This window comes from Lissotriton helveticus, chromosome 7, assembly GCF_964261635.1.
Source record: "Lissotriton helveticus chromosome 7, aLisHel1.1, whole genome shotgun sequence".
Classification (NCBI taxonomy): domain Eukaryota; kingdom Metazoa; phylum Chordata; class Amphibia; order Caudata; family Salamandridae; genus Lissotriton; species Lissotriton helveticus.
Window position 1 is genome coordinate 562,009,709 of NC_136068.1, and position 259,029 is coordinate 562,268,737.

The 259,029-nt window shown below is 45.5% G+C and overlaps 1 protein-coding gene across 1 annotated transcript; it reads left to right on the top strand.

The window, feature by feature from the left end:
• The first annotated feature begins 64,418 nt into the window (after window positions 1–64,418).
• PHGDH (phosphoglycerate dehydrogenase) lies at window positions 64,419–239,829 on the top strand. The gene is made up of 12 exons (XM_078652629.1): window positions 64,419–64,657; window positions 141,433–141,584; window positions 145,955–146,020; window positions 177,248–177,302; window positions 182,590–182,688; window positions 183,229–183,361; window positions 190,875–191,023; window positions 198,965–199,117; window positions 228,577–228,709; window positions 231,635–231,762; window positions 233,978–234,200; window positions 239,419–239,829. Exons 1-12 carry the CDS (start codon window positions 64,517–64,519, stop codon window positions 239,571–239,573), a joined length of 1,587 nt encoding a protein of 528 aa, XP_078508755.1. The 5' UTR covers window positions 64,419–64,516; the 3' UTR covers window positions 239,574–239,829.
• The last annotated feature ends 19,200 nt before the right edge of the window (window positions 239,830–259,029 follow it).

Sequence of the window (259,029 nt, forward strand, 5' to 3'; positions counted from 1 at the left end):
CCTCCGACTACGATTCCCCTTGGGTCATTGGCTGATATTCTGTTAAGTCTAAAGGAGGATATCGGGAGAAGATTTTCAACTTCAGAGGCTAACCAAGCTGCTATTCAGGCCTCATGTGAGGTATTGACGCAGAAAATAGAAGAGATCTCGCAGAGAACGGATGCTCTTGAGTTAGAGCTTCCCAAGATTAAGGATGCCTTACACACCACCTCAGTTACGATGGACAAATTGGTACAACAAAACAGGGAGCTTAAGGATGATGTAGAGTGTTTAGAAAACCATTCAGGAAACAATAACGTGAAAATATTAAACGTTCCTGAAGATCTGGAGGGGGATGATATTAAATATTTTGTGATCTCCCTTTTAAAGGTAACCATCTTAAAAAATTTGCCAGAATTGGATTTGGTCTCTGACATCCAAAGGGTTCACCGTGACCCATACAGGAGGAACCCAGAAAAGCAAAGGCCAAGGAATATTTTAGTTAATTTCCTTACATACGCTATTAACCCCTTCGACGCTCATGACGAGCTGGGCTCGTCATGAGGTAGCCTCCTCGCACGCTCATGACGAGCCCAGCTCGTCATGTAAAGTGCACTTTACGGATTCCCAGCGTACGGGCGGAATTCCGCCCGCACGCATGCGGTTAAGGAATAAATTCTATCCTTAGCCTTGAAAGCCGGTCAGGTTAAGAGTAATTCCTTTTCGAGTCCATTCTCATTCTCCATCCGGTCCGATGTATCCCATATCACTGCAATAAAAAAGTGGGAGCTGGGAAAAAGAATGGTAATCTTAAACTCATTAGGGGCCAAGACCCAGCTGAGATTTCCTGCATCCCTCCGGACCATGTGGAACAATCATATGTACAATCTGCGCCAAATAGAGGAAGTTGATGCCCTAAGAGACAAAATAAGAAGTGGAAGTGGGGTATAACTGGAATGGGGGTATAGGCATCTATCTGATTTTAAAAAAAATCTTCTTTTTATACATCTTCTTTCTTGTTTAGTAAGTGTACAGCTATGTGCCGCTGGCGCCCTGGTGGGATTGGGCCCCTTCTATACTATGTCGTCTTGTTATGGTCACGTCCATGGGTCCTCGTCCAAAGGGCTTATGCTCAGAGGAGAAGGTATGGTTCCCCAGGGTAGCAAGGGGCTGTTGGGGTCACTGGGGGGGGGGGGGGAGGGCAGAGGCGGAGCACTGGTAGGGTTGCAGTGAGAAAAAATATAAAAATTGTCCTCACTCTCAATTGCGTCTTAAAATGTAAGCCGCTTCCAGAATGCTTGATTAAGGTACGGGTAGCCGGAAGGGTCCATAAATCATAATGAGTACCAAGACTAGATTTGTCTCGTGGAATGTCAATGGGCTCCTTTGTCCACGTAGACAAAGGTTAGTTTTTGTTTTTTTTGCAAAAAATTTTATTGAGGTACTTTGGAATCAAAATAGACAGTAACATGTATATGGTCAATCAACAGAAAAGAAACAAGATGATATCAAGAATACTAAATAACAAATACAGGTAGAAAAACATAATATACTTTTCAGACACCAAACATAGAAGTACAATTAATCAAAAACTGATTTCCAGATTGTATCGAACTTTCTAATCCCTCCAACTCGTTGTGCATATAACAACTCAGTCTTTCTGACTCTTTTCATTTTATCTAACCATTCCTGGAACGAGGGAACTTGTATTGACTGCCAGTTCTGGAGTATCAAGGATCTTGCTACAGCTGAGACTATATACAACAGTTTAACCAAATGATCTGCCAAACCAAGAACCGGATCGTAGCCATACAGTGTTAATTGAAGGGTGTGAGCGATCCTGATATTGTAATTAGAGCCAAGGAAATCAAAAATTTTGTTCCAGAATGTCAGGATTTTCGGACACAGTGCAATAATATGGGACCAATTGGCAGGAGCAAAATGCCTACATCTGAAGCAAGTAGCAGACTTATTAGGATACATTTTAGCAATTAGAGCAGGAGTACGATATAGTAACCATTTATTGAAGAAGAACATTCTGCGCCAATTGGACCCTCTCAATACGCTAAAGTTTAATTTATTTAAAGTTTTCCAAGTATTAAGAGATATATTATGATTCTCATTTTTGGATGGCTTTTATACTAAGGTCCTTCTCAATGCTTTGAGCTAGACAACTTATCCATTCCCCCGGCTTTCTAACCAGTGAACATACAAAGAGGTCATTCCATATCTGATTAGGGGTGCTAATATGTTCAAAGTCAAATAGATTCAGCATTTTGTAAAACCTAATGTAAAAGCCACTTAGCAGGAAATTCCCTTGAATCAGTTGTGACATCTGTACCGGAGTTACCCACCTGCCATCTCTACAGAAGTCTGCTAATTTATGGAACCCTGCACGTTGCCAGTTAGCTACAATTTCTGAACTGATTTTTATCTCGATATGTACCAAAACGTGTCTTAAAGGAGTCATGAGGTTAAACTGTGGAAGGGAGTATCTTTTAAACATACCATCTCTTCTTTTAAGGAATCAGTTTATAGTCTTATATCTGACGAGTTTCGGAGATCTAGGTATTAATAACGGGGAGGGAATTTGAGCTTCAAGACAAATTAAATCCATTAAAAAATTGATAAATAAATCTGGACCTTGTATTTCGGTTTTAAATCTACTTAGGTATTGGGCCAAATAGGCATTATAGTAATCTTTAATGTTGGGTAGCGCAAGACCTCCTTAGACAAAGGTTAGTTATGAAATTTCTTGAATAATCTTCAGCTCAGGTCTGTCTCTTGTAAGAGACTCACCTGAGCTGTTTGGAGTGTAAGGCGGTCTTTTGGAAATACTGATGGGTTGAGCATTATTGCTCCTCTGAGCAGACAGCTCATAGTAAGGGGGGTGGCAATTTTAATTAGATCAGGCTTTGGAGGCACTATTAAATCAGTCTCAACTGATCAATCTGGAAGATGGATAATAGCACATTTGGCCAGTGGGGGAGCCAATCTTACTATTGTTTCATTTTATGGCCCCAATGTCGATGACCCAGCCTACCTACACAGAGTACAGACCAAATTAATAGAAGTCACCACCCCGGTAATAATTGGAGGTGATTTCAATGTCCTTCTTAACCCCCTTCAGGACAGGTCTAATTATAGCCAATATGCTGCTGCACCCCATACTCGTCTGGCTATGATCAATATGATCCATGAGCTCGGGCTGGTCGATGTTTGGAAGGCTAAAAAAGGGCACAGAACAAGGTTTTACGTTTTTTAGCAAAAAACACGGTCATTCTTCTAGAATCGACTATATCCTTACAGACAGGTCGGGTCTGAAGAATCTAGTTGATATTTCTATCCTTCCAAGCATTCTTTCAGACCATGTTCCAATCTCCTTTCCATATCTAGGGAATAAGCCAAGTCCCAATTCTAAGTGGACACTGAAAAGGGCAATGCTGTCTAACCCCGAAATCATTGGTGCCCTTAAAATTTCAACATTAGATTATTGTTCTAATAATATTGGTTCAACATCCCCAGACTCTGCTGGGACGCATTTAAGGCTTACCTGCGTGGACAGCTACTTAGTCTGATATGTTCCAAGAATAGGGAAGAGGCTTTAGGATTTCAGACTTTGGAATGGGAGATCTCTAAGCTTGAAGGAGACAGATTGAATTGTCATCCTGATAACTTGACACAGGTCCTTAGTGATCTAGATCATCTGTGTCTGGATTATAGGGGGAAGCGAGATCAAAAAGTAAGAGCACAGTGGTTAGCCCATAACATTGAAAACTATGAGTACGGTGAAAAAGCGGGTGCCCTTTTGGCATGGAAAGCATGGGCCGACCGGGCCAAGAATAATATCAACGAACTGATCATTGATGAGACGGGAGTGACCTCCTGTAAACAGGAGGAGATGCAAAGATGCCTTCTCTCCATGTTTTCTGAGTTGTATAAAGAGGAGACAACCTCTAGTCCCGGGAGTATCCAAGAGTGGATGCGTATAAGGCATTACCGGTACTAACAGAGGACAGACGAGTTATTTTAGATGCCCCCATATCGGAAGATGAAATTAAACTCTATATAAAAAAGATTAAAAACAATAAGGCTGCAGGGACGGATGCTCTTCCTGGGGAAATATACAAGGTCCTACCGGACCAGTTAGCTCCCAGTTTGTATGAACTGTTCAACTACATTTATAGTCTTGATGGTAGGATGCCTAAATCTTGGAAGGAGGCCACGATTGTCCTTATTTTAAAGCCAGGGAAAGATCCCCTCAAAGCGGATTCCTATAGACCAATCTCCCTGTTTAATGCTGGCTATAAGATCTTCATGAGCATTTTAGCAGGGATATTGGTCAAGATAGTTCCGCAGCTGATAAATGTAGATCAAAAGGGCTTTATCCCAGGGAGGTTTATCCAAGAACAAACGCTGCAGCCAATAGGTAGCATCGATCTAGCGATGGCACGGTCGGAGGCCTTGGCTGTGGCTGCATTTGACGCAGCCAAGGCGTTCAATCGAGTCAATTGGGTCTTCCTTTTGGAAACCCTAAAAATGATGGGCTTTGGCTCGACCTTCATACAGACTCTTATCAGATGCTACGAGGGTGCCTCTACAGTTATTCTTCTGAATGGCTTGTTGACAACAACCTTTAACATAACAAGGGGAACGAGGCAGGGGTGTCCCATCTCACCCTTATTGTTTGACATCTACATCAAGCCTCTTGCTCAAGCCTTGAGATTTGATGACCAAATCACTCCCTTCCAAGTTTTAGATTATAGGTGTAAGTTAGCCCTATACACGGACGATCTGCTGGTGTGTACCAACAACCCAGCCGAGGTACTCCCAAGGGTGGAAGCTACCCTGGACGAATTTGGTCTGTATTCTGGATATCTTGTCAACTCCTCCAAGACAGAGGTCATGTGCTGGGGCGTAAACAATTGGACCGAAAGGAGTAGTAAGGAATTTAGGTATTTAGGGATAACCATTGTTCAAGATCTAGTTGACATCCCTCTGATAAACCTGAAGAAAGTGGCCATAGAAATTGACCATCTCTTTTCCAGAATGCAGAATCTACCCCTGACTGCTTATGGCCAGGTAAACCTTGTCAAGATGGTTATCTTGCCAAAATTGACCTATTTGTTCAGCACTATTCCCCTCGACTTCCCCAGTAAGGTTCTGAGTAAAATTCAAGGCAATATAGTAAGTTTTGTCTGGTCTAATAAAACGCCAGGCTATCCTGGTAGAAGTTGAGACGCAGGCTCCTTAAGGGTGGTCTTGCTCTCCCGGATGTCCTGTGGTACTCTTTTGCCTTTCAGTTTAAAAACATACTCTCTTTGCTCACTAGCACTGTTGAAACCAACTGGGGGAAGATTCTGAGAGTGATGGCCAGCTTCGAGGGGGGGGGTTGAATTTCTCTATAAGTTTGGGGCACCAAGGTTCTTTAAGAAGGTTGGTCTAAAAGTCTAAAGAACAGCACTTAATGAGTGGTATAGAGTAAGAGTGAGATGGGGGATCGGTTATTATTCTGACTTTGCTCCCATCTGGGATTCACCCGGGCTACCTTTATGCCTGGAAGACAGTCTTGCATCCCCTATTAAGAAGGCAGGAATTACGAACTGGTCTGAACTTATATCATCTGACGGAGTGCTTCCTTGGGAGGTCTTAAGATCAAAAATAGGCAGCTCCTTCTCTAAATTTAAATACTGCAATTGTGATCCTGATTTACAGCTGAGAAGGAGCTCATAGGTGGCAACTGGGAAATCGAGTACCGTCTTCAAAATACAAAGTTTACAAAAAAAGAGGTTGGGTACTGGTATAGGAGTCTGCTGGATGCTGACGATGTAGACCTCCCTCCACCTCACCTTGTCTGGAACTCCTGGGTGATATAGCTGTTAACCTGTATGCCTTATCCCTTCAAACTCTATACAAGCATGTCAAGCCAGCCTCTCTTAAAAAGAACCATTTTTTCGTTATGAATAGACTGTATTATACCCCCAAGAAAATAGCAAGATTTGCTCCTTGCTCCTTGCTCCTCCCCGAAGTGTCCAAGATGCGAGTTTGCCGAGGCGGATGACATACACATCTTCTTCGAATGTGTGTCTTTAAGAGGATATTGGAACAACGTGGAGCGTGCCCTAGAAGTCATCTTTAAAACTAAGCTTAAATTGAACCTAGCATTAGTTATTTTTGGTTTGGATAACGATTTCACAAATACGCTTTCTAGTGCACAAATGGGTTTATTTTTTTGTTTGATTTTAATCGCCCGGAGGGAGATCTGCAAACTGTGGAAAGATTTCAGGCCCCCGTTGTATGAGAACTGGCTGGGTGCTACATTTGGTTTGGCTCGTTTGGACCAAGGACATTTGAATGATAACAACCAAAACATTTGGACACCACTACTATCTTGAGGCATCAAAATGAGGTTGGTCTAATGTTTTCTTGGTCCAATGATTACACCAAGCCTCGTACAAAGAAGCTGGCATGGTTAGGCCCAAAGCCAATGCAGTAACAGAAGCCCGGGGTGCCTAGGTCGGAATGGGCTTTCTGTTTGTTTTGCAGATGCTAATGGTGAGATGTGGACTAAAAAAAAACTTAAAAACTAAAAAACAAAAGAAACATTATTTCCTATTCATTTCTATGGGGTGATAGTCTTCTTTTTAGTTTAATTTAGCAGCCATTTTCTTTACTGCTACCTTCTATTTTGTAATCTTTTTGTGCAATTTTTTGTTTATATTCCCAGAGCCAGGTCGCAGTAACATACTGCTGTTCATCAGAATTGTTAAGTCTTTTTTTAAAGATTTATTAAAGGTTTTGAGGGTAGGGGTTTTAGGGAGGAGTTCAAGAAGTTTTAGTGTTTGTGGGTTTTTGCAAATTTAGATGTATCAATCGTAGTGTTTGTCACTAGTATGTACTTTTGGATTTTTATACACTGTTTAAGTAATGTATCATCAGGTTATGTTAAATTGTGTTATGTGACTTATAGTTTGATGATGATTAAGTGTGATGAATATCTATTTTTGAGAATGTAATGTGTTTTGCCGGTGGGTTTTCACATTTACTTTACTGGTTTTTGCCTACGAAAGTGTCCTATTGGCATTGGGAGTTTCATTTTTTTTTTTTAATTTTAAGAAGTCTGTTTTGGTTTATAATGAATCTATGCTTTTTACTTTGATTACCTTTTTTCGATGTTCCTAAAGCATTTCTTGTATTTAAAAACTTTTTAGAGTTTTTTATGGTACTAAATACTTTCGATTGCTTTGAGGGATCTCTATTGGGTTTGTTTTATTTTTGCATTTTTTAGGGAGCTTTTTAGAGAATTTTTTTCCTGTCTTTGGTGGAATATTATTTTTGACTATGTGGACACAGAGGAAGATCTGCAGCTATACAACAGTAAGTCTTTTTTATTTTGTTTCTTTTGGGTTGGAAATGTTATATTTTATTGTTTGTGTAAATATTTTGTGATTGTTACTGGAAATGTTCTGGTTTATGTGTAATCATTATGTTATGTGATGGATTGAGTTCGTTTTTTAAGTTTTTTTGTTGGTGAGGGTTAAATTATTTGCTTAAATATTTCTGCTGTGTGTATTCTGTCCCAGGAAGCTGCACACGACCGGAGAAGGAGGAGTCAGCATATCCACGACACGCACTTAGAAGTGCTTTACATCTGTGGTGCGGAACGGACCGGGGTGAAGCCTGGGCCAAGGGGGGGCACGTCCACTCCCGTTGGTGACAGGAAGAGGCAGGGCAGGGCCATCCCCCTTGGCTCATGGTCAGTCTTTATTATTATTATTATTTTCTTTCGCTCTTTGCCGCCCTGTCTTTCCATCTTGTGACTTCTGGTTCCGGCTCTGGCCCACTAGTCTATGCTGGAGGTGATTACATTGACTCTGTCCATTGCTGGCCTGGTCCCTATCATTGTGCGAACACCCGTTCCTGAAGACCTGAATGTGTGAACGCGACTGAGCATGACTGAGCTATTGCTTCCCCTGGGAACTGTGAGGACAACTCTGGGAGCCTATTGACCGAGCTACCCTGTTTGTAGCATTTGCAAATTTCTGTGCCTAAACTTTAAACTTGATTTTTTCTCTATTGGGGGTGGAAATTAGAAAGGATTGAGCTAAAGCATCACTAAGGAATGGCTCACTCTTCAAAGTAATCTGTTTAGGGCGGTAGTGGGAGGGGTATGCTATGGGTAAGCAGAAAGCAGTTGACAAACCAGCCAGGGTAGAAGGTGTAAGTAAGGCACCTAGATATTCCGTAGAAAACAGCACCCTAAGCGAAATAGATGACCTGATAGAAGAGGTAGAAGGCCTGATGGCTTCAAAGGACCCAAGCAACCCAATTAACAAAATAGGGAAAAGAGGGAAGCGGCGACCCCAAAAGAGTATTGGTTTATATTTTGGAAAAGCCCAAGTGCCTGTAGACCAGGGGGTCTATCCGTAGAGTAGGACATTTATTATTGACGGCTAGTATGAATGGGACAATATCTTCTTTTTTAGACAGGGGAGGCTGGGCTACTCCTCAAGGTGGACTCTGTACTGGCACGCAATTAGGGTATTATGGAGGTTTATGTTGATAATGGTAATTTCTTTTCCTGAGGTCCTTCACAAGGTCCAGCCTATGGATTATATTTTATCACAATATTTTCATGTACTTCTATTTTTTGTTATTTTTTTATTATGTTCAATACTATTATGATATATTTATTGCAACCACACTTTTATTGTCTCTATACCAAAATAAAGTAAATGATAATAATATATCATTTTATTATCTCAGTCTTAATTAACAGTGGACGTTTATTTAATTTTTAGACTGATATAATAAAATATTATATTTATTATTTATAACAAAATGGTTTTGTCATGTTGGTTTAGATTTTGTGATAGTTTTTGGGGCGTTTGGCAGGTTACTATTTATTGGATAATATGCTTTTGGCTATTATTTCTAAGCAATCTATTCCTTTGGTATTTATGGAGATTTGTACATTGTAGCATTTCGAACATTCTTTTGGTTTGTTTAGTAAGTTTAGGTCCAATTTGACTAACAGATTGCTCCATCCATAGTTGTTGCTTTTCTCTTTTTGTAATGCGTCTATAGATTTATAGAGTGTAGGATGGGTTCTGCCTACTGTGGATTGAAAGGCATTGCCCCATCCTTCCACTGCATTGTTTGTTTTGGGTTTCTTTGCAAAGGGGCTGTCATAGACATCTCCCCTTGGTATTTGTAATTTGGGTTGGTGGCATTTGTGCCCGGAGTGATGCAGTCTGCTAACCCAGGTGCCTTTGAAATAATCCACTAGGAGGCTTGGTTTGTCTTCGTTTTGTTGTTAAATTGTAGTGGTTAGCTACCTCTGTTACAGGGACATGGGCTACTGCTATTGTTTATATTATTTCAAAGGCAAATTGGGTGTTTGTAGAATATTCTACACTTGGGGCCTCATTACGATGTCGGGCGGAAAAGTTCTGCCCGACATTGTCTCTGATTCGGGATCCGACCGACTCGTGGTCGGCGGTTCCTCCTGACCGATTCCGATGCTTCTGAACACCATTCAGAAGGACTCCCATTGACTTCTATGAGAGCCTGTATTCCAAGCGACAACACAGGCTTCTATGGGGAAAAGGGGTGTCTGTGAAAAAACCTTGCACCCTGTGGTGGGCACCACATAGTGCCTGCCACACAGTGCATGGTCTTACAGGGATGTACCTTGGGTACCCTGGAGGCCCCCAACCGGAAGCCTCAGGATGAAGGAACCTGCTAGGGGACCCCAAAGTCAGTTTCCAACAGCCTTTTCGTGTCGGACAGACCGAGTCGGAAAGGCTGTCAGAATACAACATCATAACTGATCAGTCAGAAACGCTGTCCATGGAGCTTTAAGAATTGCCTCCGACTGACTCGGATTCTCCGATTGCCGCTCGAGACCAATTCGTAATGACCGAACGTTCCCAGTCCGACCGCGAGCATCATAATCTGTCTGGCAGATTGGATTCCGACCGACTCAGGCAGATGGGTTCCGACATGGTCTAGGGGAATCCAACTGTCAGGGTCTGACTGAGGTGCCTGCCTAGATGTGGACTACGTTTCCCAGAATGCTTAGCGTGATGGAGGAGGGCCTCAGAAAGCATATCTTGTTGTGGACGCCATCTACTGGTGCTTGTGATTTGTCATTTTTTCGAGCCTTTGATGCGGACGCCCTGTCCCCGCGGAGTCCCAGGGAAGGAGTGGTTCGTTTGCTCTGTGGCTGCGGAGCAAGTTGTGGCTATTTGCGTGATGACAGTACCGGCTGGTACTGGCTGAGATTATCGTTGCAAGACGCGTGAGACGCTAGGATTGCCCCCTCCGCGTTCTTGCAATTCTTTTTGGTTCTGTTGTTGTGAGTAGCAGGAGACGCCTGGATTTCCCCCTCTCTGCTATTCACGGGACATGGAGCCTTCTGCACGACAGACATCGGCTGGTGCTGTGTAAAACAGGTAGCGAGGGAGACGCGGGTTTGCACCCTCCGCGCTTGCCTATGTATATACGGTGTTCTCGGCTGAGAACACCGGCCAGGAGACGCAGGATTGCCCCCTCCTGTTGCTAAGACTTTGTTTTGTTGTTTTTCCGCTACTCTAGTAGGAGAAGCCGGCTGGCTTTCTACGTTTGTTCATTATACTTACTTTCCTGCCTCTATCAGCGGATGCTGTTGTACATTACATGAAGCGGCTGGGAGAGACTGTTATCTATCCAGACGCCTCTTGAGAACCCCATTATCTGTTATGATTTCCACAGGCAACTGGTGAGTGTATGTGGGTTGCACTGGTGGGGAAGGTGATGTGTGTGTCTCTGGCAGTGACTAGACAGGCTATAACGTTCAGTTCTTTCCTTTAGCCTGAGGAAGACACCATCAGCGGGAAGGGTCTAATTCCTGAGAAGTTATCAGGTGAGGTTTCACGACAGTAATTGTGATATAGATAAGGGGTTAGAGTGCAACGGACTAACGTGTCCCTCCTTGTCGTTACAGGTCCTTATCCCTGCTGTTCCCTTTCCCTTCCCTGTTTTCCCTCGCCCGACTGCTCTTACACTCTGGAAATACTCAGTCAGAGTGTGGAGACCTCAGGAGGTGGACCCCATTTGAGCATCTTTCCGACCCTGAGGAATAGCAGCCGTGACACCAACTGTCAGTAGGAGGCTTTCCGACCGACATCATAATTAGCCCAATAGGTGCAGATCTATGGAGGTGTCTCCATATGATTTGTCTGAAATTATAGTAGCAGCCTTGTATGGCTATGTGGAGGTACATTTTTTAAATGGTTTGAATCACTGGCTTGTTCAAAGTCTATGATTATTTTTTGAGGGTAGAAGCTATTTATTTTATGTTTAATTTGGTTTAAAAGTCGGTAGTAAGCAATGCTTTTTTGGTAGTAGAGTATATATAAAAGAGATATTTGTGCTTTGATATTCACTGTGTATGATATGTATCTGAGTGAATGGTTTGGGACACATTTTGAAGGTCCCATCCATCATCCAGGTTTGACAATGGCTTAGTTTTAGTACATTATTTGCTGTAGAGAATATTAGGAGTTGTTTCTCATTGTTAGGGTTATTATATAAAAGGAAAGGTTCCTCATTATGTGTTATTGTTAAATGTTCATATATTTCTATGTCTTGATACTTTCTGGAGGTAGGAGGAGTATCGCTGGTGGCTTTTTAAGTTTGTGCAATTAAACATTTTAAAGTGGCTATAGATGGTAGTTGGCCTGCGATGTTTTTGAGAACTTTAGGAAGTATATCTGTAAGGATATTGATTGTGGGTTCCTGGGACCTTCTGCTTGCCTCTCTTATATGCTGCAATACCTCCCATACTTCTATTTCTGTCTCCTGTGTGGGGTGGAAGTGCTCTCTTACATGAGTTGCAACGTCATCTTTTTTGTTGGCCCTCCCATAGCATGCATTAGAATAATATTTGGTACAGTTCCAATTTACATTTTCTGTTGAGGCACTTTCTTGGCTGTATGTGTAGCCCATGGGTTTTAGTAACTGCTTTCCTTTCTGTGATGTTAAGTATGTTGCTGCCTCTGCCATTGTATCTGAAATAGTGTAGTAGTATAACTATATACAATATTTTATCAGTTTCATGTTTGGTATTTACATGTAAAATTATGCAACTTCTTCTATTGTGTAGACCAGTGTTTCCCAAACTGTGGTCCGCGGACCCCCAGGGGTCCCTGACACATTCCCAGGGGGTCCGCAGACAGCAGTTTTAAAAGCACTGCAAAGTATCCTGTTTAATTAGCAGTTTTCAAAGATCAATAAAAGTGTCGAGATAACGCCAGTGATTAATGTCCCTGCTGGAGATAGGAGAGATTTTTCTGGTGGCATCTTTGACTTATCCAATGTAGCACAGAGGCTTGATATGCCTACTGCAAGGAAGTGTACCATGAATTTTAAGAAACTGTTTTTTATATGCATAGGTCAGTGGGTTACTGCTTTTGTCACAGGGATTCTTTTGTTACCCTGCAGTTTATAAGTGACAGTGGTAATCTAGCAAATAGACCTATAAACTGTCATCAAAGAGCTGCTTGCAAACTGTAAGGTACAAGTTAGTAACTTATGTTTTTTCCCAGTCTTTCATTATCCTGATGCTACTAAAAAGGTTTATTTGAGTGGAAATACATTTTTATTGTTAAAGTCATTGCTAACCACTGTGTTATTTTCTGAATCCTGGGTTTGTGCTTCTCCAGAACAAGCACTCTTTAAAAATGCCTACCAGTATGAATGACATGTGAATTCTACACCTCGTAGTCCCCTTTGCCTTATGTAACATTTTCTATGCACTGATTTACATGTATGATTCACTTTCTGTATATATGTGTGCGATGAAAAGTGCTCAGACATTACTACAATGGTATGAGAGATGCTATAAAAAAGGAAATACACATGACAGAGCGGGGCTATGGAGAGATGAGAAGCACAGTTGGAGGGTGATAGTGGGGGAATCATTGAAGAACCCCCAGAAATATTGTTGTATTCTGGTGCATAGTCAAGTATTCATTTACTATTCTTTAAAAGCTACTACAATTCAATATATAATGATATGTGTTGTAGACTGCACCATTGTTTCCTAAATTGCTTAGGGGGAGAGCCACCCAAAGTCCCCTTTTTAGTGGTCAGGCTCACTCACTCCACTCAGTATGGGGACTGGTCTGAAATCATTTGCCAAGGGCTGCTTTGGTTTTCCAGTCTGGCCCTGGCAGGAGTAGGAGCCTCGTACTGCGAAATAAAGCCAACCATTGAAAAGTTAGTCACGGAGGCGCAGCACCAACGTTCCCATTACCTTTTTTTGTTTTCTTGCAAATTCTTTCAATATAAAATACAACAGAAGTGGCGAAGAGTGTCGTTAGCCTCCTTGGCTTAACAACACACTCCGCCACTTCAGAAACGCAGGGCTGCTCCATATTTACAAGAATATGGTGCAGCCCGCGTTTCCCCTGCGCTGGCTCTACACTTAACAGGGGAAGATTGTTTATGTGCAGGAAGGGGGACCTTCCTGTACATAAACAATCTTGAAGTGTCGTTTTGTCACTTCTATGTGTGCTGCTTAATTTAATGCAGCACACATGAAAGTTATAAAATGGCATTTTGTTTTTTAAAGATTGTTGAGGTGCAGGAATGGTCACCTTCCTGAAGATAAACAATCCAAGTCGTTTTGCAAAAACAAGTAGAAATGAAGCATTTCTCCTGTTAAGACCCGGTTGTCCCTGGTCTCAATTTTGGCGCTGCCTCCCATTTACGCTGCCCTTGTAAATAGGGAGCAGCGTCAAAATCAATGGGTGTTGCAGGGGAAATGTCCACGCAACACCCAGTGCCCCACCCTTTAACGCTAAGCATTGGATGAAAAGGGGTCTTATTTACAAGGCAGCGTTAAGCCACGTTAAGTGGCTTAACGCTGCCTTGTAAATAAGGCAAAGCCCCTATCGCCACGGGAACGCCGCAAAAAGTGATTTTCCATGGTGATAAGGGCTTGTAAATATTTTCCTTAAATCATTAGTAATTTGAGTATTTGTTTGGTGTGCAAACGTGTGTTCAGTTTTTTTCGAATTACTGTTTTAATGTTTGAAATTTAAATCCTACAAATTGCTTGGGGGTCCCCGGCTTCCAGTGGTGACTCAATGGGGGTCCTCAGGAGTCAAAAGTTTGGGAACCACTGGTGTAGACTAACATGTATGTTCCGTTTAGATGTTTCACGCTGTTTCTCAGCTTTTCCGTTGAGAGTTTTCTAATGTGGAACAGGTGCTTTCCTTTTTTGTTGGATTGAAAAAAATGTTATCCTCATTTTAAATTGATAGGTTTATTTTTATTTGCTATTTGGCTACGTTTAGAGTTTTTTTATTAATTTATATATATTTACTTTGTTTTTATCTTTTTGCTGGTTTGTGATAATTTTTTTTATTTTCTGGCAGTTTATCACTTTTCCGAGCAGTGGTGTTTTCTTTTAAGAAGTCTATGTAACAAAATAGAAGTTGAAGAGGGTTTTATTATTTAATTGCTATTTTACACATTTTAAGTTTATTAACAAGTACTTTTTAGTTCATTTTTATTTTTTTTAACTTTTTATTGACAGTTTTTTATACCATATATACACATCCTCCTCCCTTCCCACCCACCCCCCGCACAAGACCACTAGCATACAAGAAGACTTATTACAATCATAAATCTGAAGTTAATACATTAGAGTTCATTGGGACATATACAATGACAGCTAAATCATAACAATAAAATAATGATGAAAAAGTAAATACATTGCAACCTATGTATATCCCTGGATCCATTGCAAAAGCGGTGCCCAGATCTGCATACCCTTTCTCCTTTTGTTAGATCCTTTATTTTTATAGATTGCGATTTCTAGGCTGCAAGTTGCAAGCAGCCTGGCCCTCCATTGTTGGAAGGCAGGAGGAGTAGGATCGGGCCAAGTTGTGGCAATACAGAGTTGAAGGATTGGCATGGCCACAAAAATCATCCCCTGGATGTTTTTCTGCCGCTCACAATTTGCTACCCCCAAAATAATTTCCTCAGTTGTAACATCCACTCTTATTTGGCACACCTCGGACAAGAATTCGGATATATCTTTGATCAGAATATGAAGCGTTTTACATGTTGCAAACATATGTATAATATCGGCCCCAAACAGCGCACACCGTGGGCATGAAGTTCCCTTCCCTGTTGTCCATTTGGCCATTCTCTCTGGCGTGTAATATAGGCAAGAAAATGTTTTATAGCATTGTGCCTGTAATTTGATCGACATTAATGATGTGTGGGCTAGCTCCTAGGCACGATGGGGGTTGGTAGGCTGCACTCTCAACTTGATCTGCCAAGCAGAGTAATGTTTGTCCATATCATCTGGAAAAACTAAATTAAGGGTTTCGTATATTTCCCCAATCTTGGATGCGTTTTTTTTACAGAGATTATCAATCAATTGATTATTCTGAAAATTGCATCGCTCGCCATTTTTCTTTGCTAAAAAGTCTCTAACCTGCAGAAACTTAAAAAAATCCCTTTGGCTAATATTATATTCTGCATGTAAATCTCCAAACCGTTTGAATCCCCCTGGTGCATAAAAACAGCCCAGCTGTACTATTCCAGCCGATACCCATCTATTAAAGAAGCTATCATGAAAAATTTTAGGTAGGTCATCATTATGGCTCACTGGAGTATAGTATGAGTATCGCCCAAACCCCAAAAGCCTACGAACATTATTCCACACTTTATACACCCCGGCAATAGTTTTAAATTTAACTTTCTTAAAATAACTATCATTTACATGCCGCCAGAAGCAACCAGTACAATCTTCTCCTAGTATAATTTATTGTGGGGTCGGAATCAATTGCCTGGTGCAATCATGAGATATCATTTTGACACAGTATTTTAAGACGGTGGCCCAATAGTAAAGTTTAAAATTAGGTAGGGATAAACCTCCTCTTTCCTTTGGTAGCATAATCCATTTTAATGCCCGTCTAGGTTTCTTATATCCCCAAATGAAACTTGAGAACATAGAATCTATAGTTTTAAATATTTGGGGAGAAAACTCAAGACAGATGGTTCGAAAGAAATATAAAAAACGGGGCAAAAAAATAATTTTAATAACATTACAACGACCCCCAATAGTCAGGTGTAAATTATTAAATCGGATCAACTCCTTCTTAGTTCGTGATATTAGTGGGTTCATGTTGTTGTCAACAATATGTTCAATTTTGGCATTTATTTTAACGCCTAGATATACGGCCTCAGTGGTCACTCTAGGGTCTCTCATCGTGATTTTCTTATTAAGAACAATCTCGGTTTTATTAGAATTCAGTTTATAGCCTGAGACTAACCCAAACCGATACGCCTCTTCTTCTATCACAGGCATAGCTAAATTAGGATCTCTGGTAACAAGCGCGATGTCATCGGCATATGCTAGGATTTTAGTATTATGCGTTCGTATTTGAATCGATGGTATTGATTCAAGGTTCTCCAGCCATCGGATGAATGGGTCGATGTATATCGCGAAAAGAAGAGGGGAGCAAGGGCACCCCTGCCTAGTCCCCCTTGAAATCGCAAAGTTCTCTGACAGAAGTCCATTAACTAATACCCTGGCACTTGGTTTATAGTATAGCCTTTGAGTAGCCTTTATGAATCTATTAGTGATTCCGCAGTGAGACATTGCAGCCCATAGAAATCTCCAGGAGACCCTATCGAACACCTTCTCTGCGTCTAGCAGGATAAGCGCCATAGGGTCTCCTGTTGATTCCATATAATCAAATAGAGAGATTACCCGTTGTATATGGTCAGTTGTTGTCCTTCCAGGTATAAACCCATGTTGATAATGTGATATTACTTTATTTATTCTTGGTGCAAGTCTAGCTGCCAAAAGTTTTGAATACATTTTTGAGTCCCCGTTGATCAGTGTGATAGGTCGATAAGATCCTAGATCGAGAGGGCTTTTATTTTTTTTCAAGAAAACCACGATCTTTGCTTCTGACCATGAGGCCGGTGGAGTCTCCCCCTGAATATATATGAATAAAGAGTTCTACCATTATGTTTTTTAATTGATCAGCAAATTTCTTATAGAATTCTGTAGGGATCCCGTCCAGTCCTGCCGCTTTTCCACTAGATAGTAAGTTTAAAGAGTGTAGAATCTCTTCTCAAGTAGGTAGATCATCTAGTATATCCTGATCTTCCTTCTCAAATCTAATCCCTGGTATTGTATTTAAATATAAATTAGGATCCCCCAGTCCCACAGTAGGTTCTGTGTATAAATCTTGATAAAATCTCTGGAATGATGCCCTTACCTCAGATGGTTCTGATCTTAGGCCTAGTCTAGGATCTTGAATTTCTTTTATAATGCTAATTGATGTCTCCTCTCTTATACGAACTGACAGCTGATGTCCAACCTGTTCACTTAGCTCATATACCTTCTCTTTATATATTGATGCTTTAATGATAGCTTTTTCCACTAATATTTATGATATAAGATTCCTGTCTACGGCTACCTGAGTCAGGATGTTAGCTATCGACTGGCCCTGTTGTGTTGCTATAATCAAGTCCTTCTCAATTTTACTCAGATTTTCTTGTAGTGCTGCCATATGGAGTTTCCCTTCCCTATTAGACCTAAGTGAAAATTGCAGCATCTCGCCCCTTATGCCCGCCTTCAGGGCGTCCCAGACAATCTGAATAGATACACTGCCCAGATTCTCTTCAATAAATCCTGGGATCCAACCCCTCATATGTTGACAGTACTTATTGTTCTTCAGTAATGCCCTCTCGAATGTCCAGTTCATTGATGGGCGGCTATTATGGTTGCAAATTAAGTTTAAAATTAATGGATTATGATCCGACAAGACACGCGGTAATTTTTCTATCGAACATAAAGATTTCAGTGAGTTCGATATTAACATATAATCTAGCCGTGCATGCTGGGAATGAGGGTGTGAAAAAAATGTAAATCCAGGATCTCCCCTATGATTATATTGCCACCCATCTATTAGGCCATGTGTAATGCACATATCTTTCAGTGCTTGGAAGACTCTTGGTTTTCTCCCCTGATATTTGAATTCAGGACCAGGTGTCCAATCCCCTGGAAGATGTAAATTAAGATCTCCACAGATAATCAGGGGTAGGGGCCAATGTGTTAGCTCATTGGAAATCTCGGTCAGCATTTCTGGTTCATCAAAGGCGCTCCCATAGATGGTGCAGAGTGTCATTTTATTTAGCCCATTATTATACAGGCATTCAGTGATTGCCCATCTACCAAATCTGTCAGAAAATACTCTATTAAATTGGAGCCCCCCTCCTTTTGCTAAGATCGCCACCCCCTTAGTTCGGACACCTTGTGTTGAAGCAATAATAAGTTTATACCCCAGTGTTTTAAGCAAATATTGCTGGGATCCTTCAATATGCGTTTCTTGCATGCAAACGATATTTGCTTCCATTGACTTCAGCCCCACTGCAACCTTCTGTCTTTTTTTAATATCATTGAGTCCGCGGATATTAAGTGAAACAATTTTTAGTTTAGTCATATTATTACTAGGGCTTTTTCCGGATTGCCAACTATATTAGTCATTGTGTCTTTTTCTATATGTCCCATAGCTAAGTCTTTTCCACCCTTCCTGTGCTCGAAATCCCTTGGTCTTGTGCCCTCCCGTTCTCCCTCAACCCCTCCCTTAGTCCCCCCCCCCTCTCCCCCTTACCATCCTATGAGGCTTCCTGGGTCCCGAGTACCCAGGTGTGGGCGTCAGTCTTGTCAGAGTACGCCACAGTGCGCCCCGTGGGCAGGCTCTTTATGCTTTGGTCGTATCGGATGGGTGGGGTAAATGATGTAATCGGATATTTACCCTAAACCATTATTAGCAAACAGATATTTATACCAAATTTTCAGTTCATATGTTTTTTAATTTTCCCCCTCCCCGACCCCTTATAATTACTCCCCATGCTTCTGTGTTCATAGCCAGGTTGCTGATTTGCGTTAATTTTCCTGAATTCTCTTTCTCAGTCACTGAAATTTCTCTTAGGTAAGCTTCGGCTTGGATTTCACTTAAGAAGCTTCTCGTTGATCCCTTGTATATTATTTTCAGCCGTGCCGGGTTTTGCAGGAAGACTGTTGCTCCAATTTTTTCAAAGGGTGTGAATAATTGTCTCATTCTCCACCTTCTCTCAACAGTTGTGTGGGCAAAGTCTGGTCTGGTGAAGAATATAAAGTCTTTATATTCCCTCTGCTTTGTGGGCCTAGCCAGATCATAGATGGCTTCTCTTAAGAGGAAGTTCCCAAAGTAGACCAACATTGCCCGAGGATGTTGACGTGGCTTTTGAAAGTGTTTTGGTAGCGTCAAAGGGAATCGATGGACATGCTGGATTTCTCTATCCATATCCCAGGTACCAAGTTCCGGGAAAGCTGATTTCAGTAGATTGATCATAGAGCCCCTTGGGTCATTCCCCTCAAAGCCTTCGGGTATTCCAAGGAACCTCAGATTATTTCTTCTTGATCTATTTTCGTGATCTTCAACTTTCATCATGAGGTCCTTTATAATTCCGTCATGCTCATTCTCCTGTTTTTGCAGCGTAATTACGTCCGTTTCCAAATTTTCTGCACGTGCTTCCACTGAGGCCATTCTATCCGAGATCTCAGTGCAGATATTGCCAACTTTTTTAATTGCCCCTTGTAGCTTCTCAATGGCGGCATGATTCCTTTGGGTTTCTTTTTTAATGTCCTTATGGGAATTTTTAATGGAGCTCAGCACTTCGCTCAGCAAAGGCTGTACAGTTGTTGGTGAGCTATGTCCATTTCCGGATTGCTTCTGGCTTCTTCCTTCTGCCTCAGCTAAGGTGTGCTCATGAACATACTCTGTTTCTCCCGGCAACTTTGAAGTCAGGCTTTTTCGTGTAGGTTTGAGTCTTGATATGGCATAGTCAGTGTTACTGCCGGGATCTGTGGTCTCATCATTAATTAAGTTACCTCTTCTCCTTTTGTCTCTGGCCCTCTTTTTTTCACGTTTTTTCCTTGAGTTCGAGATTTGACAAGTTTCACTAAATTTCTGATTTCATTGGAGTCTAAATTCTCGGAGGTTGCTGCTTCTAGTATTTGTTCATCATTTGATTCACTTGTTTCACTTGTTTTACTTGAGGTGGACATCCCTGTTTCGTATATGTCTGAATCCGAGTCCACTTCGGATAGTACGTTATTACCCAGCTGTGGGATTGGCACAGGGGGAGATGTTTGCACGCGTGATGAGGCAGAAATTTGTTTTTGAGCCATTTTTTCCCCCACTCCATACTAATTCGCTCCACAGACGCATTAGAGTCGCCCCCACAGGTACCGCTCGCATTGTCTGCTTGGTTGCTTTGTTGTTTTTTAATTACTGTAGACTCGCTTGGTCCTTCCTTGGATAGCGGGGTAAAGATATTAGATATCCTAGGCTGAGAAGAGGCTGGAAATCCGGTATTTTCTGCGGCGGCTTTCAGGTTTTTTATTGTTTGCCGCCTCTGAGCCTTTTTGCCCATTAATTCCAGGTTGGCTTTGTCCGCTGTATCGCTCCCCTTCTCTTTATCGTTCTCTTTATGTTTTTGTTTCACCTTTTCTTTATCCCTGTCCTTTTCAGTGTTTTTGCTTTTATTTTTATTTTTATTTTTGTCACTCTCGTCACATATAGCTTTCTCCACATTATTCTCCTTGGCTTTAGATCCTCTGGTTTCTGGTCGTCTTTGTATGTCCTTGTTTTTCTGCGGGGTAAGGCTTTTTATGCTCTGTGTGTTTTTTAAGTCCTCCCAGTTCCCCAGGTCTTCTGGGCTCTCTGTGCTCTTAGGGTCTGGGTCTTCAAGAGTTTGCACCTGTATCTGTGTCTCCTGCGTATCCAGGATTGCTGATGCTCCCTCCTCTCCTCTTTCTCCTCTTCCTAGAATAAGCAGCGATGGGCTTTGTGCCACTGTCCCGTTAATTCCAGCCATATCCTTTATCTGTGTGTGTTCTGGTGCTGGCAATCGAACCTGACCTTGTGGCTGATTTTGACCTTTTGTTTTTCTGAAGTGGTCTGGTGCCCCCCCTTTTTTTGTTTTTTTATTTATTAGCACTTTTAAAGCAGCCTGGCTCTTTTTTTTGGCACAGTAGAAGATCTGCGACGACTTTCAAGGGAGCTTGGAGCTTGAAGCCCTATAGTGTTGCAGGTTAGCTTGGTTACATAGATTTTTAGCCCTACTTCAATTTCAATCACTGTTTCAGGAGGGATATCTGTAATATCTGGGTCTAGTAGTACGCCCAGCCTCCTCCACTCCACTGCTTTCACTGCTTTCACCACTGTTCCTGTAACTGTAACTGTAACTGTAACTGTGCAATGTTCATGTTCTGACTTCTTCATTTATTTCATTTATTTCTCTCACCTTCACATGCAATACCCCTTGTTTTCTTGTTTTCTACTCCTCAGTTTTTTTTCCCTCTCTCCGCTGGGGGCGGTTAGCTATTGGCCAACCCTGCTGCGTCCCCCTGACAACCAGGCACACGCGTTTTAAAAGCGTGGGCTTGCAGGTCAGCAGATGACGTGCAGATGACGTGCGATGACGAGCGGCGGGAGCCAGGGGGAAGAAGCAGGACAGTATAGCATGCGAGCGGGTGAGCCCCGGAGACAAGAAACAAGGTGATCAAAGAGCAAGTAAAGGCGATAAGGGATAAGGGAGATCTAGTGTCCAGTGTCACGGCTCCATGATCGCACGATGCCGAGTGTTTAGCTCAAATTCGGATTTCACTTATCGCTGTTCCCTGTATGCACTGTACGCAGCATCCCATCTCCCTTCTCTCTTTCATACGTCCTTAAGGGTTAGTTCAAAAAAAGTTCAGAACAGTTGCGCAGGAATTCCTGGCAAGGAGGGAAAAAGGTAAACTATCTCCCGGCAGCGCGTATTCTGGACTTTAAACTCTGTGCCTGGTAACAGCCACCATCATTCACTTTAAAGGTGCAGTTCAGTACTCACAGTTCAGAGGTATGTGCAGGTCAGAGGTGTGTACAGAGGTGCGTCCGGAGGGATGTCGGTATTATCATAAGTCACTCATGCTTCCGCACACCTCATTTACATACGGTGACTGTAATTATAGCTCTTATGACTGTTGCCGCCGTCGCACGATCCCTTTAGCAGTGCATCACTGAGGTATTTGTATTTGTATTTGTTATCGAGGTTTTCCCTAGTCCATAGCCTCCTCACCTCTGCTCCTCTTTTATTCCTCTTTTATTCCTCCTTTACTCCTCCTTTACTCCGGCTCCCCCCCAGCTTGCCGCTTCTGCAATCTCCTTACAGCCCTTGCTCTTCTCCTCTTATCACGATTGCAGCCATCGTTCTTTATCACTGCCTCTTTCTTCTCCGCTCGATTTTCCAAGTCTCAGGGTTTTTTTTCGCCCTCTGCAGTTCTCAGTTTCTTTTTGCCCAGCTTTTCAACTTTTTTTTTCCGGGCTTTTTCAGCCCTTTCAGCTCGAGCAAGTTGAGTTGAGGTCAGTTCAGCTTATTCAATTTTAAACGACTAGTGCATTAGAGAAATCCTTATCTCATCTCTTTTCCGTAAAGCAATCGCGTGGGGAGATCAAGATAAGAAAAGACCAGACCCACGGAGCGATGCTGGTGCGTCCTCTCACTATGGCGCCATCTTGCCTATTCCCAGACACATAGTACGTTTTAGTTTAAATCGAAGTTTTACTTACTTGGTTACGTAGTTGTTGAGATGTATATATTTCTTTTTCTTGCAGCTTATGTCGTTTTTGAAGTATTTAGCTGTTTAAATTAGTGTACCTGATTGCTATCGCTTCCCCACAGCTACTGCCGAGCTTTTTAATCCACTGTGCTCAACAATACATTGTTTATCCTAATCAGAAAATAAACTTTTTTATTTCAATCTTCTTGCAAATTTGTATCGCTCAATCTCTAAATTAACAAAATCACATTCACCTTCCGGGCAAAAAGACAAACCCATTGTAATACATTCAATTCAATATCAGAAATGGGTCTGTCCGAAAGATTGATAACTTGAAGAATTTCAGTTTTAGTAGTGGTAGTGGATTCAGAGATTGCAATAGTCCCTATGTTTTGGTTTTGTTCTGGCTTCCTGTGTATTTTCAGTTTTTTCTCCTGCCCCTCCTTGTTTTCCCATGTTTTTTCTTTTTCCCAGTTTCATATGCTGAATTTCCTCGGAAAAAGAAGAATATTTCGCTGGCTTGCGTCCCATTTGATTACTACGCCCAGAATCTTCCACTGAAGACACATCCCAACTACTGTAATGTACAGAGCTTAATTCAGCCGCGTCTTCGAGCAATTGAGGTTGTTTCATTCTGTTAACATCATCAACCATTTTAGAGAAGGTAAATATGTGTCCTGAATTATAGTCTTTCTCATCAGGTCTAATCTTATTAAGTTTCCTTTCCTTAATTTGTGATTGATGCTTACTAATCACATCCTTCACGATGGCATCATTTTTCTCAATTAAATCGGGACAGTTCATGTCACTGATTTCTTTCTCTAGTTCCAAAATATGAGTCTTAAGTTTATTCACTTTCCTTTCCGAATTTTAATTAGAATATTCATCATACAAAAGGAGGCAGAGTAGAGATTCTCCTCCCATTTCTTCAGATGATCATCTTCCAAATCATCGAAGGCTGGGAAGATCAGGATCCTCAAACCTCTAGGGATACAATTATAATCCATGTAATTCTTGAGCGTCATCCCATCCCACCACTTGGAAAGTTCTGATTTTTTCAATCGTTCCAATTCTAAAAATTTACTTTTTAAACTATCCTTAGCTGGATTCTTATTGCTATCTCTTGACATGTTTTACTTTGTTTGAATAAGTCAGCTGCCTCTTTTTCACTATCATATTGTCAGTAACTTTACTGTACTAGTTTGAAAATGTATTAAACAGATATTCTGTCTTAAGCCTGCCCCAACTTATACATAAGGGTTCTGCAATTAGTAGTGTAGGCAATATGAGCTGCACCAGTATAATTATCCTCTAAATATCAAAATAATCAAATAGTGCTCAAACTGGACATTACCCCACTACTCAGACGTGACCTAAAGGAGAAAACCAGATTCCCCCCCAATAAGAATGATAGTGCCAAGGAGCACCAAGATCCATACAGTTTAATAGTACAGTCCAATCAAATGTTTACAAATGCATTCAATGCCAGCAAATTATGAAAACAGGAATCAGTGATGGAATGTTTTGAATTTATGTAATACGATCTTGTTGAATATGTTACTAGGGACGATCAGATTGCATGTAGGCAGGGGTCTTTAATGAAAATGTATTTGTATGAGACTTCATTTTTGCATATTAGGTTTTAGATATTTTACTCTGTGAATAATGTAATTGTTCAAGATATTCTGTTATGTGACCAATTGCCATGTCTATCCAGTACTGTCTTGATTAGAGTGTTTCTTTAATCTTGTGGTTAGTTGATCCTAAACAAGTCTTATTTAAATATTTTTTATATCCCTGATGAAGTCTGCATAGGACAAAAGCGTTGGCTGGGCGGATGCATGTATTTGTGCACCTGATTGTGAAAAGAAATGAAAAAAATTGAATGCATGAACTTTCGAGACTCCCCTCCTTATAATTTGCTGGAGTTGTATGCATTTGTAAAAATGTGATTGTACTGTACAGTTGAACTGTATGGATCCTGGTGCTCCTTGACACTATTATTCCAATAAGGCACTGTTTTGAATTTTTTAGGTAAAAGCAGTACTTCCTTATGCTGGTAACTTGAATGTTTATCAACATGCTTCAAAACAAATGTACATGAGATATGGAAAAAAACAAATATGGTTATGGAGAGATTTAAATTTTATTTCAAGAAACAAAATGTCAATGAACCTATTAAAGAGTATGTTTCAAAGTTTCGGTCACTTGCATCAACTTGTGATTTTGAGCAAATTAATTATGAGCAGGTATTAAGAGATCAGATGAAACCTAATAGTAAGAAAGTCCAGCAGAGGTTGTGGGCTAGTGCTGATATGTCACTATGGGCCCGATTACGATTGCGGTGAATCCGCATCCTCCGGGCCGGCGGAAGCCACCGCCGGCCCGGAGGATGCGAATTCACCGTTGCGTTGTGAGAAATGACCCCCCCGCCAGATTAGGATGGCTGGGGGGTAATTTTTTCGTCCGCCTCTTTTCCGCCTCGAGACCGCGGCGGAAAAGCTCTAATATGGCGGTGGTGTCTATCAGACACCGCCAGCCATATTAGGATGCGGGTTCAGACATGCTTTTCCGCGGCGGTTTTTCCGCCGTGGAAAAGCATGTGGTCCTTTGCTTCTGGGGGCCCGCAGGGGCCCCCAGAGTGAAGGTGGGGGTGCGGGTGCACATGGGGGGTACCTATGGTACCCCCTGCAGTTGCATGTACGAAGCGGCAGGCACCGCGCGGTGCCTGCCGCTTTGTGCATGCAAATGCACTGATTGCATTTTTAACATTGCGGCGGGTGCTGCTTCAAGCAGCACCCGCTGCAATGTTAATCATACAGGATGTGACCGCCATCCTCATTTGCACAGAGGGACCGCCGCTGCCCCTGCGGACGGTCCCTCCACCTCTGGGGTGGCGGACGGACGCAGGTCTGTCCGCCATCCTAATAGGGCCCTTAATGTGGCTAATTAGATTTCCAAAGCAATAGAACATTCAGAAAAATGTGATAAGGGGTTCACCCAGTGGAGCGATTCATGTTGTTACAAAACATAATGAAAAATTCAAAAAAACTGTATTAAAGGGGGCGTGGCCAAGCAACATGGCCGACAAGGCGTGAGCTCTACCAGCTCCGTCCCGAAGACCCGCAGAATCCTGTTTATACATCCTGCCTGGGCTGCCAAAGTCCCTGCATTTGATGTCGGAAACCTCTCCGACTCGCCTGGGATCCCTGTGCTGACGGAGAAACTCGGAGATCGGCTGTAAGCGGAGGTGGTGGCCCCGTCGGCGTGCGTGGCGCCGCTTTGAACTACGCGACGCCGCTGTCTGGGCCTGGAACGGAGGCCGTCCGCTGAACGACCTGCCTGGCGCGGACGCGTGACGGCCCCTGGCACAGGGGGCTCCCCAGCGGGCCTTGGCACTCTAAACTGCACCACTGGGACGCGGATGGCGGTGGCGATTGGCAGACACGAATCCCCGGAGTCCCGGCCTGCCTGACGGACGAACCGAGGCGCCGCCCGCCCCGGACGAAGCCCCTGCTGTGACGGCCCCGGCCACGCGCTGCTCTCGCTGAGGGTCGGCTGACGGCGGCCTGCGACGTTGGGGACCCTGAACGACATAAAAGACTCCGTGAGTGTTCTGCCCCTGGCCCCTGACGGGCCCTAACTGTTGGATGGTCGGCCTCTTCTGGGCCCCTGACCGGGACACACGCGAACTGAGGCTTCGCCCCTCCCCCCAACACGGGAGCCTGCACGATACACCCCCGCTGCTCATTGATGGTGCTCCGGTTCCTGGCGGGAACCGTGGGAAGAGGCGCCTGGAGAGTAGCAGTGGCGCTGGCACCCGTTTCGCGCTCGCCCGCCATCTTGGATAGCTTGCCCTGATGGCTCCCGGGTGGCGCTGTGGCTGCATGCGAGAGGGGAGTTCCTAAATACAGATTGGCCTGCAAGTTGGTGCCCGCCTCGAGGGGTGCCACTGGAGCCCTTGGGACCGGACTGTCGGTGCCTGGAGGTGGAGGGATCCCAGAGGGGTGCGTTGACAAACGGTCCGGCCGGCCCCTGATCGCTCCTTCGGCAGGCGCTGGGCCCTGATCGCGGCTGAGTTCTTCACGCGACCCAGAGGTCGGGAGCCTGCTACCATCATTTTGACGCTGTTGTGGGGTCGCCTGGCTTGCGTGGGACATAGCCCGTGACCGGATCGACGCGACTCTAGCAGCGGCCTCTCCGCTGTCTGACCGTGGTCTGGACATCCCCGCACTCATCTTCCTAGGCCGGCGATCCAAAGGTGGGTCCCCTGGACAGCGCTAGTCAAGAATAGCGTCCATCTAGTAGTATGGCGACACGCAAGGATCGGTCCTCGAATGTCTCCCAACCTAACACTATTGTTCAATACACTACCCCACGCCTGCAATCGCAGAGGATTACATGCCAAACAGGCCCCCAGGACGGCGGCGAGGGCCCTGCAGAGCCATCTAGGGCCGAACTTTTGAAAGCTATTCAGGGTTCTCACTCTGCCCTGGAGCGGCAAATAGAGACTGTCTCTATAGATGTGAATCTACTCCGGACCGATCTACACAAAGTGGCAGATAAAGTTTCAGATGCAGAGGGCAATATTACACAACTACAGGGTGAGGTGGCCTCATTGCAGAAGACAGTTGCGCAACTTACATCTACCACTCGACCGTTGGAGAGGCGAGCTGAGGACGCGGAGGGGAGGGCCCGTCGGAGTAACATAAGGGTCCTGGGAGTGCCAGAGAGATTGGAGGCGGGAAACCCTGAACGCTTCCTAGAAACCTGGATCCGTACCCATCTGTGCCCGTCTGGTCTGTCCGGCGTCTTCGTCATGGAACGAGCGCATAGAGCCCTTGTGCCCCCTCCGCGCCCAGGCGAGGCTCCTAGAGCCCTCATTGCGAAGATCCTGAACTACAAAGACCGTGACTGTATCTTGAGAGCTGCAAGGGAGGCGGAATCCCTCATGATTGAAAATAGCCGCGTGCCAATATACCCGGACTACACCCAACAAGTGCAGGAACAAAGGAAATCCTATCTGGGAGTCAAGCAAAAACTCCGTGATATGAAACTCCAGTATATGCTGTTGTATCCAGCTAAACTTAAGGTGCTCTCCCAGGGCCGAGCGCACTTCTTCGAAACGCCAGCGCAGGTGTGGGAGTGGCTTGAGATCAGAGGAGATGACCTACCCCCGGGTGAGCGAGGTGGCCCCCGTGAAACTTGGGGGACCAGACCGCAGAAGCGCCGCCGAGGGAGGGGACGGCGCCGATCTGGATCCCGTGGATCTCCTGGGAACCGCCCTACGGTGGGAGCGGATGGAGCTATTAGAATGGAGGTGTCGCCGCTGAGAGCGGAGCCGAGATCACCCGGGAGCTCTCCCCCTGGAGAGGTCTTGGTTCCAGATACCCTACAGGTAACACCGCTGGCCACGGACTCTACGACCCCGGTGGTCCCGGAGACGGCCCTCCCTGAGCCAAGACTGGAATAACTTGTTGACTTGAGGTACATGTTCCTATATGGGTGGATTTCCACCACCTGTGAGACCTTATATTGACACCTTGGTGAGCTACCACAACTCCTTGCTATTACTGAGGGCTTTCTATCCATAGACTGTGATGGAAGACTTGCGCCCTTCTGGCATGTGGGGCGGTGGGGGAGGGCGGGGTCAATTTTTGCCTTGAATAACGTCCTTGCCCGAAATGCAAATAGGGGTGAATAGACATGCCCAGGCACTATCTTAGGGTCCCTGGGTTCTTCGGGGAGCTGGGAGGGAGGGTGGGTGGGGTTGACCTGGTGTGTGTGAGTGTGTGTTGAGTGGATTGTATGGGGTGGCTGTGTACGTCCTGGCACTGGCAGGGGAAGGGCGGGGAGGTGTTTTTCTTTGTTGCTATCCTTTCGCTCGTGGGTGGGGGGTGGGAATCTGTTTTTGCAAATGTTTCGGGTGTTGGGGTTCCTGGAGGGTGGGTTGGGTTTTACGCAGAAGTTGTTGCTGGCATGATGTGTATATTGAATCCGATTTGTGGAGGGTTCCTTCGTGGAGATCCTCCTTTCAGTCTGACTACAGTGGGGACCGGGTGGGGGCAGGTCATGTTGTATTTCTACTGTGGCCCGAACGGGCGTAATAATTGGCCATGGGATTTAAATTTTTAACGTGGAATGTGCGTGGATTGGGTACTTGCACTAAGAGACACAGAGTCCTCACCTTTCTTAAACGACATGGGGTTTCAGTAGCTTGTCTGTAGGAGACCCACTTAGACGACGACGGTGCGCAGCGCCTGTCCAGGAAATGGAGGGGCCAGAATATCCATTCCTCCTTCTCTACATATGCCAGGGGGGTCCTCATCTGGGTGGCACCGGGGATTCCTTGCGCTGTCCAGTATATTGACGCGGATGTGGAGGGTAGATACCTATTGGTGAGACTTAGATTGGATGACAAGGAACTCCTGCTGCTTAACACCTATGCCCCAAACACCGATGACCCGGCCTTTTTCTCTCGGATCCAGGATCCGGTGGCCCCTAGTTTGGATGCACCCTCCTTTGGTTTGGGGACTTTAATTGCATATTGCACCCTGAGTTGGACCGCCATCCGCCCCGGTCGGGCACAAAGCCCCGTATGATGGCGCGTTTGCGGGAAGTGATGCACAATCTTGGGGCGTTGGACGTGTGGCGGGCTTGTCATCCTGCTCAGAAGCTCTACACATGCTACACCCCAACACACGGTACCCATAGCAGATTGGACCGCGTGCTTGCGGCTAACCTCACTCCGTCTCTCACCTTGACGGTTACCCATCAGGCCCGGTATTTATCGGACCATGCCCCTGTGACGCGCGTGGCGCAGTGGCCTGATCGAGTTACACGCCCCCGCACATGGAGAATTCCCGCTGACCTCCTCCAGGATCAGGTGGGTAAGGATCATGTAGCGACATCACTGTCGGACTATGTGGACCTAAACTGGGGGGGGTGATGAGCTGCCCTATTCTGCTAAGTGGGATGCATTGAAAGCAGTGGTGCGCGGAGCATGTATGGGCCTCACTTATGGGGTCAGAAACAACTATTGTCTGAGTTGCAGGATGCGGAAGCTGCGCTTAGGCGCACCCAGTCCCGCTCCGATCCGGAAGCACTAGATCTACAAGCTGAGGAGGGCGCCTTGGTCTCCATCCACGACATCCTCTCCCGGCTTGACAAATTTACTGTGGGCCAGTACCGGCAACGTCTCCACCTTGAGGGCGATAAATCTGGCCGCCTGCTGGCCTGGATACTTCGCCGTGAGTTTGCACCTGAAAGAATAGTTGCCTTGCGCGACCTGAATGGTAGTATGGTCCACGCTGAATCCGATATCTTCGAGGTCCTCCGGAATCATCTGCAGACGGTGTATGAGGCAGACCCGTCGGTTACGGAGGATACCTATCGCTCATATCTTGAGGAACTGGACCTCCAAGCCTTGCCGGAAGTGGCAGCGAAAGAACTAGACGCGAAACTGACACTGGGCGAGATTACTGCGGCAATGGCCGCCCTCCCTCGTGCCAAGGCCCCTGGGGGGGACGGTTATCCGGCAGAGTTCTATCATTCCTTCGGGCACGTCCTGGCTCCCCTCTTATTGCAAGTCTATAATGAGGCTCTGCAAAAGGGCGCCCTTCCGCCCACCATGAATCAGGGAGAGGTGTGCATGATTTTAAAGCCGGGCAGTGATGGTGCTGACCCCGCGGCGTACCGCCCTATCACCTTGATTAATACGGACGCAAAAATCCTCACCAAGTTGTTGGCCACTCGCCTTGCCCCACTCATGACTCGGCTGATACATTCCGACCAGTGCAGATTTATCCCGGGTCGTAATACGGCGATGAATTTGCGCCGCCTGAACCATATCCTACATGAGGTACGGGGACGGGAGGGCCCTCATGTATTGGTGTCGATCGATTTAGCTAAAGCCTTTGACACAGTGCATTGGGGATATTTGATGCAGGTGCTCCGGAGGACGGGATTCGGACCTGAATTTCGCGCCTGGATCCGGGTGCTCTACGGAGCGCCCCGGGCCAGGGTGCGGCTGGGATCGGCCCGTTCGGAGGAGTGGTCGCTGGGGAGGGGTACCCGGCAGGGCTGTCTTCTCTCCCCTCTCCTCTTTGCGCTCGCGATTGAGCCCCTTGCCGTCTCCGCCCGCACTGCGCTACAGCATTGGGGGATAGCCGTAGGTGACACTACTAATTTGATTTCCCTATACGTGGATGATGCACTCTTTTATCTTACCTCCCCCTCTGAGGCCCTTCCCGTCTTGATGCGGATCCTGGACCGCTTTGGTGCGGCCTCCGGGTTGCGTATTAATCTTCACAAATCCCTGGTTTCCTGCGTGGATAGGCCCTACCTTACCTAGGCCTCCGTTGTGAGCGGGAGGCGTTCCGCTATCTTGGCATCCGGGTGGCCTCATCTGATGAGGCCCTGCTGACTCACAATGTTGACAAAGTGCTTATAGCCCTCCGCAAGTCTGTCACCTTTTGGAATACGCTTCCTCTCTCTCTCATGGGACGGTTGGCAGTCGCCAAGATGGTGATGCTCCCGAGGATCCTATATGTCTCACAGAACACCCTATGTCCACTGCCTCCCCGAGTGTTTCGCACTTTGGACTCGCTCCTCACCTCCCTGCTCTGGGCGGGTGGGCGCAGCAGAGTGGCTTTACGCACAGTAGTGCGCTGCTGGGAGGAGGGAGGCCTTGAGGCCCCAAGATTTGAACTATATTACTTTGCGGCGCAACTCCTCCCAGCGGCGAGGTCGTTTGCGGAGGAGAAGAACTGGGAACTGGCACTGCTGGCTGGTACGGTTAATGAAAGGGTCCTACGAGAGGCCTTGATGCAGGGCCGCGGCGCTGATGACACTCTACCATATGTGGTGCGCCACACGGCCGAAATCTGGCAGCGGTTTGTTGAGAAAGTGTTGAAGCGAGCGCCGTTTCATAGGGAGCTTCCGATATGGCTTTTGGCCCCGGTGCTCCGGTTGGAAGAAACTATGTCCTTCCGGGAATGGCGCTCCGGTGGATGTGAGACACTAGCGGACCTCTACCCAGACGACTCTTTCCTATCCTTTGAACGAGCCAGGGAGTCCTTTGAGCTGGGAAGGGGGCAATACCTCCACTATCGGAGCCTTCAAGATGTGGCCAAGACAACATGGCCCCAGTATCCGGAGGCCCCTCCACTCTCGCATACTCTCGACATCATCTTGTCCTGTGGGCGAGGCAAACGATTGGTCTCCCTTCTCTACTCGGCCATGCGCCGAGACTCAACCCCCCCGACGGCGCCGGCTTGGGCGGCTTGGGAGACGGACTTAGGGGTGGCACTGGAGCCATGCCAGCGGAAGCGGATTGGGCTCTTGACCCACAAGGTCTCCTGTAATGCGCGTTTTAAACTTATACATTTTAACTTTATCCACCGAACCTATATGACACCTGTCTCCTTGCATCGTATCTCAGCGGATAGACGTCACACTTGCCCGTGGTGTGGAGCACAGAGAGCGGGCTTTCTACACTTAGCATGGGTCTGCCCTCCGGTTCAGGACTTTTGGAGGAAAGTAGTGCCCCACATTGCCCGGGCCACGCATATCAAGCTCCTCTTGGACCCGCTCCATTGTCTCCTGGCGCTGGTACCCAAGCCCAGGAAGAAGAAGCTGTCTTATAAATTCTTGCAACTCTTGTTGGTCCTGGCAAGGAGGCGCGTGGCCATCACTTGGATGGGTCAGAGGGCACCCGACCTTTCCCTTTGGCTGAGAGGTGCGAGAGAATGGGCCCTGGCTGAGGAGACACACATGCAGCGCACTCGCAGGGATGAGGGGCTGCGGGATGATCTGCTTGCCTGGAGGGTCTTGTGCATGGAGGGGCTAGCAGAGGATGACTCGAACGCCACCAGCGCTGAATTGTTTACTCCCACTGATCCGGAGTCTGACTGTGATGGAGAGAGTTCAGAAGTGGGGGGTATGGATCAGGTGTAGGAGCCCATTGTACCCACGCCGGGTTTCTTTAGAATGTCTGCTTGTATATAGCAGTGATCCCCATTGGTCCAGACTACTTTAATATAATAATGTCCATGCCTTAGCTGGGCCCCGCACTTGTGATTTACTTCCTTAGACTTTGTACTATTGATGCCTTTGTTTTTGGGGGGTTTTGGTTATTGTTGCAATGTTATATGCAATAAGACTTCAGAATGAGAAAATCAGCGAATGTACTGATAGTTTTGTATCCTTGGAGCACGAATACATCTCTCTTATCCTCATTACATGCTTTGTTCCTACGCCGCCCAGCCTCCGGGATGTGGGCCGTACTTGGCTGTGTATTATCCTGGCTACAGCATGTTGTTATCCCATTCGCGTATGCGATCTGGATGTCATTGTACTTTGAGCCTACTCTATATTTTCGCAATAAAAACATATTTCTTAAAAAAAAAACTGTATTAAAAAGATAAATTCAAGGAACAATCCCTAGCATGCTATAGATGTGGAAATCCCTTGCAATAAGTTCATTTTAAAAGCTGCCCTGCCATAGAAAAAATTATATTCTAAATGCAATAAAAAGGGCATATCAGTAGTGTGCAGATCCAATGTATAGAAAAAAGAATTTGGTAAATGTATGCGAGAACCAATTAGAAGAACTTGAGGAAGTGTTGCAAGATCCAAATACTGCGTTGAATGTAAGTGATGGATCAGTCAAAAGAGAGTTTCCGTCCTGTAATATTAATATTGATGGTAGACACATTTCTTTTCTAGTTGATTCCTGTTATTGGTATCCTATTATTAAGCAAGGGATCAGTGTGCTGGTCTGATCTGTTGAAAGCTGTGGAAGTGTTTAGAAATGTTGTACATTTAATCAGTGGAACAGTGTGGAATCTTAATTGTGTTTCACTATCTAAATGGAAACTAAAGGAAGAAGGAAGACAAGGGAAGAAGGAAGTGGAAAGTAGAGAAAGTGATAATAGTGTTTTTTTCGATCTACCAAACATGGCATGTAGATTTGGAAACAATGATAAAGTAACACTATCCACGAGTATATCAACTCATTCCTTTCTCTTTTGGAAGATCTGATATAAATAGTGATGGAAAACAAGTAGTAGAGCAAACAGATTACCTGTGAAGTTCAAGGACTATGTTCTGCAATTACTTATGATTATTTGTCTGCATTTAGTGATTACATGCTGGAACAAGTTTTAATTTATGGGTTTTATTGTTTTAATTTTGGGGAGAGATGTATTACATATATTTTTATTTGAACGTTGGGAGTTGCATATGTAACATATTCCATGTTGCTGGGGTGACGCTAGAGGGCGCCAAGCAAGATAGCCACACCTCTGTGAGGCTCCTGCTGCTCGGGACAAGATCCGCCAGCTATCCGCTTCTGATCCAGCCCCACATGCCTGAAAAGACACTGCTGTGACAGCTCTTACCTTCTGCTGCCTTCTATAATAATTTTTCTGCTTCAAATTAGCTGAGAACTCCAGGAACAGCCTCTTGCTTGCCGCGTCAGGCCACCACAAAATGGCAGCCACAATGAACGCGGCTGCCTAAACAATTCTCCAGTGCGCTGCAGCCTTCCACATCCTTCTACATACTGGCCCGTGAGAGTGCGCGGCTCCTGTCACCTCGGGGGCCGTTGTGCGGTGCCTACAGACGACTGTGGCATATCAAGATCCCCGCTGCCGGCGCTCCGCCCGGCTCTCACCACGGCCCGGAGGAATTGACCCGTTGCTGCCCGGTGGGAGGCCTGCAATCCACATCACTGCTGAAATGCCTCCCTCGCCCCAGGGGTTCCGGACAGCGGGTGGGGAGGCGTGGTGAACTCCGACACTGCTCCCGGGTCTGGAGACAGGCGCTTTCACCCTGATCTGGTGCGGCCTTATCAGGGACCTGCGAGGCCGTGCCACACGATTGCACACCCCGGTCATGTGGAGCGGCCCATCGGGGAGAGGCGCATCACCGCTGGAACACTTGTGAGTCTACCACTCGGCCCCGCGGACTCCCCCTGCCACCCTGTGCCTCTCCAACACTCCCCGTGAGGGAAACGAGACTTAGCAAACTTCTCTGCAGAAAACTGAGCACTCTAGGCCCCTCATGGACTGCGCCTTCTGCCTGCCGGCTGGTAGCGCTGCCCCAAGCTGCCCTTCATTCCTTCTTTGTGGCTCCGGCGATACACACCATTGACTTCAAGCATTGCCTCTTTGGCCCTTGCCTGTCGACGCTTCTGCTGGAAGTAATATCTGCCCATAGCACTGCGCACCAGTAAAGCCCACATTGCTGTATTGCTTCCCTGCTCACCCGCAACTCTGCCGCCAACACTGTGCGCTTTTTCCGACGACCTGCCCAGCCGTGCCCGCCTGGAATCCACATCAAGAAGAGAGGCGGACTGACTTCCACCATTGCGTGGGCCAGAGCAGAAGGCATAGCGATCATGCGGGAAGAACTAGTGGGTCTCAGGAAAGTATCTAGAGCTAAAAGCTGGGATGCGATCCTGGCAACACTGCAGCAATCCACAGACCTGCCAACCCAGTCCCTTCAGGCATCTGACCTAAACAGCAAACACCGCACACGTGACCCTCACTCATAGATCACATTTCCGCAACCGATCATGCGCCACAAGCTACATGATGCTACTTTGATGCACTTGTGCATCATAACCTTATGGCAATGGCGTTGCTAAGGGGCACCCTCGGAGGCATAAATACAGCGTTCTACATATTCCAACCTGCGTGAGCATTCCAACCCTACTCCAAGTTTAACTCCCCATGTACACAGTTATTGCCACATAAACAGCTTAACCAGTCTATCTGCACCGAATTGACTATTAAACATAACCTGCTCCGCATCATGTACAGATACAACAGATGTATTGATTGTGGAAAATACTGTACTATAAGCAACCATAAGTTAAAATACTGTGTTGAAAACAGCTATTGAAGTCACACTGTTGTATTGATGTATATTGATGTCAATTGACGCACACCATCTAATGTCGTTACAAACTGCAGAAAAAAATGAAACAAGAAAGAAGAGAGGCAGACTGACCCTACTGGCTTCGGTAACCGCAGGCCCCTCCATACTACACACGGCTACGTCGCTAGACTCCACTGGGACAGGGGAAAGCACTAAACACCGCAACCAACACCCCTCTTCGACGCGATCTAACGCTTCTGCCCCCCCTGAGGAGTCATCATCCCGACATGGGCCGCACAGATGCCAAACAGCCCAAACTGAACTTTGATGCCAGGAAGTCTTCCCGATCCCAGACAGAGATGGAGGGTGAACAGTCCACAGCCCCTGATCAACCAACATTTACAGAAGATCTGAAGGCCCTCCTCATTGCCATACAATCAAGCCTCACTTCCCTTGAAACTAAAATGGACACCATGAATGCGAGCATTGACTCCCTAGCACACAAAAGTGACCAACACGAAGAGAGGCTCAAAGAAAGTGAACAGCGCATTTCAGACTAAGACGATGCCTCCACCCCCACCATCTCTAAAACACTGGACATGGATAAAGTGTTGAAACTCATAGGGGCAAAAAATGAGGACTTGGAATCACGTTTGAGGCGCAACAATTTGCGAATTTTAGGTGTACCAGAATCTACCGCCACTGGTAAGATGGAGGACTATGTGGAACGTATGCTGGTGGCCGCTTTTGGCAGGGAGGCGTTCGCCTGGGTGTTTATCGTAGAAAGTGCACACCGCTCGCTGTTTCCCCGCCCGGTGCTGGGAGCCCCTCCCCGTCCCATAGCCGCGAGGATTCTCAACTACCGAGACCGGGATGTCACCCTTTGTCTCGCCAGAGAATGCAAAAGGGTAATATTCAACGGTACAGAAGTCTCCCTATACCTTGATTTCACATTGGCTGTTCAAGAAAATCATAGAAAATTCCTCCCAGTGAATTAAAAACTCCAACAACTGAATATCGGGTATGCCATGCTCTTCCCTGCGCGCCTCAAGATCAATCATCAGGGGAAACAGCACTTCTTCACGAACCTGCAACACGTCTATGACTTCTTAAAAACTCTGCCAGGACTGTCGAAAGACCGATCCTCCCCATCCAGGTGCATCCATGATGAAGGAGACATCTCAGATGTGGAATGACAACCCGGCCCAGATCCACAGCGCTCATATTTGCCCCAACAAGGCAAGTTCGAACACGGCAAATCTCTCCCCTTGATTTCTCTGTACTGACTGCGGGCTCGCACACCCCACACTGAACTGCGACGCAAAATCCCCCGCTTGCGGAGACATCCGCCATGGACTGGAAAAGATCACCACTAATACCCCCCGAGCACCCTTGCTAACATAAGGAGGTACAGCTGCCCTCTCTCTACCACCCACTCAGGTGAACCCTAAACAAAAATTAGTTTGAAATGGTTAATATGTTGGACTCAACCTCCCCTGTTGGGAGTGTGACACAAATGGACTTTGAGGAGAGGGGAGGGACACACCACAGCAGGTTTGGGCTGCTGATGTGGGAGGTCATTGGGAATGTTTTTTACCACTTGGTACTGAACTAATTTACTTGTACACGCCCGTACCAACTGTTCAGATTCTATTACACACACTCTATGCCACTACCAATATGCACAACAACCATGGAGACACGACCTAGCCCCCCCAAATATAATTTTCTGACATAGAATGTGCACGGCCTGAGCGATCCCCGCAAGCGCAGACACATCGGGCCCAATTCACAGAATTAACTAAAATCCAAAACTTACTAACATTTTGGTTTTCACTAAAGGCACTTACTCATTTTGGTATTCACAGAAGGCACTTACTTATTTCGGTATTCACAGAAGTTAGGAGTCCTAACTTTAGGACTCCTAAATGCCTTCTGTGAATGCCGACAGTCTTAAAGTTAGGATTTTTCTCAGTTTAGGAGTAGTAAAGTTAGGACTCCTAAACTGAGAAATATCCTAATTTTAAGACTCTTGGTATTCACAGAAGGCATTTAGGAGTCCTAAAGTTAGGAGTCCAACTGTACTACTCCTAAACTGAGAAAAATCCGAACTTTAAGACTACAGAAACTAGAGATTGAGCTTAAACAAACAGAATTGCTCATACAACATACGCCCACCTCGGAACTAAAGGCACACCTGCAAGATCTCCTTACAGATTACCAGGAGACAGCCGAGCAGGGAAGTTAATCAGGGGAAAATACCACCAAGCGTGCCGTTATGGAGAGGGAGAAAGCCCGGGAAAAGCGCTAGCCTTCGTCATCCGACCCCCTAGCTTCTCCAATACTGTTCTAGAAATTAAGGACGGTGATGGCCAACCACATAGAAATACCCCAGACATAGTAAACGTTTTTAAACGCTTTTATAAAACTTTATATATGACGCACAGAATGCAGCCAGTAAACTTTACCCCTTTCTTCGAAGACACTGCCATTGCTAGGCTGGGAGACAATCAAAGAGAATTCCTACTTGCGCACCACGAAGACGAGGAGATCATATCAGCTATAATCAACTACAATCTGGTAAGGCCCCAGGGCCTGACGGCCTCCCGGCCGAATTTTATAAAACATACCGGCATCTTCTTATCCCTGTGCTACGGAATGTCTTTGAAGAATCCCACAAGATGGGCATACTACCGGAACAATGCTCGGAGCACTCATTGTCTCTCTATCTAAACCGGGTAAATCACCATTGCGATGTGACTCGTATAGGCCCCTATCCCTTATTAATGTCGATGCCAAGATCCTAGCAAAGCTAATCGCAAATTGAATCAGGCCCCTTATGCCCTTATTGGTACTCCCCAACTAGTTGGGGTTTGTATCCAGCCGAGGCACGTCTCACAATTTATGTACCCTGTTTGCGATCCTCCACGATATTGACCCTGACGCGAATGCAGCGGCCATATTCCTGGACGCCACTAAGGCGTTTGATTCCCTAGAATGGGGCTATCTTGCCATTGTTCTTCACCGCATGGGATTCCCCATTCCTTTCCTGGTTTGGATAAATCTGCTATACACTGGCCTGCGAGCACTGTGATGATCAATGGCGCGTGATCCTTCCCCTTTACGATAGCCAGAGGCACCCGACAGGGGTGCCCCCTCTCGCCCCTTCTCTTCACGTGGCTATTGAACCCCTCTCCGCAAAAGTCCGTCAACACCTCCGGGAGCATGCCCTCATATATCCAGAGAGACAAATATTAATCTCCCTTTATGCGGATGACCTCACCCTATACTTACGGATCCCGGACGAAAGTCTTAACCCCATTCTAAGGCTACTCATACTATTTGTCCGCCTCTCCTGAGTCAATATATATTGGGAGAAATCCCAGATATATCCCCTCACTGACGCCAAACCACCCTTTGTGCCCGACTACCCCCTTACGTGGTGTGATGATACACTTACCTACCTTGGTATTGTCATCCCTCGTGATCGAGAGGAACTGATGAGATCCAACTATGGCCGTGCACTTGATCTAATAACTGAGAAAATTACAAGAAGGACCGCACTACCCCTTTCCCTGGCTGGCAGAGCTGCCCTTACTAAAATGGTCGTCCTTCCTAAGCTGCTTTATCTGTTCATTAACATCCCCTATGTCCCCAGCTGTCACTTTTTTAAATCAGTTAAAACTCAACTAATACGCCTCATTTGGGGCAGAAAACAGGCAAGACTATGCTGGGCCTTTTGAGGCCGGTGGCTTTGAAGTACCGGATCTGGAATTATACTTCGTATGTGCTCAAGCTCACTTTTCGTTATATTGGATAAACCCTCCCCCCTACATGCCTCATCTTGCGATAGAGGACGAGTACATGACTCCGACCCTGTGCACTGCCTATTTGAGCACCCCTGCAGTCCTTGGCGCTTCGCCTCCACCACTGTGCAATGCACTACCAGTGCCTGGCACGATCTAGCTAAACTGCTACAATGCACCCAGATGTACTCCCCCCTCCTTCCTTTCCCTGGTAGGCATGACCTCCTGGTCTCAAAAGAGGGAGGATGCTTCCGGCTCCTCCGCAAACTAGCCGTTCGGACATAGGGACAACTTTACATTGGGGGAAGTTCCGCACCAGCGAAAACATTTTTGGCTCCACATCTCCTACCCCGTTGGAGCGTTTCTATTATGTTAGACTGTGTCAGGATATGAAGGGCCTCACTCCCTGCTTCCCACAGGAGTCTTCCACCATGTCTCCCCTACACGCCTTCCTACAACAAACTGCTCCCACACACGTTGTGTCATTGCTATATCGCACTGTACAGAGATACAGGACATACGAACCTCCCTTAGCCAGGTGCAGATGGGAAGAGGAATTAGGCTCTCCCCTCACCGGTGAACAGTGGTCCTGTTGCAGACAAACTGGAGGCATCTCTGCTAGCAGCAGATTGCGTATCATCCACTATAAATACGTCCATCGTCTTTACTACACACCTGCGCGCTTACACCACCTGCGCCTCCGAGACAGTGATCGCTGTGATCACTGCGGGAGCGCAGGAGCAGATTTTAGACAGGTTGCCTGGGACTGCCCGCCCATCAGCGGATTCTGGACGGAGGTACTGGCAGCGCTGGACCACATGACAAGGCTACATATCCCTGACAACCCCCTAACCGCACTCTTGGGATACACTGAGGCACTGGCCGCCAAGATACATCTCCCTAGCACTCCTCCTCGCCAAAAGACGGATCGCTTGCAGATGGGGAAGAGGGAGGGCACCTAAATTCAAAGATTGGCTACAAGATCTCATCTACTGCCAAGAACAATTACACATTTACGCAGAACTTCTACCCCGCTCCTCTCGCCCACATAATCTATGGGCCCCTTCCAAACGTATTTATTGGAACACACTGCCGCCACGGACCCAGATGTTACCCCATGCTCTACTACAACAGAATCACACCCCATGGATTTAAATTGATGCATTGAGGTCCCCACCTAGGCCGAGAGTTCACTGCCCAGAAGGGGCGAAAGGTCATCAGGTGACATTACTCCATATCTCACCACTCAGAATCTGGTAACATACACGGGCATCTTTCCCCTGAAAATGTATACAAGTGGTACCATTAACCTCCTGTTTATTGGTTCTGACACAAAATGCTTACGATTTTATGCTGAAACTAATTTAACTCAACCCACCGGACGCGGACGCCCGAAGTGGTGGTAGGCGGCTTGCTGTGTACTCCTTCCCCGTCTACACTGCTTTAAGATACGTTACTTTACGCTGCCGGACCACCCAGGGTTGTAGGCACCATGCTGTGATCCGTACTTATTGCTTCTAATAAATGTTTTGAAAACTTTAAAAAAAAAAAACATATTCCATGTTGCTATTTGAATTGCTGGAGTTTTGATTATTGTCAGACTAATTATGTGCACGCAAGGGAGAGAATGTCCTGAGGGCATAAATAATGGGGATAGAACTTTGAACGGCATTCATGAACTGGAAGCTATGCATGTAGCATTTTAATTGAGGAATAAACATTTGGAGCATCTACATTGTAGACTCATTCTTGCTTTGTGACCATGATTGACCCCCTTAACAATGTAGACTTAGTTTTGCTTCAGGAACAACCATCAGAGGCATGAGCTGCACCTGCAGAACCATATATGACATACATTTTGTACTCCTTCAAGGTCGATCCAGTGTCAATTAATCATTATACAGCTCTTAGGCCCCATTTAGCCTGCCTTGGGCTGGTCACAATGCCGCTGGTGTGGAAGATGCCCAACCTTCTTTAGCCGAGGACAACGAGCTTGCCATATTTAAATGTCTCACCATTTCAGTGAGCATTTTTGCTAAAAGTGCTCCAAGGTGAGGGAAACATTAATTAGCTGGGGAGCATATTTTATTCATGAGATACAAACTACGAAATCAGGGGATGTTTAAAAAAAAGCAGTTTCCTCCCATTTCCCATTCTCTAATTCCTCCCATTATCATTGAATGTTGTTGCTGTTTTCAACAGTGTCAGAGAGCCTGTCCTGAATAGCCTGAGACTTCTGATGCTGTTTAGCTAGCATCCCTGAGGCAAGAGGTTAGCTGAAGTGGAGCTGGCTGAAGCCCCACCATTGAAACCTTCTCCTTTCTTCTGTCTCTTAATGAGGTGGGCAGAGAGAGACATTGACCGATTTTTAGAGAATGTTACTTTAACTGAGAAAACCTAATGGTCACCTTAGTGTTGAATCGACTTGAATGGCCTGCATTATCTCTGCTTTGTTGATTTCCCCGAAAAGGGCTGTTTGACAATGTACTATTTAAATTCTTCAGCAATTGATGGTTGGGACGCTATGCAAACTAGTCGACTGAATTTTGATAATTCCCGGGCCTGTGAACAAGGTGAAAGAGAAAACTTAGCATTCTCAAACCCAACCCTTTAATGTGAGGTATCATTTTGGCATGGGGGTTCCCAAAAAAGGTGATGATGCATTTGTGATATGTGACAATAGTAAATGCCTTTCGGTAAAGGAACAAAGGAGCAAATTACTTACCTTCGGTAAACGCCTTATCTGTTAGAGACTCTATCTAGCTGCAGATTCCTTACCTTAGAATTATCTCCTGGAATCAGACTGGATCTGGAAATGTTTTGTGAGCAGTACCCCTGCTTGCCAGTAGGTAGGGTAGTTCGGCTTTGTGTGGCGTGTTCCACACTAGATGTGATGTGTGCTGTGCCTATATAGGCGCCAACCCAGCGCGCCGACATTCGGTTTCTTTTCGTGACTTACCATGACGGGAGCAGAGCCACAAAGAACACTGCCCTCTGGCGTGTAAAACTAGGACCCTGAAATGGGAACAGCCCTGTAGCTAAAAATCTGAGCATGGAGGATGGCTGGGTCGGCAAGAAATCTGCAGCTAGACATAGTCTCTACCAGATAAGGTGTTATCGAAGGTAAGTAACATGTTCATCTGATAGATACTTCTAGTCGCAGATTCCTTAACTTAGACTAGATACCTACCCGGTCTGCAAACTAGATTTAGACTAGAAATTTCTGCAGTACCATCCAGGCAATGGTGCTTTGTGACTATGTGCAACAAAGCCCACATTGTAGGCTGAGAGATATCCAGGACCAGAACTCTGTCTGCTAATGCAGTGGTCGCATCCTTTGCTCTGGAGGGTTGATTGTTGGCCAATGCATAGCAGATCGTAATGCAAAGTACAATCCACCAGGAGATGGTTTGTTTTTGTACAGCCTTCCCTTTCTTGGCTCCGACACTCCCCACGAAGAGTTGATTGTCCACCCAGAACAATTGTGTGCGGTCATGGTAGACTGACAACGTCTTTTGGGGCCAGCCAGTGGAGTCTCTCCTCTTCCTTAATGGAATGAATTGGAGCATAAAAAGTAGGCAAGGCGATGAATTGACATATGTGGAATGGGGTGACTACCTTCAGCAAGAAGGAAGCTTGAGTCCAAAGGACCAGATTGCATGAGAAAAAAGAAATGTATGGAGGCTGAGATGACAGCACCTACAGTTCACTGACCCTCCAGGATGATTTAATTGCCATCAGAAAGGCAGTCTTGATGGTGAGGAGTCTAAGAAGGCAGTTACAAAGTGTCTCAAAGGTAGCGAACATTAGAAAAATAAGAACCAAATTGAGGTCCCATTGAGGAGTGGCGAAGGGAGCTGGAGGAAGCCTGTGCTGAAGGCCTTTAAAGAATCTTTGTACAATAGAGAAAAAAGAAAGTTGATCTGGCAGAAGCAGGAAAGCTGAGATGGGAGACAAATAACCCTTCAATGTGCCCAATGCAGATCTCAAGTGGGCCACAGTAAGTATAAACAAAAGAACTTGCAGTAGGGGTGCAGATAGAGTCAACCTGTTTGTCTGTACACCATGCCACAAACTTGCTCCAACAACAGGCGTGTACCTACTTGGTGGAGGGATGCAAAGCTGCCAAAATAACATGAGATACTTTGGGCAGGTCAAACGCTGTTAGCTGTCTCCAGTGGTGCTGGTACAGAATGGGGTTGGTGGGCGGGCAGGCGGGGAGGATAAAAAAAATGATCAGTTACCTGATTATGGCTGCAGCTTCTCCTCAGTCTTCTCTTCTCTTCTTGGCTTCTAGCAGCGCACACGCTCCTCTAAGCAATCATGATGCTGTTGTCACCAGCATGACAGCAGCATCGTGATTTGTCTGAGCAGCCTGTTTGGCCGCTCAGACAGTGCTTGGGAGCCTTAGGATTGTTCTCCACTCGCATGTGCAACACAGCAAGGTGGAGATATGCTGAGTGCGCATGCCTGTTTGGCGGGCCCAAGATGGCCAGCCAAACTGTCATGCACACTTATGGGGCATACATATTTCCTCCTCCATGTGACCCCAGCACCGCCCTGCCCTAACCTAGCTCCATAGCCCATACTAAAAATAAAATGATAATAATGTGTTATCATAATTTTATTTTTCCTTTTACCACTGCTCTGAGAGCATTGGGGTGACGCTTCTTTGCATTAGTGGACGAGCGCTGCTGACTGTCGCCACTCAATCTCAACGTATGAAGGCAGAGCATTGACAGGTTCAGTAGAGAAACCTCCCTCATGCTCTGACAGGAGATCTGCCCGAAGGAGCAGTCTGATCGAAGGACCCATGGACATGCTGAAGCGACTCAGGATACCAGACTCCCTGAGCCTAGCCCTGAGGCACAAGGATGACTTAAGTCTGGTCTTTCCTGATCTTCTTGAGAACTCTGGGCAGGATTGGTATTGGCAGAAAAGTGTACAGGAGACTGAAGTACTACTTGAGATGAAAAGCATCTCAGAGTGAGAGACTCCTTGAAAATTCCAATGCGCAGAACTGCTGACACTGCGAGTTCTCAGCGGTGGTGAACAGATCTAACCAAGGCTCTCCCCATTGATGAAAAAGACCTTGCCCCACCTCTGGTTAGATGCACCACCCGTGATCCGCTAGGCATCTTTAGCTGAGTATGTCCTCTCTGGCATTCAGAGAACCTGCCAGGTGTTGAACCACCAGGGAAATGCCCTGACATTCCAGTTCTGTCCAGAGAATCAGGACCTCTTGACCCTAACCTCCCCTGTTTGTTGCAATACCACATGGCGGTGGTGTTGTCAATGAATACCTGCACCAGCCTTCCCTTGAAAGCCTTTCAAAGCCAACCAAAGCACTCAGAGCTGCAATAGGTAGATGTGGAGTCCAGATTCCGCTGGAGTCCTCTATCTCCATCTTTCCCAGATGGCTGCTCCAGCCCAGGAGTGGTGTCTGCCACTAACATCAGACCTGGTTGGGGAAAGGAGAGAGGTCTGCAGCTGATGCCATCACTGCAGATCTTTTGTAATGCCCTCCGAGATCTAGACGATGATGATGACGATGACAAATTACCATGAAGTTCAACTTCATGGTAATTTGCTCCCCCTATTAGCGAAATCGCTAATTTTTTAACTTTAATGCATTTAAGGAATCTCAATTTGAGATTCCTTAAATGCAATAGCAATTTAAGTAATTGCAATTTTGCGATTTCTTTAATTGCATCCCAAATGCAAAAATACCAGTCGCAAATGGGCAGATTCTGAGAATCTACCCCTTTGCGAGCGGTGTTTAGCTTGATGCATCTATGCCTATGTACTAGGGTATCCCAAGGGCTTGACAGGGTTATCATTCTGAAACCCCTTTTTTTCTTTTATAGTTTGACGTGCTCTTCTCACACCCTTCATTTCTAGGTCCTGAAGAAACGCTACTGATCCCTAAGACACTACAAGCGTGAAACATGTCGACCTTGTGACTAGTTACACTGGCACATTGAAGCCCCACGTAACTCACTAACCTGTTGGTTTTTTAGCTTACCAAGGACACCACGAGAATAAATAACCAAAGATTGGATGCCCTTAGGTATTTTTAACTTCACTTGCATGCACTACTTCACTTTTCTCTTAGAATCCTTCCCGTAACCTGTTCCGCCCCCACACCTGCACGCACTTTACGGCGTATTCTCTTTTAAAGATCTCCGCTAAAGAGACCTTTTGGGGGCCCATCAGACATTGCAGCGCCGGGTTGAAAAGGAGCACCAAAAGCCCGATGATGAAGCATAACATCCTTCTGGGTGTGTGAGGGCGAATAAGAGGTTAGACTTGGTCTTCCCCTTTGGGATTGGATCCTTGAAACCGGGGATACACAAATGCCTCTTTTCTCTCTCCCTTCCTCTCCCTTTCCCTCCCTCTACCACTACTCTCTCCTTTGACCTCTTTTTTGCTCTTATACTCTTATCCTACTTCTCCACTCTCCTGCTTTTTTTGGGTGACATATATGCGCCCATTACCACGGAACAGTGTCCTCTTTGATATAGCCATTAACAGAGGAGCACGGACACTGGACCTTAACTAGCTCCTGGTCCCCCCCTTCTTTAGTTGACATAACATGAAGAAATTAACAGTCCCTGCTGTTTAAATCATGAAAATGTGAACCAGTGTCAGGAAAAATAATTAATTTCCCTGAGTAAGGAAACTGCTGCATGTGCATTAACTACACATATTGGACTGACAGATTTGGCTCAGAAATATGAAACTGATGGTTCAGGAAGTTTTCCATTTCAGAAAAGTTTCAGGGTACACATGGATGATGAAGTAAATGAGAAAATGTGTTCTTCAGGAATGCATTTGCACATTGCAGAAATAATAAAATGTATTTTCAAATGCGATGGGTTTGAGAAATTAGGAGACAGGTGGGCAAGAAAACATGAGAAGAAAAAGAAACCACCAGACCTAGCAAGGAAATTGGATAAGGAAAAGAAGCCACCAGATCTAGTTGAGAAAAATAATAAGCAGAATAAGGGAGAAGCTTTTGCTTACTCATTGAGAGAAAAGGTGGGAGAAATGTATGTGCATATGCCACAGAATAAAAGTGAACTTGCAGCATTTCTGAACACATTCCCACAATTGAGAGACAAACTTATGCTGTGGTACCCACAAGTTGATGGGTTTGTTGAAATTTTAAAAGAGTTGTGCATTAATTTGGAAATATTCTTTTACATTGACTTGCAGACTAAATTGCGGTTTTAATCTAAAATTGTGCAAAGGCCAGGTGAAGAGACCTTGAAAAGGGTTTGCATGAATGCACCATAAGTTTCTGTTGTTATGGAGGAAAACATAGCAGTGATTACTTTCCTGAAAGGCAGAGTGCCAGCAAAGGATGTTGATTGGGGACAGATTAAAAGAACACAGGATGGAAGTAAAGGTGGTTTCGTTTGTGCAAATTCAGGTATGGATGTTATACTGCGGGAAAATGTGTCCTTTTGCCATCTTTATAACAGATTTGAGCATTGGAAGAAGAAAAATAACTTTAAATATGATGTACAAAAACGTGGAGAAATGCAGATGCAAAATATGCCAGCTAAGCAAATGCAAATATCAGTTCAGAAACAGGTACCAATGGCAAGAGTTTTTCAAGCACAGATGGTCCCACAAAATATGGAAAATGCTAACATGTATTTAAATACGTTGTCCAGAGCAAATGGAAATTATTTCCAGAGACAAAATCAGAACCCAGTTCAACAGGTTGCTGTGTTTGAAAATGAAAGTTTTTACCCTCACAATTCTGAATTTACCAAGTCAATTGTGAAGGCAGTGGAGAGTCCAGATTTAGTTGCAGGAGTTTTAAGGAAAGAAATTACAAACCCAGTTTTAGAAAAATCTGCACCAAAATTAGGCCCATTTGAGGAAAATTGCAAAACTGTTGTCTGTCATTCAGGCCTAGCAGAAAAGCAATTGTTTTGCAAATTAAACAGCACAGATTACTGTACACCAGATAATGTTAATTTTCAGATTCCCGATGACGATGTACATTTTAAAATGGCCCAACAAGAGACAGCTATAGCATTATTTTCAGAAAAGACAGTTACAAAATTACCTTCTGCTTTGGAAAAAATAATAAACACAGAAATAAGAGAGTTCACAGAGAAGGATGCCAGATTAAGAAAATGTGCAGAACATGTCTTATTAAAATTAGAACCAGATGACATGTATTCAGGAGCACCATCAGTTGCAGAAATGTTACCAATAAAAGGATTTTTGATGGAATTGATTAGCAACTTTCTGATCACAGGTTCACAGAAAATAAAAGAAAAGAACAGAATAGTGCAAGAGATTAAAAGCATATTTTTTCCATGTTGTCCTGTGGTACCGAATTCAGTCGATATATTTTTTCACATTCCATGTGCTTAAGAATGGCTTACTCTTATTGATTTTTGGCAAGTTCATGTCACAGTGCCATTGCATGAGAATAGTAAAGAGTACTGTCACAAAGAAGATGAATACCTGGGACACAAAATTGGAAAGGAAGGTAGAAAGGTGTCACTAGAGAGGGTGGAAATATTTCCCAAGATAAATCCACCTCAAATTCAGAAAGAAGGCAGGACATTTTTGGGAATGGTCAGCTGCTGTAAAGAGTAGTTACTAAACCTTTCCCTAGTGGCTAAGTGTTAGAACTTGCTATTTCTGGTAGGCTAAGGCTGACGCCAAAGCCAGGCAGAAACCACCATTCTAGTCAGGGCAAGGGAGTCACACGCCAAGATAACCCCTGCTCACCCCCTTTGTAGCTTGGCACGAGCAGTAAGGCTAAACTCGGAGGCCATGTGTAAAGCATTTGCGCCAGCACACAACAGCAACAACATCCTAGGCACACCACAAAAGGAACTCCACACAAGGTTATATAAAATAACTTCTGTATTGTCAAAATCACATCAGATAGAAATCACACATGTACATTGTGCCAACTGGCACGGGCAATATTCACAAGGGATTATGTACAGGACAGGGCCACATGGGCCACTGTCAGAATCAACACTTTTAGAAATAGAAATACTGTCAGAAATTAGAATAAAAGGATATAAAATCACTGTAGCACAAATTAGCAAGAATAGCACTCAACCAGTAACTACTGGCTGGTAACAGGTAAGTACCACTTACGCAACCCTAACCACCTTAGGAGAATGTCACGCAGGGTACCAGGACCTCACTAGGTCCACCTGTACTGGAAATAACAACCACCTAAGAATAAAATACACTTAGGGGTATCAGCAAGAACACATTACACATGATGCATCACAACATTCAGAGGTGTAGGGAAAAGGTAAACACATGATGCATAAAAACACATTCAGCGGTGTAATAACAAGGCACATGATGCATCAAAAACACATTCAGAGGTGCAGGGAAAAGGTAAACACATGATGCATAAAAACACATTCAGCGGTGTAATAACAAGGCACATGATGCATCAAAAACACATTCAAAGGTGCAGGGAAGGAAAATCACATGATGCATAAACCAACACATTCAGAGGTGTAAAATCAAGGAAGACACAAGATGCATAAAAACATTCAGAGGTGCCAGAACATAACTCAATAGCGCAAAAACACATGATGCCTAAAACATTCAGAGGTGTAGGATCAAGGTGCGTAATCATACTAAATGCATTACATTTCCTAGCACCACATCACATTGCACAAAACTCACATTAGGCAATTACCATCACATAGATAATCACATTGCGCCTAATAAAATCACATACCAGCCCCCATCCAATAGAGGGACTAAAGAGCCCTGTGTCCAGAATGTCATGGGGGGGCTGCCAATGCAGCGCCAGTCAGGGGTGCGCCACCGGCGCAAAACCTAAACGTTGCAGGTGCCCACTACTTGCTGGGCATCTGGGAACATCACAAGGGCCTAAACGGTGCAGCTGCCCCCTAATTGCTGGGCAGCTGGGAATCAAAACTGCGACAGGGTCCTCACTGACCCTAGAACAGAACTGCGCCAACTGTTGGAGCCACACAGGCTCTGAAAAACACTTGTGTCCACGTGGGAGCCACACAGGCTCTGACATAACACTGCGCAGAACGTTGGAGCCACACAGGCTCTGAAACTGTGCCACATTGGAGCCACCTGGCTCTAAAACAAATACTGTGGCCAAATGCTGGAACCACACAGGCTCTAAAACAAATATGCCCCAAGTCCCTCGGGGGGACTCTAAAAATCAATGTGGACCTTGGAGCACCTTGGCTCCTCTCAAAAGTAAGGGGGGCAGGGGGAGCCACTTCAGCTCCTTAAACAAACATGGCCCCTTTAGAGCTTCGTGGCTCTATCAAAATGGTGGGGCAGCCCACAGCCATCTGGGGCAGCCATAAGGCACAATCACACGGGGCGCTCAGGTACAGCTATGCCCCTCTGGAGCCTTCTCAGGCTCGAACACCACTGGGGCCTCTCTCAGGCCAGGTCCGCACACTGGAGGGGGGGGGCACCGACGCCCTCCTCCCTTCACTCGCTCTCCCGGCCCCACTCACGGGTCTTTCTGTTCAGGCAGCGCGGGGCTCTCCTTCTCCACCGGAGCCCCGCCTGCACTCCCAGCCGCTCTTCTCCTCTGGCTTCTCCGGCGGCTCTGCTTGGCTTCGGGACTCTCTGGCCCTGGGGAGCCTCGCACCCATCCACACTCCTCTCGCGGCCAGCATCTCCGGTCTCCCTCTCCACACGGGAGACCGGCAACGAAGAGCAAAGGCTTCCCCCAGGCAGGGGGAAGCGGAAATCACGCATGCCAGGCCCCGCCTACAGTCTGGCGGGCGCGGGCCTGGCTTCCTGTTTCGCCACAATGGCTGCACCGGCAACCTTTTCGGGGGCAATAATGAGGGGTGGCACCCTCGAATTCCACAATAAAAGTAGAAACGGGGTGAGCACCCGTTAGGCAATTAAATAAATGGGGTGGCACCCATCCATAAAAAATCATTAAATATGCGGGGCATAACGCAGGGTAGGCTCCTGCGATTCCTCACGCAAAATAAGAGGGAGGAGAAACGCCTGAAATAAAGCAAAAAGCGCTATGAAGAGATAAAGCGCTTCCAGGCACTTCAGGGGTGAATACAGCGCTCCAAAACGCTGCAAGGTCTAGTGACAAGGTCCTTCCTGAAATAAAGCACTTCCCAGGGGCTAAGGGGGGCAAAGTCCATCAAGCCCCCAAGGCAAAGACTCCCATAGCAAAGGGGTCCCAGCCTCAAGCAGTCCATCAGGAGTCCAGGACAAGTCCATCAGGTATCCAGGGGCTGGGCAGGGCCCAGGGATTCCCCTGGGCCCAAGCAGCAGCACGCCCCTGGCAGGATTCAAGTTAGAAACAAGAACATTTTGGAAGGGGACACAGCCCCTTTTTATACAGAGAAATCCTTTGTCTAGCAGGGTGCAGGCAGTGTGAGAACCAGCTAGAACTGGTTATAGGACATTCCTTTCACTGACCAGGCTATGGACATCAGACGCACCCCAGGGGGTGGAGCCAGCATTGTGTGGGGAAAACCCAGCCTCACTCAGGACCCTCAGACCAGACAGTCAATCCACAAGCAGGCCCAGGCTCACTCCTCCCCTCACATCAGCATGCTAAACACTCCATTCACCACGGGGCAGACCCTCCCAGACTCTTGGAGCCAGGCTCACCAGCCAGCCTCAGCCAATCACACGCCAGACACAAATTACACAAATATGCCAACTTCTAAATGTGGCACTTCTACACTAGACACAATCATGCCGCATATACCATTGCGCAGCATTCAATCTCACAAGTTCGTACATATCAAACTCGACCCTGCACTCCCCACTCCCCACACATCAGGAACTACCATGGGCATACATATTCCCCATTCATTCCTATGGGAGGGCAGGTCACTCACCACACATACACAGAGAGCTCACGCACTTTACACTGTACCACAGTGAAAAAGTGCGCAGAGGCCTACAATCACCAACACCAGGTCACAGAAACAGGCTAGGAAAAAGCAAAAAGTTTCGGGGTGAACCTGCCAAAAGGGCCAGGTCCAACACTAAGCCTTTATTGAGGCTGACACACAAGGATGTGTCTGATCCGCTTCCATTGGACAACAATTGCACAAAAGCATTCCTAGAGTTGAAAGAGAAAAAATGTCGCGCCCCAGCACTAGGAATGAAAGTTTATTTGAAATAAAATACACTAATTTGCAGTGAGAGGGAGGGCTGAGCTCTCTCATTGCCTATTCAAAAAGATGAATGTTTTCAAAGGTCTGTGATGTATTTCCCAGTTACATTTGACCCTAACTTTACAGAAATGTCAGCAAATGAATTGGTTTGGGATGAAACTGAATATGAGTGTCTACATATCATGAAAATATGCATAATGCCAAATTCAGACTTTAAGGATGAACGTCTGGGTCAGCCCAACAATGTCCATTTTGTAGATGGCCCATGTTTGAAAGGTGACACATTAAAAGCAGCATATGCTGTGCTCCTTATACATTATGTGGTTAAAGCTTCATGGCTTTCGGTAGTTACCTCAGCCCAAAATTTGAAATCGATTGCCCTTACCATAACATTCAGTATATCTGCTCAATTGGGAATCACTGTTGTCATGGGAGAGAGAAATGCTAATTCAGTTGCACAAATTTGTGTTCTGTTAGCATATACATTCAATGGAATCTTCCCAGTTGAATTAAAAGAGGCTCACGAAAATGTTTCAGAAGCAGAACAACAGGGTTGTATCAGAACTATTTTTGAGAAAAATGACAACTGCAAAGTGCCAAATGTGTTATTGCAAAAACTGATGCCCAGGTATAGATTGCCAGTTTCTCTAAAATCAGATCATAATGGGGTCTCAAAGATAATGAGTGCAGAACAACAGATTGGACAAGGAGTGGATTTTAGCTGTCTGCCTGAAGTGTCAAGCATAATAAAGCAACACAATGGCAGCACAGAGTTACCTTTTGCAAAGTACTGTGTTTCAGCATCACCAAAGTGGCTTGACATTGCACATGCAAATGCACTTGTGGAAAACACTGATGAGAACACTAGCCATTGCTGTGTAGGTCTGGTTGATGTACAGTGTGCAGTTTCTCACCAGATTGCAGCTGCTACACAAGATCTGTATGATGGATGGTGCAACTACTTTGATCTGAGAGATGCTGTGGTGAAACATCTGAATCTGATCAAAGTGAAAAGAGGAGTGAAATGCCTTGGTTGAAAAAGTGCAGAGGATTGATGGTGCTCTGTCAGAGTTTCTCAGCACCTAAGTAGTCTAATTGCATGGAAAAAGGTACAGAATGCCACACTTTATGAGCCATTCTGATGGCAAGCTGATGACAAAGAGCAAAGAAATGCTGAAACTGTACTGTTGAATTCTCCTTTTATTATTTTAGTTACTTATTTTAAAGAACTAACTGCTCCAAGAAGCTACTTACAGAACTCTTAAACATTTGAGCTTGGCTATATATGATCTGATTACAGAAGACTTGTGTTTACCTTAGAAGTAGAAGTAAAATGGTTATATGCTCATCTTTTGCAATAAAAAAGTCACATGTGAAATTAAATATGTGTGATGAATTATAAATCATTTGATTATAATTTAATATCATCAGAAGGGTGGATTGATGGAGCAGAATTCATCTGGAGCCAGGCATTGTTTATTTTTGTGCTTCAGACTGGCTGCATTTAAATTGCCACGCACATTTTGGTGCAAGTTAAAACACATGGCCCATGAAAAATATGAAAGTAAGGCCTAGTCAGTCTGAAATGCTTGTGCTGAATTAACGTGTTTTTGCAGTGTCGAGAAAAGTGGCCTTTTAGCTTTGACGATTATTAGAATGTGTTTCTCTTCCCAGCTCATCCCTTGTAATCTAAATTCACTATTTCTGTCTTAAGAGACTTTGACTTATTGCATATTTTGATAAACATGTTTAGTTTAAAACACCTCCTTTTATAATGTGCATGAATTAACAAATGCACCAAACACTACACATGGGGCTAAATGCTTTTTGCATTAAAAGCTATCTAAAACATTAAAGCATGTTGCTGTGTGCGCTGTATTAACTGTGTGCGCTGTATTAACTGTGTGCGCTTTTACATTTTACACTAATGCATAATAATGCTATGTTGTACATTGCATATGTTTGCATGTTGTTACACAAATTATAGAAAAAGCTGCTTTAAACTAATAGCTTGGCTAGGTAAACATTTATAAGGGGTATTAGTATGAGGGAGGGAAACATAATGGGCTGATTTACATTAAATTAATATTCTCTTTTGTGTCTGTTTTGTTTTTGGGCCTACCATTAAATGTCTGCCAGTGAATCCATCAAGGCTGTGACTTGCATTAAAGAGAAGAGAGCATGCGTAAACTGTGCCACCTTGCCTCAGGAACAGAAGGAGTCAAGGCCACTTTGAACTTTGAACATTCTTGTGATTGTGCCAATGTACCAGTTAGCTAAAGTATACGTCCAGCCTGCGCTGTGGAAGGAAGGAAGAGGAAAGGATAGAAACATTTTTCCTAGCAAATGTTGCAAACTTATAAAATGTATTTACTCATTTATGCTTCTTTTGTTGAAACTGGTATAGTCAGGATTTTAGAATGAGTCAGGATAGTGAGACCTCATGCCATCATGGCTGACCAATCACGTACAAGTTTTTCTGAAGATGAAACATTTTTGTGTAGTCTGCCAAGAATTAGAGTATAAATAATGACCTCTTTGGAGGCGTGGTTGGCTTCTAGGCTCATTAGGCTTTTGGGGGAAGGGGACGTGTGAGCTCTTGAGAGAAAGAACAGATTAGACCAGACATTCTATAGATTAGGTACGAGATCGTCACAGGTGCAGCCTTGGGCGTCCGAGGAGAGTCAGGTGGGGGGGTTCCCTGCTCATTTTTTCCAAAGTCCTTGAACGTCATATTTTGGCACCAGGCCACATTCCTTTAAGGTCTGGTGAAGGAGGGGTGCTTTCAAGGAGCAGCTCCTATCAGAGACACAGAGATACAGAGAGTGCAACTGATTAGGATAGATTTGGATGCTAAACTTTAAGTTTATGCTTTGACTAATTAATTAGGTCTGAAAAGATGTATTTGTCTTATGCGTTTATTTCTCTTTATGGGAGATTTTTGCAAACTATTTAATTATTGATTAGTCTTGCAACACTATTTTTCTTGGAAACTCTTTAAAGGTTTTGACTGATATTTTGTGCCACATTTTCCTTTCTACATGTGATGCTCATATGCAGACAGTAATATGTTCTGTATTAATGCTATTTTTCCTGTTTTCCAAATTCGGTAACCTGATTGATATTTTACTAATGAATAAAGGGTCAGAGAAAAACGTAACTTTTTTTTTTCAAGTGGGGTCAAGGCAAATGAGGACAAAAAAAAGAAAAGAAAAAAAATAGAAAAACTTAACTCTTGACTAGAAAATAAAACCCTTTAAAATACTCAACAACTCTCTTCATTGGCTTAAATAATAATTGCATTTTTCACTGTTAATGATTATTTAAAGTCTCCTGAAGGTAATACATGGTGTGAAGGGCCCAACACCTTTTCAGCGGTAAAATAGAGGTAGCATGAGGGTTTTGCATTGAGAAATTACCAGAAGAAATGTACCGCTCTATCGCAACCACTGGAACTTCAGGTCCCACTGCAGAGCCCACATATGCCAATGGGCAGGTGCCACAAGCAGGAGGCCTTCATACCCAGCCTGAATATCCTGTACTCGCTGTTCGTGAAGAAAATCACAAAACTGCAGTGTCCAGAACAGCTTCAATGAAAAGGAGCATCTGAGAAGTGATCAGGTGTCACTTCAGCATGTTGATAATGAACACTGGTGAGTGCAGGAGGTCCACCGTAGTCTGGAGGCAGGAGATAACCACCTAGGGTGAGACCTACTTTAACAGCCAGTCCTCAAGATAGGGGACGACTGGAACACCTGATCTCTGCAGATGCGCTGAAGCCACCGCCATCACCTTGGTGAACCCCCGAGAGGAGCTGGTAAGGCCAACACGGAGCACAGCAAATTGAAAGTGCTCGGGGGACACTGTGAACCGCAGAAACGCCTGTGGGTAGACAGGACTGGGATGTGAAAGTATGCATCATGCAAGTCCAATGCTACCATTCAGTCTCCCAGGCAGAGAGGACTTCGGCGACCTTCCATATTTTAAGGAAGAAATTGAAAGTGCTCAAGTCTAGGATAGGAAAAAGCCCTATTTCCTTTTTGGGCACCAGACAGTAGCAGGATTTACAACCACAACTTACTTCTGATGCCAGCACCCTCTCTATGGCTCTCTTGGCCAAGAGAGACTGCAATTCCTGGCGGAGTCATGAGATGTGGTCCACCATCAGCCTGTTCTATGTGGGTTTACAATTATAAACCCAGGTTCTGAAGGACACAGGGCAACCCCATTATATTGAATGTTTTAAGTGGGAAGCATGGGTGTAGGGGTAGTCACAAAGGAGATGGAATAGCCCGTTAAGAAAATCTGGCGAACCCAGCGGTCAGTGATATGCACCTCCAGTGGTACAGTTGATAGTATACCCTGCCTCCCACCGGAGAGGCAGGGTATGCAATTCCAAGATGGTCGGAGGGCAAACGAAAGGGGCTTAGAGGCTGCAGCTGCCAGGGGAGGGTGTGGTAAACTACCCTGACCTCTGCTACCTCACCACAGAGGCCTGTGTGTGCCGCGTCCTCAGCCACGCAAAGACTGGGAAATCTGCTGGCCGTGGTGGCTTGGCAATAGGAGACATGGCTGGAAGCCCCTTCCATGTCCACGAAAGGAGCGAAGGGCAGACAGTGGTTGTCGAGGGCAAAAGCCCAAGGACTTGGCCGTAGTACTGCTGTCCTTGAATCACTCCAGTGCTAAGTCCACCTTATCTCCGAAGAGACGGGTACCACCAAAGGGCATGTCCATGAGTGAGGCCTGGACATCCCCAAAAAAGCCAGTCATCCTCAGCCTGGCATGGCGTCATAAAGCCATCGTCAATTAAACTGGTCTGCCCAGCAAGTCGGACGTATCCAGCCACAGCGCATGGTGAACTTAGCTGTCACTATAAGTTACAGCTTGCAAGAGTGTGGCTTGGGCACCCTCTGTGACCATAGGTAGCACCTGCACAACTGAGTTCCAGAACAAGTGGGAGTATTTGCCCGAAAGGCAAGCGCTGTTCACCGATCGCAGTGCTAGCCTGGCAGAAGAGAACATCTTGTTCCCCAAGGTATCCAACCTTTTGGATTGCCTGGCCGGAGAGTGGTAGGGAATGCTCCAGGATTTAATTTGAAAATCGAGGCTTGGACCACCAGGCTCTTCATGATGGGTTGAGTTGTGAGGAAACTGGGGTTCCCTGAGCGGGGCAATGGCAGTGGCCAATCAACATATTCACAGGCAGGAGCTCCAGGTCTTGGACCAGGCCCAGAGTAAGACATCTGCAAGGACTTTGTTAAACAGGAGAAGTGGTTAGGATGTGGTGACTCCCGGCTGAAGCCCTCAGTCAAGACATTCGTCTTGATAGACATAGGGAGAAAGCAGGAAAGCAGGAACCTGTGACAGTGAGATAAAGGGACAGCGGTGTCTGGTAGTGGATTAAAGAGGCATGAAGTGGAGTTAAGACCACATAGCCTTGGTATTTGGCATGTGGATGTTTAATTACACAGCCCCAGGCTTCCGAGCAGAGCTTTGGCAACAGCACTCATTCTTTTATAAAGTAAGAAGCACTGGACGAAGGGCCAACAAAAGAGGTGAGAGGACAGAAGCATAAGGACAATGGATAAAGGTGAGCTTAGAGAAAAAACGAGGGATAAAAAGTGCAGTGGAGGGAGAAGGAGAAACAATGAGAGCAGGGTGAGGGTAGCAGAAAGATGCAAAGGAAAGACAGTAGAAAGGAGGGAAATGATTGAGAGCAGATGAGAGAGGCCAAAAGGAAGAGGTGTACAGTTGGAGGAGAGAAAGAGAGAGAGAGACAAAAGGAGACCGGAAAAGACAAAAAGGAGGCCTAAGAGGAGAGGAAGATACAATAGTTGGGAAATAACAAAGAAATAAAGTAGAGAGAGCATAGAAGAGTAAAGAAGAAGAGAAAGGAAAAGAGAGAAAGGAGATTGAAAGAAGACAAGAGGGAGAAGATGGAGGTTAGAGGAAGACAGAGTGAAGATTAGGGAGAGAATGAGATATGAGAAGAGAGTGATGGGAAAATGTTGAGAAACAAAACTGTAGAGCAGTGAGACAAAGTGAAAGAGAGCAGTGAGTTGCAAAGGATGGAGACAATGTGACAAGAGTTTCATGATCTGTATGAACAAGGGAAGGATGCATAGCAGCCCCATGCTCATTTAGTTTGCTTGTGATCCAGTCGTCTACAGATCTGATATAGACCTGGGTGACAATGGAGATTCCTCCTATACCTGGAGAAAGTGCTATTTGTAAGAGAACTCCTAGATGACATTTCTTTCACCATGGAGATAGTAGAGTCAACGAAATAGCTCAAGTGGATTCTCATCTAGCTTTCTTCCGAAACAAGAGGATTCCCTGTTTCAACACAACTCCGAGCAGGACCTTGGCCTGCAACTCACCAGAGGCAAATAAGGGTGGTTCACCGCTCCAGCTCACATTTGGAAGCATGGGAAGAGCACGGCACTTTCAACACAAGGACACCAAGCCAATCAAATCATTCAAGCTGGTCCATGTCGGCAGCCGTAGGGGCCCTCTGCAAGAGACAGCCATTGGCTACTACTGTGACTGTCATTTTGGGCAGGTCATGAATGTCACTCACTGTCCGTCTTGGTCTGAAACCTTTCATCAGCACAGCATTTAGATACCATAGCTGTGAAGTAGCGTGTGTCATTTTACAAAATAATTTGATTTGTGACCTAGTATAAGCACTTCAGGAGCATTGCAGCTTGTTCAATTTATTCCAGTATATTGCATTTCACAAAAGGGGTAATTTCTGATATGTATCTCATTACATGAATATAAAAGCTTTTTTTTTTATTCACTACACAGTGTCACTCCAATTATACATTAGACATTGAAATGTCACACAGGAGCACATCGAAAACATAGAAATATCACACATAAGCAAACTGAAAGCTTGGCAGCTATGAGGCATATCCATAAGAGATGCATGCACAACTTCAGAATAGCCTGTGGAACTCTTCCACACCTGGCGATACAGAGTACCACACTAGTGCCCACCACTCGCCCCAAGCACTCATTAATATCCAGGCTAGCCAGAAATACATATTCGACTGCATCCAGGCTGTCTTGAATGGAAGGGGAAGACAATACAAACATAAAATAATATTTAAATCCTGACCAGGAAGTCCAGGAATAAAGTATATAGGTGGATATTCCTGAGACAGTTTTAAATTCTATGTTCTACACTTATGCTTCTCTTTTTTAAACCCTCAAATTTAATGTTTGTATTGTCTTACCTGTCCCTTTTGCTCTACCCCGGGCATTGGTCTGCACAGGGGTGTTGTTTAGCAAGCCCTAAGATGAAGCATGCCACAATTTGTGGGTGAGGGTAGTTTTAAACAAACAACGGGTGCCACCGAATATAATTGCGTGATTTCAAATACTCCTACTTCTCTTTTGTATGTTTTGATATTTATAGGGACGGTTGATGTAGGAGTCTTTCCACTTTCCCCTCAGTTGTGTGTGATTTATTGTATTGTCTTGAATGGAGGCCTGAAACTCCTCTGGGACAGTCGCCAAAATCTCGCTGGCCATGTTGCAGAGTCCATGTGTATAATGGCCTAATATGCAGAGTACATTGACTGAACACATTTCCAAGCTGGCGGAAGAGAACATTTGTTTCCCAAATGCATCAGTCCTTTTTGACTTCTTGCCTGGTGCAGTTGTGGGAATGCATTAGGATTCACTTTGCTGATGAAAGACTACACCATGAAAATCTCAAGAGGAGGATGTTGCGTTACAAAATCTGGGTCTGGCCACCTGTTCACGCGTGGGCAAGAGCAAGGATTAGCTCAGGTACCCATAAGGTGTCAATCAGGGCTTCATTAAATGGATGGAAGTAAGGGCTCAGATGAGGCTGGCTATGGGTACAAAATCTCAGTAGGGACTTTTGTCTTGACTTCAACAGAAGGCAATTGTAAATCCAGGACCTCAGCTGCTCGTCTAATCACTACGGCAAATGAATCACTCTCCTCTGTGTGAGGCCCAAAGGGTGAAATCAGCCCTGTATCAGGGGACATATAATAATAATAATAATCCACATTTGTATAGCGCACAATCACCCGTTAGGGTCTCTAGGCGCTGGGGGGCCGTCGGGAAGATTAAGCAAGCTATTGCCCAGAGTCACATGGTGCTGGGCTAACCTGCCGCCGGAGTCGGGGATCGAACCCTGATCCCCAGATTCCAGCGTCAGTCGCCCTGGCCGCGGCGCCACACCTCTCCCACATACCAAGCCCACTGGCCTCCTGTAAGTCCATATATAATCTTTCATCATCATAATGCGGGGGTAAATCATCCCCATGATACCTGCGAGGATGCTGATGTGTTATATTGTGTGGTTGTGCAACCTCACTGTGCAACACACTCACAAAACCTTCTTGAGTCCATTCAGGCTCATTTGCAAAACCACCAGCTCAACCTTGGGTGGCTGTGGCTTAGAGTAGCAAGAATTAAACAAAGGAACCAGTGTAAAGCATTTAGATGCCCCAAACAACGAAATAAGAAAGCCCTAGAACACAAAAGAAATCTGACACAAATTTATAAAAATAAATCATGTTTTTAGAACTTTAGACCCTGAGATGAGCAAAATCCAACAGAGCGTTCCAGCAATATGAATTTTTAAGTGAAACATGAATCTCAGCTTTTTAGTCCAAAACGCAAACAAGCATTAGTAACCGTAAAGTTTGAAAGCTTTCAAAAACTTTTAAAGAGTTGAGTTTGCCGACGACTGGGCGACTAATTGCAACAGGGAGGTCAAGGGGCCAATAAGGAGTATTAGGACAGTTATTGGATCCCAAAATCTCAAGTCCAGTTCCACAGTTTATGCCATAGACTTCATTGGAGTGGTCGTGATGCTAAGTATACAGGATGATGAGGATGCTGAAGGGTGTGGTGGGTGTTGTGAGGTCGACAAGGGGATTCGTGGGGTTATTGTTCGGTCCATGATTCAGGTAGGGTGACTTTGGCCACAGGGGTCAATATCCCTGAAAGTCCTCTTTGGTCCAGCAGAAGTCCAGTTACACCTGGGCTACTGGTCTCTAGTCACAGCAAGTCCAGCTGTTTCCTTTGGTGATGGCTACTGCCTATCTTTGGCATATGTTTACATTTTTATACTGGAACCACTGTCAGTAATGCAGGCTGAAATCACAATTTACTGCATTTCCTTAGACTGTATATTCTAACAGTAAAGGTTTTGCATTAATGAATCGTATAAATAGGTCCGACCACCTCATACATAGTAGCAAGCGCTATATAAATACAAACCTCTTTCCCTCTTCTATCCCGCCGCCTACCCTTCTCTATCTAAATAACTGAATAGCACATCCACCACTCAAATTACTTAATATTTTACTATACTAATTTACAACACTAATCCTTTATGGGTTCCGGAGTAGTGTGCTACTCGCCAGAAAAGCGCTTCAACACCCATCAGGGGTAACAGGTGCTATATGAATGCAAATCTTTCTTCCCCTTCTATCCCTCCGCTATCCTTCTCACTCCAAATAACTGACTAATATCCACCACTCTAATTACTTTCATATTTCACCATACTATTTCACCACAAATCCTTTACGGGTCCCGGAGTAGCGTGCCACTCACCAAAAAAGCGCTTTGACGCCTTGTCAGGAGTAGTAAGCGCTACATAAATACCGCTGGAGGTAGCTGCGCGCTTTATAAAACTCTAAATAAATAAATAAATAAATAAATGCAATTACAATACAATACATATGGCACAAATGTTGCTTAAGTGGAAGACAATCATCTTCCACAGATCTATACTGTGTTGCTGTAACCTAGCTGCTGGACGATTTGTGCTGCAAAAGTTTGGGGCCTGTTGTGCCCAATGGACAAAATAAACATGAAAGCTTGTTGTCCTTGACCCCAAAGAAAAGGTGCTGGGTGATAGGAATTGTATGTCCCTGCTTTTGGCTTTGTCAATGCTTGTTTTCTTTTGTTATGGTTTTATAAAACATTACTTCTGGGGAAGCTGCCCGGCCCTTGTCAATATAAAAAAAATGGCTAAAAGCAAAACTATTTTTTGGTCTCAAGAAGCATAAATTGCCATAGTAGTTCCTGACAATGAAGTGAACTACTTACTGTGTATGAATGCTCTGTTGTGAATAGCAGAATGCAGTCACTCACTGTGAAGTTAGACAATGGCTGAAGTGGGTTGATGCACTGCCCCATGCTGTATGCTACAGTGAGTGGAAGACAAAATGCGAAAGCCAGAAAAGACCATTTAATGAAGAGGACTTACTGAATACCCCTATAAGTAAGTGTATTACATATATAAGCCATCCTTGCTTCCATGAACCCGGATGATCCAGTGTTTACCATCCGGTTTACCAAGTCTGTTACAAGAGCAGTAAAAAGTCTTACACAATGTGAGAGCCAGCATGCCAACAATTGCTAGTTTACACTGGGCAGAACTAAGCATGTTGTGTTGCTGACCTGTTTACTTTTTTGTATTACTTGATAGAGGCCCTAAATGGTATTTTGCACATCGTTCTTTTATTGTCCCCTGTCTTGTGCGATTTTTAAGTTTCTGCCATCTTATATAAGGTTTTTAACTACTCACAAATTGAATTGCACCATCAGTGGATTAGTTGGCAGGGTCTTGCCCCAATGTTTTAGGATGACGGCAAAACTTAAATGAATTATCACGGTTTTAATTGTGTCTTAACCAAAAGGACTTCCAGTTTAAATGTAGTCCACATTTAAACACAGCATGAACACATAAAGACTACGTATGTATTTTCTAATGGGTGTTGATTAGCTTTTATAAATAATTATTTATTGTTAAAAATCATACCCTCACATTCTTTTTTATTTATACGTGACCGTATTAATGGATTAAATGGCCACATTTAACCTCGCTTTTGTAAGAGCATAAGTAAATAATATAAGTAAAGATACAGAAGCTTAGTTAACGCTCTTTTCTATTGCCCCCTAGTGTAAATATTTTAGCAACTGTCTGACATACGTTTTTATTGTTGCACGTCCATTATTGTAATGACTTTTATTGTTCAAACAATAAAGTATTCACTCAAAAATCATATATATGTAGTTAGTAAAATGAAAAGGAGTTGGCTAATGTTATTATCCTAAAATAAATAGACAGACTTTGCTAATATCAGTCCTAAACAGGCATTGGCAAAGCCAATATATGTGGCAGTAGCTGTCATCCATTTAGTTTGTTTTGGGTTTTTGGAAAACTGTATAGTGTGGAAGGCACCCAGACCCTCGTCATTCTAAACAAAAAACATGGGCTACAAAAAATATTTTTGGGTCTCAAAAACGCACGATGCCATAGTAGGCCCTACTGCTACTTTAGATGTGATTTTGTACCTGGTGAAATGACAGAATGTCATCACTTAGAGAAAAGTTAGCGAATGGCTGAAGAGGACAACCCCACTGCCCAGTGCAGTTTGCTGTGGTGGGCAACAGAAAAAAGTGAATCACACAACAGACCAATGGATGAAGTGGGCTAGCTTGAAACCCCTATAAATAAGTACATTATACATATAACAGTACTAGTAAAATCGAAAGGAACCTAAAAATGTCAGGCAGTATGTGAAAGGGAGGAGAGTATACGGAATCGATAGTTTGAGGAACCTGAGGGCACTGCAAAGGTCAGCCATTATGAGAAAGCCAGGTTAGTGTAGTGCACGGAGCCTGGACTCGGGGGCATATGTATGAAGCCCATTTCCCGTTCGCAAGCGCGTCGATTCTCAGAATCGGCCTGTTTGCGAATGGGAAAAAGCCTTTTGGGATGTATCATCCCAAAAGGCCCACGCAAAATAGGGAATCGCAAAATTTGCGATTCCCTATTTTGCGAAAGCATTTAAGGAATCACAAATTGCGATTCCTTAAATGCGACGTAAAAAGCACCCAAGTTGTGCGATTTCTCCTTAAGAAATCGCAAATTACCACCAACTCCAAGTTGGTGGTAATTGGCGATTTCCTTGACAAATGCACTTTCGGGCATTTTTCAAAGTGCCATGTGGCGCACATACATGCCCTTAAGGCATGTATGTGCTCCACATGTGCACACATGCACATTTCATGGGTGCAACAGGGTGTCCTTTTGGCACCCTTGAAATTGCATTCTCAATTTGCGATGTTCTAATTGGTGATTGCAAATTGAGAATGTCTTCCCATTCATTCCTATGAGCCTCCTAGCCCATAGGAATGAATGGGAAGGTATTCCTTATTTGCTAATCTCAATTTGCGATTCGCAAATAAGGGATATGTAGGATTCGCAAATTTGTTTGCAAATCCTACATACATTGCATTTTGCGATTCTCAAATAGCGATTCTCTAAAAATCGCTATTTGAGAATCGCAAATGTATCTTTTGATACATATGCCCCAGAGTGAGGTCTAGAATTCCAGGCAGTAAAAGAGGAAGTTGAAAAATGTTGAGGACGGTCGGCTAGTTTAAGGATGGACGAGCCCTTTCAGAAAGGTCAGGCAACTCTGGGCAGGGCAGGCAGCATAAGGAGAACTGCCAGGTACAATACTACCCTTGAACAGCGCGAAGGAGCTCGTTCAATGTTATGAAGGTCGCCACTACTTATCTTAAACTAACTAAAAGTTCCTACAGGAGGTCACGTACTCACTGCATTTTGCAAAAAAACACAGGACAAACAAAACAAAAAAAAGAGACCAGTTACACATTTTCCGATGGAGCTGAGACGGGGTTGTTCGAGAGAGGAAAGGACAGAGAGAAGGAAAATGGCAGGAGAGAAAAGATAAAGAGTAGCGAAAAGGCAAGTGAGAAGGCGGAGTCGGTGAGCGACAGAGGAGAGTGAGGGAGAAGGGAATGAGGAGAGGGCAGAGGGAGGAGTGGACTCCGACTCAAAGGAGGTGCTAAACGCTCCTGTCCAATCAACGCCAAGCGTGGGAGCCTGGGAATCTCTGCAGAGCTTGGAGCCGCTCTATTCATTCATGGCCCAGTGAGCAGCGGCGAAGAATCCTGCACCGCCGAGGAGACAGAGAGAGACCGCCAGCATGGCTCAGCTCACCGACATCCGCAGAGTCCTGATCAGTGACAGCCTGGACCCCTGCACCCGGCAGATCCTGCAGGCCCAGGGCATCGAGGTGCAGGAGAAGCAAAACCTCAGCCCGCAGCAGCTCATCGCAGAGATCCAGGTAAGGAGCTACCCGCAGACCTCGACGGCTGGCACCGTGCCACGTGAAAACAGTGCGCGCATCACTCCCTGGCATAGTACCCTGCACGCACATCTTCAGCACACCTGGCACGGATCCACGCCAGGTCCTCTCCGCCCATGCAGAGATCAGGTAAGGACGCCCAAAATGTGCATCTCCAGACCCGGCAGGTCTTGCGAGGACGAGGGGTGCTGGACCCTGAATGCATAGCGTAAATCGAGGCAAGGAACTCTCCACATGATTAACACCGACCCACGTGCACCCTCTCACTGAGGCACAGGAGAACCCGAAGCCCAGACGTCCGCTCGAATCTTAGCGCCCCTAGTGACATGCCTCTGGTGGGCGGGAGTGACACGCTAACCATGGGCTAGAATCGTCTGAACATGCTGCAGGTGGTGAGTGGCTCTGACAAAGCAACATGCCGGTGGTTGTAGGGGGCGGTCGGCAGCTCGAAACTTGTGCATTCTGGGATTTGTAGTCCTGGTTCACTTCAATTCGACCAACACGTCTGAAACTAATGATTGTATGAAGGAAATCACAGAATTTACAAAGCCGCGTCCCTTTGATTTGCAGTCAACGGGGGATCATTTGATTCAAAGTTAGGATATACCCGTCCAATGGGGTATTGTATGTACATATCTGGGTCGATCTTGGTGTCACCGAGAACACCTAGTAGTTTCCCCCTGAATGCAATGGCGTTATATGGCAATATTCAGGTCTGGCTTTAGCATAACATGGCTCCAGAGCTGAGGCACTCTGCAGGTGATATGAGGGGGCTGGTGTATGAGAAAGCAGCAGAGCTAAAACGACGTGCGATACAAGCCATTCATTACAGCACTGCTTTAGTGACACGAAGACATATATGGCTATTGCCCAGGGTTGGGTGCTTTTCAGTATTAATTGAGATATTTACAACTCGCATATCAAAGGGAACAGACCCTCTTTCGTCTAGGTCTGCCTGAAATGGAGCTGTCGAGAGAAGTGCAGCTGGCTCGTACCGCAGTCTCTGCTTCCTGCTAAGAAGTGATGGCACGCGCTCCCTGTTGCATACAGTAAGTGCAGGTGCACAGAGCTGAGAGCCCCCGCCTCCTATAAAACCCACTCGAGTTTAAATTCAGACACCTCGTGTCATACTCGTTGCGAGTATGTATCGCACAGTGTGAGCTTTGGTTGAACTCTCACGTTATAATAAGACCGACCCCAATTGATGGGGGAGGAGGGCAGTTCCACTGCCTGTGAAAGCTATGTGACTCCTTTAGTGAGTTTTGGTGCCTATTTAATTCCAAAGTTGATGTTTTTAGCATTTAAATGATAGTGCTGATAGTCCTGTCGAATTTAACGTGGTATTAGTTTCTGTGATTCTAATATCCTAATGAGTAATAGTTCCTTTAAAAATGTCAAAACTTGATATCTCTCTCTCCCTCTCTCTACACAGACGTGGCATTTCTAAAGCGCTCTGTACTGTGAAAAAGTTTTCTATGTCATTCTTGCATGTCGCTGGGCTTTTGTGTCCCTGATCTTGTCAGACGTCACTTGGCAGCAATTTCTGCTTGTAGGATAACAGTTGCTCATCGCGTAGAGTGTGCTATGTCTTCTTTTATCTCCAAATCTTATTAAAAGCCCCCTCCCCCTTCTTATTTGGTACGTTCCACGGCTGGGTCATGATTCAGGGCACACTGCCGCGGGTAGGCAGTTGGACTCCAGGTGGGTACTGCGGACTCTGCTGACGTCGGCAGTCCCGCGTGCAGAGCAGCGCGTGTGCTTCCCGCCGCTGTCTGATGCAAGAGGCCGCCTGGGTTTCATTCCTGCAGCAGCCGAGGCCCCGGGGCTTTTGGAAGAATAGGGGAGGGAACGCAGCCAAGAAAGCATCCTCCTCCTTCAACAGCGGAACCTGAGGGCCTACGGGAGCTACAGAGAAACATATGTGTCTACTTCAGGCAGATCAAACCTATCTGCGCAGTGCATGAGCCCCGAGCAAACTTCTAGGTGCACAGTGCAAGCGCAGCACAGGGAGCGTTTCGGAGTGCAGTGCAGGCCTGCATGGGCTTTAGAGGGGGGGGGCATTTGCCTGCACCGTGCAGCTGTAGTGCAATAGGCGCAGCGGGAGAGCACATACAGTACCAGTGCTAGAGAGGTGTTTGTGCATAGAGTAGGAATTGCAGCTATAGCTTTTTGAAAGTTCAGTGCTGGAACCCTGTGGAAAACATTTCTGTGACAGTGCATGACCCGCAGAGAGCACGTCGGTGTGCACGCCCTGTGCAAGAAGTGGAGAGAGAAACTTGTCTGTGTGCATATAGTGCAAGAAGCCACAGAGAGAATACTTCTATGTACAGTGCAGTAGGTGCAGAGAGAGCATTTTTGTGCACATACGGTGCACGAGCTGCAGATGTAGTGTGTATGCACTGCTTGGAATTGGACTGCATTTCTGAGCGGTTGGTGCGGGAGATCTAAGGAGACCGTTTCTGTCTGTGGTAGTGGAGCACAAGAGCTTCAGACTGCAAAGCAGAAGAAGTGCACGAAAATCTTTTCTGTTTGTGCACATTCAGAAGCTGCAGATAGTGCATTGCGAGGTAGAGGTGGGAGACGGTCATGCTCCCCCGCCTTGACAGCAGTGTTGTTAGTGAACTAAGAGGCTAGCCAGTTGTCATGCATCCCCAATATGTTTACGTGGCTTATGTTATGCATTTGAGCAGCGTTATAATCCATTAAAAAACTTACAAAAAAATTGACGGGCCCGAGCCTAACTCCAATGTTGGAAGTCATGAAAGCCAAAATTGGCCCCACGTTGTCGTATGGCGTTCAAATTTCTCGGGGCAAACTGAGTGCAACATTAAAGCAACATGTGACTAAGAGCTATAAAGGAGTCTTTCAAATGCCCAAATCTGCTTCTGCTGCACAGATGCGACTAGAATTAGGCCTTTTTAACTACGAAATCTTAAGCGCAGGTGCTTATTTAAATCTGTGCCATAAGTTAAGACAGTATGGTAACCAAAAAGTGAGCAACCCAATATACCCATGAGGGTTTAGGCAATATGTACGGTAGGGTGAAGAAACCTTCAAGGGATTTTACTACTGTTAGATTTTAAACGAAGTTTCAAACATCAATTAGCGGCCTAAGCAACCTGGTGCCGATAGTGCAAAAAACTGCAACAGCAAGTATTTAGTCAATATAAATAAGCCACCAAAGGTGATCTTAATGAGAATGAGAGCTAAGAACAGATGTATATGAAAAATTTTGTATTTAATACTTCACAAGAAAAAGGGTACAAAATAGATAGCACTGTTATAAGAAGTACGTTTCATGTATATAAGAAGTACATTTCATGTATATCAATCAAAGAGAACTTCTATATAACAATTCTCGACACTTTTCTACCTATTTACAATTGATTTACTAATCCAATAGAAAAAGCGTATGTCGACGTTTCGGTCTCTATTGTTGAGACCATCTTCAGGACAATGAAAATCATATCTTGAAAACCCTTCAAAATTTGGAAAAAGGCTGTTGCAGATATTTCGTTTATCCAGTCCCTTTCGTGTTCAGTGCATGCAAAACTGTCAAGTAAGGGTGTAGTCGCCTTTCCGGATATTTACAGGTGGGTTAAGTGCGATCAGTAATGTCCTACTGCGTAAAGCACATGGCAAAGCGTGTTCCGATATTAATTAAATATTTTTTGGAAAACGGCAGATCTGCTGTGCAAAGATCTTCGCAGGGTGTCTTACGCTGCTTTTATATTTATTTAAAGGAGACGGAAGGTCTGGCTCGAAGTGCTCAGAGTTGTCACCACATCAAGGGTTGACTACACTGCGACAGCCTTTTTCCAAATTTTGAAGGGTTTTCAAGATATGATTTTCATTGTCCTGAAGATGGTCTCAGCAACTCAACAATAGAGACCGAAACGTCGACATACGCTTTTTTTACTGGATTAGTAAATCAATTGTAAATAGGTAGAAAAGTGTCGAGAATTGTTATATAGAAGTTCTCTTTGATTTGATATACATGAAGTGTACTTCTTATAACAGTGCTATCTATTTTGTACCCTTTTTCTTGTGAAGTATTAAATACAAAAATTTTCATATACACCTGTTCTTAGCTCTCATTCTCATTAAGATCACCTTTGGTGGCTTATGTATATTGACTAAATACTTGCTGTTGCAGTTTTTTGCACTATCGGCACCAAGTTGCTTAGGCCGCTAATTGATGTTTGAAACTTTGTTTAAAATCTAACAGTAGTAAAATCCCTTGAAGGTATCTTCACCCTACCATAAGTTAAGACAGGCCGGAGCTGGGTCCCTTGAGTCACTGTTGTGGTCGGATATTAGCCTTAATAACCCAGGTGGGTCTTATAGTCAGTTCTTCCATGAATGCGTACAGCAATTATCAGCAAGCGATCTCTGGAACCTCAACCCTAGTAACATAGTCTTTAAAACAAGTATCAAGAAGTGCATCCGTATGTGGTCTCATAATACTGACAAAGCTATTTTCGCCAAACGTAAGCATGCATGGGCAGTAATCAACTCTTACCAGCTGGCTTCTCTTTAATCATACCTGCCCTGCACATAACCTCTGTACTTAAAATTGTGGTTTATGGCACTTAGTTTGGTGGAAATGCATTTTCTGAAACATTTATCACTTTGGCGTCGTACATCAGATGATCTACAGTGCAGGGGCTGCGGGGACTTGGTGGAGTCCCTGGAGCATGTTGTATGTCTCTGCCCTGCATTGCTGACCCAGCGCAGACTAAAACTGAGGCCAGAGTGGAACAGATTGGGAGTCCGGTCCTGTAGGCAGGCAAATATCGCGGCATTGAACCCAGAGAACACAGCTCTAAATATTAGCCTCACAATCTTTATTCAGCTTGCATATCGCAAAGTCAACCAGCAAACTGCAGGCCCGGCAACAATCTAGAGGAAGTGCACAGGTGACTGAAACAATAGAAAACAGCAATACTCTCGCACACAAACAAGGTATAACATAGGTAACACATTAGTAAGAAAAAACAATTATAGCCAAAGAAAGCAGAAGCAGGTGTCCAAGTGTATCTTAAACGTAGGTAGTTTAATTGAGTCCACAATCAGCCGACACGTGTTTCGTCGTGTGGGTGTAATCAACACGACTCTTCAGGGCTGAGAACAAAACACAACAGCATGGGTCTAGAATTGTTCATAGCGTACAGCACAATACATATGTACAGCAATAGTGACAAGGTGACTGTCGTATCCACCTTTAAAGTGCCGTTTATCTCCCAAAAAATTGGATGGGATAGAAGTGACTCATGTGATAAAGTGACTGTCCTAGGTGAGAGGGGAAAACCCCATTCACATGTAAAATCATGAAAAAATCAAGAAAATTATTGCGACAGTATCCAGTCGTATTGACGATTTGTGTGTTATATAGAGGCCTGTGCCGTACACCACATAACCACAAAACTACAGATCCAACATCTTGACGGTCTCACAAACCAGTGACAAACGTATGATCGTGAGGTGAAGTGATAATGAAAAATGGAAAAAGTTAAAAGTGAGTATGGAGTATGGCGGAGACTTGATCACAGTAGGGGAGGTCAAGGCAGCAATTGCAGGGCTGGCTTCGGGAAAGGCGCCAGGATTGGACGGTCTCCCCGGGAACCTGTTCAAGCAGGAGCCCGATGTGTGGGGCCCCCTACCTTGCTACTGTATTTAATGCAGTCCTGCATGGCATGGAAATCCCGAGTACTTGGCTGGGGGCAGAGGTGGTTCCTATATTCAAGAAGGGCTCACCTCTGCTCCCAGCCAACTACAGACCAATCAGCTTAATTGACGTGCCCCAGAAGCTTTTTGGTAGGATACTGTTGAATCGCCTCCAGGATTGGGCAGAGGAAACTGACGCCCTTAGTCCATATCAGGCGGGCTTCAGGAAGGGAGTGTCCACAGTGGACCAGGTTTTTCGTTTGAACATTATTTATTGGAGGACGGCGATATTCGAAGGCGGCAGCTTGTACACTATTTTTGTGGACTTCGACCTGGTACCTAGAGGGGAAACTCTGGAGTGTTCTGGCTGAGATGGGGGTCCCCCCGGACATTCTGGCAATTTTAGAGAGACTGCATCAAAATAACTATGCCCGGGTTAGGTGTGGGAAGTTTGCGGAACTAACGGACAGATTCCCCGTTGACAGAGGGGTGAGGCAGGGTTGTGTACTGGCACCAACCCTGTTCTGCCTCTTTGTCAACGGGCTAATCGCCCATCTCAATGGCATCGAATACACCGATGCTCCCAAACTGAACGGCAGCAGGGTACCTGCAATTATGTTTGCAGATGATACCCTGCTGCTGTCCAAAACCCCCATGGGGATGCAGAGGATCCTTGATTCTTTTGTGGCTTTCTGCACGGAAAGGGGGTTAGAGATCAATGCTGTAAAAACTAAGTTCATGGTCTTGAACCCAACCCAAAGATCACGCCCGAACCCCTTGCTAGGATCATCACGTCTAGAGAGAGTCTCCACCTTTGAATATCTGGGTGTAACGCTGAATGAAACCATGTCCTGGGGTCCACACCAGACTAGGGCTAACCTCAAATTAGTGCAGACCACAGGTGGCATCCTACGGATGATGAAAAGTTCAACATATCGACCACTGGGGCCGGTCATCCAGATCTACAAGGCACAGGCTAGGGGTGCCACCACATATGGGGCGGAATTGTGGGGTCATACACCTGCCCACAATTTGTCTATAACTGAGAACAAATTTATTAGACAGATAGCTGCACTCCCGTCTAGTACACCCCTCCTCCCTTTGGGGATGGACTTGGGCCTGAGACCCATAGCAGATGAACTGGGCCTCAGACCCATAGCCTTCTGGCGAAGGTTATGGAGCAGTGAGGAACTTTCTCCCTACAGGGCAGAACTGAGGGAGTTTCTAACCCACCCCAAAGCCCTACAGATTCCCTGGATAAAATATATAAAAAAGTCCTGCGTGAGAATGGGGTTCCCAGATCTATGGTCCGATCCAGCTAATGCGTCACTTAGGATCCCACGAAGAGTCTTGGCCAATGTTTATTATGAACAGAAACTGGCTATGGTCTTAGATTGCCAGCGCGAGGGGTCATTAACATCTGTATTTACACAATGTAAGGATTCTTACAGGCTGGAGAGGGTCCTGGATGGGATGACTCCCGTGCTGGCCAGGAAGCTATTTCTCCAATGGAGATATGGCACATTGCCTCTGCGGTCATATACCAGCTCCTGGTCTACACCGCCCTCTACCAAGCAATGCCCGGCATGTACCTGTGCTGAGGAAAGCGACCTACACGTGGTCTTGTTTTGTCCAACTTACAAGGCCGCTAGGAAATATTGGCTCTTACCCCTTATTAGAAACTTTGGTTGTAGGGAATACCTCCCGATGTATAGAATTTTAAAAACTGATGTTTCGGGACCAACGGTGTTTGCACTAGCCAAATTCCTTACAAATGTCTGGCATACCCGCACCCGTATTTTAAAGTCGCAGTTGACCACCTAATTACAAGAATATGAATTTTAATGTATGGCCTTTTATCTGCTTTTACTTAAGAAGTACTTATTTTTTATGGTGGAAAGGTTTACTACTGTATTATATGTGTTTCACTGCATACCCCTGATGGTTTTACATTGCATTTTTTGTGTTTTACTCTATATCTTTGATGGTCAAATTGGCCAAAATAAAGATGAAAGAAAGTAAAAGTGATACCATGCAAATTTACGGTGCATCTGGTAGAAAAGAGGCAAAATTGAATTCGAGGGTCAAAAGTGCCTACCTGTGGCACAATATACGAGTTTATAGGTCCAAAGAGTGTAGAATCATGAGGCGTCTAAATTAAGGTAAAGGAGAAACGCAAAGCATCAGCAAAGATAGTGCTGATGATGGGCTAACATCATCAAAGGAGGAAGCAAACCGCAAGGAAAATGACCTTACCAAAATTTTCTATTCTGGTTCATGAAATAGTATACCTCCAGACAATTAGTGTCGAATTTTCACAATCCGGAACACCCCGAGTACGTGGGTATTCTAATGATATAACACTGTATGGAAAAAGAACCATGTGTTAAAATTAATACACGTGTCCAAATTGTGAATGATTGTTTGTCTGTCCATCATGTCACCGGAAATGCAAAATTACATAAAGTACATCAATACGTGTGTGTATCAAGCTGGAACCGGGAGGGGATCCACTTCCCGCTCTCGAAGTTCTCGGTCTACAGAAAATGAGAAACCGAAGAAATGGTTAGAACAGCATAAAGTATACGCTGTCTGAGTATCAGGATCGTAAAGTTACGCGATCCTACATGGTCATATAACGGACATAGATCACTAAGGGTGTGCGTATAACACTCACCAGATCTGTGGCATCCCTCCTCCTGTGTTTCCCGGTCGCCGTTTTCCAAGTTACGGACACGTGACCGGACACAGGAAGTGCTATTTAAGCGATTTATTCTTAAAAAAGACTAGACCATGAACGCGAGTCAAGGAGTGTAAGTGAAGCCGCCATATTGGAAAACTCGGACTCAGGACAATTAAGTGAGTGACTAGTAATGATCCTGGTTGTAGAAGCACATGAAGAGTACCCCACATGCGAACGCAATTTGAGAGTATTAAGCCAAATTTACTAGTTAGTGTAACAGCTATTCGAAAATCTTCTGATTATATATCATTTCATAGAGTTTGTATAATTATATGACCCAGCTCCTATTGTAATAGGATGCTGGTTGACAGAAAAAAAGTAAACCTTCGCTAATGGTTTACGAAAACATATGTTGAGTCTAGTAACAGAATATTGAAATAGAGGTTTCATTCCATTGCGAAATATTGGACTTGGCAGTACTTATGGCGTGCCCAGTCTTATCTTGACTTGTAAATAACTCAAATTATCCTAGATTCAAAAGTGGGTGTTAAACCATCACCCTAGTGCATGCAGTGACATGAAGCAGAAAAACGTAGTACCTAAGTACTCAATACTGAGCATGTCTATAGTTCATCATTTATCGTCTCCAAACTCGAAGGTATTCTAATACATGACCTTACTGTACTGTACAACTTATTGTGAAAATCGTGAGTACATGGAAATATATGATTTACAATTCATTCTTATTTTCAAAGGTAAATGCCTGTAAGAGAATAACGATAATCTGTATAATTTCGGTATACATATTGAAAATAGTAAAGGGAAAAAGTGGCCCTAAACCATCAGTTTCCCAGAAAGAATTGTAATTCCTGATCGAAATTAAGCCCGTGTTCCACGCACTGTAAGCGCATGATCCACATCGCTTCCTTTCGTCTTAGTGTAAGCTTTCTATTGCCACCTCTAATGTTCAGTGGAATCACATATATACCAAAGAAACGCACTTTGATATCATCCTCCAATGGTTGGCATTCAGCTACATGCAAAGCTACTGGGTATTTAGGGTCTCTTCTTTATATAGCCCTCATGTGTTCTGCAAGTCTATCTTTCATAGCCCTGATGGTGCTGCCAACATAGCATTTGCCACAATGGCATTCAATGATGTACATGTAATGTTCTGCTTGATGTAATATACAGTACCATCAAAACCCTTAAAGGATTTGGTCCCATGTTTGCCCCATCTACACATGGAACAAAAACCACAACGAAAAAAACCCAAGCTACGTGTTGTTAACCAGATGGGAGTAGCAGTTTTGAGAGGAACAGTAGGGCTCAGTTTGTTTTTCAAAGTATGTCCCTTCCTGTATGTGATTGCTGGTCTCGTCGGTAATATTTCTTTCAGAAAAGGATCTGCTGTAAGGATGTTCCAATGCTTATTGAAACTTTTCCTTATCGTTTGGTGTATTGCATTGAATTCTGTGATGAGTCTAACTTGTTGGTTGGAGGATTTAGCCTCTGTGCGTTTCTTTAAACAATCTGGCCTTTTGGTCCGTTTGATTCTTTTTTCAGCCTTACATAGTTTCATAAGGGTAACCTCTTCTCAGAAATCTACTTCTGATATTGGTCACGCAGTTTTCAAACTCTGTCTGTTCACTACAATTGCGTCTCGCTCTTAAATATTCACCATAAGGAATTGATTGTATCTGGTGTGGTGGATGAAAGCTAGAGGCATGTAGAATAGAGTTGCAGGAAGTGGGTTTCCTATAGAGTTTGCTGTGTAGTTTATTATTGCAGACATAAAACTCTAAGTCTAGGAATTCCATGCTTTTCTTACTGTTTTGCATGGTAAAACTAATCTCCCACGTATTGGTATTCAGGTAGTTAAAAAAGGAAAGTAGTGATTCATCAGAGCCTGACCACAATAAAAAACAGTCGTCGATATAACGGCCCCAGAAAATCACGGAGTCGATAAACTCTGCACCCTTCGCACCCCAAATCAGATCAGCCTCCAATGCCCCCATGAATAAGTTAGCAAAAGTAGGAGAGACTTTTGAACCCATTGCCACTCCCTTCTTTTGTCGATACCATGTTCGGTCGAAAAGAAAGAAATTGTTGTCTAGGATAAGATTCATCATGTTCAAAAGCATCTGGGTATGTGCCCATAAAGAGGCAGGTCTATTGGATAGTATTTTGATGACTGCTTCCATGCCTAATTTAGGGTTGATGCTGGTGTACAGAGACACCACATCCATGGTCACTAATGTGGTGCCCTTTTGCCATTCCATGTCTGCCATGATGCTCAGTATGTGTTTGGAATCTTGTATATACGATGGTAGGTTTCTTACAAGGGGCGCCAAGAAAAAAATCCACGTACTCTGCTAATCTCTCAGTGGGACCTCCTATGCCCGAGACTATAGGTCTACCCGGGGGAAAGGGGAGATCCTTGTGTATCTTTGGTAGCGTGTATAGCCAAGGGAAAGTGGGCCGGGATACTTTCAGGTAAAGGTACTCATCGTCGTCCAAAAGGCCAGATTGTTTCCAATTCATTAAGTGTTCATTAATTAACAATGTTAGAGGACCCATAGGGTTCTGACCAAGTTGTTCATAACATGAAAAAGTCAGTCAGTTTTCATGCAGGGTTTTAAAGAATATTGTGGAGGCTTTTTGAGATTGCGTGCAAAGCTGTACAAAGAAATAACATTATTTGCATGTGTAGCAATATCGTTGCAGGTCATTCAAACGCCTCTCCGTTCTCACACACACACACACACACACACACACACGCCCATCACCTATGGGCAAATAGAATTAAAATAAATATGGTTTCGTTTTCCCATAAAATCCGATTGAGGAAAACAAAAAATAGGAGTGTTGTACTTTGAATGTTTGTGATAGAGATATGCGCCCCCCCTCCCCTTTGGTGATCAGGGAGGGATGAGAAGAGCAGAGTCTGTGTTAGTGAACTTGTGTAAATTAATGCTTCTCAGGGCAGGTAGCTATAGTGCTGTGTCAAATCTGGAGTACCCATAACATAGGCACAATTAAGTGAGATTTTTGCATTTGGTTGTCACTCAGTCTCCCTGTAGCAGTAATTAGAAAAACAAAAGAAAAGCCCTACCTAGAAACGTCCTCACCCAAACAGTAGAAATTGCAGTCCCACGCCGTACGCTATATACCAAACCCGCGGTACCCAGGAAAACAAGTAATCAGCAGCTCCTTGGTCACAAGGCCCTCATTGAATTTCTATGGGAGCCCTGACTCCATTTTTCTCATTTCATTAACTGGTTTGGTGCTCTATCTTCCTTCTCTACTCTCCATGCAGAGTACTCTCTGTTTCTGCCCAGCTAGTCAACGTTTGCCTATTTCCTTAAATGGCAGGGATGCACATTGAGAAATGCTTTGCATATTTTACATAACAACCTGTGTGTGTGTGTATATATATATATATATATATATATATATATATGAGTAATCCAGTGAATGCCGAAAACTTAATTTACTAACACTAGTCCAACAGTATCCTAAAAACAATGGCAGAAACTCCAGATAGTTAATAAGTAGATTCTTAAGAGTCGCTGGCAGTATGTCTGACAAGAAGTACTCCTGACTGAAAATGATACCAGCTTGAGCATAGTCAAGGTGCGTATTAGTACGGCTCCGCCCTGAGCCTATATATCACTGTATGGAGATTAAAAGACATCTTGAGCACTCCTTAGTTGAAACGAAACACAACGGTTTTGAAATGACGACGAATATGCAGCTGCAAGCGCAGTCTTGCCAGTAAACAAACAAAAAAAGTTAATTAAGAGTAAAACACATAACATCCCAAATACAAGTTGCAACTTTGGTCTTGTTTCACCATGAAATCATGCGCACATTATGTCCGGAATTATTCTTACATTTAGACGCAAGTCATTTAGTCCAAGAGACGATAAATCATCAAGCTAAAATGGAAATGCCAAGATCAAAGACTTTAATTTTGCTTGAGAAACCAAGATAATCAGGTCAGCCTAATCAGGTCTTGAGTCTTCGTCAGGGTAAAAGAAACCTTCAACTTTTTCTTTGATTAGGTTGTACTATTAGCACGAGGGGAACAGTAGGGTTTTAGTACTTACCCTGAATGCATTGTCTGTTTATATACTATAGATGGGTTTCTTTTTTTCCCTGAAGAAGACCCAAGACCTGATTAGGCTAGCATAGGGGTTGAAACATGTTGGTGACAGTTGTATTTTTTGGGGTCAAGTTATCCATTGTTTTTCACTTAATGACCCAACGTTCTTGTTTTTAACCATACCAGAGGTATTTAATATTAAAGTAGGTTTCAAGTATTCCTCTAGGTATTTTTAACAATTTATTCTCCTGCCAAACCAACAGGACCCAAGACATTGCCCTGGCAATAGATTTCTACGAGCTCCCAGGGTCAAGAGTAGCTGCCTCGGTTGAGTCCACTGGGGTGGTATTGTTCCTACTCCACTGTGAGAGGTCATCAAATGATGAAGCATGCCTTGATAAGTTAGGGGTGAGACGACCTCTCAAATATCTATTGATGACCATCTTCAAAAGAAGTCTGAACTGCCAATGGATAGCAGTGACTTTGGTAACCTCAAGTAGCTTCGTGTATTAAGAAGACATACAATAAAAAAGACAAATGATAGGCTATTTAAGAACTTTTGCAGCTGCGTTAGTTACATTTCAATTCTTTTGCTAAGGCTAGGAACAGGATGTGAGAAGTGTCTTATTTCCTTCTGGAAGCCAACATTATCAATTCATTGGGTACAGTGATCACAAAGATAGTTGGTCTGGGTGGAATTCTGTACTTTTTCTAGGAATTCCTGGAAGAGGACGATCTAATGTACTTTTATGACCTGTAGTCGGCTTGTTTTCCCAATGTCTGGTTCATTTTAATCCACAATCCAAGGCCTCATAGCCCAAGCCACTGTCCTTCAAAGCCTTTTGTAGTTTTGGCTTTAGCATCAGCTTGGATAAACAATTGCATTGTTGTTTCAGAAATCGTGCTGCAGTGCATTTGGTGTAAACATGGCACACTAATTCTCTTTTATGCAAAACGATGCTTAAGGCCAACTCAATAAGCTTTTCTTGCTGTCAGACAAATTGCATGTCTGACTGTAAAATTAAAGACACACACGGATACCAATCTTCTAGTTTCCATGGAAATGCTTCCAAAGTCTAGTTATCATTTCTTCAGTTCACATGTGCATGTTCAGAGATTATCAGCAGGGAAATATATTATTGTAACGGCTTGATCTCATCTAGTCCCCTTTTTCCCAGCTTTCATTAATTTCCAGCTTTGTATTTTTGTTCTAGATGATCTCTGTGTGTACTTCATGTACATAATGATGGGGTAAATGGGCGAAATACCAGGGAAGAGTTTTGTGTGCATGACTATGTAAGATAGAAAAATACAGCAAAAGTGATTGTGTTTGCAACCCGGAAGCACTTTTCTACTTCAAACGGGGAGAAACAAGCTAACAAATTGTAGCAAAAAGGTAAAGAATGAAAAAAGGTCCAGTAATGTGCTTCCTGGTATGCCTTGCTTTACTTTTCAGATAAGGAAACACCAAAACATCAAAATGTCTCTCAGAAAACAAGTGTGCAGCGTCTCGGTCTCATTGATTAGTCACATACATCCGCATTGTGTGGATCAGTATAGACTAGAGCAGTGGTTCCCAAACTTTTGACTCCTGAGGACCCCCATTTAGTCACCACTGGAAGCCGGGCACCCCCAAGCAATTTGTATGAGTTAAATTTCAAACATTAAAATAGTAATTCGAAAAAAATACACATGTGTACACAAAACAAATACTCAAAGTACTAAGGATTTTGGGGCCAGATGTACGACCATTTCATTTAGAGCCTCACAATTGGCGACACATTGCGAGTGGCAAATTGCGAGTCGCTAAGTGAAATATACAACAGTGTGTTTAACACTGTTTGGGATTCCCAATGGGGTCACAAATTGCGAGGTTCATTAATATTGATGAGCCTCTTGCAATTTGCGAGCCCATAGAGAATGCCAGCCCTCCCAGTGATGGTGGCCCCCTGGGCTCTGCAGGCCACCATGTCTCGATCTGCTTTTAATTAAAGCAGTTTAAAAAAAAAATGCAGCCTGTTTACCATGCATTTAAAAAAAAAAGAAAATGAAACATTTTTGTTTCATTTTCTAAGGGCAGGCAGAGGTCCCTGTGACCACTGCCTGACCTTAAAAAATAATTTTGCATGCATTTGCAAAGGGGAAGGCCTTCCCATTTGCGAATGCATTACCATCTACTTGAAGTAGGTGGTAATTGTGACGGATGTATGACGTTACAACGCATACTTTTACAACGCCTACCTTTACAACGCGGTTTTTACCACGCATACCATTACAACGCATAGCACTTTGGGGTGCTGGATAGTGAATAGTTTAATTTACTATTCCAACTCCAGTCCTCGTGGATAGTAGGGAAGGTTATTGGATAGTAAATTAACCTATTCCCTATCCTAGAGCGCCCCCCAGAGCAATGCGTTGTAATAGTTTGCGTGGTAAAAGTTGCGTTGTAATGGTAGGTCGTTGTAAAAGTTTCGTTGTAAATGTTGTATACCAATTGTGACTGTTTTGCGACCGCAAAACATTTGTACATGGTTTTGAGACTCGCTATTTGGAAGGGAATGCCCCTTCCAAATAGCAAGTTGCAAAACCTATTTAGAGAGTCGCAAACAAATTGCGACTCGCAAAATAGGCTATGTACATGGCCCAATAGGTTTTTGCATGCGCAAACGGGTTCGCGAACCCATTCGCGCATATAAAAACAGATCGTACATCTGGCCCTTAGTATTTTATATTGAAGTAATAGCCCCTCTCACATGTATTTCATTTGTTTTGTAGCATCTCTCATGCCATTGTAGGATGTCAGTGCACTTTACATGACACACATATGGAGACATTGAATCTTACATGTAAATCAGTGTGTATATAAAATGTTTAAAGAGTGCTTGGTCTGGAAAAGCACAAACCCAGGATTCAGAGCATAACACAGTGGCTAGCATTGACTTTAACATTAAAAATGTATTTCCTCCCAAATATAAGTTACTAACTGGTACCATGCAGTTTGCAAGCAGCTCTTTGATGACAGTTTATAGTTCCCTCTGCTAGATTACGATTGTCACTTATGAAGTGCACAGTAACAAAAGAATCTCTGTGACAAAAGCAGTAACCACGAACCTAAGCACATAAAATGCTGCTTTTTAAGATGCATGTTACACGTTCTTTGCAGTAGGCACATTAACCCTCTCTGCTACATTAGTTAAATCAAAGCTGCCACTGAACAAAATTCTCCTCACGCTCCAACAGGAACATTAATCACTGGCATTCTCTTGACACTTTTATTGTTGCTGGAAAGCTGCTAATTATAAAAGAAATGTTTCTGTGCTTTTAAAACTGTTGCCTACGGACCCCCTGGGAATGTGTCACGGACCCCTGGGGGTCCGCGGACCACAGTTTGGGAAACACTGGACTAGAGCATCATTGAGCCATCCAGTTTGCAGGCCAGTAAGAGAAATGCACCTCATTGTCCCAACTATCCCCCAGATGTGCCATTGATGGATGGATACATACGTGTTTATATCTTTTTGTCGCTCCTGCTTATCTGTTCTTTATTGACTGACCATTATTGCTGTCACTCTTGGTATAAATTTCTGTGTGTCACACATTTCCTCTGTTTGTTTCTGTTCTCTTGTTCACCTTGTACTCATTCCTTTTGTTTACCTCTTTCTCTGGTATCTTTGTTCTCTGTCTAGCGCCTGTTTAAAGTTTATTACAGAAGTCGATATCAGATGGTGGCTTTGTATTCTTCAATAGGTTGAGATCAAATGCCCCTATTGACACTGGTACCATCTGTAAAGAGTCTTTGAGACAAAATTAGGGCAGCACCACAGCTGTACAAAAGCAATTGGCATTTGCTTTGTCAATGCTTGTTATTGTAATCCCAGGCCTACACTAAAGTTTGCTGTTGGTTTTGGGCCAGTTGAAGTTGTTTGATGGTCTCCTCTGATAAGTCGCTTGCTATAGAGTACATCAAATGGTGTTGCAGCTTCTAGGCACGGAGTGGATCCACATTGTGGTTGAAGCTGAGGATGGGTTCAGCGGTAATGGCGCATTTGTGGTTGGTGGCTTATACTCGTGGGAGGCGGACAGAACAAGGATGAAGATGGTTACTATTTACCCTGCTCTTTAGCCAATCCTGGGCGCTGGTAATGCTGCGCCAGGATTGTATGCACGTCACCGCGCCTGGCGTGCAAAACAACACACGACGAGGAGTGAGAGAGTCACGAGGAGAGAGTGTGTAGTACTCTGTCATCATGTATGTACGTACCCTCCTCGTGAGTCGTGTGTGCCTGCTGCAGTACTGTCTCCACACAGTCAGTCGAGACTGTCGAGTGAGTCACGTCACGTGCCTCATAAAAAGTAAGTTTTATTTAGAGAACAATAATCCAGAACAGACAGTCCAGAAGTGTGTCGGTGTGCGTCGATTCGTTTTCTACAAGAAGCCTCGCTGTGGGGCTCCAGGGCTCCAGGCATGGGCACGCTCGGCATGGATAACTGAGACCTGCAGGCCGCCAATCTGCATCAGGGGACACGAGCATTGTCTTTTGGCTCGGAGGGACTTCGGCGCGCACATCAGTAAAAAAATTAAATGGCAATGAAATCACTTCTTTGGCATTTTAGTTTTTCACCCATGGCACGTGACGGTGGGGCACACCCCCACCCGTGTTGAGAAATCGCCACTGTTTATTAAACATTACACAATAGTGCAAGTAATCTAGAAATAGTTGTGTATGAGGTAGTGTCTGATTCAAACAATACTGGCATCCTGCTGTTGCTGTTCTGGTCGTGACAATAAAACAAATACTCCCCCAAAATGACCTATTTTGCTCAATTTTATGTGGGCAGTTGTTATGTGCGTGACTTTTGGAAGCAACTTGGCTGAAAAATTACATTTAATTGGTTTTGGGCTCTTCGGACATGATTTGCACCTGCTCTAGACAAGAGGAAAACGTTGATGCTAATTTCTTATGTAGACATTGTTACTACCCACCTTCTAAGTGCAGGTTTCCATTTTCTGCATGTAATTTTAGAGCTTTGTTAATTCCAGGTAAGTGTGTTTCCGCATGCAAATATTTTGCATGCAATTTTACCACCCACTTTTCCCTACACAGAAGCCTCAAGTAGCATGTTACTGATCGGTATATTCGGGTGGAATTAATCTGCATGCATAAAAACTTGTAATCGCACTGAGTAAAATGAGCGCATGAAACCATACAGCAACTTCGCCTTTGCTCAAAATCGGGGCCAAAGAAGGATATTCCAATAATATTTTCGAAAGAACCGATTGCCAAGACCGTGGATCACATCCAGGCAGTGCCTCCACCCTTCAAAACCCCAAAAATGTTGTTTGCATTCGTCGCTCTGAATGTTGCATATAATTCTGGTAATCACCCTCTGTTCGCTATTTTGGGCCTTTACAATTCTCACATGCCTGTTTCTTCGCTTTCTCAAAGGACATTTCACTCACTGGTGATACGTGCGGCTTCCAGCATCTACAGCTCTTTCATCTTCAACTCAACATGCGAACGTGGAAGTGGATGTGTTTGTCTTGGTTTTGAAATAGGGTTAGGGAGACTAGATTTCTCTGGTTGTTTGTGGGGGTGAGGGTGCTAGTTATCATTGAGTTCAAAGGATTTTTCCAATCTTAAAAAGGCAACTTGTAGCACTTGTAGGTAACACTGGGCAATGTTGAGGTCTGCACTAAAACTGGTTTCACTTCAGGAAGACTGATTTTTACACTTAGAAGGTTGCAGATGTATCTGCCCAGCTCCTCCTTTTCCCCATGCCCATCCTGGCTAGATTTAAGTCTGGAAGGGACTGTTAACGTGTTAATATGCAGAGTTGGTATTAAGATTTGTTTCTTTGCTTATCCGAGTCTTTAGAAATGTTTTTTGAACAGTTTACAAGAGCTCGCCTTTAATCTCTGTATCTTGTCCATCTATGCTAGATGGGACAGGAAATCTTGCAAACAGTTTCGTTCCTGCGCTTTAAGTTGGGAATTTTCTGAGTAGTGTGCCTACTTGAAAACACTACCTACGTAACAGCCTGCATGTCTGTTGCTTTTCGCTAGGCTACAAGTCTGCAGTGTATTGAGTGTTGGCTAGATATTTATTTGTGCCTATGCCAGTGCTGCCAACTGGGGATTGTCCTGAACCTTGGATGAATAATTAATAGCTAAAATATTTTGTTACTTTTTACTGCACAGCCTTTTAACTGCAGGGCATCGACGGGAAGGGAGGTTACCGTTAAACCTGTAGAAAAGCAATCGGCCTCATTAAGAGACCTGCATTGAATTCTCAGTTTCCCACTAACTGTTCAGGCAGTTGGGGCAAGTTAACATTCTGCCACGTCCTAGGCATAGTTCCCAACATCTATTGGCCTTAGTTGCATTGCCCTGATCCCTTCAGAACAGCCCTGGTCTTGGGGTGTAGGGCGGGTTCATGCTGTGTGGGTTCATGCTGTCTCATATATAGTCCCGGGACAGGAGACATGCACTCGCATATTTCACCAATGCATTCGCACACTCTTCTCGCCTGACGGTCCTTCTTCCTGAAGGACTGCGAGTGCGCACCCCCCTTCTCACGAGTGTGTCTCAAGCCCCGGGACCGCACCCTCCCTGATTCGGTCACAGACCAGCGCCCGGGCCGTTTTTCTCCTAAGCGCTGCAGGAGTCTGTTATGAAGCTCTGTGGTTATACTGAATAAGCAGCTACCTATGTTATATGACAGCTCTTTAATAATGTAATACCTGCACTTTCACAATTGCTTTATTAACCTTCCTGCTTACTCAAATTTGCTTGAAAATGCACAATTTTTCCACTATTTTAAAAAAAAATTTACTCCTTAGGGGGTTCGGGCTCGCTCGCTACGCTCGCTCGCTACGGTGCAGTATGATTATCAGTTTCCGCCCACCACTTTCAAATGTCACCAGCCGCCACTGAGATGGTAGACATTTAAACTTTCTGAAGATGATCTTACTTTTGCCTGACAAAATTGGCATTCAGTTGCCAAAAACGATTTCCTTAAATTAGCAGGATTTGATAATAAAGCGAGCAACAAGAGTAGAGATCCTGCTGTGATCTCCCTTGCAGGAGAACATTTTTGGGTAATAAAACCATATACACAATGTACAAAGCACGCAGCCATAATCTGTTCGACATTCACATCTGTCCTCCCGCCTGGGGGTTTGGTACATTCCGCAGTGTCAGCCTTGTTGTTCGCCAAAGAAGTATTTTCCGCTCCATTTGTAATCCGCTCCCAGCCAGAGGATCCCAATGTCACCTCAGTGCGGTCTCTCCATCAGCGCTGCCCTCCCTCCTCTCCCCTTTGCATGCTGATTCAAAACTGCTCTTTCTTGTTTTGACTGTGGGTGATTTCTTAAGCCCCTAAGAAATATTGTCGGTGTGCCACGAGAAAGGGAAAAAGAGGAAGGTAAGCAGACACAATAAAAAGAGGCAGATGATGTGTTAAAATCGATTCTGCATTATAATACCACACATCGATGCAGAACCAAGACGATGAGGCGGACCCCAGCTCACAGTTTATCACAGTGATAGTTACAGTAATCTGGAAGACAAAAAGTAAAGTAAATGTAGTTTGACAAAAAAAGTGTAGCTATGCGTTCTTGGCAGTGAACCACCGATTTCTTGCAGGAAGACTAAAAGAGCATCCTTGGAGCCGGTCGATGGACCTTGAGCAGCGATGTAAATTAGGAGAGAGGATGTGGCCTAACGGCTAGAGCGGTCGATCTCACATCTGGGGAACCGGGTTCGAGTCCGGCAATGATGCTCAACATCCTGTGATTCTGGGCAAATCACTTAATCTCCCTTTGCCCAACAGAAATGAATGTGTCTTTGTGTAACGCAACTGGTGCCCATGTAAAGCGCTCTGATACCTGATGCCTCCTGGTCAAGTTTGCGCTATATAAAACTATGAAGAAAAAAAAATGAATGTAGAATTTCTGCCTCATGCGGGCTGGCCCGATCATTCGAGTGACCGGTACTTAGAGATCCTTGGTGTTGCGCCCCCTAGATGACCACTTGAACAAGCCTTTACAATGCAATGGTTTCGCCTTTTGAATAGTTTGAGCTATTGGCATTGTAAATGACAACATTTTTATTTATGTGTTGGTTTTGAAAATAAATAAATAAATGGCATTGTCATTGACAATGCCAATAGCTTAATCTCTCGCAAATGGGGCAGGGCCATGACGAAGTTGTTGCTTTTGAGTAACTACACCGATTTTCAAGAAAATGATATAATGTTACACTTAATTACATAAAATAGGGACCCGCCATTTAACGCTTTATTTTTAGCCCAAAATGATTCCAGCGCAGTACACAATTGTCAAAATAGCTGCTGACGCTCTGGTTGTTCTCATTGTTTTTACGCACTCTCGCTATAATGGTGTTGCGAACTGCAGCGTAATAATTGTGATCTGGCTTAATTTTGGGAATTACATACCAATTCCTGAAATGACAATGCTGTTGTTAAAATGTCGCCCGGGCCTAGTTGTTACCAATGGTCAAAATTAAGTCCAGCCTTCCCATTACTCGCTCTTTAGGTGTGCCCGGAGATTTCACCAATCGCCTTCTTGTAAATGCTGGTTGACGTGGGGCAGGAGCGCAGAGTGCCGACCCATGTGTCAAGAGTCACAGTGGCCGCACACATGCAGCCTGCAAACGTCGCTGTCTGGAAAAATGGTTGTCATTGAAATGGGTATCCCGCGAACTACGACCTGGCTAGCGCCTAGAGGCATTCAGCTGAACAGGTTGCCAGAAGTGCTCCATGGCGTGCACCCGCAATCAGTTTACGAGACTGTTGTTCCAAATGTTTTGTGGCAGACCGGTTGTGCGGTTTGAGTTACACCCGCATTAGCGTCCCGGGGTTTCCAGGCTCCAGTGTCCGCAGGAGAGGCGGGTACTGGACCTCCTAGTTACCTGTTGCTCTTGTCTAACTTTAAATTACTTGAGGGATTCCCCCTGCAAAATAAGAACTTTCTAAATAGTGCTCCAAACCGCTCTCCTGCCGCTTCTAAGCACTGTAAATAGCAGGTGTTCCGGTCACCCCATGTTACAGGCTCAGTTTGCCGACCTCAGAAGGATGAGAGGCGTACCTGGGAAGTGATCCTGTGTCTAGCATGCTATGTAGAAGTTTCTGCGGCGCAGGCATTAACCCATTGAGCTCTCTGCATCTTGAAGAGCTTGAGGCCTGCACAGGACCAGGGCACACGTCCCCTCAGGCTGCATTGGAGGGCTGCGGGCTGGGTTACTTGGCAGCTGCGCAGACTTCGCTCAGCCGCCTGTCACTCTTTAATTAAAAGCTCACTCCTGCTGCTGTCTCCTGTGTGCTGAAAGGGAGGCGCCTGGTTCTCGTCCAGAGCCTTCCTCCCTGCCTGGGTCCTTTCTGCGTCTTCCTCCCCAGCCCCCCACCCATCTTTTATCTCTGTGCACAGGGGTCCGAGTGCAGCTGTGAGCAGAGGCGTCCAAGAACTTCAGCGCTGCCCAAGAGCCATCTTATAGCAACTTCACACCATTGCTAAAAACAAGAAACAGTAATACGAGATATCACGCGGTATACTAATTCAGTGATGCCAGATCGAGGAGTTTAACTTAAGCTCAGTTTCAAATGCATTTTAAGGGGGGAAAAAAAGAAAAACAGCTCACACTGTCTAGTATGATTGACGTGTGTCTCTCTCTCTCTCTCTCTCTCTCTCTCTCTCTCTCTCTCTCTCTCTCTCTCTCTCTCTCTCTCTCTCTCTCTCTCTCTCTCTCTCTCTCTCTCTCTCTCTCTCTCTCTCTCTCACTCTCACTCTCACTCTCACTCTCACTCTCACTCTCACTCTCACTCTCACTCTCACTCTCACTCTCACTCTCACTCTCACTCTCACTCTCACTCTCACTCTCACTCTCACTCTCACTCTCACTCTCACTCTCACTCTCTCTCTCACTCTCACTCTCTCTCTCTCTCACTCTCACTCTCACTCTCACTCTCACTCTCACTCTCACTCTCACTCTCACTCTCACTCTCACTCTCACTCTCACTCTCACTCTCACTCTCACTCTCACTCTCACTCTCACTCTCACTCTCACTCTCACTCTCACTCTCACTCTCACTCTCACTCTCACACACACACCGGAGTATAAAACAAGGGGACTGCGTGATATTCTAAACAGGGGCACAATCATTCATCTACTACAATCAATCCCTGACCTAGAACACATTAAATCTAACTACATTGACTTAATAGAATTCCTACAACACAGTGGGGATTAAAGCTTAGAGTCTACATTGGTAACTTCTGCCTCCCCCTCATGGGTGGAAGCAGTCATGGAAGGGGGGACGGGCTCACAGACCGAGGGAGGGGGAACGGGCACACGGACAGCAGGAGGGGGGCGGGAACAGGCTCACGGACAGCGGAAGGGGGGGCGGGAACTGGAGTAAAACATGCCGCTTACCTGCTAGCAACTCTTGGAAAGTGAAATCGCGCAGCCCACCCCTGCAAGGCACACGTTGGAAATGAAACCAACATGCCGATACAAAAAGAAAAAACAACCGCCCACCGCCGGAATGACGTCACAAAGGGGCGGGATGAGAAAAATTCGACAGAAACGCCCACTAATCGCCTTGCAGAATGACGGACGCCTCTCTCTTCCAATGGCTAGCCTCCATTTATGGAGCTAGCCAATGGAACAGAGAGGCGGGACAACACACACATACTATTCTCAAAAGATTTCGCCTGCGCGAAACGCTGCTGCGCAGCTGTTCGCCAGGCGAAACCTAAAAATGACTGGCAAGTAGAGGAGGACCGCGGTACTGGCCCTATGATTAGAAAATCTTCTACTTTAACTATAATGAGGTTAGCTGCCTTTTTATTTGTAGAAAAAACAGCCTTGGCATAACCTCTTGACCTGGCTGTAATGTGGTAATGCATTGAAACACAGTCATGTTCAATCTGCACTGCATATGTCTTGCCTTTGTGCAATCTCCCTTTTCATTGGCTGCTATGGCTGTGACAGTTTTTTTTATTCCCCAAGCTTGCAGTTCTGCACGTCACCAGTTCTGTAGGAGCAACTCTTATCCAAAGATGGAGCCTTTGGGCATGGCCATTTGTGCTCACGGGAGATGGCCGTTACTCTTGTATCCTCTTGCCAGTGTAGGACGATTAATGAATGGGCCTCTTTAGGGGGCAATATGGGATGCTAGACATCAATGTGGGTTCTGAGAATGTGGTAATATTCTAGGATGCCAGTTTGTCATTGGACTTGTTCGTGTATGAAGAAAAATGCACTCTAATTTGGCGAGGTTCCTCCAAATTCTTTAGTGCTGCACAATACGAGTGACTGGTTTGGGTGGTCTGTATCTAACTACAGTTGCATCTGATGTAAGCTGCCCAAGTGAACTACATCGGTTCAGGTTTTTACCAGTACAGAACAAATGACAGGATCAGGGACATGTTTCTGTTTCTGCCACCCTTTAAGTACTCCAGATTGACTTTAGAACTGAGGAAGAAGAACCCCCTACTGTTGCCTAGATTTCAACACAAAGAGTTAGATTGCCACCTTACTGAGTGAGAACTTGCTGTTGGGGCACGTCCTCAGTTCACCGAAGGAAAAAGCTTTTTTCAACCCCCGAGGACCTCTGAGGAGGAGGAGCTGCCAAAGAATGTAGTCCGGACAACTGGGCTTTATTCGGAGAATTTGGCCACCATGAGCGAGGACATTTTAGGGTAGTGAAAATAACTACCCACTTGTTTGAATCTTCAAAAAAATGTAAGTATATTACCAAAAATGATGCAGTGACTCTTTATTACCAGTGGCGCTTTCATTTTCCGCTTCTTTGAATAGGTCTTGCAGTTACAGGACTTTGAGCTATTAGCATTGTAAATGACAGTGCCTTTTGTTTATGTGTTAACTAGCTTACCCGTCGCGCGTTGATGCGATCTCCGAAGAAAGGAAATTCAAGGAAACTCGTTACGATAACATTCAATTTACATTGTGTCATTTTTATTGAAACATATTCATTTTAATATGGAAAACATTTCAAAGTGTCGTTTTAATTCTATTTATTTATTCGAGTGCTTGTGGATACACGTTTTTTTGTGTTTCCGTCTGCTGCGTACATCAGAATTCGAAAGATTATGAGGGCCCTGGGGGGCCGATATTTAAAACATTTTTATGCCAGAAACCTTTGCGGGAGTGTACTCAACAACTTCCCACGGTTTCCTGGCGATCGGATGAATGCTGTTTTAATTCTATTTATTTATTCAAGAGCTTGTGGATACACGATTTTTTGTTTTTCCGTCTTGTGCGTACATCAGTATTCGAAAGATTATGAGGGCCCAGGGGGGCCGATTATTTAAAACAAGCATTGAAAATGCAATAGGTCTCGCAATAACGCGAGTCTGAACTATTAGCATTGTAAATGATTATGCCCTTTATTTTTGCGTTCTGGTTTTTGGAACATAAATAAAAGGCTTTGCCATTTACAAGGCCTATAGCTTAAATTTGCGTTAAAACGAGACCTATTGCATTGCAATGGTGGTGGTGCTGCTGAGTTTTCTCTGAATCTGCACCCACAATCTGCACCCGTGTGTGAGTGGCGTTGCGTGTGTGAGTGGCGTTGCGTGTGTGAGTGGCGTTGCGTGTGTGAGTGGCGTTGCGCGTGTCAGTGGCGTTGCGTGTGTGAGTGGCGTTGCGTGTGTGAGTGGCGTTGCGTGTGTGAGTGGCGTTGCGTGTGTGAGTGGCGTTGCGTGTGTGAGTGGCGTTGCGTGTGTGAGTGGCGTTGCGTGGCTGAGTGGCGTTGCGTGTGTGAGTGGCGTTGCGTGTGTGAGTGGCGTTGCGTGTGTGAGTGGCGTTGCATGGCTGAGTGGCGTTGCGTGGCTGAGTGGCGTTGCGTGGCTGAGTGGCGTTGCGTGTGTGAGTGGCGTTGCGTGTGTGAGTGGCGTTGCGTGTGTGAGTGGCGTTGCGTGGGTGAGTGGCGTTGCGTGGATGAGTATGAGTGGGGTTGCGTGGATGAGTATGAGTGGGGTTGCGTGGATGAGTATGAGTGGGGTTGCGTGGATGAGTATGAGTGGGGTTGCGTGGATGAGTATGAGTGGGGTTGCGTGGATGAGTATGAGTGGGGTTGCGTGGATGAGTGGCGTTGCGTGTGTGAGTGGTGTTGCTTGGGTGAGTGGCGTTGCGTGGGTGAGTGTGGTGTTGCGTGGATGATAGTGGGCTTGCGTGGGTGTGAGTGGCGTTGTGTGTCTGTAAGTGTTGCTGTGTGGGTGAAAGTGGCACAGAGCCTTTGATGTGACATTTCAGGTGCAGAGCATGAGATTGATGCAAGGAGCAGGCATGGGAAACAAAACCTTCCTGATGTGAGAGACGATAACGGGTGCATATGCATAGGAGGAGAATACAGGTATATGGCATGTGAAGATATCAGGTGGAAAGATTGGGTAGGGAAGATAATAGGTTCAGGGCTTGCAAGGCATGAGTAGAGTAAAGCATGACAAAATGGTGCAAGGCATGAAAAGAAACTAATGCCAGGTGTGGAAATTGAGGAGTAAAAATAACGATACGGCATGAGATGTCCAGCAAGAGAATATAAAATGTGTGCCGAATTCAGGTGGCATGGGTAGGTAATCTAGTTCAAGCAACTGTGATATAAGTGACATCACAGGCTTTGGTGTGCAAGGCTAGCGAAGGGCCGTCACTGATGTAAGGCTTAGGAAGAGAACATAAAACGTCGAAAACAAGGACAGCGAACAAGATAGCTGTCTGACCGTAGCTGATCCGAAAGTTGCCTTGTTTGCTATGATTACAAGTGCAAAGAATGTCCCGAGAAGGTAGGGAGTGCAAGGCATGATACAGGAAATTATGTGTGCCTTAAACCATGGTAATGTAAGCAAACTGATACAAGTTGATCGGCCGGGAAGCGGCCAGGAAACACAAGTACGGCCGGCCACATAATTAGGGGAGGAGAAGCCACACAGCACACGCTGGGAGAAGCCCTTTGATGTGCTGTGCGGCCGCGATGCGCGCTCTGTGCTGGGGGAGGGCCATTAGGAACAGGAACAGATGGCCATGAAAGTGTATGGGCCAAATGCGCGTGCCTGTACGTGCACTCGAAGAAAACGCCACGGAAAAAAGCGGTGGTTTGACTATCCGATGGAGCACTTGAATTCTCCCCCATTTCCCATTGCTTCGCAATGGAAAAGGACGAGACCTAAAACGTTTATGCCAGAAACCTTCGCAGGAGTAAACTCAACAACTTCCCAAAGTTTCATGGCGATCGGATGAATTGTGTTTTAATTCTATTTATTTATTAGAGTGCTTGTGGATACATGATTTGGTGTTTTTCTGTCTGGTGCGTACATCAGTATTCGAAAGATTATGAGGGCCCTGGGGGGCTGATATTTAAAACAAATTTATGCCAGAAACCTTCGCTGGAGTTTTCTCAACAACTTCCCATGGTCTCCTGGCGATCGGATGAATGGTGTAGTAATGCATAAAGGACAAACAGACAGACACATTCGTTTTTATATATATATAGATTATCAAAACAGATAAATAAAAGGCATTGTCATTTACAATGCCAATAGCTTAAACTCTGTCAAATGCAAGACCTTTTGCATTGCAAATGCTTGTTTTCCTAATCTCCCAGAATGAGTGGGCCAATGTGCTTGGCTTGCAAAGATCCGTGAATCTCCCAGTAAACCTGCCCAGGAAGCATAAAGCAAGTGGTTTGCCCATTCATATAGCCTGGGCCTCAGCTGCTGAACTAGTGTTTCCACCACATTGACTGAAGATCTTGGCCTTGTAGAAAGTCAATCATTGACCAGCGGCCGCTACACATCAGATGAAGACTGCACGCAAAGCCAGTATAAAGCCCATGGGTGCTGCCTGAAGAAACTCGGACACTTTTATGTTTCAATTGTTTTCCAAGAATTGACTTGAGCTTCGTTTCTGTGAAGCTTGCTTTGTATGCTTACTGAGTTTATTTGTGGCATCTGTACTCACTCCATGTTCAATCCAGCTAGATTATGTGAAAGCACAGGGCTGTGTCCTTCATGCTATATTTGCAGAAGGGTGATTTCTGCTTAGTTTTGTGCTGCCTTTGTTTGCAGCTGAGCAGTAAATGCTTGCAGCAGTGTAACGCGTGTTTACAACAGTTCACTTATGTTTGCAGACCGTGACTTGCTTGCAGTAATGGGATTTGTGTATTAACTGGCATGTTCTTAATAGGTCATGCTAGGAGTTATTTTGTAGCTGTATGACTTGTATTTGTGTGTGTTTGCCTGGATGTTGCCTGTTTATACAGTTGTGTGGCTTATATTTTCAGTAGCTTGGTGTGTCCCAGCTGTAATGTGAGATGTGTTCCCTGGAGTGTGACTTGTGTTTGCTTTTGTATGGTCTGTGTTTGCAGTGGTGCCACTTGGATTTGCATAAATACGACGTGTCTCTGGAATAGGGCGGGTACCTTGATACCAGCCTCATGTAATACTTCTATCGCATTCTTTTTAGGAAACGTTAACAACGTGTCTTTATTTCTCTTTAACTCCTTATCTGGTTTCTGGTGCTGGTTTGCAGCTACCTACCTGATTTTAATGCTTTGCTTGATTATTTATGCCCTTTGTGGCTATGTATGTGTTAATAATTTAAAATGCTATGATGCTATTGGTCTGAAGTGCACGAAATAAAATGTACTTATTTGAAAAGCTTTATTTAGCGCAAACATGACCCTTCAGGGTATCAGAGCGCTTTACATAGAAGCATGCAGGATAAGCAGCAAAAGGTATAAATACTAAACATGTATGTAATTAAGCAAACAAAATGAGAAAAAAGCACATCCCACATCATAGTAGATATAAAGCAGCACCAATTGCATAGTGCACAGCCCTTTATAAATAAAGGGTTGTGCACTAATTCTTCCTTTATATTAACTTGTGTATGTTTGTGTGTGAGAGAGCGAGAGCGCATAAGGCAATAGTTTGTGACTTCATGTTGGCTTTCTTTGGCCATTCCATCCCGTGTGGTTCTTGGATGCTGGGCAGTTGTGCAGCACGTGGCCTGCATGTACTTGCGAGTGGAGGAACACCTCCTCTCCATTCCAAGACCACAAGAGTACCTGGCTTGAGCACCACCATCTGTTGACCTCGGGATCGGATTTAGTGTGATTGATTATAGGCAGGTCCCCACATTTCTGGGTACCCCTTAACTCTCCCCACCCTAGCACGACGATGGCAGTGTAGCGCAGTCTTCCCACTTCTACTTGCCCGTCTATCCATTACGTCCTTCTCCAAGCAACCTGTTCCACCAGGGGGATACAACCCCCATCCAATAAAACATTGGGCGAGATGTCACTCACCAACAGGCACTGTTTGTATGTGAGTAAGGTTGCTTTATTTATTGAGACCGGCTTCCTGACAACACCTTACAGACTTTAACAGTCCTCCTAATTATACTGTAAAACTCCCTACAAACCCCAGTAAACCCCGTCCCTCCATAATACCCTGTAACCCTAAAACACAGTCTTAACTATTTGAATTCCCCTACCCTTTTTTGTGATCCTCATGATAGAGATCGTAGGTCACCCGACCAATAATTTCACTATATAGTTTTCGGGCCCATAAATTTCAGTTTAACATATACATTAAACAGATGACCTCACAATTCTACTATCAGCAACCCTGATTCCTTCCTATTTGTATTCTAGTGTACCCGACTTACCATCCACTGTTACTGGTACCTAATGACCACAATGGATCAGGGAGCTAGCTGTAAAGAAAGGCAAGTAACACAAATACCAACTTTTGAATTTATAAAATGACCACGGACAACTGAGAAGTTTTAAAGGTTTATCTTAGTATTCAGTTTCTGAGAGCATTAGGCTTACAGTTAAAAGGCAATCGATAATCAAGATAACAAAAGGTACATAACCATACAGGAAAAATATAAGGGCAATCATTTAAGACTTGTAATCTGGAAAAAATAGTGAACACGCTAAGCCGAAATGGAACTTAAGGATGAACACCTATGAATGGGTAAGCTTATGCACGTACATGGATTACACTATTGGGACGTACTTGCTCGAAGAAATGAGTAGAAAAGGAGGAATCCTATATATCTATAGGAAGGGTAGAAAGTGGCACACGCTATAAATCTAACAATGGTACTTCAAACAGTTTGTAAGGGAAATTATAAACCACATCTATAGTTCACAGACAGTTGAAATGAAATGTACTCTAAAAGGTAGGGAAACATAGGAACATACTATAGAAATGAATGCACTGACTTTCATAAGGTAGTTTGTGTAAAGCATGGAAAATTAACGTATGCAAAGGTATGTCTTTATTGAAGCAAAGACAGAAAAATAGAAAGGAGCAGTTTTAGAGTTCTCAGCGATATATTTACCTAGAATGGTGTGAAAACCAACCCTGGCCACGGATCCGTCAAGGACAGGAAATACCCCAAGGAAGGATCGTCATCAATGGGACAGCAGGTGCAGAATGGACACCCCAGGACAGGACAGGAAAACCAGATTAGGATCAGGACAGGACCACCAGGACACGACCAGCACCCGCAGTTTGGAAGCAACGCCTGCGCTCCACCCTCTCTGCAGCTATCAGTCAGAACCCCGATTGGGTTAGCGAACTTCCCAGCAAAGTGCTCCGCCAGCACTTAAGGTTTGGTAAAACCTTTAGAGTCTATGGTCAAATTTCGGACAGAGTGCTCCGCAGCACCTCTGTATTCAGTCACCTATTGAGTGCGATGGGTCAGTGACAGGTCAGCTATTCGGACAAGTCGGACAACTTCTCTAGCTGAACCTAGGCTAGATATACTGTTTTCGGGTCAGTGTACCACCCCCCAATGTTGCAAAGTGTCAGAATCCCCAATTTCGATTAGTCCCAAAGTAGGATAGGTTAACACACCAATCAGAACAAACTTCTACAAGTCTCAATTTACATATTTTGGAACCGCCTAGCAAGTTTGGGGTTCCCATGCGATAATTTGCAGAATACAATGAAAGAATAACATTTGTATCGATTGAGGGACAGTCTAGCTCCATCCTGCTGGGTCGCAGGTCGCATTCACAGGAGCATCTTGACTGTGTCTGCCAGCTGGCTGAGTGCCACTGCTCAAGGCTGACTTCTCCCTGGCTGCGCGACATGCGCAGAAGGGACCTTCAAGATGGTTCTCGTCTCATTTAGACCCCCACATTATCGCAGTACATGGAAAGTAAGCGAAAACAAATTAAAACATAGAAATAAATGAATGTACTACATATCATGAATAGCTACTTTATATTTCTTACTATAAAAATATACTATGCAATTATGAATTAGTGCAATAAACAATAACACAAGAGCATCTTGCGCAAGCTTCACCACATTTAATACACAAGCAGCCATCTTGAGGCTATTACGCATGCGCATATTTTCCCTCCAGAACTGCAACCACGTCACGTCACGTGAGTGTGACTAACGCATGCGCAGAAGCAAATTCAAAGCAGCGGCCATTTTATGGACAAGAGTTAATCGTTTTAGTAAAACACATAGGCAAGCGTCTCTAAGACACACATACATCAAAAATAAAGGGAAATTAGTAAGACATACAAATTTGATTACCGGGTTATAACAGATTCGAGGTTCATGACTCAAGCAAGTTGCGTAATATGCAAAATCTTGCTCTATCACTCACTTTTCCTCACCATTGCCTGGTCAATTCTTTTGCCTTAACCCTCCTTAACTTTGTCCAGTCTCCCACCCCATATATTCTGCCTGCTTCCGCTTAGTCTCTAGCCACACCCTCCTTCTGGCCTTGATGTAGTTGCCACTTACACCCAGGAACACCCTCCTTCAGGTGTTTTCTGCCCCACTGACCAGAATAATCCTGCACCCACCCCTGCAGCCAAAGCTGCTCACCCACAAAGCCACCAGCAGATTTCCCTTAAAACAACGAATTTCTCTAAGATGGGCATAATCCTCTGCATAGAATATGATCTGGAGGAGCGTCTTTTAACTGCAACCAAAGAAAAGCCTCTGCCTCACAGAACATAGTCCTGTCTCGGGTTACTTCCTGACACACTTTTTCAATGGCTGCAAGATTCAATATATCCGTCCATGCCTCTCTGGTTGCTAATTCTGTCTTCACAACGGTTGTACCAGAATGCAGCCTTTTTATCTCCAGTAAATGCCTATATTTTTCTTTCAGTAGCAAAATGCTAATCAATTGTGCTAAATCCTCTCCCTCAGGGCATCCTCCTCCCCTAAGTAACTCTGCAAGCATTGACAGTAGTGGCCCATAGCATTGCACCTTGATCCCACCACTGAACAGTTCCACCCCTGACATCAAGCCTGGGCCGTCTTCCATACTGTCTCTTTTCCCCCTACTTCGCTCCCCATTTAATTATCCAGATCCTTGCAATTTCAGTCCTGTGGACCCAATAACCAACTTAAATAGCAAGAAAGATGGTTCAGTAAGTGATTGCGACATCAGTCCTCTAATAGTCCAGCAACCAGTCTGGGCACTCACACCACCTGCAACAGCACAACCCCCATCTGCCAAATCTCCTCATCTACCCTTACGCAAGGCCCACTCTGTCAGCCTCAGTAGCCGCTTCAATCCAAAATAAATGGCTTGTGAAATTCCCCCAACTAGCAATTCAAAAAATCAAATTGTTTTGGGCAACACTCTCAATACCTGAAACCATGTCAAATAAGAATCACCCCGGCACCTAAAACCGACCCCCTCTTTCTGCACTCTTATCCAGGACAATTACATCCTGGCCTGACAGGACAGATCCCCAATTCCTCATACGATTGTAACCTCCCCATTTTCTCCCTGCCGCTCTGATCCGTGTTTGATCTTTGCAGCCACACCTTGGTTACTTCGCCTCCCCCAGACTCAACCACTTAGTGAAATCAAAGGTCCTCACACCACCTCAGACCAAACAACCCTGTCACCCAGAATGCCCCAAATAACGATCAGGCAAAGCTTAAACCACACAGCATTGGAATGGTGAAACAACGTATCCCAGCCAACAGACATAGTATAGACAGTTACTACACATGTTTCTATGTGCCTAACCCTGCCAGATGTCCAATTCTCATAAGCACACCATTATATGACTGATTACCCCAAACTGGCTCAGAATAGCAGAGCATCTTGTCACAACACGCAATACCTGACAATTTACCCACAATAGTTGCAAGAGACGCACTCCTATCTAGCAGCCCAACAATAAAATCAACAACATCCTCACTCCTCCGGCTCCATTTCTCACGCCAGCTTCCCACCTAATGTCCCCACTCTCCAGGAACGTGTCTCTTAAGTATTTGTATTTTATTGTGGTTGAAAGGGGATAAGGAATTCCCAATGAGCTGCGGTGCCATCAACGTCTTAGATCCCAGAGCTAGTGAGGCGTCCAATCTTGTGCTTGGTCTACCTATGTCACCAGACCACGTAAACTCTGCCACAGCGAAAGAAAAACGGCATCCACAGTATAATTTTCCAGATATGGAGAAGTATATTGTAAGTCATGAAACTCAACACACATGCCCTCTGCAAACACAAATCCTGATCATCCCTATCTGACTGTTCACCACTGCCACAGATTTTTGTTTAAATATATTTTATTGGTTTATGTAGGCAGTTGATTGGTACACAGATATACAATGCCAATGTAAAAAGACAGGGAATATTTCACGTACATTTGCACAAAAACAAGTGGTACAGTGAGGTGGTACAATGGCAGCACTCATCTAAACAGTTACTATGTGCACCAGTTCGCGTATTAGAGAGGCTGTGACAACATTGTTAGATAATCTAGCTGCAATGGACGTAATAGCACTCTGCATGTAGGGCAATGCAACCTCAGGGTGTCGTAGGGCGAAGTTCAGTGGGAGGTGGCATGTACTTGTGGCTCTGTTCCGTGTTTACCTAATCCCTGATTTACCGCGTGTGGTAGTGCCAGATGTGGTGTGTAATCAGGAGTACCGAATATCGGATGCGGTCAGTCCTCCAATTCAAAATATTCAATATTTCAACAGATATGGCAGTTGAATCTGCCACAGTAACTTCCAAACAAGACCCCATTGGGGACAATAGGTCAAACAGGACAAAACAGGGAAAAAAGATAGGGTCTCAGGTACCACGAAGTGATCGCTGAGTGGGGAGGAAAGAAAAAATGGGGGGGATAGGTCGTGTCATTAGGTGTACAGTGTCGTGAGGTGGGTTAGTGTGTAGCCATGAAGGCGAGTGCCCGGGCCCGTGATCAGTGTGGCAGGAGTGTGTTGTAGTCGTCGCTCAACGGAACATGGGAGGCTGTTCTATCACCAACCAGAAGGTACCTTGGTGTTGACTCCTGGGGCTCGTAGGTGCCAGGGGGGCAGCACGGCCTAGCTATATAGCAGTATCTCATCCCATAGGTATGTGTCCCTTCCAGTGCGCCATTTCCTAAGTGAGCCCTTGAGCCAAGCTTGTCTGTTGGAAGGATCTCAGGGTATCATCCCAAAGTTGTGCAATTGGAAACTTCCTTAAACCTGCAGTTTCTTCTCGGTGTAGCGTGATGCTTTCAGCTCTCGCCCAGTTTGTGAAGGAAGTGTACCAATATTTAGTGAGCGGAGGTTCACCCTTCTTCCAATGTTTGGTGAGCATGAGTTTGTCAGTGATGAGCCCTAGATCCCAGAATCTGGCCGGCACTTTATTCAATTTAGTCCTCTTATACAGCCCCAGAATGCATGCTTTCCATGTATGGGGCAGACATGCGCCAGCACTTTGCGTTAACAGGGTCGTCCCCTCATTCCAATATGTGGCAAGAGTGGGGCAATTCCAGAGCATATGTAAAATATCCGCGCCAACCAGGGTGCATCGGGGGCAGCTAGCGGTGGTAGTCGTGAAATACCTGTTAATCTTATCTGGTGACAGATATGCCTGGTGTAGGATGTAAAACTGTATTATTTTGAAGCGGGAATTACGTGGGACGTTTACAGGGCTGGCCAACACCATTGTCCACTCCTTGTCAGTCCATCCCCTCCCTCGGGAAGCCGCCCATTTATCCCGCAATGGCTGTGTGGATCGTTGTGCGTGTACGAGAAGGGCCTGTGCTAGCCAGTGTAGAATATGGGAGCCGTTACCCATTACATGTAGGTACTGTATGAGATGATGCATTGGTAATTCCTCATGTATGTCACCCCAGGATTCCATGTATGTGGGCAATATCGATGCGTGGAGGAGAAACTGTCCGGCTGGTAAGCCTGCGTTCCCCGTTAGTTCACCAAAAGGAAGTAGTGTTCCATCCGCATAGAGATCTCCCATGGTTTCCACACCAGCCGCCGTCCAGTTCTCCAACATGGTCGGCGTCACCATTCCACCCCGCGTAGGGGTGCCCAGCAGGGGGAGCGCGGGAGCATAAGGCTTTACCTCTCGGGTCAATTTCATGCTACGCTGGAAGCACTTGCGAGCTACCGCTACGTGTAATGGTAGCGGGCGGGGCCCTTTGGTCAGGGGGTGAAACAATGTGCAGATTTGCACGTGAGTCCATACAGTGACGTCCGTGGCAGTGTCGTCCAGATTCCTCCCACCCAGCCAGCACGACACCCACTGCAGCTGTGCTGCCAGATAATATAGTTCTAAATTGGGGACTGCCAACGCTCCAGCCTCAGTGGGCGTGTAAAGTTTTGTCAGTGCAACACGGGGCCTTCCAGCGTTCCAAATGAGATTCCGGATCATGGTTTCTAAGTCACGGAACACTCTGGCAGGGACATATAATGGAATATTGGCAAAGTGTTATAACAACCTTGGCAATACGATCATCTTGGATAGCTCTATTCGGCTAGGCACATTCAGGGGCAGTGTCTTCCAGAAGGCCATCTGTGCACTCAGCGAAGAGATTGCACGCGTTCGGTTTCCCTCCATTATGTCAGACGGATCTCGGTAGATGTGCATCCCGAGATATTTGAACGTAGTAGGACACCAGGCGAGCCTCTCACCGCTGATGCGGACGTCGCACTCCTGCGTGTCAGGGCTGAACGAGTACACACCAGACTTGGCCCAGTTGACTCTTAGTCCCGACACATCTTCAAAAGTCTGGAATATGTCTGACAGTAAGTGCGGGGCACATGTGAGGTCTCGCACGTATAGGAGCAGGTCACCCGCATAAAGCGAGACCACATGCAGACCGTCCGCCAGTGGGATCCCCCAGTCCACTCTTCGCGTTCGCAATAACGCCGCGAAGGGTTCTATGGCCAAGGAAAAAAGGAGCGGCAACAGGGGGCAGCTCTGTCTAGTTCCTCTTCGCACGTCCACTGCATCCAAAGGCAGCTTGCCCATTCGTACTCGTACAGTGGGTCTCTGATATAGCAGTCCAACCATGTCGACGTATGCGTCTCCCAGGTTGAATTTCTCCAGCACTGCCTTGAGGTAGGGCCATTCCACGGAATCAAAGGCTTTCTCACGGTCCAGCACCAGGCATCCTGATCTTGGCCAGTGAGTCGTGGCACTTTCCTGTACCCTGAAGAGGCGGCGGATATTGTGAGAGGTGCTGCGTGCGGGCACGAAGCCATTCTGGTCATGATGGACAAGGGCGGAGACCACGGCAGCCAGGCGTTGAGCCAAAATAGAAGTAAAGATTTCGTAATCCGTATTTAACAGAGCAAGTGGCCTGTAAGAGCCCATATTTGTGTCATCCCTGCCAGGTTTTAGGAGCGAGACGAGAGTGGCCTCATTGAGCGTGGTAGGAAGCGCCGAGTCGTCGATTGCAGCAGTGTATACTTTAAGCAACTCAGGAATTAGGATTTCTGAGCATGCTTTAAAAAATTCGGCAGGTAGCCCATCTGGGCCAGGCGATTTGCCATTAGAGAGAGCAAAAATGGCATCACGCAGGTCCTCCGACGTAGGCGGCGCCTCTAGATCTCCCTGCTGCGCAGCTGTAAGGAGTGGCAGCTGTATATCCGATAGATAGTCTACGATAGCTTCAGTAGGAGCTCTCAGTTGAGACCGATACAAGGCCCAGTAGTGTCGTACAAAAGCTTGGTGTATTTTTCTCTGTATGTATACTAACCCTTCCTCAGCAGTGTGGATGGCAGATACAGGCGTCGTGCGATCTTCCTGTCTAACAAGCCAGGCCAGCAGTTTTCCAGGTTTATCGCTAAGATGGTGCGTGCGCGATATAGTTAAGGTGACAGAGCCGTTCCAGCAGTCGCGTATGTTCCTCGCGAGCTGCAAGTAGCGGTCCGTTGGCCCCTGTCATCGCCTCCTGCTCTCGTCTGAGCAGGTCAGCCTCCACACGCTGCAAATCTCCTTCCAACTGTTTCTGCATATGTCCCTGCGTGCCCAGGCAGTGCCCCCTAATCACGACCTTAAAGGCGTCCCATTTGATCTGTGGGGAGGACGCAGTGCCAGAGTTGTCCGCAAAGTATTGCGCTACGCAGGCTTGCAGGGAATCCCGGAAAGGGGCGTCTAGTAAGAGGGCGGGCTGTAATCGCCAATTTGGAAAGGGCGGGTGTGGTTGCTCCCATGTTATATCCAGTGTATGTGGATTGTGGTCCGAGCGTGTGCGGCCCATGTACTGTGTGTCTGTAATGAGGGGTAGAAGTTCAGGAGACACCATATATCTGTCCAGGCGCACATGTAGAGTGTGCGCTCCTGAGTAGTAGGAGTACACCCTAGAAGTAGGGTTGCGAGTGCGCCAAGCGTCTTGTAGGTTCCACTGTGTCGCCCAATGAATGAGCGCCTTCATAGCGCCGCAAGTCGGTGCGCCGGGCCTGGGTGAGGCAGAGCGATCTAGGGTCGTGTCTAGTATGCAATTGTAATCGCCCCCAAGTATCCAGGGGACTCCATGCCAGGGCGCCAATTTCTCCGACAAGTGTGTAAAAAAGCCCCCCATGTCTGTATTGGGAGAGTACAAGGAAGTCAGGACCACAGGTTGCCCGTCTAGCCGGCCATGTACAAGCACAAACCTACCCTCCGGGTCAATGTAAGAGTACGTCATTGCAAAGGGAGTGTCCGGTCTCACCCATAGCAGCACCCCACGGGCATATGAGGAGTATTCTGTGGCGTATAGTTGTCCCCTCCATCGACGGCGTAGTGTTAGCACTTTCGCCTTGTTTAGGTGTGTCTCCTGTAAGAGTGCAATTTGAACCCGGTGGCGTTTGAGGTAGGAGAATATTTGATATCGGCGTGACGGCGTGTGCATGCCCCTTATATTCCTAGTGCAAATTTTAATCGCAGTCATAGTAACAATTCAGGCAATCCCCCCCTCCCCTCCCATTACGTCAGCTGACCCCGGACCCATTGCACAGCCCCACCGTCTACATCTAAAGTCATCACTATTGACACGAATATCATATCCTGGAAAAACAATAAGAGGACAGAAATGAAATAACAAAAGTGGCCAGAAGGAGGCAAACCAACGGTGAATACCAAAAGGGCTGTAGCCAAACATGCCACCGTCCAAACTCTCGAACGAGAGGAGTAACCTTTCAAGTTTAGGGGGTGGTGCGTGTTAGGTGCAGTCTCAGCAGTACAGCAACTTGGACAAACAAGCATTTACAATGCAATGGTCTCGGCAATATTATAGGTAGAGCTATTGTATAGCTCATTTAAAAAAAAAATGTTTTTATCCCTAAATAAATGGCATTGTCATTTCTATTGGCATTAGCTTAATGTTTTGCATATGTGATACCAATTGCATTAGAAGAGACAGAGTGAGGTAGAGATAGAGAGAGTGAGGTATTGAGAGAGTGAGGTATTGAAATAGAGAGAGAGTGAGGTAGTGAGAGAGTGAGGTAGTGAGCTAGAGAGAGTGAGGTAGTGAAACAGTGAGTTAGTGAGGGAGAGGGATGTTGTGAGGTAGTGAGATCTAAGCAGAGAGTGATGTGATGTAGTGAGATAGAGAGAGAGGTAGTGAAAGAGAGTGAAAGTGAGTTAGTGAGATAGAAAGAGTGAGGTAGTGAGAGAGAGTGAGTGAGGTAGTGAGTTAGTGAGATAGAAAGAGTGAGGTAGTGAGAGAGTGAGTGAGGTAGTGAGTTAGAGAGAGAGAGTGAAGTAGTGATGTGAGATAGAGAGTGAGGTAGTGATGTTTTGAGAGAGAGAAGTCGTGAGATAGTGAGATAGATAGAGTGGAGTAGTGAGGTAAAGAGAGTTATGTAGTGAGATAGAGAGTGAGGTAGTGAGAGACAGATAGTGAGGTAGTGAAAGAGTGAGGTAGTGAGGGAGAGGGATGTTCTGAGGTAGTGAGATAGAAACAGTGAGTGAGGTTGTGAGATAGAGAGTGAGGTAGTGAAAGAGAGAGTGAAAGTGACTTATTGAGATAGAAAGAGAGTGAGGTAGTGAGATAGAGAGAGAGAGAGTGAGGTAGTGAGTTAGAGAGAGAGTGAAGTTGTGAGGTAGTGAGATAGAGAGTTAGTGAGAGTGATATAGTGAACTTTTGAGGGAGTGAGTCGTGATATAGTGAGGTAGTGAGATCGAAATAGAGTGAGATAGAGAGAGAGTGATGCTGTGAGATAGAGAGAGAGTGAAGTTGTGAGGTAGTGTGTTAGAGAGTGATGTAGTGAGAGTGATGTATGTAGAGATAGTGATGTAATGTGGTATTGAGAGAGATAGTTAGTGAGGTAGTGAGATTGTGATGCTGTGAGATAGAGAGAGTTGAGTAGTGAGGTAGAGAGTGAGTTAGTGAGAGATAGTGAAGTAGTGAGAGAGATAGTGACGTAGTGAGAGAGATAGTGAAGTAGTGAGAGAGATAGTGAAGTAGTGAGAGACATAGTGTGGTAGGGAGAGAGAGAGTGAGTTAGTTAGTGAGAGAGAGCCCCCCCACACACACAGCGAGCCCCCCACACACACACACCCAGAGCCCACACACACACACCCAGAGCCCACACACACACACCCAGAGCCCACACACACACACACCCAGAGCCCACACACACACACACCCAGAGCCCACACACACACACACACACACACCCAGAGCCCCCACACACACACACCCAGAGCCCACACACACACACCCAGAGCCCACACACACACACCCAGAGCCCACACACACACAGAGCCCACACACACACACAGAGCCCACACACACACCCAGAGCCCACACACACACACACACACACACACAGAGCCCACACACACACACACCCAGAGCCCACACACACACACCCAGAGCCCACACACACACAGAAGGAAAAAGCGAAGGAAGAAGAGAAAAAATGGAGAGAGAGGAGGAGAGCGACAATGGGAGCAGGGAGAGTGGAGGAGGTAGACAAAAGGAGGTGAGAGGGAAAGAGATAATAAAAAGAATGGGTATGGTTGAGATTGGAGGAGAGAGATGGCCAAAAGCAGAAATGGAAGGGAAAATGCTACGTTCTAATCGAAAGAGGCCCACTTCACCTTTCACCCCAATTAGGCAGACAAGAACAGTTTCAAACATGGTAAATAATAAATTAGCAATAGAGCAACATGCAGGCATGCCAGGACACTACGAAACTTCTGTGAATTACAGTGATTTTTGTACACGACCGGCACCTACTGTGACATCTGCCGATAGTGCGCTCTCTTTTGGAATTACATAATCACACACGCACAGGCTTCATTGCAGCACCCCACGACTCCCACTTACTTCTCAAAGCTGCAGGAGCTCGAGCCACCGCAGCATCACACAGCCTCCTCAGAGAGTCTTCTGGGCCAGGCCTAGACTCGGGTCACATGACTATAGGGTCAAGAAGGGCGGTATTTTAGCGCTGGTTTTTAATTTTTACCAGGTCTGCGAATGGCGAGCCCCGCACCTCTTGAAGCCCTGTATAAACTACTACTGCTGCAGCAGCCCTGCTTAGAAGCTTGTTTACACAGTCCCTTTAGAAGACTAGCAGCCCTGCTTATGAGCTTGTTTACACAGTCCCGATAGAAAAGTAGCAGCCCTGCTTAGAATTATGTTTACACTGTCCCATTAGAAGAGAAGCAACCCTGCTTAGAATCTACTTTACATCGTCCATTAGAAGAGCAGCAGCCCTGTTTTGAGAAGTGCTTACGTGCGAAAGAGGGAAAGCAAATGCAATGAGAAGTGCGGCTGCTAGTATGCGAGGTCTGCTGAGAAGTGCCCGTGACAGTACAGCAGATCTGCTGAGAAATGCAGGAGCTAGCATACCAATGAAGCTGAGAAGTGCAGGTACTAGTATGCAAGACCTGCTGAGAAGTGATGGGTTTTAGTGCAGCAGATCTGCTTAGAAGTGCAGGTGCGAAGCCTTTGACAGGAAGTGCCGGGCACTGAAAGCTTGGCAGTATCGGCCCTGCCACTCCCCCTCGATGGAATGAAGGGAACTGCGGGGGGTGAGCTGTAAAAGCTTACTTGCGTCTCTTGAGGCCGCAACAAAAATTGTTTTTGTTCTTTTTTTTCAAGACACAAGTCGTAAATGCGTTAGGAAAACACTACTTCTGAAGTTCCAAGAGTCATCACAGCGCTGGCAAAAAGGAGGCGGACCTGCCTCTACGCCAGGAAGGTGAGACCAGGAGAAAGGATGTGCAAAAGGTGATTTTCACTGAAACTCTGCCCGGGTGACAACTGAGGGCCTCTCACCGCTCGACAGGTCTGCGAGCATTAAACACCTCATACATTAAAGCATGCCTTCCGAGAGACTGCAGACCGAACTAACAGGCGACAAAGTTTACACCTGCCAAAACGTGCACACTCGAGTAATGGCGCTCACTGCCAGACCTGCACAAATGGGCGCCCGTTTTAAGAAAGCGGTCCTTTACTGTGCTAATGATAGCAACAACCTGGCATTCTTCGAGCGGATTCACTGGGAAAGGTCAGTGCCCATGACTGGGGGGGGGGGGTTACTTCTACGAGGCAGACAGACACAAGATTGTCAACTCAGTGCTGCTCCTCGAGGAGCGAAAGTCGGGTAGACGGGTGTGTGGCTGACTCTTCCCCAGCTCGGCCGTCCTGTGATCTCACTAAGTCCCTGAAGACTATAACAAGCATTTACAATGCAAGGGAGCAGGATTGTGACGAGGTGGTCCTGGCTGCGCTGCTGTCCGGTGCGGAGGGAAATGGTGTATAACGCCGTCGGAAGATGAAGGCTCAACATGGCGGCGCCAGATGAGGGTGGTGAAAGCGCGCTCCCGGGGCGAGCGGACGGGAAGCAAACACCCTTGCGAGCAGTACAAAGATCCCATCCCACTATCTATGTTTGTCCTGTGTATGTTCAGCAAACACGTACAGCCACATTTGAAAAACAAAAGAGCTATTTACTTACAATGTGAAGTTTTGCGTCGCCCCATCCTAACTCTTGGGCACTTTGCTGGCGTGCTGTCTTGTGACTTTCGGGACGTAGACTGTCCGGTTAAAGAGACGGCGGTCGCAGCACATCATTTTTTTTTTAGCTCAATCCTTTCCAAATTAAAAGATGCACAGTGCAATGAGATAGTTGGGGCACAAACAGGGGTGCAGGAGCACTAAAAACGGCACAAACGGGGGCAGAGGCAGAGGCTCGAGCCTCACCCTCACTGCGGGGAAAAGAAAATGGCTGCCGCAGGGTTCTGAATTTTTCGGAATTGGGGGCGTGGTTTTGCTGTCCTGAGTGACGGACGACGTCACAGGGCTAAAGAATGCAAAAAATCACGCCCCCAAATCCGAAAAGGACGGGGCTACATCGGAGTGACGAATCTCTCCTCCAATGGCTGGCCTCCGTTTAGGAAGCCAGCCAATGAAGGAGAGACAGGGCAGGGAGGCGGGACCTTCTGCGCTACTGAGAGTCATTAAATCTCCGGCCTAAGACTGCGCAAGCGCAGCCTTTTAGGCCTTCGACCTAAAAAGGGGGTCATCATCCTTCCCTGGGCCTCACAGTGTAGCAATGGTGTAGCCAAAGTATATTTGGGTTAACTTGGCTTGACCTGCTATACAGAAGTCTCGACCTGGCCAGCCGTTTAGGAGCAGATCAAGGCAGGCCGCATATCCCAGGCCATGTGTGTGGCTAGTTGCCAATAGGCAAAGGTCGATGGACAGAGGAGGTGCAGGGAGCCCCTCCTGCTACAGCTCTGTGTCAGTGTCTGAGCGGCAAGGGTAGTACTCACTGTGTCCCGTTTCTGCCGTCTCTCCTGAAGGCAAGGATGCCGCCCCAGATGTCGCCAAGCCCCAGAGGCGCAACAGTGTCCGTCCAGGCCGCAGCCAAGACAGCGTCGCTCTGGTGGGCCTCGCCGGGACTCCGCAAGTGACATCAGTTGAGCAGGTCTGCTGTCTGTGGTGTGACATCCGGTGGGTCTGTAGATAGTTGAGAATCCGATATCCCATAGATGGCTTCATCATCGCTCGGAAACGTCCGTGGACTGGCGTCCGGCGCGGCGCCTGATGTTGGGGAGCTGCTAATTTCGGTGACTTTGCGGAGTGCATCTTGCTGCTCCTGGATAACCTGTTCCGCAGGTGGGGAGTGGCTCGCTGCGCCCTCAGGGTGTTGAGTCAGAGGCGCACTGTTCCAGGCGTCGGCTTCTTCAGGGCTGGTTAAAAAATAAGTTTTGTCCCGTGCCACCACTCTCAGCTTGGCAGGGAAAAGGAGGGAATATTTGATACCCGCAGTGCGAAGCCGCCGCTTCACCTCGAGGAAGGAATGCCGTTGGCGTTGCACCTGAACTGTGTAATCAGGAAAGAATATCACTGTGGCGTTATCTATGCAGACTTCTCCGAGTCTTCTGGCTTCCCGCAGGACGGAGTCACGGTCGCGGTAATTTAGTATCTGGAGGAGCAGTGGTCGCGGGTTGGAGCCTGTGGAAAGTGGCCTCGTCGGCACTCGGTGCGCCCTTTCCACCACAAAGTAGGGCGATAGTGTGCCCTCCGGCAGTATGGTTCTCAGCCAGTCCTCCACATGTTGGGTGGGATCGTTCCCCTCCCTTTTTTCCGGTATTCCCACGAGTCTGATGTTGTTTCTCCATGCCCGTCCTTCCGCATCCTCCGCACTGTCTTCTAAAAATTCAACCCTATTCAGGAGATCTTGTACATGTTTGTCTGTCTGACACGGGGCTCAAGGTCCGTCACCGCTCCCTCCAGGACTTTGGTGCAATCTGCCAGCTTTTTATGATCGTCCCTCAAATGGGTGAGGTCAATCGCGACACAGTCTATTTTAGTCTCCAATGAGGTTCGGGTCAACTGGAGCGACTCTTCCAGACTTTCCATAGCAGCGAGCACACTGTCCAGCCTCGTTGTCACCTGGTCGGCGTCCATTTGCCTTGATGTCTTGTCGGTCTTCCCTTTCGGTAGGGCACCCCCAGTGCCGGTGCGTGTTTTTACCCCTCCAGACATGGGCAGAGCGACGAATTTATGTGCCAAGCAGTGTCCACAGGGGGCCTTAGCAGCAAGGCACACCTTAGTTCGTGGCCTTAAGAGATGTAGCGCTTTCTATGGTTTAAGGGGTAACAGGGTGGTCAGTGTCCTCAGCGCGGGCAGCAGGGTGTTGCCGCGCATGCAGGCGACAATGGGCACTGCGGGCTATTGGACCAGGCAGGCACGCCTGGTACACAGAAGCAGACAGCGATGAGATGAGGCTTCACGGCCTACGGTGGGAGCGCGTGGCCAATGCAGCGACGGCGGTATGCGGTGTCATCACTCACCAGCGTGACCAGCAGGTGTCAGTTCTCGCCCTCATCATGGTGTGGACAACAGCAGTGGTTAGTGGGAGGCCCGCAGTCGTGCAAGTTGCAGAGGAGCCACTGCAGGTGCAATGTCCGTAGGGGGGTCCTGGGAGGATCCGAGGACGTGTGGTCACAACATCGCGGCCCCGCGGCTGACCGTGGGGGAACAGGCGGCCGCTGGAAGTATTGTTGGCGTCGTAGGTCGTCTCCGTCAATGCAGGGCCCTGTCTCCCCCACCAACACTAAGGCCGCGTCCTTCTGGCAGTAGTGCCCCCGGCAGCCTCGATTTCTCGCCAGAGTCCGGTGGGACACTATCCATCAAGCTCTCACAGGTAGGTAGGCCGCAGGGGGTGAAAGGGAGTCCAGCAGCCGCCGGGGCCAGGAGGCTCTCCAGTGCGCCAATGTCCGCGGGCGCCCGACTCACTCCGGGGTAATGCCGCCAGAAGGCTTCGGTGTCACTCTATGTAGGCCGTGGCGCCCAGTCCAACCACCCAGCAGGAATCGCTGGTCACTCCAGCTCCACTCGCGAGTGAGGAGGGGATGTGTAGGGCAGAGACCAGTCCAGCGAGCCCCCAGAGCGTCCGGTCGGGCGGGCTGGGTGGGAGATAGCGTTAAATGCGTAGCCCACAGTGCAAGGTAAAGTGTGTAGTATGGGGCCTCTCCCCGTAGTGGTAACGATCCGGCGACAGTCGGAGACAGGCCTCTGCTCCCGGCGCCCCAATCCCACGAAGGTGGTAAGCGCACTCCCCCAGGGGGCCGCGGCGCCTCTAGCCGCGACACTCAGCAGCCGGGCGGCAGCACCTCCTCTCCAGGCCCCCACCCGGAGCAGCAGCAGTTCGGGAGGAAGAAGCCGTCACCCCTCACAGAGCCGGATCTCCAGTGAGTCCCCGGGGGCGTCCAGGCATACCTGCAGGTCTCGCCGGGGATAGGCAGGTGGGTTCCGGGTCCTGGCGCAGATAGGCAGAAGGGCTCTAGCAGTTCAGTTCATAGGCCGCATGTTCAGGCCTAGTGGTCAGGCCAAGACCGCGGTCTCGCGTGTGTGTGTGTGCGCGCCAGCCGGTCGGGCAGCACTGGATCCCGCAGGAGGTCTTCGGGAAGGGCCGGTGCGGCTCTGATCAAGTCATCGGCGCCAAAGTCGGCCGGCAGGCAGGTGTCATCACAGTAGTGTTACGCTCACTTTCTCAGCCAGTCACAGGGAAAATGCACGGAGAATTGGCCCAAGGAAGGGGAGCTCAGTTCGGAGCTCTACCCGAGTGCGACTGCCGCCACTGCGTGCTTAGCCACGCCCCCATCCACCACTGCCACAGATGCTGCATTATCGCACATAAAAGGCAACAATCTTTTGCTCCATGCTATCCACCAATGGGAGAGTTTCCAAAAAGGCTATGCTGAACCAATTCACAGGATACAGGTGTTGCTCTATAAATCTGTACATACACTTCTGTAGAATAGTTTAGTTTCCTCATCACTCAGTTGAACTGTTTCGGAAAGGCCACAGAGACTTTCAGTTCTGCCTTTACTGCTGCTGCCAACATCAGGCTGTGGCCCTGAACTCCTTATTATACCTTACCCAAGCCAGATCACTAGAAGTAACTTGTGCCTTCTTGATCACATCAATATACTTCAAACAATGCACCATGAGCGTCTTTTTGCTAGAGCTTGCAGTACACACTTGCATAAATCAGGAAGCCACTGTCCAGTTCTCAAGTGTAACAGGCTATCTCGGCTTCTTTCCAACTTCACCTCTTCATTAGCTTCCTCCGTTGCCTGTCCCTCCTTATAAGCAGCTTGAGCTTTTCCATGTACTCCCTCTTCCAAATCTTCTCTTTGGTAGAAGCTGTCAATTAAACCAACAATGATTTCGTAGGCCCCCACTTAAGACAGCCTTTTCACCTTGTGGCCATTTCCCTCACCCTCAAAATCCTTATGTTCCTTCTCTCCTCCACCCCAGACTGCATCTCAATGTTCGCCTGCCTTCTCTTTGAGGCCCCTCCTCCACCCTGCAGCCACTCACCCTCCTCTGGAAGCTCTACCTTATCATTTACCTGCTTTCCATTGTACTTGTAACTCTTATCCTCTAGCAGGACCAACCCACTGCTGTCTCCTACTGACCTGCGCATTCTTTTCTTTGGGAAACATCCTTTACAACGCAACTTTTACCATGCAGTGCTATTACAACGCAGGTTTTACAACGAAAACCATTACAACGCATAGCGCTGGGGGGCGCTCTAGGATAGGGAATAGATTTAATTTACTATCCAACACCTTCCCTAGTGTCCACGGGGACTGGAGTTGGAATAGTAAATTAAACTATTCACGATCCAGCACCCCAAAGCGCTATGCGTTCTAATGGTATGCGTTGTAAAAACTGCATTGTAACAGCATGCGTGGTAAAAGCATGCGTTGTAACGTCATACATCCCTTTTCTTTGGCTTCTCTTCACCCTCTCTGTGTCCGAGCATACTCACCAAAGACGTCTCGAGGATCTCCCTTCACCACTTGCCCAGCTCACCTTTTTCCTCTTCTATGATGCTGACTTTAATCCTTCCTACCAACGTTTTCCTGCTTGCAAGATGCCAAACTACCTTTGCCTTGGTAACCCTACCATCTTGCGCCCCACTCGCATCTGGCTCATGATTTAACCATCTCTCCTTTTCCTTACCAATCATTCTTACTCTCACCGTACCGCCAATGTTTTTAATCTCAAGCTCTTCCAGTTTACTGACCTCTTATTCCAAAAACGTCCTTCTCAACCCTAACATTCTTCTCAACAACCCTGTACTCACCCATCCCCCACTTCACTCAGACAGGCACCTCCTCGCCCTCTACAGCATCCCTTAAAACATCCTCATCTCAAAAGGAGGCACTCACTCCAGTTGGTGTCCAAATTTGGTCAAGACAACCTAAGGATGCTAAATCACTACCTAAAGAAACGGTTCAAGAGGGACACTTGCCCTCCCCACGCTCCACTGAAATGGGTTGTAACAGGGCCGGGGGTCTGCATGGATTTTTGGAGTTCAGCTGCTAATGACTCTGGACTTCCCCCACCTCTTAGACTTTCTGGTGCTGGATCCCTCATTCCGTGCCTACTTAATATCAGATTGAGACAATTGAAATGTAATTCAAGTCCCTCTCTGTGCGTATGCTCATTCCTTTTCACTATCGCCATTGGATTTGTGCTTCCTGGTTCTTCAAACAGAACAAATGACCCAGCGTCCCTTCCTGCAACATTTCCCATTACTGGGAGCTCTGGGTACACCATTGCACATTTTCCATCTTCTTGCATTTGGATCCTCGCATTCTCGAACTTGGACCATTTGATCTATATGCCCAATAATGTTACAAGAACGATGTACTTTAGTGAACCTCGCTGCGCTATCCTAGTCCTTTGAACTTAATGCAGAATTACAGGTCCAAAGACACATGACTCCTTGAGATGTTGGACTGTCCAACTGTTCACGTTGCGTCTGTCTGAGCCCCCATAGTCTGTATCCTTGATGGTGTGTGTTTATTGGCCCCAGTTCCATCATTCCGACGCTCTCACTAACAGTGGTATGTTGATGTCTATGGGCCTTATGTATCAAGGGGTTTTACCCATTCTGTGTCTATGGGAAAATGTGTTCATACATATGGCCCCATTTTCCCATATTGTGGTCTCTGTGGTTCCTGCTGTTTTCAGCAGACTGTCTTTAAATGTTTCACTCTATAGTGAATTATGAGTAGTATATTTTTTGTTTAGGTACACTTTGTAAAATGATAAAAGGATTTGTTGTACAATATCCTGATTGTATGAATTTTGTCAGTTTAAATGTCTTAAAATCGTAAACTGTCTCTTCAAAATGTGTCTAATGAGGATAAAAAAAAGTGGTGTACGGTTACGGCTGTGTTTTTCTCAAGAAGTATTAATAAGAGCAGGTGGTAGTTGTGTGGCATTTTCTGAACTGGTTTCATTATCCCTATGTAAAGTAGTAAGTTGCGTGCTTGGTTTAGATTTTTTGACGTGCTTTGCTGATCATTCGATGTTACTTAGGCCTTTTCGTTCTGCCTTTCATATCTGTATGCCACTTTGCATTTCATCACTGTCCTCTTCCTTTCATCTTCCTTCCACTGTTTAGGACCTGTCTTCTGATATCTGGAACAGAGGTAACTACCTAAATCACTGGGAGAGAAGAACTGGCATGTTCCAGTTGGAGTGTTGCTACTTAGCCCATTTTATTGATTGCTTGTGTGTGATTTGTGGTGTCAGGAAGAAGCTTGGAGGGAGGCGTTGGTTTTGTGAGCTAAAATTTAGTGTGGTGTTGTATTTTCTACCATCATTTTTATTTGTAATTGTCTGAAACCCCTTTTTGCTTTGTTTTTGGGGGAAAAGTTTGACTGGGGGATCGACCTAGATATTGAATACGGAGAAGGATAATTTTGTGAGACTCAGTAGAAGTCTACAGGATAGTAAGGTTTGTAAGAACATGTGTGCCGGTGGGAAGAAATCTTGTAGTGCTCCATGGACTTCTAAGGGAAAAACACTCCTGTATTTGTGTTTTATTATATTTGTAAATCTACAACATCAAATCAAGACTGGCTTTAAGGCAACAGTAGAAACAAATATACATGTAATTATTACATAGTCCAAGAAAACAAATCAGACCAGTCTAGGGCTATTATTAATTAAATACAGTTTCAGTTTAAAATCGTAAAAGCATTTGATATGCGTTAAGTTAACATCTTTCCACCAAACGCAAAAAAAAACCACTTGGGGTTTATGTCTGTCATATGGAAGGCTTGATTGTAAGACTCCAACAGGCCTTTGAAATTCAAACTGGGCTTTCAGGTGTTTTGGAGTCAACCATTGAAGAGATTTCTGGATAGTACACAAGGTTAAAAAGCAATTAGATCCCTCGTTAAGAGGGAAATATAAGCAGTTTGTAAAACTGGAGTCCTCTATGGTAAATGCAGTTCTGTGAAACTCCAAAAACAAATATTGAAAACAAAGCATTGCTTGTAGGTGCAGGAAATGATCATGATAACAAAGCCATATTTCCAAAAACACTATATAGCAAATCGCTTGCAAACTGCTGTGCCTACTTCTCTATTAACCTGGTGGAGTTATTAGGTTTTCTCAACATTGCAGAGATTGCCACAAGGCTGCCTTCTCCCAGTTAAGACTGTACACTTGATATAAAGTTAATCTGGGTGCCTGCTGCTTGCTATACCAGAATATAGCAATATTCTGAATCCTATTAGATGAAGGAATGTCAAACATTTGATACATCAGAACTTTTCAGGTGTCTGTCGTGTGCCCATCACATTCATTAATCTGTAACCTCATGTAGTTCAAACTTATAATATTTTGAATTTCTGTAAGAAAAACGTGCACCGTCCTGTAATCCCTTGCAAACACCAGTGTAATAATTGAAAGTCCATGGGTCGCACACTACTCCACCCACCAGCGGGTATACCCCAGGAGCATCACCGTAAATGCAGTTCTTCAAAGCGAGTGCACTTGTCGTAGAATTCGAAGTGTATAAGCAAAGTTGCACCACCAACTCTGGACACCGGTGTTTCAGGATTATTTTCCTTCATCAGCAGAGTATAGGTAGTTTTCAGGGGTTTGCTGTGCAGGCTGCCAAATATTATCAGGTCTGGTACCTCTCACGGCGCGTAGGTGCGTTATCCGAGCTCGTCAGCCCAATGGCTCGAGGGAGACATATTTAAATGAAAGTCCATGGGTCGCACACTACTCCACCCACCAGCGGTAATACCCCAGGAGCATCACGGTAAATGCAGTTCTTCAAAGCGTAGAGTGCGACTTATGGACTTTAACTTAATATGGCTCCCTCGAGCCACACGAGCTGACGAGCTCAGGTTACGCACCTACGCGCCGTGAGAGGTACCAGACCCAATAATACTTGGCAGCCTGCACAGCAAACCCCGATAAACTGCCTATACTCTGCTGATGAAGGACAATCCTGAAACACCGGATCTGCCCCTAGCTCTGTCTCGTCCAGTAACACATCCCTCAACACTGCTGGTACAAGTGAACCAGAGCTAGAAACGAGTGACACCTTAGATGCCAATAGCACTCTTTTTTTAGTAGAAATGGAGCGGATTCGAAAAGGATACAGGGCTCTACCCCAAAGAGGAACACAAAATCTAAGACTCACAGAGGCAGCAGGGGTGGCCAACGAGGATTATCGAAAAAAACTAAGATCAGGAACAACAAAGAAACAATAAATGAAAGTAAAGAGGTCCAAGTAATAAACCTTTCCTCTTTTCCATTAACTCCCGATATGACTAATCTTCTCTCCAAAGGCCTTAACTTCAATCCATACTCCACAGGTGACATCTGTCAAATCAAAATAGATTTCTTTAAATTTGTCCGCGGTCTCAAACTTAAAAAACACTTTGCAGGAAAAACACCTAGCGATAAAAATGTAAAGAATATTCCTGATGTTTTCATCAATGATGAACTAACAATAAAATATGTGCAAGCAATTCATTTACTGTTGTCTATCACTGAACGGGAAGATAGTCCTATGGAAATGGGGCAACTTCTAGAGGAAATGAATATTGATACAGACTTGGATGTCGTAAGTGGTCTAAAAAATAAATCTACATGGACACCAACATTACCAGGTGGTAACAGCATTGATACCTTTTATAGACAAGTTCTTGAAGACCTTAATAAAATCAACACAAAAAAACATAATGAAACCTTTACATTCAAAGACAATCTGACTAAAGGAGAGCGTCTTGCCCTCAGCACACTCACCCAAACTCCCACCATCATTATTCGTGAGGCAGATAAAGGAGGCAATATTGTGGTTATGAACACAGAGGATTACAACAATGAAATACTGAATCAGTTAGCAGACCACTCTTGCTATGAACGTATCACAAACAACCCAATGGGCGCTTTGACAATCACCATCAATGACCATCTACGCAAATGGAAAGAAGATGGTCTCCTGAATGATGACGAGTACCTGTATCTCAAAGTACTCAAACCCACATACCCATGGCTTTACACCCTTCCGAAAATTCATAAAGATCTCCCCTTTCCTCCAGGCAGACCTATTGTCTCTGGAATTGGAGGTCCCACTGAGAGACTTGCAGAATATGTGGATATGTTCCTAAACCCACTTGTAAAAAACCTGCCCTCTTACATACAAGATTCGAAGCATATACTCAGCGTATTGGGCGACTTAGAATGGCAACCTAACACTACCCTTGTCACTATGGACGTTGTCGCACTATATACTAGCATCAATCCAATTTTAGGTATGAAAGCAGTAACTCGTATTCTGTCTAATCGACCGGCGTCTCTCTGAGCACACACACAAATGCTGATCTCAATGATGAATTTAATCTTAACCAACAATTTTTTCATCTTCCACAAACAATGGTACCAACAAAAACGTGGTGTAGCCATGGGTTCAAAATTGTCCCCTTCTTTCGCCAATCTTTTTATGGGTGCTTTCGAAGATGATCACATTTGGGGCAACCAAGGCAGTATGTATACTGACTCCATCTTATTTTGGGGTCGCTATATAGACGACTGCATCTTACTTTGGACAGGCACAGAGGAACTACTACAAAGCTTTTTTGATTATCTCAATCATAATGATTGGGAATTAAACTTCACCATGAAATCAAGCAAAACACACATAGAATTCCTGGACCTTGAATTCTATGTGAAGGAAAATAAATTACAAAGCAAACTGTACAGGAAGCCTACCTCGTGCAATGCCATTTTGAGAGCTGATAGCTTCCATCCCTTCCACCAAATCAGATCGATACCCTTTGGAGAACTCCTCCGTGCCAGGCGTAATTGTAGTGATGACAAGAATCTCGAAACAACTATACAAGATATGGAAACGAGATTTGAGAAACGGGGGTACCCTAAAACCATCCTTTCTCAAGCGAAAAAGAAACTCTCCAAAATAAAGAGAACTGACACGTTGAAACCCAGAGACTCTTCTTTGGCGAAAGACTCAACAGTGAGAATGATCACTGAATATAATGCACTGCATCAATCACTCAGACACAGTATGACCAAACACTGGGGTCTGCTTAGAGAAGATTCAACACTGAAAGGAATAATACCCATAACTCCTCAAATCACTTTCCGCAAAGGGAGAACTTTGAGAAATAGACTAAGTCCTACAGTCCCACGAAGCGATATGACCCTTAACTGGTTAACGCAACGCAGCAACGGATTTTTTAAATGTGGCTTTTGCACCATGTGCAAATGGGCAAAGCACAAAACTAAACACTTCAATGGACCAAACAAAGAGACATATGACATAAGAGTAAACATTAACTGTATCACAAAATATGTGGTATACATAATAGAATGCCGATGCGGCAAACTATACGTCGGAAGTACTATCAGAGCATTGAAGGAGAGAATTTCCCAGCACATGAGGGCCATACAAAAACAAGATCCGAAATATCCAGTGGCCTTACATGTGGCCACATGCCAGGCTGACACAGAAGATTTCTCAGTATCTTTCTTTGGAATTGAGACGGTGCCTATGCATGTAAGAGGTGGCAACAGAGAGTTGGCACTCAGACGCAAAGAAGCGACTTGGATTATGCGTCTTCAAAGTATCGAACACGGATTAAATTATGACCCAGAGATGCAATTCTTTCTAGGGAACTAATAATTCTGTAAATCTTGTGGCACTATGATCTATCTTTCAATGTGTTCTCTTGGCCCATTTTTGTAGTTAGCCAGTTCCGACCATTAACTTTGATTAGACAAGACAGTTGAGTAGAGCGAAATATATTGAATCACTGCAAGTTTCCTTCTCAAACTATGTCTTGAATCGTTTTTGTACAGACTGTGTATTCATTTGTGTTCTATGCTCAATATTATACTCACTGATTAATGTCAGTAACTCCCCAGAGTTATAATACATAGTGAATATGAGGCATAAATCCTAAAAGGTGGAATCACACAAATCCACCACAATATCCATGACCCCAGATATTTTGAATCTATCCGGGTGTCTATTATCGAAGATTAAATATTATATATGTATATGTTTTAAACCAAACATATACGGCGCTTACGAGCACATTCTCGCACATGCTTAATCACATATATTAACTTTACTAACTAAACTCCTCTTAACATTGGTTAGAGATACCGAATAATCCACTATATGTTCTATTTGAATTTTCCCATTTTAAATGCAAACTCCTGTAAGTAACATTGTTAAACGATATAATGTCACATAACACAGGATAGTCTACCGACACTCGATGTACGGGTGTTTCTTTATAGTATTTCTTCTTTATATGGCCAATAAATCTACAGACTCTAAAGTAGTCGACGGTCTAGTCGTTTTCAGCTTAGGAAGCGCCTCACCGGTACATATTCCGGCCTGACTTCCGGTCACATGACCGTCTTTGGAAAACGGCGCCGGGAAATACAAGAGGGAGACCAACAATGAGGAGGTAAGCGAGCTCTGCCCTCCGCATTTTGGGTGTGAAACACCAGACGCTTTCCGCGGTATTCAAACAGATTATCTCCAACATATCCTCCCGTTTCTCTCCCTATTACTTGTCATTACAGGTGCACCCGCCTTGCCTCGTAACATACAGCGTTGCCATCTTAAGTAAGCTGTTTATTCTCCTCCCGGTTCATATATCATTTTGTAACCATCGAGGTAGGTCATTCTAGTGTTTTTCGGTTACCTTTCTCTATATGTAGACTATCTGACAAACAACCAAATAATTATACGCATACATTCCCTTTAGACTCATCAGGTCTCGCAAAGCTTTTTGTTCACATATTTCTTGGAAACTCCGGACACAGGATTCCATATTACACACTAAACCGATGTGGTTACGCCCTTCACCCATGAGGGTGAGCTTATTTATTTATTATATTTTTTGTTCTTTTGTTTTTTGTTTATTCGTTTTACTATTTTTCTATCCCCAGAGCATGTGCTTTACATATCGACGCTGCCCTTTTTAGGTTTTGCCTCGCCAAAAAGATGCGCTCTGCGCATCTTTTTCGCGCAGGCGAAAACCTGATGAGAATTGTAGTGTGCTTTGGGTCGGCCCTCCTCATTCATTGGCTGGCTCCGTAAATGGAGCCTTGCCATTGGACGAGGGGCCTGTCCGTCAATGCCGGACCAGACACGGGGGCGTTCCTGACATTCTTTCCCTTTTGCCGACGTCACGCGACGCCGGGAACGCCCCCGAGTCTGGTCCGGCATTGCCGGCACCTCCCTTGCTCTACTGTCATCACCACAACACTGCGCCCATTTTATCCCAAGCTAAACACTCAGAGAGGCGCAGTGACCGGGTCTTTGAAGGCCGCTCTCCCAATGAAAACAAGTTTTCTCTCCGAGTCAGCACGAGCAGGAAGACGAGCAGCGCGCCTCCCAGCTGGCCTCTCGCATCAGCATCCAGAGCTGCCCTGCGCGGTGTGTAGCTTCAGTGGAGCTTCAGAGTGGAGCTTCAGAGTGGAGCTTCAGAGTGGAGCTTCAGAGTGGAGCTTCAGAGTGGAGCTTCAGAGTGGAGCTTCAGAGTGGAGCTTCAGAGTGGAGCTTCAGAGTGGAGCTTCAGAGTGCAGAGTGGAGCTTCAGAGTGGAGCTTCAGAGTGCAGAGTGGAGCTTCAGAGTGCAGATTCAGAGTGGAGCTTCAGAGTGCAGAGTGGAGCTTCAGAGTGCAGATTCAGAGTGGAGCTTCAGAGTGCAGAGTGGAGCTTCAGAGTGCAGAGTGGAGCTTCAGAGTGCAGATTCAGAGTGGAGCTTCAGAGTGGAGCTTCAGAGTGGAGCTTCAGAGTGGAGCTTCAGAGTGGAGCTTCAGAGTGGAGCTTCAGAGTGGAGCTTCAGAGTGGAGCTTCAGAGTGCAGCTTCAGAGTGCAGCTTCAGAGTGCAGCTTCAGAGTGCAGCTTCAGAGTGGAGCTTCAGAGTGCAGAGTGGAGCTTCAGAGTGCAGATTCAGAGTGGAGCTTCAGAGTGCAGAGTGGAGCTTCAGAGTGCAGATTCAGAGTGGAGCTTCAGAGTGCAGAGTGGAGCTTCAGAGTGGAGCTTCAGAGTGCAGAGTGGAGCTTCAGAGTGCAGAGTGGAGCTTCAGAGTGGAGCTTCAGAGTGCAGAGTGGAGCTTCAGAGTGGAGCTTCAGAGTGCAGCTTCAGAGTGGAGCTTCAGAGTGCAGCTTCAGAGTGCAGCTTCAGAGTGCAGCTTCAGAGTGGAGCTTCAGAGTGGAGCTTCAGAGTGGAGCTTCAGAGTGGAGCTTCAGAGTGGAGCTTCAGAGTGGAGCTTCAGAGTGGAGCTTCAGAGTGGAGCTTCAGAGTGGAGCTTCAGAGTGGAGCTTCAGAGTGGAGCTTCAGAGTGGAGCTTCAGAGTGGAGCTTCAGAGTGGAGCTTCAGAGTGCAGAGTGGAGCTTCAGAGTGCAGAGTGGAGCTTCAGAGTGCAGATTCAGAGTGGAGCTTCAGAGTGCAGATTCAGAGTGGAGCTTCAGAGTGGAGCTTCAGAGTGGAGCTTCAGAGTGGAGCTTCAGAGTGGAGCTTCAGAGTGGAGCTTCAGAGTGCAGATTCAGAGTGGAGCTTCAGAGTGGAGCTTCAGAGTGGAGCTTCAGAGTGGAGCTTCAGAGTGGAGCTTCAGAGTGCAGAGTGGAGCTTCAGAGTGCAGAGTGGAGCTTCAGAGTGCAGAGTGGAGCTTCAGAGTGCAGAGTGGAGCTTCAGAGTGCAGAGTGGAGCTTCAGAGTGGAGCTTCAGAGTGGAGCTTCAGAGTGGAGCTTCAGAGTGGAGCTTCAGAGTGGAGCTTCAGAGTGGAGCTTCAGAGTGGAGCTTCAGAGTGGAGCTTCAGAGTGGAGCTTCAGAGTGCAGATTCAGAGTGGAGCTTCAGAGTGCAGATTCAGAGTGCAGATTCAGAGTGCAGAGTGGAGCTTCAGAGTGCAGATTCAGAGTGCAGAGTGGAGCTTCAGAGTGCAGAGTGGAGCTTCAGAGTGCAGATTCAGAGTGCAGAGTGGAGCTTCAGAGTGGAGCTTCAGAGTGGAGCTTCAGAGTGGAGCTTCAGAGTGGAGCTTCAGAGTGGAGCTTCAGAGTGGAGCTTCAGAGTGGAGCTTCAGAGTGGAGCTTCAGAGTGCAGCTTCAGAGTGCAGATTCAGAGTGGAGCTTCAGAGTGCAGATTCAGAGTGCAGATTCAGAGTGGAGCTTCAGAGTGCAGAGTGGAGCTTCAGAGTGCAGAGTGGAGCTTCAGAGTGCAGAGTGGAGCTTCAGAGTGGAGCTTCAGAGTGGAGCTTCAGAGTGCAGAGTGGAGCTTCAGAGTGGAGCTTCAGAGTGGAGCTTCAGAGTGGAGCTTCAGAGTGGAGCTTCAGAGTGGAGCTTCAGAGTGGAGCTTCAGAGTGGAGCTTCAGAGTGGAGCTTCAGAGTGGAGCTTCAGAGTGGAGCTTCAGAGTGCAGAGTGGAGCTTCAGAGTGGAGCTTCAGAGTGGAGCTTCAGAGTGGAGCTTCAGAGTGCAGCTTCAGAGTGCAGCTTCAGAGTGCAGCTTCAGAGTGCAGCTTCAGAGTGGAGCTTCAGAGTGCAGCTTCAGAGTGGAGCTTCAGAGTGCAGAGTGCAGATTCAGAGTGGAGCTTCAGAGTGCAGAGTGGAGCTTCAGAGTGCAGAGTGGAGCTTCAGAGTGCAGAGTGGAGCTTCAGAGTGGAGCTTCAGAGTGGAGCTTCAGAGTGGAGCTTCAGAGTGGAGCTTCAGAGTGGAGCTTCAGAGTGCAGAGTGGAGCTTCAGAGTGCAGAGTGGAGCTTCAGAGTGCAGATTCAGAGTGGAGCTTCAGAGTGCAGAGTGGAGCTTCAGAGTGGAGCTTCAGAGTGGAGCTTCAGAGTGGAGCTTCAGAGTGGAGCTTCAGAGTGGAGCTTCAGAGTGGAGCTTCAGAGTGGAGCTTCAGAGTGGAGCTTCAGAGTGCAGAGTGGAGCTTCAGAGTGCAGATTCAGAGTGCAGAGTGGAGCTTCAGAGTGCAGAGTGGAGCTTCAGAGTGGAGCTTCAGAGTGCAGAGTGGAGCTTCAGAGTGGAGCTTCAGAGTGCAGAGTGGAGCTTCAGAGTGGAGCTTCAGAGTGCAGAGTGGAGCTTCAGAGTGGAGCTTCAGAGTGGAGCTTCAGAGTGGAGCTTCAGAGTGGAGCTTCAGAGTGGAGCTTCAGAGTGGAGCTTCAGAGTGGAGCTTCAGAGTGCAGAGTGGAGCTTCAGAGTGCAGAGTGGAGCTTCAGAGTGGAGCTTCAGAGTGGAGCTTCAGAGTGGAGCTTCAGAGTGGAGCTTCAGAGTGGAGCTTCAGAGTGGAGCTTCAGAGTGGAGCTTCAGAGTGCAGAGTGGAGCTTCAGAGTGGAGCTTCAGAGTGGAGCTTCAGAGTGCAGAGTGGAGCTTCAGAGTGGAGCTTCAGAGTGCAGAGTGGAGCTTCAGAGTGGAGCTTCAGAGTGGAGCTTCAGAGTGGAGCTTCAGAGTGGAACTTCAGAGTGGAGCTTCAGAGTGGAGCTTCAGAGTGGAGCTTCAGAGTGGAGCTTCAGAGTGGAGCTTCAGAGTGCAGAGTGGAGCTTCAGAGTGCAGAGTGGAGCTTCAGAGTGCAGATTCAGAGTGGAGCTTCAGAGTGCAGAGTGGAGCTTCAGAGTGCAGATTCAGAGTGGAGCTTCAGAGTGGAGCTTCAGAGTGGAGCTTCAGAGTGGAGCTTCAGAGTGGAGCTTCAGAGTGGAGCTTCAGAGTGGAGCTTCAGAGTGCAGAGTGGAGCTTCAGAGTGCAGAGTGGAGCTTCAGAGTGCAGAGTGGAGCTTCAGAGTGGAGCTTCAGAGTGGAGCTTCAGAGTGGAGCTTCAGAGTGGAGCTTCAGAGTGGAGCTTCAGAGTGGAGCTTCAGAGTGGAGCTTCAGAGTGCAGATTCAGAGTGGAGCTTCAGAGTGCAGAGTGGAGCTGCAGATTCAGAGTGGAGCTGCAGAGTGCAGATTCAGAGTGGAGCTGCAGAGTGCAGATTCAGAGTGGAGCTTCAGAGTGCAGAGTGGAGCTGCAGATTCAGAGTGGAGCTGCAGATTCAGAGTGGAGCTGCAGAGTGCAGATTCAGAGTGGAGCTTCAGAGTGCAGAGTGGAGCTGCAGATTCAGAGTGGAGCTGCAGATTCAGAGTGGAGCTGCAGAGTGCAGATTCAGAGTGCAGAGTGGAGCTGCAGAGTGCAGATTCAGAGTGCAGAGTGGAGCTTCAGAGTGCAGATTCAGAGTGCAGAGTGGAGCTTCAGAGTGCAGATTCAGAGTGGAGCTTCAGAGTGCAGAGTGGAGCTTCAGAGTGGAGCTTCAGAGTGGAGCTTCAGAGTGGAGCTTCAGAGTGGAGCTTCAGAGTGGAGCTTCAGAGTGGAGCTTCAGAGTGGAGCTTCAGAGTGGAGCTTCAGAGTGGAGCTTCAGAGTGGAGCTTCAGAGTGGAGCATCAGAGTGGAGCATCAGAGTGCAGATTCAGAGTGGAGCATCAGAGTGCAGATTCAGAGTGGAGCATCAGAGTGCAGATTCAGAGTGGAGCTTCAGAGTGCAGAGTGGAGCTGCAGATTCAGAGTGGAGCTGCAGATTCAGAGTGGAGCTGCAGAGTGCAGATTCAGAGTGCAGAGTGGAGCTTCAGAGTGCAGATTCAGAGTGGAGCATCAGAGTGCAGATTCAGAGTGGAGCTTCAGAGTGCAGAGTGGAGCTTCAGAGTGGAGCTTCAGAGTGGAGCTTCAGAGTGGAGCTTCAGAGTGGAGCTTCAGAGTGGAGCTTCAGAGTGGAGCTTCAGAGTGGAGCTTCAGAGTGGAGCTTCAGAGTGGAGCTTCAGAGTGGAGCTTCAGAGTGGAGCTTCAGAGTGGAGCTTCAGAGTGGAGCTTCAGAGTGGAGCTTCAGAGTGGAGCTTCAGAGTGGAGCTTCAGAGTGGAGCTTCAGAGTGCAGATTCAGAGTGGAGCATCAGAGTGCAGAGTGGAGCTTCAGAGTGGAGCTTCAGAGTGCAGATTCAGAGTGGAGCATCAGAGTGCAGAGTGGAGCTTCAGAGTGGAGCTTCAGAGTGGAGCTTCAGAGTGGAGCTTCAGAGTGGAGCTTCAGAGTGGAGCTTCAGAGTGGAGCTTCAGAGTGGAGCTTCAGAGTGGAGCTTCAGAGTGGAGCTTCAGAGTGGAGCTTCAGAGTGGAGCTTCAGAGTGGAGCTTCAGAGTGCAGAGTGGAGCTTCAGAGTGCAGAGTGGAGCTTCAGAGTGCAGATTCAGAGTGGAGCTTCAGAGTGCAGAGTGGAGCTTCAGAGTGCAGATTCAGAGTGGAGCTTCAGAGTGCAGAGTGGAGCTTCAGAGTGCAGATTCAGAGTGGAGCTTCAGAGTGCAGAGTGGAGCTTCAGAGTGCAGAGTGGAGCATCAGAGTGCAGAGTGGAGCTTCAGAGTGCAGATTCAGAGTGCAGATTCAGAGTGCAGAGTGGAGCATCAGAGTGCAGAGTGGAGCTTCAGAGTGCAGATTCAGAGTGCAGATTCAGAGTGCAGAGTGGAGCTTCAGAGTGCAGAGTGGAGCTTCAGAGTGCAGATTCAGAGTGGAGCTTCAGAGTGCAGAGTGGAGCATCAGAGTGGAGCATCAGAGTGGAGCTTCAGAGTGGAGCTTCAGAGTGGAGCTTCAGAGTGGAGCTTCAGAGTGGAGCTTCAGAGTGGAGCTTCAGAGTGGAGCTTCAGAGTGGAGCTTCAGAGTGGAGCTTCAGAGTGGAGCTTCAGAGTGGAGCATCAGAGTGGAGCATCAGAGTGCAGAGTGGAGCTTCAGAGTGCAGAGTGGAGCTTCAGAGTGCAGATTCAGAGTGGAGCTTCAGAGTGCAGAGTGGAGCTTCAGAGTGCAGATTCAGAGTGGAGCTTCAGAGTGCAGATTCAGAGTGGAGCTTCAGAGTGCAGAGTGGAGCTTCAGAGTGCAGATTCAGAGTGGAGCTTCAGAGTGCAGAGTGGAGCTTCAGAGTGCAGATTCAGAGTGCAGAGTGGAGCTTCAGAGTGCAGATTCAGAGTGGAGCTTCAGAGTGCAGAGTGGAGCTTCAGAGTGCAGATTCAGAGTGCAGAGTGGAGCTTCAGAGTGGAGCTTCAGAGTGGAGCTTCAGAGTGGAGCTTCAGAGTGGAGCTTCAGAGTGGAGCTTCAGAGTGGAGCTTCAGAGTGGAGCTTCAGAGTGGAGCATCAGAGTGGAGCATCAGAGTGCAGAGTGGAGCTTCAGAGTGCAGAGTGGAGCTTCAGAGTGCAGATTCAGAGTGGAGCTTCAGAGTGCAGAGTGGAGCTTCAGAGTGCAGAGTGGAGCTTCAGAGTGCAGATTCAGAGTGGAGCTTCAGAGTGCAGAGTGGAGCTTCAGAGTGCAGATTCAGAGTGCAGATTCAGAGTGCAGAGTGGAGCTTCAGAGTGCAGAGTGGAGCTTCAGAGTGCAGATTCAGAGTGGAGCTTCAGAGTGCAGAGTGGAGCATCAGAGTGGAGCATCAGAGTGGAGCATCAGAGTGGAGCATCAGAGTGGAGCATCAGAGTGGAGCATCAGAGTGGAGCATCAGAGTGGAGCATCAGAGTGGAGCTTCAGAGTGGAGCTTCAGAGTGGAGCTTCAGAGTGGAGCTTCAGAGTGGAGCTTCAGAGTGGAGCTTCAGAGTGGAGCTTCAGAGTGGAGCTTCAGAGTGGAGCTTCAGAGTGGAGCTTCAGAGTGGAGCATCAGAGTGGAGCATCAGAGTGCAGAGTGGAGCTTCAGAGTGCAGAGTGGAGCTTCAGAGTGCAGATTCAGAGTGGAGCTTCAGAGTGCAGAGTGGAGCTTCAGAGTGCAGAGTGGAGCTTCAGAGTGCAGATTCAGAGTGGAGCTTCAGAGTGCAGAGTGGAGCTTCAGAGTGCAGATTCAGAGTGGAGCTTCAGAGTGCAGAGTGGAGCTTCAGAGTGCAGATTCAGAGTGCAGAGTGGAGCTTCAGAGTGCAGATTCAGAGTGGAGCTTCAGAGTGCAGAGTGGAGCTTCAGAGTGCAGATTCAGAGTGCAGAGTGGAGCTTCAGAGTGGAGCTTCAGAGTGGAGCTTCAGAGTGGAGCTTCAGAGTGGAGCTTCAGAGTGGAGCTTCAGAGTGGAGCTTCAGAGTGGAGCTTCAGAGTGGAGCTTCAGAGTGGAGCTTCAGAGTGGAGCATCAGAGTGGAGCATCAGAGTGCAGAGTGGAGCTTCAGAGTGCAGAGTGGAGCTTCAGAGTGCAGATTCAGAGTGGAGCTTCAGAGTGCAGAGTGGAGCTTCAGAGTGCAGAGTGGAGCTTCAGAGTGCAGATTCAGAGTGGAGCTTCAGAGTGCAGAGTGGAGCTTCAGAGTGCAGATTCAGAGTGGAGCTTCAGAGTGCAGAGTGGAGCTTCAGAGTGCAGATTCAGAGTGCAGAGTGGAGCTTCAGAGTGCAGATTCAGAGTGGAGCTTCAGAGTGCAGAGTGGAGCTTCAGAGTGCAGATTCAGAGTGGAGCTTCAGAGTGGAGCTTCAGAGTGGAGCTTCAGAGTGGAGCTTCAGAGTGGAGCTTCAGAGTGGAGCTTCAGAGTGGAGCTTCAGAGTGGAGCTTCAGAGTGGAGCTTCAGAGTGCAGATTCAGAGTGGAGCTTCAGAGTGGAGCTTCAGAGTGCAGATTCAGAGTGGAGCTTCAGAGTGCAGATTCAGAGTGGAGCTTCAGAGTGCAGAGTGGAGCTTCAGAGTGCAGATTCAGAGTGCAGAGTGGAGCTTCAGAGTGGAGCTTCAGAGTGGAGCTTCAGAGTGGAGCTTCAGAGTGGAGCTTCAGAGTGGAGCTTCAGAGTGGAGCTTCAGAGTGGAGCTTCAGAGTGGAGCTTCAGAGTGGAGCTTCAGAGTGGAGCATCAGAGTGGAGCATCAGAGTGCAGAGTGGAGCTTCAGAGTGCAGAGTGGAGCTTCAGAGTGCAGAGTGGAGCTTCAGAGTGCAGATTCAGAGTGGAGCTTCAGAGTGCAGAGTGGAGCTTCAGAGTGCAGATTCAGAGTGCAGAGTGGAGCTTCAGAGTGGAGCTTCAGAGTGGAGCTTCAGAGTGGAGCTTCAGAGTGGAGCTTCAGAGTGGAGCTTCAGAGTGGAGCTTCAGAGTGGAGCTTCAGAGTGGAGCTTCAGAGTGGAGCTTCAGAGTGGAGCTTCAGAGTGCAGAGTGGAGCTTCAGAGTGCAGATTCAGAGTGGAGCTTCAGAGTGCAGAGTGGAGCTTCAGAGTGCAGATTCAGAGTGGAGCTTCAGAGTGCAGAGTGGAGCTTCAGAGTGCAGATTCAGAGTGCAGAGTGGAGCTTCAGAGTGCAGATTCAGAGTGCAGAGTGGAGCTTCAGAGTGCAGATTCAGAGTGGAGCTTCAGAGTGCAGAGTGGAGCTTCAGAGTGCAGATTCAGAGTGGAGCTTCAGAGTGCAGAGTGGAGCTTCAGAGTGGAGCTTCAGAGTGGAGCTTCAGAGTGGAGCTTCAGAGTGGAGCTTCAGAGTGGAGCTTCAGAGTGGAGCTTCAGAGTGGAGCTTCAGAGTGGAGCTTCAGAGTGGAGCTTCAGAGTGGAGCTTCAGAGTGGAGCTGCAGAGTGCAGATTCAGAGTGCAGAGTGGAGCTTCAGAGTGCAGATTCAGAGTGCAGAGTGGAGCTTCAGAGTGCAGATTCAGAGTGCAGAGTGGAGCTTCAGAGTGCAGAGTGGAGCTTCAGAGTGCAGATTCAGAGTGGAGCATCAGAGTGCAGATTCAGAGTGGAGCTTCAGAGTGCAGAGTGGAGCTTCAGAGTGCAGATTCAGAGTGGAGCTTCAGAGTGCAGAGTGGAGCTTCAGAGTGCAGATTCAGAGTGGAGCTTCAGAGTGCAGAGTGGAGCTTCAGAGTGCAGATTCAGAGTGGAGCTTCAGAGTGCAGAGTGGAGCTTCAGAGTGCAGATTCAGAGTGGAGCTTCAGAGTGCAGAGTGGAGCTTCAGAGTGCAGATTCAGAGTGGAGCTTCAGAGTGCAGAGTGGAGCTTCAGAGTGGAGCTTCAGAGTGCAGAGTGGAGCTTCAGAGTGCAGAGTGGAGCTTCAGAGTGGAGCTTCAGAGTGGAGCTTCAGAGTGGAGCTTCAGAGTGGAGCTTCAGAGTGGAGCTTCAGAGTGGAGCTTCAGAGTGGAGCTTCAGAGTGGAGCTTCAGAGTGGAGCTTCAGAGTGGAGCTTCAGAGTGGAGCATCAGAGTGCAGAGTGGAGCTTCAGAGTGCAGAGTGGAGCTTCAGAGTGGAGCATCAGAGTGCAGAGTGGAGCTTCAGAGTGCAGAGTGGAGCTTCAGAGTGCAGATTCAGAGTGGAGCTTCAGAGTGCAGAGTGGAGCTTCAGAGTGCAGATTCAGAGTGGAGCTTCAGAGTGCAGAGTGGAGCTTCAGAGTGGAGCTTCAGAGTGCAGAGTGGAGCTTCAGAGTGGAGCTTCAGAGTGGAGCTTCAGAGTGGAGCTTCAGAGTGGAGCTTCAGAGTGGAGCTTCAGAGTGGAGCTTCAGAGTGGAGCTTCAGAGTGGAGCTTCAGAGTGGAGCTTCAGAGTGGAGCTTCAGAGTGGAGCTTCAGAGTGCAGAGTGGAGCTGCAGATTCAGAGTGGAGCTGCAGAGTGCAGATTCAGAGTGCAGAGTGGAGCTGCAGATTCAGAGTGCAGAGTGGAGCTTCAGAGTGCAGATTCAGAGTGCAGAGTGGAGCTTCAGAGTGCAGAGTGGAGCATCAGAGTGCAGATTCAGAGTGGAGCTTCAGAGTGCAGAGTGGAGCTTCAGAGTGCAGATTCAGAGTGGAGCTTCAGAGTGCAGAGTGGAGCTTCAGAGTGCAGATTCAGAGTGGAGCTTCAGAGTGCAGAGTGGAGCTTCAGAGTGCAGATTCAGAGTGGAGCTTCAGAGTGCAGAGTGGAGCTTCAGAGTGCAGATTCAGAGTGGAGCTTCAGAGTGCAGAGTGGAGCTTCAGAGTGCAGATTCAGAGTGGAGCTTCAGAGTGCAGAGTGGAGCTTCAGAGTGCAGATTCAGAGTGGAGCTTCAGAGTGCAGAGTGGAGCTTCAGAGTGGAGCTTCAGAGTGCAGAGTGGAGCTTCAGAGTGCAGAGTGGAGCTTCAGAGTGCAGAGTGGAGCTTCAGAGTGCAGAGTGGAGCTTCAGAGTGCAGAGTGGAGCTTCAGAGTGGAGCTTCAGAGTGCAGAGTGGAGCTTCAGAGTGGAGCTTCAGAGTGGAGCTTCAGAGTGGAGCTTCAGAGTGGAGCTTCAGAGTGGAGCATCAGAGTGGAGCATCAGAGTGGAGCATCAGAGTGGAGCATCAGAGTGGAGCATCAGAGTGGAGCATCAGAGTGGAGCATCAGAGTGGAGCATCAGAGTGGAGCATCAGAGTGGAGCATCAGAGTGGAGCATCAGAGTGGAGCATCAGAGTGGAGCATCAGAGTGGAGCATCAGAGTGGAGCTTCAGAGTGGAGCTTCAGAGTGGAGCTTCAGAGTGGAGCTTCAGAGTGGAGCTTCAGAGTGGAGCATCAGAGTGGAGCATCAGAGTGGAGCATCAGAGTGGAGCATCAGAGTGGAGCATCAGAGTGGAGCATCAGAGTGGAGCATCAGAGTGGAGCATCAGAGTGGAGCATCAGAGTGGAGCATCAGAGTGGAGCATCAGAGTGGAGCTTCAGAGTGGAGCTTCAGAGTGGAGCTTCAGAGTGGAGCTTCAGAGTGGAGCTTCAGAGTGGAGCTTCAGAGTGGAGCTTCAGAGTGGAGCTTCAGAGTGGAGCTTCAGAGTGCAGAGTGGAGCTTCAGAGTGGAGCTTCAGAGTGGAGCTTCAGAGTGGAGCTTCAGAGTGGAGCTTCAGAGTGGAGCTTCAGAGTGGAGCTTCAGAGTGGAGCTTCAGAGTGGAGCTTCAGAGTGGCGCTTCAGAGTGGAGCTTCAGAGTGGAGCTTCAGAGTGCAGAGTGGAGCTTCAGAGTGCAGCTTCAGAGTGCAGAGTGCAGCTTCAGAGTGCAGAGTGCAGCTTCAGAGTGCAGAGTGCAGCTTCAGAGTGCAGAGTGCAGCTTCAGAGTGCAGAGTGGAGCTTCAGAGTGCAGAGTGGAGCTTCAGAGTGCAGAGTGGAGCTTCAGAGTGGAGCTTCAGAGTGTCAAGAGCAATGCCAATAGCTCTAACTTTAACAAAGGCAAAACCATTGCATTGTAAATGCTTGTTCTTGGAGCAATCATTAACATGGACCTCTCTTGTCATTAACAATCTTTTTCCCCCGTGGAATTTGTATATTTTTTATTTCTTACTCGTTATACTGTAGACAGAATAAAGAGTCGATCCACAGATCAGTACTCTACACTAATCGGAAATACCCAAGAATTACCAATCTAGCCCCCATCTTGAGTCCACATCAAATGATGGTGGTAAATAGAGGATATAATTTTGAAATAAAGGATAATAAAAACATGCAACGATACAGTTACAGACCCTCCAAATGTTTCCTTTAAGGTTTTTCTTAGGATGTTATCAGAATTTCGTAAATACTCTATATCAGTCACTTGGGATTTCGAAATCTTTCTTTTTTACACACTCTACACTTAGTTCACGTCACCACTATTACTTCCTGCGGCCAATGTTTCTTTTGTCTACAGATCGCATCGATTAGTCAGATAGCATTAAAATTCACGAATGTCACCGAACTAATGATCTCGATGCACCTTGCCACGAAGTCACATAATGGCATGCTTTTTCCACAATGGGTGACACTATCAAGTCACCTTCTTACACACTGGCATTACAAACATGATCTTAAATGTAATCTCTATGTTTCTATTTAGCCCTGAAGATTCGCAGTCTGTTTCCCTGCGATGAAACACGTGTTGGCCCTTATGTAGGAACAATAAACAGAACTATCACACCAACAACGGAACTTATTGATACCTCTATTTAGTCAAACCTGTTCGCCAAATGTTTATATGTTGAATGATTTTGGTGGTGCTCCAATGTTTTTCTATTGACAGTACTGATACTCTTAACACTAAAAAAATTACATATCTATATTGTATAGCGCAGGGGCATTGCTGTTTTCTTATGTTTCGTATGGATCAGTTCTTGGTCCATCCCTGAACGGTTGTGAGGATTTACCCTTCGCCTCATTGCCTATACCAACTACTCAATAACTCTTACTACTACCTTGCGGGTACTCTGGTTGTGCGCCTGGAAATTCTGGAAAACCTAAATATCCTCCTAGCTGTATATAATCCTGAAACACCGGTGTCCAGAGTTGGCCTGCAACTTTGCATTTACACTTCAGAATCTACAAAAAGCGCACACGCTTCAAAGAACTGCATTTACCATGATGCTCATGGGGTATACCCGCTGGTGGGTGGAGTAGAGTGCGACCTATGGACTTTCACCAGTGTAATAATTGTTTTCTTGAAATGTTCAAATGTTAGTAACTTTTTGAATTTGCTCAAAAAGATTCCCAGTATTAGCAATTTGAATGGGTGAGAATTCAATTATAAGAATGTCAATTGGAATTAGGATTTCTTCACTTTTGAGGGTAAGCCTCTACCATGATGGCTGTGCTTTAAAGGTACGGTCTTGTGAGTTTATTCAAGAAATCTGAAACGTTGCCTGTCCAGCGAAATCTCCTGTCATGTAGAGTGTGTGTGTGTGTGTGTGTGTGTAGACCTCTACAACTATTAACACTGCACTCTCTTGTTTTTCATTACTTGCACACACTCTTTGGGAGAGAGGGGGCACAGCACAAACCACTGGCTAATTTGTTGTGTGAAAAAGGCTGCTATATTGAAATGGGTGCACATCACAAATTTTGCCTGGCTAACCTCCTTACAAAACGAAACCCTCGCTATACATCAAATGAACTAACCACCCTCCCACTCCCACCCCTATGCCCCCCTTACATATCCCACCCCCAACTATCTCATTTAATTGTAGTGCATTTCAACTGATTTCAACTGGATATTTCCCCAACAGCCTGTGTCTGCATGTATGAACCTCTAAGCAACCAAACTTCCTAAATGTAACCTTAACTTCTTGGCTACCCTTCCTTTTTACATGGTTCACCAACTGGCAACGCCAACCAGACTTCAGTTAACTCCTTCAAAATCTTACAGGCCACCCAGAAAAAGAGGGCCCACCAACTTTTTCTGCCCCTCCTGAAGAGCCCCACTAGGCATCCTACTTTTCTTTTTACAAGACTTCCCTCTGTTTCAACAAATACAGCTCCATCCCGATGGGCAACTAATAGACCCCATCTCCTCTGAAAAACTCCTGATTGTAAAACCTGATGTCCGAATGACAAATGTGCCCAAAGCCAATCTCCATGCAAAAACGGGACATTTCTTGATTCACCTATTTACGCACCCTGTCAGTACCACAGGAGTCCCTCCCCAAATCCTCCTCTGAATAAACTCCAACCACAAAACAAAACACCCTACCCATTGGGCCTTGATTTGCAACAAATCTTTCTTCATACATCTCGTGAGCTCTACCCCTTTTTCTTTCACCAGGTCATTCCCCCCTAAATGTATCGCCAATACATCTGGGCATCTACCGCCCTATTACATACCATTCAGGCACTGCAACCATTCCCGCCCACTCATACACTCTTTTTTTTCTTTCTTCCAAGTAATGGGATACAAATGTCTGTCAATCCCTAGACTGACCCCAAAACCACTTTGTTCAGCTTGTCTCTGTGAATACTTGAGTGGCCCTCCACCCAAATAGCCTTGTCCTCTGCCTCCAAACCCTCCATTGCACCAGGAAAAAACAAATGCGCAGTAAGGATTTCAAAAAGCATACCCCAAAGCGCTTTTTTTCTATTCCAAAACCCGCACATAGCGCCTGTAGCAGTCGGAGGCCCAGTGCCCAAACCGCATAATAAGGTCGCGCATCCAGCCTCTTTTACCCGCCTCTGTAGCAGCTCCAGTTTAGAAGGAATGAGTCCTTGAAGACGAAAGGGCTTTGCTTAGAACTGATAACCGCTGGAACACCGAAACCTTTGGCCCAGACTGGTACCTGAAAATCAAGCCGCTGCCCCTCCTTTAGCAGGTAGCCCATCGATCGCACCAAACCACTGAGCATTCCCTCCACAGAGTGTAAATCTACTCTCCACCCTTGCGCTGATTGATCAGTTTTGGAGCTACTAAGCCATGTCCTCAACTAACCGTCCCTCCGTGTGACATCCTACCTCAGTACCCCACCTCGTCCCCTGCCACCCAGAAATTTCGACACGTGGAAAGCATTAAAAAATATCCAAGACATGAGAGCTGAGAACAGGCATGACTTAAGTACACCCCTGCGGACCTTCGGCAGTCGCTGCAAAACCAGTTCCATGTTAATGGTTTCCTAGCCCAACTCAAGTGTCTCTGCTCTCGCACCCAACCTTCCAGCATCCTAGTGTCCTAGTTCACCCACCAATAGGGCATACCTCAACATTAGTTTGCCCATAGATGCAATTCCAGCCAATTAACCTTTAATGGTAATGCTCAACAAACCATTTTCAGTTAAATCCAGTATAAACTAAACTGAATCACGACTGCAGCATTCAACCAACCATCCTCCCTGCGCCCCAGATGCAAACATTTCTGACCATGCCTGACTGTGAGCGTGTCGACTCAGCGAGAGACCCTGCCACCAATTGTACCATCTTGCTGTTCTGATCGACCACCGCTTTTCCGGCATGGGCGTCTGGTCTCGGTCAGCCTCCTTGGCCAACCCACATTTTCTTTCCTACTGAACGAGACATATAGAGTGCACAGTTGCCCCAGCAAGGGGGCGTCCCAGCGCTGAAAATGCAACTGTCATAGGCAGTCCAGGTGACGCACAGAGGAACTGATTATGCAGGAAAAAGGTCATTTTTATGGCTTTACAGAATAGCGTGTGGTTTTGGATCCTTCTGATACTCACAGGGAGGAAGTTCCAAAGCTTCGGAGCAAGAGCATGAAAGGAGCGCCCTCCTGCCCATACTCTCTGAACCTGAGGAACAATCGCCAGGTGCTGAACCTTGGAGCGCAGCTGGCGGGTAGGTATGTAGGGCCGTAAGGAGATTTGCCAGAATATCGGGGCATTAGAGATTCATGATTCTATGGGCGACACAAAGAGTTTTAAACTGGATACGTTTCTCCATTGGGAGTCAATGTAGTCTGTGGATAGAGTCTGTGGTAGGACAAGTTCTCAGCAAGCCGAGAAGTGTTTGTACCGCATTATTTTGTTCCCTTTGAAGGCGAAGTATCTCTGCTCTATTAGCCCCTAAGTATAGGGAGCTAGCATAATGCAGCCTGGACAGTATAGTAGCCTGGATAATCACCTGACAGATGGTGGGATCGAAGAATCCCAACAATGGGTTAAGCCCACGTAGGAGTCCAAAGCAGACCCGAGCTACTGCTTTTGTTAGAGCCTGAAAAGTAAGAGCGGAGTCCACCCATACACCCCGATTTTTGACTGTCTGCTTTTAGGCAGGCTAGAGGCCCAGAGTGGATGGCCACCAATGCTCGCTTCACAGATGAGTATCTGTACCCACCAACAAGATCTCAGATTTACTGGCATTAAGTTGGCGGGCATCCAGTCTGCAATAGCTGTTAGATCTTCCCTCAAATCTAGCACATCCTGCGGAGAATCATTTGATTTTGCTACCACCAACTATGTGTCGTCCGCATAGGATATCACAGTTAATCCTCTGCTCCTGGCTACTGCTGCTAGGGGTTGAATGTAGATGTTAAATAGGGTAGGGCTCAGAGCAGAGTCCTGAGGAACCCCTTTGTGGACAGCATGCACATGGGAGCCGAAGGGGGGTCGGACATGCACTTAGAAGTTTATTTCCGATAGACAGGAGGTGAACCAGCTCAGGACAGGGCCGCCGATATCCTCCAGGCGCTGCTTCAGGATCTGGTGGAACACTGTGTCGAACGCAGCGCTTAGATCCAGTAGGATCAAAGCTGAATAATGTCCGACATCTAACGAGGCCCTTAAATGTTCTGTTACAGACAGAAGGGTGGTTTCAGTGCTGTGAAGTGGGCGAAAGCCATTTTGGGAAGGGTCCAACAGATTGTTCTCTTCGATGAACATAGAATAGAATTTATGGTGTCTTCAGTGAACTTAGATACCAGCGTGAGGAGAGAGATAGGGCGAAAATTCTCCCATCTAGAGGCAACCAGCGTAGGTTTTTTGTTTAAAGGGACAACCTTGGCATGTTTCCATGCCATGGGGTCTATGGCAATGGACATAGATAAATTGATAAGTTTGCAGAAAGGAGAAAGAAGCGGAGGTAAACATTTCTGAAATTGATCAGGTTTGAGAGGATCTGCTGGGGATCCTGATTTAAGTTTATTGCTGATTGTGCGCATCACTTCTTGAGACAGGGCCGGGAAGACAGAGAGTGAAGGAATATCGCTGGGCTGCGGGGGGGACTGTTCTGATCTCAGTATGCGGGAAAGTCCTGTAGATGTTCTTGATACATTTAGCAGGGTTACTGCTATTTCTGATCTCATCAGCAAAGTAGGCAGCTCTTTCCTTTTGAATGACCCTATGATACTTCCTAATGGCTACACGGTATTGTAATTTCAGAACGTGTTTTCCAGACTGAGGCCAGGGTTCTGTTGTACCACGGGCAAGATTGGTTACTGCGACTCTGGGACCACCTGGCAGTAATGAGGTTGTCAAGGAAGTGCGTGAGCCAGTCAGATAGCTCTCCCCACCCCATCAGGGTTGTCAGGAAGGCTGGGTATGTGGCTCAGGAGGACGGCACGAAACTACTTGATATCAAGTTTATGCCAAGGGCGCTTTAAAACCGATTTTCTAGCTGCGCCCTGGAGGGGACCAACTCCCTATAACACCATGGATACCAGGTAGTGGTCGGACCATCTCATAGGGATGGGTGTATTGACTGTAAGAGCGGGTAGATTGGCGAAAATAGGATCCAACAAATGTCCGGCTGAATATGTGCAGCTTAGGAAGCGCTGGGTAAGTTGGAAGGCGGCGAGATCAGCTAGAAAATTGCCTATCTCACAGTCTTGACTAGCATCTAAATGCAGGTTAAGATCTCCAATGATGCTGATATTAGCCAATCTGTTGGCTAATATGCCAGCAGCCACAGTAAGGGCATTCCTGAACTCTTTGGAAGGCCCTGGAGGGCGATAGATCAGGAGCCCAGACAGTGTAAAATTGGCATTGAAAGAGATCCTGAAACGTGCACACTCACAGCCCACCAGGGCCTCTTTAATCAGGGTGCAAGTGTAGCCAATTTTAGAAATAATTGTGATGGCACCACACCGGGCCCCTTCATTAAGTGTCACAATATTATAACCCTGAGGCAGGGCCAGACCAAGCTCCGCCTCCGTATTGGCAGTGAGACATGTCTCAGTAAGAAAGAGAATATCCAGGATCTCATCATGGATTAGGTCGAATACTTTCACCAGGGAACAGCAATTCAAACTAAGGAGTTTGACAGTATGTGATGGGGGAAGCAAGAGAGTTGCGGTTGCCAAAGAGTTCAAACCACACCGTATACAGCAGAAGGGACCCTCCAGGGAGAGACAGAGCTGGTGAGCACATGGACTTACTCCCTTGCTAATGGTGAATAGGTTGTCCCGAGAGTATGCATGCTTAGCACAGACCGACCCAGTTGCATGTCTGGCGTCGTCCAGGCACAGGCGGCGGTGGCTTAGGTGCGCCTTTGGGACGCCTGCTGCGTGTCCGCAGCGGTATGCTGTTTAAATGGGGAAACCGGCAAACAACTAGACCGTGTCCTCCTCCTTGCTCTCACCAAACCGGAAGAGGATGAATGCCTGCTCACGCTCGCTCCCTCCACTCAAACGGTAGCACCACAGTGGACCGGAAAGTGGGCGGGAGCAGAGCAAATAGCGGAGAGAAGCTGGGCAAGGCACAAGGTAGGATTACCATCCTGCTATTCCGATCGACCACAGCTTCTTCCCCACTGTGAACTAGACAAATATCCACAATGTCATTGTTCACCCAGGTACATGCTGCACCCGGAAAGAAATGTTGTACCGCAAGCACTCCAACACAAAAACCAGCATCAACTTCAAAACCTGTGCATCCCTGGCCGACTGTTGGCTCACAACCTGCACCACTGACATGTTGTCAACCAGGAACAGCACCCTACCTTGTACCAGCTCTGCTAGCCAAAAGGAAATTGCCACCACCAGAGGGGACAATTCCAAGAATGCAATGGTCCTGCCCCCACCTTTCCACTGTGCCGGCCATGGTCCCGCACACCATCTGCCCTGCCAATACATACCCAAACCATCGCTACGTATAAGAATGTCTGCATATCACAGTCCATGTCATCCCCCTGTGCTAAAGGAATCCCGTTGAAAGACCACAGGAAAATAAAACACATTCAAAGAAATTCCTTGACCCCCTACTGACAGCCTTACATGATGGTGTGGCAGCGAGAAACCTGAGAGCGATAGACCCAGCCTCCTGCAAAATGTTCTCCCTGCCCAGACAACCCTGCATGCAAAATATTTGATGACCCAGCAACACCTAAAACGCCCTCACTTTCACCTTGTTCCTCGCCAGGATGCAAGTCCACAACGCTAGCATTGTCTCCTTTATGTCTTGTGACAATCTTCTCTCCATCTGTTGTGACTCTATCTTAATGTCCAAAAAGGTCAACACTGTTCCCAGGCCCACAGTTTTCTCTGGTGCCAAAGGAACCCCTATGTCGACCTTGAGCTCTTAGAATCTTACAAGTAGTCCCTGGCAGTCCACCGAGCCAGGTGCTCCCACCAAAAAGAATGCAAAAGCAACACAATTAATGGGCGGAATTCAGAACAAATCAAAACATTCTCTCCCAGTCAAGAGATCTGAGTTAACTCCATCATTCTTTTGCTCACTATGCCACCCCAGTTTAGACCTGGCCATATGCAAATCCGTCTTGACCCTGTGCCTCATGGGAACAGTCCGGCCTGAGCTGCCAAGCCAGGTCCTCCCTGGACCGGAAACAAGCATCCTAGGACTAGTTTCGGAGTTTCACCCCTCATCAGCCAGGATAGCTTGAATCCAGTGCCACAGTGAGCCCGCCAAAAAGAAATCATCCAGATAGTGTCAGCATGTGACGTTCTGTATGCCATGTGAATAACCACTGCAAAAAACTAGCTGAATCATTCCAACAATGCACACAAGATTGAGAATCCTATCGGCAGCACCTTATCCACATACCACTGCCTTTCAAAATGTATGCCCAGTAGTTGAAAATCGTCAAGATGCACTGTGGAGCAGCCAAAAAGCCGATTTTACGTCACATTTTACGTCACACTTTGCCATTCACGCTCCCAGGCCTGCCATCACCGCCAGTGATATGGCCACGTCCACCAAGGAATTTGACACTGAGGCCACCTCTGTACTGAAATCATTCACTGATTCCCTTTTTCTGGCCACGATAAATGCTGGATTAAGAGAAACCAACCTTTTTAGGGACCACCATGATTGCTGATACAATCAAAGCCTCCATAGATCTGTCATCAAAGGGACCCGCCATACTGCCTTCCGAAACCTCATTCTCCAGGTTTTTCTGCACTGTCTTTTTGTGTTCCTTTGCGGTCCGAAGATTGTCTGCCCACCTCTGAACCTGGGGGGACTCGTATCCCAGTTAAAAACCCCAATGAAAACCGTCCCGTAGTGCCCTCGCCTCCTCCGGATGATGGTAGGAACTCATCCAGTATTCCAGCCTTTCGAGTTTAACCAGATTATAAGCCTTTTGCACTAGATCCCTACATATGGCCCTAAATTTAACTAGCGCCATCTTCCTTTTCCCTTGCACTGCTCCATTGATGCACTAAAACAGAGCAGTCAGCCCCCACTCCTGCTTATGTACTGTGATGTTGTAGTCCCAGGGAAGCGAGCTCCTCCATATACACCGCCGGCGGATTCCCTTCATCAATAGCACTTCGACCTGGCCAACGAATGTGTCTTTATTAGGCCCCGCCCCCATCCTGTTCCACGTGCTTCTGCTCCCTCATGGCTATCTTTTGCAGCTCATTGGACACCACCTGCTTCCCCACCAGGCATGCACCTTGTCCTTCCACAAGCAGCTCAGTAGACATTGTCCGCTTCCAAAACAGCTAATTAGCGGCTGCCCTGTAAACGCACAGGACAAGCAAAGGGGCAGCTGCAGACTGCTCCTGAATGCCCTGTGGTGTGGTCCTGGCAGCCACTTCCACTCCGAGGCCCAGGCCCTCCCTTCCCCCCCCCCGGGTACATTCCCCATCCTCGAACTAGACCCAGGGGCCGCTGGGGTGCTCGGGCATAACGGCCCAACCCAGCCCCACTGAGGGCGCCCCTCTCCACCCTGCTCCATGAGGGGCCACTCTCCTGGACACAGTGACCCTAGGCACTAACCCTTTCTGCGGAGGATGCCACCAGACCCCACTTACGTGTCGGAAAGCAAGCCAAAATGGCCGCTGCAACCCAGGCGGATTCCCAACAAGCTGGGCGGGCCGCACTCGCCATTGCCTCACCGCCTACCACTAGATCAAGGCACCCAGCCTCCGTAAGGACCAGCATTGCCTCTGCTAACTTTTACGCTGCATCAGGCATAATCATGCCAGGTAAGAGCATATGTACTAACAATTGCCACAAACTGAAAATTGCCACAACTCTCCCTGTCACCACATCACCTTAATATAAAATGGTGGCAGAGCGCCCAAATAACCCCCACTTTATACCTTGGACTGTAATTAGACTATGAGTGCAGCCCAAAACAAAATGGAAGTTCTGGACTGCGCCACCCTCCCATTCTACTTGGGGGCAGACAGTCATGGCTTGCAATTCTCAGGGGGGGGTAACATAAAAAACTTTCCTTCCTTATCCCGATACCAGTCCCGCACCGCCTCTGCGTCTAGTTCCTAGGCCGGTCCATACTCCGGAGCAGGAACAGGTCTGGGCCGGTCCGGATTAGGAACAACTTCAGACTGCGCGGCCGGTGTCTCACTTTCAGGATTGGCTAGGGCACTAGGAGACCGGGGGCTGCGACGGCCTCTCGGGTTCCCCCCCTCCCTCCCTCTCACTCCTGAAGGTATAGTAGTGGCTGACAGTGCGCATGTACGGGCTGGTCATAAAAATGACCAGCCTAAACCCGAACATGCGCACTACGCGTCGCTGTCAGTGAGAGTCTGACTGTCACTCAAACCGCGTTGAGTGCTGGCGCAGCCCGGCCCCCTTCAGCGGCCGATTGCCGCGCGCGCTTGTCCCAGCAGTGCAAGAGTGGAGAGAATTGCTTCATTTGCTTGCTATAACGAATGTAGGGGCGATGTGGCTAGTGGGGCAATGCCCCCGCTCCCCCAATGGACGCACGGCCACTGGGGGTAGACCTCCCTGTGGTCGGTTGCCCCCCAAATCCTCCTTCTCTTTGTCTCATAAGAGTGGGAGCTTTAGGGAATCCTGTAGGAGGTCTGAATGTACTCCGTAACCATATGCGAAAAAGACAGAAAACATGTCCCTTCTGCTTAAATAGAAGGTTTGTACCCACATCTGCCAACGCGCCTTTTACTGATACCTAAATATTAACATTTGTTAGATATTGGAACAGAAATCTAATATTTGACATTGAATAAATAAAGAAAGTCATTTTCACTATATAGGGAAAATGTATACGTCCATCAAATGTGTTTGCTTTCACAGCGCTGTAGGTCATTGGTTCAGGCTCGAGGACCTACAGTACTTAAACAAGGCTCTTCAAAACCTTTTCACACAACTCTCTAAGCTACTTTCTTCATGCAACTTAAACCCTGGTTGTTCACCTATGTTTTTAGTGCCTTTTCTCCTGCAGTAGCGCGTATGACAATCCGGTAGTGCCAATAAATGCATGTGGCTGATAGAGCAAACGACTGGGTAAGCTGAGTAATGGGAGGGGGAGCAAGGAGGGGGCTTGTTATAGACCTTCCCTTAATAGACTAAATTCTCATTTGAAAAGGTAATGTTGCTTGTAGTGAACTGTGGTCTGTGGTTGGGCTGTAACACACACCCTAGTTTTGAACTCTACCCATCCAGTTCTCTGCACAATGTGTTTGGGAGGAAATGGCGGGGGTGTATCATCTGCTACGATTGTTGTAGGTCAAGATTTTCTGAGGTGCAGTTTTAGAAGCCAGGACACTGACAGCGGCTTTCATTACCATCTCGCAAAGACCGAAACGACGACTTTTGAGTCCAATTCTGCACGTTAGTCATCAACCACGATTGATTTTCATTTAATCTTGGAGCTGAAGTCATTGTGTTGCTTTATTTCAGCAGTTTGGACCTTCTTTCTTATGTATTATAGGAGTGTATGAAATACCCCTTGTATATTTGAAATGCATTTTTTTGTACCCTGTTAAATTAAATGTATATTTCTTTGTCTTCAAGAAAATAATAATCTTTTTGACTAAAAAACCTGGTTATTGTATTCATTTACTCTGTTAGTGTGGTAACATTATCTTCTTGTTTCATTCTCAGCCACTAATGTTTAGTAGTGTGGGTTCTTAATCAATTAGAATCCCCTATTTGCTGCTATTAACAAACTGAATAAAGTCCCTTGCTGGCCCATTTTTCTTAAATGTATCATTTGCCCAAGCCCGCAAGGGTATATTGGGTTGCTCACCCTTTCTTCAATTCATTACCAACAGGCAGCTGTCTGATAGGCTTCTCCAGGGATCATGACTCTACTGAGGGTACCTCTCTACTATGTATGTAACTCTTCTGAAGCGTTTTTGTCAAACCCATGGAAAGTCTTCCTAGAGACCCAGGTTTGCTGTCCATGAGGCTGCCCTTGTCATGTTGCGCAATGTTTCCATCTTATTCACTTCCCAAGTCTAACCTCTGCTTTATCCTCCCCCTGCAGGACTATGACGGCCTTATTGTCCGCTCGGCCACCAAAGTAACTGCTGAGGTTCTGGCTGCAGGAAAACGTCTGAAGTTGGTCGGCAGGGCTGGCACCGGAGTCGACAATGTGGACGTTGAAGCAGCAACCAGGAAGGGTGTCATAGTTATGAAGTAAGCACTTAGTTGTTGGCAGTGGGTGGCTTTCAAACGAGGTTGGGGCAACAGGTAAACGTGGTAGGGGCAGATAGTCATTCCATAACCACAATGGGCTCAAGGTGCACAAGCTTACTCCATCAGATCTCAGCTGTTTCGAAGTGAACTTACAGCAGGTGACTTGCAACCTTTCTGCCTCCACGAATAATCCCGAATGATAATACTCACTGTCCGGGGTGAGTCCGTTTTATCTGAGCTAAGCTCTGTTTTCTTTTCCCCTCTGAAGACTTAAGGACCACTTTATGTACCCACCGTTTGCAGAGTTTTCCAATTACCACGTAGGAGATGAAATATGCCTTTTTTTGGGAAAATGGATCCTGGTACTGGAAAGGTTTCACTTTTTCCACCTTAACATGAATTCCAAAGCTTCTGTTTGTTATCGGTTGAAAATTCCAGTAGGTTAAATTACAACCACCCTAACCTTTGGCTTTTAGAAGGATCTAAATATGGTCAATGTCTGGCTTTTTGTCTATAAACTTTGAACAATCAGTATTAGCTTATCCAAGTCTTTCATATAAAAGGCCTGCCCGGTTGTTTAAGACACCGTTATCTCCAGAACGCTACAGAAGCCGGCAGGACTCCCCCAAATCTAATTTCCATTCTCGGTCTTCTTTCAAGTGTGGTGGGGAATTGGAAGTGTGTCTGTTTAATTAGGTTGTTTCCTCAGTTCCTGCTGTCCTTCAAGGCAGGCACTGAGTAGCATCCCAAGGCAGCAGGAGTAATGCAGCCACTGCTGGACAGAGCTGCTTTTCATGTAAGCCGCCTTTACTGTGTACAGTCTGTAGTTTACTTGGTACTCCCAATGTAAGTCTACACAGGACTGGAGAGCAAACACTCTTGCCGGTATTCTTTGATAGTCTGTGATAGGACACCAAATGCTTCCTGTTGTTGAGGGCATGGCAGGCTTTTTCTGGGTTATGCGGGGCAGGCAGCAGGTTAGCCCAGCACCATTTGACTCACCCACCAATGGCCTTTGTGAAGCAGTGTTGTTCCTTCTTAATGGTGTTCATCGTGGTCACATGGCTAGCACCACATTTGGTGCTCTCCTGGCCATGATTGTGGCCGACCTTCCCGGGAGCAAGCTGCTTGATCCTTGCTGTTATAATAACCCTCATTTTTACTTGCGATTGTCTTTCCCATTCGTGACGTTGAAAGTATGGCATCGCTGTCTGTGCTATGAAGAAACACCATAATGGACAATTTGCGGTCGTAGCTAGTATGGCAGCTACTGGTTAAAGTCCAAAAGCTTCAGCTCCTCTCCGGCCTTCCTTTCCCACCTTCTGATTCTCGTTCTCCAGATTGCTGCTTTGGCAGTGCCTGCTCTGGGTGCCCTTGTATTGTCCATTGGCTCCACCAGCTAGGTCTGCAAAGTAATGTTAACATAATGTATTGTCCCCACTGGCTTAAAGGATCTTTTTCTGAGAACAAATTCTCACCAGTGAGCAAGAGCAGACTCTTACATTTTGGAACATGCAGGCATTCTGATTGAACTTGAGTTCAGCAGTCACAGGTACTGATGCTGCTGCTAGTGCTGGTGCTGCTTGTGGCACTGCTGCTTGCAAGTGACCACAAAACCAGTACCACTACTCTTGAGATCCTTAAATAAGAGAATAAACTACATTTCTTAAAACTAGCACATCTTGTACTGTGTACCTAGCATGTAAAAGACCAGCAACATCCATATGCTGGGTGTTTCCTTTTCTGTTTAACTCGGGTGAGGTGCTCTTGTGAGTGGATGTGGGTCCTACACACACAGGTGTGTCCTATTTCATGGGTCTGTCTCTAAAAGTGTAGGTTCTTTGCTGGAAAAGTGGAAGATGAGCTCGCTTGGTAGCGTGAGAATGGATTGTGTGTGTGTGTGTGTGTGGTTGTGTGTGTGCGCGTGTGTGTGTGTGTGTGTGTGTGTGTGTGTGTGTGTGTGTGTGAGGACGTTCGATTGAACTTAGCCTTGTGAACTAGGTTAAAAGCCAGCAGAAGGGCGGGGCGACACTTGTCCTACATATAGTAAACTGCAAATGTTGGTACCATTAAACCAGAAGGAGGTAATCAAGAGCTGTAAAGTAATACAGGTATGAGGAAGCCTCAATCCTTATACGGCCATGCAGTGCAATTGCCTCAATTTCACGTTGCACAAACGACAAGGGCCTTTCTCTTAGTTGTTACCTTCGCTGCCAACCTCTTGACTTTTCTTCCTTGCCCTCCATCAACCAGTTATGGGAGTAGTGGTGGCATAAGAGATCCAGTTATGTGCAGCAGTTACATCTGGATGGGAGAAGGGGGTCTCACCATGAGCCCAAAGGGCTTTCATCCTTACTACCCTGGCCTTCTGTCAGCGTGTGGTCTCACAAGGATGCTAGTATCTGTAACCAGCTGCTTCTAAGGCCAGACCCCAATAAATACCAGTTGTTCGAATGAGCCGCCTCTCTGGTCATGCCTAACACACAGTTATTGCTGTCTGCCAGTTAATGCATGTATTTATTTTATTTATTTATTTATGGGCTTGTAACGCGCCGGCATCACACCCGAAGGTGTATCTCCGCGCGGAGCTGTGAGGTAAACAGGTCGGGCAAGCTCCACCTAGAACAGTACTGTCTTTAGGCATTTCCTGAAAGCTGAGTGACTCGAGCATTCTCTAAGGGAGAGGGGGAGGTTGTTCCATAGACGTGGGCCATGATGGAGAGGGCGCGGCCTCCCTGTCTGGTCTTGTAATGTCTGGGAACCTGAAGTAACAGTTGGTTACTGGACCTAAGATTGCGGGGTGGACGGTGGTACACAAATTTATCTGCCAAGTAGTGGGGTCCCAGATTGTGAAGACTCTTGTGTATCACACAGCAGATCTTGAATTCCACCTGTTTCCGGATGGGAAGCCAGTGAAGGGCCTTGAGGAGGGGGAGGGACGGCGTTCTGGGGGGGGTATTAGTTACCAGCCGTGCCGCGGTGTTCTGCACCACCTGCAGTTTATTGAGCACTCCTTCATTGGCTGCTAGGAATAGGCCATTGCAGTAGTCCAGGCGACTCAGAACGAGGGCCTGGACCAGGGTCTTCCGTGTGTTATCAGGTAGAAGGGGGAACACCTTCCGCAGGAGGCTAATGATGTGGAAGCAGGACCCTGCCGTGATGCTGGCATGATGGAAAAGGGTAAGGTCATGGTCTAAACGAACCCCCAGATTTTTTACTACCTGTATTGTATTTTAAATATGGAAACCGCATTGAAACTGGAACTGTACAAACGGAATAAAAGAGCATAAAACAAAGGGGAAGTCTATGGGAGATCCTGAACTACTTTTTGGAAAGTACATAAGCGAGATGAGAAAGTAAGTTAATCGCAGTGGATCGTTATGTAATTATATTGGGAGATGATGATAACAGTAAATATGCGAAGTCTAAAGAGAGCAGAAATATGGACGTCTGAGACCAACAAAGGAGAGGAATGAAAATTGGAGCAGAAACCTCTGGCGGTCAATGGAGTCTGACCAGATGGTCTGAGTGGGGAAACATCCTTTACAACGCAACTTTTACCACGCAGTGCCTTTACGACGCAACTTTTACAACGCAAACCATTACAACGCATTGCGCTGGGGGGCGCTCTAGGATAGGGAATAGGTTTAATTTACTATCCAACACCTTCCCTACTATCCACGGGGACTGGAGTTTGAATAGTAAATTAAACTATTCACTATCCAGCGCCCCAAAGCACTATGCGTTGTAAAGGCATGCGTTGTAAAAACCGCGTTGTAAAGGCATGCGTGGTAAAAGCATGCGTTGTAATGTCATACATCCGTCTGAGTGTCATGCAACATTATTGTTCTGTTCTAGGTGATTAGCAGAGGGCTTGCCCTGCTAGTGCACAGGCCCTTGGCTACTGGATTTTGCCTCCCAAATATCCCAGGCGGCCAATCCAGCCATGCATGCATCGATCCTTTGGTTTGTCTGGCCCAGGGTTCTCCAAAGTCTGTCCTGGGGCCCGGATCCGTGCCAGATTTTTTAGCATATCCCCATTTAGAGGAACGTAGTTCATTTGAAACTCTGACATGGATCTGGCCCTCCAGGACCGACTTTGGAGAACCTTGCTCTTGAGCACCAGCCTCTGGAAGAGGGCCTGCAGACACACCACTAGCCTCCAAAACTAGTGACCAGGCATGACGTTACTGTTGCAGGCTTAGATATCTGGTCACTCCAGAGTGTGTTTCTTCACGAGGAGGGGAGAGCGGGAAAGCTAGAGTGGGCAGCCAACTCTAAGGCCTCTACTCAGTTGTTACTCTCAGATTGCACCAAGTTCTGTATTTGTGGGTGTTCTGAGATTCTCTATTGTTTTTCTCTTTTCCCAGCACTCCCTCCGGGAACAGCATCAGCGCGGCCGAGCTGACTTGCGCCATGGTCCTCTGTCTGTCCAGGTCTGTCCCTCTCACTGTTCATTTATTTTTATGTTTTGATGTTAACATTTACATATGGCCTCATGGTGCTGTTGGCAGGTCGTGGTGTCTTTCCATACCAACCAGAGGTTTTCATCGCAGGCTGATGTCTGAAGAGTTTTCTGATGACACCTATCAATCAGCACTCTGCCCTGGGCTGTCTCTAAAAAGTGTGAGGTTGGCTGCTGGTTTCGTATGAACACGTGTCATCTGCGGTCATGCTAAATATTCGAGTGGAGAAAGCGAAACATGCCTGCAGCAAAGGAAGCGGGTCGAGAGTGTATATGCCACTGTGCTTGTGTGCCATGATGTCTGGTGCATGCCATCCGTGCTGCTGGTGTATGTCAGCAGTTGTTGCCCCAGTTGTTAACTTTGAAGTGCATCAGTAGGCTTTAAGTTCAACGTGAATTTATTTGTGGACAAACCGGATGCTATGGCTACATACAATGCCTTAAACATTTAATATAGTTCTGCGGTTGTATGGAGTGCCGTCTTCTCTGGGGCTGGCCACAGTTATCAGAAAAAATGCTTATAAGGTAAGAGCAGGCCCTCACAAAATCAATGTGTCCCTGCATCCAATATATTTAATTATCAGTATCACTATCTGAAAGTTGAGCGGAGAGAGTTGCCAAAATTCTGTCTTTATTGTTGCGGTTTGCTATGCCTATCTTACCAACAAAGCGGCACAGCGTGTTAGTTTTTAAACAGAATCATGGGTGAAATTTGAATCACACCGGAGTAATTTTGAGTTACTATTGGACAGCTAAATTACTGAAAATTCCCTTTTCATGTAATTTTGTGTAATTTCAGGCAACAATGTTTTCCCCCAGAGCACAGGAACAGAGTGCGAGTGGCTGCTGCTGTTCTTCTCATGCATGTAGTGCTATTTTTTTCGTCAAAAAGCATTCTCGGTCCATTTTGGACGTGAGGGTGCATTTTGCACTAAGAAAGTATCGCTAAATGTAGAGTTATGCTCCTCATATAATTCTGCCTAATCTCACGTATTTTTGCTGTCATTTTACATAATTATGCTACAGCAAATGACTCGAGTTATGCCCACCCATAAATTACTACATGGAAAGCCCCGACACACCTACCAAAGGGCGAAAAGCATATCAACAAGAAGGGTGTGTCGAACGTGAATAAATTTAAGAATTGGCTTCAATAATTTGAGCACCTTCTTTCAACTTTTTGTTACTGATAACTGAGGATAGTGGATTGGGGGACACATGGTTGTTGAGCACCCCATCGCTTAACTTGAATGTGTCCGTACTGATTATTTGGTATTTGGAGTAGTTGCTACCCAAATGTAGGATAGCACGTTGTGTGACCAGTAATACCTACCACTGGATTCTTCTGCCTTTATAAGACTATCTAGTTGATTTCCCTAATGCTATAATTTTGTTCAATGTCGCGCTGATTAACCGTGTGATTCAGTTTTAGTTCTTAGACGTCATAAGCAGTGGCGGCTGCGTCGGAACGGAGGTGGTAGGGCAAAAAAATAAATAAAATAAAAGTATGTTTGCCGCCGCTGCACACCTCTCCTCCGTCCTCACTCAGCACTGGCAGCACCTAGGCTCCCAGATTCTCCCAGCCAATCGAAACGCTACATCAGCAGCGTCGTGATTGGTCTGAGCGGCCAGTTTGGCAGCTTAGGCATTGCCTGAGAGCCTGGGCATGTTCTCTACCGGGCTGTGCAACATAGACATGTGGAGAACATGCGAAGTGTGTCTGATGATTTGGCCGGCCCAAGAGGGACTGCCAAACCATCATGCGCACTTAGGGAGTGCAAACCACTCCTCACCCTGCTCTGGCGAGCTCAGCCCCGCCCGACCTGGCTCTGAGTCTCGCACAGAAAAAGAAAATGATAATAGCGTTGTGTTATTATGATTTTATTTGTCTTTTTTTGTACTGCTGAAAGAGCAGTGGGGCAATGCTCCTCCGCCTTAGCAGAGGAGCCGCCACTGGTAATAAGGCACACTGCTTACACCTACACAAGAGTCTATGTATGGTAGGTGGACATCATATAACAAGTACTCTATGCTTTGAAATAAACCTGAGTGTTTTAACTTGGCTTGTATGTGTATTGACTGCTCCATTGACATTGTTGGGAATACACGAGAGTCGTGCTCATGCCAGGATCGACGACCTTTACCACGCAGCCTGAGAATGTACAGAATGGCCATCCTTCCAGTCCAGTGTCCATGGCTTGGCATAAAAGGGGGTGGTGATGGACGGAGCATCGGAACCAATCAAACACTCACACCCAGTCAAAAGATCTGGGTTTGATCCATCACCGTTCTTTAGCCCACTCTGCCATCCCAGTTCAGACTTGGCTATATGCAAATCAGTCTGACCCTGTGCCTCATGGGAACAGTCCAGCCCGAACTGCCAAGCCATGCCTTCCCTGGACCGGAAACAAGCTTCCGAGGACCGGTTTCTGGCATTCCAGCCGTCTTCAGCCCGGCTTGCTTGAATCCAGTGGCAAAGTGAGCAAGCGACTCACGTCTGAGCATACCCTGCCACACATATGGCGGCCAAAGCGGTACAAAAGGGGGTGGTGATGGACGGAGCATCAGAACCAATCAAACACTCACACCCAGTCAAAAGATCTGGGTTTGATCCATCACCGTTCTTTAGCCCACTCTGCCACCCCAGTTCAGACATGGCTATATGCAAATCAGTCTGACCCTGTGCCTCATGGGAACACTCCAGCCCGAACTGCCAAGCCATGCCTTCTCTGGACCGGAAACAAGCTTCCGAGGACCGGTTTCTGGCATTCCAGCCGTGTTTAGCCCGGCTTGCTTGAATCCAGTGGCAAAGTGAGCAAGGGACTCACGTCTGAGCATACCCTGCCACACATATGGTGGCCAAAGCGGTACAAAAGGGGGTGGTGATGGACGGAGCATCAGAACCAATCAAACACTCACACCCAGTCAAAAGATCTGGGTTTAATCCATCACCGTTCTTTAGCCCACTCTGCCACCCCTGTTCAGACATGGCTATATGCAAATCAGTCTCACCCTGTGCCTCATGGGAACAGTCCAGCCCGAACTGCCAAGCCATTCCTTCCCTGGCTCTGTCCATCACCACCCCCTTTTGTACCGCTTTGGCCGCCATATGTGTGGCAGGGTATGCTCACTTTGCCACTGGATTCAAGCAAGCCGGGCTGAAGATGGCTGGAATGCCAGAAACCAGTCCTCGGAGCTTGTTTCCGGTCCAGGGATTTGCATATATGGGTGTGAGTGTTTGATTGGTTCTGATGCTCCGTCTATCACCACCCCCTTTTGTACCGTCCATGGCTTGGCATCACAGGACTACACCTGCTTCTCTGGAGAGGCTGCAGGGAGAGAACATAACCTGTTTGCACTCTTCCACCCCTACTGTAATTGGAGCAATAACACTCTTTTACAGCTGATTTGATTGTTTCAGCAGATTCTTTTATTTTATATTGCTCTTTGGGATATATTTATGAAGAGCAACTGGATTTACTACATGCTAACTAGCCAGAACAGCTTCTTATGTGCCCTCCGGCACAGGAATTCTGTCAGTGGAACTCTTTACCCATCCATTACAATGCAGCTTGCTATCCAGACCGGTGCCATGGTTAAAGTCTTGGGGGTATACACCAATCCCACAATAGCTATAGAGCAGGAGGGCTGGATCAGTCTCTTATAGGAGTTTTTTGGGTGGCTCCTCGCGTTCTTTGAAGATAGTTCAGAATCAAGCCGCCAGGATTGTTGCGGAGAAACCAAGGAGCGTGCTGCATTGGCTGATCACAAAAGACTGGCTTAGATTGAGATGGATGGCACGACTCACCGGGCTATCTGTCGTACATAGAAGAGAAAAAGCGACCGTGTCTGCCACCCAAGACCATGAGATCCGTCTCGCTCGTCGCTCCTAGGGGGCACTTCTTGGGGGGGATGTATCCTTTATCACTGCTCATTCATACAACACAACTGAATGATATATTCAACTTTTATACACATAGGGACTAGGGTTTATTTTCTGTCTCAGCTGGCATTCAGAAAGCTTAACATATGGTCCCCTTCCCTTTTAAAAAACATTTTTTTAATGGTGGGATATACTGTAGCACTGAGCCACGTTATGGCAGATGGTGCTAGCCCGCAGCAGTGAAGTGTATTTGCTATGTTTAGAAATTGATGTCCCTCTTGATTAAACAATGTTATGAACATTGTGTAATCCGGTGGAACAAGCATTGACGCGCTGCACCCAGCATATGATGTTTCAGCTGCTATTCCACTGATTTAAACAATGTTGATGAAGCGCACTCTGGGACGCTAGAAAGTCCCCTGTTGACCAAACTGTAAACGTGGTACTGATAACCCTTTCTGCAAATGCCTACTATTATTTTTATTGATTTTTTTTTTTGTTAATTTTGAGGACTACATGCTCACTAGATTTTTGCCATTAATCCACATTTTATGTACTCTATTATTAGGCGTAGTTGTTGGTTATTTTCGACATGCGTAAATTGTGCGGTTATAACACCTAAAATATAGTCTTTGCCATATATGTTATGCTTTATTTTTTAGATCGTATTACTGTTCTCATTCGGTCTTATACGAATTCAATAATTTTGAAATGCTTTCCTCCCCTCCTTTTTTTTTTTTTTGAGGTTTTTTTTTTGTACTCCTCTCACCTTGAAATATGTTTTTGGTACACACACATTACTGTTAATTAAAAGTGACCACTCTTGTTTAACCATACCCCTTTCTGCTGTTTTTGCACTATGTTATTCTCACTAGAAAGTTCGTTTCTTTTGACTTTTTAAACCCAAACACACTTTTTTTTTTATCCACGATCACCCTGGAGGACAATGTCTTTATGAAGTCCCCTTGCCAGCCATTACTGGGGTGAAGAGCATGGACTGTCTGCTTTATTACCCTATAATTCTTGTTACATGCTTCCGGATAATGAACCTTATTTTTAAACCTCCCTGGCCTAGCAACCATGTTTTATTCTCGCCAGTCTAATCTTGGTTAGGTTCAGCTGCTAATGTATAAAAAGTTTAGCTACATCAGTCAGACAATGTTATAATTAATTTTGTAGGTTAATATTAGTGGCTTCCGTTTTAGACTATAACTCCTTTGCATTTCTAGAAAAACTGAATAATGGAATAACATCAAGCAACATAGATGGAGGGAAAATCATTTGGCCACTACTACTTGTATAGCCCTTCAAGGCATTTGCTTGTAATCCCCAGTACCAAGGATTTAATGAGGTGCCCTTTATTTCTAGCCGCGTGCATGCTATGTCTTAAGGGGAGGACTGGCGTAGACCTTTATGATGGAGGTATAGTAGTCTTAACAGGGATGTTTCCTGCTTGGGCAGCCTCTGTATGTGCCAGAGGACGGGATGAAGTGTTATATATATATTTTTTGGAGCATTTTAGTGGACCATGAGTGGGTTTGTGAAAGCCTATCATGAAAGGGCCCCGTGAGCTAGTCTAGACAATGCTTGAACAACCTTGCAGTATAGGTTTTGTGTGTAAGAGTGTTTCACGCTAGTAAAAGTGCAATAGTTGGAGAAAGTATTTTAGTGTCTAGAGGCAAAGTAAAAAAGTTACCACATCGCTCTTGAAATTAAGTGAAATAAGCTTAAAACCTATCACTTCAAGGATCAGTCTACCATAAGCAGTCTCCAAGTTACCTTCCTTGAGTCCGCCCTATAGCCTCCCTGGCCAATTTTCTTCTGTTTTCTTGACCGGTGGATACACTCATGTTTATTTTGCATATTTTCAGCTTTTACAGAATGCCTGTACCCCCAAATTGTTTCTCAGTGTTAAGTGATCTGAAAGCTAAACCTGTTCCTGCGATTGTCCTGTACACTCGATATTCTAAACTGGAGACAATCAATGTTTTGACTCTTGCTACATGGGAGGAATACATGAAGTAAGGTGGAGTACCAGAAGAGGAAGAGTGTTCCAAAGAGCAGGGGACAGAACTTAAGTCTTACCTCCCAATCTTTTTTTTTTTTTCTTTAGCTGCGGATCAAATAGGGGAAGCTTATTACATAATCAAAAAGCATAAGCATGGTTGTGGATAATGCGTTTCACTTAAAAAAAAAATAAGGTGCTTTACCTTAGATGGCTTTCTCTTTTATGCAAAGTAGTTTAAGGAGATCCAAGCCTCAGTTGAAAGCCACCAAAGCCGCTGATGGATCTGAGTGGCAAAGCAAAATGTAGATCCATCCTCCCACTACCATGACAGTTGGCATTCTGCAGTGCCTGCTAGCGAGACCTAGGTTTGTAGCCATATTGAGAAATAACGCATCGCAGTAGTCCAATCTGGTTGCAATGATTGCCAAAAGCGCCCGTCATGTGCCATCCCAGAGTGAGTTATGGTGTAATTGTGTACGGCTTTTTTCAAATGAAGGAAGCGGGCTGCGAACACTGCAGGAACTTGGAAGGTAGATTGAAGTTTGGCATCCGTTTAAAATCCAGATAATTTATGACACAAGCAGGACTAGGACTGTAATCTAGGCCGTTAGGCCAAACATTAGATGTCCAGAGGCCTATGCTTCAGCCTCCCACAAAACTGCAACAGTTAAGTTTTAGGAAATTCCTATCCATTCCATACCTAACCTCCACCATACACTGCTTATAAATTGTGACGGAGGACCCATCCCTTCGATTCAGAGATTTCTGGACTTCATCTACATATATGAAAAAATGGAAGCCCGGGGACTGAATGTGGCTGGCTGGTGGCTCAAAGCAGACGTTTAATGAGTGAAAGAGCAAAATCATAGGGACTCCTCAGTTTAAAAAGCATGCTGACAAAATGAGGAGCTAAGATACCCTTATGCATGTTTAGACAAAAAATACACAAGCTATTTGAAGACAGTTCCAACAATCCACATAAGCAGTCTGGCATAATTGCACAGTGAAATATTAGACGTGCTGCAGGAAGAGCTAAAACTTTTGGACGAGGTACCCTCACGCCGCTTTGCTCATTAGGCTTTCCGCGCGTTGCGCTTTATTAGGCGCGCTGCTGATATTTTAACTTACCTGTTTTGTATCTCTGTTGAACTTAGTTTCTTTCCCCTGTTTTTAACGGGCTACACTCTCCCCCTTACTCGCAGCATAATTGTTTGTGCACCGCTGCTTAGCGGGCCCGGTTCCCGGGGCGGCGAAGTCGGGCGCCATCTTGGGGTGGTAGGGACACTTTGCGGGCGCCATTATCGAGCGGTCTAGCGCTCCGGCAGCCTCGCGGGACGCTTATTTAAAGCTCCCCTCAACGTGCAGCGGTTTCGCGCAGCGGGCGCGCCTTCCCTGCGCCTGAGTCGTGCCAGAGTCCTGCCCGTCTGTGCCCGTCAGCGCTTAGAAGGCGCGGGTCGCGGCAGGACTCTAAGCTCAAGCCTCTTTATCATGATATCGCCTACTATTACATATCTAAGGGAGGAACTGCTGGCCATCAGAAGTCGGGTTATTAATTGTAGCCATGGCCTTGTTGACCCGCTATGTGGTCCTTATCAGTGTACATGTGGAGGTTGGTCCTTGGACCCTCCTGTCCCTATCCGAGTGGTGGAGTCGCCACTTTCGCACAAGAGCACGACAGGATCGCGTGAACTCAGTATCTGGAACCTAAATGTTAGATCACTGGTCAAACATCATCAGGAGATACATGACCTCATCACGGACGAGTCTCCCGATTTATTTTTCTTAACAGAAACCTGGCTACAGGATACGGATTCATCCATCCTTAACCTGGCCTTCCCCCCGGAATATTTCATCTTCACACTTAATCGTGCTACCAGGGGTGGAGGTATTGCGATGGCCATTAAGTCGTGTTATCCGTGCGATTGGAAAGTCGTAAAACTTCCAGGATGTGAGAGCGCCCTCTTTAAAGTCTCGATTAGCCATCATTTCACCTTTTCTGGCATTTTGATTTATCGCCCTCCTGGCTGTGATTCTGCCTTTAGGGCAGCTCTCCCTGAATTAATTAGCACTTTGGCACTAGGATGTGCGAATTTCAGCATTCTCGGTGACCTCAATCTCCACTTTGACTGCCCGACCTCCCCCACTATCAGTAGTATTCTGGCCGACTTAGAGGCCTTGCAATTTACCCAGCTGGTCACATCTCCCACACACATTGGAGGGCATATCCTTGACCCTTTTATCACCAACCTAGCGGGGGCTAGGGCTTTATGCCCTACGCAGATCGCCTGGACAGACCATATGTTGGTGAAAATGCTCTGCCCCACTCTTGAGCATCCTTTTAAACCTCAGGACAGAACAGTACTCAGGCGACACTGGAATAAACTGAGACTGGAGGATGTCTACCTTCTGCTGGAAGAGGCTCCGTTGGGCCCCATAACCGATGCGGAACATGGATATGATCGCTTCTGTGAGTGGATTACACACGCCCTCGATTTATTGATCCCCATGGTTTGGTCTAAGTGTCGCACAAAAGAACCCAGCCCTTGGTATGATAGTTCTCTAGCGCTTCTGAAAAAAGCCTGCAGACAGGCGGAGAGGGAGTGGCGGAAATCGTTTGACCCTAGAAAAAAGGCATGCTACTTCGCTAAAATCAAAATCTACCACAGGGCAGTGTGTCGAACACGAGCAGCCTTTTATGCCCAAGAATTCCAAAATAGCTCCAATCCCTCAAAACTCATTTTTAAGGTGCTAAAGGACTTGATGGCTAAAAGGGCAACGGCGGCGGAAATTTGTTCGGACTCCCACTGCGAGGACCTGGCCTCCTTTTTTCTCGAAAGTTCAAGCCATTTATCGAACCTTCCCAAATGGTACTCTCATCTCGGAGCCGGTCAGCTGTAGTCTGGGTGGATGGGAGTCTCTTACTACCCTGCCCTTTCTATCAACTGAGGCCTTCAACACTTTGAGCCTTAAAATTAAATCAGGATCCCCTGTAGATCCGCTGAAACCGGCTCAGTTCAGGATTATGTCCCCGTTATGCCGTACTCCGATGCTCTCTCTGATCAATTTGTCTCTATCTTCAGGTGTAGTTCCCAGTAGGTGGAAACAGGCTGTAGTTACACCTATTCTGAAGAAGGCTACCCTTGACCACCTCAAACCCGAGAACTACCGCCCTATTTCCCTGCTTCCTTGGGCTGCGAAAGTAGCCGAGGCCCATGTGAACGGAATTCTTTCTGACCATCTTACAAGGGCTAACATCCTCGATCCCACCCAGAATGGTTTCCGTGCGCGTCATAGCACGGAGACGGCCCTACTCTCTATGGTCGAACATCTGCGTTCTGTGCTTGATGCGGTCGGACGGCAGCACTATTGCTATTAGATCTTAGTGCCGCGTTCGACACGATCTCGCACAGGATTTTGCTTCAGCGCCTGGAAGAAGTAGGTGTCACGGGCTCCGCCCTCTGCTGGTTTCGTTCCTTTCTTGCTGAACGGTCTTTTAAGTTTGTGATCCCGCCCGGCCAGTCTAAATCATATCCGTTGGAACTAGGTGTCCCGTAGGGCTCTTCGTTAAGCCCCACTCTATTCAACCTTTACGTGAGGCCGCTGGCTGCGGTCGTCAAGCAGTGGGGCTTGACGATGGTCTCATATGCAGACGACACGCAGCTGGCGGTCACGTTGAGTGGGGACTCTGACATGGAGGCTCCTAGGTTCCGTGACGGACTACGGGCAGTGGCTAACTGGATGAATTCCAACTGTCTCCAGTTAAACGCCAAAAAGACCGAGGTCATGGTGGTCGGCAAGCAGGCGGAACTATGGGGTGACTTGTGGTGGCCTCCTGAACTGGGTGTGACCCCTACTCCAGCATCGGAGATAAAAAATCTAGGGGTTTGGCTGGACCCGACCCTTAGTTACATCTGCCATACTAAGAAGGTGGCTGCTACCTGCCACGGCATTATCCGAGGTCTAAGACCTATTCTGAAATTTTTCGATGCGCCCACCAGGCAGCTAGTGGTTCAGGCGTCAGTGTTGTCCCGGCTAGATTATGCTAGCTCGCTTCTGGTGGGGATTAATCAGTCGGAAGTCATCCGGCTGCAGCGAGTTCAAAATGCTGCAGCCAGAGTGGTGATTGGCCTGCCAAGGCAGTGCTCTGTCTCAAACACGCTGCGCTCTCTCCACTGGCTTCCTGTGAACCAGAGGACAAAATTCAAGGTACTTTGCCTTGCTTTTAAAATCCTCAAGGGTTCATCTCCCCAAATTTTGGAGAATCTCCTGGTGCCATATGTACCCTCGCGAACCCTTAGATCTCTGGGCCAAAATCTGGCAGTTGTCCCGCGTTTTAGGTTGAGCTGAGTTGGTGGTCGCTCTTTTCGGGTGTTGGCGGCGAAGTTGTGGAACTCTCTCCCCCTCACACCCGGGCTCTTGAAGACCTCTTTCTGTTCAGACGCGCCATTAAGACCATTCTATTTGTTTAGACTATACCTTTCTGCTTTACTGTGGTTCCATTTTTCTGGCCTTTTTACTGAGTTGTGTTTTGTGTACCTTGCAGTGCGCGGGATGCCCCTTTGCTGGGGCAGCTGAGCGCGGTATAAGTGTAGATAACATAACATAACATAACTATCCAAGCATTCATAACACTAGCATTCACAGATTAGGGCAGATCATCAAGCATAGCAACCAGGACATAATCTCTTGTACGCCTGCGACAAAAAACTGCCTATAGAAAGTCCATCCAACCATTGGATTCGGGGTGGAAGCCTAGTGAACGGGCAACGTGCAGCTCTAAAAGAATGGGCACTAAAAGGAAAGAGGAAAATTTGCTATAGCGTGGTTGTTCCTGAGAGTTGAGGCCAGGATTGTTTGTCAAGCGAAGGGCCACCACCCTCTTTACAGGCCTTACAAATTAAAAAGGTGGAGAGGCAATTATTTTGAATATTTGCATGCCTTTTGAAATTGGTGTATGCTAATGTTGCTCGGCCCACCTGAGCTTTCCAGGTATGGGCTTAAAACGCAGGAATAGTGCAGAGTACAGAGCACTTGTAGGCCTAGTGGCAGATTCACTAACTGACTAATTCAGTGGCATTTTGGAAAAAAACAAGAAACTGTTTTAGCGGGGGAGTTCCAGATGGTCATCAATGACTCCAGTAGGTTGCAAAGTGTTGGGGTCAATGATGAGGAAGAGCCTTACCTGGTGTAGGAGAACTGTAGTTTTGTCTGTTAGTGTTTACTGTGTGAATCAAGTTAATGATTTACATCGGTCTTCTCGTACACTAGGTGGGCTAATTGTAGGTTGTAACTAAGGGGAATGGTTGATTCAATGCGCTCTTGTTCAGCAAGCTTTGCGTTTTCTTTTTACCTACTCATGAAGGAGACCTGGTTAAAGAAATGACCATTTTGAAGACTTACCTTGATTAGAGTTGTTTTTATTGAATAAGGTCACGTATTTCATGTTTATAGAGGTTGCTAGAGGTAAGCTTGGAATTGATAACCGTTGGACAGTCTTCTGAGTGTGACGATCACAAATCTGGAAAGTAGTTGGTTGATTTTGCTGCATTAACATTGTTCAGGATATTTTGTTTAAGGGTGTGTGATAGTGGAGCACTTGGTGTTTGTGTTGATGGTATTTTGGACTGTAGGTCTAAAGGCAAAGAACACAGGGAAATATTTAAACTGGACAGAGTGGTGTGGAAGCAGGACGCCATGTCCTTCAGATTGCAATGCACTGTACTTTGGATTTATTATTCTGTTGGGTCATTTGTAATAAGTTACTGGCTTTCTGCTTCTCTCAAATGAAATATATTTTTGTGAGTTTTTGTATAACTTTATTTAATGCTGAGGCACACTAAATAAGTTACTGTGCATAGCATGGGTCCTTATTTCTGGTTCGCTAACATCTCTCTGCTCTTATTATTAGATCAATTTCAAAATTGAGGACAGATCATTTGACTTACAGCCACTTAGCAATTTCTGGCCCAAGTTGACTTTTCATTTTGGTGGTTGATTTGAAGTAGGATTGTGTGAAGATTGTTTTGCATGAAGGTTCGGTGAGTGGATGTGGGTTTTTGGTTTTCCATGAATGAACAGAAGTATTTTGATCAGAGACATTTAGATTGTTTTAGTTGACCAGTAGTTAAGGTTGACGGATAAAAAAGTTGGTTAGGCAGTCCACGCATTAGTGTTTGATGGGAGAATTGCAAATAAATTTGGATAAGGATGCAAAGAGGTCTGGGGCCTGTTTGAGAGGAATGCTGCTTACAGTATGTTAGTTATGCCTGCTGAGACATTTTTGCATTTTTGCTTTTTTCACAGGAATAGTCCAGTGAGGTTTGTATGTTAAGCTAATTATGCTAAGGCATTAGGCTTTGGTGCGCGGGGTGAGTATTTGTGGAGCAAGACTTTTGTAAGAGAGCCATGTACATGGATGCAAGGCGTAGGGTAGGGGTCTTGAGCCCGCTGTTTTTGAAAGCAAAGACTTCAAATGTATGGCTACAAATGTAACCCCAACATGCACCTCCCAGATGATCCAGCCTTAGGAATTAGCAGTTGTAACGGCAAAGTGCATCCATAATGGTTTAGGACGCAGGAGAGAATGGAGTTTATATGAAAAGTAGAAAGTTGGGAGTGGGAGTCTGGGTTAGGCAGAATCAACCAGTAAATTGTACTAGAGTGGGATAAGGTGTCAAGGATACTGTGAGATACGTGTCTTTTGGAGGTATTCGTTGGGTTTGGGGCAAGGTCCTTTGTGAATGAAATGTCTCTAGATCATGTGGTGTTCCTTTAGGCTAGAGAGTAATTTGTCTTGGTGTAGTCGGATGTAGCTTATGATGAGTTTTCATAGGTGTTGGAGTCTGATTGTTGTTATGTCGGTGCAGTGGTGAGGACACTGGGAGTTCATCCTTCAGTGGTAATTTGTAACAGTTCAGAGCGTTAGATGGTTTCACAATATTCAGAATGGGTAAGCTATCGGAAAGTTCAATTTGTCAATTATTACATTTTAGACATGAATACACATACTAATAAATTAATTGGCATTTCAAAGAGGGTATGTTAGACTCAAGATTCCTTAACCACAGTGAATAAACTTATCTAAGGAATCTTTAGTCTGTCATGCTCTGTTGTGCAGAGTCACTAGGGAGGGTGTATGTTAGACCATTTAAATATAATCTCCAAATCTCTCTTGTTTTGAATATAATAAACCATTTGAAAATTTCAAGGACACATGTATAAGATTACATGTATACATTTCTAGTATGTGTGCACAGACTAATGATTACCTTTAAAATTACTAGAAATTGTGTATCAACTATCTCTTTACGCAATGTGCTGGCTTCTGCGCATCATAAAGAATTTGAAAACGTTGCCTTGTATCCATAGATTGGGAATTAATAACAATTACTGCACTTGTTGCATAGGCTAACTAATAAAATTGCTGCTAAATACAAAAGTATTTTATATTGATGCCTGGGATAAAGACTAACATTATTGGCTATTGTGTATACCTAATGATTAAACTCAAATCATGTCTTGTGTGCACAGGATACCCTTTAATGATCAAATACTTTGAATCATATCCGCTAATAGTTTATTTAAAATAATTGTCTTGTGTACATAAGCTACCCAGGATATATACTTACTGGGATGTATATAAAATGACTGGGGTGTGTGAGAGTTTGTATGTACTGCATTTTATGCACAGGCCCTCATGTAATGTTCGATTACAGACGTACAAATGGTATAGATTCAGGCGATCCTCCACCAGGACTGAGGCCCATAATAGGGACAAACTATTGGTTTCTTCTTCTCATTCGCTTCTTGGTGAAGAGGTGATTGCTTTCGATAAGGTGTATTAAAAAAAATCCGCATCTTCTGGTGAGAAGATACGCACATTTCTCTCATGGGCAATCTGTAGTAACAGTTTCAACTTTTGTTTAGTATTTTTAGACTGGGTGAAACGTACAGTTCTCTGCCATTGTCGTTGTGGGACGGAGAACTTTTCCTCTTCAGAGGTCCATCTCTAATCAATGTGTGGATCCCGGAGAAGTCTGAAAGCTTCCTCTTCTAACCCCAGCGCCTTAATTCAATCCACATCTAGAGACCATTCAGAAACTGTAGTGTATCTAAAGAGAGATGTCGTCCAGTCAGTCATTCGTGCATTTTTTGAGGAATGTCTTAATATGCAATACTTTTTAACTTACCTTGCACCAGTTTTTAAAAGTTCATTTTCATCCACAGCAGAGTCCTGCTTTAGTTGCTTTGCTAGACCTCCCAACTCAAAATACGCAGTAGACTTAGAAACAGAAATTTTCGAGATGATGAAAGACTAACTAAATGGCATATGGCATTGCACAATTTATATCCTCTACAGAATCCCCAATATGGTCGGAAAAAGATTTAGCTTGGTGGCCAGAAGTAGAGGTGAAGCATGGTGGCTAAACTAAACTCCTACCACCTTTAGAAGAGTGCTTGAGCTTCTAGGGCATTTTGTAAGTGTGGCGCCAGGTCGGCTCCAACTAAGGGCATGCACCCTCAGACTTTCAATGTCCTCAGTGGTTTCTTCAAGGTGTTTACCCAGACAAGGAGAGCCCAAGGGCTATTGCTTTCCACATAAAGTGGTACCTACTGCAGAAGACATTAAGGCCCAAATACAAGTCTGGCGATCCACGAACTGCCAAACTCGCGGGGGTGCGGCGGTCTCCCCCGCCTTATTATGAATAGGACTGCGGAACCGCTGCGGTTGCCGGGGAACTTCTATTCCCTGGCAGTGTTGTGGTGGTGTAGGACATCAATATGCTTGGTGGGACCGTCACCGACCCACCAAGCATTTTAGGAGTGTCCTTTCTGCCAGGGTTTTTATGGCGGTTCCTACTCTGCGAAAACCCTGGTGGAGGGAAAATAAAGGAGGCCCTCTGTGCCCTGTGGATGCAGACACCAGTTTGGCACAGCATAGACTTTTCAGTGTATGCCAAGAAGCCTCTATTTCCAAACATTGTGGGTGTAGAGGGTCTCTGGGGAAGCCCTCGTTGGATGCCCGTATACGCCAACTATAAGGGAACATTTTTGATCTCTTTCATTGAAAAGGTAACTCCCTCTGGCCCAGGCAAAGGGGGCATTGGCTCATGCAGTGTTGTGAATACTAATGTGAATCAAGGATACACTAGCTCCGTAGTAGGTCCCTGAAAGGAGGCAGGTTCCCCGGGTTGAGCCTGTTTGCAAGGTTAAACTCCCTAACATCAGCCACATATTGCGTTGTTTGACAGATTATTCATGTGCTTCTGCTGCAGCAGCATTACTATTAACTATGTATGGAGCACACCCTACAAGGTGAAGCTTCCTCTGGTATTAATTTTGATTGGTCAATGGTATCCATTTCGTTGACGCTGGAAATATTTAGACGGCTGTCTTTGTCATTTCATCCTACTGAGTTTGATTTAAAAAAAATATATATATATTACACCTTAGTTGGGTTAAAATATTGATCGTGGATGTGCAAAGAGAAAATCAGTTTGTGTTTTGCTGCTTTTTTATTATTTTCCACAATCTAGGTGTACTCTTAAGCACACCTTTAAAATGATATGTTCAATTGCAGCTCTGGATTTATTGCACATAACAGCGCCTCAAACCTCTTAGTCATTTGGTGCGCTAGGCCTGAGAGACTGCCTTGTATGTGCAACTCTCTCTTGGACTGAGAGGGTGAAGTTCAGTACCCTTCATTCTGAGACTTGCCGTAAGGAATACAGATAACTAAAACAATCTAATCTGTGAGATACATGAATGCACTCCTTTAATGGGAGCACATTGTGGTGATATAGTTAATGTTTGGTACACCTTATCGGTGAATATTGAAATAAGGTTATAGTCGTGATCTGTGGGTCTGGTCCACAACCCTTCGTCCTTCGGATAGGCCTTCAACCCGCATAGGGTGTGCCCTTAGTTTATCTGAACCCCACTGTGTAACTCCATTTTGATGCACGCTTTGATTTACACTTCCCACGCCACTCCCTGTCACTCCTCTTTCAGCACCTCGTGAAATCTCGGGACTTACTTGTCAGGCCTAAATTGAGCCTCATCCCACCTCCGTTTGAGCCCTGCTGGAATTGTTCACCCTACCATTCAGTCTGTAAACCAGCTACAGGAGTTGGAGGCTTTCCTCCCAAAGGAGACTGCAGCGGCGAGCTGGAGTTTCAGTGCGGCTTCAAACAAGGACAAATCACCCGCACGGGTACCAGATATCATGACGGGACCAACATTTTGCCACCACAGAGTTCTTTGACACTCAGGGTGGACACCAGCAGATCCAATCCGTTCCACACAGCCTGCTGCTTGACACCAGAATTTAGTCTTTTTTACAAACCAAGACATGAATGTTACCCGTATTCCTTTTGTTCGAAGCCTTATCCGCTACCCTGTCTGCCCCGGCACTGCTCATGTAGTGCTGAAGGCCTACAGGTGTCTTCTAAGGAATAGTCCTCATTGCACATCAGGATTGGTTGCTCCCTGATCTTCATAAATGGAGAAGTTACTTCAAGAAGGACTTCTCCCAATCTTCCATGATTAAATTAAATTGAGTGGACACTAAAGTGTACAAGTTTGAAATTAAACTTATTAGTCACAGACCCAAAGTCCACTCTGGCCCATGTTTCTGTAATCTGGTTTGAAATAAAGGGGCTCAACTATAGGTATTCCAGCAGTGCCCATAGCATGTATCTGTTACTACTGATCAATGTGAGCTGTACATCATTAAAGCAAGTGTGCGAATGCCATACCTGCTGCTGTTTGGATGTTGGATAATGTAGCGTAGTATTAAACATTGGCCAGAGGGCTACTGTTTTCCAAGAGCCCGGCTTTGTCATCTCACGTGGCATGAATATCTTCCGACATTGACCCAGGCCTGGAGTTTCTTATCCCCAAGCATTTTTTTAGTACAGCCGGGCATGCACTTGGCAATGTGTTCAAGTTTATGTCTTTTTCATTTCGTTAGCAAAAGGAATAAGCTAAATTACACATGTGAGTTAAGTAGCTTTATTTCCTGTCATTTTGTTTCCTGAACAGTGGCTGTAGTTAATTCAGCCCAAGGCATATCTGAGTACATTTTAGAATGGCCCTTTGAACCTGTAGATTTTAAAAATAATTTCCTTGAGACAATTTAGGTGGAAATGTATCATTTTATCCTCTGTTTTCCAAACATATCTTCAGGGCAGAATCTCACAGGACAATCTGTTTTTGAGCTTTTTCATGTTGTCTGCTGAGCTCAAGTTCTCCTTGAACCTCTTCCGCTCGTCTCACAGCTTTCAATTTTTATCTTGTGCTAAGAATATGCACCACTGACAGACATCAGATGTTTATTCCTACCCAACTCAGTGGTACTTATTTTATCAAACTTGGAAGGGTGAAAGGCCGACTGGACCCGCTTTGATTCACAGTTGTCACCATGGGACGTCAAACCCAGATCCCTGAAGTGGAGTCACTGGTCCACTGAGACCCCTTGCCTGGCTAGATCTTTGTGTTAAAACGCTATACCAGTGCATAACCCAGGTCAATAATACTTAACTCCTGGTGGATAAATCATAATTTCATATGTAAATTGATATAATGCTAGACCTACACGCAGAGCTGGCAGAAGCGGATTTCCCCAAGTGCGTGTAGAACCACCTCAAACAGACCAGTGTTTGCAAAAGCAGACTGAAATATTTGAGGTGTGAACAGATTTTGTGCACACACAAAGCCAGCAATCCATGACCATTCGTGAGAGAAATTAGTAGTACCTCCAAATTATCTGATGGTGCTCACTTGGAACTAAAGTTCAGTGGTTACCCGCAATAAGAATAGTACAGCTACATAAGGTGCCAAAAATAACAATTAGAACGCATAGATATAAAGAACCTCTGGCCAGATGTAGGACCATTCACTTTTGCAAGTTGCAAATTGCCTCGAATTGCGACTCACAATTTACGACTCGCAAAGTGAATGTACAACAGTATCTCAGACACTGTTTGCGATTCCCAATGGGGTCGCAAATTGCATGCCTCATTAATATTCATGAGGCGATCGCAATTTGCGACCCCATTGGGAATGGCTAGCACTCCATGGGATGGTGGCCCGCTGGGGTCAGCAGACCACCATGTCTGTGACTGCTTTTTCAACAAAGCAGTTTTTAGGTCTCGCCTACGCAGCGCGCATGCACTGCATAGGAAAAGACCTATAGAAATCGCTTCGGCTATTCAGCAAAAACGTGCACGGATTGCATTGCTTTCAATGGCAATGCGTGCACGTTTGGCGATTCCCTTGCGGGAGCGAGCTTTGGCAACATATGTTTGCTCGCTCCCGCAAGGGAATCACTGTGTGTTCTCTCGCACTCCCCCACCCCTCCCACTTGTTAGCCCAGAGCAGCGGGACGCTGCAGCTGCATTCACAGCCACTCTTGTTTTCCGTGTTGCAAATGGGTGCTATTTAGAGGAGATATCTTCAAAACAAGGGCCTGATTACAAAAAACACATTGTCCCTTGATTTGCGACCTTCCAAATCATGTGTGCCCTTCACGCAGCCGGCAAAATAATTAACCCATTTCTCAACTACTCTGCGACTGTAATTTGCCTTGAATTGGTACTTAGCAATACTGCATTTACATTTAAGGTAAACCATGCATAAATCCGCATAACATCAGTGCATTACTTTCACAGCACACACTTTCTGGATAAAATGTCTTTGAACTAAAGAGTATAGATACAGAATGGTGAGTTGCACACCTGTATAATTCCATTCTGCAAGTAAATCTAGTTTGGTTTGTAGGGGCGGAGCTAAGCGCACATTATTCACCTGGGGATAGTAGAGCACATAAAAGTGGGTGGCAGTTGCAGAAAGTTAAGCTGTTTGATACCGACGGACCAAGCGGGAGTATTTTGCGGTTTTTGCCGTGAGATAGAAGTAATCTGGGTGATTTTAGAATACGTGAAAGTTCGGAAAAGGTTTATTTAAAGACTAAGGAACATGTGTTACAGTAAGCTTGGGGCAGAGAATGTTATTATTAAACAGCAAGCACTGGCTGGAGAGGTCATAAATCATAGAGCACAGCTTCGCTGAGCAGAGTTCAGATAATGGGCTTCTGGGCTGAAAGTGGCAAATAGAGGACAATTCTAATTATGTTGGTAGTAGGATTACACACATTTAGTAAGTGTACATAGGTGTGTGCAGTAGGCCCACAGTGGTGTACTTATTTTGAGTGTATGCAGCATGTAGATCGCAGTATAAGCATGATATTTGCAGCTATTGGTGATGTATATTTTTAATTTTTGTAGGTACCCCCGAAGAAGGGTTTTATGCCCGAAATGCACTGGGTGTTTTTGAAATAAATGGTGACACGTGGAAGCATGCTGCATTCTTGTGCTTTTTTGAAGAATAATGAAACTTAATAGAAATGAGTCAAATGAATTGAAGGAAACAGAGGAGTACAGAGTACAAACATGAAAGGATAAAATTGTGGAACAAGCGGTTTATGGATTTAATTCATTGGATTTGTTTTGAAATAATGGCTGTGCCGCTTGATGGGAATCGAAATGCGGTTCCCTTGTGTTCTTTTAACTAAAGAGGACATCACTCTAGTCACGAAATAAACCGTGTACGCGGCGTTACGTTTGGTCAAAAAATTATATCTTCCCTTTCTTTAAAAAATGTTTTAAAAAAGCATTGAGGAAGCCAATCGATTGGGCGCGTTAAATCTTGCTAAGTGCTATATTCTTTCCAAGAGTCATTGACCACATGGAACAGTGCAGCATTAGCAACCACCAATGCATGGTTCCTTTTCACACAAAGTTACTGATACAACTTAATTAGAGGGAGAGGTGTGGCGCAGCAGCCAAAGTGTCTGATTTGGAAGCGCAAGGCTCACGGTTCGATCGCCGGCGGCAGTTCAGCTCAATGTGACTCTGGGTAATAGCACGCTTCATCTCCCCGGCCCGAAGGGATAATATATTCGCGCTTTACAAAGATGGACTGTTAGTTTATATTATTTGGTTGCCCCTCTACATCACAGTTTCAAAGGAAAACCGTGAAAGGGGAAAACACAGTGAAAAATAAGGATAACTTCCAAGAATGTTTGCTGCCGCTGAGAAGGCAGTGGCCAAGTGAGCAAGGGACTCACGTCTGAGCATACCCTGCCACACTTAAGGGGAACAAAGCGATACAAAAGGGGATGATGGACAGAGCGTTTGAGCAAATCAAACACTCACCCCCAGTCAACTGATCTGGGTTTAATCCATCACCATTCTTTAGCTCACTCGGCCACCCCAGTTCAGACATGATCATATGCAAATCAGTTTGGCCCTGTGCCTCTTGGGAACAGTCCAGCACGAACTGCCAAGCCATGTCTTCCCTGGACCAGAAACAAGCATCCTGGGACCAGTTTCGGATTCATCCTCTTTTGTATCGCTTTGTTCGCCCTAAGTGTGGCAGGGTATGCTCAGACGTGAGTCCCTTGCTCACTTGGCCACTGGATTCAAGATAGCCTGGCTGATGAGGATTATGAATCCGAAACCGGTCCCAGGATGCTTGTTTCCGGTCCATGGAAGACCTGGCTTGGCAGTTCGGGCTGTACTGTTCCCATGAGGCACAGGGTCAGACTGATTTGCATATAGCCATGTCTGAAATGGTGTGGCTGAGTGGGCTAAAGAATGGTGGTGGATTAAACCCAGATCAGTTGACTGGGGGTGAGTGTTTGATTTGCTCAAACGCTCCGTCCATCATCCCCTTTTGTATCGCCGCTGAGAAGGCAGGGTTCGGGAAAAGCACTGTTCTCAAGGCACTACAATGCGTGCTGCTCAAAGAGATCGCTTGTTTCAATACTTGTGCATGGTTCATAAGGCATTACATAGCTTATTCTGGGAACTTTACATGGTGTTCCACCTTTATCATCGATTCGGGTACCTGAGTTCAACCGGTCAGAAGATAGTCTTTGTTCACCTGCACAGAAAAGGCGTGAAATAGCTGCAAATTCGCAGGTCTATTTTCTGGAGCACTCTCCTTGCACACCTGTGGATCGAGTGTGACCCTTTGGATTTCACAGGGAATTAATGATCCACTGCATCCTCCCCGCTTCTGGTTAGGAGGGTCTATGCTTTTTCCAGACTTGTATGCAAAAGATCACACTGGAAGACTGCTTTTCAGTGGGTATAAAAGGAGAGCCAGCATGCACATTTATTTAATGTTTCTCTATCAGATGTATAGCCCAAGGGTGTTTCAGTGACTATTAGAGATTCCTTCCATACTAGACCCTGAGTGATCCTTATGTGAACTTATTTTGTTCTCATTCACTCATTCATTCCTCTGAGGCAGCCTGCAGAGCTCCACAAACGCAATGAGGCAATACCTCGTATCCTAGCTCTCAGAAGGCTTTTCGTACAAGGAGGTCGTACAGCGGGAGCTCTAGGCAGTGGCAAGACACTTCCGGTAGGAGCTCACACTGCTAGTCATCTAGTGCTCCGAAGGCTTAACTGGGGGAACAGGACCCTCACACTGCTAGATTCTTCTAGGACTGAAAAGGTCTTGATCCTGCCATCCACACTGCCTTGTAAGGTTCAGAAGTGTATTAGTTTACATGTACTCCTGTGGCATGTGTCGCACATGGACGTTTTAAGGATTTTGGGGGCCCTGGGCCAAACGTATTTTGGAGGCCCCTGTTCGGAACAGCTTTGAATTTATGATCCAGTTTCAGTTCTTTTATGCAATCATTGGCCAGGTGACAGTACGCATGCACACTGGTCCAAATTCTAAAGTGTTTACATGTACTATTTAGGAATGGTTATGTGTGTGTTCAATATTGTAAGACAGCAACAGCTCACTAATATTGCTGTAAATAATAGCCTAGGAATATGCAAGGACCTGTTTGATCTAAAATAAACTTATTTATGGATGTTGCATGAAACACAAACCCATTTCTCTGCAAAATGTCTGTAAAGGACCCACACATCACCCAGAATAAAAACAAGCATTGGCATAGCCAATAGATCGCGCTTTTGGGACCTTATAAGTATTTAGTTATGCAGCACAATATCCTTGGTCCAACATCAACTGTTGCATGGCTAAACACTTATAAGGTCCCAAAAGCGAGACCGATTGGCTATGCCAATGCTGGTTTTTAATGCAGCCCGTTTTCCTTAAAGGAAAATGGGATGCATTTAAAAAAGAAAAATGAAACTTCAGTTTCATTTTTTAAGGGTAGGCAGTGGTCACTGAGACCACTGCCTGCTCTTAAAAAATATTTTTGCACACACTCACAAACGGGAAGGGGTTCCCTGGGGACTCGTTTGCGAGTGGTTTACCACCTACTTGAAGTAAGTGGTAAACTGCAAGTGTTTTGTGACCACAAATGCGGTCGCACAACAATAGTACATGGCACTGAGACTCGCTATTAGGAAGGGACGCCCCTTCCTAATAGCGAGAGTCTCAAACTCTATTTTGCTAGTCAGTAACTCGCAAAATAACGTTTGTACATGCCAGGACCCATTTTTTGCGGTCGCAAACGGTCCGATCTGCCGTTTGCGAGCGCAGAAAATGGTCGTACATCTCGCCCCTCATCACTTCCTCACTGAAAGTTTAATAACACCCTACAGATAAAGTTTCTCAACACAGACCGAACAAAAAACATTGTATGTGATGCAGATAAGTATGCAGTAGCCAACAATGTACATAACATGAACCCATTGGGGTATGCACTGATATTTCCTAGCGAGTCTCCACGCAAATGTATGTATGCTTTGGAAAACGTACTGCCCAAACCTACCTGGAAAGCAATGGGGCATTGTGCTCAGTCAGGCCGAACAATTTAAGATTGTGTAGGAAGGTTTTTCTTCCTAATCAGATCTGTGGCACAGTGTTATTCCAGATATTGGGTCTGGAACCTAATTTATTTTCTGTTTTTTATTTTTTTTCACCTCTCTTCTAGCCAGGTGGTGTTACATTAGCCTTCTGAGTCATTTCTGGCCTCTGGTGGTTTCTGTGAAGTACAAGAAAAAAATGAGACCAGCCGAGAAACTAGTGTCTGACCATCTTGCCGGGAGAGCTTGTGTTCTCACATCTGAAGCTCCCCTGTACTGTCTGCACCTCTGGGTAGTAATGTGAGTACATGCTCAGCACAGGTGGTAGGGTAGGTACCCTTAACGTGTGGAGCATGGGCACTTCAATGAGGTGGGCTAAGGCAGTGACTTAAGAGCAGTATGTAGGGATATCATCAAATTACTGCAAAAGCCCCAAAGAATTGCCTTCATGGTATCTCCAGCCGTAATTGCGGGACTGTAAAACTGCACCCAGGATTCTTGAGACTAGGGGTATCAGTAATTCTGGGTTGCAGTATTAGAGCGGATATATCTAATCCCCTATAAGCCCCTATGGAATGGGGCATTGTATGCGGAAATATTTGCTACTACACTGGTTTCCACAACTACTGTAATCCTGAACCTTTGTTGCTAGGACAAATTCCTCCATGACCTGTGCAGTTTGTCCCCAGAATCTCATCCAGCTTTACCACGATCCATAATACTGCATAAGTGATAATGCCAATTTGGTCGAAGCTCCAAATCAGTATTTAAGTAGCTACTCTTAATGAGGGCGTAAGGCCTCAACTACGAGTTTGCCGTAATTGCATTGTCATTTATTGCATAATAAACCATGATCTCCAGAGGTAATTCTGAGTTTTGCCCTCAAAATGAGGCGTAACATGCAGATATGGGTGCTTACAACCAAAAAAAAACCAGTTCCTTTTATTTACTAGGTCTTTTTCACCTGGTAAACTCCAAAAATGTATCTGGTGAAATATCTGACTGTCCAATTTTACCAACAGACTCTAAATTTGGTTCAGTAATTACCAGAGGTAGTCGTATTAGAGGACTAAGGGCCTGATTTAGAGTTTGGAGGATGCGAATACTCGTTGCAAACATGACCGATGTCACATCCTCCTTATTACAAGTGATAATTGATATAATTCACTTGGAATAGGCCGTGTGGTGACGTAGGGAGGTTTGTGACAGTACCCCATTCATCCCCAGTGGATGTGGCGCAGAGGCCAGAGCTGCCTACTCGAGAGCTGGGGATCCGGGTTCGAGTCTCTGCGTCGGCGCAACATCCTAAAATTGTGGGCAAATCACATAATCTCCCCGTGCCCATGACAGCGCTTGGATAACCTCATGGGTGATGAGCTGCGCTATATAAATCTAACTTTTAAATCAGACCCTGGCGGTATAGAGAACCTTCGAGCAGGAAAAGTTCCATTTAGCCTGGAGTAACCCTTTTGTTGTCCTTGTAGAGTCTATTTTCAACTGTTCCAGCCGGCAGGAGGGCCCTCTCAGATCTGGGCTGATGCACAGCTCGGTTTACTGACGCTCCAGGCTCGTTTTTAAGCAAACGGCTCGGAGACAGATGCACACGAAAAAAAGAGCGAGAAAAGGTAGCCTTAAGTGCAGTAAAATATGTTTGTGTGGTGAATATTTCTGCATAATGTGCATTTTGCTTCGGCCAAGTCAGCCATGTTACAGCTGTTTTTCTGGGAAACCAGGGCCGAGATGAGTAGCTACATTCTTTCAGATTAAATCGGGCATTGCTCCCTTTTTGAATAATTGTTTCTTTTTTACAGAGCCAAAGTTCAATTTTTGACAAGGATATTTATTAATACTATTAATGTTTTAGGACACAGATTAAGGTTTTGAAGTTTTCTGGTATTTTGCCAATTTCTTTTGAGCCTGAAGTTAACAATCTGCTTTATGGAAGTTGTTTTCCAAACGGGTCAAGGCCTGTGACAGCTGATAGTTGTGATCTAGATACCCTTTCATTGCAGTGTGAAACTTCTATCATTCACACAGATTACAGTCCTACAGCTTAGATTAGTTTATAAATATGCCAACTCTTGTGTTTAGCTCCAACATGCCAAAGCGGCATCCAACTTTACTATGCTCCACTCAGTACTACAGCTTTCATCCCCTTTGGGTGGTTGGAAGACTGACTTGGGCTTGCGGACACTCCAGCATGAATTGACTGCATGAACCATAGGTTGCAGCAGGTACTTTAACCTAACATGCAAAGTTAATGACCATCCTCCCTTAATTTTCCCTGGTTATTTTGCCCTGCCATGCCAATGATTGTTTAGCTGCAACAGTTGGCATTATTATTTGGCCATAATGAATAGCATATTTTTTGTATTTGAGAATGTTATGGTGTTTTTGGGGCAATTTCCTACTCGTGTTGGTCTACTTCACGAAGTGTGAGTGGCTGGTGGGAATACGTGAGGGAGCTCGCCTATTTAAATACCCCCCACTATAGATCTCTTGGATGGAGACGTTTGGGTTGTCGTTTTGCGTATGTTCTTGAATTGCCATTTACAACAGTGTCTGGAGACTTGTTTTTTAGCTTGTTCATTTGGAAAAATATTCATTGTCCTAAGTAACTCGGACACAAGTGGGAAGACATTGCAACAGCTACTGCTTGTGATCTTTGGAACCTCCGGAGCCAGATATGACCGTCAGCCCACAGAATACCAAGGTGCCTCCTTTTACGACTTTGACTCTTAGGGGAGTGGGAGTGATGGCAAACCGTCCTGGATTGCTCTCGATGTTTGGTAGGTGGTACAGCAGTCCAATGCAGTTAACACTACAGTAGTGCACATTAAATGTAGTGTCTAGACACTTTAATAACTTTTATAAGACATTTATTTTCTCTGACCCATCCAGAGTGAGTGATCTGGTCCACAGTGTTGTGAATCGCATGTGCAGAGCGATGAAGTGCACCACTGGCCAGCCCCAAGAAAAATCAGTGTACCCCTAGATGCTTGCGCTCTTACCTCTAACATTTGGTAGCAGAGTCAGGGAATCTCCTCTGTGTTCTATCCTGGTGGATGTTGGATAAGACATCTGTTCTATATAAAGTGGTTATTAGGGTCCGGCTGAGCACAAGTCTCTGGTGTTGGCTGCATTTCACGCTTCGGATAGTGATCCTCGCCGCAACATTCATAAGGTAGTAAGGCAGATTTGCAGCAAAACAGTCAAGTTTCCCCCTTTCTCTCCTTCTGCAAAGTTTAATTTGGTGTCTTGGTAAGAAACATCCCATAATGTTCTCAGAGCGTTGGTCCCATGGTGATGGCGGACATAATATCACCAGGGCTTAGGGAGTTGATTCGCAGTCCTTCCGTCAACAAGGTACCCGTTACTGCACTTCACTTTTCTTCTGCCAAAATGTAACGTACTGTAAGTGCAATTGATAATGTGCTCAACTACCTTAATGGTGTCCTGGAGCATAAGGCTAATGATTAACTGAGAACCGGAAGCAGCAGTTACAATTAAACTGGAAAAAACACATTTTCAGAGCTTGCCGAAATGGCAGCAAATTGGTTTATAACGATAAGGTAGACAGGAAGGGAAAATGCACATTGCAGCTGCGATCACTGAACGCGACCAGCTCAGACCCAGTGGGACCACAAGCAAGAAGATTTGGTTCTTCAGACTTAAGGTTGCCACCAGGGAAAGAAATATGGAACTCGTGCTGAAAGTAGGAAGCATCAAAACTATAGTAGACTCGAAAAACTATATACATGGCCTTAGAAGATGATCCGTTTAGAGACTTGAAGGATAATGCAATGCTCTCCGGGATGAGTAGACTGAAAAATGCTCGGGAAGGTTAAAAGCAAGATGAGCTGCCATATTTTGAATTCTCTGAAGATGGTCCAAGGTACATGCAGGTGACACCAAAAACAGAATTATAATTAAGTCCCCTAGGTATAGACACCTGCACTACCAAGGAACATGTGTGTGCCAGTAGATAATGCATAGCTCTTAGTTTTAGCAAGAGAAAATGGGTAGAAGAGTGAGAGATCTAGATCAAACTGAAAGCCAAGATTACAGAGTGCGGCGGCAGGAACAGGATCAGCACCAAATTGAGAAGGTCCAGAAACCCATGGGAAGAGTCCTCAGAGCTTTGAGCCCAGAGACCACTAAACATTCTGTTTTGTCTGTGTTTAGCTTACTTAATGTGTTACTCATCCGATCACCTACAGCAACTATACAATCATGAAAGTTGGAACCCACATGATGTGTATGTTGTCTTTAAATGGTATCAAGATCTGTGGATCATTTGTGTAACTCATAAATGTGAGACCAAAGGAGTTGATGAGCTGAGCCAACGGACCTTCTTAGAGGTTGAAAAGGGTTTGACTCAAAGAGGAGCCTTAGGGGATGCTGTGAGACACCGATTCAAAATCCTAGCAAAAGTGGGCAATCCACTTACGCTCTGTCCGACAAGTAGGGGCCTACTCCAAGTCAGGGCCAGGGGATTGAATCCCAACTTCCTTTAATCAAAGCAGAAAATGGTAATGAGAGGCAATATCAAAGGGCACCGACAAATACAACTGAGCCAGAGCCAAGGAACTGCTCTGCTCCACCAATAACCACAAATCATCAAAAACCGAGACTTAGGTGGGTTCCGTACTATGGAAAAGTTGGAAACTAGACTGTGCAACGTCAAGACTGTTATTATAATCTAAAAGGAGGACAGCTGCTTGTTGATAGCCTTCTCCGACAATTTTGTTGGAAAAGAAAGCAGATCTATATATTTAACAAGTCACCAGATAGTTTTCTTTTTAAAAAGGGGAATATCCAACTCCTGCTTCCAAGATGGTGAGACCATCTCCAGGATAGTAGATTTATTGCATAAACCTAAAGCTTATAAAGTCTGGAGAGCTATCAGGGGTCCCCTTGATTTAAAAAAAAAAAAAAAAATGCAGGGAGCAGCTCTTAATTTAAGCTGGCAATTGCAAGTGGGACCCACTCTCACTTATTTTGGGGGTTATTTTTTCTCATCAGACTTTGACCCAGAGCAAGAAAGAGATAAGCTCACAAGAGGAAAAGGAGGAGGATAATCAAGACAGAAAAATCTTGACATAGGCTAAATTGGGAACCTGCAAACTGAGATAAAGGGGCAGAAAGTGTCTGGTGATGAACTAACTTGCCAAGAGGTGGTATCAAGACTATTCAGAATGCCGGCAATCAATAGTGTTGGACGTGGACTTCTGAGCAACACATTGGGCCCAGGCACTTATTCGTTTACAAATTAAACACTGGCAAGAGGGGATATGGGTCCATAGGAGAAACCAAGGATAATAGATCTAAAGTTACAGCGAAGAAGGGAATCCGCAGACACAGATTGAATGAAAGATTTGGAGACCTGGGAAGCCTTGGAAGCATGCATCACAAGAGCTTTGGAAGCAGTCGCAGCTCACACCGAAAGGGCATCACTGATAGCATTATCCTTAATCTCAGAAAACTGATATGTTGCGCTTTGACTGAGAATGCTTTGATGTGAAGCTGTAAAAAGCTGGAGCTACCAGTGAGCTTACGGTCTGGAAAACGTTCTTGGAAGCGTTACACACATTAATAATTTTAGCAGCATAGTCGTTTCCATTGGTTGATTGAAGCTCACGTTTGTAACCCTTAAGGGCAGTCTTCAATGTAACCTTATTGACCTAATCAACCTGCCATTTCTGCTACAAACATTTAAACTCCAATGTAGCCGGATTTAAAGTGGAGTTATTGTCTGGAGTGGAGCGTTCAGCACCTTGCAGATCGACCAGAAGGAAGTAATACATCTAGAGTTGTGGTGATCCGCTTGTTAAACTCATTGAGGTCTTTGTCTAAAGTAGAGGAAAAAGAGGAGACACTAGTCGCAGACAGAACTTTAGCGAACACTTCCGACCCGAACGTTTGGATATGGTTTTAATACCCAAATTAAAAGAGTATTTATTAGAATTGGGTAGTCTAATTTCAAAGGGAATAACAGAGTGGCCCTTGCATTCCTGAGTAATAGGGGAGCCAGTGACCAGTTTCGAAGGGGCAAAAAAAAAAATCCGTTACCCAGCTAAATGGATGGAACCAGTTATTAATTGATTCAGATAGAGACCAGCGAGCAAACAAAGCAAGATTATCAGAAAACTGTGCCCAGGCTTTAAAATCACCTAAAACTAACAAGGAGGTATGACTGAGCAGATTACCAGGATTAGGGCGTACAGGTCTGGGGCAAGAGCAGAGTGTGCCAGATAATGCAAAGACCGCGACATTGACATTCAGAAGTCCATTGCTTCGGCATAAGGAAAAGAATTGACATCCAAGAGAGTTAATTTAATGGAGATCTTGAAGACCATGGCAGGACCATCTCCTTGCCTATTGGGGCAGGCTGGGTGGGTAAGCTGATACAAGATCGGAAGCAGAAGATACAGAGGTGCAGGGGAACAGTGGATTCACTTATCTCAAGGCTATGCTATCTAGAAAGGCAACCTATCAGCATGCTACACATACATAGGGGTCTTCCACCCATAGGTGTCCCAGCCCCTTGTGTATACCACTGTCATGTCGCACACTAGTGTCGCCACTGTGTGATGACAAATTGCTCAGATTTAATCAGGAGAGCCACAAGTCAGACTCTCCAGCCTACACACTACTATTAATTAGCTCCCGGCAACTCCATGTTGTTTCTTGGCTTGAATATAGTCACCCATTTTAAAAGGATGAACACTTTGATTTCCCCCATCCCCATTTGAATTCTCTGCTTGCTAGAGGACTTAAGATGTGAGTGTGAGTTTCCTATGCTGGAAGTATTCCGGGCATAGATGAAATTGTGACATCTGGAGCAAGGTGGCACAGTGCTACAGCCCCAAGGACTCTACTTTTAACTATTTAGTGCTTTTTTTAAATTCTTCAAATGTCTGTTTTTAGGTCGAGCCTGGGCAGCGCATGCGCTGCTCTGAGAGGCATGCTGTTTTCAGGTAGGGACTTGAAGCTCCGCCCATTTCCCACCCATCTTTTCAATTGGCTCCTCTTACTGTCCTTTCTAAATCGTTGTTTAAATTAGAAATGACCATGCCTTTTATATATGTGTTGGTTTGCAAAACGCAAATAAAAGGCATTGTCATTTACAATGCCAATAGCTTAAACTCTAGCAAGTGTGAGACCTATTGCATTGCAAATGCTTGTTTAAGAACTGGCACAGAGACATCTTTCGCTGTCCCAGAAGGCTTGTGTATTAAAAATAATCGCAATTTTAAAATACTTATATACATGCATACATAGAAGGGTTTTGAGCTCACCCTCGCCTTCCATTGTTCTATAAAATGTCATAATTTTGCTTTTGCCCTCCCGGCTCTACAATAGATCTGCTCATCCACTGGCTCGCTTATATTGTAAATGGCAGCATTTAACCTGAGTACATGTACATATTCACCTAAAAATCAGTGCACTTCAGTGCCAGGTCTGGCATGTCAAGCTCTCCTTTCATTTTTTCACATATTATTTATTTATTTCACCTATTTTTCTTTGCAAATAAGGTCATCACCTTTTTAAATTAGGATTTTTTTTTAAATTTCGATTGCATGTGCTTACAAAAAAAATAAAGAAAAAAGAAAAATGCATGATTGCTAAGGTCAGATCTTGTGGCTTTGCCAAGGTTTGTTACAGTTTGATGTGCGTTGGGGTGTAAGGGCACATTTCTTTCTGCTTTTTCTTCACACGTGAATCATATTTCCATCCATACCTCAGTAAAAAGATGGATGTATGTTGATCTTTCTCACACTTACTGCAATAGTGTCTACTTAAACCATATGTGGGCTTAGCATGCGATGAGCGTCTGAAAAGGCCTTTGAATTAGTGAATACCAGCACCATTGCAACTTTATTGCAATTCCAACACCCATTTGTGGAAGCAAACATTTTGTCGGCCCCCTCCTTTACTTAAGTCTCTGGGAAATACAATCTTCTGGATGATTTTCCAGTCGCAAGGGCCATCATCCATCAGAAAATGTTGCAGCTCCTTATGTTGGTCATCAGAATCTATTATGTCTCACAACACTCACTTTTCTAAAAATTCCTTTACTTATTTATGCAAAACAAATTATTAATCCAGGCACCTATGTTCAATGTAAAATGTACTACAGCATTTTTGTACAACAAATTATAAAATTCCTTAGCTTAATGAATAATTCAGTCATGGGTGGGCATTGTAATGTTGCACTTCTGAAAGATCCTGAGACACATGTGTCTGAAAACCTGGCAGAACGAACCTTTTCCACAAAATGGCGACCTTGTTTAAAAACACATACGCAGCGTCCTTTTCTGTCCATGTTGAAAGCATCGAACACCCACTCTTGTACTTCTGCATCCCAAGTCCCTACTCTGGAATACGCCACTGGACGTAGTACAGGACATGAATGGGGTGCTCACCCAACCTGAAACACCTAGATCTAACTTCTTGATGCTCTTTTAAACCATTTTGACCAGATGTCTCTTGTTCTGTTTGCAGACAAGTCCCGCAGGCTGCAGCATCCATGAAGGCTGGAAAATGGGACCGGAAGAAGGTGAGCAGAGTGCATGATGCTTGTATTGATAATGGGTGAGGGTTAGTGTGGAACGCAGTGGTGGCTTCTGAGCCAAACTTTTGGGTTTGGTACTTCTCTCTGAAGCGTCTTAAAATGGAGGCTGACGTCCTTTCCCTGGAGAGATGTCACGTCCGATGCTAGGATCCTGTAATGGCCACTCTGTTTCACATCAAATTGCTAAAGTATTGTAACAGACTGAAGTCAGGGAAATGATGTCACTGTCTCACATAAGGTGTTTTTAGGTCTCGACTATTGTATTCCGCAAGGAATAAATAGCCGAGAGTATTGAGGGCAAAATAAGCACTGAAACCATCACGGATTTCGTCGAGTGCATGTGCACATGCACGTGCTTTTCCTGAGCCGCCTGCCTCCGAGAGCTTCACTTCAAAGGCATCCAGTCCCCCGCTTCACACTTTTCACGGCCGCCAGGCCTTGTCTCGCATTTCTCCTCTTCAACCCTGCTGTTGCACTTCAAAGGGATCACCTCCCCCGCCCCCTGCTTCACACTTTTCACAGCCGCCAGGCCGTGTCTCGCATTTCTCCTCTTCACCCCTGCTGTTAGACCATTTTCATTCAGTTAAACCTGGGTTAGACTATTGTTACCCAATCCCAACACCTGAATCTGTATCTCTTGTTGTTTTAGCTACACGCCTCCCCTCACCTCCATTGTACAACCGCCTTTTTAATGCAATGTGGCAATGAATTTATTATAAACTGCTATATGTTTGCCGATATCAATCAATCCATCAATCAATCATGGCATTTGCATAGCGCGCTACTCACCCGGAAGGGTCTCAAGGCGCTTGGGGGAAGGGGGTTCGCTACTGCTCGAACAGCCAGGTCTTATTTCTATAGGTATGGACCCAGCTTGCGGTTCGGGGCAATGTTTTGGTTTCCAGCTAGAGCTCGCCTGCCCTTTACATTAGTGCTTGCTTGTTAGCAGTGGCTTAATTTTGCGAAAGACTGTGCTGCAACAGCTTTGCTTTCAACGTGAGGTTAATGTTTTTGTTTTTTTCGTTTTCGCTACACCTTCCCCAGCATTTGTCATGCTGCATTATTAGTGCTCCATGCCTCTGCATCAACCACTTAGCATTGCTTCTACGGTGATGTTTTTATTTACATTTTAGCGACAGCCCTCCCCCCACCACCGTTGTACGATCACCCCTGCCCTTTATGTTAGTGCTTGCTTGTTAATGGTGGCTTAATTTTGCGAAATACTGCAGCTACAGCTTTGCTTTCCACAGAAGGTGATTTTTTCGAGGCTATATATTGGTTTTAGCAACACTCTTTCGCTGTAGCAACTGCTTTGCTTTTGGCGTGTTTTACATTTCGTTTTCGATACAGCATTTCTTAGACCGCATTCTTAGTGATCCATGCCTTTGCATCAACACATTAGCGTTGCTTCTGAGGCTAAGTTTTTATTTTCATTTTAGGTACAACCCTCCCACATCTCCATTATACCACTGCCTTATTCATACTATATAGCAATTAAGTTCTTAAAGACTGCTGTGTGTTTGTCGCTATTATTTGTATACTTATGGACCCAGCCACCAGACTTACACAGAAGCTTGCTTTGCTTTGCTTTGCCATTTCGTTCGATGCATTGCTTCGGTTTCCAGCTCCCCTGCCCTTTACATTGGTGCTTGCTTATAACACCTACACACTCTGCATCACTTGGTGCGCTCAGCAAAAAAAAAGAGTTAGTAATCCTATAGTGTAGCAAACTATATGGACATTTAACTGAGTTCCTTTTACAGTGTTGTACTTAATGAGCTGTTAGTGTAAGCAAACAAAACAGCCCACAGTAGTTCGTGCGCTCAGCAAACACGCCAAACAGTTAATAAGCATGTATTGTAACCAGCTATATGGACATCTAACTGCGCTCCCTATAACAGTTTTGTCATCAATATGTTCTCAGCGCAAACTTGCCTAAAAATTATTTGGTGAGCCAGGTTAAGGGCCGGATTACAAATGAAAAGTTGCTATGGCACAAATGTTAAAACCATCCTCATACTCTTCCTCTTTCTTTGCCTCGGTTTTTATCTCCTCATTCTACTACCCATCCACTTACCAACCATTCCATCCCATTAGCCAGCTAGCCAGTAACCCACCCACCCATCTATCTACCCACTCATCCATGCATGCGTCAACCCATAACCCTCTCTCTTTCATGCTTTCTCTCCTTCTTTTGTCTCTTTCTCTTTGTCACACACTCTTATTCTAATTATATATCTTGTATCTCCCTCTGTATCTCACTATTTTCTTAAACCTTCTCTGTGCCATGTTCAGTAAACGTTAAGGAGCTTCAATAAAAAAACAGCGGCGCCAGCAGTAACCTCTGGGCTTCCATAGCCAGCGGCACATATGCAGCATTTCGTTTGAGGCAATGTTTTTGTTTCACTACAGCTCCCCAGTCATTTACATTGGTGCTGTGTGTTTGCCGATATTATTTCTATACTTATGGACGTAGCCAGCGGCAATGTTTCGGTTTCAGCTACAGCTCCACTTCCGTTTTCCGTTTAGTTAAATATTACATTTACTAATACTGTGCTATTTGTTAGCCAAACACGTCATATTGCTAATGTCTCCAATGTTTTTGCCTGTAATAGTGGTCCAATTACAATTTTTGGAGTTATATAGTCTTTTGCTGCTAAGCGCATAATGTTTATAAATGTAAAACGGTTTTCCCTTATAGCTATCATGTGATTTCCTCCGCACACAATAGTTTTTTTTTAAACTACGTTAGTGTCTGTCCTAACGTCCATTTCCTTGTAGCCACAGCCATCAAATTCACAGGCCTCTTTTTCATTCGGTGTTTTTCTTTTACAATTCAAACACATCATTGCACCCTTGCTGCTTGGCTTAGTGTTAAAGCTGCACCCAAGTACTTCACAGTTCTTCTTCACATTGTGTGCTTTAGCGCCATAGGAGAAACAAATAACTTCAAAATAGCAGTGTAACTTGGCGTCCGTCTTCTTGGAGCGGCCCAAGGTTACTACTTCACAGGTTTATAAAAATACCATATATACGTTAACAAGGCTGTATTGTTGCTATCAACTACAAGTCTTGCTTTTCCGCTGTGTTTCTCTATTGCCAATTATGTGCCTCCAAGGCACAAACTTAGATCAAATGCGCTATCATCCCTTTATTACAATAATAGTTAACTTAGAATACCCCTCCCACCTCAGCATGGTGAAGTGCCTTTATTTACATCGCTGGTGCTTTCAGAACCCTCCCGCCTCCCAACACAGCATGACAAAGCGCCTTCATTTATTTAAAATCACCGTCGCTTTCACTTTGGGCCCGTCTGCTGAGAGAGGCTAGATGTTAAGTCTGACTGAGTCTAAGGTAAAATTCAGGAAAAAAAATGGTGAGGCAAATACGCGTGTTTGGTATGGGTTATGTAATTGCAGGCTATTGTGTTAAACTGTTTGCTGGCGGCCTGTACTCGGGTCTTGTTATGGATTCCTCTAATGGAGTTCAAGCAACAGTGGTCAACATACAAGGACTACTCAAAACGCAGACGTTTGTGCAATTACAAAACTGAATCACTGATATACACTGTTCGCATTTGCCCGGCTTACCTACCTAGACACTGTAGATGGCAAAGGCCGCTTTTCATTTAAAAAGGGTGTTGCTCTGTTAAAGATGCCCTATAATATGTAATGAGCAGAGAGAATCTCAAAATAACCAGACGCCTTGTTAAATTCATAGACGCTGCCCTGCCACGCCTAAAGGCTAAAGAGCCTGGCCCATACCAACAAAATGACCACTGGTCTGATTTTAAGTTAAATTCTAAACTTTTATTATCATTTATATCCAGGACAAATTAAGGCTTGCTGGTATGTCTCTTATATTTTTGTTCTTTTAGGCCACGATGAATAATTTTGGAGATTTACATTTTTAATAAAGCAGATGAGTTACATCAATCAAAATAAAAGACTGTTTGGATTCTGTACTCTAATTGTTCATTTTAATGCTCTATGTATTGTATATTTTTAATTAATTTTACAATAAACATTTACATTTTTTTAGTTCAAACACAACACACACAACCACACACACACACACACACACACACACACACACACAACCAAACACACACAACCACACACACACAACCACACACACACAACCACACACACAACCACACACACAACCACACACAAAGCCATACACACAACCACAACCACACACACACACACACACAACCACACACACAACCACACAGATAACCACACACACAACCACACCATCAGTGCACACTTTCACCAGGCACAGACACCATCAGTCGTCGGTGCACGCTTTCACCTGGCACAAACACCACCAGCCGTCAGTGCACGCTTCCACCAGGCACACACCACCAGCTGTCAGTGCACGCTTTCACCAGGCACACACACCACCAGCTGTCAGTGCACGCTTCCACCAGGCACACACACCACCAGCCGTCAGTGGACGCTTCCACCAGGCACACACTCCACCAGCCGGCAGTGCACACTTTCACCAGGCACACACACCACCGGCCATCAGTGCACAATTTCTACAGGCACACACACCACCAGCCATCAGTGCACACATCAATTGTGAATGCATCCACAATTAACTATTGTAGCAATCGCAGTATGGTGCACTTTACTTTTAAACATATTCATCTAAAGCGCAGCATGCCACCATTGCTACAAAAATAAATACACATTTTTTTGGCCTACAATTTATAGACTTTTGTTGCAATTGGTGTTGCAATATTTAGCAATGCCAATAGCTCAAACTTAATCAATGCAAGACCTATTGCATTGCAAATGCTTGTTTAAATGCTGTTACAGTCATGTTGCAAAGATAATTGACCTAAGTTTTCATGCAGCAGACTAGTTGACATGCAGGTGAATCTAAAAGTACTCTGGAGGTGTCCAGAGTTAGTCACAGGTCCAGTGTTACCTCCTAGCCATTAGTCTGTTGGGAAATTTGTGAATTGTATTTAAATTTTCAGCTGTGCCAGTCAGATGATTACTCTTTGGGGGGAGGGGGGTCATTTTCCAGCGGTCTTCTCTTCAGAGAAGGTGGTCCTGATTCTGTCCTTAATTATGTATGTTATCCTATGAGGCCTTGTCTGTGATAGATGGAATATGATCCTCTTGGGAAAAACATGGTACATAGTACATTCGCCATTCGAAATGGATATTGGCACAACTATGGTGGTTTTGGAGATGGGATTGCTGTGCATGGTCTCTCTTCCCATGGTATATTCTTTTTTCCTTTTACTTTATAGTTTATGGGCGCAGAGCTTTATGGGAAGACATTGGGAATTCTGGGACTTGGAAGAATCGGGAAGGAAGTAGCCACCCGGATGCAGTCCTTCAACATGAAGGTACGTTGCAGATGCTTCATGTGAGAGAAGGTATTGCGCACTACAAATGCATAAATGATAGGGTTCACTACAATCCAAAACACTGTGCGTAAGCTGTCACTTTATGGACCATAACAGAAGCAGACATAACCCGTCCAGACATGGAGAACTACTAATCCTAATCTCCAAATATCACAGTTTTTATATAGTGCTTAAGAAGATTGTTTATCTCATTCCTATGCACTTTAAATGTTTGCAGTAAGTGAAGTGAGGTACAGGTAGAAGAGATTCACGCAGCCATGGTGACATGCCGGATCTGGTCAACTCCAGAACTTGCTGAACTTAAGGATCTTGTAGAAACGATGACAAGTTGAGGATGCGTATCTTGACAATTTCACAACTTTGATCAAACAGTGGATCTAGCCAAGTGTAAGACTTGTTCAGGTTGAACTTCGATATATAGTCCTTACGATGTATTTTAGGGTAGAAGGTTTGTTGACCGTGGCAGGCGAGGATTACAGTGGGCTGCAGCATCTGATTCTCACTTTGCAATGTCTTCAGACCATAGGTTACGACCCTATCATTCCTCCAGAAGTCACAGCCGCATTCGGAGTCAAACAGTTCTCCCTGGAAGAGATTTGGCCAATGTGTGATTACATCACTGTGCACACGCCGCTCCTGCCATCCACCACGGGTGAGTGTTGTATATTTGGGAAACATGTACATTCTGCGGGTCAGGCCCTATAGATGAGTATTGCAGTCATAAATCAAAGAAAAACAGTGCAATCCTGCCTGCAGACATGAAGGGACATATTATTTTCATATGTACCACCACTAAATAATAATGCTTACCTGGAGGAAAGGCCTTCTTGTTAACTGTCAGTAGTAAGCCTGGTTCAGAGATCTTTGTGTTGCTGCCAGCCTCTTATGGCTACTTTCAGCTGCTCACACTGTCCAGCATGTAGTTGCACAGATCATGAAATGCATGTATGAGTTTGTGGAGTGGAGCCATGGGCCCTCTCCACCTGCTTGCTTGCATTTGGTGAATACATCAAGTCAAAACTAGAACATACGAACTAAACTGTGCAGCTATGATTAGATTGCAAATGTGACTTCCACTTTATTTCGCACTCTACAAAGCCCCTCTTTCTGCCCTTTAGTTTGTGGTAAATGATATCCGTGAAGGGAGTTGAGATGGGGTAATGAGGGAAAAAAGATTAGGGGCCAGATGTAGGTAATTTCGATTTACCAACTCTTAAATACCGACCCATACCGAATCGGTATTTAAGAGTCGGTAAATTTGAAGGAGGCAGATGTAGGTAAAAAATTACCGAGTCGGTATTTACCGATTCTGTAAATACCGAATCTGTATTTCACATTGATTCCTAAGGGCCTTGAAGCCCATAGGAATCAATGGGAAATACAGAATCGGTATTTACTGAATCGGTAAATACCGAAACCTGCAAGGGTGCAGGGGGTGTCACTTTGACACCCTCTAGCACCCCAACTACAGGCTTGTGTGCCATGTGGCACACATACATGCCCTAAGGGCATGTCTGTGTGTCACATTGCACAGGTGTGCATGCACAGATGTGCATGCACACCTGAATTCGGTATTTTACCACCCTATAGGATTGGGTGGTAAAATACCGGCTCTTAAGGGCCTGTGGCACACTCAGGATTATCAATCACAAAAGAGGGGAGAGGGTCTCAAAATCAGTTCCACCACCCCACGAACCCCCACAGAAATATAGTACCACACACAAGAAGGGGGTGGGGAACAACAGATAAAGTGATACAAAGACAGGATTAAAAAGTCTAAATCAATTGAAAAAACTGCCCTCACTCACACACAATGTGTGTGACATGCTTCATCATCGGGTCTGCTTACAATACGCCCCCGCGTAGCCACGCAGGGGGCGGAGCATAGGGAGGGGGAAACAAAAAAACAAGAAACACACACTACTCAAAAACACCAGGTACAACATATAAGTGACACACAGTGATCACATAAATAGGTGTTGTCCGTCCGGACTGGGTCAGTGGTAGACTAAACGCGCAGAATGAAAAGTGCTCGTTAAAACTGGCTCCTGGGTACCCACCAGTGCTTTATTCCAGGGTCCCAAGGTCAGGATTAAAAATGAGGTGAAGGATGTATATGTGTTTAGGCAGAAAGTCAAGGTCCACAAACACTACTCCTTATACTGCAATGGTCAACATGTTTCGACCTTAACTCCGTGCCCTCGATTAAATGGGTCACACCGGTCTTCGTCAGGACAGTCTGACTGTCCCAGTCCTTGTATGCCTCTTACCTCAATGCAGTGATGGGTAGAGGAAACCACGTGGAGGGTCCTTCCACAACCGTGGAATGTTATTACTACAATAAAAGAATGATTATATTCAGAACAATAATAATTGTAGTATGTTTGAGTAGAGTTAAGTAGCTGTTGGTAACCCCAAAGCAATTAGTCCTCCAAATCTCAATTTAGCAAAAACCAAAGATTATTAATCTCGATAACCGACACGTTCCAGGGATAAAACAACACTTCACCTATAAGCTAGGAAACTCCCAACTCCTATTACTAGGGTTGCAACAATTTCCACAGGTACAGAACCCCTTCATGCACTGTGATTAAAATCGCCCATAGCGAGAAAATAGGTCTTACCGAGTCTATGTATTATTAAGGCTCGAAATGGCGTCAGCGGGTGAAGCTCCAGAGAACACAACCTAGGTTCATAGGTAAAACATATGCAGATAAGCAAAAATGATTTGCAGAAGAAACATCTCATTTGTAAACCACATGGACCCCCTCCGTTGCCGTTATAACGGGTATGAGCATTCACACAGAAAAATCACCATTCGTCTGTGTCCTCACTAATTATTGCGCTACAATTCCATGATGCGGGCGCAGTATATGATCTATGAAACCAATGGTTCCCACCCAGATCACACATGTGCCGATTCGGAGTAGTGAGCCCACATGGTGCCTTAAGAAATGATCGATTATCTACCTTTGTGTCATTGCCCCACTCACTGTTCCGTCGGATCATTCCAGCACAAGTCGTGCCCGCCGTACAAAAATGCAGCGAAGATCATGGCGTATTGTGGCGCTGCTGTTGATAAGCCCGGTCAATCACTTCCGCGTGATCATGTTGGATTACGTCTTCACGCGCTAGGTGGAGATGGGAAATGTAGTTTTGCCGTCTTAGGAGATCATTGTTTACACCCGGAAGCCCAACTACCCGCCATACCGATGGGAAAGGTTCTGTTCCTAAGTTAGATAATTATTACTAAAACCAATAGCCCATGTACCAGCTATAAATTCTCAAAAATGGTACCAGTGGGACACCTGATAATGCAACATTCATATTGACAATGTATGATGAAGCAACCAATATAATTAATCTATTGGAGGGGATTAGTATTACTTATAGAGTTCGTAAGTCTCTACCAGCTCTAAGCTTTCTGGCTTAACAAAGGTGGGTCTACCGGCTCCGTAGTGACCTACACGGTTTGAATGATGAGATACCGTGGTTGACCCTGGGGAGATGAACTACCTAATATGAATGAAATCTTGTCCGTAAAGGGGTGGGGGTCTATATTCACTACTACTATACCAGAAAGACTCCCCATTCCTATACCAGAAAGCTTAAAGCTGGTAGAGACTTACGAACCTCTATAAGTAATACTAATCCCCTCCAATAGATTAATTATATTGGTTGCTTCATCATACATTGTCAATATGAATGTTGCATTATCAGGTGTCCCACTGGTACCATTTTTGAGAATTTATAGCTTGTACATGGGTTATTGGTTTTAGTAATAATTATCTAACTTAGGAACAGAACCTTTCCCATCGGTATAGCGGGTAGTTGGGCTTCCGGGTGTAAACAATGATCTCCTAAGACGGCAAAACTACATTTCCCATCTCCACCTAGCGCGTGAAGACGTCATCCGACGTGATCACGCGGAAGTGATTGACCGGGCTTATCAGCAGCGCCACAATACGCCATGATCTTCGCGGCGTTTTTGTACGGCGGGCACGACTTGTGCTGGAGTGATCCGACGGAACAGTGAGTGGGGCTATGACACAAGGGTTGATAATCGATCATTTCTTAAGGCACCATGTGGGCTCACTACTCCGAATCGGCACATGTGTGATCTGGGTGGGAACCATTGGTTTCATAGATCATACACTGCGCCCACATCATGGAATTGTAGCGCAATAATTAGTGAGGACACAGACGAATGGTGATTTTTCTGTGTGAATGCTCATACCCGTTATAACGGCAACGGAGGGGGTCCATGTGGTTTACCAATGAGATGTTTCTTCTGCAAATCATTTTTGCTTATCTGCATATGTTTTTTACCTATGAACCTAGGTTGTGTTCTCTGGAGATTCACCCGCTGACGCCATTTCGAGCCTTAATAATACATAGACTCGGTAAGACCTATTTTCTCGCTATGGGCGATTTTAATCACAGTGTATGAAGGGGTTCTGTACCTTTGGAAATTGTTGCAACCCTAGTAATAGGAGTTGGGAGTTTCCTAGCTTATAGGTGAAGTGTTGTTTTATCCCTGGAACGTGTCTGTTATCGAGATTAATAATCTTTGGTTTTTGCTAAATTGGGATTTGGAGGACTTATTGCTTTGGGGTTACCAACAGCTACTTAACTCTACTCAAACATACTACAATTATTATTGTTCTGAATATAATCATTCATTTATTGTAGTAATAACATTCCACGGTTGTGGAAGTACCCTCCACGTGGTTTCCTCTACCCATCACTGCATTGAGGTAAGAGGCATACAAGGACTGGGACAGTCAGACTGTCCTGACGAAGACCGGTGTGACCCATTTAATCGAGGGAACGGAGTTACGGTCGAAACATGTTGACCATTGCAGTAGAAGGAGTAGTGTTTGTGGACCTTGACTTTCTGCCTAAACGCATATACATCCTTCACCTCATTTTTAATCCTGACCTTGGGACCCTGGAATAAAGCACTGGTGGGTACCCATGAGCCAGTTTTAACAAGCACTTTTCATTCTGCACGTTTAGTCTGCCACTGACCCAGTCCGGACGGACAACACCTATTTATGTGATCACTGTGTGTCACTTATATGTTGTACCTGGTGTTTTTGAGTAGTGTGTGTTTCTTGTTTTTTTTGTTTCCCCCTCCCTATGCTCCGCCCCCTGCGTGGCTACGCGGGGGCATATTGTAAGCAGACCCGATGATGAAGCATGTCACACACATTGTGTGTGAGTGAGGGCAGTTTTTTCAATTGATTTAGACTTTTTAGTCCTGTCTTCGTATCACTTTATCTGTTGTTCCCCACCCCCTTCTTGTGTGTGGCACTCTCAGGAGTGTCATCTACATATGGATTTACAGAATCTGTATGTTTACCGATTCGGTAAAATACCGAAGTGGTAAATTTACCGAAACTGTAAATATACCGATTCTGTAAATTCCGACCCACCTACATCTCAAAAGCCAAATACCGGTTGGTAACGGCCGAAATCGGCCGTTACCGACCGGTATTTGGCTACCTACATCTGGCCCTAGATGCCTTTCTTTAAAGGATTTATGTATTTTTTTGTCCCATATTTGTCCACTAGGACCACAGCTATGCCATAATTATAAGAAAGCTGCATATACTTATTAACTAATTATTGTTGAATGACATTCCAACTGTGCTGATGTAAACCTAAGTTTTTGGACCCCTTGCTATCACCTAAGCGGAGGCCGGAGCAACGCCAGCAAGACTAATCCTTTATAGTTTGGGTAAGAGTATATTTTCCATGTTTATGTGCAACTGTGCACGACAGCCTGACTATCTGAGGATACCGGGCTGAAATTGAGAGGTATAAAGCATTAATTGACTGGCCAGTACGAGGTAACAAGACGGGTTCAGACTCACCTGCCATGCTCCAACTGGACTCATTTGGTTTAAGAAATGCGTACATTAAGCAGTGTCGAAGACTGCGTCAGCCATCTGGGAGAAACCGGAAAGCCAAGCCAAAATTAGAAATTGGTGACAGTGAACAACTAAATGTAGCAGTTTGAAGCAACTACATTTGTAATTGGATTGGCGGTAAGTTTATATCCTTTCATAGTTGGCTGCAGTAATAATTACTGTTATTAGATCTGATGATATGAAACATTTATTTGCTGGATAGAGAAAAGGGTCTTTTTATTGCGCTGCGGTCTTTGTGGAGGCACCTTGTGCAGAGTTCAGAGAAGCTAGCCGAGTTAGTACTGTTAAGATTCAGGGGAAAAGCTCTCATGCTCCTAGGTGAATCTCTGCTCCAAAAACCTGTGAAGAACTGGCCAAGCCAGATCCCAGACTGGCCATGCCAGATCCCAGACTGGCCATGCCAGATCCCAGACTGGCCATGCCAGATCCCGGACTGGCTCACTCGCACATATAAAGGTTACAATCCTGAGCACAGCTGTTGTTTCGTGATATGGATAACGTGACCTCCACGGAAATAGAGTCTAGCACATGAGAAGCTATTCCACCTTGTGGAAGTGGATCTCCAAGAACACTACACAGGTACCATTTTGTTTTATAGTGGGTGTTTTGTAGCGGGACCTTGATTCCCATTGACTACAGTATCCTGGAGGTTCTAATGAGTCTAGAAGCTGGAAAGGGCCTGACACTTCGTTATTTGTTCCAAGGAGAGAACCACATTGGAAAGGTTGTGCTAAGTAACATGCACCGATCCGTCGAAGCCAGTTTCGGAGAAAATGACTTGCAACAATCAATGAAAAAACATTCAGTGCACATTTGCACTGATAGACAGTTTGCCAATACTAAGAACTTTCTCTACTGAGTCCCCACCCCAACCAGCCTGTGTGATACTAAAGGCTCTTTCAAATGTTCCTGTGAATAACTTTTTTGTTCTAATAGCAGATTACTTGGCTGTACTGCTGTATATGTAGCCGACCTTAACTCCTCCTCGCCATTATTTCCAATGGGGTTGAAGTAGGGTTCTTTATTACCTTTGAACGCCTTACTCAGTTTTCTTCAATTGAAGGTCATTTTAATTTTTTTTACTTAGTTTGGTGTAGACATTGTAGGTAATTTTGCTATATTGTTAAACAACTGTATGCTGACTTGTGCACACAAATGTATAATGTAACAACGCGATCATTTAGATCGCGGTCCGTTACATTGCTGTTTTTACAACGCAAGTCGTTACAACAACTTGCGCTGTAGGGCGCTGGACATAAGAATAGTATGATTTACTATTCCAACTCCAGCCGACCTACATGTACTGCAGTGTTTTGACCGTGTTGTTAAGGTTGTTTCCCTGTGCACACACACCCACGCCGGAGATTGCCTTGATGCTCTAGCTCTGCTACCTAATGGTAAGCTAAGATGCCCTTGATGAAATTGGATTTTCTTTGAGGATTGCCCTGCTAGGCTGTGAGGGAACTCAGTTACAACTAAAATGAAGAATGTTACTTCTCACTCATGCCACAAGCAGTTTCCCAAAAGGATCATTTAAGTAGTTTTTCGTTATTCTGAACATTTGGCATGGCTTAGCTCTCCCGAACCAAGTTTTGACAACCTTGATGTAGCACCACCTAATGCAGGAAGGACATGAGGACACTTAACATGGGTGACTTGTGAAATGAGAAAGTTGCTAAGCAGAAACACCGATAAATTAACGCAGAGGTGAAAAAGAAAAATTGGTGAAAAAGGTAGTTAGCAAGGACAGCGCTGGTCTGTGAAGCTACACTTGAACAGGAATGTTTTTAAGTATCTTCCCGAAGTAGAAGCGGGTGTGAGTGAAGCAGATAACAGCAGGATGGGTGCTTCCTTCTCTGTGAGAATAAAATGACCAAGGCCAGTTAAAAGTTACATTTTGCGGAGTTTGTTAGCGGTGGGTGAGGTATATATGGAAGAATTTAGATCAGAAATGGTAGATCAAATAGGATATGAACTCTGATCATAGTTGTGGAATAGTTCAGACTCAAGGTGCCCAAAGGTTTTTATCTGCCTTTGAGTCCCAGGAACATGTGATCGCTGATGAAAGGGTGCACTTGATCCTCTCCAATTTTTGAAAGTTGAGACAGCTATGACTGTGATGTCTGTGCCTAAGGTTTGACTCCCCATTCTTGTAAAGCAGATTTCGGACTCTCGTGAATTTGCTCTCCTTATGACCTGATACAACTTACACCCTCTATTTCTCTCCAGGTTTGCTGAATGACGAGACGTTTGCTAAGTGCAAAAGGGGAGTGCAGGTTATCAACTGTGCTCGCGGCGGGATCATTGACGAGGGTGCCCTGCTGCGGGCACTGGAGTCTGGGCAGTGTGGCGGTGCCGGCCTTGATGTCTTCACAGAGGTGAGCGGTGTGCTCTGTTGGAAGCCGATTGGCCGTCATACCTTGATTGCACATGCTCAAATGTCCAACTGACCTTCCACCCAAACTAGATGGAAAGTTCCAGAAAAATAAGTACTTGTTCTCTTAGGTTATCTTAGAATGTGAGATCGATCACAGAGTTCCTCTTTGTTAATGTTTAGATTCAGCCAGAGGACAGAAGTCTGATTATGTGGATGAATGTAGTGTCACAGAATTCTCTACTTCTACAATGGTCTGCCAGCTAAGTGGAGTTACTAGAACCCTATTGCACTACTACTAACAACAGTGTAACACAAGAAGCCTGACCCAGCTCGTGCCTCGTGTCAGACATCTGCAACAACTTCCGAGCTTCCAGCTGCCCATCTGACAGCAGGACTATGCCTAACACAGTTGAATCTTAAATGGTGGCAGTGTGTGCGTGTGTGTTCAGGTTCCAGAAACAGAGTTTAAAAACATATCAACTGATCCTGAATATCACACATTATTACAAAAATCAGAAACGTGTAGCACAGCTAAAGAATGGAGTATAAAATTGTACAATACCGTGTGTTTTTTTATTTAGAACGGTATTTTTTTGAGAAGTAACTAGAAACTGAGTAGGTTCCCAAAGAGGAGAATTCTAGATGTGGGGCTTATTAGTCATACATATAGTGCATTGGTTCACAAAAGATCCGACAAAGATTATAGCTAAACAAAATAATGTGCCCAAAATCCGATTTCTCCATGTTTTGCAAAGCAGCAGCGCCCACTGCTACCACAGTGATTTCCCAATTATCCCTGCTCATCACTTCTCACATAGTAGTGATAACTTGGGAACAAGTAGCAATATATTGTAACGCGTAAACATGCCCAAGGATGCCAGGTTCAAGACTGAAAAATGCTATGCAGCAGGTGAATATGAGGTACGAAATAAAATGCCTTCATATAGCTTCCACGGTCGTTTATGACTTTGTATGTGTTTTACTTTTGATTGTATTCTTGATCATAATGGTTTGTACGTCCCTTGGTTTAGTTTCGATTTGTTGTTTCTGACGCCCTAATGGACCTAGTGCATGATATATAAAACTGTAAAGAATATTTAAATGATATGTGGTACTGACTGTGCCTGTAGTTCACTGGTAGTGGCTGAATATGGGTCATTGATGGTATGTTTTCCTTTATTTGGGTCCTCACTGCCTAGTTAATTTCATATGTTAGATGCATCAACCAGAAACTTTGTACATGTTCACCCATTTATATTAAAAAAAGGGTAGAAATGGTACTAAACCTGATGATATCAGATTGCTTTACAATTCCACTGGATGAATACACATGATATTAGTCAGTGAGAGAAGTGGTTATGTGGGGTGTAGGTGCGAGGAAGGACCACATAAGAAGCAGGGAGAAGCAGCAGTGATCGCTGGTGGCCATCGAAAGTCATGGAGAACCCTGTTGCAGGTGGGAGGTTGTTATGATTGCATATGACATCCCTTTCGATTTCTTGTGTCTGGGAATGATGGGACATCTATGGGACAATGTAATATTTTTGATTAACCTAATGTCCCATCGGCTTAGCACCCTAAAGCGACCACCATTTGACATTCAGAACTCTAAAAAAAAAAAACACAAAAAATCTAGTCTTGTGCCTGCTTCCTATTTTCCATTTTAGAATTTGCTATACACCCCTTATATATTGGACATTGCCCCCAGGTCCCTCCATCCTCGACACCTTCATAATTACAAGTGGAGATAACCATCTCCCGACAGAAAAAAAGAACAGAGGCATGCTGGGACCCTAATACTGCCCCTCCCACCGGGAGTACATAAGCAGTACTTACCCAGCATCCCGTCTGTTCTTTTTTTTTTTTTGTCTTCGACAGAATGGACTGATGGTGTGCTGTGATGTTGCTGCCCCTGCTCCTGCTGGGCTGGGGTGGCATGCAGGTTCTTCTCTGCTCCCCCTGCTCGGCTGCCTGGCTTCGCGGACAGGGGTGCTGTTTCCTGGTGTGTCTGCCTCCCGGCCTGCCTGGCTTGCTGTGAGGCATGGCTTCTTCCTGGCCGGTGTTCTGGATTTTTACCGGCCCTTTGCGGCTGGTGCGCCGTCTCCCGGATGCTTCCGGGTCACTGTGCGCATCTCCCCAAGCTTGGCCGGGTTGGGAGACGTGCTGTGCTGGATGTTTGGAGGCGCAGCGCTGGATGGATTCCGAAGCCGGCTGTGTGAGTGGGGGCCTTGTTCGTGTTGCTCCGGCTCCCGCTCCGGGTGAGTCCCGCTTTGCGGTGTTGCCTCTCTCTGTGCCCTACGTGCGGATTCCGATGAGTATGCTGGGCTGACTGTCGGATTTGGGTGGTGATATGTCTTGCTCCTGGGTTTCGTACCCCACTTCATTTGTGAGATGTTTGCATTATGTAACCCATGTATTAGGGGCTATCTCATATTATGCTGTGATTCACCGCTGTTCCAGCTCGCGGTGCCTTGTTTTTGTCCCTGGGGTGTGCGGCTGCTCCGACCCTTGTTGTTGTGGGCCTGATTCAGTGAGGGGTGAGCACGGACATGGCAGGTTGCAGGGTGAAATATGGGGCCGACTTTGGTGCTGGAGACCAGGGTTCGTGCCTCGGGGTCGTGTCCACCGCCTGTGCTTCTGGGGAAATCACTTCAAAAATGCTGCTGGATGTGAGGCGCAAACTTTGGGCATGTTTTGCACCTTAGTATTTGTGTTATTGGTGTTCTTTCTGCCTTTCCTTCTGAGTGTCTTGGGGTGCCCTCTGGGCGGTGCACCCCTTTCTTTTCTTCCCGGAGTTTCTTTTTTGTCCTGGAGCGGGGGTTCGTTCCGTGTTCTCCATGGCCATGGAATTCGATTCCTGTTTCCGCGGTCGGTGTGGCCTCGGGTGGCTGGCTTTCGCACCCTGCTTACCGTGGGGTGGTTCCTTCCTCTGGACTTTCTGGCCGCTGTTTTTCCCATGGCCCTTTTCTTTTCCTGGCCCTTCTGGTTGTTGGGCTGCGGGAGTCTCCTGGGGATGCCGGGGTTTGAACCCGGGACCTCATGCTTGCGTGCGCTCTGCCTCTGAGCTACATCCCAGTCGGTGCTCTCCCGGCTTCCCTGCATGCTGGTGCTGGGCTGCTGCCTTTTACTTGGGCTGCCTGGTTCTGGGGCTGGTGGGGTGCGTGGCTCCTTGTTCTGTCTTCGGTCAGTTCATGCTGCGTGTCAGGGTCCTTCTCTTATGGGTTGGCGTTTGGCTTTGGCTTATAATGCTCCCCTCTGCCGGCTTTGTTTGGGGTGCTTCCTGCTGGGGCTGGTCTGCTCCTCGTGGGTGGCTTTCGGCGGTCTCTTGCTTGTGCCGCTCCTCTCGGGGTGCGTCCTGTCGGGCTGCTGTTCCCCTCCTTCTTTGTTCGCTTTTTGCGGGCTCCTCTCCCTTCCTTTGCTCCTGGCGTTCGCTGCCTGGTTCGGTGCGCCTTAGGTTGGGGCTGGCCTTCTCTGTTCTGCTGGTTGCCGGGTCTCTGACCCCCCCCCCCCCCACCCTTGTGGTGTGTGGTTTTCCTGGGTGCTCTCTTGCCATGGTCTGCGTGGTGGGTTTGTTTCTGTTTCCCCTGCGGGCCTTCTTCCTTTGGGTCGCTGCCTTCGGGTGGGGTCCTTGCTCCTGGCCTTGCGTGCTTTTGCGTTGTGTCCCGGGTCTTGTTGAGGGTTTCTCCTCTCGGTTGGGCTTGTTTGCTGCTCATCTGGACTGTTGGCATTCTCCCTTCTTTTTGGTGGCCTGCCTCTGGTTGCTGTCGGTTCCTGTCGCTCCTGTGGTTCGCTGATTCCTTTTTTTTTTCTCGCTGGCTCTGTCTGTGCTTGCTCCTGGAGTTCCCTGTGTTGTTGGGTTCTTCCTGCCTGCTTGCTTCCGCCTTGCCCGCTGCTGCTCTTGTGCCGGGCCGCCTCACGCTTCCTCGGCCGCGGCCTGTTGAGGTTGCGCTTTTTTTCCCCCCTTCTTCTGGTTCCTTTGCAGCTCCCGGCCCCCGGAGGGTGGGGAGTCGGTGTTTTGGCTGGGTGGGGGGGTCCAGTTGACTCCCCTGGGTTCCTGTTTGTCTGCGGCGGGTTTCCCCGCTTTTCTTCCTGCCCCTCTGCGCCTCCTTCTTGGGGTGTCTCCTGGGTGGCTGTCGTGGCCTGGCGTTGGTTGTGCTGCTTCTGTCTCCTTTTTTTCCGGGTGGCCTTGCCTCCGCTGCGAGCTGCCTGTTGTCTTGTGGACTGTGTTCCGCTTGCGGTGCGCTTCCGCTTCCTGGCTTCGGCTTGGTTGGTTGGGGTTTGGTCTGCGGGGGCTTCTGGCTCCTGGAGTTGTTTTCTCCCATCCCTTGGGGGGTGCCTGGTCCCTGTTCGGATTTCGGGTGTCCTTCCAGGTGCTCTCGGGGGCGTTCTGCCTGCACCGGGGTGGTTGTTGCTGCCTTGGCTGTGGCTGTTCTGTTCTCCTTTGCTTCGGTAGCATGTGCCCTCCTGCTCTGGCTCTTCCTGTGCTTGCCTTTTGGCTTGCTTTGGGTGTTTTCCTGCCTGCTCCTCCTGGTGCTGCCTGGGTTCCTGACTGGTTTGTTCCCGGTTGGGGGCCTCCTGTGGGTATGGCTTCTCTGTCGGGGATGTGGGGAGCCTGCTCTTCTTGCCTTGGTGCTTCCTCCCCCCGGGTTGTCTTTCCGGTGGTGTTTTACCTTCTGGGCACTGGTGTTCATGCCGCTGCTGTTTGGGCCTGGCTGTCTTTTGCTGATGACACGCCCTTGGCGGGGCTCCTGTTTTTCCCCTCTCCGGGTCTCCTGTTCTCCCGGTTGGTGGCCTGGAGCCGTGCTGCCTTTCTGTGCTGGCTGGGTGTCTGCTGGGGCTTTCTGCTCTTGCGTGTTGGTCTTCTTTTGGGCTCTGCGTCCTTGCCTGGGCTTTCTTTGTGTCCTGGTGGGGCTCTCTGCTGTTGTGACCGCACCCTGCTGGGTCCTTCGGGGCTTTTTTCCCGCTGGCGGTTCTTGGCGTGCTTCTTTCGCCTGTGTTGGGGCATTTGTGGGGTCCTTTGACTCCGATGGTCTGCGGGCTTCCTGCTTGTTCTGGTTGTCCTCGGGCTGTGCCTCTTGGGCTTCCTGGCTGTTTTGCCAGCTCTGGGGGTGTTCTGCTGTGTGTTTCCTGGTTTTGGTGTCCTGGTTCGCTTCTGCCTCCCTTGGTCCCCGTTGTGGGGCTGTTGGGTGCCCTCCCCCCCTCTCTGTGGGTGGGGTGTGGTTCAGTGGGGTTCTCCCTCCTGGCTGCGGGTTGTCTGGGGCCTTCTGCTTGTTGGCCCTCTGCTTCCTCTGGCTTCCGCCTTGGCGGTTTTCTCTGTTCTTTTCCGCCCTTCTGTGTGGTTCAGGCGGGGGTGTGCTGGGGGTTCCCGGTTCCTCCCTGTCCCTTTGCTGTGCCGTGTGCGCTGCATGGGCTCGTTCCCGGGTTTTGATTGGGCCTACGGGTCCTCCTGCGTGGTCGGGTTGCTTGGCTCTGGTCCTGGCTTCCCGGTTCTGTTGGCGTTTGTTGACCTCTTTTTTGCGGTTTGCTTGGCTCCTCTCCGGCGTTGCTGGGTTGTGGCCTTGTGGTGATGGTCTGGGTGCTGTGCTCCCTGGGCTTTCTTTTTCCTGCTGCTCCTGCCCTTGCTGCTGGCCTGGCCTGGGTGTGGGGTTCCTGGGCGGTCCTGTGTCTTATGGGCGCCTTCTTTGTGCTGCCCTCTATGCCTCGTTGGGCGGCTGCTGGGGTTTCCCGATTGCTCTGTGCTCCCCTCCTGCCTTGTGTTCCATCCCTTTGGGGTTGGGGTTTTCTGGGCTTGTGGTCGTTTCTCTGTTCCCGACCTGGTTTAGTTTTCTTTGTTGCTGGTTTCCGGTCTTGTTGGCCTCTCCTTGTTTGGTGGGCTTTCGGCTGGGTTATGGGGTTCTTCCCCGTCCCTGTCTTTTGGGTCGGGTTCTCGGTCCTGTTCGGCTCCTGGGTGCTTGTTGCTTCCTGGGCCTCCTCGGCCGGGTTTCCTCCTCGGTTCTCTTGGGCTCGAGTCCTTTCTTTTTGGGAGTTTGGCCGAGTTTCTGGCCTGTGCTTCTTCCTTTTTGGGCTGGGTGCTTGTGCCTGCACTCTGTTGGCCTTTTCTTTCTTTGGCTTTCTTCCGGGTTGTCTCGTCTTCCTGGTGGGTCTGCCTGGCCCTGTGTGCCTTCCTGCTGGTTCTGGCCTTGGCGGTCTTCTCCGGTGGGTTGTTTTGGCTGGTCTTGGTGTCCTCGTCCGGGTCCCGGTTGCCGGTTTCGCGGATTGGCGGCCTCCTTTTCTTGGAGCCCTGGCCTTTTTCTTTGTCTCCGGTCCTTGTCCCTGCTGTCATGTTCTGGGTTGCGGGCCGGGTGTTTCCTGCAGTCTTCCTTTCCTCCTTCTCGGTGCTCCCTTGGGTGGCTGCTTTTGTTGTGGTTTCCTGGGTGTGCTTGTGCGTGCGGAAGGCCGGGTTTTCTGCTTTGGTATTCTCCACTTGTAATTATGAAGGTGTCGAGGACGGAGGGACCTGGGGGTAATGTCCTATTACTTACCGGTAATCTTCATTACTCCGGGTCCCGTAGTCCTCGACACCTTCATACGCCCCTCCCTCCCTCCCGGGCGGCCGGCCTTCCTGTCTGGGCTTGGTTGTACAGACGGGATGCTGGGTAAGTACTGCTTATGTACTCCCGGTGGGAGGGGCAGTATTAGGGTCCCAGCATGCCTCTGCTCTTTTTTTCTGTCGGGAGATGGTTATCTCCACTTGTAATTATGAAGGTGTCGAGGACTACGGGACCCGGAGTAATGAAGATTACCGGTAAGTAATAGGACAATTGGGTTACAGTTTGCAGTGATACAACTGTACAATAAAATACATACATATAGGTTTAAAGGATGAAATAAAATAAGATCATTAGATAAGAATCAGGGGAGGAAGGATACTAATACTAAAGAAAACACTAGAGACCCTCAATTCAACATACCACTAAGAGACATTAGAGATCCTAACCCTTTTACTAGTGTAAATTGCACATATACCAATGACATTGTTTCTCCAGGCACTCCCCTCTACCTGCTTATTTTTAGGTTTGGGGTTTGACAGCACAACTGTTGAATAGGCCTATTGTTAACAGTAGCATAGAGTAGTCTGTGTGTCCGCTCCAGTGCCTAATCTGTAAAAGATAAAGTGCCAGGGCTCAAAGTTATAATGTGAAGCCTGCGTCCAGCACTATCAAATATCAGGGATGTGCAATGCAAGTCTGCGTCGTCTTGATTCCATCTCATGGCTCTCATTCTTCACCAGACATATCCTGCCTTTTTCTCACACTTTCAGGTTCTTTTTCCATCTTCCTCCTTATTGCCCCCTTTCTATTTTTTCTCTAGTTTTTTCTCTCTTTTTCTCTTTCTGGGTTAAAGCCTGAAAAACAAGTAAGTGCCGGTCCCTAAATGTGAGTGCTGGTGGGCCGTAACTGCTGGCTCTAATAAAGCACTGGTCCTCATCTTTCAACCATTGTTTCCCTGGACCAGCTCTTTAATCTACGGGCTTGAGACTTTGCCGTTCAAGTCTTGGCTCAGCCCACCAGAGTATTCATGTCTCACTTAATACTATTGGCTGTTTCAGTGTATTCTTCCACCTCCACTTCAGTGCTTGCATTGAACTGCACGAAAGCCAAGTCTACAAATATCCTCAGTCTTCTCTTGCCAGCTCCCTTTCATGTATCTGACTTGCTCTAATGTGCTAATGCTGCTTTCATTAGCACATTATACCCAGACCTATTGGCTTTACCTATGCTGGCATACCTTTGCATTGGTCCCTGCTTTTGATCACTCTATAGAGTTTGCCGTTCTACCAATTATGTTGACCAATATTAATGTAGTTCAAACATCTACCAATAATCTTGTGTTGCCAAGAAAAAGGTTGGTGTGTATCTTTTGTGGCCTTATATTAATCAAATATGGCACTAATTTTCTGCAGGAGCCTCCTCAAGACCGGGCCCTGGTGAACCACCCTAATGTAATCAGCTGCCCTCACCTGGGTGCCAGCACGCGCGAGGCCCAGAATCGCTGCGGGGAGGACATTGCACAGCAGATTGTGGACCTGGTGAAAGGCAAGGCGCTGGTTGGTGCTGTGAGTATCTCTTCCCTTACATCTTCCTCACCACACAGAAATTCAGACCTCTACCTTGCTTCCCCGTCTACTATCAAGGCAACACCCATTGCGGATTAAAGCACATGTCCCAGGAATAACCTGCCCTCCTTCCCCACCTATAAAACTTTATAAATAAATAAAATAAACCCATAGATGTGCAAGTGTTTGACTAGTTGACATTAAGTGGTTAGCTTGTGTTGGTAAGAATGGGTTCATCTCCATGTGGACCTCGCGCAAAGTGTCTTTCCAACGGGAATGTTACAGGAACTATTTCAGAAAGCAACCGTTAAGCTGCCTTTGTTTGAAAGAAATGGAGGCTGGACCGTAAAAACCTTCCAGGATGGTCTTGAATGTCCTTACTATCTGTTTTTACTGTGATATTTCAATTTAATTCGAACATTTGTGAAGTGTGATCACTTATCACACTGTCTGAATGTAGCTCCTGAACCGGCCTGGTGAACTGAGCCTCTCGAGAGAAAATTCCCTCTCAGTTGCTTCTCCATGGGTTTCGGTGTGATGGCTGGTACAGTGGTGCAGAATTCTGCTTTAAAGCTAGCGGATCTTCTAATACCTTCTAATACCTTGAATGTGTCAGAACAGTTTCTCAAGACCCTGTTTTACAACTTATATTTAGACTACTATGCTAGTGATCTTATGTCTCAACAATAGCGTAATATGTTATAGCTTTATTCTGTAGCACACCTCCTAGGTTTTACGTACATTCATGACACTTCACCAGCTATTACTGGTGTGCTTAGTTCCCACTGCTACAATCACTGTAGTGGCTTTTGCTGAATTCACTGTTACAGCATCAATCTTATATCTCGTTGTCTGCATACTTGTTTCACTCTTACTCTAAAAGGTGTTTTGAAGCTCCTAAGATTAATAGTTGTGAGTAAGCTGTTTGGAGGCGGCCTCGCGGTCATTCCCGAGTCGTCATGTTCCTTTTCTACTATTGGGGTGGGAGGGGTGGGTTGTGGGTGAGGGAGGAGGGTGGAGGGAGGTTTGTAGGGGTGAGGGGGGGGATTGTTTTTGCATTTTGTGTATTGTTTTACCTTGTTTTTTCAAATTTGCATCCTATCTTGCAACCAAATGTGCTTCTTGAAACCACTACGACAATTGCTCATGCCAGCATTGTCTCCTACGTGGTGCTGCTCCACTTGGGATCAGACCAAAACGCGCCCTTTGATAATAATATACCTCATTGTGGTATGTCAATATGCTCTACACATGATAGTTGATGGCTACTACTATAGATACTCCGATAGGGACGACAACCATTGCTAACCTTAAATTACTCTCACTGAATGTGAAGGGTTTGAACCAACCGATTAAACGTCAAAAAAGTGCTCGACTATCTCCGTAGACAACAGGGCGACATAGCCCTATTACAAGAGACGAAACTGGAGGCAAAACACTTTCACACCCTTCGTAACAAGTTTTTTACTGAGGTGGTTGGTTCCGGAGTTATATCCAAGAAAAACGGGGTAGTGATACTATTAGCTAAGAAAGCGAATGTGGAAGTAGTTTCCTCATCCGTGGATACCAAAGGCAGATGGATCTCGGTGAAGTTAATTAAAGATGATACTGAATTCTACATTACAACGGTATACGCCCCCAACACCCATGACCCTTCCTTCTGGTTAGAACTAGCGAAGCAGATAGACACCATCCCGGACTCGACAGTCCACATACTAGCAGGGGATTTCAACCTTCCGCTTGACCCAGCCCTAGATAGGGATTCTAAGTGCGCCTTCCGACCGGGCAAAGGCCATAAGGAATTCACTAAGCTATGTAACAGATTTCACATGGTAGACACATGGCGTATTCAGAACCCGAACGGTAGAGACTACTCTTTCTACTCCCCACCTCACGACTCCTTTTCAAGAATTGATTACATATTTATAACTAGGAACGCTGTAGCCAGAATAGAGGACACAGACATCACCCCAAGACTCGTCTCCGACCACTCTTGTATATCACTCACTCTAACAAATGTCAAACCGACAATCCGTCAGTCGATGTGGCGCCTTAATGAGGCCATTTTGAATGATGAGAAACATAGAGAAACCATAGGGAGCGCTCTCAAGGAATTCTTAATAATCAATAAAAAGGGAGACACCTCGGACTTAATCCGTTGGGAAGCATTAAAGACCACCGTAAGGGGACTCATCATAAAAATATCATCCGCAATTAATAAAAATCGCAATGCTGCCCTTTTAAAACTAGAAGAGGACATCTCAAAACTCCAACACGAATATCTAAATAGTAGAAGTGCCAAGCTAGTGACTGACCTGTCCAATCAAAAATATATCTACAATAAACTAGTAAGTGAAAAGGCAGGAGTCTGGTTAGATAGACGGAAACGTTTTAAAATCTGCGATTCTAATAAAGCAGGGAAAGGATTAGCAGCCTACCTTAAATTTAAAATTCAAAAAAACACGATCACTTCTCTACTGGATGATACAGGCACCCCCACTTCGGACCCCAATAAAATTGCCAACTTATTCAAGAACTCTATGAGAAACTGTACGCTAGGAACGCGAACGTGGGGAGAGAGAAAGTGGAGGACTACCTCTCCAAATGTGCACTACCAACACTTACGCCCTCACAACAAGACTCCTTAAACGAACCGATATCTGAGGTAGAAGTCAATAATGCGATATGAAATGAAATGAAAAAATAACTTATAGAGCGCACTGCGGCCAAGCGGATTCCTGGCGCTGAGGATCACATCCATATCTACCAAGAGGGCACGGAAGGGAATTTAGCCAGGAAAAGCCTGAAGAAAGAAGAAAGTTTTAAGAGCTTTGCGAAAGTGAGAAGAAATGGGGATGGAGCGAATAGAAAGAGGGAGAGTGTTCCAAATCTGAGGAGCCCGCACAGAGAAGCGGGTGCCACCAGTGCGGGATTTGCGGAAGCGGGGGACGTGAAGAAGAGAGAGGGAAGAAGACCGGAGAGAGCGACTAGGGGCGTGAGAGGAGATCAGCGAATTAATGAAAAGAGGAGCGGAGCGGGCGTGCGCCCGAAAGGCCAAACAAGCAAGTTTGAACTGGGACCTGAAATGAACGGGGAGCCAGTGAAGGGTTTTGAGGGCAGGGGTGATATGGGAAAACTTAGGAAGACGAAGAACAAGACGGGCCGCCTGGTTCTGGATGGCCTGGAGACGACGAGTCTCGTAGGCAGGAATGCCTACATACAGGCCATTACCATAATCCAGGCGGGATGTGATGAGGGCAGTGATGATGACTTTGAGGGCATCAACAGAAAAAAACCGGGAAATTTTGCGGATGAGGCGGAGGGAAAGGAAACAAGAGGATACAACAGAACTGATGTGCGCATGCATAGAAAGATCATTGCTGATCTTGATGCCCAAGGTCCGGACAGAGGGGACAGGGGCAGGAGGGGAACCAAAAGAAAGGGGCCAATGGGCTGAAGACCAAGGATTAGAGGGGCCACCAGTGAGAACGAGCTCTGTCTTGTCCGGGTTGAGCTTCAAGTGATTGAAGCTCATCCACTGGGAAATAAAGACAAGAGTAGAGCTGAGCTTAGGAAGGGAGTAAGTGGGGGAAGATAGATCAAAGACGAGCTGGAGGTCATCTGCGTAGTTATACACCGAGACCCCCAGCTCAAGAAGCGAGGAGATAAGAGGGCGGATATAGAGATTAAAAAGAAGAGGGGAAAGAGAAGAGCCTTGGGGTACCCCACATGTGACAGGGAGGGGGGGTGCAGAGAAGTCAGAGAGGTGAACAGCCTGCGATCGTCCCTGAAGGAAGGACGCGATCCAGGAAAGGGCAGAGCCCTGGATGCCCGCTGCGCTGACACGGTCAAGAAGGATGGCATGATCGACCGTGTCAAACGCAGCGGACAAATCCAAAAGGACTAAGGCCTGGGGAAGATTACTATCGGCCTTGCCCTTCAGTTCGTCCAGGACCGCAAGGACCACACCCTCAGTTGAGTGGCCGGGACGAAAGCCGGCCTGATGAGAGGCCAGGATGTTATTCTCCTCTATGTAGGATGAGAGACAAGATGTCACGTAGCTCTCAAGAATTTTCCCTAGATAGGGAAGAAGGGAGATCGGCCTAAAATTCGATGGAAGGGAGGGATCCAGGCCAGCTTTCTTCAGGATAGGAAGCACGATGGCAGACTTAAAAGAAGAAGGGACAGAACCCAAAGCCAAGCAGGAATTGAGAAAGGTTAGGGGGGGGGGGGTAGGGCAACTAGTGTAAAGGGTTCTAAGAATACGGGCAGGAGCACAGTCTGCCGGGGAGCCAGACTTGACCTTAGCCAAAAGGTCAAGAAAGAGCTCTGGTGTAATGGGTTTGAAGTGGTCCAAAACAGAGGGGGAGAGGGGGGAATGATCCGGCACGTCAAGATGGGGCACGATCGGGATGTTGGCCTTAATGGTGATTATTTTATTGATGAAATAGTCATTCAGAGAATGACAGAAAGATTGTGAAGGAGCAGGGGAGAGACCAGCACGGTCAGAGGTGGCAAGGCTACGGACCAGTGAAAATATCTCACGAGATTTATTAGCCGAAAGGGCTACGCGGTCCGTGAAGTATTTAGATTTGGCCGCTAGGATGGCTGATTTGTATTTATGGAGGAGAGCCTTATAATTCAGACGGAGAGTGGGGCAGTAGTCACGACGCCAGCGACGTTCAGACCGCCTGAGCTCTAGTTTCAGGGATCTGAGGTCGTTGGAGAACCACTTATGGGCGTCGTGAAGGCGGGCCGATCTGATCTTTTTAAGAGGAGCGGCTTGATCGCAAGCCGAGGAAAGCCAGGTACGAATAGCATCCGCCTGATTTTCTACGGGGAGATCGGTCAGGATGGGAGCCGATAAAGACAAAGAGGAGGAAAGATCAATGAGATCAACCTTATTCCAGCTCCGAGCCCAGATGTTTTTGGGCAAAAGGGCTTTCTCGGGTTGAGCCAGGGGGATGGAAAAGGAGATCAAAAAATGATCTGACCAAACACAGGGGGAAATCGAAGAGACCAAGGGGTTGCAACGTAAAGACCAAATCTGGTCAAGGATGTGACCGTGGGTGTGAGTGGGGGTCGAAACGTGAGATAAAAAATTAAGACAGCGAAGAGTGGCAGAGAAATCTTTGGAGGAAGAGTCCTCCCGCGGATCACCCGGCCAAAAATTAAAATCCCCGAGCAGAAGTAGCGAGGAATTGTTTACAGCCAGGGTGGCCAAGAGATCCTGCAGAGAAGACACGAAGGATGGCATGTTTTGAGGAGGGCGATAGAGGAGGATCACTGTAAGGGGAATCAAGTCTCTTAAGAGTGGGAAGGCCCGCGGACCAGACGGATTTAAGGCACAGTTTTATAAATGCTTTGCTCAAACCCTTAAGTTACCAATTCTAGACGTGTTCCACAATATTAGTACTACGGGAGAAGTGAAGGGAACGTTGGCTGAGGCAGTGATAGCTGTGATACCCAAGGAAGGGAAGGACTCGAAACTAACTAAAAATTACAGGCCTATCTCGTTGATAAACTTGGATTGTAAGCTCTTGGCCTCAATCCTAGCAAGACGCATCCAGAAGGTGCTCCCGTCCTTAATACACCCTTCACAAGCTGGCTTCTTGAAAAATAGATTGTCAAGTGATAATACCAGAATCCTAGCTCATGTAATCGATAAAGCTAAGCTCCTCTCCACGCCCACTACGGCGATTACACTCGACGCAGAAAAGGCGTTCGACAAAGTGGATTGGACATACCTGGAGGCAGTCCTACATAAGTTCGGGTTGGGTCCTCTATTTACTAAAATGGTAATGTCGCTATATGCATGTCCCACTGCTAGAGTAAGAGCTGGTGGAGCCTTTTCCTCCCCTTTCAAACTAGAACAGGGGACTAGACAGGGATGCCCCTTGTCCCCATCACTATTCCTCCTGGCAATAGAACCCTTTCCATACCAAATCCGGGAGAATGCGGACATCGCAGGGATTCAATTTAAAGAATGTACCATCAAGCTCACGGCATATGCTGATGATGTTTTAGTCATGAGTGAACAGGCAGATAGAGCTATACCTGCCTTGCTCTCCACGATCGAAGAGTTCTCCTGTGTGTCTGGATACTCCCTCAACAAGGACAAAACCGAGGTGAAAATGCTAAACAATATGGGCAATAAAAATATTTTAGGCAATTCTGGGCTTACCTGGCAACCAAAGAGCTTTAAATACTTGGGCCTGGAATTTGAGAAAGACTTAATCACGACACTAAAAATTAACGAAGATATATTATTCAAGAAAGTACAAAAACTATTGGAAGGATGGTCCCCGAAATTCTTGTCGTGGTGGGGTAGAGCAGAGACATTAAAGATGATGATCACCCCATTAATTAACTATATGGCGAGCATGCTCCCCATGACCTTCACAGAAGACTTCCTACAAAAAATAGACAACTTAGTTAGAAACTTCCTGTGGAAGGGGAAGAAGCCCAGAATCTCTATGAAAAAACTGCAGCTTCCAAAACTTAAAGGTGGTCTAGGCTTACCCAACTTTAGAAACTATCAAACCGCTTTCTTGTGTAAACAAGGGACTTCCTGGCTCGTCGAAGATCCTGGCTACACGCCGTTGTGGATCAATATAGAAAAGTCGATTATAGGCAAAGCCCCACTCGCTGCGACACTCACCATGGATCTATCACACCTCACACACTCTAAGTACATCATGCTTAACACCAAAAGAGCTCTCCTGAGACTAGACCACACACATAAATCTGGCCTCCAGATAAAGAAGTCGGCTTCCTCATCTCTATGGCGTAACCCACTTATAAAGGTCAATGGTTCACCCCTTAACTGGGAACATTGGTCAGACAAAGGAATCAATGTAGTATCGGATCTGTACGATGGGCACATGCCACTGTCTTTTGCAACGATCCAATCGAAACATTCCCTTCAGCCAATTGACTTCTACACTTTCCTAAAATTAAAGTCAGCTTTGTCCACACGTTCGTTCACACTCTCAACACCTTGGTTAAAGTCGACGCTCCCTCACTTACAATCATCAGGACACTTTGTCTCAAGAGTTTACAAATTGCTCGCGCCGACACCAAGCAAATCCCTGAGACGAAACGAGCTTAAATGGGAAACAGAACCTAACAATACCGGGATAGTTATTAACTGGGACAGGATCCACGCTTCGGCTCTTACACACAAAGTCTCACCAATCCTCTCGCAAACCAAATACATGATACTTAACAGAGTGTTTTTGGACCCACAAAATTTATTTAAACTTAATTTAAAAGATACCCCCACGTGTTGGAACTGCTCCCTAGCTGACGTGACCTGCCGCACATGCTGTTCAATTGTCCTATGCTACACAAGTACTGGTCCAATGTCTTTGACTACATTGAACACATATTTGCCATTAAACCGAAGAGGGAATTTATCTACATAATTCTGGGGGCCATTGACCCGATGTTAATAAGAGATCATGATCGCCAACTCCTCGACCTCCTACTAACCCTGGCGTGTAAAGTGGTCCTCTGTCACTGGAAGGCAGCCTCAGAGGCCTCTTTCACTGCTTGGAAGGAGTGGTTATCCTGTATCAGAGGAGTAGACAGTCCTGCTTTACACTCTTCTCCCTGGCAAGTTACCAACAAGAGACTCTGGACCTCCCTGGACATAGCCTCCTTTTCCTTTGACCCGCCGTAAATGCCCAAGTAAGCACTAGACACCCGAGAACGCCCGATGAGTGCCCACCCGGAGACATACTGCTACTCTATAGTTACTCAACATATTACTATACTCTATCGGTATGATTTTGCAATTGCTTTGTTGAGATCCATTGTGGTTTCATAAGCCATATTCTTGACATAATATGCATGAACAAGACGGTTGCTTACATGCTGTATATTTTATTCTGGAAAACTAACTGTTAATCAAACCCACACCGAGAGCACGGGGATGCTGTTCCCTCACATCGTACTGCGGAACTGTAATCGGTTTGTCATAACCATTTCGGACACACCTACTGTAAATACAGTGTCTTCTCGTGTCGCAATGTCATCCTTATGCTTGGCTGTATACCCGTCCTATGGTGTGGCTCTGGATCGAGCGATGTGTTACTCCACTTTATTGCTTATTTATTATTTATTATCTCTCTTATTTGTTATTCTTAATTCTTATTTCTTTGATCTCAACAATGTAATGACATGATTGTATGTATTATTGGTCCACAACTGGTTCTTTTCCCCTTTCCCCTTTATTGTCTAATAAAAACGATTTGAACACAAAAAAAAAGCTAGAAAGAAGGCTGGATCAGGGTACCTTCCGCTCTGATGCTGCCACCAGATGCACGCAAACAAATGATGGACGGAATGCTGAATAAATCAAACATTCCCCCCGAGTCAAGAGATCTGGGTTAAATCCATTGTTCTTTTGCTCATCATGCCACCCCAGTTTAGACCCAGCCATATGCAAATATGTCTTGACCCTGTGCCGCATGGGAACAGTCCAGACCGCACTGCCAAGCCGGGTCCTCCATGGACCGGAAACAAGCATCCTGGGACCTGTTTCAGGGTATGTCACCCTTCTTCAGCCAAGCTAGCTTGAATCCAGTATATTTTACAAGACAGTGGTCCCTATTTTTGGAAAACAGATAGTCTCTGAGGACAGACAAAACAATTTTCATACACTTGATAGGTGAAATGACTTTTGTCCAGCCGGACAAGAATTTTTTATTTTAAATTTGATTTAGAACGGTAATTATGAAAATGGAAGAACCATTTGGTATCAAGTGGGCACAGCCGTGACCCATACAATACAAGACAAGGCAAAACAACACAACAATAGTGGCCAAGAGGGCAAAGCAAAAAATTGCATCTGTATACAATTAATCAGTTGTTACAGATTTTAAATTTCATTACAACACTCCACTGCAAATGATAATATTTCAGTCATATATTGCATTTGGGGGTTCAGAGGTCGACGACGTTTCGATGCCGTATTTTAATCTAGGGCATCATCATCAGGACAGGAAATGACAGTTGTTGTCTTAACCATTATATTTACACTAAGCCTTTAGTCACAATACTGTACATAAAACAATTACATTTAAAAATAGGAAGAAAAAGGGGAACAGAAATAAAAAGAGTATTTTGTCAGTTTTAGGCATGTTAAATTACTGTATAAATCTCATAACCATTGTGAGGGTTTTGGCGGCGGGTGCACTGTCAAAAACGATACTAGCATGCAGCATGATTTGGTGGTAAATGAAGATCCATGCTTGTGGAGAGTTAAAGATCTCTCAGGGCGAGAGAGTTTATACCAACTCTTATGAACTTGTCAGACAGTACTAAAATGTCAAGTTCTGTAAACAATTCGTTTTGCATCATGCTTTGTGGATGTGAATCAAGAGCGGCAGTGGTAGATTTTCATGCTGTGGCTTATTGCTATACTGCGGGCGTGTGAAAACGTGTGGGCAGTTCGGGCGGCGCGTGTGGAGCATGCTACTGGATGGCAGGTTACCTAAATGGAGGCTTAATGTGGCCGTATTCCAGGATAGGCTCGGTCAGACTTTAATTTGGATTCTCTATGGAGAAAAACGGTTTGCGGTGTGAGCTTGGTGAACATAACGTTATTTTTAAGAAACAGCCGTGGTGAATGAGACATAGGAATAATTACCGGGTAGCGAGGCACACTGTTGCCCCGGCAAGGATCAAAAGAAGAGCCCAATGGCTCGTGTGAAGGTTCGCTCAATGGCGTCTATAAGAGAGATAATAGCAACATGGAATCAGAAAAATGAGGGAAATAAATGCATATGGGTTCCTGATACTAGCGTGGGACAGGAAATGAGGAAGGTACACTTACTTGTTTGCCTTAGAGACCGAGCAGCAGTGGCAATCGACCGGCGAGTAACTGGTCTGTGCTGAAGGCTATTAAGCCTCGTGGTGCGTGGAAATGGAGAAGGGACTAACCATAGTGCAGAGGTGTTTCAAGTGCCGGTAATCATGGTGGCCATTTTGGAGTGGCTAAAGTGGTAAATAATAAAGCTGGTGCTCGTGGTGACGCTTCAAGGGGAGCGAGCCGCAAATGATATTTTTGGGGCACAAATTACAGATCAACGGTCATGTATTAAAATTAAAACATTGGTGCTGGGTTCAGAGCGACGCGAAATCTTTTGGATCTTGAATTAAAGCAATGTAATTAAGCACTACAATAAAGAAGTCCAGTCTTCCTGGCGATTGAGCCCATATCTAATGCTATCACATTTCAAAATCCAACGAAGTTCCTCTTTGTTGAGCAAATTTGCAATGTCTGCCCCTCTGGGGGGTCGTTTAATCATTGTCACCACTGTCCAGAGAATGTCCTTTTCAGTGTGGCCCATTTCGGCAAAATGTTCAACCAAGGGTGCATTCGGTGTTTGACATCGGATCCTGCTGCGGTGTTGTCCTATTCTCAGTTTCACCTTTTGGCTTGTTTGGCCTATATAGATAAGCATGCAGGGCATAAGTTAGCATACACCAGATTGGTAAAATTACAGTTTGAAAAACATTTCCGTGCATATTTTATGGTCTTATATTAAAAAAACTGGCCTTCAATTGTAAAATCACAGCAGACACAATTCCCACATTTTTTGTGTCCTGTAAGTGGGGGAAGGTTCCATGCATCATTTAAAGTTGTTTTTAATTGTTGGTGAGGAAGAGCTGCCCTCACCAAATGATCTTTAATATTTCTTGCCCTTTTAAAGGCGAACATGGGGCGTTCTATTGTTAATGTGCCGGCATTCAGCACCGACCAATGTTTAAGCACACTCTTTCTGATCTGATTAGACACTGGCGAGAAAGTGGTGACACAAATTAATTTTTCTTCGTCTGTTTTTTGTCTGGGCTCTAGGAGGTTTTCTCGTGGGTAGTACCAGGCCCTTTTCAAAGAGCGGCGCACAAGTTTACGAGGGTAGCCTCTGTTTCTAAGTTTCTTACTGAGTATCTTTGCCTCAGTAAAATAGTCTTCCTTAAAATAACAGTTGCGTCTAATGCGCAGAAACTGCGAGAATGGTAAAGAGTCTCGCAGCGCTCGTGGATGGTTGCTGTTGTAGGCCAACAAAGTATTGCGCTCAATGGGCTTGCGATGCAATGAGGTCGTGAGACGACCCTCAGAGTGTTTAATTACTAAGTCCAGAAAGGGGATTGATTCCTTGTTGGAGGACAGGGTATACTTCAGACCTCCACTGTTATTCAACCAATGTTGAAAACCAACAAGGTTGTCTGCGGATTCATTCCACACCAAAAAAATGTCATCGATATACCTTTTCCAAAGGCAGATGCCATTCAGAAAAGGGTTCGATGTATTCAGAATGCTGCTAGTCTCTAGATGGTCCATGTACAATATGGCCAGGTTTGGGGCAAAAATAGCTCCCATGGAGGTACCCCTAACCTGGCCATAGAACTGTCCATCAAAAAGGAAAAAGTTTTTGGTTAAACAAATTTCCAACAATTGGAGGATAAATATAGATGGAACATTGTGGGGGCGCATACGTGTTTCTAGAACCTTTTCAATCACACGTAGAGATTCAAATTGCGGGATGTTAGTGTATAATGACTCCACATCCAGCGTACACATAGTGCTGGATGTGGGATCAAACGGGTAATCTTCTATAAGATTTATCATTGCCATACTGTCCCTGATATAACAGATTGTATCAGAGACAAATGGTTTAATGAAAAAATCTATATAGTGCCCGAGTGGCTCAAGCACTGAGCCACAGCCCGAAACAATGGGGCGACCTGGGGGAGATGTGGGATTCTTATGGATCTTGGGTAAACCGTATATAACCGGTGTCCTTGGAGATTTTGTATTAAGAAACTCATACTCTTTTTTTGACAGGAAGCCTAATTCGCAGGCTTCTGTAGTTACTTTGTTAATCAGTTCCTGAATTTCACTGGTGGGGTTGCGAGGCAGTTTGCAATAATGGTCCCTGTTGTTTAGTTGGCGTTGGATTTCACTTTTGTAGATTTCAATGTCCTGAATTACAATTCCGCCCCCTTTATCCGCGGGTTTTATCACCAAGGACTGATTAGTTTTGAGGGTGGTTATAGCGTTTTTCTCCTCTAGGGAGATATTGTAAGGCACGAAGGATCTTTTCGTTTCTAGAGTGGTTAGGTCTTTGAGAACAAGTCTTTCAAAAGTTAATATCTCCGGTGGAATCATACCAGCTGAGGGGCTAAATTTAGATGGTGGCTTGAAAGGAGTATTGGGAGACTTGGGTAAGGCAGGGTTAAGAATGAAAAAACTTTTTAGCCTGATTTTTCTGAAAAACCTTAGGAGTTCGGTTTGTATGTCCTGAAAATTAGGACGTACTGTTGGGACAAATGAGAGACCCTTACTCAGCAGTGAGATTTCATTGCTTGATAAGTTATGATCTGTGAGATTGAAAATAGGGAGGAGACCGCTTTCTAGTATATTAGTGTTGTTACTGGAGGTTTGATCAGGGGTCGCTACCACCGGTAGTGCTGGCGGCGTGTGAATCGCTCTCCGTGGGGGTTCGATGGTTTGGACCATGGTTGTTGTTGTTTGCCCCTGCCTCTTGGTTGGCCCCGCCCTCCTTCTAAAAAATTCCGGTTGGAAGGTCCCGGGCTGTCACTTTGATCGGACTGTCCCGAGGAGTCAGCGGAAGAGGTGTGACTGTCCCGAGGAGAACGGAAGAGGTGTGGCGCCGCGGCCAGGGCGACTGACTCCGGAATCTGGGGACCACGGTTCGATCCCCGGCTCCGGCGGCAGGTCAGCCCAGCACCATGTGACTCTGGGCAATAGCTCGCTTAATCTTCCCGACGGCCCCCCAGCGCCTAGAGACCCTTACGGGTGATTGTGCGCTTTACAAATGTGGACTTTAACTGTCAGTGAATCCTACTTGTTGCTGTCTCTTGTTGTATCTTCCCCAAGGTCTCTGGTTTGGGGGACCGTTGTACGGACGATTGGTATAGAAATCTTCAGCTAGATATGGGTAAGCTCTTTCTTCACTGAAATTCTTTGTCTTTCTTAACTTTGATTGTTTTTTTGTTTAACTCTATTTTATGGAAGTCTTCAATAGTTTTGTTGATTTGCTTGAGGAGTTTATTGGATTCAGAGCTGGTGTTGGCGTCTTTTATCTGTTTTTCTAGGTCAGTTATTTCAATATTTAATGTTTGAAGTTCTTCGGTAGCAATATCAACACCTAGCACCATCCAATGCCTAGAGCAGGTGGTGCTAATGTAGCTAAAGCCGTTTAGGTATTTAGGGTTGTTGGTGAAGACCCCTGGTACGTTACGTACCTGTAAACCTAGGGGGATGGTATTTGATCTAAGGTAGTCTGTAAGTAATCTAATCATTAAGGTTAGGCGTACTTCTTTTTTCTTTAGTTTTTCTAAATCAGCTGTAAGTGAAGTACTGGGCCCTGTTAATGTTTCTGTTGAATCTGAGAGGAGGGAGGGACCTCCTAAAATTTTGTTAATGTATTCCAAATTATATAAAGGTGGGTGAGGGTCAGACATGCCTAAGAAGAAGGACCAGTGAGGAAAAATATAAAGTGACCCTAACGAGGGTTGGGAAGGGGAGAACCCACCTGAGAGAAAGGGGGCTAGGATTGGCTAAATCCCTTGCAATCCTGCGATTGCGCTAAATATTTTTACACACAAACAAGGGAACCCAGAAGGTATAGTATAGGGACCTTGGGTAGTAGCATATTTTACAAGACAGTGGTCCCTATTTTTGGAAAACAGATAGTCTGTGAGGACAGACAAAACAATTTTCATGCACTTGATAGGTGAAATGACTTTTGTCCAGCCGGACAAGAATGTTTTATTTTAAATTTGATTTAGAACGGTAATTATTATTAAAAATTCTTTTTTTTTAAAAGCCTGAATCCAGTGGCACAGTGAGCAAGGGACCCACGTCTGGGCATACCCATCCCACTTAGGGTGAAAAGTGCTACACAAACAAATGATGGATGGAATGCTGAATAAATCAAACATTCACCCCCAGTCAAGAGATCTGGGTTAAATCCATCGTTCTTTTGCTCACCATGCCACCCCAGTTTAGACCCAGCCATATGCAAATCATACAAATGATGGACGGAGTGCTGAATAAATCAAACATTCACCCCCTGGATCTAAACTGGGGTGGCATGGTGAGCAAAAGAATGATGGATTTAACCCAGATCTCTTGACTGGGGGTGAATGTATGATTTATTCAGCACTCCGTCCTTCATATGTTTGAGTAGCACCAGATTCAGTGGCAGGTTCCAAGCCATGACCAATCAGGGACATGCGCTCTTCTACAGAGGTGCAGATTAACTCCTCACCTTTCGCCCATGGGCAGAGATGGCTCTAAAAATACATTGTTGCACTGTCATGCAGTGATTGGGTAAAGCATTACTTTCCCTGCAGGAAATGATTAAGATTTTGTAACTTGTCTTAGACATTTATTCTTGTTTTTTTAAAAACAGGCCTTGTATAGAAAAATTATTTTTTTATTGTGTGGCACGTATGCTGGTCTACACCATCTGGCAGGCAAGGTAAAAGAGACATAGCAGTGAACCAAATATCCTTTTAATTCCCTGTCCGGTAGCATCCCCTCCAGGCAGTATCACGTAACAGACATGCCAACTAAAAAAAAAAAAATTAACCGTGTGAGGCGGGGCAAGTCCTTTGAGGGGGCGGAACCTAAAACAGAGAAGTACCTATGGGGCACCTTTTCTTTCTCGCCCCCACTAAACCCCATCCTGCCCCCGACACCAAAAAAGAGCTTGCTTAGACTGGTGTCGGTGTCCTGGGGTGTTTTCACACCTTAATAGACATTGGCTGTTCAAAGCCTTGAAAGAAGAGCTCTGGAAATCCACTGTTTGTGATTGTTTTCAATCTCCACTGTGTAATATCGACTCCTCGCTGTGTGATTCATGAAAGGAGCTAATATTATGTGACAGAGCACCACTGTGTGAGTTGTCCGATCTTCATGTAATTCTTAAAGAACGTGACTCCTGATATTGTCTCTAACAATTATTAGAACATTGGACTGTTGGGAGCTCCATTGAAGACAATGGAGTGCTCTAGGCTTCCAATGGCGGGTAAAAGCCTGGAGCTTCAACATTCCAATGTTTGTCGTTCACAGCTGTTCCTGTGAAAAAAGGACTGGAGCCAGAGGGAAATTTTAGTCCCCTTGGGCCCCATGAGGCCTTTGTTTTATTTGTTAGAACATTCTGCCCTCTAGTGGCGGAATGTTCTAATAGCCTTATAGCCCTTCCTAGCTGGGCTATACCTGCATTAATGTCCAGCGCCCTTGCTAACGGCTTATGCATTTGATGTAGGTCTTTAACGCTGGTGCGGGCCTTTAATGGCCAGTATACTATAAGGCTATATTAGAACATTGGAATATTGGGCGCTCCATTGAAGACAATGAAGTTGCTCAGAGCTAATAATATCTGGTATAAGCCTTCTGCTCCGACATTTCAATGTTTGTCTTTCTGTTCCTCCCTTTTTAATTTAAAACATTATACCCTCAGTAGGTGGAATGTTCTATTAGCCTTATAGCCCTTCTGCCTCAAGCTGTACCATTTATTAAAGGGCCTCTCTCTTGTTATAGGCAGGCACCTCAGGAGTATAATTCTGGTTCAAGACCATTAACAACTGGTATATGCCTCGGCAACTAGCTGTTGGGCTATAATATAGTTCTACATTTTGTATTGTTGACCCCATGTTGGAATGTCCAACTTCTCTTGAATCCATTGTGCCCCGTATGCTGGAATCCAGCTGTGATTTGCAGAAATTAAAGACATCAGGGACACGTTATTTCTTTGAATTTTGTCACCAAAACTGTCAAGCAAGGTTGTCACAGTGGATAACATACAGCCCCTTTTTGCTCCAGAGTCATGGAGATCTTGTCTAGATTTATCAACTCCCATATTCGGTACAGCCGTAATCTGTAATTGGGAGTTTCCCCTATTCCCCATTGGGCTAGAATCACTTGCTTGATATCACAGAATAGCATTTGTATTTAAGTCCTGCTTACATCTTAGACACTGTCAAACAATAGGAGACCTATGGTGCATAGTCTACACCCACCTTGCAGCGCTTCTCTCCATGTGAATTGTTTTCCTAGAGTAAGACGTTTCTCCGATTTACAGAACACGGGATATTTTCCTCCGTTTCGAACTGAAGAAGAGTTTTGAATTCCTGTATGTGCTAATAATCGAATTTTAAGAAGCATTGACAAAGCTAAGGGGTCTGTCTTAATGGGTATGTGCTTTGAAATGGCTGAACGTGAATGTGTGATGTGTTTGGATAACGCGTACAGGCATGTGTATAAATGCATTTAATAGATTCAGAGGCGGACAGTCTGACAACATGCAAAGGCATACACCGTTGCGGGTGTTGAATAAATGAGTGGATAGATGTTAGTCTAGATGTATTCATGACGACTGTGGCTGTATAAAACTGGTTGGGTTGGTAGGTGGATGGATGTGGCTGTAGCAGGACAGATGTACAGCCAGATTGGCGCACGTATTTGTGTGTGGATGAATGACTGTCCCTGGGTAGAGGGATGTATCATTAGAGGTGGTGGATGGATGAATGCTTCAATCTTCAATATGTTTGTTTATGGATGAATGCTTGGATGCATCCGCTTAGGTAGATTAATATCTGTGAATGGAAAACCAATTAGCTCAGTGCATTGGTAGGTGACTGTGAGAAGATGGGTGAATGGGTGGTTACATGTGTGCTTGGCAGTGGCGGCTGCCACAAACAAAGGGTGGTGGAGCTGGTGAAGGGAACGGGGGAGGGGTCGCTTCATGATATAATAATTTTTTTTTAAAGAACTTACCTGGAGCCGCCTGCTGCCTCCCACGTTGCTTTGCGTCTCCTCTTCCTGATCCCAGCAGCCCCTGGGACAGACCCGATCCAATCACCGTGCTGCAGAGCAGCGCCGGGTTTGGCCTGAGCAGGCTGGAAAGACGTTCCGCTCAGGTCAGGGAGTCTGTGGGGTTAATCCAGCCCGGCTGCTCAATGAAGCTGGGCTGGAGAAACCTAACTGCGCATGTGTGTTTTAGTCGGCCTGAGACACATATGCACACTTAGGGCGTGCATATAGCCCTACTCTTCCCCAGCCATGCCTTGGCCCCTCCCCTCCCTACAGCGCTGGCTCAGAGCCGGCAATGAAAAATAAAGCAATGCTAGAACATTGTTTTATTTTTCATCTGCTGGCTTTGGGCCAGGAGCGGTACAAAAGGGGGTGGTGATGGACGGAGCATCTGAACCAATCAAACACTCACACCCAGTTAAAAGATCAGGGTTTGATCCATCACCGTTCTTTAGCCCACTCTGCCACCCCAGTTCAGACATGGCTATATGCAAATCAGTCTGACCCTGTGCCTCATGGGAACAGTCCAGCCCGACTGCCAAGCCATGCATTCCCTGGACCGGAAACAAGCTTCCGAGGACCGGTTTCTGGCATTCCAGCCGTCTTCAGCCCGGCTTGCTTGAATCCAGTGGCAAAGTGAGCAAGGGACTCACGTCTGAGCATACCCTGCCACACTTATGGCGGCCAAAAGCGGTACAAAAGGGGGTGGTGATGGACGGAGCATCTGAACCAATCAAACACTCACACCCAGTCAAAAGATCTGGGTTTGATCCATCACCGTTCTTTAGCCCACTCTGCCACCCCAGTTAAGACTTGGCTATATGCAAAGCAGTCTGACCCTGTGCCTCATGGGAACAGTCCAGCATATAGCTCTCCTCTTTCCCCCCCCCCCCCCATGCCTTGGCCCCTCCCCTCCCTACAGCGCTGGCTCAGAGCCGGCAATGAAAAATAAAGCAATGCTAGAACATGGTTTTATTTTTCATCTGCTGGCTTTGGGCCAGGAAGTGGGGCGACGCTCCACTGCCATTGCGGAGGAGTTGCCACTAGTGCTTGGCAGAGAGTGGATGAATATAAGTTCCCACCTCCATGTAAAGTAAGTATACTTGTAAAGCGCACTGTTACTCCATCTCGGAGTGTCCTGGCGCTGTATACCGCTGGGGAACCCGTCCTGGCTTTCCCTGTGAGATGGTCCCTCCTGGGCACCTCCAAGGTGAAGCCAGGCATCCCCGGCGCTGATGGGGCCGTTGTGGAGATTAAGCAAGCTATTGCCCAGAGTTACAGAGTGGGACCCATGGTTAGCGTAGGCACCTCGGCGAGAATTATCGAGTCCGCGGACATTGACCCAAGACCCTGCAGCGTCCGGAATTGAACCCTGGTCCCGGGCTGATCTCTGCTTCAGGGTCTGCCGCTTCTAACCAGTGAGCCACACTTCCAAATCCATGTCATCAAATACCTCTTGGTGTTCTATTATCCTTCAGTTAATTCTCATTGTAATCTACATCTTTGAGGTTCTTTCCATTGATGTTTTAAAATTGTTTGCAAATTGCTGAGGCGTTTCTCAATGCAAAGGCCTGCTAATTTACTGATGACAACTGTCTCTATAAACTTTTGAGGAATATCATGAGGTTACAGAAATATAGGTTCAGCAGAGTAACAATACCAACAGTAAAATAAATAAATATTTAAAGAAAGCAAACCTCTATTGAAAAAACATTCGCAAATTTTAACATGTTGAGACGTACTAATAAGCTTCTGTTAGGAGCATCCAAACCTTCTTTACTTGGGACTTAAATAGACCTTGGACGTTTTGTCTAAAGAGAAACACGCTAAAGACCCTCAAAATGATTTACAACACAAACCCATTGCTAGGTGGACAAGTATATTGATCCAGAAGGTGTGCTTTACGCAGGTTGATTTTTAATAATCTTATCCCTTGTTTATTTTCTGTACTGACATTTGTGCCCTTCTGTACCACTATTTCGCCAGGAGATGAGAGAAGATAACAATGCAATCCACAAAATGATTTCAGGTCCCTGTTTGTTTGCTAGATTATAATAAGTATCATAACACATGGGTATACTTTTGTATTGCATGTACGGTACTTTGCAATGTAAACAAACAAGCTCTCCATTTTAGAAGGCTATCTTGGGATTGTTAAACATTTTTTTAACTCTACATTATTAATTTTTTCCTGGAAGTGCACCCTATCAGATGGGATCTTTCATGAACTAATTAAGTATTCTTATCCTCCTACGTCATAACTGCAATGCTTCAATAGAAGTGGCAGCCTCGCGCCAGGTACTTTTTTCAGCAGTACCCGAAGACCCTGCACAAGTTTGGTTGAAGTGTTGGAAAGGCAAAATGGACATCAGAGTCCTATGTTGCAGCGGGGGCTGGCAACGTCCATTCCACCCTTTTTCCTACTTACTCATAGAGGACAAGTGCATGATGGGCGAAGCCAAAGAGAAATAATTGTAATAAGGAGCGCCACAGAAGACAGAAGGAGGGAGGGCGTCAAGGAATTCAATGGAGCGGTTATTTCAATGCGAAGAAACATTACCACAGGTAAGTTGCTCTCTAGTAGATATTCGCTCCTGTATTAACTACTCCTAGAGCAACTGAACGGAGGAGGCTTGAGGATACCAGTGGAAACCTTCATAAAGCTCTGAGAAACCGCCCTACACAAGGGGGGATTGTGTTTTGCCCTGGACATTCTGTCAATAATGCAAGGCAAATTGGAGCAAACTCAACCAGTACAGCACACAACAAGGTGAAGGTGGCAGCCTCCCCTCTCACAAGGTGGGCATGGAAAACCTTAGAGCACGTTTTACCGGCCAGTTTATAGCAATACTCGACTCACGAAGTAATCCATCTAGATCTGAATTGACACCTCTTAGCTTTCCCTTTAGAGGAGCCATCAAAAGTTGCAAAAAGATTGTCATCTGCTTAGAGACCCCTGAGGGTCATATATAACAAGTCTTTCTTCTTCCTAAAAGAGATGAAGAACAGGGAAGAAATCTGATGAAGTCATAACCTGCAAGGGGTGAAATTTCGATAAGACCTTAGACTAGATGGATGGCTTCTCTTGCATAGTTAGTTTGTACTTTCAGAAGCTATAAGAGCATTCACTTTTTCCACATCCTAGTTGAGGCGTCCGCCAGCAAAAAGATTGTTTTTCATGTCAGAAACTTGAGAGGCCAAGCATGCAAGGGTTCTAGCAAATATCTCATTAGGAAAATGCATACCACATTTAGGGCTAGATGTACGAACATTAGTAATAGCGGTTACCAAATAGCAATCTTTTGCAAATCGCTATTTGGTCATCAGTATTACTAATGTACTAAAGCGACATCTGGCCCTGATTGCCAAAATAGTGATTCGTAGTGGGTCGCAAATAGACTTGTCTCATGAATATTAATGAGTTGGGTCACAATATGTTCTTCCAGTAGGATTCACTACGATCACAGGGATGGTAGCCTACTGGGGTCTGCAGACCATCGTATCTGTAATTGCTTTTAAATAAAGCTGTAAAGGTACCCCTTCCCGTTTGCAAAAGTGTTATTACCAACTTTTAATTGGTGGTAAAGTGCAAATGTTTTGTGACCGTATTTCAGTTGCAAAACAGTAGTACATAGCATTCAGATTCCCTATTTAGAAAGGATACCTTGAACACACCCCTTCCAAATAGCGATTCTTTCTTTGGTATTTGCACATTACAAAAAGCATTTTTGTGGTCGTATTGGCCCAATTCAGAAAAAATACTTCGTACATCTAGCCCTTATATCTTTCTAGGACTAGGGTACTATGAAGTGTACTGGTGGATACTTTTTCTGCAACCCCTTAAAGGAACCTTGCAACCACTGGAAGCTTGAGGAGGAACTCTTGATCCGGGGTTAAAATGCAAGACTATAGGACCACCAAATACCAACCAGAAGGTAGCCATTTTAATCCTTTCTCCTCCAGAGATGCCATAAATGGTAGGATGTACACAATTCAAGACTGAATTGAAGTTAATACCAGGTGGCAAAAAGTAATTATCTGCTAGAATAAACTCCTTATAGAAAACATCTGAACACAGGAGCACATCAAGAATTTTTGCTCGAGTGGCCCGTACCACAGAGAACTACCGATATAGATACTCAAACCCATACGACAGATGGTGGACAACATGTCCTACTGGGCATAACGCAAGGTGGGTGTGAACTTATTGGGGATTTGTACCCAGGGGAGACCTTCATATAATTTGCAGAGGCTTGTGCCACATTTATGTTGGGTCCCGGTCACTTCCTGCACTATGCCGGATTATTGGATACGACTATGGCCCATGGTTGACCCAGAGATCACCTGACTTGGACCGTTGGCACAAAGACGTTCAGGAATGGCCCTTAGCAGAAGAGTCCCATATGAAACTTAGTAGACAAGATGACAAACTCCATGAAGATCTTCCAACTTGGAGGGGCCTCTGTGGCACCTTCCTCAACCCGGGTCCACTGTGGCGTCCAGAGAGTGAGAGAGAATAACGAGACGATTAGGGGGTTCGAGATGCACATGGGGTGGGGGATGGTGAAACGCCATAGAAGTTCATACCTTATGTTTGGGTTTCTGCAAATTGTTTGCCTGTCGTTTTACTGTTCCAATGTAGATCTGAATCGTACCCGATGTGCTGTATGCCTTGTACCCCGATTTCTGCTGTTTATATGTTTGGAAATTTGTATGGGAGAAAAAAAAGAATCTCTGCCGACAATTCGTATGAGAAAAACAAACAAGTGATGTATGGGATGCTTGCATTAATCTCAGCCACTCATAATTACTTGGGACGCATTCCATTCCATTGTGTGTGCGCACAACATGGCACCTCAGACAGGAATCAGCTATATGCAGGATATCATATCTGAGCAACAAGATAAGCAACCTTAGACTGGATTTGGCTGTTCAGGCCTGATTACTAATGTATAGCTGGAGTTCTATGGCATAGTGAGCACATGACCCACGTCTGGGAATACCTGTTGCACTTCGTGCATTGCATTGAGGAAAACAAAAATGTGGTGGGTGAGATACTTGAATTACTCTCAGCCGCTTGTAATTTATCAGGCTGCTTTCCAGTAAAGAGTGCTTTTACCCACCATGCCTTCACAAACAGGAAGTAGCCATATCTAAATCAGCTGGGCTCTTGCGGCTGGACTAGGGCCAAGACTGATTTGCATGTGGCAAGTCTCTGTCAAGAGTGGCGTAATGGGCAAAAACCATGATGGTGTTGAAATAGGCCCCCAAACGATTGCCAGCGGCTGAGATTAATTCAAGCATTCCTTCCCTCCATCACCGTATTGTTTGCATCAGTGGACACTCTTAATTGTGGCAGGTATGCGCAGAGATGGGTTCTGAGCTCACTGTGACAGGACTCAAGCTACACCTCACTGATGAGAACTAAGCAAGTTGGTGTGGGGCTACTTGTGTTCTCATCTGTAGGGGCACTGGCCTGGCCGTTCTAGCTGGGCTGTGCCTATTTGAGCAGGACCAAGTCTGATGAGCCTGAGGCAGGTCTCTGAGTGGTCCATGTTGCTGTAGTGGGTAAAAAACGGAGGTCTGGAATGTGACCTGAATGATTACCAGTTTGTAGCTGGCAACTCATATAGGTCATAGGCCAACGTCTTACCTCCCAGGTTTGAAGGTGTAACAGGACTACCTTCAAATGCAGCATCTATGTCTCACTCTGCAATAAATCTGAAAGTGAGTTGGCCAGGGTGGCTCCTAGCTCAAAAGCACGAGGCCTCAAAAGCAAAGGCTTCTCGCCCAGCCCAGTGCAATCGGAATAACATGCGTTGCGCTATCTGATCTGTCCAGTCTGTTGGAGGTCCTGTCAGGATGCACTGTCAGCAAAGTATTGGCGTTCAGCTCTGCAAATGATGTCTTAACAACCAAGCTTACTTTGGATGGATGAGTAGAAAGAAAAGTGGTCTCAAAAGCAGTTCACTTTAGTTTCCTTGGGGGCTGCCTATGACACAGTCAATATCTATAACATAAGGGGGGTTTCGTCCTTAGCAAACCAGGTATGGACGAATGACCATACTGCTTTATGAAACAAAGAAGTACCTGGTTTGTGTATTTCACCGCTTTTTATTTTGTGCAGGAAAAGAAACAATGACCATAAGGTTCATATGTTCAGTGTATACCATTTAATTTTTTTTTCCAGACATATAGAATATACATTTGATCTTCTTGGCTGAGCATCAATACATCTAACATCCACCAAAAATAATTTTTGATCAAATGCAAATCAAATTGATCATGCAATGTGGTAATATTATACAGTGAAAAAATAATACAAAAAACATGTAGAATTCATCCAATTACTTCTGAAGGAAATACACCAGCTGACACATTTTAATGAACACAAGAACTCTATTCGCCTAACAATAGGTGATTTTAAGGAGTTCCTTAGGTACATGGGCAATTCTTCTTCACTCCCTATCGGGTGCGTAAACCTTTCTACAGCCTAATTTTGGAGCATAGAGCTGATTAAACGCCATATGTGGCAAATATATTGAAAAGGCCGACGAGTTTCTAATCCCTGTGATGACTTGCGGGATTATCATCAGGGCACTGGGGCACGGTGTAACCTGAAGGTCATGAATTCGCTTCACACTGGTTAGTATGGGTGATGCCTCTTCCAGGTAGGATCTAACATTTTTGAACCAACGAATTGGAGGACGCCTGGTGCTCGCTGTCAATTATATGGTTATTGTGGCTTCCAGCTACTTTGTTTTCTTTTACCTCGATTAATGAGCACTGAAAAGTGTGTTCGAATACTTGTAAGCTTTACATCCCGCTGTTTGTTTTGGTATAAGCAGTGGTCAATTTCAAGCGCGATCCATCACAACAATTTAGGAGATTGTTGTGATGGATCGCCCTTGAAATTGTTACTAAAACTTGCTTCTTTAAAACACATACCGTTCAATCAACTGGACGACATAGTAACACTATATTCAATTTCCGTAGAACGATCAACACGTTTATCAAATGCATAAAAGCGCAAGTGCAGAAAAACTTTAATAAGATATACAATTCGGTTTGACACTTACGGACTAAGAAGCATATACAGTACTATCAAGTGAATTACAATAGCATTTAGGTACTATTTTCCTTTCCTATAAGGGCAGTCCACTAATTCACGATGTATGTAAAAGTTCGAAGAAGCATTGGGAAAGCATGCAATTCAAGCAGAAATTAGCAGCACAATACATAGTTAGGTATGCATAGATCCACATAGGTGATCTGGTTAATTGAAACCTAACATAGAGGGCAACTCTCTCAGGCGGGGCCATGCAGCCCATAGAAATGACGCTACGGAATTAACAACATACACATCATCCGGCCTAATACAGAGCGCCAATGCTGGGTTGACATGTCTAATGTCATAAATTTAAAAGAGGAGATGGGGCCATCGCCTTCATGCAGGATCGTATTTATTACAGAACAAAATAAAATGGGTTAAGTTATCTATCCCACCAAAGCTACAGTGACAGTGGTCCGATCCAGCCGCAAGCAGTTTTCTTTGTTGTTTCTTGTCATAATACAGTTATCGTATCCAAACCAGATTGTTATATTGCCTTCAAACAGTGTCAGCGCGTTCCCAATTTATTACGATAACAACCCATATATTGCTATACCAGGTAGTTTTCCGAATTAGAAATACGGCTGTCAACTTAACTAAGAACAATTACCCACTTTTCCCCCTCCCCCCCCCACCCATGTTCTGGCCCATCATGTCAGTTGTCTAGTACGTCAGTTGCCCATACATAAAGTTGCGTAGTGCTCTGATTTGTGCGGGTATATATAACTCCCATTCGCTCTGGTACATCAGTCTGTTGTATCTCGACTAGCAATTTACTGTGTAGCTGGAGTGGCAGTATGAGGATTGAGGTCTATAGTTTTAAAGCTCTCCAGCATGGTATCCCACTCCATGGATATCTGGTGTTTGCACAGCCCCCGATCCTCTTTCCGCCTGATTGCTGCGCTTTCTGCACCACCCCATCGCATTACCTCACCGTGCCAATTACCATATCGCAGGAGGTCTCATTGACTTCCACCTCATAGTTCTAGACCGTATTGCTAGTATAAGAGCGAGATCTAGAAAGCGAAGTCGGACTTTCTGGGAACCTTTGTGTTTACAGAGCCCAAATAGGCACTCTTCTATGGTGTCTGCAACCTGCAAGTATGTGACTCCCCCATAGCACCACATACCTTCCCCCAAAATCCTCTAAGGTGCGGACAGGCCCATAACATGTGTATGAGATCCGCCTCTTCCATCTTACAGCGAGGACAGCAATGTTGTGTGTTTGGAAACATTCGGTGTAGTCGGCGTGGGGTTAAATAGGGTGCCCCATAGGCACTTATTTGTCAACACCGGCCCTTATGATTGTCTACCTCATGGTGCCACTGTTTGTCTAATTTAGCTCAGTGACTAAAGGGGCACTACAGGGTGGATCCTGGGACCTCACTCTTTGGCCTCAATTGACCCATTTTAAGTGCAGGTTCTTTGAGTTTCTGAACATTGAAAAAGACTAATTTCATCCTAACCTTTAAGTTGAGATTACTTCTGTTTCAAATACTTAGCAATGATAAAGAAAATTGGTCCACTGATTCATTTGGGTGGTGGATTTGTTGGTGAGATTTGGTCTGCTTCAAACCTCACGCTCTCCAACAGTGATCCTGTGTACTGAGCTGTCTGACAACTTCCAGAAATATGGTTGATGACAGTTGCAGTTGTGTAGAAACCTTTTCTTTGAGTTACATGTGACCGGGAACGACTTGGGAATTGGGAGACTTTCTCTTGTCCCTAAGCAAACTGGTGAGATTTGTATCTGAGGTCCAGAGGATGTGACTCAGCCCCAGAAGGTGCTACATGCTTTAGTTTGCTTTGATGATCTATATATTTACTGTTCTGTTGATCAATGGATAAAACACAAGTCTATGTGATTTCTACAATATAGCTCTGGCTGGAAAGTGAAAGAAAATCTATGAAAATAATCAATTATGGACCAATCTCCGTATTCTAATGGGGGTCCAAATAATGGCAAAATGATTTAATAAGGAAGTTCAGACAAATCTCGAGTCACAATGTTAACTTTATTGTTCCCAATCGGGGGTTCATCCCACACATTGGCTGGAAAACTCTTTAGCCATCGTTGAAGAAGGCTCCTTGACCATGCCAATGCTTTACAACTTTCTAGCTCACTACGACACCTGGGTTATAGAGCATAAAGTGCATGTCTGCAGTATCAAAGCAGACTTTGGAATTATTGTATTTCCTGATAAATGGAAAGAGGGTGGGATACTTTTAAATTAATTGTCAATGGAGTACCTCAGTGTGATCTGTTAAGTTTTGCAACACGTCAAGGTTGGCAGCAGTTAAAACAGTAAATAGCCCGCACGTTAGTAGTAACAGAAGCAGGGCCTTGATGGTCAGACCAAAGCATCTGCTGTCCAAACAGCAGCTTGTAGTGGACTGAACATGTTGTGAATGTCTAATATTGACATATCTATGTTTCAATCATTTGTATTGGCGTAGGTATGTAACAGTTACACTATTTTGACCTCTTTACAGGGTAAATAAAAACTCCACATCAGTACAAGTCCTGTAACCCTAACCATGGGGAAACCGTCCCCCACATTCAAGATTTGCACCTAAAGCAATGGTCTTCTCTATATAATGTTAGAGCATCCAGATGGTCAAGTTTCAACTCTGTACCCTGCATTACATTTCTCCTACTCCAATATGGCTCTAGCAGTTTCTTCCTCTTTATTCAGTCTAGTAGGTTGTTACAGCAAGGAAATATTTTCTGACTTCTCTTTTCATGCCATATAAAGCTTTTTTGGCCCCACACTAACTGGAGGATCCTCTGCTCTTAGAGCCTCGCATCCTTCCGCTAGGGTACAGCTTGCCTTGTGTGGGCTCGTCCTTCTGTCAATCTCAGGTTGACCTACAGCCTCCACGTGAGTCTCTATTTTATTTTTTATTTTTGCTGAGTAATTGAGGAGCACCAACTCCGACCTGCAAACTCACACGGTGCCACTGTGTGTCGCACAATTTCGGCTGCCTTCACACAGTCATTCAGGGAGGAGCCGAAATCACACGGTGACAGGCAAACCTAGCTGGAACCCACTGCACAGAGTGGCTTTCCTGCTTGTTTTCGGAGGCTGTAAGCGGCTGATTTTTATTTTGAAAACACCCCAGGACATCGACCACGCCCTCAGTGACTCTTTGGTTTGGGAGGGGAGGCGAGGGGGTTGGTGGAGGCTTATTTTGGGGTGAGGAGTGTGAGGGATTGGTGGAGGACAGAAAGCCTCTAGCTAGCTCTTGGCATGAAGCCCTACCCGCTCTTCATGTGGAGACATTTTTTTATAAGTTGGCTGGTATGCCAACCCCTTGCAGTGTTCGCTACTGTTATGCAACCGGTCAGCATCGCTTATGACCATACCCAACACACCTTATAAATCTGTCTGCCAAGGAAGAGGGTAATCCCAGAACGCTCTTCACCCCCTCCAGACATGAACCAATGGCTCAAATTTCTATTGTTAATGTGCTTTTATTTGCACAATCCTTATACTCATTAAGATGTTGCATGTAAAAGTCCACCAACCCCCATATGGTCCTCTTGGGTACCCACCCTGATCTCCACTTTTCCCAGATACTGGTTCCAGCCTGCCACTTTCTAAAAACGCCTTTTTTTTCTTTCATTCGACTCACTTGATATATCCCTTGATCATATCTGTCCCCTGGTGTATGTCCTTACATGGCTATCAATGACTTCTTCAGTGCCCTTTCTCTGTTCATGTATTTGTGTATCTCTTGAGTAAGTGTCTATGTGCAAAACTATATAATCTTTAAAAAAAGGGGCATCTATCGCTCCAGCGAACGTATGGGAAAAGTTGTGTAAACCGAGCCTGACTATGGGAAAATAGTCACCTGTTTGAAAAGGTAATGCGACTAATAATAATTAAATCATGCCTCCTAGTCATATAAGTAATCTTTTAAATATGACATTGTTATCTAACCATAAAATTAAACTCAATGTGTTAATTAGTGATTCTAACCTAGATCTTTATGTGCTGACTGAAACCTGGACCCATGATGCTTCAGGGCCTGATATTATGTACACCATTCCGGTGGTTGTAATGTACTGCATAAAGATAGGAAACATCAAGTGGGAGGGTGACCCTGATTTACAGAGAATAACTAAACGTCACTGACAATAGTTTCGAAATCAGTGAATATGTTGACGAACTGATGGTATGTAGACTAAAATTACCCACCTGCAGCTATTTTTATCTTTGGATACTTTACTGTCCTGATACCCTGCTACTATTTTTCTAAACTGCCTGAAATTGTCTGTAATCTTGTAAATAACTGCAGTAAAGATATTTTGTTTGGTGACCTTAATCTATGATTTAGACTATTCTCATACCAATCAAACTTTACACTTTAAAAAATATTTGTCTCAGTTGGGTTTTCACGCAACTTGTAAACCAGTCTACCTGTAAAAGTGGTCATTACATCAACCTATTTTCAATACTTCAAATGTATTTAAGTTTCAGTCTTCACCTCCTGTAAATTGGTGGAATCATTTTGTTATAAATTTTAACTTTCTGGTATTTGCTTAATGTAAAAATCGCTAGGTGGTAATAAATCCAATCCCCTTGCTTTGCTGAAGGAAAACATTTACCGAGGCATGGTCAAATCTGCCTGGCACACAAAAACTAAAAAGCTTTACCCTGTATTTTAGCCAATACCTCTGACGAAACTGTACCTTTAAATCAGCAGGGTTCCTGATGTCGGAGAAAACTCAACATATCTGCAAGTTTCTGGTTCAAACCGAAGAAACACTTGTTTAATCAAACCTTTGAGCCAATGTTAGGACTCTCACACTCTGCCTCACCTCTCCGTCCTAGCACCCTAAACAGGCATCTTTCCCATCAGATGTCCCCACTACAGAAACTAGAGCACGCTGCTCCTAGAACACCGATATATTGAACCTTCCAATGGTGATCGGGCCAAGAAGTTTCTCCATTCCCGACTCCACTTTCACCCCATGTCTCTGCTCCACTGGAGCACCCCAGGACCACTTCCACATCAGCCCAGTGAAGTCCCTCTCAGGAGGACCTTGGTCCCATGGGATCACTGATAATGAGTCTAGAAAGGAATGAAGTCCAGGAGCCATGAGAATGGTGTCCACCTTCGACTGCTGACTCCGTTCCCTCCAGTTCGAACATATCTAAAGAACAGAATGTTCTTTAAAGTCCACACCTTCTGTAAGATCATCCGACAGAAGGATCTGAAGCAAATCATTATACCTAACATTTTTAAAAGAATTATTCTCATTGCCTTCCACGGACGAATCTTGATACTTTCTGTATAGTCGACTATTTAAATACAGAACATTTCCTTAAATATATTCATTGAAATTTAACCCAGATTCCCCAGGGATATTGTTTTTTTCTCTTCTCATACATCTCCTTCCGATGCTCGAAATACCTAATGTTTATATCCAATGTGTTCACCCTCGTTCTCTGTGTTAAATAATTATTTTGTCCTTTTCCTCAGGTCAATGCCCCAGCTCTGACGAGTGCATTCGCCCCGGAGACCAAACCTTGGATAAAGCTGGGTGAAATTCTGGGCACCCTGATCAGGACCAGCGCCTCACTGGAGACTCCAGAGATTGCAGTAATAACCCTGGGTGAGCATCGAAAAGTGTCTACCCTCAAATCCATATTTTATGTGCATAATGAAACCAACTAGAAAGGATTAAATTGGGCATTTTGGTCATCTGCCATTTATGTGAGGAAATGACCATTTGTGAGTGCAAAATCCCCTGACCCAGAATCCTGTGAACTGAGTTTTGCCTTTTGCTCCCCCTGAAATTCGGAAAGTATGATAACATTTCTGTGTGAATAAATCTGCTTTCTGGGGTGGATTCTGATTCACCTGTAAATTTGGTGAACACCAACACGCTAGCAGGGTTATAGGTCGTCACCAAACTTAAACATGTAGTTTCTCACTAGGAACACTCTTCTAGCTTTACTCCTGTCAAAAACTTGGGCAAAAATGCCTAGTTACTGTGGAAAGAGGGGAGGGGGGGGCAGCCCTAAAATGTGTAAAGGCACAGGGGAAGGTGGAAATATTTAACCCCTGTAGAAACAAGAACATTTTTTTAAATTGGAAACACCCTTTTGCATTTCACAAACTCCCAGCAAAAAGGGTACCTAAAATTTAGGTGATCTGATTAAATGTCTTTCTTCCCACAAGCATTAGTGAGGGGAAATGCATTTTTAGGGAGAAATAATGCCTGAGATGGACAAAGTGGGCACTGCTCCCCCCAAATGAGAGGCAACCGGGCACTAACCTGGCCTAATAGATCAGTTGAAAGTAAACACTTACTTTATCCCAGCAAGTGGAGCTGAAGTTAGGGTGTTTGATGCTACTTCCTAAATTCGCTCATAGTGAAAGGTTCACGTCTTGTAAAACCTAAGAATTTCATTGATTATTGTATTGCAAGGGTAGATCCCCTTCTGTACCAAAAATAAATTGCCTTGATTGTACAGGTAAGCAACAGCTGTTTTGGGCCTGAAGAAGGTATTCTAAATTTGTCAGAGTGGGGCAATATCCTTCACTTAATAAGAGTCGATCACTCCTTCAAACGACAGATGTGCCCCTCTATCAACAAATCTGTATGTCTCTGTTTATCAAGCACATACACATAGATGTAGATATTTTAGCACGACTCAAGATCGTCTTGCTTCTCCTTGTAAGGATTGACAATTATGGGCAGTAGAATGGATTCCTGGGCCACTCTGCATGTCATTGGATGGGTGTACCTGAAGTCTCTGCCAAAGAGATTTACTGCTCCTAGCTCATGCAAGCAGACCGAATGGATAAGCAAACCCCATGGAATGCCTAACCCCAAAAAAGGCAAGCACCAAAGGCAGACAGTCACCCCTCCATCCTGAAAGGTAGCCATCACTACACTGCACTAGGGCACACAATTTCATTGATTACATTGTCACAAATCGTGGTGAACACCAAGGTGTTGCAGGTGGATAACTACTTTCTTTTCTAGAATCATACCTATAAATAGACAATGTCTAATTGGAAGAAAATTAAGGAAATCCTTGACATGAAAATAAGGTGCCTAAAGAGGTGGGAATATCTACGACTTTGTTGAAGGGACGCAGTAAAAGGATTTGGAATAATAACCAAGCCCAAGGTTGATCTATCTTTCAGCACATACCAGAAACTGCATCAAAAAATAGGTCTTCCCCAATCCTCAAAACTGGCTGCAGATGCAGCGTTGAACCCCATGCAATGAGTGTAAAGAGTCCGGTTAAAAATATTATCTTGCCTAATTACTGATATTTTCTGAGTTTACAAATTATTTATCTGAGTAAACTTAACACCTCCTTAATGATTAATCTGTTGTAGAAGACCTAAATTACAACTTGAAAAACTCGTGTTTTTTTAAAGCCTCGGGGGAGGCCTGAGACTGGAGAAATAAAACAACTTTTCTTTCTTTGGAGCTGAAGCAGGGCTAGGCAGTAACTGTAAAGGATTATCAGAGAGAAGAAAAGATTGTGAAGGCAGTCATCTGCAGTTCGAGTCTTATAGAGAATTTGCTGCCACTGGTCAAAACATCTAGCCACCCAACTAGAAGACCCCAAAACAGGATGCTTCTTGGTTACCTTGTCTAAGGTCTAATCTGATCCTACAGACGCTTTGTAGCTGGCAGGATAATTGACATATTAAAAGTGGATGGTCGCCTGGATATGCCCCAAAGACAAGATCAGAGAAGTTAGGATTGCCCAAGTGGTTCCGTTACCCAAATATCATGACCTGCAGTTCGCCATATGAACTGAAAGACGACTGTTAGTAGAAAGCCCCGCACACAGAGCGCATCGGGTAGGGGCCGAAGAACACGGCAAGGACATGCATCTCTATTCTGAAAAGAGAAAATTATTTCAGAGTCTGTCTTTTTGTAATTACAGCGACCACAGTGAGAAAAATTCATGCATTTGCTTCCAGCAGTTGGCATTGGCCGCTTGCTGTGTCGCGCCCTTGGTACTCTACTTGGTCCTCAAACCGGAGCACGTGCCCTCCCCATCTTCCTGGTACATCGGGAGGGCAAGGCTTCTTTCCTTGGTTGTGCGAGAGTTTGATGAAAAAAACATGATGGAGTGCTTTTATGAATCTCAGCCACTGGCAACTACTCTCACCCACATTCAATTTCATCATTTATTTCCTCGCTCTGCTTGCATTTGGTAGTCTGTAATATGTAATGGGTCTCTATTGATGTGACGGTGTGGAATTCAGGGCCCCCTTTTTGATGAATACATTCAGAATGTGAAAAATAATTGTATTTTCCGGACATTGTTTTATAGTAATGTTGTTATTGGTTGGCCTCGCCACACACTGGCTATAAAATGTACCTGCTAATCAGTTGTCGCCATTATATTTTCTATATGTTGGAATTTTTAAATAAGTGCAGTACTTCTCGTCTCTGATAGTGAAGGTGTATCTAAAAAACACTTTTTAAATTGAAATTGATTTCTAATGAAGTGTTGTTTGATAACAAATGTGGTGTGGTTATTCTTATGTATTTGCATTATAGGAGAGAGCTTGAGGCAGGCTGGGAATTACCTCACCGCCGCTGTGACGGTCGGTCTTCTGAGTGGGGCAGCGAAGCAAGATATAAACTTGGTCAATGCTGGGCTGTACGCGAAGGAGGCCGGGTTGAAGGTACGCACTGATGACTGAGTGAGAGGCATGGTCAAGCTTGTGCAATGGTGAATGAGGAACAAAAGATACCTCCTTTGGAGTGCAAGAATACTACCGGGTCCTATTTGTTGAGGGATGACCTATTTGCGGACTTCCTATGATTTCTGCTCGATTTCAGGAAACCCTGTATGAGATGTGAATGTTGTTCTTTTGATTTCCAGCTCATAATTCCTTGGTAGGGCATCCAGTGACAAACTAGTGACATTGTAAATAGCCTTTTTAAATGCTTATCTACAATATGTTGGGATAGTAAACAGTTGTACTAAATTTGTGGAACATGGGGTTCTGCTCATTTGACACAATTTTACTATTTAGAGAAAAGTAGTGTCACCACATCAAGAAATGCAGCAATTCCTCTTCTCCGTGGAACACAGTTGTACCTTTTAGCACCAACAAAAAGCGGGTGCTATTTGTGCATCTTTAAATTTTTTCAAGATATGCACAAATACAGTTTCTACATGTTTTCCCCACTGAACTGTAAAATTGAGGAAAATCATCTTTTCTGGTATCAGTAGCAGACTTATGAAGTCATGGTCTTAGTGTATACTAAATTAGGGCCATCTTGGCTATTATTCAAGATTTTTTGTGCCTTGATACAAAATTTTAGTTTCTATTTTTTCGGGGGAAACCATGTGATTATCGTACTTTTTAGTGACGTTTATGAATAGTTTCTTGACTAAGCAGTATGACTGGAAATATTTGAGTTATTTTAAAAGGCTCTTCTTGGTGTATACCATAGTATGTCATCATCTACAAATAAAGCTTCTGCACCAATTGTTTTTAATCTGGAGATGGACACGTACACCTGCTGCAAATACAGGTTTTTTCGTTTTCCTGCCTTCCTCATTATTTTGCTGAGTGTTTGTTTTGCTTTGCCCACAATCTTACAGTGCAGCACAAGGGCAGAATCCATTGATCTTCTTAGCAGAAAATATGTATTATTACTGAATTAAGGTCCGAGTTGTGGAGGTCTACTGCATCACAGGTAGTTGGTAGATCCACAATTCAATGACAAAATGTGCTGGATGAATCTTACTTGATTCGGAAAGGGTCCCAGCTTTAAACATGAGATAGACATTGCCAAGATTGGATCCTGTTAAGGAGAAGATTCCTGGAGGTTTTGACCAGTGCATTTAGCCAAGAGACTAGCTTATCGTTATCTACCTACTCGTCTTTTTCTCTTTTCCTTAAGAGCCTTTTCTGTTGTATTCCAAGGTGAGGGATTCAGACAGTTGTAATCAATGTTTTTTTTTATGCGACTCTGCCCTGTGCTTCCTCTCTGGATCTCAAGTGCCTCAAACACGTTCATAGAATTGAAATCCATATTGCTAGCACACCACAAGGGCGATTAAACTTTTTTGTTGATGTAGGTGGTTTGCATGCGCTGCATATTCATTCTTGTGGCTAGGTTCAAGAACTCTGGTGTCTTGGAAACATCAGATGTGATCCAGCTCATAGTTAGATAGCTACATTAAATCAGTGGTTAAAACGTTATAAATAAATAAATAAGACCTGGTCAGCTTTTGATAACCCCTTTCTGATGTGAAGTACACCCCTGGATCCCTGTGATGGGTGGAGCTGCTTGTAGCCTGTGGAGCGGTCGAAGTTTGATGGAGCTGAATGCTGTTCACGGCACTGGAGTCCATGCAGAATTCACTGGGGGATCAGTGAAGGAGTGAATGGTAACTGGCGGTGCAGTGGACACTGGAACGTAGTGTGTGTGATCAGTCCAGCAGTGAGAGTGTTAGTGGATCACTGCAATCAGAGGAGTTGTGTTCAATTCAGTAAGCTTTCTGAGATGCATGGGCCGTGGAGAAACTGTGTGTGTATGCAGTCTGTGGGCATTAGTAGAACTATGTGCACATTACTTAATCTGCTGGCATCAAAAGGGTTGTGTTCATTTGTGAACCTTAGAGTATCCGGGATACTGTGTTTGCATCAGTGAGGCCACTTGCTGTAGCGGAAGTCTGTACCTTAGTGTGGTTGTGCGCATGATTGTGGTTGGTTATGTCTACTGTGTATCAGTGGAATTTTGTATTTATAGTTGGAGTTGTGTACATTAGTGGGGCTATGTGGTGTACCATCCTGTAGGTCTGTACTGTTTGACATGTGTGATGCTGTTATGCATCCACACTTCTGAAGTTTGATGCTTTCTCGTTTGATTTTTTACCCTTAGGTCACTGCTCATCATAAGGATGAAGCCCCAGGGCTGTGCCCGGTAGAGTGCCGCATCCAGCTATCAGTCGTTGGCACCTCACACAGCGCTGTCGGTACTGTGCATGGATGCACACCAATCCTGTTGGAGCTCCATGGTGCTACCTTCAGGCAGCCAGTACCCCTGGCTGCTCACCTCTTGGGCTTTAAGACAGCGGGAGCAAGAGACCTGCCTGGGATTTTCGGTAAGGAGTGTGTCGTGTGACTGTAGGCCATTTGAGACTCAGTAATCCACACAGATTGCATGTGATGAAGGGGAAGGAAAGAGGAATCGAGAGAGTGAGGCCATGTTCATTTCAGGTCACTCCTAATCACATATGTATAGTTGCATACACTGTTTAATGAGGAGTGAAACCCCGTGTAGACCCACATTTACCATGCACAGTATGTGTGTCTTTTATTTACTGCCTTTTCCTGAAGTGTATCTTGCATGGGCCCCTGCAAATAGTTGTAAACTGTATAAACAACTGATTGGTAAATATGTAGCTATTTTCTATGTGTGAATCTGTTATTAACCCACAGTTTTCTCTTTCATTCGTGTGCGCTTGCACTTTTCTTCCCCCTCTTTTGAAAGTATCACCTCTATTTTTGAGAAATATTAAAAAAGAGATGGAAGGAATCCTTAGATTAGTCTCAGCCTGTGGTAATCACTTGGTCGACACCCCAGTCCAACAACCATTTTATTGTTCTGATTGTGCCACGCTAGGCAAGGAGCAATCCTGTTTAAATCCAGCTTGGTTCTGCTCCAAAATGCACGGTCTAGTGTGGGGTGCCGTGCCACGCCCCCCTTAGACAAAAACAAAAACAACCAATAATACTTCCTTCAAGTTAATAATGTGTGCACCTTTCGAGCTGAATGCCATTAACTGGCCAATTTGTTCTTTTTGAGATGTACCGGTGTATACAAGATATGCTGTTGTTCATACAACACCCAGAGAAGGAGAATAAAGAAACACTGGTAAATGGGTCAGCGTTTTAAGTCCCCATCACTGATATGTTTATGTTCTACAGGGGAAAAGATCAAATCCTTGAAACAGGATCTTCTAAATCTCCTATCATTCCAAAGTAGTTAAATTGAGAGTTGGTTAACCGTAAACATTTATTATTTATAATTCTTAGAAAAAACGAAAGGTCCAAGTCAAAAATAAATGATTAAAAGTACTCCAGTACACGGTTATACAACTGGAAATAGATCAATTGGTAGCTAGTGTCCAGTTATAGAAAACAAAATACTTTTCAAGTTTAAGAACTTTACACCAGCTTCTTTCTGCTTTCCATCCTGATCACCCCATCCATGAAAAAATCCGAATTCTAACCCTGTTCCTGAAAAGCGTACTCTTTCTTAGACAGGGCCCAGTCCATGTATTTAGAAGCCCTAGGCTCCATACATGATTTGGGCTCATGTTCCTCTATTTTTGTGTACACGGCTACGGACTTGCTGCAAAAAAAAAAATCGCAGGGATACACATTGATGGTGACTAGTGCCCTCCAGCTGGGAGCGCCATAGTACAGAAACAGGCCTGGTATAGGGCATTATGTGGTAGGCAATTACTGCGCACAGGAGGATGGGTTACTCTTACTCTGCTAAGGTCTCTAATCACTTCTATCATGCAGTGAAGCAATTGTTTACACGTGTTCAAACATATGTCTTAACTTAAACCTATAAAAAATGTAACTTTAAAATAAGAAAGTGGTAGGGAGAGAGAGGCAGAGAGAGCTAGAGAGAGATTGAAAATAAGTAAATGTGCCATTGTGTACAGGTAGACGATGTCATGTTTATACAGACTTGCCAATACACATGGTGCCACCTTGTATCTCATGATAATGATTTCCTTCACATGGCGAGAAGCCTATAGTTGTAAACCCCAAGGTACAGTGGGTTTCATGCTCCTGTTGGAAGGATCTACACAGCCAATGTCCATTACAGTCTTTTAAATTGTCCCATCCCTCTTTTTGGAGGGAGAGGACGGAAGAAGTGCTCAGTGGCGGCTGCCAGGAGAGAAAAGTAGCGGGGCAATAAATACATTTAAACGTACCTGCCACCTCAGTGCTCACAACTCCTGATCACATATGCCAATCCAGACGCTGCTCTCATGCTGGTAATAAGATTGCACAGCATGAGAGCAGCGTCGGGATCGGGCGGAGCCGGTTGGTTTTACGCTCCAAGAGGGATCGAGAACCAGTGCCAGTTTCTGTCCATGCACCAGCCTGGAGACTTCCAAGTGCGAATGATGGTTGGGCCGTCCTAAGGCAGCCAGCCAGCCAAACAGCCATGCGCACTTGCAGTGCCCTCCAGTGCAAGTGTTCTCCATGCTTGCCTTTAGCCCGCTCCCAAGACTCGGCTTGGGTCCAGCTCCTGTCATGAAAAATAATAATAATAAAACTGCTTTATTATCATTTTATTTTACATAATTTCATGCTTCTGAGGCAGTGGGGCGATGCTCCTTCACCATTATTGATGAGCCGCCGCTGATGGTAGGTAGAGCGAGTGGATTTGTGTCAAGGACAAGCAGATTTCTTTAACATTCTGGCTCTTGGGCACGTACATTCTAATAAAAATTCCATGCTCCATGTATCGGCTTCACTACACTTATTGTACAATTATATGTCAGCATCGAGGTGATCAAGGTTTGTTTTCAAGGTAATTTGGCAACAAGAGTGCTAAATCTTGATGAGAAATGTTTTCCTTATTCATTTAAAAATTATTAAGTAGAACGAAGTAAGGATAGGATAGGAGCATCAGCTTACAAGTAGTTCTCCTTAACAATGGTGAGCTCCTGCGAGACTCCTAAATGCGTGTGGGTTCAAGCCAATGTTGGAATATATCATTCTCACACTGGTAGGAAGCAGAAAAACAAGGTACGGATGCCCTAATCAAGTGTAAATTTAAATTTCTTGAAAAATAATTGTTGGACTCTTTTAGTTGAGATGTAATATGATTGATCAATGCATTGTTTTATAAAGGAGTTGTTGTCCAGGTGTATGATAAATAATAATCCATTCAGGCTGATTTAGTGGTCAATTTAACTTAAATTTGACAATCAGGCTTTGAAATTCAGAGAAGTCTAGCGGAATAAGTAAATCCATCAAGGATTGAGAATTATCATTGAACCATGTTTTGGTCGGTATCATAATAAAGACCATCTCAGCAGACTCTAACCAATGTTCAATCTCCAACCTATAGCTAAGGGAGTATTGATGAGTGGAGGAGATAGGCCGAGATTTACTAATGCTTTGCTACGGGTTTGCATTACGTTTGTGATGCAAACCTATTGTTAAGTGCTGGGGTTGGATTTGCGTTGGAAACTATCCCAAAGTAAAGCAAATTTGCGCTATCCACTACTTTGCATCAACGGGGCCTACCATGGGTGGTACATGGGCATTCCCGTGCAACCAGCCATGGTTTTGACGTAATTCCCTATTTACTAGCACCAAAACCCTACTCCTCCTCGAGCAAGGCCAAAGAGAAATGCTTTCATTTTTTTATTTTTCCCACTTTGCACGTGCGCTGCATTGTACAGCACACATACAAATTGGGTAACGTCTTTAAAGCATAGGTTTTGTACTGGCAGGGGACCCTTCCAGTATAAAAACTATCCTTTGAGACCGCACACACCCTTGCACTACAGTGCAAGGGCGTTTGTGTTGGCACATGGCTGCCAAAAGTGCAACAGCGGTGGAGAGAGAAAACAAATTGCGTTTTTTTTCAGATATAGTGGATCTTTTCTTTTGCTCGTTGACGCAATGCAGTGCAGCAGCTTTGGTTGCCGCTCCACGTTGCGTCAAATATTGGTAAATCTGTGCCCTAATTCATACATAGTGGAAAAAAGACAGGATTTCTACAAGAGTTTTAGGTTTGACTCTTCTACTGGAGAGGGGCATTTGCTCATGGGCATATTCACCAGGTGGATATTTGAAGATCAGTTAGTCTGCAACAAAGGAGTCTTAGAAGCTTTTGAGATGCAGTCTAAGGAATTTTGGTCCTTGGTATAATTTAGTGTGCACCACAACGGTGACAGCAGCCTAGGAGAGGCAACCTTCCCAGTCAGACATTCACTTATTAAATGATAAGGGGAGAACCACTCTGGAAGTACGTGGTCGCTGGTTGTCTAGGAGTGGATTGCGTAACCTCCAGAATGGTACCTCATGACAATTTAGGTTCTGCAGCGTGGTATTAAAACTTTGAAATTCATACCGTTTTTCATTCTCCATTGTGTTTTTAGAAACATTGACAATCGTGTTTTTTTTTTTAATTCTCTGGTATGGAAGACACAGTTTCAGCGTTATTGAGGCACGCTTTTAAAAACAAAAAAAGGCTAGTTTGGCATCACGACAGTCTGCTGCTGTGATAGTAGTATGACGTACAAGTGCATGCCTCCTTTGAAAAATAAGCGGGAACCCCAAATCCAGATGGTGGCCATGTTCTCCTTTGAAGACGTATAGAAGGCGTGCACTGCTGCCACCCTCCAATTAATGTACCTGTGCAGAAATGTAGTGAACGAGTTCTCTTCCGGGTGTACATTCACAGCCGTGCACCTAATGTTCTGTTGCGGTGCAAGCACACTGCACTGCATGCTCAAATGCTTCACAACCCTCACTAAACGGATGCACAGGTCCTGGAAATGCAGAAGGTGCACTGATCCTTAGGACTTCAGTGCACTCCATAAAATCGTTGTATGCTACGTCTGATCGGTACAATGCTTTTGCACCATACAAAATATTAATAATCATAAGAATTGGGGCAGTGAGTTTAGAGGTGTGAGTGCAGTACAGAGTCTGCACTATGGTGGGGCCATGATTGAGCATGGCCGGGGCTCACCTAATTTCACAGAATTCTTCTGTCTGTCGGTGTTCTTCCTCATGGTACTCTCTGCACTGTCTTTTTTTTAATCACAGTATCGCCTGTAGTAATTTTCTCAGTGTTTACCCTGCCCTTTCTCTCCCCTTTCCCCTGTCCTTATTTTGTACCTGTCCCTCCATACGTCTGTTCTTTTTTTCCTCCCCCGTTCGCTCCACCCACTGTGCTGCACTTTTGTCAATCGTCTTCATTTTGCCGTCAATTTATTCTACCGTTCCCCTTCAGTTTTTAGCCATAAAAGTTTCTGAGTACCTACTCCTGTCATTTCTTACCTTCCCTAGCGATCTTATTCTCTCACTATCACGCCATCGTTCTCATCTCATTATATTCCTTTCTCCATCATTGTCTTCCCTTCCTGGTTATTCACCCCAGCAACTATTTTCCAGTCTTGCCCTCTGTGCCTATCCTACTGAAATGTAGTTGACGTTATTCATGTGTTGCCCATTCTTTCCTCTATCACCTTGACCCTCCTAACACTAGTATCCCTGATATACTCCTACAAATATGATACCACCACTAATTCTGCTCTGTTTTCTCTCTCTCAGGAACCTTGGAAAAAGCTGGAGTACAGTTGGAGTCCTACAACACCTCATCCTCTATCGGCGGCAAGGAGTGGAGCATTCTGGGGGTCTCTTCCCCGCTGAAAAGCCTGGAGGTGCTCTCTCCCCACACTGTGTCTGCCTTCCAGATGTCCATCTGACATTCCCCATCACCGTGTCCTTCTGGCTTACACACGTGCTCTCCTCGCGCCTCATGCAATGGTGGTTGAAGGGACAGTCATGCAGCATCCCTGGGGTGGAGATGAGTAGATGAGCAGGCACAGCTGCAGCAGTGCTACAAAAACATATTTGACAAACATGGGCTTTAAACCATTGTGGACATTGTGAACGCATATTGTGCCTCCCCCTTAATAACTATGCAGTGCCAAAAAGAGAAACTAAAGAAATCAACTAAAATGTGCATTTGTCTTTATTTTTAGAATGTTAATTGGCCAAGACAGTTGCTTTAGTGGTAGTTTACCAAAAATAAATCGTGCTACAGGGGTGTTACACTATTTCGTACATTGCTGTTGGGAATATTCGCAAGTAACGGCAAGAGGAATCTTGTTGAGTGAAAATGAACAAAATCAATTCCTCTGAATCTGGTGGAGTGTGACACATAGAACGGAAGAGGCAGTCCAAGCAAAAAAACGAAGCAAAAAGAATAAAAACAGGGGAAATTAAAACATACACAAATATGAGGGCTACCAGCAGGAGGAGGTACAGAATATAAAAGAGAATGCAGGTAACGCTAAATGTATGCAACAAAAGGAGGTTTAACAACAAGTGGAAAACCAGGATGAAGACGGAAGGGAGGCGGGGCACAGGCGTTCTCAAGACCTATTTTAAAAAAGAAACTGGATGAAGGCAGAAGGGAGGCGGGCCTCAGGAGTTCCCAGTCACATAAAAAAATAAAATATACATAAAACCTGCCGTGGTGAGAAGAGATGCAATACAAAGTTTTAATACTTTTTAGAGAGAAATTGAAATAAGGAGGTACATTGAGTACGTTAGAGACATCCAGTCTTCGTGTTATCCATGGCTGCGCTTTGATTTTAATGGGGGTTGAGTTCCAATTGAGTACTGAGAGGTTAAGGATATGGGCCATAAGAAACCATGGTAAAGTACCATAGCTTAAGGCTCTAAAAGTGGGTCCTTCCATAGATACATCTGTTTAAATTCCTGGGTTGATTACTTCTCTTGATTCAGCTGAGTGGAGATGGCCAAGCGAATTAGTATATGTGGATCTCCCCCTTCCGATTACATAAATACCTGAAGTATGACCTCAAAAACCGTGACCACAGCTTTCCCAATGATTTTCCCATTGCACCGAAGTCACTTGGATGCCAGCAGGATGTGTATTGCTGTGGACCAGCACTGTGGTTGCGCCCAGTCTAACCATGTCAATCTACCTTCAACTGTCTAAGTAGGGGTTTGTGGGGTCCATCTTACAGTCCAAATGTTTATTTTCTTCAGATATTTAAAATAGATAGAATTATTAGTTCAGTGTAGCCTGTTTTTTGCTCATTTCAGTCTTCTCAGTGATCCACAAGCTTTGATTACAAGCAACGTGTTTACATTCACCAGCACCCAGAAAGTGATGGATCACCTAAGCTCTTGAGCTTGTAGATGTTTGAGCCTGTACCTACTGCATTAATGACAAAATAACACATGCCAGGTGTCTTCTCTGCTGTAACAAGTAAGAGAAAAGATGTAGCAGCCTCTCAAACTTCATATACACAGAATTTATGGTACTCACAGAATAATCAGTTAGAAGCATTTGGATTCTTCCACTAGTGATTCAGAAATCTGCCTTCTTCTATTACCTAATCCCTGTGCAGTCTACATAGCTTCAGTACTTCTTCCAGTTCCCATCTTTCCGTGGTACCTGTTGTGAATAGTAAGGTCCCTACAATGTCACCTTTATCACGCTAGTAAAAGTCGGATCACTATTGGGGGCTTTCTACTTGTCCTATAGCACCATTAAGAAGCCTGCTCGGTAGAACCTCCAAGTCTGGAACGTGTCCAGCTCTTTTCCAAAGAGTTATTTTTCTCTGAAAAGCATCCTGGCTATTTCCTCCAATCTGTAGATGATACACAGCTCAACCAAAATAAAAACAAATTTATAAACAAAAGAACAGGGCAGTGGGCACTGTGGCAACCCTGACCGAGTTTATGAAAATATTTTTGACCCAGGTGGCATAAATGTTCAAATTGAAATTGGTGACTCCCCTCCAGAAGTTACAGTTCCTTAGCCCATAACCAGAACTGGAGGAGTAAGAAGCTAGTAGGACCAGTTCGCTTTTAGACGAAGGGGGAGATTTACAAGCGGAAACATCCCATTCTGGATAAGCTAGAGGCCGCGAGGAAGGAAGACAATCTTGGTCACTGCCGCCCTTCCCATCACCGACAAGGGGAGCTTGTTCCAGAACCTTATTGTGCCCTCCAGACCTGCTACGACTCTGTCCACATTCAAGCGCTTGTACACTACCTCTGTGTGTATCCAGTATGCCCAGATACCCGAATCCCTCCGTCTACCAGCCAGCGGTCTAGTACTGGGAATTTGTTGACCGGTGTCACCACCAAATTGCCAAGGGCGCACAAGAATGACTTTCTAACATTAACTCTGAGACCGAATACCTCCCCAAAATCGTTCAATATTCCTATCAAAATCAGCACTGACCTGCTGGGGGAATGGACATAAACCAGCATGTCCTCATCATATAAGGAAATGTGTGGAGCCACCTACTCAAATCCCCCACAGCTCCAATTCCTTGAGCAATAGTAAGACCTGTGGCTTGATCACAGGAGCAAAAAGGAGTGACGAGAGAGGACAGCCCTGTCCGGTTCCTGTCCCCACTGACCACACCTCCGAGAGGTTGCTCCCCAACCCTGAAGCGGACCATGGGGTCAGTATGTAGTAGCCCCACCCAGTTGCAAAAGACCGGCCCAAATCTTATTCCTCCCAATACTGCCAACAAATAAGCCCACTCCACAGTATCAAGGCGTTTTCTAAATCTAGGAAGACTAGAGCTAACTCGCAATTATCCATGGTTTCATGCAGCACATGCACGAGCCTTCATAAATTAAATGCTGTGTTACAGGCTGGCATTAAGCTGCATTGGTCCTCATGCACCAATCCACGAGTAACTTCCCCTAGCGGCCTTGCCAAAAGTTTATATAGTATTTTTACATCCTCATTGAGCATAGTAGGGGTCTATTTGAGGAAGGGTCTGCAGTGTCACCCTGGGCTTCAGCAAAAAGCAGATGGCCCCTACCCGCATGGTAAGGGGGAGGACCTTTTTAGTTTACGCCTCGCAGAGGAATTCCAACAATTTCTCCTTAAGTGTATTAGAGTAGGCCTGATAATACTCCACATGGAAGCTGTCCTCACCAGGAGCCTTGGACCTATTAAGGGCACCAATGGTCTTGCCCAGTTCCTCCAGGAAAATCTGTCTCCAGCTCCTACACACTGTCTGGTGTCAGGCTAGGCAACCCTACCCTGTTAAAAAACCCTCCATCATCCCAGTGGGGCCCACCACACTGGGGCGATACACCCCTTTGAAGTGTTCCGCAAAAATACATAGGATATCTTGCCAACTGGTCACCAAAGAACCGCTAAGAGCACAAATATGCAGCATATGGGGGGATCCCTTGTTCCTGCCATAAGATCCACGCTAGGAGCCTAATGGATTTGTCCCCTTTTCCTGTGTAAGCATTGGCGGTATGCCCAAAGTGTACATTAGTCTAGGGTGTCCCAAATCTTCTGCACCTCCCGGCGAGCCTGGAGCACAACTGCAACTGCACGCGCATCCGTAGAAGCTGCCTTCGACCAATGTAGGTCCAGTAGGCGTTGCTCCTGTACTCCAAGATCCACCTCCAATTGTCACCATACCCCACAGGTGGTCCCTTTACATGTCCCTCTCATAACTGCCTTAAGGATCTTCCAGTCAGCCGCCCTGGAGGTGGCAGTTCCCCAGTTAATAGCTAAATAATCAGTAAGGGATGTTGCTAGTGCATCTCAACACACAGTATCCGTCAGGAGTTCGGAAGGCATGCACCAGCTTGGCACCTGGCATATTACTTCTCCCCCACCCGCCATATCTCAATCGAAGCAACACAGGAGCATGGTCAGAGAGGAACTGCCCAAATTGTATCACCATGACCAACCTCAGAGAATCTACCCCAGCAACCAGTCCAGACGGCTATAGGATTTATAAGCTGGGGAATGGCAAATGTATTCCAAACCTCTGGATGTAGCACACGCCAGCTATCATGGAAACCCAAGTTGCGCATGACAGCTGCAAGGAAGGTAGTAAGCGGGGGCTTAGTACCTTGCTTAGGCGGATAGCAGTCCCTCTCGCCATCTAAGACACAATTGTAGTCACCTGCCCAAATCACAGGGGACCCCACACTGCCCACCAAAAGATTTTGGATTTGCTCATAGAAATGCCTGTCACCTACATTAGGTGCATAGGTGTTCAGTGTTGTAATGGCCTTGCCATCCAGTGTTCCCTGGAGTGGGAGAGAACAGCCCTGTATATCCACCTCACTATAAGTGTGCTGAAATTGGACCCCTGATGACCATTCCCCTAGCATAAAGGGGAGTAGGTAGCTGAAAATAATTGACCCTTGCATTTCTTCCCCAGCTTCTGAGGTTCCCCACCCATTAGATGAGTTTCTTGCAACCAGGCTATCTGTACCTGGTGGCGCTGAAGGGACGAGTGCACCCTATAAGGACGAGTGCACCCTATACCTCTTAGAATAGTCCTTCAGGATTTTGACATTCCACATTAAGACCCCCCCGCCCCTCCCCAGACAGCTTCCATCCTAAATATCGCAGCTGATGAGAAGCAAGTACTCTGTACCTCATACGCACTGCAACCAAAAACACACACTCCACAACCTGACTGAGCAAAGAACATTTCAACACCTTCAACTCGCCCCCACCCACCCCAGATAGACAGTAAAATAATGACAAATCATACCGCATATCCCTCAAGAACCCTGCTGTCAGGACTCACAGCCTAAACCCATGACCCACATCCATGGTCTACCACTAAAGGTGGGACAGGCATCTCAAGTCCTGTACACAATGTGATGCCATACCAGGAAATAATCCGGACAGTGGTATTGGGTTTAGGTATAACGGTGCCTCGTAGAAAATTCTCACACAATATCGTGAAACTACCACTTAAAGGTGGGGAGAACACCTAACTCCCCAAAACGAGCCTTAGCCTTCAAGAACATTTAACACTCCTTAGCACACGTATATCAATCTTTGGAGTAACACAGTAATGTGTTCAGTAAGTACAAACATAAATAATAGTCAAGAAATTGTTCTTTCTTCTTTGTCAATCAATTTAATATGTGCAATTCTTCACAAATTGTTCTCTACAGCCAACACGTGTTTCGTCGCATCCGGGAGGTTGTCCTGCGACTTTCTAAAGTTTATTTGTTTTGTAAAGAACAGTTTTTCTATGTGGTGATATTTCCAACCCACAATGGGTTTCTGTAGTAGTGGTGTCAATGTTCGGTATAATTTGCTCATATCTTATTCTTTGTGTCGAACTTTTCTCGGAGCTCGTTTTAGACCCCCCAGAATCTAACACACTGGCTTGGGGAGCCCATGCCATGGTAATAACTCCCTGGATTACAGTACTCGTCCGGATCTCCTCACTCGGCACCGAAGACAGGCTCCCCTCATGACCTCCAGTTTGGACTGCGAGGTGCCCCGGGAGCCACAGGCCCACCCTCTGTCCGGGTACTATGTCCCATACCCCCAGCCACCTCCAAACATCTTCTGGAGTATCAAAGAAGTGGGACTTGCCTCCGGACAAGACCTTCAATTGAGCTTGATACAGTATGTCGATTGAAATTTGGCTTTAACCTCCAGGAATCCCTTCTGGGACCTCTGAACCTTGTTGGTGTAGTCCAGATATTTGAAGATCCTGTGGTTTTCAAAGTGGGGGGCAGCCATCTCCTGGGCAGCATGGAAGATGCAATCTCTGTCTTTATATTTGAAGATATGAGCTATATTAGACTGCGCCGGGGCCCCAGGTCTGGGGAAAGCCACCAGCGCCCGATGTGCCCTCTCGATCGCAGACAGTGGAGATAGCCCAGTCAGCTTCAACACAGGCTGGATCCATCATTCCACAAAACTCTCAGTGACGCCCTCCTCAGCTCATTCCGGGAATCCCAGAAACAGACTGTATTGCAGCTGGACCTCCTCTCGTTCTCCACACAAATCTCCAGGGTCCCAGTCTTGGAGATAACCATAGCTACCTGTTTCTGTAATGCAGCCACCTCAGATTAAAGTTCAGTAATAGACCCTTCTGCAATCCTTACCTTGTCCAACACCTTTTCTGAGGTCTACTCGGAGGACGTTCATGTCAAGCACCACCGTTTCTATCTTCCCCTTGAGGGCCACGCTGGAGTTCCTATATAGCAGCAAGTAGTTCCGTCCAGGAGGGCCCCTCAGCACACAGCCATGTTCCTGATCCCCCTTGTGGCTTGCCTGTCGTGTTTGCTGCTGTGAGTTGGGTGCTGGCGTGGAATAAGGCTCCATAGTGTTCCCCTGTAAGGTGCTTGGCTTTTTCTTCCTCCTCATTCAGAAAAGTCAAATGATTTGGACCGCAACACTTCGCACACACACTAGTGCCGCCAGCACAGCTACCTACAGTGATCCAGAGTCACCCACTCCCCATGCGCTCTCCACCCCAGTGTCCAGTCAGACTCCATCCGGTCCCCGGGTCATGCGTGGGCTCAATTCTATCCACAGGGCAATAAGGATACACAGGTGTCCGACCACTGTCCCCAACACCAGGCAATGGCTTCACAACTGCCTCTTGGTTTTTGTTACTCCAGGAGTCACTAGGGGAGGGGAGAGGACGAGTGTGACCATACCAGGCCCCACAGTGCTTGGTCCCCAACCGGAGTGGCAAGGTGGCCTCCCCTGGGGCCAATGTCAATATTTAAACGCCAAGTATTGGCAAAAGTTGGGCAAGCTATGGGCCCTGGAGGCCATGCATACAGAGAGGCAGATATCTCTTAATATTTATACTAGATTACCTCATAACAAAAATAGATTCTCAAGAGAGATAAGGCATCAGTCAGCCATTATATCTGCACTTCAAGGATGTAGTGCAATCTACCCTCATGGTTTTTTAAAGGAACCGATTGTAAAGATCTTGAACAAGGAGAACAACAAAATAACAACGAAGTCATCTTTTCAAGTTAGTAACCAACAGGAGTAACTTCACATTCACACCGAACACTACGGGAGAGATAAAGAGATCAGGCCACAGCGAAATTATAGATAAAAGGGGCATACAGAAACTAGAAAAGTGAGTACTATGCCCTTGTTGTCCCTGCATCCCACAAGGAAAATAATACATTCTCAGATTTCAAACAGAAGGAGGGTGGGAGAAAGTGTCTCACATCCTTTTGTTTGAAATGGGTCCCTTGAGCTACTGAGCTGACGAGCTTGTATTGATGTACCTGTGCCCAGTGAGTAGTACAGAGACCTGAGAAGAATTTGGCCAGCATACAATAGATTCTCATATTGTCACAGCAGCATGAGCAACTATCCTAGAGTTAGTTTCCTGCAACAACCAACCCCAGAGCTAACCTGTTCAAACAGTATTTGGCAGGCAGGCTCAGCCACAGTGAGCTCTGCAGCAAGTGACTTTGGCAGATTTAACTTGCTCTAGTTTGAAATCACAATAGCTTCCATTTACGAAACAGTACTTGTTGTGTGGGTGCTGTAAAGTAAACCCATCAGTTGTGGTGCAGCATTTAACCATCGAGGCATGACGCTAGGCAGGTCCACATTCCTACTGCAGGTCGTACAGTCCGATTGAGGTGCAGGAGGGCGACGAGAGTAACTGATCGAAAATAGGGTCTCTTTTCTAGATATTCAAATATAGTATACCATTGAAGTTGAACCCATGCTGTTAGACAAAAAAGCAGCCCGAGAGCTAAGTGAAAGTCAGCAAAAATTCAATGAGCAACACTGATGCTATTTTTTTTTTAGAAATATGGATAGTGAAGAAAAAATTAACTATAAATGAAAACCAGGGGGAGACCAAACACATGCCCCATGAACCCGCCTGCCTCTCCGCATCCAAGTAAATGGTATAAGCAAAAAAGAACTAGTGTTGGCAAAGTCAATCCATTTTAAAAGGCCATTTTCGAGCGAATGTATTTGAAAATGCTTAATTTCATTGCCCCCCCAATAAAACCTAAATGGCCACAGCCGCCACTCTACGTGTGCTTCATCATCAAACACATGCACTGGGGATATTTTGGACACTTTTTTGTAATAAAGATAAAGCATTGCTAGATGAATGTGCTGTGATGAACCAGCAAATGTTTTTGATATATTTCTGTAAATTTTGATTCCCCATTCCAAGATGTCAGACAGACATTTTGGAATGGGAAATGGAGAAAAAAAAATACTTACATAATTAAAACAAGCAGTGGCATAGCCAATAGGTCTCACTTTTGGTACCTTATAAGTATTTAGTTATGCAGCACAATATCCTTGGTGCAACAACATTAATTGTTGCATTGTTGAACACTTATAAGGACCCAAAGGCGAGACCTATTGGCTATGCCATTGCTTTCTTTTTTTTTTTAAAGGACAAGCAGTGCTATCAGGCTCCGACTGCCACTTAGAGGTAGAGAGAGAGATGTGTAGAGAGAGAGAGAGAGCGGTGTGTAGAGAGAGAGAGCGGTGTGTAGAGAGAGAGAGCGGTGTGTAGAGAGAGAGAGTGGTGTAGAGAGAGAGGGGTAGAGGTATAGAGAGAGGTAGAGAGAGAGGTAAAACATAAACATAAAGCCTGGAGCCCTAATTGTAAACCACAGTCAGTTTCCATAGGTACTTACGTAAACATGTTTTGAATTTGTTTACAGTAATTTAGGAACTGCAAATTTTTTACACTAAGCTTTTTAAATGTATTCTATATAGAACCTATTTCAGCAGGAGAAACAAAAGGCTAGAGATCTTGCAAGGCTTTGGGCGAAGAGTGTTCATGTGACCATTGTAGTAAGAAATAAGTCTCTGTGAGCTTCCTGGTTTTAGACAATCTGAGGCCATTAAAAGCCCTTTACAAAACCCCAAAATAAAATAAAACATTAAATTAAATTAAATTTAGAAACTGGAACTTAATCTTCCTCCCTCTACCAGGTTATGAAACTCCTTCGTGATTTAGGAAGTACTTATTATTAATGCACCCGATTACTGTTTTTGCTGATTTGTTTTTACAGATACAGTCAGAACACCACCTGTTTCTCTGTATGTATTTATTTGTAAATTGTGGAAAAAAATTGAAAATGAGCCTTCTTTTGGGTTATTTTCAATGCGGTAAGTCATCACTGTGAGACCAAAGGCTGTGTCCACTGTCAGAGAAAGGACTTAAAATGGTTTTCTAGTGAAGCTTTACACAGCTGCAGACATACACTACAATGCTAATTTTTGTATACCAGTGATGCACTGTGTATGGCTTCTTATAACACCGAAGCCCAAAGAGTAGCCTCGGGCAAAGGTGCCATCATGAGTTAAGTAGAAGTGGAAATATACTAACTGCAGATTCACCTTTTCAGAAAACATAAAATAACTATGGATAAATTCATGAAAAACATTTAACAATAAATATGGATAAATGCAGACGGAAAAGTTTAAAGAGTAAATTCCTTAAAACCATGAATCCTATTAATAATGTACAATGGGGGTGTTTTGTAGTGTTCTATTTTATAGCTGTAAACAACTTCTTATAATGGTGAAAAAAAATGAATGCGCAGAGGGCTTCGGTTAGTGTTCATTCCTTTAAAGATACTCAGTAGACAACCAGGAATTGTTAATCAGGGATGAAATCGCTCAAGCTTTAAGAAGCAATTAGGAGGGCCTCTGGCAGAAAAAACTAAGGAGGCCAGCAGCAGGACTGCTACCTCCCTGGAGCACGAGAGAAGCTGCAATCACTTTCAATATGTTTGACAAATCCTGTGCCGTTCTCTTTCTTTGCCATGCACCTGCCAGTTGCTGATTTTTGTTTGTTCTCGCGACAGTGGCAAATGGCATTAACTCTGTTATGTTCATATTATTGAAAATATGGCAGCTCACACAAACTATTTGAAGAAAATACAAAACATGTCCATATTTCATTCCATATTGTTGATTCATGTGAGCTGTTTTCAAAGTTGTAGCCAGTCGCTGGTGGAAAATAGTCATCACAATGATATAACAAATTATATTGCTTATGCTTGCTAATGGCATCAGAAAGGCAAGAGAAATCTGAACATACACAGATGTACCGATCACCAACCGAGAGCTGCTCCAGAGGAAGGACATTCCAGCCCGAGACAGCCTTAGCAACACTAAGGGGCATATTATCAAGCCTGGGCGATAAAATTATCGCCGCTTTATCGGCAGAAAACTGCAGATAAAGCGGCGATAATGGGCTTGATAATATGCTCTATGGAATTCCAATCGAAGCCCATGTTAGATGTCATCACATCTAACATGGGCTTCGATTGGAATTCCATAGAGCATATTATCAAGCCTATTATCGCCGCTTTATCTGCAGTTTTCTGCCGATAAAGTGGCGATAATTTTATCGCCCAGGCTTGATAATATGCCCCTTAATCTGTTAGGACTATGAAATATTTCAAAGTGTTACAAATCTCACTCTTTCAGCACAAATGTCACAACAATGTGGCTCACTTGTTGTCGAGGAAAGCAGTGGTACAGCTGGGGGAGGGGGTGGGGGTGTTATGACGACAAATGTCCAAAGGAATAAATTCACTGCGGACGGAAAAAAAACAAGACGTGCAGCCGAGTGGTGCTAATAAAACGTGAAAGACAGATGGCAGCTGCACGCGTTAAGGCAAGCGCTTGGCCAGCCAGTAGCACTTTGAAAACTCACCTACTAAATGTCTCGCTGACAGCACATGCGCTGACTCAGCGAGACCTAAAAAGAAGCAGCAAAGTATCAGTGTGCAGCTGCCCCCTCCCCCCAAGCAACGTTATTTCATTTTTAGAAGAAACTCAAAGCTGCATGTGGTAAGGAAATTGGATGGCGGAGAAGCAGAAGACAAGTGGGGGAAGTCTTGAGGGAGGGGTCTAAAGATGTTAGCGAGAGCAAACAGATCGGTGGAGAGAGTGAACAAAGGCCTGTACTCCTATGGAGTACTAAAATAGAAATGAAAAGGTAGTTCCCTGATGTCAGCAGTAGACTGTTAAAACTCATCCAATCAGAAACATGACAAATAAAGATATGGTTCAGGTGTGAAACAAATCTAACATGCTGCCGCCTCGCCACTATAAATAAGAATAATTCAATATAAAAAAAAGCCCAGAGGGATGGGCAAGGCCCTCAATCATCTAAATGGAAACGCTGAGGGTTATTATCTCACAAAGGAGAGATCCAGAAAACAGGGACTCTGGGTCACCATATACATCGCATAAATCTATCCCTTATTAATTCAAACACCTCAAAAACATGCATTGATCAGGAGAACTATCCACGTGTCTTATGCCATAGTCTTTATGGCACCCTCAACAGTACTTTGTATCTGACTCTTATCTGTACACTCTCAGTCGAATTGATTATGTCACTCCATTGCCCAATTCCATGGGAGATAAAAAGTGAAAACAACATACTACTGTAGACCACAAAACCTCTTTAATGCTTTTTAAAAAAATGCCCTTTTGTTCCCATCAGGCTGTTACAAAGATTATCATCGCACAAGCCTCATATGAGTTTTACATGCACATTTTGGAAAGGTCTTTCAGAAAATACATTTTAGACATTAAAAAAATGATAAGATCTTAGCATATATGCATACTTTTGACTCGTACATGTCCACTTCTGCACATTGGCAGTAAACCAGAAAAAGACTATAACAAATTTATGGAATGCCAAACACTGCCTCTTCTTCTACGTATTAATGTTCACATTATTTAGCATCAGCAGCCCCAACACCATTTATTCAAAGTTTTATATAGTGCGAACAAGATCTTTACAGATATCAGAGCGCTTCACAGAGACAGGGGTAGGGGCAACAGGACCGAACAGAACTAATAGGAACAGTATAATAGTCACTAAACATAATAGGAAAACAGTAGTGTACAGAGAACATACCAATATACATCCAGGTAACAAGTAGTATAAGACGGCGCAAAAACATTGATCACGCTACAACAGAGTTCAGGTAAACTTTGGATGTAGGGATGGCTTATACCAAATTCTAAGGATAGAGCGAACAAGGGGTGGGGGCAACGTGAGGGTGATTCAACAAACTAAGGTGTATCATATAGTGGTCGGTAGTAGGAGAGTAGCATAATAGTGTCACAATCAAATAAGAGTGTAGTGTCATGAGGCAATCAGGAGATCAAAAGTTCAAAAATACACAGCGATGCAGAGACTCTGATCCATCACCTATAAAGTTCAGGTGAACTTGGCCATGAGGATGGTTTTCACCTCTTTCTTGAAGAATGCAGTGGAGGGGATAAGCCTGGTTTCAGGAGGGAGTGCATTCCAGATCCTGGGTGCCATTCCTGAAAAGGAGCGCTTGTATGTTTTTTCCTTCCGGAATCTACGAGGTTTCAGGAGTAGGTTTTTTGTACTTCTATTGGATCTCGAGCCACCTGATATAGATAACTTTTGAGCGAGGTAGTTGGGTGCCTTGTGGTGCACGGCCGAGTGTGTCATAACGGCAATTTTTAGCTGTATTCTGGCTTCAAAAGGTAGCCATTTTAGAGATTTTAAGTCTGGGGATATATGCGAATGTTTACGTGAGCCAGTGATGAGTCTCGCGGCAGCGTTCAGGGAGGCTCTTTGGGGTGCTGTTGTGGCTAACGGGAGTCCGCTGAGGGCCACAATTCCATAGTCTATGCGAGGGATGACTAACGCTTGTACAGCCGTTTGGAAGTCCTTGGCTGGGAGGAAGGGTTTAAGTTTCCTCAGTGTGTTGATTTGGAAATTAGCTCCTTTTGTTGCTTTGCTAACGTGCTGTTGCATGTTGAGCTTGGCGTCGAGTGTGATGCCTAGGGATTTCGCAGAGTCCACGATGGTAGGTTGGACATTGAGTGCTGTTAGGTTATTGAGCCAGGTTTGGGTGGTGGTAATTTTCGCCGGAGGTGAGATGAGTAGAAACTCAGTTTTCAGAGCATTTAGTTTGAGGTGATTAACGGCCAACCAGGATTGAGTGTTACTAAGTGTAGAATTCAGAAGTTTGATATCTTCCGGGGATCGTAGCTTTAGGTAAAGTTGTGTGTCATCGGCGTACATATGGAATTGAACATTGGATGCTTGGAGCAAGGTGGCGAGCGGTTCCATGACGAGGTTGAACAGTGTGGGGAGAGGGAGGATCCTTGTGGGACACCTAGATCTGCTGGCACAGGTGTAGATAGCACATTGTCAATCTTGAACTTCTGAGTCCGGTTATAAAGGAAGGAAGTAAACCATTTGAGAACAGTTCCCGATAGACCCATTCTAGTGCTTAGCAGCTCCAGTAAGTTCTCGTGTTTGACCGTGTCAAATGCTGAAGAGAGGTCAAGAAGGATGAGGAGGCAGGATTCATTGCGATCTAGAATTTGGAGGGCATCATCAATTATGTGCGTCATAGCCGTTTCCGTGCTATGATTCGCTCGGAAGCCTGATTGATGAGTGTTGAGGAGGTCATATTGGTCAATGTGTTTTGTTAGTTGGAGTTGAACACATTTTTCCAGCAGTTTGGCCAGGGTGGGGATATTAGTAATAGGGTGGTAATTGTTCAGGTCAGACGGGTCAGCTGTAGGCTTCTTGAGTATAGGCGTGACTTGCCCCACCTTGAGGGAGTCTGGGATGAGACCTTGTTGAAGGGAGCTGTTAATGATTTTGGTTCAGAGTGGGAGGAGCAGGGGGGTGAAGTCTTTTACAGCATTGGCAGGTAGGGGGTCTATGAGGTGATTAGAGGGCTTCAGGTTGCCAAGCAATTTGTGTATTGCTTCCTCCGAGTAGGTGTCGAAGGACGACCATGATGCATTATTTTTAGGTTGAGTGTTAGTCATTCTGGTGTGACTGGGGAATCGGCTTACATCCATGATGAGGTCATTTCTTATGTTGTCGGTCTTTAGCTTAAAGAAAGCAGAAAAGGCTTCACAGTGTGGGGTATCGCTTGTTGTGCTGTTTGGTTGTAAGGGTTGTGTCTTTGTTTGAGTTTTGATTAGTTCGAACAGCTTTTTTGGCCTGTTTTTTGCTTGGTCCAGCTGGCGGCTAAAGAAGTCAGACTTTGCGCGCTTTATTTTCCTAAAGTAGGCATTTCTCTTGTTCTTAAGCGTTTTGAGATGCAGTGATGAGGGGTCGGATCTCCAGGTGCGCTCTGCCATTCGCATAGCACGCCTGTCATCATTGAGTCTGCCGTCATACCAAGGGTTGGAGATCTTGGTGGAGATTCTCTTCAGTTGCAGTGGGGCGGCTTCGTTGACTATTGAATTCATAGAGTCAAGGTAGTGATCGGTCAATGATTGAACATCCGAGGCACCTGACGGGGGAAGGAGGAGACTGCCGATATGGGGAGGCAGGGAATTGGGGTTAAGATTCTTCATGTCCCTTTTCCAGGTCTTGGATTTGGTAGGTTGAGCTGCGTTAAGTTTAACTTTTTTGTTGATAAAGAAGGTGATAATGTGGTGGTCTGACCAGTCACAGGGTTGGATCGCCTCCAGTTGGGTAGAGTCCTCTTTGGCGATGATGAGATCAAGTATCAAGCCTTTGTCGTGTGTTGGTCTATCGCATATTTGGGTGAGGTCAAGCGCATTAAGGAAAGTTTTGAGGCTATTCACCACTGCGTCTTTCTGATCGTTCCAGTGGAGATTAAAATCACCCAGGTAGACTTGGCTGGTCTGCCGACCGGCATTGGATGTGATCGTGTCCATGAGTTGTTGAGTGAATGTGAGGTTGTCACCAGGCGGATGGTAGATGAGATGTAAGGCACAAACTTGTTTGCCCTCGCTGGCGATGTCGAGGCAGAGGAGTTCACAGGAAGTAAGGGAGGGGGAGGTGGCTTTAGTGACGGAGAGGTTGCTCCTGAAGATGCATGCAATTCCCCCGCCCGTCTTGACAGGCCTGTCCAGTCTAATGATGTGATAATTAGGGGGGACTAGTATGTCCATTATCGGTGTAGAGGCTTCGGTTAGCCACGTTTCAGTCAGAATGGCTAGGTCCACATCCATTGTTGAGACGAGATCAGCGATGTCGGAGGAGTGTCTCTGGGCCGATCTGCAATTGAGTAGGATGCATTTGAGTTTGAGAATGAGAAGGGTGGTCGTGCCTTCTAGAGAGAGGGGGACTATTCTGAGATTGTTAGGGACGGAACCTCTGTTGCTTAGGGTTGGGAGCCTCAGAGGATTTGTGAGAATTGTGGGTATGGGGATGTGCGTGATGGATATGTGTTTTATCGGACCTGGGCCATAAGAGCGAAGGAGGGAGCATAAGTCGCGGTCCGACAGGGAGTTGAGGACACGACAGGGGCGGTGGGAGTTATTGCGAGCGGGGATAGTCGGCCAACGCGGGGATCGTTGAGGGCGAAAATGTGTGGGGAGGGTGCGTCGTTTGTAGGGTAGTGGGACGGTGGGAGGTTGACTGGGCTGTGAGAAGAGAAGTTCTTTGATTGCGTGGAGATCTTTTTTGAGTTGTAGGAGATCCTCTCTGAGTTGTTGGAGGGTGGAAGAGGTCAAGTCCAGAGGTGGGTTGGGGATGGTGTTGGTGATGAGAGCCGTTGGCGAGTGGTTGAGTAGTGAGCTGGAAAGTAAGCCGGGTACCGCGGGAGGGATATGCTAGCGTTATTGGGGTGCTCTGCGGTGATATTGAGTGGGATGGAATTCGTTGTGTGGGAGCATTTGTGGGCGAGACGTGTGGGTGAGGTAAGGGGAGGGTGGGAAGCATAGGTAGAGATGTCAGTGGGAGACGGTGCAGGTGAATTGAAGGCCTTCATCAGGGCAACCTATACATCTACGGAAATTAAAGAGGTAAGTATCTTGAATTCCATATGGGCGTTTCTGACATCTTGATGGAAGGTTTGACTGGAGAGTTATCGATTCTAAGGAGGGTCAAGTGACATGGCCTTTGCAGGCAAGGTATTTCCAAATTTCTATATGAGGTAGTAGAATCAACCGACATTCTCCACAGTGACAAAATGTGCAGCTTCAACTATTTTATTTCCTCAACCTGCTCATGGGCTTTAATGCACTCTACTCCCCCCAAATATTGCATCCTACCCGTGTGGGTGTTTCACAAAACCACTCATCATTTGATCTGGCTAAAATTGGGACCATAATCACTCTGTGTCTTTACTCTGCCGTCAACAGCTCAGGGGGTGTACAAGCTACTGCCACTCACCCCCATCACTTTCTATACCACTATGGCCAGCAATAAAAAAAAGAAGCAATGGCGAATTCAGTACGTATGGCTTGTGGGACCTTTTGGCTTCACCAAAGCCTTTGGTGATGCTGTACAGTGGCTGGGGGGAAGCCTAATGCTTTTCCTGATGATGTATAGCATTGTCAAAAGAAAAAAAGGTGCTACTAGTGGCTGCATCATTTCAATGGCACCCATGTAATTACGTATGCAAATGTGCATCCCAAAGCATGGGCACCATTTCCCTTTTTTTTTTACTGACCCAAGATACCACTTGTATCAGTGAACAATAAAAAAGAAAATTGTGCAAAAAACGCATAATAAAAGGAAAACGACCACAGGTTTAGGGGGCAGTGGATGAGTAGGTGGGAGGGAGGAGGGGGGAAAACAGCAACATGGGAAGCGGGGTTGAAGCACATGAGGGATATAAGTACACAGGGCTGGGGAGAAGCACATGCGAGAGCAAAAGAGAGGGTGAGGGCGAAGTACATGATGGAGAGAGCAATGTGAGGGGAAAAGCACACAAGGAAGACAGCAACATGGAGCACATGATACACACGAGAAGCAGCACGCATGAGAGAACAATACGGAGTGCCAGCAGGCATTTAGGGGAGCCCCTGAGAGAGAACTGGAAACACAAGGAGTGCCTAAGCAAAAATTGAAAAAAATGTTCCCTAAAAGTGAGCAGTGGAAAGATACAAGTCAGCCAAACAAAGAGATGGTACAGGGGTTATACTCAAGGGAAGGGCAAACACAAACTGATACAAAGAAAACCATCTGATAAGAGGCATGCAAAGGAGGGTAACAATAAAGCTAACAAATAGCAGTCATGGAGTGGGCTGTGAACCAGTGTAGGTTCTTCGTAAGCCCACAATAGTACTTCCACAACAAGACCGCATCTGTTGTCTGTTAGTCGAGCCCTAAAAGAGATTCTAGTGGAAGGATGTTCATACACCACATAAACATACCCATTAAATTAGCCATAATGGTAAAGAACAGCTCAGCAGGAAGGAACGGTTGACCACAAAAACACCTAATGAACTGATATATCGCAGACATGCCCTTTATTGCATCAGTGGCAGCACTGTCCCAGCCAGAAGTCTCATCCCGACTGCCCCCATATAACACTCCGATCAAAATAAAAGCCAGAAATAAAAAGTGCCTACCAAATCCTATCCCATATTCCCACCATCATCTTTGGAGACCAAAAAAGTGAGCTCAGCAGGTGTAAGCACTTGTTGACAGGACTTTTCCAAGCCCAACCTGACTTCAATTACCTCCTCGTTAGTCTTCCTCGCCACATGACTTTACAAAGTGAGCTTACCGGTAAGTAACCGGGGCATCACCCTCCACCTCATGCACTGGCTAGCCATTGCCACTCTCCACAGCAGCATCGCTAGTTGCAGACAGCGACAATAGTGACAAATTCAAGAGCACCCAAATTATTCATACTTCTCAAAATATATCTCAAGATCCTCTACATGTAAGGCTACCAGCATTCCAACAGAGGCATTGGCAGGCGTTCTGCCTCTGCGGGACCCTCTGCAATGGAACATCTGAAATAATGTCTGTAAATGTCACTACTTGGGCATCGCTGATAATGGTTCATTCTCTAAAGTATACAAAAAAGTGATGAAAGGAATGCTTGAAATAATCTCAGCTACTGGTAAATTACTCGTGGCAGCACCCTTGGGTAATTACTAGTGGCTAAGATTATGTCAGGCATTCCATCCATCACTTTTTGTATACTTTAGTGTGTCACCCTAAATGGGACAGGTATGCCCAGACGTGGGTTCTGTGTACACTGTGCCATGGGAATCAAGTTGTTCCTGGCTGATGAGCCCATAACTAGGGTGAAACCTGCCCTGGGTTGCTTGTATTCCAGTTCAGGGAGGGCCTGGCTTGGCAGTTCAGGCTGGTCCGTTCCCATTGGAGCAGGGTCAAGACTGAGTTACATATGGCTAAGACCAAACTGATGTTACTTGCAGCCGCAGTGGTGGGGCGGTAAAGCCTGGTGGGGGGATTTCAAGGGACGATGCAGAGGGAAAATTAGATAAATAATTTCCTCTCGTCATCGTCCATCGGATCCCCCCCCCCCAGGCCTCACCCCCCATCGCTGTTACCTGCACCGGCCACAGCTGGTCACATGGTGTGCAAAGTAAAGATAGACTGGGATGTAGCTCCAACTAATTACCGATGGCTGCAATTAATTAGAGCATTCCATCAATCACTTTTTGTATACTTCAGTAGGTCCATTCACTGCAGTAAGAGGTCTACAGAAGGCTTTCTCAGATATGGAGAGGCCAGAGGTAGGGGGATAGCCTCTTTTCTTGAGATATATCCTGACCACACCAGGGAAACACAACACAAGGTACATGATAGCTTGCTTCCAGAACTCAGATCCTCTGTCTGCTTCTTTGCTGTCCACACAATTCTAGGCTGAAAGACATTCAGGAGAATGAATTTCTATGTATAACTTTCACAAACCTCAGCACTGGGAAGCTTATTTTGTGAAAAACCTCTCTCTCTCTCCCCACCCCTTTTTGTTTCATGTTGGGACATCCCTCACACCAAGAGGTAATACAATGGGTAGGAAATGGTGGACTAAAGGAACCTATAGGTCTTGTGTCTCCTTGAAATCTCCTTGTGCTCGCCGGGCCCTGAGATCTGACTGTGCCACTTAATCGCATCAAAGCAAGTCAAGTCTGAAGAGACATGGAGGAAAATTTGTTAGAGGGATCCTCCAACCTTTGAAATTAGTTGTGCGAAAAAAGTTGCCATTGAGGATGTGGCCTAACGGCTAGGGCGGTGATCGCAAATCTGGGGAACCGGTTCTAGTCTCGTCAGGGATGCTCAACATCCTGTGATTCTGGGCAAATCACTTAATCTCCCAATGTCTAGCAAAAAATCAACGTGTCCCGACCATCTGTAAAGAAATTGGTGCTCATGTAAAGCGCTCTCTGTCTGATACCTTCGGGTCAAGTTAGAGCTATATAAAACTACGGGGGAAAAAAATAGGAAAAACTAAAAACACTCTTCAGTGGCACTTTTGGGCATGGATGCACCCAAGGGCCCATCATCTCTAGGACTCCTCGATTATCATGTCCCGGGTTTGGTGTCGGGGAGAGTTGTCGGTCTTTAATGACACTATACAACTCCCCCCCCCCTAATTAAAATATCAAATACATAATTACTCTCTCTATGTATGTAGGCATAGTGT

Coding starts and splice junctions, on each gene's coding strand:
- PHGDH (XM_078652629.1), top strand. CDS start 64,517: ATGGCTCAGCTCACCGACATCCGCAGAGTCCTGATCAGTGACAGCCTG. Junction 183,362..190,874: donor GCTCCTGCCATCCACCACGG/GTGAGTGTTGTA, acceptor ATTTCTCTCCAG/GTTTGCTGAATGACGAGACG. Junction 191,024..198,964: donor GCCTTGATGTCTTCACAGAG/GTGAGCGGTGTG, acceptor AATTTTCTGCAG/GAGCCTCCTCAAGACCGGGC.